The sequence below is a fragment of the Calonectris borealis genome, chromosome 16 (assembly GCF_964195595.1).
Source record: "Calonectris borealis chromosome 16, bCalBor7.hap1.2, whole genome shotgun sequence".
NCBI classification, from domain to species: Eukaryota; Metazoa; Chordata; class Aves; order Procellariiformes; family Procellariidae; genus Calonectris; species Calonectris borealis.
Genome location: NC_134327.1, coordinates 7,979,739 through 8,268,096, shown reverse-complemented (window position 1 = coordinate 8,268,096; position 288,358 = coordinate 7,979,739). Strand labels below are relative to the sequence as shown.

The following is a 288,358-nucleotide window of genomic DNA, read 5'->3' as shown; positions in this document are numbered from 1 at the left end:
CCAACCTCAAATTCATTGACAAGAAGGTACTATTGTATGGGTTTGGGCCAGGACACAGAATAAAAATAACGATTTCCTGATACTGATGGGAAGAGGGCAGAAGTCTAAGACCTTTCTTTGACCTTCAGCAAACTCAACACAAAAAAGCAGATCTTGCTGTTCTATCCAAAAGGGAAAGCAAGGGCCCAGAGATATCTAATAAAATAATTTATGTCCCTGTTGAGACTCACCTAAAAGAAAACCTTTGCCTCTCAAGTGCTGAAGTCATGTTAAGGAGTCATTCTTTTTTTTAGTCATATTCACCCTCTATATTCAAAGATTAAGTAAATATGTAACTTTACTTCATATCACCACACCCCTGCCACCAATTTGACTGAGGTCTTTTCCTATAGGTGACTGAAGCAAAGCATATGTGCTGACAGTCTGTAAAAAAAATTACTTTGAAGAGACTTTTTATCACCTCTACTTGGCAAAGAAACCCTATTCTAACCTTGTTCATAATATCTTTAAGATCACCCAAAGTTCTGGCATTAATAATGGAGACAGGATTTCAGTTGGAATTGAGTGAAAGAGCAGCAGTTATGGGGCAGTTCAGCGCTGGGATTCTTTATACCCAAATCTTTAGAAAAATACTGAAAAAACATTAGATAAATAGATGACAAGAAAGTAGTCAAAAACCTCTGGAAGTAAGACAAAAGGGAGGTAGATGTAGATCAGGCATCTGTTGTTCAGCTGATGTGTTTTGGGTACAATCACCTATTTAATTAACTGACCGTTTCTGCGTCCAGGTAGTGCAGGGGATTCCTTGGTGAGCTGTCACTTGAGGCGCAGGTGGCTGAGCTGTGGTGCAGCTTAGGGAGACCAGAGGATATGTAGGCATGGCTTGGGGGGGCATGATGGAGCCATCCTACCTCCAACCCAGCGCTGCTAAGCAGGAGAAAAGCCTCCGGGCAGGAGAGCATCTATTCAGGGAGATAGAAACAGGTCATGAGAGGGAGGAACCGTCCACCAGCCAGGGGATCTCCTCACCATGAGGAATGTCTCCCACTGGTACAGGCAGATGGGCTGTAGTGCTGGGACAATTTGGTTATTGGAAATTGAGACCACATCAACACTAGTCTGAGAAGTGGGAGACTGTTAAGTGAAGTCTATTAAGCAGGACGCTAAAGACAGGACCTTCATTGCAGCATGTTCTGCCATGCCTTCAGCACCACATCTGAGGCTAGATGAATGGCCAGTGATTGTTCAATACGTGCTTGAATTCTCTCTAACTGGTGAAAGGGTGGGGTTTTATTTATTTTTAATTTATTAGAAAATGGAGAACATCTTAGACTGCAGGGAGATTATACAGGAAGGATGGGTCCTATCCAAAGCAGGCTGCTTTTGTGCGCTTAATGCTCCTAAGAATTTAAGGGGGTTTTTAAAGCAAAGTCTGTAGAAAGCAGAGAGGTGTGGAATAGTGCGGAGTGTAAGAATGCAACATGCAGACTCCTCTAGGAGTAAAATAATACAACTTCTATATCCTTTGGCGAGGGAGAAGAGAATAATACAGAAGTCATCAAACTTCTGATAGAAGATAGCAAAGAAAGGACAGAAAAATAGAGTTTTGATTATGCTGTGACCATTAAAATATGCAAGTGATGAATATTAAGTCAGTTGTTAAGAAAGGCTCAGGGGGGGAATAGCTGGAAAAATAAAACAGTAGATAGGACTTTAATAAGCAAGTGAACAGAAGCTATAGTGAAAATAAAACCAGAAGGTTCATGGATAAATATGATACAGTGAGAAACAGTCAAAGCAGGTTTTGTACAAAAGAAAGTTATGCCTCAGAAATGGGAATTCTCTGAGGAGAACATGTATATCAGGGTGATCCAGCTGATGTTGCTCCTTTTTGTCAGGCTTTCAACAAAGTCCGACACTAAAGGCACTCAAAGAAACTAAGCTCTCAAAAATTAAGAGGGAAAGCACTCTGGCTAAAGGACAGGAAGCAAATGATAAGAATTACCATTTTTACAGTGGAAGGATGCTGCTGATGGGTTTCCTGTGGATTTTAGGTAGAACCTGTGCCATTCAACACATTCATAAATGGTCTGGAAAAGAGGATTAATTAATAGTGCGATGACAAAACTTACTGAAATGGAATATTCGAGGTAGTAAAAGCTAAAATTGACTGCAGAATAAACATGATAAAAAGTGACTGGGTGGCAGCATGGAACCAAAGGCTGCCATTGATAAATGCAAAGTAATACACAAGGGAAAAAATAACCTTAACTATTCATACACCTTGATGGGCTCTAGATTAGCTATTTCCACTGAGGAAGGTGCTCTGAAAGTCATTGTGAATATTTCTCTGAAAGTATCAGCTAATTCTAGCAGCAGTCAAAAAAGCAAATTGACTCTCAAGAATTATTAGGAAAGGAAGTGAGAACAAACCAGAAAACATTATGCTACTGTAAAAAGCTGTGCTCATCTCTCTGATTTGGTATGCAGTTGGAGTCCTCATCTCAGAAAGGATGTAAGTAGGACTAGTGTGGAGACAGGCATGAATATTATCATATAGCTTCCATCTGAGAAAACTACAAGTCTTCAGCCTGGAAAAGAGATCACTGAGAAGATAAAATAGAGCTCGTTAAAATTGGTGGTGGTGTGGAGCAGGTGAACTAGGAATGATTTTTCATTGTTTCTCAGTAAATGAAAAACAGAGAAAGAAATAGGCAATACATTTAAAACACCAAAAAAAAATCTCTTGTGCCTCTTACACCTATGATGTGGAAGTCACCCACAAAAGATGTGGAGCTTGAAGTTACAAGCGGGTTCAGGAAGAAATCAGGCAAGTTTCTGGAGGGTCAGTCAACATGCTGGTGCACGTGAGACCACCATCTACCAGCTCCCTAAGCTGGTGGCTGTTAAAAGGTGGGGGCATCTTAGGGGTGGGAGCACTCTGTGGCTGTCCCACTTAATTCTGGTCCCCATTTTGTAAATATATAAGCTATTGCTGTCAGAGGCAGGATACTGAGCTGATCAGTATGGAGATCCTTCTGTTGAAACAGCTGAGCAAGAAAGACAGTATTTTTGGATTGTGATGGAGTTTATCTGCTTTACACCAACCAGAAATCTTACCTGCCGTTCCTGCGTGGAGGACCAGAGTGCTGAAGGGCAATAAACTTATGACGTGTTTGTCCTACAGTGAGATGCTTACAATGCCTGAAGTTGGAATAAAAGTCTCCAGTGGCTTGTAAGAAAAACATTATTTTTTGCAAGTTCATCCCTCCAGACTGTATTCTCTCAACATCTGTGAGGATTAAAGAAATCCAAACCTATCTGGACCCAGTTAAGTTTTAGCATCACCATAAAGCAGCTCCCCTTTGATTTGCAAGGCTACTGAAGGCTCTTGTGCCTTTATTCCCCACTGGCAGTGGCTGTCCTGGGTGCCCAAGCCTGTCTTTCCTGGCACCCTGGTCACCCTCCTCTGGCAGCGTGCCTCCTTTTCTTCCTGCAGCTCAGTAATGTCAGAAGTAGTCTACAGCTAACTAACACGCTCCTCTAGCCATTTTCTTCTCACTTTGTCTTGACTCCTTGATGGTTTTTGTCACTCAAGACTCATGTGCCTCTTCTAAGCAAAAACACCATCAGTGAGATCTTCACTCCTGCACCATCTGAGCACTACGAAGAGACTTCAAAAGGTGTAGGTGTCCCAGGCAAGGGCAGATCTCCTCTGGGGAAGGAATGGAGGAGACAGCTCTTCAACATTCACACAGGCCCTGGCATAGCCTTCTGGGACAGTTTGGGTGGGGGATTACACCCTACCACATGGTGCTGCAGACCAGGGAGGTTGCTGTACCTCATCTGTGATTGACTGGTGCTTCGGACAGGACTGAGAAGCCACCCTGAGCTCGTACAGGGTAAAGAGGTTGAAAGCTACTGCAGCACCCTCCTTACTGACTCTGCACAGGCACTAAGTCCCATGTTCCTTTTTGGGGTGTTTTGGCTTTTTTCCTCCCAAGTTCTGCAAAGAAATTTCCCTCTGTCTTATAGGACTTGCCACGCACTTGTCCCAGTTCTGGCAATCACGTATAAAGATAGATGAATACATCATAAAATGTATATGTCTTGAAGAGAGTTTTATGCCTTTTAAAGAGGTCTGCTTGCCTTCCCCACAGTAAAGCACTTTGCAATCTGTGGATGAAAAAACCCAGCGCTGTATAGAACAATGAAAGTACTAACACCTCTGGGATAAATCCTACAGTATTAGGCAGGCCTGAGATAATTATCATTTTCCAGCAGGGGAAGGAGGCAGCAAGCTGCGTAGAGTTCCGAGTTTTATCTGTTCTCTTTCTGCCATCAGAGGATGAACTTTCAGGCTCAGTTTGTACGAAAAAATGTAATGAAACTCTACAGCAAGTAACTTAAAAGCTGAATAACTCATTAGGACTTCTGTCCTCCAATTATGTCCCAATTTGCTTACCCCATCAGGTGCTGGTTAAATCCTACTTTATTTTGTATTTCCATCTATTATGCCAGTAATCACTTTGATGCCTTTGAGGTTTATCTTGGCCAGTCTCATGGTACTGTGCGTGGCTTAGAGTGCAGACCGGAGCATGGAGCTACCTTTGGACGTAGTGTCCTGGCCACGGCTGTGTTGGGTTCAAAGATTACCACTGCCAACAGCTTGTCCTCTCCCTTCCCCCCAAGGTTTGCTGCCCTCTTCAGCTCTGCAGTTACAATTTGCAAGTGTACATGGAGTAGTCACAGAATCACAGAAAGGCTGAGGTTGGAAGGCACGTCTAGCGCGGGGTCAGCTAGAGAGGGTTGCCCAGGGCCATGTTCAGGTTTTGAATACCTGCAAGGATGGAGACACCACAGCCTCTCTGGGAAACATGTTCCCGTCTTTGTAAGGGGGATCAAACATAAGAAAAAAAAACCCAAAACTTTTTCTTAAGTTTGAATGGATTTTCCTATATTTCAATGTGTGTTGAAGTCTGGCTTAGTGTCTGGCTTAGTGTTTTTTACTTCTTCCCACCAGATATTTACATACAGTAAAAACACACCACCACCCCTGAGCCTTCTCTTCCCCAGGCTGAGCAAACCCATCTCTCTCAGCCTCTCCTCATATGTGATGCTCCAAGCCCTTAATCATCTTACTGGCCCTTTGCTGGACTTGCTCCAGTACCTACTTGTCCAGAACTGGACAGGCAGCACTCCAGACATGTCTCCCCAGGGCTGAGTAGAGGTGATTAATCACCTCCCTTTTCCGCTGGTGATGGTGTTCCAGCAACCCAGGCTGTTGGCCTCCTTTACCTCAGGGGCACATGGCTGGCTCACTTTCAGCTTGGTGTCTACCAGTACCCAGGTCCTTTTCTGCAGAGCTGCTAAACCTACGTGTTATTCTATTTTGCCAGAGGGATACAGGTAAATGGAAATGTTCTTATAAGTAGGTTTTTTTTTTTAACACAGGTCCTTTGAGCAGAGCTGGGTGAAAGCGTGTACCCCTGTGTGGTTATGCACATGGCTTCGAGAGGGCAGTAACCTCAGGGGCAGGGGTGGAGGAAAGTAAGATGACTTTGGTGAAAGGACTGTTTAATCCTGTTCAACAGCAGCCAGAACAAGACAGCTAAATGCAGCCTCTGTTTCCCTGGATGGTAAAACATATAAGCAGGTCCCTTTTGAGCAAAGTCCGTGCAGGGTTTTTGGGGCTGGAGGGGGATAATGTTGTCTATGGTGGCCAGAGGCAAAGGGCATTTTCCCCTTGCACTGACCCAGGACTGGCAGGGCTGGAGGACTGGGTGCAAAGAGAGACAAGCTGGCTCCATGTTTTGGCTGTCAGCAGCATGGTGGCACGTGCAGTACATGTCCCAAACATGTACATGATGTCCCAAACACTGCTTCCCTCTTCCAGCTGTCTCCCTATGAGTTTGCCAGGCTTCTCCACAGGCTTGGGAGTCCTTGCAGCATTGTACTGAATGGATGGGCTTATGTCGCTTACGAAAATGTGATGTGTAACTTAGCCTGGTGTTAGCAAGCCATGAAAATGGTGCTGAGCAAGTGAATATGTCTGTAAGGCATAGCTCAACAGAGGTACTGGCTCAGCTCCTGGGAGCGGGATTTCTGTGTTAGTCCAGTACAGCCCTTTTAGCAGGGCTAATTAGCCTGTGCATCGCTTGTCATCGCTATCCTGGTGCCAAATCTGGAACTAGTCTGGATACGAATGAAGTACACTGTATTTATTGTATCTTGTAAACATGCCTGTAGGTTGCCGTTTCACTTAGGCTCAGCTCCATGAAGGGATTTGGATACCTAATTCTGTGCAGCCAGCAGGAGTTAGGCATCCAGTTCTGTCTGAGGATTCAGTCCTGAGGGTCTTAGGGCAGTGTTACTCAAGAGATATTCAATATGATTCAGTGCGTGTAAATTAGCATTGTTCTCTTTATCTGAAAAAGGGTTGCTTTGATTTATACCAGCTCAGGAGCTGGCATGCTGATTTTGTAGGAAAATGCTTGCATTTCCTCCTGAAGCCTATGGCTGTGTCTCAGAGTGATCTGTATTCCACTGTGGCGTAGGGTTTTTTCAAAATTTGGGAGCCATTTACAACTTCACTGCCATGCTGTGACATAATGCATTGCTTTGTAAACAGGGTCTTAAACAACCAGGGTCTTAAATCCATAAACTGACCGGGGCTTGGCAACACTTTGAAAATCTCTTTGCCAAATAGCATACATTATAGTACCCTCTGAACAGGCTTCACAAAGATCTGTCTGAAATGTTTACGTTTCTTTTGACACTATACCAAGACGTTATGAGACTGCCTAAGGCTTATTTCCCCTAAAAAAAAAAAAAAAAAGAAAAACATTATCTGTTCTATGTGTAAAATGATGCATCTGAAATACATGACATGCTAACTTCCTCTGATGTTTTATTTCTTCCAGGATAGCATCCTTTTTTTAAAAAATAAATGATTGCTATCAATTTTGCATTTGGAACTTGCTTGCTAAGACATCCCCCAAATGTAATATACTCCCTGTGACACCTCGGCGTTTGTGCATCTTCTCTTCCCTCTCGGCTCCCTGTTCTCTGGAGGGAACTAAGCGGGGATGACTGCTGTAGGTACTGATCTGTCTTACTTATTCTCACACACATGTTTCAATTCATCTACTTTCAACTGATCTTTTCTTTCCCCCTCCTCATGAAGACATAGCTATATTTTTCTACAGCTTTACTTTTTACTGAGGCAGCCATACGATCGTTCTAATTTATCATTTCACAACACTTTGTTGCTTTTAAACAGTAAGCTGTCCGTGAGCACTCATGTTTGGCAAGTCAAGTGACTAGCTCATGGAGAGCTCTAACTGCTGTCCAGGCTCTCGGTAATGAGCCTTCTCGAGGCTTGGAATAGTGTGGCTATACGTGCTGCTGCTCTCCATATTTCAGGTGCTTGTAAAGAAAATGCAAAATTTTTACCATATTGTCCTAATTTAAATCAAATTGCTCCCTTTCCCACCAGTGTTGTAAGTTTTCGGGGCGGGGGGGGGGGGGAAATCCCTTTTCTAGCCACCTCTCTCCCCTCTGTCTGCTCTCAGTGAATGAGACCATGTTGGCTGGTCAAAGCCTGAGCTATTACTGAAGAGCTAACCGTAACGGTGTGACACATTGCAGCCTTTTCCAGGGAGACCAGCGGATTTGTAAGCAGTGAGGAAAGTGAGAGATACCACATATTGGGGATCTTGGTGAGAGTGGGGCAAAATTTATTCAAAATCCAGAATAGAATCCACCGCTTGGACAACTATGCATCTTTACTCTCCAACCTTATTTCCACTGTTGTCTACTGACTGCCTGTATGTACCCTCTATCTCCTTACCACCCCTTAAAAGCAGAAAAAAGAAAAGTGAGAAGTAAGGCAGCAGAGTTCCTGGACACAAGTTTGATTTGACTTTTGGCTGTGACTTTTAGTCCTGTAAAGTCTGCTCGTTTCAAAGATGCAACACTGAAAACTAACCCTACAAGTGCACGTGGACACACCAGCCCTGACGTGCACGCAGCAGTTTTGTTTTCCTACTGCAATCACTTGAAAAGCAGCAGTTTCTAAGTGTTCATACCCAGGAGTGGTGGTCTTGTGACCACATGCCAAAATGAAGCATATTGTAAAATCTGAAAGAAAACAGGAGATTTAGGGAGCCGAAAGCATGTTACTTAGCTTGAAATTTGTCAAAGGTACCATTTCTCCTTTTTTTTTCTAAATGAGTCATAGAGCCTTCAGCAAGTGCTTGAAAAGGACCTCGATTTGGCAGATAGCTCCTACCCTCTCCTTAACGGGGAGAATAAAGCACCTTTCTTCTAAGTAGGGCATTCAGTGAAATGTGTTGGAAGTATCTGGTGCAGTGTGTCCAAAAAATAATAGAAAAGAGCATTTTCTGGATGCACCTGCATGTCATTCAGAATGGAAGCAGTTAATAACCCAATTACTTTACGGCATCCTCTTCAGCTTCAATTTCCATTCTCTTTTATAACAATCTAAAAGGCTGTTGCCAAACTGCCTAGACATCCTTAGTGCTACCTGGTGAATCATAAATCTGCAGACAATGCTCTCCAAAAGCGAGCAGACTCAAACGATGTAAAATGAATTCTGGCCTTTTGCACCAACATCTCTCAAAGTTTATGTTCTTCCTTAACTGATTTCATGGAGTTGGGGAAGGAGTCGTTATCTTGGAATTTTTGTTATTAGGCTTTGTATTGCTCTTTGTGCACCGAACTTTTCATGTAAGAGAAAAATGATCTTCTGTGGTGGTGTAGGTGGTACAGCTGCTGCACCTAGCAGCTGATGGAAACGAGTAGGGTAATACCCAGCAAATACAAAGCGTGTCTGGAGGAGGGACAATTTTAGGGCCGCCTTGTGGACACAAAGTCAAATCCATCATACGTTATTTGTCATATGCTAAGTCAAGATCTCAACCTAGTTGCTGATGAATTAAGATGACTGTATCATCCAAGGCAACACTGTTGTTAACTGAATGACTGTAAGAACCCAGCCATGCTTGGGGCCACCTAATCGTGGAGGTATATTGGCAGAGCATGATTTGGGGCCAGCACAGCAGTGCCCATCCTGTCATTTTGTCATCCTTCCTATCAGATCTATCACCCAACACTTTTCTGCACACTATCAGAAAGCAAGACTTGTCTCAAAGGGAAAAAATTATGTTCAGTAATATATTCCTTTGATTCTTTTCATGCATGGACTCATGGAGCTTGGATGATCTGGCAACAGTCAGTGCCGGATGACTGGGAGCTGAAGACTTTTCAGAACTGTTGGTTAATTTTGGCATGCACTACATGAAAGAGCAGCAGTGTGGGAAGGGTTTTCTTCCCTCCTGCCATTCTTGCTTCTGATTAATTTCTGGGCTTCGATCCATGTGTGCCCAGGATGTGATAAATGACCATTGCAAGCCTTTGATATATGAGCAGATGGTTCTTAGGAGGATATACTGAATGGTGATCAAGAAAGGATCAGGCTTTATGCAAACCGTTTTTCACTTCCATGTCCTAAGGTGGGCTCTACTGAATTCATCCTCCATAAGGACCACTGATGCCAAGATATAGCTAACCTGGAACATTTCAATCCCTGCTTCAAGCTGTGCAGTGTTTGCATGCGTATAATAGCAGCTGTAGCCTGTGATCCTGGAAGTCCTGCTTGCTCCTGAGACTTCCAGCTCAAAAGAGAGCTGAGATGCAAACAACCTCTGTTGGTGCCACTGGGTCAGGGAGCGGGCCCAATGTAGCCCAGAAGACTTGGCCACAGTTAGTTCTTGAAACTGCCAGTAAACAAAAGTGTGTCATGTGGGCAGATATTTGCCTCTTTCCCTTGTTCTGGTTCTCAAAGTATCCAAACCTTAATACAATGCTAAAAAGTAGAAAAATTTAAAGACTCAAAGTACAATAACAGCATTATTTTTGGAAAAAAATGTATGTAGACTTTGTAGAAAATCTACACTTTAATTTCCCTGATCAACGTGAACAAGCAAGTCACCTTCTATCTGACTGATTATGTCTTATTGAGAAATGAATTGTAAGTCTTCCTTGTTCAAGCATGATTAAGGCTTACATGTCTCTTGTTGGCTAGATTTCCTATTGAGCATAGTAGCAGCCAAAGAAAATGATGGTACAATTTTATGTGATTAGGACAAATCCTTAAAAATCTGGGCAATTTTCAGTAACTATGTCAAGATAGTAACTAAAACAGAAATTTTAACACTTGTCAAAGCTTAATTGTTGGACTAAACAAATGTTTCTAATTGGTTGAGTCAAATTGTGTTTATTCATATTCCTGTGTTTTCTTCAGTTTTGCTTTTTTTCTTGCAGACATCTGTTATTCTTCTGTTGTTGCTTACGTAGCCTTTTTATGCACATTTGCAAGAGTGAAAACAGAGTTCATTACTCTTCAAGCTTCATTCAGATAGTCTTTTGTCCAATTCCTTTTTTCTTGTCATTTTCTTTTTTACTAATTTTCAAATAAATTCACAATAACAATTGAAATAATTAGGATAAACCAATAGGATTTACAATAAAGCTTTGTGTTGGAGATCTTGTCAAACATTGTGCGAGTATTGTATCGATCCCAGAGATGAGAAGGAGAAAAACAAAACCAAGTCTGCAAATGGGGTCTTAAACTATTCCCTTCTGCAGCAACTGGAAATTTTAACATTTAGCTCAAGGGAAAAATCAAAGCAGACACTAAAAGAAAGGAAAACATAAATAATTTGCAAGTCTGATAATAACCTCTGAAGGCATAAACAGTGCTGGGGAATAGACAGCTACTGCAAATGCAAACGTGGTATTTTGTAGCTAGCTAAACCAAGGATTCGGGCGCTATCCTTGTCAGTCTTCTCAGGTTTGGGATGAGCTCACAAGGGCATGCTATGAAAGCCTTGGGCTATTGAGTTGTCTCCCTCTATAAAAAGTCTTAATCCTGTTTACTTCTTCATGGATTTCTGCACCCCATTTTTGCTGTATTCGACTTGGAATCAGCCTAGGTTTGCAAACATGGGGGTTCATCTGCCATGCTCCTCTGCCAGCCTAGTTGAAGATAATTAGTTCCTTTGTTTTGAGTGGTTTTATAGTGTTGGCCAAGAGTTTCTCTTTCTTCAACCTTAATACCTTGCAGTTGAACTTCAGCATATCTTTCTGTATGACACCCAATCTAGGAGCATCGAACTGCCACAGTGAAAGGACAGGACCCCAAGACATGCACACACACTTCAGAGGTGAGAGCTGGTGCTTTGGGTTTGTTTGCCGTTAGCACTGGATGAGTATCGGCCGACATCTGCTTCCGTAAAAGCCTTTTTGGTCGATTTGATTTGCAATCAATACTCTAACAAAATCAGCTTCCTCACACGTAGTTCGTTTGTCACAAAGAGAGATTACATTCATCGCAGGGAGTTTCTTCCAGTCCAGCTCCTGAGTTTTCCTCCAGGACATGACCGCTACTGCATTATTTCTGTATTTTTGATGGGCAGGTTCATCACTGATTATACCTAGTAATAAATTCTTCTCAAATCTCAGGATTAAAATTTGCTTTCTGAATGAAATTGCTATTACATGTAGATATTACATAGCTAGCTTTATTTTATCATCTTCTGCTTTATATGCCTGTCCAATGGATTGGTGCCTTGTTATCACAGCTTTTTTCTTTTTTTTTTTTTTTAATAATTATCAGTTATCTGGTTTCTTTTAGAAGTTTAGTTTTGTCTTCGTTCATATTTTCTATGCTATGTTACCCTCCTCAATTCTCTAAACAAATTTTAATATTAGAAGTTGTTAGCTGCAGTTTATACATTTCCCTTTCATCCAAAAAGTCAGAGGCTAGATCTGTAAGTTAAAGATGGATCAAGATGTCCAGAAACATTTAGTATCATTTTAATTTTAGGGCAAAATTTTAATACTTCTCTCCCATTTTTCACCACCCTCCTTCCCTTTTATTTTTTTTTGGACAACTCTGTGGGAGATCCAGAACACCAAAATTTCAGAGAAGAATCAGGAAATATTTGCTATGAAATGGTTTTCTTATTTTGAAATCCATTCAATTGTCAGGATAAAAATGTGATGCAGCTGCATGAGTGGTAGTGCTGGAAAAAGATATTGCTATGTCCTTTTCCAATCCAGTATTCCCCCTTGAAGTGAAAACCCTTGCAGAAGTTAAGGCCAGGCTCCACCTAGAGAATGACCTACCAAAGTAGTCTGACTTGGGCTGTCAAATAACTCTGATTTATTTTATTTTTTAGTGTGGATACTGGTTTCAGTAATGTATTTCCTCAGTATTCCTTCATGTGTTTCATAATTTTATCCAGATTATTTTTTTAAGTATCTCAGTGAGACATACAAGCCAGAGTTGCTCTGTTGTTGATCAACTAGCAGGTGGCCAAGGGAGATATGCACAACCCACGGGTAAAATGCTACTTACTGCATTTTTTTTCCCCTGTTAAGTGTGTGATTCGTAGAGGAATAGCAAAGGTAGAACTGCTGGGAAAAAAAAAACAAAACGCAAATAAATACTTGCACAAGTGAACGCAGAATAGATGTGTGTCATGCTTTGAGGAGGGCTGAAGTCCCAAGGACTGTGTGAGGACGAGCCCAGCAGAGAGCTGTGGGTGAGCTGTCGATGGTGATTTCCCCTCGCCAGGGTGCCAGTGTTCCCAGGGGCGAGATGTCTGCACCGTCCATGGGAGATCGCAGCGCCGTTCCTCTTGGGAATTGCAGTCGGTGCAGGCTATGGCACCGCGAAAGGAGGCTTCCCTCGAGAGGGGCTCTCAGGGCTGCAGTCTCTGATACGGCATTTGCATGGGAGGCGCAGAGGAGTCCGAGAAATCAGTTCTAAGTAGTAAGACTTATCCTTCATTTTTGTGGCATTACAGTGGCTGTAAAAGTCTAAGAAATACAATGTTAGAATAATTCATGTTGGAAAGGATCTCTAGAGGTCACCAGACCAATCCAGGGCTCACAGGAGGTCCAGTTACAGAAGGGTGCTTGTCCAGCTCAGTTTGGAATATGTCCAAGGACGGCGATCCCACACCCTCTCTGTGTCCTGTTCCAATGGTCGAGTACCTTCAGGGTGAAATATTTTTCCTAAGATCAAATCAGAATTTCCTGTATGGTAAGTTATGTCCATTGCTGCGCGTCCTTTTGCCAAGATTTAGTCTGGGCTTGTAATTTCTCATGGCAAAGTTCAATAAATAAACATTAATATGTTACTGCTACTACTTCAGACCAAATAATAAGTGGAAGGGCTCTTCTTGAGATGGAGTTATTTAGAATGAGCTTTTTAAAGGTATTTTCATGCATAAAAATGCAAATTGAAATCTAGAAGCACAGTGGTCTCCAAAGTAGGTGTTTTGAAAACCCCACTAGATACCTGCGTCCTCTGCAGATGCTTGTGAACCTGCACCTTGGTGCACTTGATAAATTTATAAATGAAACAGTGACGCAGACAGCGACCTGAGCGTCACGGCAGTGCTGTTTGCGTCAGGTTGTTTTAAAGAATATGCAGAATACCCCAAGAAGGAAGTTAAAGCTAGAATTCGATTATGTGTGGGCAATCTTCATGAGAAAGGAGGTGCAAAGGAGTTGCTTTCAAATCGAGGCAGGCACAGGTACCCCGAGGGAAGTCCTTGCTGGGAATGAGGAGCAATAAATACAAGACAAGCAGTTTCAAATTGGCTTTTCATTGTAGTTGGCTCATTTTAAAAAGCTGAGCTGGGTTTTCCTGGGTGTTTAATGTTTGCAATATCTATTGATTTTGGCTGGTGTTGGTCCACGCTCGAACTGTTTCCGAAGTGTTGGAGCAGCTGCTGTGCTGAGACTGCTGCACATAATTGCTGAGCACAATGATCTCATGGCTTGTTTGGGTTCCCCGTGCTGCTCTTATCCAACTTGCTATTTCTTGCCCTATCCTTACATTGTAATGCCTTTAGGACAGGACTCTCTCGTGTTGTGTGCAGCGACTGAAGTGATAAAGATCCTGACTGCGCCTAGTGCTTCTAGGAATTACCGCAAAAAAGCCCCATCCCATTATTATATATTAATATGGTATGCATCAATGTGAGACATTTCATTGGCTTTAATAGGCTTTGGATCAGTTTCCTTAGTACCTCTGGCCTTTTTCGGTTCCATTATTCATGAAGGAACATGTTTAATTCAGAGTTAGGGACTGCAAGTATATCAGTGTACCTTGTGACGCTCGCTGCTTTTATCCGCAGTCACAGAAGTTATCCCTAGGCTTAGAGCTGCCCCATGTACGTGGACAGGTACATGGCAGACCCCCTTCTGAGGCTGCTCGGCTTGTATGAAATAAAGGTTGAGTTCCTCCACCAAGTGTGGATGATTTTTTTTGCCCCATGATGGGGTGTGTTCCCGGAGCTCGGCCGGGGCAGCGCACACCTCGGGTCTAAAAGGCACCCTTTGGCCATGGACTGCCACGTCAGCAATGGAGTTGAACAGGTCAAAAAAAGGGTCATGCTCTGCTCCATCCTATTTTCACTCAGGGACAGTCTTTTTGTCAACCTTCCGTTATCTTCCCCCCAGCTTTTACCTAAAGATAAAAAGAAACAGCTTATAATTCATTACAGTTCATTAAAATGAAAATAAAATTTATTTTGCATCAAAATGAAAAAATATGACTTGTTCATTATTAGCATATAAATGGTATTTTTTATGTCACTCTGCCACAAAATCACTTACATTTTCAATGATCACAGCACACAAAATTAATTTTTGATAGCCTTTTGTGATTTGGTTGAAAATTCTCATTTCTTTTTGTGCATTAACAGCAAACTGTATCCACTGCTATTCATACCAAATTTTAGATAATGAAGCAATTAAAAATACATGGATTGAAGATCTTATCTCATTTTTCCTCTGGCCTATTTCTGCTTCATTATTCATGAAGGGATATGTTTAATTCAGAGTTAGTAATTGCAGATATATCTAGTATAAATTGTGCCTTATATTCTTTTACCCAATTTCAATTTACTTTAGCAAATAGATCTATAGGGAAAAAAAGAGCAGGAAAGACAAAAGGGCAAAAACTACATCTTGGTGTCACCAAACAAAATTGTACAGGTCTATTGCTTGTAAAGTATGTCTGCAACTCGGGAAAAAGTTGATGCAAGAAGTACTGTACTTGGCATATTAATAACCTTGCATTTGTATCAAATGGATGAATTAAATTATTCTGATTCGAAGCAGTCTGAGAGACTCAGTGCGACTGTCGTTCTGCTGCTTTTATCCACAAAGTCAAAAAGTCCCAAATCAGTGAAAAGCAGAAATAGTAGAGACATAAAACTAGATAGATAGCAGAGTTGAAATAAAATTAAGGTGTTTTAGGCAAAGTAGAGGAACCTTCACTTGGCCAGAAAGTGAGAATGAGTCTGGATCCTGTGTTTCCATGTGTCTGGAGTGAGATGCGTTTGTAACAGCTTGATAAAATGTTCAGATCTTGAACACATAAAAATTATTAGAGCTTCCACTGGGTTTGGGATCCAAGGAAACAAAAGCAGGTACGTGCGGGAGAGTGGGCTGGGAGGGGTTGCCGAAGTGCAGCGAGGGCTGCTCCTTGGCCAGATGGCTCCTGCCTTCCCCTCCCATAAATCTCAGCCCAGGGGTTGGATTAGGGTTGGGATGAAGGTGTCAAGGAAAAGACAGCGGACATGCACAGCAGGAGAGGGCTCGGACCAGGCAGCCAAGATACCTCCAGGGCTGCTGGTGCAATTGTTCCCCCAACCCTAGCTTATGTGGGGCCAGGTCGAGCTCCTGAGGCAGGGCACAGCTGAGGGCTCTCTGCGAGGTTTGGATGGTGCCTTTGGGAACTGCTCTTTGTGGGGAGGTGCTAACAAGGTTAATTATATCCAGGAAATGTAAGGGTTGGCTGTTGGCTACTGCAGTCCCAGAATCTTCTTGTTGGGTTGTAAGCTATCCTTAGGAGTTGTCACAAACCCCCTCCCTTGTCCTGAACCTTCTGCAGAAGATAGGAAGGGACATAACACAGGTGAGCTTCCGATTGTTCCAACTGTCAGAGTGCTCTAGAGAAAGCTTTTGTTGTAATCACTAGGGACACAGCCCCAAACCTCCCTTTATACCGGAGGAACTTTTTGTATTTACGTCTCAGACTTGAAATAGAGTTTGTAGAATTAACAATCTGGATTTATTAAACATTGTGATCAGCACTTTCTAGGGTAATTATTAATGCAAATATTTCTGCCCAGTTATTTGATTAACTGAATAACTTGCAAAGTGATGCATAGCCTTTCCTGTGTAGTCCTTGATTCATAATTTCAATAAGTTAATTAATTACAATCTTATTTTCTCTGTTAATGAATTCTGGTTTGCTCTGATGGCTTTGGAAGTCTTAGAACATGTTGTGAATGATTCTCTAGAAGTGAATCAGCTAAAGTTTCAGAGAGTTTTTATGTTTTATAGGAAATAGCATTTAACAACTATTGCCTTTCGGTGTACAGAAGTCACAGCAGACTTCACAACAGCCACCAGCACTAACAGAAGTTCTGCCTACCTTCCGCTCCCTGTGCTCCACGAGGAAGATCTGTCCCTTCATAGACAAGTGTCCGTAATTTCCCTAGATGACACTGACAGGCATTGCTGTCAAAGAAATCACACTGCATTCAGTTACTCTGATCAACAAAAGCAACGTTCCCTGACCTGCTGTGGGTGCACAGCCATTGGAAGCGTGTGCCACAATAGACGTGCCAGGCCACGGCAGGATATCTAATCTGCCTTTGTCTGCAACGTCACCTGTTGGTGACCCTGAATGTGTGCTCCGTGCTTTGTGTCCTAAATTTGCTGATAAGTGCATTGACGGCTTTCAGAGCCCACATCAGTTGAAACCTGCTGTTGGTTCATCACACACTGATAAAATTATATATAATGCAAAATTATTCCAAGTTCATGACATCTGTTTTCCTGGAATCCTGTTTTTAATAAGTTCACTAGGAGCAGATTTCCTGGAAGTCGAACTGGTGTGCGGAGGAACAGCTTCCAGCAGGGTTCTGCTGTTGAATCGCTGTGGCTGTGCTAAAGCTGACCCACTTACTCCTCGTGGTAACCAGGTACTTTGGGGTGCTACCAAGCCAGCAGTGTAGGTTGTGTCTGCTCCTCACCAAATGGCCCATTTTTTCCCCCTACTTTGGCATCGTGTTTCCCCTGCTCCTGCAGTTTCTCCCTGCTTTTTTTCCCCTACCATCCCCTGCTTGAATTTGATCCTTTATCTTTGCTGTATCTTTCCAGATTTAGGCTGATTTTGGAGAAAGGAGGAGGGAGGCCATGTGTTTGGGGATTTTTCCATTATCTCAGACCATATGTCCTCAATCTCCTCCTCCTTTTCCTATCCCCATATCGGTCATGTGAATGTTTCTGATCTCTGCCTTACCTCCCGTCACCACAGTTTCCTCCCGTTCCATTGATCCACTTGCCTCCATCCTTTCGGTGGAGGGTGGCATGGGAAAAAAAGCCACTGAGCTCAGAACAGTCATCTCCTCACCTTCCACTGATGTTGCAAAATAGGTGGCAAAAGCAGTCGCAGCAGGCGTCCTTGAGAGAGCCCTGGAGGCTGGAGAATAGAGAGGGTCAGAAAGTGAGATAATAATCCATCTCTGATTCAAAAGTGGGTAGTTCAGACACCCATCACACACACTAACTGATCATAAACACGAGCCTGGCACAGGCCTAGATCTTGCCTCCTCAGTGTCCTAGTCTTCTATGAACGGTCATCTAAACAGTCACACAAAGTAAGGCTTCATCAGCTTCACTTCATTAGAAACTAATTAGAACCATCACCCCGAGCCAAGATATCTTTGAAGTACAAATATTTCCTCAGCTTTTCTTAATCAAGGCTTTTTTTTTATGCCCCTCTTTATATGCTGATTCCAGCCGGCACATGGACTAGAAATCCTGGAAGGCTGGAAGGAAAAACTCCTCTTGCATTATTTCCAATTGGATAAAAAACAAAAATCCATTGGAAATCTCATGATTTCCAGCACAATGTACAGGCCAAGAAAACCTGGAGAAGCTGCAAATAAGCATCCATATGTCTGGATAAGTCCCTGAACTGAAAAAAAATCTTTGGAGGTTTGTTTATTCTTAATACAGAGAATAAAACCTTATTATTTATCGATAATAATAAATTCCTTAAAGCGCCTGGTGCCTACAAGGCGAAGAATTAGCTGTGTTGCTTGTGTTGATAAGCTTATAGGCCTGTGGACTTGTCTGGGCTGGACAACAGTCAGGTAATTCAATTCAGGGATTTAGTGCAAAATGTATTGTTGGGGAGATTAACAACAAGGATTCATGGAAGAGGTGGTTTTTAAAGTAGAGATGTGAACCTGAGGCAGGGCTGTGTTGTGAGAGGTACGTGTGGCTTTCAGAGCGCATAGCAGAGAGAAAGGTTGAGGCAGAGAGAAGAAATTAATGGAAAAAGAGAGATGTAGGAGATGTATAGTCCAGATTTTATTATTTATGGGGCCAGAGCCGCATCCTGGTTGAGCAGAAGACCATGAGGCTGAGGTCACCACTGGTGTTGCCCGGTCCCTGCTGTTGCCCAGGCCATCTACACACTGGTCCATCGATTCACGTCTGTGTGCGGCTCAGGCTGGAGCTGCCTGGTTTGTGTTCTGCACACACATCTTTACTGTCCCAAATCAGACTTTTTAGTAAGCACTATTTGAGCAGGTTTTCAGAAAACAAGGCTGAAATTCTGAACACAAATCCCATTAGTGGTTTAAAGGGTCAAAACTTCCCACTGCTTTGGACATTCAGCATATAATATCTATTTTAACAAGATTTATGCCTGCATAAACTACCACTCAGTCTTTTGCCGTATAAATTTTTGCTTATATATTTGAAAATATTCTAATAGGAAGGCAAATTGTGAATGGCAACTTATTCTAGAAGGTAACCTGTGCAAAAGACAGAGATATGGGATGTAAGTAAGGTCATTCCCACCTGTCCCACACTGGCCAGGCAATGTCCTCCACGTGCAGCCAAGCACTGCCAGTGCCAGAAATGGAGTGCAGGGACGGCAGGTCCCCCACCGCTGCTCCCCTTTCCCTCGTGCGGTGCAGGGACGCCCGGTCCTGTACCACTGCTCCCCTTTCCCTCCTGCACCGGTGGTCAGGGCGAATGGGCGGCCACGTGTCTCCTGCTCTCCACACTACCCTGAGATGTGGTCGAAGGTGGAGAAGAACATTACCTGAGACAGACATCCAGGATGGGGCCCTTATTTATACATTTTTAAAATGCTTGCCATAAATTCACTGCCAAATAGCTCAGATCCCTGAAGAGCAAGCTATGTGACGTGGCCTTGCTATTTCAGATGTTTTTGTTGTTTGCTCTCTGCATCTTTATTAACGGCACTCTGTCAAGGCCGCTGCATTCAACATTGATCTACCTTGACAGCGGGAGCAGGGCATATTGAAGGGCAGCGTCAGCCCCTTGCCGAAGGCATCCCTCTCTTGCAGATATTTAACTATTTCCTAAGCTCCCAAGAAAGACACGTGGAAAGAGCCCGCTGGCGCTGAGATGGCACAGCATTACACTGCTAACTCAAGCGGGCGGGGAGGAACGCTGCACTCCGAATTTCGTACCTGGAAAGCTGCCAAACTAGGAGGCATCTCAAAAGTCTTTGTTGCTCTCTTGTCCGGGTACCGTCTGCTTGTTCACCTTTACTGGGTGGGAGTTACTTACCATTTCATAGCAATTCTCAAGGCTGAAGCCTACTGACCTGCAGGAAAATTACCCAAAGGGCATTTCACAGCGCTTGAAGCTTCAGCTATGCCTAGTCATGAGCTCCCTGGCTCTAGTTTTGAAGGTGCTTCCTGCAGTGATTCTTTCATGCAGTTACCACTTCATGATATAGTCTCAATTTCTAAACTTTCTGGGATTCCCTTGAAATAGCCTCAAGGGAAGTGGCAAGTTCTGAGATTCCTGATGATTTCTTGGAAGCAATTCAGACACCAAATGTTGGTCTCAGTATTGGGAAATGAGCAGTCAGAGGGGTCTGCCTGGCTTTAAGCTTGGTGGTGACTGATGGAGGAGGGGTCTGAATCGTTTGATAGCCCTCTGTGGATGTTTGAAAGGGAAAATACTGATTCCTATGTTTCTGTGAAGGGTATGATGTGAGATACAGATGGGCAGGGCATTTGTTTCTTTGGCTTCTTGTTTTTAATGCAGTGAAAGGCACTGAGAAACTTCACTGGCAGACCAAAAAAATCCACAGCAACCTAAGAGAGCCATGTAGCCTTGCAGCCGCCTTTCTGAATGCTTTACTTTAAACTACCTGGTGCAAAACCTCACCCCACCTTCCTAAGTGGGGCAACGTATTCACACCCCAGTTTCACTTGGGTGCTCCCAAGTTTTCTAGCTCTTTAAGTAAAAGAGCCATGAGGTACTAACCCCCCAGTAAGTCTTTGCTCCTCCCGAGCAGAGGCATTGCTCCCTGGGCTTTCTCTGTGGCTTTCCCACTGGGTTTCTCCCGAGGTCTGCCCTTGCCCAGGGTGTCTCGCTGCTGTGAAAATCGCTAACAAGCTGCTATGTACAGTGAAGGACACGTTGTCCCCACACCACCGGTGACAGGAGCAGCCAGCCTGCTGGCAGGCATCCCCTGTGCCATCCCCCCAGTCCAGCTCTGCAGTCAAGGGGCTGTATCCCTGCCACATTGTCCGTTCCCTCCCCGCTCCCTGGCTCCCCAGACCCCGCGGAGGCTCTGCCTCGCTGCCTGTAGCTTTTGGCTGGGTGAGCGAGGCCGGGTCTGTCTGCCTGGCAGCGGTGCTGGCTCCGGGGAGGAGCAGCAGCGGGGCTGCAGGGCTGCTGCGATTCGGCTGCCAGCTGGCACAGCGCAGGCAGGCGCCGAGTGGGGGTGAAATGTGCTCTGATGAAATGTCCCGGATAAAACATTCCCACAGCCCCACTATACCTTTGCGTTTCCCTGGCTTAGTAAAGCACCTAGACTTCAAGCTATCTGCTCACTGCGTGCTTCAATTTGGCTTGAATGTCTGATAACTTTTGTTTGCGAGTTTTAATTTTGGCAGAGGTTTACTTGTTTGTGTGTGTTTGGTCTTTTTTTTTATTCTGTTTAATTCTCTGGCTAAGGATAAGTTTGAGGCTTAAATTACGTAGTCACGCTAACAGCAGTCTGTACAGCAACTACCGCAGTTTGTGGGCTTTGTGAGGTTTGTTACAAACCACCTCACCTCCTGGCGTTCAATGTCACTGTGCCTACCAGTGAGCAGAAGGACGGCCTGGCACCCTGCGTGCGGCGTGCTGCAGTGGGGGTGCGTGTGAGTGCCGCAGGGGCGGTGGGACTTGGCCCCTTTCAGTTCCGTCACAAACGTCATGTATTTCTCCCCCCGCTTCACCAAGGGCTTTTAATAGAAGAGCTAAGACAGGCATTTGCAACCTTTTTTCCCAGGGCTGAACTCTTTCATATTTCAACATGAAACTTTTAATCCAACAGTAACGCCTGGGTGTTGCCTGGTCCTCCAGGGATGATGGTGTGTGTTTCTCCAAAAATGATCTGCCTGTTGCAAGCAATTGTTCTCTAAAGTCTGACCAAGCTCTCGTTGGCTTGTTCTCCACAAAAAAACCCTGACAACACTTAGGCTGCTTCTGTGATGAAAATGCTTGCTGTCATATTAATTAACGCATCGCCTTGTCAGTTCTTTGCAGTCTTCCATCTGCCTGCCTCTCCTCTTGTCTTTTCTCCCCTCTTCTCTTTGGGTGGTGACCCCTCTGGATGGACTGCCTCCATGGACCTGCGTGTGCACAGCACCAGCCACCACAGGTGCCCCTACAGAAACAGAACTCATGAAAACATGAGAGCACCCAAACCACATCTGGCCTGGTGGCCACACCTCCTCACACCTCCACACCTCCACACACCTCCACACCTCCTCACTTTCAGTAGGTGCTGGGGCAGTGCAGACACTGAATAGCACACGCAGCTCCCTGTACCCCCCTCCACGTGTCCCTCATCCCAGTTAGCAAGTTAGCAGTTACCTGCCTGCTCGCAGTCTGATGCGGTGCCCATGCAAAGCCCAGAAGTCCCTGAACGTGTTGTATGCACGAATAATTTTAGACCTAATAGACTCTCCTGTCTCGTTTGAACCTTTTTTGTCCCTCCAAGAACAACTCAGGAAAGATCCCATGGAAGTTCTCACTACCGCGGGTATTCTTAGGTCTCCGTCAGGAAAGGCATGGGAATCTCTCCAGGCTATTACATCAGCCTCGTAAATGACTCACGCTGGATGTCTGCACCTCCTGTTACTGGTGAGGAGGCAGCTGGGCTGGCAAGCTTTGGTTAGCCTCATCTTTCCAGGGGATGAAACGAAGGCTGAGCCAGCTTGTGGTGTAACCCCAGTGGGTTCAGTAGGGCGTATCGGTGTCCCAGGGGATGTCTGTATGATGTATCTTGTCTACATGGTGTTGAATAAAAATAAGAAGTGGTCAGCTATTTTTCTTCATCTTCTATGACACACCACCCCCCACCTTCTATTTTTTTGTTCATCTGCTGAAATTTTAGTGTTTGTGCAGTGAGACCACAGCAAAGTCTTTTTCAGCCTGCCCCATCGCTCATTCCAGAAAGTTGTGCCAACTTAATTCACTCATTACCTTATAATATCAGAAAATGAGGCCTAGGGTTTCTTTTCTTCTCTGTAATCCTATGGTCTCTTCTTTTTCCAGTATTTGTTGGTTTGTCTCTCCTGAAATTTTATTTTTCTGAGCTGTGCTCCTTCTGGGTGCATTTCTCTCATGTTTTAGTTATACCTTTGTGGTATTTGTTTTCAGTTTTTGAGCATATGGGGTCCTGATTGGCAGGATATGAAATAACTCAGTAATACATAGTGAGTGATGTCAGTTGTTCTTAAAGGTGGCTACCTTCAAAAGAAGGAAGATAACCTTTATGAGAAATACAAGTGTCTTCATGTCCAGTCCAAATGGACAGAAAATACTGTGGATTAAGAGGAGCTGGTCCCTAGATTCATTACTGACATCAGTTCATGGGAGAAAAAAAAAGTCAGGGAAGGGAAAATGGGCTGTAGGCTGCCGTCCGGCTGCCTTCTGGCTGCACGCCTACAGGCGGGGAGCTGGAGTCCCCAGACCGATCTATCAAGGGTTATTCTCATCGCGTGGGTGAGTCTCAGGCTGGACACTATTGCACAACGCAGCTCAGCTGTGTGTCTGATGTTTGTCATACTAATAGCGCTGCAAAGCCCTTAACAGTGGGGAAAAAAACCACATAAAAATGGGAAAAACGGAATAGTTAAGATCATGGCAAACACTCTGGGTTTTGATTGAGTTTTGAAAATAACTGGAGAGTGATGATATGAAAAGGTGAGGAAGGGCTGTTTTGAAATGATCTGTGCCACATGGGGAAAAAGCAAATTTAACCAGACTGAAAAGTGTAAAGAGGGAGGAGGGAGTGGTCGGCTCGGACAGTCTATGGAAAGGGCTCAGGAGGGCCAGGAGGGGAAGTGTCTCTGTGAGAAAATGGAACAAAAGGTGGTTTTGAAATGAGGGAAGCTACAGGACTCATTCAAAGGAAAGGAGAGAAAGTGTCATGCATATTATTTTTAATTTTTTTTCCAAATGATTTTACCTGATTCGCTTTTCAAACAAGAGGATGAAACTCTAAAGTAGGCAGAAACTGTCACTGGATTTTCATTGCTTTCTGCTTCCAGCCTCCCTGGAAACCCCTCAAGATCAGGCTCTCACAGTAATTCAGCACATCTGCTTCTGGCCCTAAAACCCACCCGTGACCCTGGGGGAGGTTTGGCCCTGGTCCGGGCGGCTGCTGGGACAGCGTGCAAACATGAAACTAAATGCCCTGGAGCACGCGGAGAGGTTGGGCTCTGGCTTGCATAGTAAGAGGCTGAAGAAAGGTTTATGCCAATTCTGATTACGTTCAGATGGATTAATCTATCAGTTTGCGGCCTTCCTCTGACAGTGTTTCTGAAGGGTGCAGGCACCCTTTAACAGGCAATGGGCAGCTTTCAGTCCTGAAAATCCCAGTGGAAGCAGTGATTTAGGATCATGGAAATTGGTAGCTCACCCTAGAAATTCTTGTGCAGTGCTCTTAAAAAGGCATGAATGTTAGGGTTACATGTGTGTTTATAGAGTATTCAGGCAAACTCTAAGCACTGAACTTTTGGGCTTGTAATCTCTCTTGCAGAATTTTCATGGGAAATGCAATGTGTCAATCATTTTCAACACTAAGACCAGATGCTTTCTTGCAGATGTTTTAAGTGTTTGTTCAGCTCTGGAGAATACTCTGTACAATTTTTTACCTTTTCTAGTTTTGTAATCGTGCAGTTTTTCCTTCATTGGGTAAGAGTAACAGAAATATCTTAGTGGGGTGAGAAGACTCCAGCTCAGGCAGGCTCTGAGCAAGTCACAGAATCACAGAATGGTTTGGGTTGAGGGGATCTTTAAAGGTCATCTAGTCCAGCCCCCCTGTGATGAGCAGGGACATCTTCAACTAGATCAGGCTGCTCAAATCCCTGTCCAGCCTGACCTTGAATATTTCCAAGGACGGGGCATCTACAACCTCCCTGGGCAACCAGAGAGTCCAGAGGTTGCAGTCCTTGAAAGAGCTGCTGTGGGTTTGCACACCTTGAAGTTAGTGGGAATCGAAGGTGTCCATTGGGTAACAGGACTTACCAGTACCGTATAGCATTAAACAAATAATATACTTTGAGACAGTCCCTACATCAGAGAGATTAAAAGTAACAGAGAGGGTGAAAAAGTGAGATAGATAGCTTGATTTTATGCACGAAAATGGAAACAGAGGTTAAAGGACAAGCTAGAGAGCATACAGCGAGCCTGAACAGAGCACAGAACTGAACTGTGTTTTCTGGTGTTTTCTGATTCCCAGGATGGTGCTTTTATTCTGCAACAAGGACATTTTGCTTCTACAAGTTCAGGGGAAATGGTCATATTCTTAAAAAAAGTGTCTCATATTTTCAGTCAGCTCTACATTCAAATGCTTCCTTGAACCTGTGGTGTTGGTAACAGTTGTCTTCTGAGCGAATTAAAATAGCGATTCCTATTTCATGGCACATATTAACAACTGCTGTGCATGTTCCAGTCACAGGCAACGATTAGCCACAGGAGATACCAACTATTACTTGAATGTTGAGCCATGCTACCTTAAAACTAAAAACCACTAAAAAATGACTCATATACTGACCAGGAAACCTTCTTGAGAACATCGTGACATTCTCCAGGGGAGTACATGCCCAAAGCATGCACTACATGAGCTGCTTTACTGCGGGTATTTTTTCCCTCAGTGAGTGTTAAGTGCTGAAAGTGGCAATGGGAAGAAATTGTGGTTTGTAACTTATCTTCCCACGGCGATCTGAAGACTCAAAAATATATATGACGTAATTAAAAATTACTTTGAAAACAGTCATTTCCTTCCCTGGTTCCTGGATTATTTGGCACCGTTGTCCGGACCATGCACCATCTGAGCATGCTATGCTTGCGCGAGGTGACTCGCCAGGGCACCGTACCCTCTCAGAGATGAAATAAGTATAGGGAAAGCATTTTGTTTTGCCTCTAGATCTTTGCTCTCTAATGCACCTCGTGACTCTGCTCTTCCCATTCAATTCCAGCAGCCACATTTGTCTTGCCAGGCTCTGGGTGCTGGGGAAGCACCACCCAGGCTGTAGCTGGTTATATGAGCATCTCTGGCCAGCTGTACTGGGTGTCTGGGAGCCACGGGCCTCTTTCTGCAGACCATTCCCCCGAATAATGTGGTGTCAGAAAAAGGGAAGAAGCATGAGTTTGTATCGCTTTATTGGACCTTTTGGTCTGGTGTGTCAGTGGCCGTTTGCATTTGATGTTCCAGATTAAGCAAATCCCCAGCTGGTGCAACCCGATAGTCTCCCCCTGCTCTGATTTCGCGTGCATGCAACACACAAGTTGATCCTAGCGTGAGATGGATTTGTTTGAAGAGCCACATTACCCTCCTTAGACTGTAGCAAATGCCTGTGCGATGCTGTTTCCAGCATGCAGGGAGATCATCTCGTTAAGCTCTTTAGCTGCTCAAACTTCCACCTTCTGGCTTGTACAGCATGAGCTTTGGCTTCCCGTCCGCGGTACCTGCTGAGGCGGCAGCTGCGCCTCAGACATGAAGCCGATTTCTATCAGCAAAGGTGGTGACTCCTGTCCTGGGGCCCACGTCCCTCCGTAACCTCCCGTGAAGCCGCTGGTGGTTCCCTGCAGCGGTTACAAAAGCTGGGTGGGAGGAGAAAGTCCCTTGTGCTGCCATTATTTTAGACCACCGATGCAAGGCTTCGGCCTTCTTGTGCTGCACTCTAAACAGATGTTAGAAAAATTAATCGAGGCATTAGCTCCTGCAGATGACTTCATCAAGCAGAGTGGCATTTTTGCAGCTAGAATAACCTCCCTTTAGCACTTCCAGTTGTTTCACTTTTGCAATTAGTAACACGTTTATAGCACTACGAGAGACTGATAAGAGCATTCAGGCTGGTTCGTGGTCACTGAGCAGCAGGTTTCTAACTTTCACTTGAACAGGTTTGTGATCATTTGGGCTAAAGAAAAATGACATTGACCTTTAAGAAATGGCCAGGGAAGTGCTAGAGTGTATGGGATTTAGGAACCAAAATGTCTTCTAAGTTCTTTGGGGTTTGGCAGCCTAACTCTCACATCCCTTCAAAAATCCCAGTGTTAGATTTCACTGAGAGCAAATTGATTTTTCCTAGATTCATAAAATAATGGAGGCTGAAAGGGACCTCTGGAGGTCGCCGTCTTCAACCCCCTGCTCGAGGCAGGTCATTTTAAGTGTCAGACTCTGCTCTTGGCACGGTGCTGCAATGGGGGAGAGCTCAGGACCCCTGAAAACACTACGGGGAGTGCAGTGAAGCACTAAAACGGTCATAAATAATTAACTGATACTAACTTCTGAATGGTCCTCCCCGGTCCGAGTTACTGAGCCCTCCTCCAGGGTCTTCTGCTATATAAAGGGGGTTTTGATATTTTCTCACCATAACGGTGTTGGAGTTTGCACTGGTGAAGCGTTCAGCTAACTGCTGCAGGTTGCCCTTTGAAGCTGCAATCGTACAGCACTTTGGAAAGCTGATTGGGGACAGAGTATTTTCCCCTTGAGCCCCAGGATCATTTAGAAAGATGGTGTAAACACACTGTACAACTGCTACTTCAGCCACTGATTCCAAATGAAACATTGAGGTTTTTATGGCGTAATCTCTTTTACTGTATTCCATTGTTATTCCCTGCTTCATTATCAGCTTGAGTTTCTTTCCCATTTTTAATTCTTTCCCAACCTTCTTCTGCAAAAGAAAAAAATTTCTCTTTAGAGCAGCTCTTTTCCCAGTTGCCATGATTAACTATGATTTTTCTGTCCTTTCCTTTCTGGCCCCACACCCCCTCTCCCTCCCCTAAGGCTGCCATGCCAAGTGCCTTGTGACGCCCTGGCTGTGTCTGGGCTGGAGGTCTCCGTGGCAGTGCCGAGACGAGTGCTCCTGGTGTCCCCGTCCTGCACCGGGTGAAGTATTCAGATGTGTCTGAAAGAGCGTCTGCTATTTCAACACATAAAGGTACTCGTTCAGGATGTAGGCTGCAGTCCGGTGTGTTTACAGAGAAGCCTGGCTTTGAATCCCAGGGTAATACATCTGCACATGGCCCGTGGCTGATGGAGGAGCTCTGCGGACACAGGCGCTCCCCGTGGAGGCCCGTTTAGGTGACACTTATTCATTGCTCCCTGGATGTAGGGGGTGGAAGTAGGTGCTCTTTGACATCCTAAGCATTAACAAGAAGACAACTAAGGAATACTCTTTTTTTTTTTTTTCTTTTTAAATGTAAAAGTGTATGTTACTTACTAACGTAAATGAAGAACAAAATGGAGCAAAGTCTGTGATGAAATATTTAAGTTCTTCACATCTTAGTTTTTTCATCTCTGTACCTCCGAGGGACAACACACTATCTGAGTCTGGCTTTGTAGTGCCAGATAGCAGCAGTATTTTGTCTCTGCTTGTAGTACCTCCTCAGCCTCCAGCTATGTGCCGCTGCCAGCTGAGGCTCCCGCGCAGGGGGAGCGAGTGCCCGGTGTTGAATCCCAGCACGCTCATAGCGCAACCACTTGTTACCAGAAGCCTGAATTAATCGGCTTGGAAAATTTATTAGATTAGTGAGGAATGATGGTGACCCAGAGAATGAACTCTGGCAGAGAGGCTGAAACAGAAGTTGGGCTTCTGCTTGTCTCTAGGAGAATTTGAACACCTTTTACACAGAAAAAAAACTGCAACAAATGGCATCACGGAAATGTGGGGACTGCTTGGGGGCTATGAAACATTGAGTATTAAGGTTAGATTTCTAGAGGCATCTGTTTCTTCTCCATCCTCAGTCCCTCTGGAAGTCAGTGGAGAGCATTTTACTGTTCCTCTTTCAGTAGGTGAAAGAGAGGGTGAACGGGCACATGTCCCTCTGGAAAGACGAGCTTTTAGGGGACTACAATGGATGCAGAGGACCCTATAGCCTCTACTACCTATAGCTCTGCTGCCCTGACCCTATCCCTTGGCAAAGCTGCCCAAAGACTGCAGAAGCCATGTTTAATGAACATATATGGGCTCTCTTTTGCATAGAAGTATGGCAAGATTGGAGAAAGGAAATCACACCTTCCAGACCCTTTTTCTGGAAAGTTGCAGACACAATTCAGAATATGTCTGAAGAGTCCTGAATTTGAGATTTTTCTTCTGGTGTCTAAGAGACCTTTTCATTGATGAAGGTGTCTTGTCTCTACATGTGTGCATAACTGCAAGCAATGCAGAAAGGTTTTGCATTCAGAGCCAGCAGAGATGACATGCCACACAGTACAAATGAGATGCCAACACGGTTCTCTGATGTGCTTACAAAAATTCATAGCAAAAACCTTTCCCTTCCTGCCTTCTCTCACATCAGTGGCTGCAGTGCAGGCTGACCCCCACCTATCGTTTCTGAAGTGGGGAGTGCCCCTTCCAGCCCACTGGGCACTGCCCACTGGAAGATCTCCCTGCAGCTGCTCTTCAGTTCGTCTTTTGCGTCTGGTCCTGAGGATGCCAGAACAGTCCCCAGGCGTCTCTCAGGCACAGAGTTTTCTGCACTTTGTCTGGAGAAACGAACTGCACAACCTGAAAGGAGAAAATCCGCTTGTTGGGATTCATGTAATTTCAGGAAACACGAGAATCTGAGAATTACAGACAGGAACAAAGAACAGAGACGTTAAGTTCCCAGTCCTGGTCTTTTTCTGTGCTACTACACCAGGAGGAAAACCCACTGTGACAAATGGACAGCCGAAATAAGAAATGTCAGTAGAACAGGCTGCTCTATTACATAAACATGTCTGGGCAGGTAAAACAAAGACATGTGGCTCCCTTAATCTTACCTTAAAAATGGTCCAACTTTCACCTTCAAGGTACAGTATTTCATGGCTTGTAATTTGTAGTGGATCTATGATTTCTCAAATCAGCTAGCTTTTTTCCTTCTATATAAACATGAATTTAAAAGCAGAGAGTAATATTATCTAGGGCTAGTTCATTCCTGGAGATTTTTTATCAGGAGCTGCAGTCTTCATTATCTGGATTTTCTATTAGTTGCTGGAAGATGTGCATTTCTCATAGAAACTATCACATGAAAATGTGAATAACACATAATAGAAAACTGGGGAGGAAAAAAAGATTTCTGACCTTCCCTTCAAATAGAGTTTCATAGCTGAAAAAAAGCAAGCCCCTGTAACAGCTTCAGGTCTGCTCAACTGCTTCTGTAATATTGTCATAGATTTTGAGCTTGGTTTTTCTCTTGCTCCAACGCTTTCTGTCACCACAAGCAGGTCCTGGAGTGACTTTTTGGGGATGCCCAGAATGGCTGTGTTACTTAGTGGTCCGAGCTTCGAGGTGCTCATCCCCGGTTCCACTGTGGCGCAGCGGCAGCCTCACCTGCCCAGAGTCTGACAACACGTTATGAACCAAGCACTACGGAGGCATCAGGAAATATGAGCAGCGATGCACCCGTACTGCAGCTCACCCGATCACTGACAGCAAACACAGGATCGAAAGCAATGCCGTGGCTCTGGTGGGCTGCCAGGGACACTTGGTGTCCAAGTCATCTGGCAGCCACAGCCAGTTGTGCAAATGCATTTTGAATGTGGGTAAGAGTTGCACCACCCCTTGGCTCCAGCAGCAGCAGTGAGATTTGAGAGAATCTGCGGTGGGTTGACCCTGGCTGGATGCCAGGTGCCCACCAAGCCGCTCTACCACTCCCCTCCTCAGCAGGACAGGGCGGGGAGAAAATAAGATGGAAAAAACCCTACGGGTCAAGATAGAGGCAGTTTAATAAAGCACCTCCTCATCCTGCTGTGTTATGCAAACCCATAGGAAAATTATTATCTCATTCACATAATAATATATTGAATAATATGTCTTACACTCAGCTAATTATACCCAGCTCAGGTGTGTCTAAATTAGCTACTGCCATACACAGCAACCAGGTCTGAAGAGAAACAAATATCTGACTTAAATCCAATTTAGTCCTGACTCTGCCTCTGCAGTGTGGCACGGCTGCAGCCTACAGCTTCGGCACGGCGCCTGGACGGGAGCGATGTTTCCACTATCCCCATAGGGAGCTGTGGGACTTAATGGATGTTTACAACATATTTGGGAGCCACGAAGGCTGGGTACTGAGATGAACATGGTGAGCTATGCAGAGCTGATAGACAGTTAAAGAAAATGGAAGAAAATATATCGAAACCTCTGTGAGAAAACTCCAACCTGACCCAAAAAGCCAGTATCTTCCAAACTTCACATGCTCTCAGGCAGCTCCGCTGCAAACATTGACTGCAAATGCTGCTGTGCTTTGTATTAATCCTCAAGGCAAAAGTAAGGTCACTGCTGAAAAAAAGTAGCATTTTCATTTTAAAACAAGCCTAAGGCTTATTGAATTTTGCTCTAATTAGGAGGTCTTTTTTTGTCTCTGTTCTCCTTTCCACCGCATGCTGCGAGGCTGGTTTGTTTTTCTTGGCCTTGAAGTGGGGGAAAAGCTTTTGTGGGAGATTTTTAAATTTCACGGGTCTTTTACTTGTGGCTTATATTCGATAGTTGTGCATAGTTCGCAGAGGGCAGACTGTGAAATGTCGCTGTGTGGTTTAGGAGCCCCTGAGAAGATGCGTCCCGCTTCCCTTTGTGCTCCGCTCCAGACCGCGGCCCCTCGTACCGCCGGTGTTAGCGATTATCACGAGAATATTGGTCTCTGGTTCCCTCTGATCACGCTGTCACGGTTCAAAGGTGGTTGCTGAAGCTTTGCAATTCAGGACATCCTTTGGGTGAATTTTGGCCTTCGAGGCTCAAGGTTTATAAACAATATGTTGTTAAACAGGGATCAAAGGCCAAAGGAAAGCGACTTTACCGATTCTGCAGGTTGTGGAATAACTAGCTGCCGCAGGGTCAGCACTCCTCTCTTGTACTAAGAGAGTTACCGCTCTGGCTCGCGCTGGTGGATGTAAAACTGGGTTTCAGCGCTGTGTCAGAAGCACAGTTTTGAAGACTTGTGCTTTCACCAGCCCAGGTCTCAGGCTGGAGTGAACGGAATGGTTACGGGACACAGTGCCGCGTTTATGGGCGTTTTGGGGCATTTCTTCTCAGGATTGGAGCTCGTGCGTGGCCGGGTGCCCTCAGACAGGCAGGGCAGGAGCAGGGCTCGCTGCAGCCAGGGTGGAGGGCTCACGGGCGATGAGTACATGTGTTTATTTTCTGGTAGTGTGTGTGATGACTTGTTGCATATGTGGAGATTGATTGTACACTCTATGAATCACACTGGTTGATAAGCTGTGTGAATATAACATCCAGCCAAGCCTCTAGGAAGGTGTCTCGCGTTTCTGTCTAGGCTACTCACTTCTCTCTCAACCAAGAATGAACTTTAAAAATCAGGAAGAGGCTCCTTTTGGCTATAATTTTCTCTGGGTTTTTAATTTCTTCTACCCCCTGCCCCATTAACACTAGATAACTGTGTTAGGAAGATAAAAATCAGCTTACAACTTTATGGACGATTGATTGGAAGAAAAAAACCAGAGTGCTGAGCATAACTTGCTCAAGCCTGCATAAGACCTCTTAAAAATTATTTACTAGATACTCAATAAAGTGTGCCAGAATAGCCCGTTAAAACTGCGGAGGCAAGAGCATCAGGGGAGATTTCCCTGCTCCGCTCTGTGCCAGCCCAGCTGCGGCTGTTGGTAGCATTAGGAGTAAACACAGCTCCAATCAACATGCAGTTGCTTTCTGTCTGCAGCAAATTTAAGTATGATATTTATAGGCGTCAGTCATCTCTGATGTCCTTTGATCCATTTTTTCCAAGTGAAGAAGCTGTGCTTTGAAAGAAAACACCATCTTCGCCTTTTCAGTGGCAGAATTAGAGAGAAACGCCAAGATGCCAACTTCCAAAATACTTCTGATGCCTTTAATGTTTATTTTAACTTCTAAAAAGTATCTGAGGGCCTGATCCAGAGGCAGACATGGGCAAGGAAAGCAGCAGCAGGTCTTGTTCCACCTCTATTTAAGGACAACACGTTTCTGTAGCGCCACACTCCGAGGTTATCACAAATATTCCTATCTAGAACATTAAGTCCTTGTCAGAGCCCATCTAACGTAAATACATTTGTACCAAGCTCCTCACCCTCTCGCATGCATATTCATGACGTGCCAGCTCCTGACAAAGATAACGCTCTGTGCAACGAGCACTGTTATTAGCTCTGACTGACAAACGGATTTCTAATCCAGTGTATGTATGTCACACATGGATCACAAGAGCTTTGAAGTCAAATGTGTTCTTGGGAGCTGAGCTACTTTTGTTATAGTGTAGAATTAAAGCGGAAAGGTATGAAGTCCCCTGCTGTTGGATGGCACTTAGCTGTTGATAAATAGGAGGCGAGGGCGCCTGCTATCACTGGAAACGCTGCTGGCGTCTGGAATAGAAAGCTGCGCTATGAGCGGCCGCGGCTCAGCCGGGGAGGCTGGTGCCTGCCCTTGGCTCTCCCAGGCAAAGTGCCGCGGGCAGCGAGCTGAAGCAGCACAGTGCCAGGTCCAAGAGCCACCCTCAGAAAAGAAAATAGCACAGCCCGCTCTGGAATACCTTGTCTAAAGCCCGTAAGACCGTAATTCTGAGTAAGGCTGTAACTGAATTTCTTGAACAAATGATGCTCACCCTGCCAAGGTGCACAGTAATGAAGATTCTCCATCCCGATCCAAACAGTGCATTCGCATCTTTTCTGTACACCTGTAAGCCCACACCACATGCAACTCCTTTGCCTGTTTTTAAAAGGAAGCAGACATTCATGAAGGATTTATGCTGGGAGCAAACCAGGACATGCTCACGGTGTGTCTCGGAGGCAGCTGGACCATTCAACTGGCATTGCATGAACATAAAATTTCTCAGCTCATGAAACCTTTTCCCCGTTGCAGATGAGCTATTTACACATCTGGAGTGTCACTTTGCGATCAATACTGAGACCGAACAAGGCATAATACAACAGATGTTGCTTTGTGTACACAATAAACAATCAATAGATACTTGGTTGCTTTTATTCCTATCCCTATGTAATTCCTTAATCCTGCTTGAGTAGTCAACGAGCATCACAGGTAACACGGAGACTGAAGTACACACGTCATCCCTTCCTATCTATAGTGTGGCATGAGAAACCTTTATGAAATCATTGTCCTATTGGTAAATCAAGCCATGGTACGTAGTCACTGCCTGCGATATTTTACCAGTTAGGAGCAATGACTTTGCTGGTAATCATGTGCAGGATCAGAGCATGCTTGTGCTCTTTTGAGTTGAAGCACAAGTGAGGATGAAAGCCATGTGTATATATCAACAGCACCCACAAACCTGGCAATAATAACCTGGTGCAGTTTTTTTCAAGGTTGTGATATCCTCTGCAGCCCAGCTTCTTCATCCAAACGAAACTCTACTGCATGAAATCCAAGCTCATGTTAGCCAGCCCTGAACTCACGTAATTGTTATGCCTCATTAATTTGGTGTGTTTATTTAAGTTGGCTCGTGAGTTCCTAAAATAGGTAATCTAGCATTTTAAAAAAAATTCTGATTGCTTCGTGGTGCTTTGAATGGCTCTAAGTGAAAACTGCTCTGTTGCTCTTTTGTCTTTCCCATTTGAATGCAATGGATACCTCACAAATGAACAGAGCTGCAAAGGTGTTTAATTTATGAACCGAGACGTACTTCTAAATAACATCTAATTAAGTTCATTCATGACCTGGCACGTGATGCCTAGCTTAGTCTGGGCATTGCAAACCATTAGTAAACTTTTAAATTGTAATAATTGCCATTGGCAACAATTATTTTCAGGAAGGTGGCTAATTTCAATTAGCAGAGGGAATCTGAAACGTGAGGAACACCCGTCCTGTCTTTTTAAAATACCAACAAAAGCAGCTGCGTGCCAGTGTGACAAATACTTGGCTTCATTTTGTAGGAGCGATGGTGAGGTTTGAAGAAGCTGAGGACATAGCCCCAGGCACTGGAAACCACCTCCTTCACCAGCAACCCCAAAGGCAGATCTAGAGGGAGCAATGAAACATGCTGCTAGCCCAGAGGCTGCAGGACAGACTGCTTTTGGAAGACGTGGATGTAAGACGCCGATAGGGTGGTGTATGCACAAAATCATCCTCGTTATTGTTGTGGCGGAGACGCAATAGCTGCTCCTGTTGGCTCTGCAGGCTCCCAGTTTCGCAGCGTGGTTCATTAGCTGGGACGAGAGCCAGCCCCCTGCCACGCTGCTGGCGATGCTCTGCCAAACTCAGAGGGAGCTGCAGTTGTTTACGCTGGCACGAACCGCCTCCATGTTTAATTTCTGAAAGACGGAAAAAACTGGACCCCCATCCAAAAATTCAGAATTGAGTATAGGATTGTTGTCAAATGCTGTAATTAGACACAGAGCTGCAGACGAGGAATAAAGTATACCATTATTTACTTGTTAAATTAACTTTTCCACCCAAGCCCTGTGATGCTCACTGGGAAGACGTCACTTGTAATTTTTTTCCCTATGCACTCAGCGTGATTCCGTCTTACAGGCACTTTAGCACTGAATTAATTACTACGTTAATGGATGTCTAGAGTCCATTAGTAAATTAAGACCTGATGCTAATTCTCTTGGGGGGAAGGAGAGGAGAGTCTATTTAGTACCAAATCATTCAGTTCGTTGCCAATGGACTCTGAATGTTCAAAGGCAGGAAGAGAAGTACATCAAAGACGCTTTAATTTGAAAAGCATAAGGGAAGCTGATCTCAAGGCCTGTCCGTGTTACAGACCGTACAGCAGCAGATAAATTAGCTTTGAATTTATTATCAACCACATCACTAGGGAGTGGGTAGGGTGAACCTGTACCACCAGGTGTTTTCTTCAAATAGCACCTGACCATGCGGGTGTTCAGCTTATTTTACCTGGTGCTTGGAAGGGTACAGGTAGCCTGAAATTTCGTGGGGATATAAACTTAAATGAGTGAGGTTGCTCCTGCCCACTCTCCAAATCTGACAGGCTTGGTCATCCTTGAACTCTAAAATAAATTTTGGAGAACCCAGCGACACAAGGGGAAGGAAAACAAAGGCACAAGTAAACACCATGTTTTTATAATTTGCACAAGTCTGCTTTGGACCCTGCCCAGAGGTCCTTGTCTGTTGCCTGAAGCCTGAATTGGTCTATATGTGTCAGAAGTGCCACTGGTGGGGGTACCGCCATCGTTTCGGTGCAGTTTGAGATCACCCCACTGCAGCTGGCTGCAGCGAATGAGGGTCATGGTGTGCCCAGGTTTGCTGCTGCTGCTGCCCACTGTGCCGCAGTCCCCGCGCCCTGCCCGCCTTCACCTGCCGTCACGGTCCCACGACCCGCATCGTCGCCTTGCCCTGCGTTGGTAACGTGTAATGTGTAGTCTTAACTGGTGTTGCATTGCTTCATATTATGGAGATATAAATAACAGCTGTGTGTTCAAACCTGATAACGCTTGACTCCTGCCTGAGCATTACTGCATTTTCTGCACTATAAATACAAGCCACACTTATGCATTTTGCCTTTAATAGTATACAAAAATAAAATTTGCTCCGTAAGGGATGCAATCACAGACCAAAAACCGTTCATGTGGGTTTTTCCTCTCTGCCGGCAAAAATATAACAGTTAATTAGGCTGGAAAACCCAAAGGAAAGTGAATTCAGATGGCCAATCGTGGAGTGGCATGGAAAATATCTCCATGACAACAGAAATTTACAGCACTTCAATTTTAATATATCAAAGGATAAGGGTAATTTCACAGCCACTATGCAGAAGATATACCCCTTTCTCTTTCTCTTGATAGTCCCTAGATTAAATGGAAGCCACGTTAATGTGGTCCCAGATGGGAAAGCAAGAACAGGATTATGAAACCTGAAAGTTCTGAATGCAAATACACCCGCAAGGTGAAAACTTGCTCTGCTGCATAGGGCAAACATTTGGGCCTTTTTTGTTGAGATACTGCAGTATATCGTAGTGATTTCTTCATGCATTTTAATGTTATGTACCTATTTACTAACATAGGGCTCAGCATGGTACATGGAGCATAAGGGGGTACCAGTTCCCATCCTGAGCAGCAGCGTCCACCTCTTGGAGAGATTATCACTAATTGTCATCTTTTGATGTTACTCTTTTATAGCCCATAATGAATTCCAGGGTGAAAAAGAAAAAAGCAGGGAAAAGATGAGTTTAGAGATCATGGATATATATCCAAAAGTCTGACCTACATTCTCTGCTCATAATGAGCAGGAGTATTATGCTTCCACTTTAAATACTGCATTCAATGTATTTTGTAAATGTACCCACAAGCGTGAATGTCTCTTGTAGAAAACGTCTTATAGTATTTAGTAGGGGATGAATCAGTTAGGCATCCATAGATATTTCATTAGTGATTTCACTAAAATGAATCTATTTCTATTTTAAGTTAAAAATCAAACCTAAGTATGACAGTATTGTCTGTTGGCAATATTTACTTTTTAAAAAAATCCTAACAGGTAACACATCACTTTTGATTAAATTCAATAGGATGCTCCTGTACATAAAACAGCATCTCATTACTCTGCCTACAAAGAACTCATCTCCTCTCATTTTCTCATTTTCACACATTTGAGCACGTTTTGCGTGGCTCCTTCCAACCAGCCATGCCTTGAACCTGTCCTCTTGGGCAGCGCTGGCTGTGAGTGTGCAGGGAGAAATATGCTGTCTATAAATATATGGAAATGGCAGGGTGAGGAACCGCCGCAGCCTTTTTGTTTGTTTTCTGTAATACAATATGGGAAGTACTAATAGGATTAGCCTTTTGTGATGAGTGATAACAATATATTAAAAACAAATGTTAATAGGCAGCATGAAATCGCTAACAAAGTAGAAAATTGCTAATAAAATTCAATGGATGTTATTTTAACTTTGCTGATGCATCTAGCTTTGAGAGCCCTTTTCCACAAACCAAGCAGTGGGATGGTGAAAGAGCAGGATTTTCGGCACAGAGCCCAAGGCTGCCACTCTTTTGAATTCTTACACTGTTTTTCCTGCCGGAAAGTGACCTCCGGCACCTGGAAAGTGAAAATTGCCATGCTTTCAAATACTCCAAACAGGGCTGAATGCCGTCTGAATGTATTACCTGTGTGGAAACTGATGTGTGCAGGTACCCACCCAACCCTCCCCGAGACATGGTGCTCTCCGGTGATACAGTGCAAACGAGAATGGGTGGAAAATTTGGCTTTTGGGCACATTTTATTCCCTTCTGCGTTTCGCTCTGGCCAGCCCTAAAATTATCCAGGCTCCCAATGAATCTGCAGAGCTGGGAGGGGAAACCAGAAATATGGGTGAGCTGGGGGTGCGGGGACCGGAGTCAGAGCAAGACGGGACCTGGGGAGAGCAGAGAGAGCTGATACCTGCCCTGCCACGCCCCGGGTTCTAGCTCTGTAGGGCATCTTGGCTGACTTTGTCCTCTGGCCATGACATAACCCTTTCAACGTTAAGAAAAGCCTTGGGAATTCCTTTACGAAAAAAATAAATAAATTCGAAACAAGCCCAGACCCAAATGCTTTGTGTGGGAAGGAAGATGAGAGCACGGGCAGAAAGACCAGACAGTACAAGGAGGGAAAATTGGTAAAAGCAGACAAAGGAATTTAAAATGCACAACAAATGAATTAATTGGATAAATAGTAGGGCAAAAAAGGTAAACCAGAACAGAGACCTGTGTCCTGTAATAACTCTTTCAAAACTACTCAGATTAAAGGAGAAAGTAGAGATCAAATGAGCTAATTTAAGCAGATGCCAGGCTCAAAGGATAATGTGAACCTTAATTACTTACTCTTCCTTCTCTTCTTAACTAAGTGAATTTCCTAGCCAGTATTTTTGAGTTTTGCCAGACAGGAACCCGACTGCACATTTCAACCGAGGGACTTGGCGAGGTCCTCCTCCTCGCCACGTTCTTCTTTCTGTTTTTCCTTAGAGTTAATTATTTTCCAGCCTGGCCTTCTAGCTGCTCCCATGCTGAAAATCACTTTTAAAGATATTTATGAACAACACGGGGAATGGCTGGGATGCTGTAAGGCTCTGCATCGCTGTCAGTCAAGGTGATCCCCTTTTCCGTTCAACCAGCTCAGTGCTCCTTGGCCTGACTCATTACATCCCCTTGGCTGTGGACAAAGGTCCTGCCACTGGTTCTGTCGTACCCAATTTCAGCAAGCTTTTAGGAGCACTTAGCAACATCTTCCCACTCATGTTTGAGCTTTGATGTACTTCCTTGATGTGGGTCGCTTTTGAACTTTGAGTGGTTTCGGAGGGGTTCGGTTCCCCGGGTGCAGTGCCCAAAGGCTCTGGATTTTCTGCCTTCCAGCATATGTTTTAAGGAAGCCAAGGAAAATCTCATAAACCTGTCAGAAAAGCTCAGATGGCTTGAAAAGCTTTCTCCCAAATGTAAGAAAGGTGGAAGTTTCATTTTTGTTAAGCTTCCATAAGAGATAAAAAAGAAATGTCAGTTTTACGTTTGGTGGCTAAATTCCTGCAACTGCAGATGCGGTTTGTAATTTCTGGGGCGATGGGGAGGGGGGGGACAAGACACTGGAGGGCCTGAGATGTTGCAAAACGTGGTAGCTGATCCATGCTTTCAGGTGTCTCCATAGGTGTCTGCTGGGCTGGTGGAGCAATGCTTGCTCTGGAGAAGGCGGCTGCGGGGCTGCTTGAAGGAGCTCCTCCAGGTCTGCTCTGCGGGGGGGACACCAGCAGAAGGGCAGAGGAGTCTGAAAAACCAGGAGAAGGTTTTGCCAAACTGCTTAAGCACTCTGATGTGCTGCTGTAATTCACGTCTTTTACGGTGCTGCTCATGGGAAAAAGTATTCCCTAGTGCGAGGCATAAGGAGCTGTGCCTCAGATGAGGCTTTAATTAGATTTTCATTGCCATCCAGGTGGTTTTGCCTATCAGACCAGGCACTCTGGGGTGCCTTTTGTCAACTGCCCCTCCAATCTAGACTGAAAGGCCCTAAAGTGTGCCGGAGAGCCGTAACCATTGAGGGATGGTTTTAAGGGACAGGTTTTTCGGCGGCACGGATCTCGGGCACGCCTCTCATGCTCTTTGCGCCTTTGAGTAGCACCATCAAAAAAAAAAGCAGATAAAAGTTTGGCAGCCATTTTGAAGCTTTTCATATCCTATATCATTAAAACTGCATGACTGAAGAGAAGTTGCAGTGGCATCCTGCTCTGATGGCACTTTGTCCACCAGCGAGCTGGGGTTTGGTGAGTGCGACCAGTGTGGAGGGCTGGCACTGACCACCCCCTGCCAGCAACCGCCTTTCCCCACGGATGCGTGGATCCCTTGCAAGGACTTGTCTTATGCAGAGTGAAGGACTGCAGCTCTTGGAGGGCTTCCTTCTGGGCAAAGACCCAACCTCTTAAATTACCTCCCTTTTCCTCTTCTCAGCGTAGGGGAATGAAAAGAAACCACCATGGTGTTGAGTTGCCCCTTCCCCACCATGGTGGGAATCAAGAAGTGTATCTGGTCCTACTTTCAAGCCTCCTGGAAGATAAGCAGAGGAAAAAATACAAGGATGCTACCCCAGGAATAACCAGCTGCCTCTGCCAGAGAGCAACAGCAGTTTTTGCTGCGTTAATGCATCCTATTATCAGAGAGTGATAAACTTCTTTCCTGCACTGTGAGTTTGATATTTGCAGCTGTGGGGCCGCCCACCAGGAGCATGTGCTGTGGTGGTTCAGGTCTTCTGAGGAATGTCCATTGCCCACATCACACTCTAGTTTGAGTTTATTTCTATTTCCTAAGAATTTTCAAGATGTTAAAGAGTCACTGTGTCTCCATGGGAAATGTATGTCAAGTGTGGTACAACAGAAAATTACCTTTTTTAATAGTTTTGTATTATAAATGAGTAATCAGTCCAGTGGTAAGATATAATGACTTTGGACCACAGAAAAGATTCAAGGAAAGGCAATGTTTTCCTTTTCTCTTACAAGTGACTCTCAGCTAAGAGAAATAACACTCCTCTAATAGCAACTATAGCAACAGTAGGATTTGGCTGGCTAGAGGTCAGAGAGAGTAAGCTGTTTTTCACTGCTGATTTTAACATGCCATCCTCACAATTGGCTATTATTTGTGGTGTGAGGAGCCCTTTCCTGTGATTATATTTCATCTGCTGCTACAGCAGCGCTGAATAATTAAAACTGTCAGCAAAAAAATGAAGTATCTATATACCTTTGAGAACAACTTCAAAATAATTTGATGTCCCAGTTACCTCAAGAAAATTATTAACAAAAGAAGCTATCCACAGGGCAGAGAAAAACATGCTTGAGGGCACCTGTGCGTCTTTTCCGCAGCATATTGCACAGAAAATCGCTACCAGTGACAGCCATATGACATTCCCTGGTAACTGCAGGTGCACGATTTCTATAGGAGTGTTGGGGGCAAAAATCAAACACCCACCATCCGGGTAGGGGAGTGCAAAGCTGGGGCTGAAGGTCAGGCAAAGGGGCATTCCTGTACTCAGCCATATTTGCTCATTACCCCGTGTCTGCTTTTAGAAGGGAAAAGGTACATGACAGGTTTTCATCTTGATGTCCCAAGTCATGTCCTGACCTGCTGTGCTGCCTTCTGGGTTTTGTCAAAGATACCAGTCCAGAGTCACCTGTGTCCCACCAGGATGCAGGTGGCCAGAGGAAAGGCTGAATTTTGTCCCTCCTCTGTTCTTGCTCACTGAGCATAGCTTCGCGTCTGCACTCCAACGTGTTTTTCTGTTATGCTGTAATACAGCTATCATTGGGGGGTGGTACTGAGAATGTACAACTTGCTTTGCAGCCACAATAAAGATTAAAGTATAAAGTACATTGGCGTGGGCTGCTCCAGACATGAAATTCAGGAGGAATAAACCAAAAGCAGCAGCACTTTCCCTGGGGATGGATGGTCTCTCTGTGTATCTGTACGGCAGGGGTATTTATATGTCATGGGCTGCGTGTTTGCTCTGAATGGGCTTCCCGTCGGTGTTGGGCTGCGTTGCGACTCAGAGGGATTGATCCCACTGCCGTTCATGGCTTTCATTTGCAGGGAGGGATGCACGTGCAGCTATCAAGGACCTAAGTAACAGAGCCATGCTAGAAAAACACTTCTCCTCTGAAATTTCTTGCTGACATTAACACAACTCAGTTACTTCAGGAACGTGAAATCTCAGGACACAGGTCAGTACAACAGGCACCAGTTGCTCATACTGCAGGACTTCAGCAGAACTGTGTGAAAAATGCGCAGCTAAGTTGCTAAATACAGGCAAGACATCAGAAACCTAGATAATATCTATTTGCAATAATTGGGCACGTAGCTCAGCAGGAAAGCTGCCATTTGCATACGCAAGTGCCCGGTGGATGTCAGTCATCTGTGTGTACCTGCAAAGCCCAGTGCTTCATGCACAGGTTTGCTAAAACCCAGCACTCCCACGGCCGTTGGTGCAGCCCTGTACTCAAGAAGGGCAAGACGATTTCTTCTCTAAAGCCAATGGAAAGAGTCAACTTATCTCCCTGGAGTCAGAACTGCTTTAGGTTGCCCTTCTGCTGGAAACTTGGTTTTATCTGTGTTGAGTTTGGGAAGTTATTGCATGCCCAGAGGTTGGGGTGGCTTTATTTACAAGCCTGTTTATGTTTGTGCACCACATGAAGCAGTTTAATATTTGTTTTTTGTGAAGCTTGAGTGTCTGCTTTTAATAAGATCGCCTGCAAGCATTCAGATTTGCTCTTGCATAGGGTAATAAACCTCTCACGTGCCTTTTAGGGGTCCCATTCCTTCAAGGCAGACATACAGCAAGCTGCTTTGCTCCCTGTTTCAGCCTAGGGCTTTATTCCACTCTCTATATATACATGTATATATATTCCGCACTATACACATAGTGTAGAATAAAGAATATATGTATACGTGTATGTATTTGGGGTCTGGAGACAAAGAAATACATCTGTATATAAATATATGGAGTGAACCTCCTGGCAGGGGGATTCAGCTGTGGAAGAGAGGCTGTTGCTCTTGGGGTCGGCGTGTCCTGCGCAGGCGGCAGCAGAGCAGCGCGCGGGGGCTTGCCCGAGGCTCCGTGCTCCCGTCGGCACAGAGTGCTGGGATGGAGCCCGGGGGCTTTGCTGCCTTTGCTGGGAGAAGCTCACGGGGCTGCAGAAGCTGCGACTCGAATCCCAGGTCCTGTTCCCAGCTCTGCCTTGTATTTGTATATGTTTGGCTTGTGACTTGGGCCCTTTTCTTCTTCCCTGCCGTCCTTTAAGGGTTATTGTGCTTATTTAGCTTATCAAGCCCTTACAGCAAAGTCCATTTTCTTCTGTACAGATGTAAAGTACATTATACATTAACGTTTGATGCCTACATTGCAGCCGCTGTGAATTCAGTATCGGTTGACTTTGTATCGACCGGGATCATTAATAGTTCCCTCCCACGCTGGTACTCGGAGAGCATTTGGGTCAGCACTGGCATCTGGCTTGGACGCTCCTCAGCGCGGCTGCAGCGCACATGGCAATAGCAATCGCTGCCTGCGCAAGGGAGATGGAAATGCTGCTCCTCCCTTCCTTTCTTTGGGGACTTTTCCCCATTTTAGAACTCAATACAACCTGCTAATCTATACACTGCTAAGAATTGCTAACTAAACCTTCAAGTCTCCAAAAAGAACATAATTCACTTCTTTTTCTCTGCTTTGATCCCTTGTTCAGTGCAACTTGTCTTACCCCCTCTTGGCATTTAGCTGGTTGTGGGGTTTCTATACGATTACGGTTATTAAGTTGTGTTCATATTGCATCGCTGCTTTGTGCTGCATCCCTGCAAGTGACTCCACTTGCCACTAGGACAGCAGATGCACAGAACATTAAGTAAAGAACATTCATCCTCCTGTGGTGGGAGTTCCTCAAAATGGCAGAATATCAAGGCAATAAATCAAGTGCATAAATATTCGTATCAAAGTCTAAACCTGCAGGGCACACAGAAAGGCCACCTATTGTTAAATCTCCCATTATTTATTGCTTTATCAGACAGAGGCATTATTGCACTGTAAAGGATATATACTTTCCCCATCCTGAGGAGGAAAGAACCATACAGCACCAGCAAATCAGGATATAAATTGCTGAGATATACACGGCTTGATCCTAAGCCCACTGGAGTTGAGGAAGACTCTCAAGGCTGAGGACTTGTGCTCCTGGTCACATATTTTCCCCCTCTCTCTTTCTTTCCAATTACCTAGAAGAAAATAAAAGCCTTAAAGCATTACAGCTGGTGGTGTTTAAGGAAGTGGGAGGTCAGCTTTTTGGTTGTAACTAGGGATCATTTGGGAAAAGCAATGGACCGTGCGTTGTTGATCAAATGTCCAGGCTGCGTCTTCGCTTTGGGAACCTCCCGAGCAAACAGCTTTGGTATCGAGTGAGCGAACCTGCCTGCAGCTGCAGTGCTCGGAAATAAATGGGGGCCAATTCGGCTCTGTTGTCTCTGATGTGAACGATCTAGGGGGGGAAAAAAAGTTAGCAAAAGATTATAGTTGGCCATTTCTGCTCCAGAAATACAGAGAAAGAGAGTATCTCAGACCCCTCTGAGGCTTTCCCCCCTCCAAACCCATGTGGTGTGGCCAAAAAGCAAAGGCAGGATCCTGCCTTCTGTGACCCGCGGTGAAACACACCGTGAGAAATTCAGTGGTACGTTATCTGCATTGAGGGGTATATTTCCATCTATATTTACATGTAGATCTAGATCAGACTGATCTTTCAGTTTAATGGTTAAATGGAGAAGCATAAGATATTTCTGCGAGTTAACCTGGGGCTGAAAGAAGAAATGGAAAAATAAACAGCCAACAGTTCCCATCTGGGATCAACAGGATTATTTTATTGTCAGATTGAAATTAAAATGGTGTTGGGGTTGGGCTTGGGTTTTTTTTTTGGTCTCTTATCCTTCCTTAAAACAGACATTAAACTAGATTCCAAAGGAATTTACCTTAAAACGAAGCAGTAAGGTTAAAAGCCGAGATATGGCCCATTTTACCTGAAGAAAGAAAATGTTCCCGTAGTGTTCTCAAGGCTAAAAAGCAGAGGCGTGCTGGAGCTGAACAACACTAATCACAAGTACTGCGTAAACCCATGAACATTACCCCAGATTCCTGGGCAGCGGGGCGGCGAGCCCTCCGTCCATCCCTCAGCCGCGCACGCGGCTCAAGCTCGGCGTTTGGCCAAGGCAAGTCTCGGAGCAACTGTGACTGGCCCTGGAGAGGAGTCGGTCCTTGCCACGGGGAAAGCAGATGCATTTGCTTCATGACAATAGTTTACAGGAAGAAAGTCTTATTTTCCCCCAAAAGTACAGCTTGGAAAAGCCGCAGCTCTTTGTGGCTCCCCACGATGTACGTGGAAGGCGGGTCTGGTCGCTGAAGAGCGTGCAGTTAAGTAGTATTTGAGAAAACCAAGCCACAGAAGTTGTTGGGTTTTTTGGACTGTTTTCAAATAATGAGCCTTTAAATGTTAGTTAACTCCTTACAAATTGGTGCTGAGCCAAGTCCTGTTCCTCTGGACGGGAAAGCCTCGTGATTCACTGAGGAATGTAAATTGTCAGTATTTCTTTATATATTTCTTCCATCCCTTTTATTCAAAATTGAAATAATTAGTATAAATTGGACTCATTTTTTGCTCTGCCCTCCAAACAAAAATATTTTTGTAGTAAGAAAAATATAGAAAGAAAAATATATACCGTTAGATATATGGGTTCAGAGCTGTTCTGCTACAAACATATCTGCCTACAAAGAATGTACTGAGGGTAAGTGAGACCGGCAGAGTCAGATGTGGAAGCAGAAATTCTCTGGTGAGATTTGATCTAGGGGACTAAAACATCCACTAAAAAAATCCTTTTTTCCTGCCCTGTGCAGCCCCCAAAAGCCCTTCTGGGAGCTTTAGGGACACTGCTGGTCTTAGGGGCTGTTTCTCAGCCCCTGAGGCCGTCCAGGCACTATATAGTGGAAAAGACAGATTTATGCTATCTAAAGGAGCCCTGGGTGCGCAGGGAGCAGGGCGGAGCCCTTGGACAGGACAGGGCTCCAAGGGGAGCATCTATTCTCCATCTCCTGTATTCCCCCACCCCAGCAGGCACCCAACCCTGAGGCTACCGGGGGAAAAAATGTAGAAAATGTCGTTCTTCTTTGGGGAACTTTATTTTGACTGTGCCCATAAATGGAAAAACTTTGAATCAAAGCTATTTCCACAGGGAACCAAAGAGTTCAGGGTGTTTGTTAATTTTTTTGTCACTAATAAAACCAAATTGCCTTTTAAAAATAGTCCTTGTGCCTTATGCAAACAGGCAGGGAATGATGCAGCAGGCGGGGAATGAGACTGGAAAATGAGTGATCTCAAAATTATTTCTCCATCTGCCACGAGGTCTGGGGAAGCTCCCAGGTCTCTGCTTTGCCGCGCGAAGCCCTGAAGATGAAGCCCCCTCCTGCTACTGCCCGTGGTGTCCCACCCCCGCGGCCATCGCAGCCCTCGGCGTCCCCAGCCTCGCCCGTCGAGCGCTCGCGGGCGTGAGCTGCCGACAGCGTGTGATCAGGAATGGGCTACCCCTTCCCCCTCCCGGGGCACTGCAGTACTAACACCTCTCTCGGCACAAGCATCTCTCTCTTACCCATCTTGCTCCCCATAGGGACCTACCGCAGAGGAACGGGTTTTCCCCCCTTGGCATTTAGTGACTGCAACCGACGGTCAGGCTGGGAACCACCGGTGCTTTCGTGCAAACATTTTTAAGGCCAAAACCTCAAATAGGGCCTGGGGTAGATGATGGCAATCTCCTGCGGAGCTGGTCAATTGAATATAAGAATTCCTTGGAAAACCAGTCATTTATTTCTCATTAGATGTGATTTTTATGCCAGACTCTCCTATCAGACCCAACACAACGCACGTATCTCGGGGAGGGTGGCGGGGGAGACTCCTCCTGGTGCAAAGAGCCGAAGGAAGGAGCTGCAGGAGGGCGGCTGCTCTTCCCCTTGCTGCCTGCACCCTGCGAACAATCGCCATTGTGTCTCCAGTGGGAGAAAAACCCCAAATCGCTCCATGTGCTGGGGCAACCTAATTGGATATTCAACATTTGTGTAACGAGCTGCAACCAGGAGAAGTAGAAGGGCTGTCATAACACTGAGCAAATGAGAATGATGGTCTCCCAGCACGTTGCAAGCTGCAGGTCAACCAGCGACCGGCACCCAGGAGGGCTGGCGGGGGCATGTTGGGTTTACATCTGTGAGTCCTCGTATTAAAGGTCTTGATAAAGCTCCTGGTGTGTTAGCAGAGGAATGAGTGCAAGAACAGGGGAAAGGACAGGACAAACCTGGAGAACCAGCATTGCCTAAACCCACACATCATCTTTCAGCTTCTTCATAAGTAACGTTAGTTTGCTAATGTTTCATTTATGCCCAGCTAAATGAATGCAGGCACCTCCGGGGACAGCGGTGAAGATGCAATACTGGAGTACATGGAGTACATGAGGGAACGACTACACGGGCTTGCATTTGCAAAATGTTTTTAAACCGCACGTTTGTCGGCATATAAATGCAACATTGAAAATCATTAGGAATAAAACAGCAGCGGGAAGCTGTGGACACGACCTACAATTGGCCTGGGACGGCAGAACCCTTCATCTTTATCCACTGATCTGTATCTTAAAATTTAGATCAAAATTAAACAGAGCTGACTCTGAAAAAGGCACACACCTCTGGAAGTGATTCACCACGCGTTTCAGTGCCCAGCGCTGAACGCCTGTTTCTTAAACCCTTGGCCCCAGGTGGGAAGACTTCTCACCACAGGAGATAACGCCGCTGACTGACATCAGTAAAGCTCTGCACGTGCGCAAACGTCTGCGAGTTCGGTGCTTATAATCCAGCCAAGTTTGTAATTCCCCAGGGTGGGCCATTAATATTAGATGAAAGCTCAGATAATGAAAATAGCTTCTATATTAAAGGGCATTTTGTTACCTCCCAAGAAACATATTAGACTTCATTTTTTGTGGCCATTGGTCTTCCTTCAGGTAGGTGCTTTATAAAAGGCAAGGTATGAATCCAAGGGCCTGACTTTACTCAGCAGAGTCTCCCTCAATTACAGAGTAGAGGTTTTTGCTCTCTGATTAGGGGAGAAAGGTCAGGGAATGACCGTACCACTTCCCGCCTCATTCACCCCAAGTCTTTACGATGCGCTAGAGAGGGGAGGTGGAGGGGTGTGTGAGAGGGCGAGATGGGGACGGTGGGGTGCGTGAGAGAGGGAGATGGTAGCCTTCACGGTGCCGTTTGGCCGCTCCGTGGGTCAGACAGTGGATGTTTGAGCCCTTCTGCAAGAGGAAAGCTCGGAGGCTGCCCCGGAACGGAGAGCCCATGTGAAACAACTCTCCCACCAGACAGTTCAGACACCTGCTGGTTTTTCTCGTGTGACACCAAAGGACTGTCCCTGTTTCAGCGACACCAGTGCCCGGGTTGCACCGTACCCTCTCACCAGCTTCAGGACCGCGCTTCCTGGGCCGGCAGCAGCCCTGAGCCCGCGCGCCCTCGCCTGCAGCTGCGTGCCACCTTCCACCTCAGTGCCGAGCCACTAATGGGGGCGTCGGCATTCCTCTTTCTAGGTAGATGTTGCCTAATTTATTATTCAAATCGGAGGAGGGCAAGATAAGACAAAAAGCACTTTCCAAAAGGTCTGCGCCACCTTATACTGGGCATTAAACCCACCTTACTTCGGAACTGGATACCTGGGCACGTTGAAATACAGACCAAATGCCTACACAGTCACCGATTCCTAATTTTGTCCAGAGTGCAGTAGTTAAACACAGCAGAACGCGTACTTCAGCGCAGTGAACTGGCGCAAGGCTGTCACGTCTAGCAATGGAGCTCTACTTTTTTTCTCCAAAAGCAGGTCTCGGTGCACCTCCTTCCCTTTTCGTACGTGTACGTGTGTGCGTGTCCCCAGCACCCTCCAGCTCTGTCCCTCGCTGCTGGTGCACCTCCCTGCCGGGTTTTATTGATTAGTCACTCCTGGCCTTACAAATAACGCAGTCTGAATAATAACATGCAGCGAGTGCAGATGCAGTAACTGTCGATGCATCAAACCTGAGGGAGAAGAAAAGAGCCTTCCCCAGAAACTTTCCTGCGTGGACAGGTGTGCTGCTGTGTGGGTAGACATATTTCACCACCCTTGCCATGCAGTGATGGATGGGTGACGAAACACCTCCAAGAAGATGGGATAGGAAGTAGAGCACAAAGGAACTTTCCATGAGATTTCCTTTAATATGAAGCAAAACCAAAACAATGCTGTAATTTTTGAGCTATGGGCTCGGGGGCGAGGTAAGTCCGTATAAAGGTGAGCTGGGAGTGTCTGATTTGGTTAAGCACATCGAAGCGTGAGTGAGGCCTGTGGCAGGCGTAACTCGCCACGAGGAAGCCACGTGAAGGGCTCACGGGGGTTTGCACGGGAGCTGCGGGGGTGGGACAGCCCCGAGCCTCGGCCACGCCGGCTGCAGCAGCCCGAGGCTCGGCGGGGCTGCGCTCCCTCCCAGGTGCCCAACGCAGCAGGATGCTTTAAGGCACAAGGTCCCAGCAGACCAAGGAGGATTTTTACGGGGCTCAGCCCTGCCGGTCGGTGCGCCAGCCCCGCGCTCTGGCTTTGGGAGCGCAGCTTGGGGACCCCAGCTAGCAAAGGGATGTGTGCACCCTTCAGAAATACTTGTCAGCATTGCTCTCCTGGTGCTGCAGCTGATTTCCCAGTTACGTTGGGAGATGACAGCGCTGTCACTCAGCTGTGCTTTTTTACAGTAGTTAAGAAGTCATACAGTAAGCAAAACTCCCAAGCTCCTGATGAAACCTGTCTCAGGAGGGAGTCTTCTCATCAGAGTATTGACTGGTGTTTGCTGAAAGGCATGTGTTAAAACCCAGGACTCCAGGACTTCCAGCCCCAACTTTGCTGAAATCCAGAAAAAAATGGGATTCCTTGGTATTGCTGAAATATTCTGCGGGGCTGGGATAAGTGAAAGGGTTTGTCCCAACACGATCAGAAATGTCACACAGAGAATTTCATGCCACTCAAAGTCGTTCAGCTAACCGCACCTGCACGAGAGGGGTCTAAGCCCTCACCCACCACAGGCTGAGCCCAGCCACCCTACATCACCTTCTCCCACTGAGCCCCAGAGAAAAATGTAGGAATTAGAGAAAAAGAAAACAAAAATCCCCCAGATTTACAGACTGTGCTCTGCTTTCAGCATGCACTTGAGCTGGGTTTTATTTGCCTTTAAGCAATTGTGTCTCATATTTCCCCCAGCCCTCCTTATTTTTAAACACTCTAGAAAAGCCCCCCCAAGGCTTGGTCTGGAGCCCTCCATCGGCCCTGTGCTGGCACGAGCCCCTGGCATGGACGGGATCTCCTCCACGGCACGGCGGTTCTTCCAGGATGTCAGAAAAAATTTCTTTAAACATAGCCGCACCGTAACTCATCTGAATTCGTCCTGCTGCTAACTGTGGGAGGAGAGCCGTTTGCAAAGCAGGGAATGAATCACTTGCAAATGAATATTAAGCTCGTTTGGAAAAGGAACCAAAAGAAGAACTGAGTCAATGCAGACTCTCCTCCCTTTGGGAGACAGAGCTGCTTTTGGGTGGCAGCAGAAATCCCCTTATCCCCCAGCGCATGCTGCAGGCGTGTTTAGCGCATGCGGCATCTGCACGTCTACGTGCAGCCCTGGTGCTCGGTAACCGCACGTGGATTTTGATGTGTTGCAATGGCCATCGCTTTATGGACTCTCTTAGGAACAAATTGCAGGGGTGAGCTGAGATCAAGTGCTCCAAGTCTTCCACTCCACCTCCCAGGGGCCGTGCTCCCCACCTCCTCTCGCAGGAGGAATAAATCTCGCCCGTCTTTCTCTTGGCTGCGACAGCACCGGGCTGATCCAAACCAGTCGTTCATCCCCAGCCAGACCCAGGCGGGATGCCGTGTGCTCCAGGGTGTGCGGGACGGCCGCGCTGCCGTCACCCTGCCGGCTTTCTGCAGAGCACAGGGGCTGCCCGGTGGGGTTTTTGCAATAATTGGTGGTTTTCCGTGGGAGCTACTAGGTAACGCTCAGGTGTCTGCGGAGCCGCGCTAGAAAAAGCGGATGAACTTGTCAGAAGACACAAACTGTACTGCAATGTAACATGGGCATGGAAAAGGGCCGGGCTCAGCTTTTCTTTTCACAACAATTTAGGGGGTTATTTCAAGACATTTTAAGTAGATAGTATTTTTTGTTGTTGATTCAGCTCAATCCATCAAAAATCCTAAAAGAATTAGAGTGAGAAAAGGAAGTCGAGGGTGGTCAGCAATCGAGCCAAAACGTTAGGCAAATACAGAAAGAAAACCAGCCTGCTTGTGCGAGAGCAACAGTATTTGGGGTTAATGACACTTTTTATCCAGATTGGAGCGGAGAAAAGGAAATTCTTAAGACTTAAAAATATTGCTGTTACGTGAACGTGAACTGTAGTTCTTAGCCAGCTCTTGTTTTGAAGTTATTTATTTACCATGACTAATTCAGACTTTCAAGTGCGGTCATTGCCTCACACGTGGCATTGCCTGGGCTCTCTGGGCACCAGGACTCGAGGCGCTTGGAGCTCAGCAAGGAAACGCCAGTGGTTCCCACGGCAGGGCCAGCCAAAATGAAAATCATTAACACTGAGTTTCTAAAATGCCTTTCATCCCCGTGTGCACAGGGATGCTCACGTACCAAAATTGAAGCGTGGATGCAGAATCAAATCGCTGCCTCACTATTTCTCATCTTGCCCTATATTTTTATAATTAATCAGCCCGGAGACACTAAGCAGCCAAGTGCAGTGAGAGCGCAGGGCTGATGGGCTGCAAAGCTCCCGGCAGTGGGACTGGCTCCCAGCTCAGCTCTGCAGCCACCCCTGTTTTAAGGGTAAATACGTTGTTAAGTGTGTTCAACCGACCACCGCTTCTCATTTTCCGTGCCCAGGGAGCAGGACGAGGCAGGCAGCACTTCAGACACAGGTGGTTTAAGGGTCCCCCCCCAAAAATCTCCTCTGTGGGTTGAAGAGAGCGTGTCCCGCTGCCCCTTTCCCGGCACAGGCAGCCTCTCGATCTGCTGTTAATAAGGAGGAGAAAGGGGGGTCTGGGGGGATTCTGGGTTCAATTATGGCAGTGCCACTTTCAAATTCCTTCAGTTCTGTGTGACGCACATGGGGCACAAGCCGAGCTGCACCAGGCAGAGAGCTGGGCTAAAAATAAACCCGGCGCGTCGCTGCTGTGCTAGCCTCCCGTTGATATTTCTTGGTTTCTTTTGTAACATCTTCAAGGCCAGTCAAATGGGGGGTGGGGGGGGGAGCGGGGAGAGAATTTTTGCTTTTGAGGCTGGATCAAGAGCCAGCTGGTACAAATCAGTGTCACTTCACTGAATGGACACACAGCATTACACTCACTTTGGTACTGATTCGCAGACATACTAAGGCATACTAAACAAAAAGTATACAGTTTGTGCTAATTCTTAATGCATTCTTATATTGATACCCGTTTAATTTATGTTAATTAATTAAATGAATGAACAAATTAATTCAGCACTTACCTACCCATGTAAAAGAAAGGGCCTGTGGTGCAACTCAGACTCAGCAAGTAGCGGAACGCTGGCACCCCGAAAGGGAGACTGGGGGAGCGGGAGGTGGTGGTCTGGCGGACCTCAGGTTAGGGACTTGTCGGCTCTCTGGAGAGAAGACTAAATCAGAGAGAAAAGCTTCCAAACAGGGAATTTTGGAAAGAAAGTGCATGCTTTCAAATACATTCAGACACTGCATTAGTTGTCTGGAAGGTGCAAGGTCTCTGCAGACTGCTGCCGTACTGCAGGTCCCAGATGTACACTTTCCCCGGCCCGTTACCTCGGTTCAGTATATGAATCACTTAAACACTGTGGTGGCTGGCTGCGCTGGGTAACACAGTCTGGAAGCCTGGAAAGGTCTCGCAAAGCCCCTCACCCCTCCTGCGCTCTGCACGCCCGGGGTTGGTTGGTGCATGTGCAAACCGAGCGCCCGCTACCAGCACCACGGAGCCAGCGCTGCGCCGCTGCCGCCGCTCCCCAGGGACGGGGCCCTCCTCCTTTCTTGCTTATGTTACTCTTCGCAAAGCTGCCTTAAGGAAGAGCGTTTCAGAGCAAGATTTTAAAAAAGGTGGCGGGTGGGAGGTGTGGAGGTTGCGTGGGGCGGCAGCGAACTCCTTCACGTCTGCACGATGGCAGCGCCAGCTGCGTGCCCGGCTCGCCTCCCTGCACGGGCAGGGCACGGCTGCATTCCCCTCCGTGTCCCTCCCCGGGGACACCCGCCTGCCCCCGAGCCCCTTGGCCTGGCAGGTCCCGCTGTGGCCGGGCTGCTGGAAATTAGCTCACATCACTTTTTTCCTGGAGTCGAAAAGTCATTTCTTCCTCTGAAGGCCAGGGCCAGAGTCATCGTCTGCTAACGAATGCAAACCATCAGTGAGCAGTAATGGAAAATCGGGGTGTCGTGGCAGGCAGTGGCTTGCTTTCAATGCACAAAAAAAGCCCTTTTATATTTAAATTTAGCAAGGAATTAAAAGCACATATAGGCGGACTCTATTAGAAAGTGAAATATTTGATCTTGGCTATTAATCTGTTATAAGAATACCTTCATTTCCTTGCCATATGTATCTAGTGATAGACTTTCATAAATGAGATTGCATTAAAATGTACTTTATGTTTCTAGTCAAATCTCTTTTATTATTATGCAAAGCCTAGTTAGAAAAGAAAAACAATTACAGAAGCAGACTAAGAGAAGAACATTGTTTTAACTCATTTATACAAGTGAAATACTGCTCCTACGTGAAGGCTATACGTTGTGCAATACTGAAATGCCTTGGGAAGAGATTGCTCTATCGCAGCCGTGCTACCAGCTCTAGGATAACTTATAGGCAATACAAATAGAGCCTAAAAGTGGCTCATGTAGCACTGGGCTGCAATGTCTCAAGTCTTGACAACATCCAGACACACAGGGCCTGAATACAACCTATCATCTCTACCACTTTTGTTAATTATTATTGGCCTTTTCAGAGCTGTCTGGGAGGCTCTAAACTGTCTCTTAGAGTGGCTGGGAGAGGCGTAAACCCAAGAGACTGCCTGGACCCCAGCAGACTGACCCAGTGTCCAGGCTATGAAGTTAAAAAAAAAACAAACCACAAAAAAAAAACCCCAACAACCTCTCCCTGCAAAAAAAACCCCACCCAAACCAAAAACAAAAAGAAAAACCTGTTTGTAACAAGTTTCTTCAGCAGCCATCAGACTTGCAAGTTCAGCGTACGGGCTGCCCTCCTGCAGCCCCATCACCCTCCGACTGCAACTGCACAGCGACGCAGCGGCACATTGCTCTTCTTCTCCCAGTTGCTGTGGCTGTAAAAGATAGAAAGGGTGGACTGGTAGACTTGGGACAGCCCCTAAAGAGCCCAGAGCCCTGAGAAGGGCTGCCGTGGCTCTGCAGGTGGTTTTGAGGCAATGAGGTCAATCAGAAGCACTTGGAAAGGTGCTTCCACCTTTATAGAGCATCGCCCGGTGCTGGCGAGTGGTGCGAGGGTGTCAGCCCCATCCTCGTCCCCGAGAGGGCTGGGGTCGGGCCAGGGCACCGGGGGTGGGACATGGGCATCCAGCCTGTATGGTCTTGGGTGGAAGAGAGTATACGGCTCTCTTCTAGTCTAAGCTGGCCTGGCTTCAAGCAGGGCGTTGCCTTGGATGACCCCTCCAGAGCCCTGCTGACCAGAATTATTCTGCAGTTCTGATTTTACATATATACATGCACACACAGACATACATATTTTTATATATATTTTCATATATACATATTAGTTTTGGCCTGTGCCTTCCTTTGTTTGACTTCAAAATGTGTATTTTTATAAATGGTCTATAATTAATGTAAGCTGCTGCTACTGGAACTCTGCACCGCTAGCGGACACGGGGTTTCCATTTGGCTAGCGAGGCTGGGTGCAGCTGCGCTCTGCCAGCGGCCGCCAGGCCCAAGACGATGGACATCTGCAGGGGCTGCATCGGGCTGCGGGTGCAGCAAGCGGTGACTGGGCGGCTGATGGCTTTGGAGAGCTCACGGCGTGCTTTGGTGGAGGCGTTAACTCAGAGGGGAAGGGACCACTGGCAGCCTGAAACCAGCACAGAAGAACATGACGGATGTTTCATGGCGAGAAGGAAAAAGTGGTTACATCTCATAACTGACATTGGCAGATTAGGCACAAATGTCTGTTTTACGCCTTAAATATCTGGGCACCCAAACCCATGTCATATTCCTGCCGCATTTCAAACGTCTTTTCATTTCCATTCAAGCAGACTGACAGAAGACCCAGCGGGGGCCACAGCATCTGATCTTTCATGCTGCTGCAGCAGACAGCTTTGCTTCTAGATTCACAAACCCTGTAGATCCAAACGCTTCCCCAGGATGGGGTAGGTACTGGTGCACAGCAAAAACGGGTACATTTACATCATGCTCTATCTGAAGCTGAAGGGAAAAGGCCAGTCTGGGCTTTTCTAGAAGAGCGTCGCAACTAGAGGCTGGATCAGGCTTAAATCTGCAAAAACGCAGCATGTTTTTGGATTGTGTTAATACTATGAATAAAACAACCTGAAACTCCTTGCCCATGAAATTAGGATCCTGGCATGAAACCACTTTGATTCTGAGCTGCCCAGAACAAACCAGTGTTTGGCAATTGATGCCAGGCGACTCGGTGTCTGACCCTGGTCCCCTGATTTCCCCCAACTCCAGGCTCAGTCCTTCCTCAGCTGGGTGGGATTAGCAGTCGGTGGCTCAGCTGTGCCCTATTTCATAGCCCTGCAAGCCAGGGCTTCCAGCCAAGGGCAGCCAGGTGAAGGAATAAACCGTGCCGGAGTGCTGATTTGGCACCAGAATAGCAAAGATCATCTTTCATAAAAGAATGAAAAATTGCCATCTGTGTCTGGTTTTAACTATAGTAGAACCTCATGAATTGCCTGCTTTTTAATCATTAGTAGACAGCGAAGATTTACAGCTGTTTGCATTTGTGAAGCCTCAGATTACTAAGAGTGTCTGATTTTTAGAAAATAGGCTACAGATTCTTCAGTAACAGATGAAGAAATGTCAAATATCCAGGCACTGAAACGAAATCCCTATTGTCAAGGCAATTAAATACCTCGTTCCTGTTGCACTTGGTTTACTGTGCCTTCCTACTGGCAAACTGCTCTGCAGTAAGTTTTGTGTCCTTACCGTGAATTAACCATGTTCTACACTCTATAAATATTAATTACAATCAAGACAGATTAGGCATGGCAGATGCAAAAAGTATGATGACGCTATCTCAAGCAGACGAAGATAGAGACTTTCAAGCCAGCATGACGCTGTAGACAGCTCAGGCCTTTCCGTGATGCATCGGGATTTTTGTGCCTGGCCTTAAAGAGCGTGCAGATTCTAGCTGAAGTCCACAAAGAAAACAAGACACTTGAGCACCTGGTAGCTTGATGCTTTTTTTTTTTTTTTTTCTTTTCTTTAAAGTAGCAGCCAATGACACATTTGGAGATAATTAAAACAAAGGTTAGGCTTTCTTTAATATGCCATGAGTATTAGCAGCTGGATGAGGAATAAGCCAGCAAAAAAGCAGCATACTACTTTCACCATCTATAAATAAAACCAGGCTTCAAAACTGAGAGCGCAGTCTTTTTTTTTTTTTTTTTTCTTTTTCCCCTCCACAAAAAATCTTCTCTTTGTGCCAGGGCTAAAATATTAGCACTGTGTTCCCTCCTCTGTTTAAATAGACCTCATTGCATCGAAGTGCCAAAAAAGTGGAATTCCTGAACAGCAGGTGAAAAGAAAACACAAGATCAAAAGCAGTTCTGGCTGCCAAGAGAACCTGCAGCACTGCTTGGGGGTGCATGAAAAAGTCACGCAGACTCCTGGTGGTGTCAAAGACTTTTGGAAGGTCATCAAGGAGTTTTTTCAAGCATCCCACATCAAAAAGCAGCACTAGGAGACAAACCTGCGCTACATCATGAGGATGGTGCTAAAGATATCAATCACCCACTTGTAGGAGAATTTAACTGTTTTTCCCCATCGCATTCATGGAAGCAGCTTTAAGCAACCAGGCTCAGAGTGGAGCCTTAAGGAAATAAATTTAAGTGCTCATACTGGGTGAACGTTAGGCAATGGCTAGTTTGGGTCTGCAATCTGCTAGGAGAACTATGGAAGAAACGTGCCTTTCAGTAAAGGCAAAGGACCCGTATTTTGCTGTCCTTGTAACCAGCCAGCCCGAATATTAATTCCTATTTCTGCACCCGGCTGCCTATTCGTATGCCCATGACTAAGTCCCTTCTCTTTGGGATGATGTACACTCTGGGGATGTGTGGAAGAAATTGCTCCAACGCTCCTCATAGTTGGAGTTGGCCTTCGGAAAAGAGACCTAAGTTAAGCTCCTTGTTAATCCCTTCTGCCCCCTCTGTTCACCATCCCTTGGCAGCTTTGGAAAAGGCAGGGAGAATCTGGCCCAAAAGGAGTCAAGGAGAACTTGGCCCAAAAGCCTTGGGCGTGTCTCTGGATCCCACAGTGCAGGCAGCGCTGGGAGCCCTGCGGAGTCCGACCCATCTCCCAGCACTGCCGCTGGCAGCAGCCCCCCCCGTCAGGCTGCGATCAGCACTGCGCGCCTGCCAGCCGTCGTCCTGACCGGCAAAACTGATTTCCGAAAGGCGCCCGTGAACGTTTCCCCCATAATTGCTACGGCTGGAAGCAGAGCCTGAGAAATGACCGACCGGGCAGCGCATTGGCATCAGCACTGGGATCACAGATCGGTAGCGCTTGGTCCCATTTTTTCTCCTAAATATCACAGCAGCAAAGCTCTTTTAAATGAAGACTTACATTAGTGGGGCTGAAAATAATACGTGGTGCACATCTATTCCTAAAGACAGCTTTTTTTTTTTTATTTTAAAATTCTGCATCTGAAAACACAGTATGACAGAAAGCATTTATATACAACTGCAGTGTTTTTGGTATAATACAGTATTTAATACATCCATTTCTTTTTCTGCAAAAAAATTTGCTTTGTCAGACGAAAAAAACAAACTCCCATTGACAAAGAATACAGCTAAGGCACATTGTTTTCTGCTAAATGAAAGACAAAAGGGTGCAAAAACGGGTAGTGCAATTGCTGAAAATCACATTCTACTACAAGAGAAGCATTCTGACTTTGAACTTTGATTACCGGTCAATTTAAGACATTTCAATATCTCATAAAATACTCCTTTAAATAAATAGCAAAATATCTACATCTTTCAGTGTGTTCCATTTGAATTTCCAATCTTTTTTTAAACTTTGCTGTATATACATGGTTTTCTTTTTTCTTTTTCAATAGCTTACAAAATATTTCTGTACAGTTTTATGCATATAATGTTCTATAACAAAATAGTTATTTCTTAAAACTATATTACCACCAGTCTTTGAAAATGACACAATAGGAATAACTTATTATGGATTATGTTAGGCAATACAAAAATCCAATCAACCCAAAACAAAACCAAAATGACAAAGTCAGAAAAATCATTTCGTTAACTCGAATTAATTCTTTTTGTTTCACAAATCTTGTTTTCTATGTAAACCCTTTTCAGTTGCCTTTGGGTTGTATCCACATCTGAATACACAAACAGGGTAGGATCTGGGATTCCTAAAAGCACTGCAGCCTGCCGGGAATATTGGTGCTACTGAAACACAACAGTTCTCCAAGGAGAAAACTATTAAAGAAAACGGACACAAGCCTTAGCAGAAGTCCTTGGTTTCTGCTGACTTTGACAACCTTTGGATGAAGGTCCAAAAGCCAGATTTTTGGAAATGCATTTATGACTTTGATGATACAGCCAGACTCCTCTGTCTCCTAAGTGTACTGTTAGATTCCCAACCATCACTCAAAATCTGGCCCCAAGTGGTGAAGTTCTTCAGATTTTAAGACCATACCATTAAGAGGATATATCTTCTCCCAGCTACCAGTACAAATCTGAAAGGAATGCTACTATGTCATTTCAAAAAGAGTGAAATTACTCCAGATTTTGTCTTGTGCATCTGAGAGCAGTCTGTCCTGGTACAGTCTGAAGACAAATTAAAAGTTATTAAGTTTGTACTTCGTAGGTAATTAAATTAACCTTCCTTACCTACAGTGAGTTGCAAAAGACAGAGCTCATAATTTCCTAAGGTTTGTATGAACGTTTGAGCCTTCCTTTTGCCCAAAGGGAAGGTCATTTTCTTCCCTTAAAGACTGCACTTGTAAGCAATTTCTATTGTATTTGTGAAGTGTAAGCTGACAGCAACACAACTGAGCTGTAATAGAAATCTCAAGGTGCCTTTTATTCCTTCCACAACAAACAGAAAAAGCGGGCAAGACACAGACAACACCTAACTTCCTAACACAGTTTAAGGCCACATTTAGAAAGGATGAAAGTAAGGCTTTCTTTAAGGGGCAACACACTGGATGCCACAACGGGAACAGACACTGAGCGATCCAAGGCTGATAGGATTCACCCAAGGAAAATCTGAAACAACATTCTAATTTTGGCCAGCAGGTCTGTGCCTTCTTTTGGATGTAAGCAGGAAAATAAAATGAAATGCCATCGACATCCTCCTCCAGAATATTCCCAGCAAACTGAAGGTGCTCCCCTAGCAAGAGATTGCTATCTTCTCAGTCGAGGGTGTTAATTACAACAGAACCAAAGACGAGTCAAGTCATTACAATATACAAATGCAGCGCAATGAACCGCGCCTAGAATTGTCACTCTGTTATCAGAGGCACCTGTACAGTATCTTGCTGTTTATTTGGCAAGGTTACAAGTAATACTTCTAGGTTTTAACAAAGCAGAAAGAGAATTTGCATAGATTGTACATTCAGCTCAAGGAGATTTCTGGTACCTTTTTTTGTTGTTATCAGGTAAACGTGTTTGCAGACACAGTGAGGTAGCAGCTGTGATAGCACCCATGAGCAAAAGAAGGTAACCAAGGCAGAAGCAAAGAGCAGAGAGCGATCTACAGACTACTGTTAGTATAAAGGAGAAAATCCACAGGGTACCTGCAGTATCACATCATGAGGGTTAACTGCTGCCAACACCACACTTAACGGGAGACAGCCTAATGCTACTGTGGTCCTGGGTAACACGGGCTGTAAGATCTTGTTGCCTCAGTTTTAAATGCTCTCACCCTGATTTGCCTTTCCCTTACTGTGTGATGGTGGTGAAGGTTTTCAAAGGCCAGTCTCTTCTTTCTACGCCCTCGAAGGGAGTTACAAATGAGAACATTTGCTCGCTCTTGAAGAGCCTTCAGGACAAAAGGTATGTATGTCCCTTCAAACTCTTCCTCACTGCCCTTAACCTTAATTCACATTTGTTTGGCTCCTCTGTGCCTGGCTGCAGCAGCGACTGCCCTCAGCAGGGCCCCTGCAGGCAGGTATTCCTGCTCCCAGTACCTCCTGCTGCGCCCCTAGAAGGGCAGCGTCCTGTCCCCTCCAATGCCACAGCGCTCCTACCCCTCTGTGGGCATCAGCCCTGGGGCTGTCTTGGCAGAAGCCTGAGGGTTTGGTCTGGAAAGACTTTTTTACATGATCTTCTCCATTGTCATTTCATATGGGTTTAATGTAATGTCCTACGAATCCTTAAGACTATCTTGGAGGCCTTGAATGGTTGAAACAAAAGCATGTATGATCATTATCTTTTCACAACCAGATTGAAGCAAAGGCCAGTGGGAAATGCTGCTAGCCACTTTCTATGAGGTCGGTCTTTGTTGCTGAAATAACCAAACCTACTATCACATATATTAAATAGCCATGCCTGAAAATCAGGAAAAGATAACTTCTATCACTTTTACCAACTCCTTCACATGTGTTTGTTAGTACTGAGCTGACGGAAGGCTGCTCTGAAAAGCAAACTTTTCTGATCTGCAGCTAGGGTTTTGGAGAAGCCTAAGGGATTTGGCTCACGCAAGTACAAAACTTCCTGCTCAGTGCAAAGCGGTGGAGTTGGCCAAGGTTTCATGTGGCCAACTCCTGAAGCTTTGGGATCTGGGAAGACAACAAGGAGGGTGTGATAGCCGGCGGCAAGCTGGCAGTTCTCTAACAGCTGTGATGAAAGAGAACTAGAGAAATCAAGAGAAAGTTAGTCCTTATTGCCTGGCCACAATAAAAATCTGGATCTTGGTTTCTTTTTATCTGGGAAATCGAAGCTGAGATCTCACGGTATCAGCGTTTCTCAGCCTTGCTGTGCAGAAGGTGCCCAGTTTGTTCAAAGTTCTGTTGCAGCACAATTGTGTCAAACTTTTGCAAAGTTTCAGCATCTTCTTTACCCTTCATCTCTCCCTTTGGTCAGGTTTAGAATATCCCAATTCTGATTCACTGACTTCACTACTCTGTTCACTATAATCGTAGCTAAGAGTGATGGAGACTTCATTAGTACTGCAATTAGTGCTGTAGGAGATAACAGAAGGTGAATATACATTAGTTGGTCCTTTTGAAGGTGCTGCAGGATCATTGTTAATATGCTGTTAAACAACTGTACATGCATTGTGCACTGAAGCCAATACCTAGGAAAGTCAATTTGTAACACACGAATGCACATTCCCGTATCTCTAGGCTTAACAGCAGAGATACAGATGGACTTCCCTGTATAACACTTGCTATCATGAAGGAATTGTTAAAATTCTCTGCTTGCCGAGAGCACAAAAAATGAAGACATAATTTCAACTCTAAAAAAACCTTGAATATCAGAAAATGAAAATACAAATATTACTACTCAATGTCCAAATGCCATCAAAGAAAGAATTGGACAAATCTGAAAATAAACTGTCATTTGAGCTACTTCTATTAGCCTCAAGGTTTAACATTACCATATAAACAGGTTTGCATAATGCTAAGACTGACTTTGGACATAATTCATTAAATCACGTATTTAGATGTTCTGCATTTTGCCACATTCCCTTTCTGTGTAGTACTGATTGATCACAGAAGTGTTACATGGCTATCGTGCAGAATGGGGAAGGAATTTAAACGAGCAAAGCATTACACACAGAGGACAAATGTGTGCATATGGAAATGCACCCTTCTCCCACAGGCAGGGATTTTGAGCAAAACTGGTTTTCAGTTGGAGTCCTATTGGATTGGAAAGTAACACTTGCACATTCAAGCGAAGATGCATAACTTGCTTGTTTTGTATGAACTGTGAGTCCCTGCTCTGAATTCTCCTTTTCACCAAATGTAAGATCTGTGAAGTTATTCTCTTCTAACAATATACAATATTCATCACAGGCTCCAAGTGCCTGCCATTTCAGAACCAGAAAAGCCACCAAGCAGGACGTCCGTCTTAGCAGCGCTACCACAGCATCAGCTTGGAGCAAGCTCTGATCCCTGACGCAAAGAAAGAGTCTTGCTTTCCATGGTTTTTTCTTCACAACTACAGCACTTTGTAACTCAGACACATTGTCCCATATGTAACTTCATAGCTATAGTAGAGGTTGTCGTTTAGGTCCAAAACTTGACACTGCCCCCAGATGTTCCAAACACGGCAGCTCATCCTTTGATGACTTCAAACACAGAGAGTATTTACTCATAGCATACTGTCACACCTTTTATTTATGCTGGATTGACTCTGAAGTCCTTACTCAGCATCAGCACGCTGTGGAAGTTTTGCCTGAGAAAGGACTGCAGGACCAGCCTCTCCAGGCTCTAAAACATCGTATGTTTTAACAGCAGCACTGGGATTGCCAGCTTGCTACGAAACTCCTTTGTGCAGATGCTTTTTGTCTTTCAGAAAATAAACTAATATAAATTTTGTTTTGAGATATTTTAAACCTAGCATATAATGTAAATAGATATATCAGCAGCCATTTGTTTTCTTTCCCTTTTTTGTACTAAAACAAAATAGTTTGCACCTTACATTTTAAATGATAAAAATGGCAGATTTTCTTCTCACCACAAAAGACGGGATTGTTGCCACCTTCTGCTTGGTCTAGTTAATAATGAAAACTTACCAACAAAGCACTTTAAAACATTCCTGCTTAAGAATGAAAAAAGTATCAAATTTAAAAACCAAGTTATCTGCATGCGTGTGTGTGTGTGGGCGCACCCTTATACATATGCTTATGCGCAAGGCAGACTGAAGATTTTGCGACTACCCCAGTAGTGTTAATTGAGAACAATCTCTGACTAGGATTGTTAATGAATTTTATTGTGTGCCTTAAATATGATGTTCTCCATTTAATCTTCATTGAACCGTGCAGTTGCCATTGCATCAGTGTGACTAAAGTCCTGGATTTCACAGTGAGGATTGGAGGTCCCCAGAAAATTTGAACTTCACGAAGGAATGTTAGCTTAAAAACAAGCACTGTTAAAAAACCCCTACTGAATAAGTAATAACACTGTGTTTCTAGTACATAAACCTGTTGGCAACCCTGGTTTTAAACACGCTTGCCTCTAGAGCCGGCTGAAAAGCTGGAACATTATCTTGACTGAAGTATTTCAAGCAGCTCTCATTGCTACAAGCTTTCCTAAAACTACGGCTCTTGTGACTGTCAAAATCAAGACAAAAAAAGAAAGGGAGGTGTGAGGGGAGGAAGGCCTTTTCTTAATAAAGGCAGCTTCAGTTAGTAAGATAACATAATCTTCAAGCTGCAACAGCAGCACCTACTAATTAGTCATTGACTAAAACATAAATAATAAATACCTAAATTGTTCCTTCTATGCATCCATTTTTGTGCCAGATAAACATTTCAATGCTCTGCCCTAATGCCAGCACAGCTGACACCGCAATTTCAAGTCCAAAGCAAACTGCAAGTAGCTTTAAACCAATACTACGGAGAGAGATACTACAAGCCACTGGGATCTGTGTGTTACGGTCATCTTGCAACTGTTGTTTAAAAGGGAATTCAACCTTTCTGTGAGATGCGATTATGGAATGATTTAAGGGTCTATTTACCTCCTGATGTGGACGCTTAACTCTCAGCAGCAGAAAGTTAGCCATACACACAGAAGGGTAAACAGATACCTTACTTACATCAACGGGGTTTTTTTCCCTAATTAACCCAATAGCTTTTAATAATCTTTTTTGGGTTATGTTGTTAACAAGAGATTACCACAGCAACAACAACAAAGTGCATGTTTTATGCTAATGTAAAATGCATTAGTTGGAGATGAATTTGCATATAAAACCTATATTTTAAGAAGTTCTTGGAATGTAAATGGATTTTTTTCCTACTGTAGAAAATGCAGCTTAAAATGATGCAAAACATGCCTATTTAAAACAGGATGCAGCCTGCTAGAAATTCTGAAGACAGACAAGGGTAGAGTTTGTTGACAGAATAAAGTAAAAGCACTGAGAAACATGGCATTGCTCTCCTTCACGTTCAGCTCGTGGCTTCGGTCAGGAACCCATGTCCTGCACAGCCTTCCAGATGCCCTGCACGAGCCTAGAAGGACCCTTCTTCACGAAGAGCTGGCAGATCTGAGATCAAGGGAGGGAATTAGTGTTTGTTAAGACTTCCTAGCCACTACTCAAATTAGGGAAGAGACGTGTTGTTGCAGATTTAGGTTCCAATTCTACCATTTTACTAGCTCTGCGCAACTCCACTGCCTGAGAAAAAGTCAGCTCAGCTCACGAGCAAAATCAGCGACGGGTGTGAGCAGACACATCACAACCCACCCCCAACCTACACATACACACTTGCTGTACTGGAGGTCTGCGAAAATGCTTACCTGCTGGCGGGCTTAGAAAAAAACCTGCATATTTGAAAGGGCTGAAATCCAACATGCTTCTTTGTTATTTAAACTAATACCCTTAGTACCCAGACCCTGAACCTGACTGCATGAGACATAAAAGACTAATATAGCAAAACACTGGTTCCATTTAGAGTTTATAATGAAATTAGTCTAAAAAATCTCTGAAAATAATCTGAAAGTTTCTGCTTTTGCTCGTTCTCTCTAATTAGGATAACAACAGACATTAGACAAGTCCAGAATTACTTTGTGTTATTAAAAAAAAAAAAAGAGTGAAGGTGTACCATAATTATTTCACGTTCTGTGAGGTAAGGCAGCCATACAGGCTCTAGCCTGCAGTAACCAACCTCCCCAGGACGCCTAAGTAGAAGGGAATTTTGCTGTGATTTATTCATGGTAGCAAAATAATGAAAGCCTATGAAACAGCAGAGGTACAGACAAATTTATTTTTAAAAAACACTTTTAGCAGCTGCTCCTTCACTGCCCTCTCCATGGCTTGCTGCTACTGTTTCGAAACCCGCAGAGGCGGTGGGTGCAGTGGCGTGCGGTACGGCCGGGGCCCCATGGGTCAGCAGAGGCTGCGGGATGACCGAAGCTGCTCCTGACAGAGCTGATGGAGAGGGCAGTGCCAAAGGCCTTGTCAGAATTTTTTTTTTTTTTAAATTAATTATATTGCAATAAGTAACAAAAAAGTATCATGTTCCCCTAAGTTTCTGAAATCTGGTGCGAGATTCACATACGAGCAAGGTTAAATTCCCTTTTAAAAACCTATGCCGGAGGAAAGTGTACCAGATGCTACCTCAAGCGACCATCGGGTTTGACGGGGCCCAGCTCAGATTTGGGGTCCGGGCTCAAGGAGCTCCAGGCTGTCTGAGCGCAGCCCTGCATGACCGGGCAGGCAGTGGGGCCGGTGCTGCAGATGTCCACGGCTGACCAGACGCTGCTGACCAGAGAGTCCACCCAGGCTTCCAGCCGGGTGCCCACGAGCCCTGCGTTCCTCTTGGCCTGGTCCACGCGGGCAGCACTGATGGGGATATTCAGGACGGGATTCAAGCCCTGGAAGCTCTGCTCCATGTACGCGTTCTTTGGAGGCCCACTGTGATACTTCATGGCTTCCTCTGGAAATGCAGAAATAAACCCAAAAGTTAGTGCATTAAAAAAACCCCCAAACCTTCAGGATCTAAGTGTACAGCAAACAAAAAGACAAAAGTTAGTGGTGCGCTATAGTCCATTTCCCCGGCATTGAGGACACGCTGCATCCCAAGGACGACTGGCTGTGCTCAGCTCTTCAGCTCCTCACGCTCACCGCTACGAGCTCCACTCACCGTGATGCTAACCCTGCAAAGCGCTGCGTTAGCAGGGTGAAGCACTGAGGCTGAAAGCAGCATCGTCCTTGTTATCATCACATATAACCGGCATCCCCAGAGCTGTAGGACACCCAGGCACGACACAGAGCACAGCACAAAGGCAGGCCCAGCCTCAAGGGCATCCCAGCTACAAGCTCCTGCCTGTTCCTGGAGCCTGATCTTTCTCGGGAGAAACCCATTTTGCATTCAGAGGAAGCTGATTTTGCTTCTTTCACCACAGAAGAAGCCTGGGAGATAAGCCCTGTGCAGCTGAAGTTACCCCTGTGGACACCCAGGGAAGGCTGTGCTTTGAAATTAGGAAACAGTTCAAGGACACTTGGTGTGAGAAGGCTGCCGACCCTCGTCAGACCTTCAAATGCTATCATTGATTTGTCTAGGAGGAAGAGCCAAGATGTCAGCCTGCTTTTTCTTCTAAACGGATGGATCTTGCCCTGCTGTGGAAATGTCACAACATTTGTTAGCTCAATCTGCCTCCAAAAACCGGGTGGTGCCATTCCTGGCACTGGAAGGACACCACCACGGCCTTGGACAGACCGGACCCATAATGAAATATGTGTAGCCCCAGCATCATTCCTGGAAGTGCTCCAATCTCACTGGGAAGTATTCTCTAATGACAATTACATTTCAAGCTCTCGTGCTGAATAATAGATCACAACCATTTCCTAATAACACTTTTCTTTGCATTGTGGTTGCTTTCCTTACAGTAACTCTTCTACCTCAGCAAAATGCAGTGCATTGCCCCAAATCTGTAATATTGCAGTAAAAATAATTGTCAGGCTGTGATAATGCCTTCAAAGACCTTGAATTGGACACTGCGGGTCAGACACCCTCATCTAAGGCTGTCTGACTTCTTGGGGTCTGAGAGTGGACCAAGGTGCTGCTCATAAAATCAGAACGAGACCCTCCAAAATGTTCCCTGCCTGCCTCTTGGGAGTAAATTTTCAACCATTTCCTTCTGCTCTCAGCTGACTTCCCTAGCATCCTCACTCCGGCAGCACAGAGGGTATGTTTAGCTCTGCCAACATACACACTGTCTAGAACACAAAATGGGCCCATTCAGGGCGCTCCAGGGTAGGAAAGCCACCAGGCTCAGATAGTGTTTAGAGGCCAGGAATTACATATTCACGGCTACAATTCCTTCCACATGTCCTTGCTGCCTGCACTGCGGCCTGACACTGAGTCCTTTCTTCCATGCGGAGGACGGTATCTCAGGCGCTGGCAATAAATCAGTACATTTATTTAGAGGGAAAAGGGACACGTAATTGGAGCTTCGCTGTTACATTTGCAAAGTCTTTAATGTCAAATACTGTGCAAGTCCATTACTTCAAATCCCCAATTAAATTAGTTCGGTACATCCCCATCACCATTATACACCACTTAATTGTTCCTGCATTCATCTAAACCCAACTTTTTATTTTAAATGGTAGATATCCACAATAACCTCTAGTCAAAATGAGTTTATTCCATGCACATGTGTCAGAAGTGTGTTCTGCCAGAGCACTGCAGTTTAAGAAACAGAACAAGTACACATGATTAAATTTCCTCCTTTGGAAGCAATTAAATATGGAAGAGTGTTTGTCAACATATTAATTAAATAGGAACATTCTAAGTAAAAATCCCAAAACAAATAAGAGTTGGCATTACTAGCAGCATCGTCTGATTGAAACAGGCAATTCAGAGAGCTTGTTGAACCAAAGCCTGTTGTGCATGTGTTTAGCTCATGGAACAAGAGAGACCTTTTTTCAGACAAATAACAGGATGAAACAGAACTTGCTCTTTTCTCTGGCTCAGCCTCGCACTTGTTCCAGGCTTCAGGACTTGTTGGATTATCAGGACTGGAAGGAATGAAACCTACAGAAACTGTAGGAGCCAGTGCTGGTGATGCAGCAGGAGATCATCTTTTTCTCTGAGTCTGTGACCCTTGTTGTTTAAGATCAATGGGCTGCTTTTGCTAAAATAAGGGTGATAACCTCAGCATCTTCAACAAATTTAAATTTCTCCACTCTGCTATTGCTGTAATTGTGTCGGATACGCTGTGCTTCTCACACCAACACACCGCTGTTTCAGTCTGCACCACTAAGTGACTGCTGCGCTCTGCTCCAGAACTAGCTGCGTTGCAAGGGCTTGCTGGCAGGTACAACAGTAATAGTGTTTAATGGGACTGGAGAGAAACTTTTTTGAAAAGCCACAAACAAACATCAGCAGATAGGAAAAGAAAAAACTGCTGAGGACCGTACTAAAGGGAACAAAACACTATGTTTTTCAGTGTGTTAAGGGCTGCCCACAGTGAAAATGTGCTTCTCCAATGTGAGACGCATGATGAAATCCTGACACAGTAGTGGTAGGGGACTGCTTGGCCCCACAGCAGAACGAACACCCCAAGTTAGGTGTCTGTGTGTCCTACAAAGAAAGAGCTGGGTAACAGCAATCTGAGTGCAGAGCTACATATACTAATCAATGGGAAATACTGAGGATTCAACCCAGAACCCTCTCCTGGAACCTCCAAGTCTTCGTTAAAAACTTCACAGGAGAAAGTAAGGAGGATGCTGCTCATCCAAGCTACAGTAGACGTGGGATATTCCTCTTTGCATTAGAGGAAAAACAAAAAAGAGATAATCATGACTCTGTAACTCACTGGGACAGGAGAGGGACAGCGTGGATCCCAAGCCTTGAAATACTGTATAAAAGGAAGCTGGAGCTACTGGGCATGCTTTTAAAGCATTGACACTTCAGCCCTTGCTCGTGAAAAAATAACAAAGAGGTTTGCCCCTGTGAGATGTGTGTTTAGACATTTAAATCTGTACAGTTAGAGAAACCAATTCAAAATCAGTTGCAGACATTAAGTCAGATTTTTTTGCCAGCAAACGCATCCAAATAGCCCTTTGACTTCGGGAGGACATGTATCAATGCAAAATATATTCTGTTGACTCTAAACTATAGCTTTAAAAAAATGAGTTATTTTTGTTCCCCATTCTTGTTTGCTCTTCACTTTGGAAGGGCACTTCATTTCTCAACTGACTTTTCTTAGTATAACTTCTTTGGACTAAATACACAGCCTGTAGTCAGCCGCATAGGCTTGGATTTCAGCATTTTTGTGTGGGTTTTTTCTTCATTTTGCAGAAAAAGCAAATGAGTTTAGACAGAGAGTGGGCTAAGGAATGAAAAATGTGGTTACCTTGGTACACATTAAGGCGCTAGACCTGGGGTTTTTTTAAAGCAACACAGAATGTACAGCTTTATTTCTTTACTTGAATTGTGTTGAAACCCTCTGGCAAAGAGGTAATTTTTTATTGACATTTTGTTTGTTTTCTCTTGCAGCAAACAAGACAGTGCTGCATTTGCTCACTGTGAAGCTAATCGACTCCTTGTCAACTGGATCTGAACTAAATTTCGAAGCAAATCCCTGTCTTCAGGGTTTTTCTCAGAATGACGATTCCAGGGCATGTCTACTCTTCTGCAGCCATGCACTTGCCTGCTGCTATTACTGTGTTTATCAAGAACATGCCACGTTACCTCTGGTTAATTTAAAGAAATCACAGCGGTTCTGACAAAAGTTGCCACCCACTTTATAATCCGTATAGATGCAATTAGAATTGATTGAGCCACTGCAAACAACCAACGGCAAAACAAAGGTTTCCCAGTATATACTTAATTAAGATGATCTATAAATATGGATTAGGTTAAAAGGCCTTTGAGATGCATGTGTGCATTGCAGTATGTCTGCTAATGCCATCAAGCCTTTGAAAGAGGCAGCTGCAGTTAGAGGGCACCAGGCGCTGGCGTTTAAGGCTCCCTGTCCCGTTGCGGAGCAGCAGAGATCAGAAGCCCCAGGTCCGGGGCATGCGATCAAGCTAGGAACCAAACATGAAAGGTCTCTCTTGAGGTGAAGAAGAAGGATGCTCTTCTTCACTGTCCTCCTTGTTTGAAGGAAGAAGGGTTTTATTTATTCATTTTCAATCCAGTGTTTGGTATCAGGTTGAGGTTTGGGGCTTTTTCTGCTCTAGAAGCGAATCTGCCCACTGGCTCACAGTAACCTATTTAGCTTTAATGAAACAGGTACTATACATTAAATGCATGACAACTCATTATCATCACTCCAGCTGGGAGATCACTGTGGAAACTTTGCCATGAATATAAACTCAAATTCTAAAATGAAATTGCTTTGGCTTTTTCTCTGCCCCTCTCAGCGCCCCGGGAGACGTGTGATCACACTTGGCATGACTGCTTCACACAGACTTTGTAGAGCATGGAAGAGTGGCAAAGTGGGATGATGGGGATGCAGAGCCAACCTCTACTGAATTCGCTGTTTTCTTAGGAATTGAAATCTACTTGGTAGCTTGGCTCATAGTCTGTGAACTGCTGGCTAAATGCGCTGAATTATACCTGTCGTTTGGCTCTGCCTCTCCAGTTCCTATGCAGGGGACCTGGACATCTCGCCTTGAGTTGAACTGCACTTAAATTCAGGCTGCCTAAAGCAGACAGCAAGAAAACCCCATTCCTGACTATTATCACTGCCAGTGATCTTCTACTGATCTTCTCCCTATTTTGTCTCCTCCACATGTTACATTCCCTCTCTGTCTCGGCACAATGTAATCCTGGGGCATCCTGCTGGTCCTTGGCAGCCCTCCCGTGTCCTTACAGTAAGCACAGAGAACTTGGCTTTAACACACTCAGCCATATGGTGAGAAACTCAAAATCACCATTTAGAAGAAGAATAAAACAGAATCTGGCTGTGCAGAATGTAGGGGAAAGGAGACACTGGTGGAGCGAACCTGATTTCTCCAAATGATTTATCTCACAAATTCACTTAATCTTCCTTTTCTTTTCTTTTTTTTTTTCTTTCTCCAACCAGGCAAACACTTGAAGGCACTCTCGAGCCAAAGGATCTGCTGAAGGCAGAGCTGATCAGTGACACAGCTCACACTAGAGAAAATAGACACAGATTTGGATGACTGGAGGAGGAAGAGGAGCAAGAAAGAATAAATAACATCAGATTCTAGACTTTCCACTGAAATAGCTTTGGGAGCCTCATTTACTCAAACCCAAACACCTCAAACCTCCCAGCATACTCAGTAATTCCATGTAAGAACTGATCTTATAGATCCAGGTTTTGAAAAGGACAATGAATCTGTGTTTTTAAAACAATTTACATTCTGTCAGTTATGCACATCTGGACACAATATCAAAGAAAACACCTGCTCTTGATTTCCCTTTATGGTTTTACTTGCATGCACAGACTCTAGGCCAAAATTAATAAATAAATGGGAATAGAAAATGAATAAACTAGCTGCATATGCTGTTTTTATAAACTGCTAAACAATACATCTTTGCTGGGAGCTGTCCCATGATTAGTTTTTTTATTTTGAACTGTAATCATGAATTTTGAGAGTCATGATACAGGAACAAACACGTTTCACTTTGATTATTCAAAAGAGGACCAAGTGGCTTCATGATGCTGGGAAACGGAAAGCAACTTTGCCTTGCTGTGCTCTGTGCTGAAGTGATGTGTAGGTAAGTAATGATTTAGGAAATACAGTGACTGTTGTTGTGTTCATGCTCTGAAGATACAAGATTTCAGTGGCTGCTGCGCTGCTGCCAGATTTGTGCAAATGCTTTTTAGAATGACAGAGACAAATTACACACAAGACCACGGACAGATTTTTTATGTATGTAACTATGTGGACTCCAGTTTCTACATCTGGAGTATATGAGACAGAGGGGGCCAAATCATTATCAAGCAAATGACATGCAAAGTGGTATGAAACGTATCAGTCGTTCAAAAAGCTTCTGAAGTAGCAAATTACTTTCCAGGGTAATCTTTCTGACAAGAGTTACAGCTTCCCCCCCCCCCCTTTTTTTTTGGGGGGGGGGGGGGGGGAGGTGAGGGAGGATGGTTGGAAGAACAAAATTTTAAAGAAATCCCTAATAAAACACATTCCCCTCTTCTGCTGACAACTCCTGGCTGAGTCTGATGTGTGTTTTATTTTCAGTGTTAAGACAAGACAATAATACTATCCCTTCATTTTAGAAGATTTTTGGCAGCTTTCGCATTGTTTACAACAGTAACAGAAATTGTTCTTTTAGAAGTTCTAATTCTTCTGTCACACTCTCACAATGCCTTTATTTGGCAGAGAAAAATATATTTAAATAATAAAGTGGTGACAAACTGACAAAAGCTGGTAATCAAAGCTAAATGACAATTGCCTGCACAGAGCACAATAGCATCACTGAGACAGAAAGCCTTAAAAAACCCAAACAACAGGAATTTGCACTGTAAATATAATTCTAACTACAGTGGAGTGTCACTATCTGCCCCTGTAATTAATTTTCTTCTTTACCTTCATGCCTCAGACATCTGGAGATTATACATCGCATCATCAGTAGCAAATCACTCCTGAGGCTTTTTTCCTAGATAATATTGTTCCCAAGCTTTATATTTCATTCCTATAGTAGATTTTAGCTATCACAGGAATGAACAGGGTTCTTTAATAAAAAATATGAGCCAGATCTTCTCCCAGTGTATCAATGGGCAATATGGAGTAACTCCATAATTTCAGTGGAATTAATTCCAGATTCAGAGTTTGGACCAAAGGGAGTTTTGCCTTTACACCATGAAGTATGGGCTCATGGTTGAAGTCTGAGACACGCTTATCTGTCCACAGGGCTCTCACATTATAGGGAAAAGCAGCAAGGTTGCTAGCTACATGCCACATTTTCCATCCAACTAATTTATGCCTTAACTGTTAAATTAGCAAAGAACATGGAATTCATTAATTTCCAGGAGACGAGTCAGTAACAGCTGCATTTAGAAGTAGGTTGCCTCAAAATTTAAAAACGTATTCCTTCTACACACAGCGTTTCTCCACAATTTATCATTGCTTATTAGCTAATAACAGCAGCAGGTTGTCGGTGGTTTAGTTTCTGCTTAAGAAACGATGCCACCAAATGCTAGAAGAAGAAATCAGTAAGTTAGCTCATCTGCTGAGAAATGTGTAGAATCAAGCTCCTGTTGAGCAAGATAAGGGCTGCATTAGCTCTCAGCAGTTGTCTGGTGGTGTTTGCATTACAGAAGCAGCACGTTATGCTGGAAGGTAAATGCCTGACTCAGTTTATTTGCTGCCTTGTCAGGAAGAAGAACTTCTGAAAACTTAATAGGATCATTCATGTATCTAGCAACTTTAAGATGTCTAAAGTCATAAATATTAATACTGGGCAGATGGAAGCACTTGAGCACGTTAAGAAGAATGGTAAAGATATTCATAGCAACAAACTTGTTTTGCTCTTACTGAATAAGAAAACAGGTGTGGCTACAAAATGTTCTCTCTTCTCCCACCCCAGTGTCCTCGGCACTGGCTGAAGACCCAAGTGCTCAAACAATGCCTGTACCAGTGCAAACTGCTGCTGGAAGCCTGAGAATGACTTCTGTATTTGGATGGCTCAGGGCCGCTGTGGCAGGGAAGCAAATGGTTTCCTTCTAAAAGATGTCAGCGTGGGTCTAACAGTGTACTTACCGGGATCGCCGGACCTGTAGATATTTCTGTAACACAGCTGCTTGGCATGTACTGAGCAGGTTTTGGCAGGTATAAGGCAACAGTGAATGCCTCGACCTGATACGTCAGGTGAGCTCCGGCCCAGGGTAATTTTGTCTAATTCAACATTTTGTGTATTAATGCTTTTATTGTTAAACACGCAGACTTTGCCAAGATAACAGTTTAAACATCTGTAACTCTTTATGTGCAAATGTGAATGAAAAGCAGCAGAGAAAGGTCCATTTTTCTTTCTATTTCTAAATGATGGCTTTTATGATAGCTGTTAGTTTATTGAGACTCTGAAGTTCTCTGGATTCTGAACTGTGCATATTTTAAAGATATAAATAGCCTCTTGTTCAAAGTGGCTGTGTTTTACGGACTGGATACAGACACTTGTGCTTGTCTTCGTGCAACAATTTCTTCTGATTTAGTATCTATAAAATTCCTTTCTTTTCTCCTTTTCCAATACAGTGCTACTTCATTTTTAACAGCAGTATTTACAGTGAATACAGACACAATAACCATATTATTCCTGTACCAAATAATAAAACTTACCTTGTTTGATAGGCTGCCGATTAGAGAAGGTGAGAGGACTAACAAGGAATTTGGTTTCAGCTACCTGTACCCAGTGGTGCAGAATTTTTATCGTCCAGACACCGGGTCGCAGAGGCAAATTCAAAGGTGGTTTGTAGTGAGTAAATTCGGCACTGGATTCAATAAGAATATCGTACGTTGCTGCAATTACATTAACAGGATCCACCCAAATGACAGTAACAGTGACGTTGGGGCCTTTTCCCCATTTCTGCATGCCAACTGGCTCATCTGTCGGCCCAAGGAGTCCTCCAAAATTCCGGAAAAGCCTTTCCTTGGCGTCCCATTCGGTGCCAATCTGAAATTGAAGACCACATTGCTGCTACCATCATTTTTGTAAGTATCTAAGACCCTTACGTCAAATAAGGGCTCTCAAGACACACAAATCATATTTCATGACACGAATTATGCATACATATAAAGGCTGACGGCAACATGATCTAAGATCACAATGTCTACACAAATTGTGAGACAACCCTGAACACTAGGCTTGGTTTTTTGGTCCAATTGTCCACTTTTGATTGATATAAGGGTTTTCTTTACATTAAGAGTGACATAACAGGCTATAGCAGCTCTCCTTTTCCTCCAGCAGGAAGGAAAGTCAATAAAGGACCAAGCCTGAACACAGGCTATGCATAGAAAAAACATATGACCCATCATCTCGTGGGTCATGAAAATGCATGATACATTTGAGAGACGGACCCTGCAGTAGAGACCTACCCAGTTATTGCTAAGGGCAAGGAAGAGGCTTTCGCTGACTTTAAGACAAGTCACGTCAGGTCCTTTACTACAATCTATCCATGAAATGCTGTTTCCTTGCACTCCCTTCCTGCCTGATGTGGGAAGCTATTTCTAGTAAACTCTTTTCTAACTGTCATAACAGTGAGATTGTTTTTTATTTATTCACTAACTAACAGTAAAGCAGCTGATTCACAATCTAGTGTAAATATTTAATGGACCTTTCTTTTTCCTAGCAGCTTTCATATTTCACTACTCTTTATATGAATTTTAATGGTTCACCCATAACCCACGAGATGATACAAACTTACAAGCTGTTGCCATTAACACTTGTACACTACTGAAAATAAGCATCTCTAAAAGATAGCATGAGAATGTAGTAACTGGTGCTCTTAGGCCAACTGAAAGACATTTTACTATCCCAGCACTAAATCTAGTATGCGTTTATGAGGCTGACCATTAATGAACCACTTCCATCAATTCTTAAGAAGGCAACCTAGTGAACCGCAGTATCGAAGGCTGCGTATTTGCTTTTGGAGGAAATGCCCACCTCACTTGTCCCATGAGGTCCTGTTCCCATGATCTCAAATGAAAAGTCATCAATATCAAACACAAAAAGATTTGAGGGACCCCATTTGAAGTGAAGAACAGGAGAACCCCTTGGCTCCTTTTGGCAAACAGACATCTGACATCATTCCTTGGAGAGACACACAGATGTTCTGGCCAGCCTGGTACTGAAACCCCTCATAGGCTTCAGGTCTTTTTTGGCCTTAATCTCCAAACAAACAGTGTAGATGACCTAAGAGTTGATTTGTTCCCTATACTACAGAAACCATGGGATTCTCTGAAGCAGTCTCTGGAGGCCCATGCACACACAGACAGGATCCCCTCTTTCAGCATATGCGGATATTGAAGATTTCCCCAACACAGAACTGTTCTTGCACCTAATCTTCACCTCACACAGGCATGGTCAGGACCTGCCTTCCTGAAAGCATAACAAATAATTGTAGCTCATTTGCTTCAGAGATTTTTCTTCTAGATTTCATCTCATTTGATGAGAATAAGTGGTTCCAATACAATGCTAAAATCCCCCCAAATCCATAAAATGTAACAACTACCTGATGCCTACTACCACTGATACCTGTACTGGAAACTGTCCAGTCCCCAATCCCTTCTAAATAAATCACTGTGGTTGGCAGACAAATTACAGGAGGACTGAAAGCAACAAGCTACAAGGCCAGTAGAATAAAAACCTACCATCCTAAATCCATCTGTCATCATATGAATTCCTCTCACCGGACTATGACACTGCAGAATATGAGACAAAATGAGCCTTCCACTACTCTGCAATCAACACAGCAGAATCGCTGGTATTTCAGAGGTATTTCACCTAGCACACCAGCTAATCAAACCAGACAGCATAGCCCAGATATCAGACCCAAGCACGGACTGCCTCAAGGAGCTGTCAGTGCGTACTCTCCTGACAAGACCAACTAAATATGTATGGAAATAAGCTGAGAAAGAAAATTTCCTGACCAGATCTTATTATCTACTCCGCCAGCCTTCACTGAGTGTGGCCATGTCACACCTACCAGAGCTCAAGAGACCTGGAAATAATAAAGCCACAGCATGTGAAACAAAGCTACACCCTCCTGGGCAAAGAAAACCCCATAAGGAAGCTCTTTCCACCACATTCAGTATTTCTTACTGAAGAACTCCTCAAAGAAAGCTTATGTCATCCTCAAAAAATAAACATTCATCCCCAACATACAACTATTTCCCCCTCTTTAGTCTCTCATCCCTAGGAAAAGAAATCAGAAAGTTACAATCCCCATGCTCCAAGCTCCAGGTGACATTGCTCCACGACCAGGTTGCACAAAAGATGTTGAGATATCTTCATATGCGCAAAGGTTTATCAGAGTGGAATAGAAGAGTGAAGATTGCTTTGGGGGAAAAATTATAACAAAATCGTTGGCCGGTTGTTAAGCTTTGTGCAGGCACGTTGTTGAGTTCTCTAATGTAAACCAAAATTTACAGCCAAAGGGCAGGAGAAGGGGGGGGGGAGGGACAATGCTCATGCTGGTGGCAATTGCTTCCCGTGAGAGCCTGTCACAACACCACTGTCGGGGTGCGCAGGTCCATGAAAACAACGGCACAAAAACAACAAGGAGAAAATACTGCTGCAGAGCAGGCCCTCAGCCACACAAAGGCAAGGCACCTGCGCACCCTGCAACACCCAGAAAGCCCCAGCGCCGGGGCTCAGACCAAGACAAGGTGCTGACACCGCTTGGGGCTGGTGCACCACAGGCACCTTAGGGAAGAGAAGGGCAGGGCAGGGAGCTGCACACATCTGTTTACAGGATCTGCCCTTTATGTCCAGTTTCCAGCTGGGGCCATACTTTCTCATGCTGCACAGCTTACTGGTTTTAGAAGCACAGTATTTTAAAGGGAATTTTACTTTAGTGCTAGGGAAAGCACTAGGTAGAGGTTTATACCTCTTCCCTTGAACTCTGCACAGCTGAGTTCCCAGTACTGAGACGTCTGATTTACAGGCCAAGAGATACTACAGTCCTATAGTATTTTTCATAGCCCCTCAAAACATTTTAAGTAGGCTTCCACTTTTAAATGGAATACACAAAGTATGGGATGGAATCAAGCAGTAATGAATATCTGATAAATTATGAAGGGATGTGGCACAGAAACTGACATTTTCCACATCATTATTTTAATCACCATGATTTTGAGCTTCAAGAGCAGGCACTGTGCACAGAGTACGTTTGGAAAGCTGGAACTCTCTCATTGGCTTAAAACTCCTGTTTCTATCTCTGTTCAGTCCCAAGATAAAATTTTCCCAAGATAAATTATGCCTTGATTATGGGTTTGTGTCTCATTGCTCACCACAAACAGGACCATTAGGTTCACACAATGCACACTAATTGCCTGCCACCTAGTTTATTTTATTCCCTGTGATGAATCACAAGTCTTAACAAGACCAGAAACGAACTTAGTGTTCAACTGATATACGCTGAGCTGAGACTTTCAGTACTGTACGGCAAATCAATCTTCTGCCCTCCATGTAAAAGTTGCCATGAACCCAGGCTGGTAGGATACATGCTGTGTGCGCTGTGCACAAGCCAATTTTAGGAGGTGTGGGAGTTTCATGCTTGGGAATCGTCTCCCTCGGATTTCCTGTAAGTATATTTTATTTTACTCAGCCCAAGACTGAGTGCAGGAGCCTTATGCCACTGAAACACTATCATTAACCCCACCGGCTGTTAGCCAGCCCAGCCGGCTGATTTTTTTCCACTTGTCTTTACATGGTGTATGGTGGAATCGGCTACTCGGGAAGCAAAGTCTGAGAAGCAAAGCAAAGGAGCAGAGGGCAGGAAGGGCTGACTGGAGAGATCCTATCGTCCCTGATGCAATTTCAGTTGTGCGTCAGGGTCACAAATACATCCGGGAGCACATTCAATGCGGCATATTTGTGCTCTCCTGTCGGTCCCGTTGGTTTGAGCTGGGAGAGGGAAGAAAGCTCTTAGCTAAAAAGGCCCCATTCAGTTTTAAATTTCTGCCAGATCATGGGGTGAAAGTTGTTGAACAAACAGCAATTATATGTCCCAATAAGCACAAATCTTAAGTTTCTTTTCTGGTGCTTAACCTGCGAATATTGATGCCCTCATCTTAGCTGAAGTGCTAAGTTTGTTTTACACTTGCTGGACTTGACAAAGAAGTGCCATTTTAATAAGCAGTAGCAGATGAGAGGCTTTCCAGCCACACTGAAGCTGAAGAGGTTAATGCTGGATTTATACCAGGGTAACTGAGAGAATAATTTGGCTCAGAGGCAGAGATGCCTGCAGGCCAAGGGAAGGCAGAAAGTAAAATAAACAATTAAGAAATGATTAAATGATTTACTTTGTACCTCCTGGTCTTTTAAGACATGAATCATCTATGAAAGGAGAGGACAATTAAAGAGTTCAGGCAAGAAAAAATAATGAAAACAAGTAAGCAGCCACCAAAACTCTTTTTGCGCGTTTCAAATAGAAGAAAATGTTTCCTTAGCCTGAAAAAAGCTCATCAGTGATTAAACCCTTCCCATGCTTTGCACTCACACGGCTTCACTGCAGCAGCAGTTCCTACAGGGCTGCTTACAGACCAGCCGTGGTCTATGAGGCTGTGAAGAGCGGCTCATTAGTCCCGTGGGATCCGGGGATCCTCCCGGCAGGGTGACACACTCCACAGAGCTGTGGGCACAGTGCAGCGAAGAGGCCACCGACATGCCACCGCTTGCCCTGTCAGGGGAGGCTGACACTGGGCACTGCTGCTCCAGGACATCTGTTGATTAGGCCAGGGTTGCTGCTCTGGTTTTGGGGAAATAAAGGTTTGGTTCCAATGCACTGGGGCCAGAGGGGACCTGGCAAGTGGCAAGCAAGTAAATTCTGGTCCAGGTTTGTTTCCTCCCTACAACTGAGATGAAGTCAGATGTATTCTTTCTAAAGATTTTTGAGTTCCAGAACACTAAGATCAACATACGTCCTTTTTTTTCATCATACAATTAGAAAAAACTCTTCCTGCTGCCAGCCCAGTTGCTTTCAACAGAAGGACCCAGAGCAGGCATCAGGCTGAAAGTGAGATTAAAGGTACCAAATAAACAGCAGAAATACTCCTACAAATCACAAGAATTAAAGCTTGTATGACCATTTATCACTGCGTGAAATGGCAAGCCTACCATCAGACACATTGATAAATGAAACACACTTTCCATCCATCTCTTTAATGGCACATTAGTGTCACGGATTTGCCATGCACACCAAAACACTGAATCCTACCTAGGCATTTCTTAATTGCCCAAGAAGATGGTAATTTATGGACTTGGCCATAATGACTGGAACACATTTGTTCAATCAATGTTATACCTTAATTGAAATGTGTGGCTTAACAAGAAAAATCATGAAATTAACTGCTCAGACAGTTATATCTTTAAAACAGAACACAGATGTCGGCTTCTATTAGCGGTCAACTTTCCTGATGTATTTTAGGGTACATTTTTTATGCTCTATGCCAGATCCTGAGACAAATTCCTAGAAGAAATAACAGGATTTGTGGGAAATCTCAGCCACCGCTGTGATAATTCTCTTTCATGTTACAACATCAATATTTTGCTCACATGTGGCATCAGTGCCTGAGTATCACTAATTTTATGAGGGTTTTTTCACACTCTTGAGAGGAACACTTACCAAATCCCCGTTCACATCTGGAGCTGCAGAAACATAGCATTTTTCCCAGGTATCTCTCACAGCATTCACAACAATCACAAAACTTTTTAAGTTACTGAGCCCCTTTTTACAACAATAAATGCTTTCAGTTTGTTCTTAAAACAAGAGGGAGTGAGGACACTCAGAGTAACGTAAGGAGTAAGGGTTGACCACAGATTTGAACTGGCAACAGTATCTCCTTCAATGAAGAGGATGTGGATTATGCTGGAGAGCCACTCTCACATAAAAATTACATGGAAATACAGTTTCCAAAGGCTGCTGAATTAGTATGCAATCTCTCCAGAGACTCGTGACGAACTGCACGGGTGACTATGAATACTTACCTCTGAGAACTGTAACCTTCCAAAATCGCTTGGTGGACTTGCGATCTTAAAGACTTTCTTTGGCATCACCCACGTTTCCAAAGTTTCTAGTTTACTGACGGCCAGATTGGTGGCGTGGTGTCTGATTAGGAAGCCTTGGAAACGGTCAGCAAGGAAGTAAAGGTGGACGGAAACTGGATGGCCCATGGGGTAGTATCTGTAAAACAGCACATGCACACGCTCATCAGTTACACAAGAGAGACATGAAATCTCCATTTACTTGGAGCTAATGGCTTAAGAAGCATTCATTTCAACTAGAAAATTCTCCACTGTACATTAAGAGATTTCAAATGTGTTCATGACTCATTATCAAATATTCTTAGGCTGTTCTGATTACCCTGAAACATAAAAAATGTTGCTAAGAATATATGCTCATTTAGAACATATTCACAGCTCTAAGCTCGTTAGGAGATATCTCTGCATGCCAGAAAACTCCCCTCCCTTGCTACCTCTGCTGGGTAAAAAGTGCCACCCAGAGATACACATTGTTAGGCTGCAGCACCGTTTGCTGGCATAAAAGACGTTCAAGAAATGTGCCTATTGCTCCAAATCAGGTGGCCTTCTTTTTTTTGCCTTCAGCAGGGTTAGTCCCTACAGATGCCTGGTAACGGCCGTGCCTCCCTCGCTTGCTGTGGGACAGCAGCAGGCTGGGGACAGCAGAGGGTGCTGCGAGGCCGGGCACGGGCGAGCTGATGCCCCGCTCCACTCCCCGCATGTGAATCTGATCCCCAACCGATTCTCCAAGGGCAGTGCTCTGCAGGGTGGCACTGCAGCAAAGGACACCGGGATCCGGTCCCCATTTTAGGTCTCCTTTATTTTAGGAAATAAACTTCACATTCCTTAAAGACTTGAGGTTGCTTTTGCCGTGGATTTTTTGCTCATAATTAAAAATAAAGTTAAAAAAAGTAAAACAAACAGGAAAAATCTCTCATCGAGAGATTTGGAAGCCTTCAGTTACAGTTTGGATTTAAAGACATTGCAGTCATGGTTTCAAATAATTAAAATTTATGGTCAATTGTCTGCTATAGTCTCAGAAACATCTGTAATGATGTTTGTGTACATATGGATGCATAAATAGTTAAAAACATGTTATTCATAGCTCTGAAATCAAATATTTTGCTACTTTACAGCGCTGACATTAACTGTGAAACAAGTGTGTTTGCGACACATTTAAAACCAACCAGTATCACACCTTCCCAGTCAAGGCAGCTAAGTCTGACTCCTCATGCTAGTTACCACATCTCAAGACATAAGCACTAAGAGGAGCTAACCAAGAAGGACTTTCCATTACATGAAACCAGCAACACCCAGAAGGAAGTCTCCGGAGCTTGAGAAATAAACATAACAAGATGGGGTACAAACAGGGCCAGCACTGATGGACTGAGCAAAAACACAGCAAAGCTACGCAGCCAATACCAGCAACAATCTGACTTCTGTTCTGAGTACTAAGACCTCCTGTTTTATATGTGTGGAGCAGCAAATATTTACAATATCCTTGAAATAGTCTGAGTAAATTGTCTCTTGGCAGCAGTGAGTAAAAATGCCTAGAGATGGAGAGAAATAAATTAAATCTCAATCACACATTAATGTTGCTTCCACTGAAGATGCTGATATGCAATCTAATTTGGTACCAGAGCAGTCTGCAGGGGGCACGGCTTTCTGAGGCTGTGAGCTAGCCCTTGTTAGAAAAGTGTGCAAGGCAGCTTCTCTCATAAAAGCCTCCTGGGCCGCTGCGGGTGGCAGCATGGGATTGACTCCAAACGTGATCTGAAGTGGTAGAGGCTTTCCTCGCAGTGCCTGCAGCAGTGTAAAATGAGCTGGGGTGGTGCCTGCAATATCAGCTAACTTCGTGCTGCTGTTAGCCCTAACAGCAAAAGGAATACCGCTGAGGTGCTCAGCCCAAATATATCCCTGCCATTACCGCGTTACGAGACATGCAAAATCACGAGAGGGAAAGAGGAAGTGTATATATGCACACACCTAGAAAGACAACATAGTATCAAGAGAGAAGAGATGTGAATCATTAACCTGAGGATTATCCACCTTCCTGTGATTTAAATTGGATGCTGAGGGGGCTCAGGTAGGTATGAAAATGAAGCCTCCGTTCTATATCACCGTTTGCAATTCCTCCCTGCACTGTTTTGCGAGGCTCCAGCCTACTGTAAAGGAGCTATGCTTTATCCCGCAGACAGCTGCAATCAGCGGTGGATGACATGGCTTCCCTATCTATAATCTGAGCAAGCTTGAAAAGCACCTTGAGTTCCTGTGCAATGAAAAGCTCCCCAGAAATGAAATTGATTATTGATATAAATCATCATCAGAACACTGGCAGAAGGAATAACCACAAAAGTAATTGTCAAATTATTTCAGTACACAGCTCCCATGCTCTCTGCTGGCTTCACTCTGCAGGACAAATGACCCAGGACTTCTCTAGGTTTGCCTTTATTTCATATAAGGAAGGCATGTTACTAGTGATTATTTCTATCTAATTGTTTTTGATCTTTTATTGCTTTGCACCAGTAACTTTTACTGGCAAAACTGTAATAGGAATCTGGATCACTTATTGCCCCATCTTTCTAAATGGGACATTGCTCAGCACTTCCATGACTAAGTAGGAAGGTCAAGGCACATTCAGTTCCCTCGAGAACACGAGGGGCAAAGTCCATCTGTCAAAGCACAAGGAGCGTCTTCAGTATTTGCTGACTTAGGCTGTATGTGTTTTCTATTAGCATAAAAAAGGCAGGGTCCAAAAAAATACATTCTGAAGACGGAATTAAGAGACTGTAAAATAAGACTTTAAAAGATGAACCCTCTCTGCTTTGAACGTAAACAGTTTCAGATGTGTTTGCAGGCAGCAAACATCTACTGCGAAGAGAGTCTTTTCTGTGCAAGTCTCACTCCAGGAATTCTTCCTTCAAATCCCTTTTAGACTGAATTCTTCTTTGCTAGGCTTATAGGTGAAAAAGGAATCTAGAATGTAGGGGGGGATCCCTTTAAAGAATAAGGACCTTTATTTGCTCTCTCTATATATATTCATACATACATACATTTTATTTATTTTATGCTAATGGTTCCCACCAGCTGCAACACTTTTGGCACAGACAGCTGTACCAAGCAGGCAAACTGAGCTCGAGCAAGTAGTTCTCTGTACTCCATGTATGCACCCAGGGGAACAAACAAGCAAGGACCATTAACCTGCCTGTGTTCTGATTAATTCTGAAATCCTGTCGTCTGCTTTTGGTAAGCGTAATAGAGGTGAACATGACCTCTGCTGCAATCACACGGAGGGTTTAGGAGCTGTGGGTATAATACACTTGCTGAAATTAATCAAGAAAACACAGCAGTGGGGGTAGCACTGCCCAACTGGATCCTGTCAGTCTTCATCAGGCTGGAGAGGAGCTCCTTAAAAGTGCAGCAAACAGGTCACATAAAGTCAACCCTGAATAACCAATGCTTTATTATGGGTATAAATACTCCTGGAAATAAGCGCTGTACACTTGCAGCTGCCTGGCCCTGTTTGTGACAGTATGCCCCAGCCAGCACAGCCAAGTAGATGCACCTCCACCGGCGCTCGGCAGTCCAGTCTGTGTCCGCTGGAACAGCCAGGAAAAGAAAGACAGACTCAGACTAACCGGCAGCTGTTGTCTCCAGCAGCATGGAACGAAGTCTCGGCTCTGCGCAGGCCCAAGCGGGAGAACGCATGGTACATGGTGAGGGCGACATCGCTGAGGGTGTGCACGCCGTCAGGCTCATCATACACGTTCTCCCAGTATGACCGGAGGCCGGGTGTGCCAGACGGGTAGTTGCCGTACAAGTAGTAGTCCAACTGGCCAATTATCTCTTGATTCACTACAGCTTCAAATTTGCGGGCAAAGAAAGTTGGCCTGGCAGTCTGCTGTGGTGATACAAAAGGAAAAGACACTGGAGTGAGTTCCCATTTTCAGCCACGACACTTTGTCCTAAGCAATGGGTTGGAGTTGAGGACATGAACTGGTTCTCCCCATGGGCAAAGGTGACTTAAAAGGTCACCTTTGTGACCATTTGTCATTAAGAGTGTTGTTAAGATTCAGATAAAAACTACGTAATTACTCAACGAAAATGTAGGTGTGCCAATCCCTTCGTACCAACAGCCACCCCCTGCTGCCTTGCTCTGGAAGGCTCTCCAAGTGCCGGCGGGGTGGGGAACGCGCTCTAAACCACCGCGTTAGCCTGGAGACGGCGCAGCACTGGCACGCGTTACTAGCGGTCAGGCAGGGAGCAAAGCATCCTGTGGCACAGGGGCTCAGAAGAGGCAGAGCAGCATTTTGCGTGTATGGATTTGCTGCTACGAGGTGGTAAGAGGACTCTGGGAGAGGTGGCATCTGTGGCTGAGGTTTCTCAGCTTCTGACCAGTCCCATACAGATTTTTTGCTCTGCACTTGACACAATCTTGGGTGTATTACCGGTTTATATGCTATTCAACTACCATTAGCTTTTAAAAAGCCTTTGTTTTGCCTTGTTCATATTTGAGCATGGGTTCTGAGGCGCTGAGGAGTTCAAAAGTGCCCCAGATGGTAAAAAAATTCTTTTGAGGACGCTCAGTTTTACTCTGAGATGGTGCATACTGTGGGCTCTCTGATCTCCTCCTCTGCAGCTTGCTTTGTGCCTCCGTGGGAACCGTGAGCAAGCCTTCTGGTGCCGTGTGTTTGTCTGAGGGGGTCTCTCATCAGGCAAGTCTCAGAAGTTGCCTTTACATCTATTTTAATTTTGAGCTTTCCCTTGCAGCTCAGTTTACCTGTTTGTTTTCTGAAATGTCATTGTGGGTTGTTTTCCCAGCCTGGAGCAGGTCAGCCTCTGCAGACTGGCAGGAGTTTTTTAAGACTTGCCATTCATTCTGTGCTGGAGACTTTCCTGGGATTGGTGTTTGGGGCAGCAGAGCCTCTCTTAGATAATGTCTCATTTGCTCTTTTTGTGAGTGCCCGTGTCACTGACTTCAACCATGCCTGGTAGGCAGCACATTACAATAAAGAAAAGATCTCTGTTTCGGAGCAGTCATCATTTTTGTGCTGTAGGGTAACGCATTCCCCATCCCACACAAAGCCTGAACAAACATGCTTTATGCAGGGAACCCCGAGGAGCTGCAGGGATGGAATTGCAAATCTGGTGACCTTGAAACAAGCGGTTGTTCATTCTTAATAGAAGATACACAGGCCAGATACAGTCTTGAGAGCGAGTGCACCCTTGAGCACAAGGATTTGCTCTCATGTCTGCCTTGAGGAAACTGTATCACAAAGGAACCGATTAAACTTTTTAAGGGCAGTCCTGCCAAGCCTGGGTGATCGAAACCTCATGACTCTGGCCCCCAAAACTATGACATAAACTTAAATATAATCATGTTGATGAATATAATCACGAAAACTGATTTGCCTTGTGCTATGTAAGCCTCTAGCAGGCACTCTAGTCAACTTTTAAGCTTTTTTCAAAGATGAAAAACACTGCTAAACAATGAAAGCCAGGAGCTTCATGAAATCATGAAAGCACCTGAGCTGGAACGTTGGAAAAAAACCCTTTGCAATAAATTCACAAGAGTTACCAAGAAATATTGGTACAGTGAGAGATGTGTCAAGCTTCCCTCCTTTCTAGCACAGCAGATCTACCAATGCCAAGCAGTCCGAAGACCTGCTTTGTGACCTTACCACGCAGCAGTAAGTCTCAAGGGCCAAAACACAGGAGAACCAATCTTTTATTCTCCTGAAATTAAGAGCAGAGCTTCCTCTTTCTCCACCTTGCTTGATGGGGTAAAAGCTTCCCTTCCCACTCCCTGCTGCAGCCATGCAGCCAGACAGCTCTCCACATCCCAGCAGAGGGGGAAGAGCTTCTTTGCGGGTATCAGAGAAGAGACCCCTTCAGTTACCTGGAATCGGTGGAAGTCTGCTGGTTTGAAGTCATTAGGCGAACAGCCACACCAGTCAACAATGTGCTTGTACTGACACTTGCAACCGAGTTTACGGTTCCAGTTCGTGATGCGCAAGTTGTTGTCCACCATGGAGTCACAGTATGGGCTATTTTCCAGAACAGTGTGAAAGAAGGACTGCAAGCAACATAGAGCAGACAAGTACATTCAGCTCCTCAGACTTCCATTTTCTCCTTCATTTCAGCCCATGGGCCTGCACCTAATGCAGGTGACTTATTTTCTTTCGAAATGTCACAATTAACAAGATCTACTGTTCTGCCATATATGAAAAGCATTCTACATGTAAGCATTCCATAGAGCACGAAAAAATCACAACACGCTACAGACCCAGCCAAACTGTAATAACATACAGTTGAGGCCTTGCTACAATAGCCTGGCACAGAATAATTGCACTTCTGCAATGATCAGCTTTGGGCATTGGGAGTCCAAAGGACACCAGTGCCAACAATTATTTTATTTTTATTTCAGCTGTATGAGCAATTCTAAGAAATTCCCATTATTTCTCTTCAGTAAGTTACTCTCTAGTCTAACAGATTTAGGCTACTTTCCTGAGCAATGTGTTAAATATCTCAAGTCGTTTCCCTAAGACAATTCTCAAACCTTTACCATTACCCCAGTTACTACGAAAAAAATACAGTTTCAGACAGTGTCTCTATCCCCAGCACTTCGAAATGCACTGCTAGTTGAATGGCCTTGTTCTGATATATACAGTTCACCCCAGGCACCAGAAGGACATTTTGCCTCCTGCAATTACATCTGAAATCGTAAGTCTTTATTTGCTGACTCAAGGCAGCAAGGAATTCCTATTGGGCTATCCTAATTATATCATCATAGTATCAGCTGTTACATAAATCATGTGTAATGGGGACTGATATAGCAGGTTAACAGGTCAGTGAATGCAGGGTGATTTTAAGAAACCAGCTATGTATCTTGCAAAGAAAACCTTGTAGAAAGAAGCTATGGAATATGATCAAATTTGGCCCTGTAAGAGATGATTTTTGGAGCAGTGACTTCTCTTTAAAATCAGCAATAGTAAGACCTATAAATAACCAGCATAACATTAGCATGGCTGGCCCCCAAATAATCCCCCTACCCTTTTTAATGTTAAATGACAGCCCAGTGAATATGGATTTTATGCTTGAACTGTTTGGTTAAACCCGTAAAGGCATCCATTCTCATTCAAGCGAGAGGAAAAAAAAAAATCCTACCCAATTACCCATTGCCCTGTGTCCTTTTATAATGATACAGAAATTTCTCCTAGATAATGGATGAAAAGGTTATCAGAGTTGAGAGAAAAGGTGATTTTTAACAGAAATGGGATTAAAGCAAGATTATTCAACACGTGCATGGAATAATAAACTCCTACCAAAAGATGACAATTGCTGCACTCCACCACAAGCTAATAAGCCTACGTTTGCAAGATCGGCCTCATCAATCCCTCAAAATGTTCAGGGGCCACTAGCGAGGAAGGAAGTTACCATTTTAAAGACAGTCATCAGATCTTCCTTGGGATGGCTGCATGCTACATACCCTGGGAGCAGAGCCTGACAAGCCAGGGGAGCAAGGTACCTGCTGGGGCAGGTGCAGCACAGCCTGACAACCCGCCAGCCTCTGTGCTCTATCGGTAGATAAGGCACAACTCCCTGACACGCTGCCGCGTGTCAGACGAAAACCCATCCTGGTGTGCACTCCCCTCTGCATCGCTTGTAGCCAGAGTGATTCCTGAGTGATCTAAATGATTTGTGACTATGCCTTCTAGCTGAGTTTTGAACGGAACAATAAACCTTTGTTTGTTGTGTTTTTATTTTTAAAGAAGTGGGCTGGATAATAGCGAGGAAAGCTACTTATGAAGACAATTCGCCATCTCTAATAGTCTTCAAAGGCTTTGTGGAGGAACAATTTGCAAGCAAAGGGCAGCTGGATTTTTGGTTGTTCAGTAATAGATTAATAGGCTTAAAAGTATAAAACAAAGTCATTCCTTGCAAAAAACAAAGCAACTAAACAACTGCAAAAGTTGTTCTGACACGAAAGGACTTACTCGTCATGGAAGTAAAATTCTATTACCCACTGTGGGATGATCCAAAGCCCACCGAAATCAAGCTAAAGCCCCTCTGACTTTGGTGATCTTTGGGACAAGCACAAACATTGCAGTTTTGAACACAGAGAGGGATTGCTTTGAATTCACATACCTCAGCAGGAAGCAACGTGTAAGAGTAAAACCTCTTCATCTTTGTTACCAGATCATCATTAGAAAAAGTGACATACTCCACAAACTTCCTGTTCAGGAGAAACCAGTCTGACCCTCCATCGACTGCAATTCCTTCTGGGATCCTCCGGTCCCCCAGGCGCCACATGTGGGTATCACATTCCAGGAAAAGCCGATCCAGTCCTTGTTTTCTGATAAATCTGAGGGAATACAAAAGCAGTCATTAAAATTTAATTTGTATTTTGTTATCATCACTAGCTCTATAAATAAAGAAGCTACTTTCTCAAACAAAAAAGGATAAAAAGGTCACTTGTTTATATTTTTGTTCTACTCATAAATAATGTAGACAGGTTTAATAAATGATTAATCAGTTATATGTTCAGTTATAGCGGCAAAGATCAACAGATTGCTTTTAAACATCATTTACACCTTCTGCTGTCCTAAGATAGAACTGTGCAAGTTACAGAGCTGTATGGCATGAAAATCCGTAATGTTCGTTAACTCTTAACAAACCACTGCAGAACAACCATAACATGAACAGGAACTAAACACAATCTGTGTGATAGGCATCTGTCTCTAAATAAATGCACAGTTTTTGAAAAACAGCAAACCGTACATAAAGGTAAAATGACCAATTTTCTCCTATGTTATTATTCCATGAATTTTTCTATTGGGGGTATAGTTAATTAGGAAGAAATACAATTGCATTGCGCTTTGCTGTAGAATGAGTATGTTTGCTCCATTTTCAAGTCTATGGGGAACAATGTTTTGTTATTGCTGAACCATGAATAAGAGGAGCAACTGCAGAACTGTACAGTTATGGAAATGAATTATTTGAGACCAATATAAGAAGAAAAAAGAGCTGGAAAATCAATTTATGTTTGAAAACACTCTGGACTGGATGCCTACACATGTTTTGAGACTGTATGATCCAGGTTTCTATTTGTTATTCCATTTTCAGAATTATTTCCCAGAAACGGAAGCAGGGCAGCCATGAATTAGCACACACCTTCGAAAGGGGGGCTGAGCGCTGTTAATAATGGTGAGTTGTTGTGTTGAATACATCCCACATGCTCTGAGCAGTAATAAATGCTAGCTAACCAGACCGTTGTAGTAACTAGTATCCACAAGACCACAGATCTCACTGGATGTAAGAACTGCAGGCTAACAGCAGCTGTGGCACATACAGTGAGGAGGACACCATAAGACCTGTGTTTCCTTCCTGAACAACATAGAGCTACACCAGGGTTCTCAGAAATGTTTTAGGATTAGGAAGTCAAGAGGACATTTTAGTGGTCCTCAAACACATGCAACTGAAGGAAGGGGAAAAGAAATAAAAGATAAGGAACAACACCAAAGCTTTCTGGACTCCTACATCCGGAAACATGAGAGTTAACCCTGTAGGCTAACTCCCTGGTTAAACTTTTGTTCTATACCAATCAAAGAACTGAGATGCAATTATGAAATGGTGCATATTAATTTTCAAAAGGACCGTAAATGACTTCAGGGTCTATGTCCTACTGATAGCTACGTCTCTTCTCACAGTATGAGAAGAAGAGCTCCTCTGTTAACACAACAGTGCAGAAAATGTGTAGATGAGAGTGGAGAAATTTTTCTTTCCATGAACAAGTTTCTAATTTCATGTTCCATTATGAAGGATAATAGAAATGCCTTGCAATTTTAATGCAGTGCTCTGGAATGTAATCTTCAAATTCAATATTTATGCAGTTATCTCCAGATCAAATATTAATGTGCCTGAAAGTTTGGTCATTTATTTATTTCCCTCAAAACTAGATGCTCATTTGAATTAATTATTTTAAGAAAATAATAGAATTTTATCGACCATATTTAAATAGGAACGTAAAGTTCTTTTCCATGAAATAATTTCTTTCCACTGCTATCTCTACCAATTTATCACCCTTTATTTGCATTTTCAAATAGTAGTTTCTTTGACTGCACGAGAAACCCCCAAACAAAAAAACACCTGACCATTTCAAAAACCCCTCTACTTACAAACTCTCTCAGCCTATATTACATGATAGGGCTTACAGTTAATACCAGAAAGCACAGTTATACAACTTCAGCCTTATTGTCTGAAACGGGCAATAGAAGAGTATGGCCACACTCAAGATCAGCAGGTCCCAGCAAATCTAGGCTCACAGCTTCACGTTTTCCAGAATAGTTGACAGGCTCCTTTTTTGTATACGTACACAGTTCTATGACCTTTTTGAGCTAATGGCTTGGACAAGCAAATCTCGGCATATGGAGTGAAATAAGACAATTCTTGGGAGCATGAGTGTTTTCACAACAAATCTGTCCTAAAATCCTATACAACAAGGTTATTAGAAAAAAACTAAATGTACTTTCCAACCATTCATCCTCCAGCAAGGCAGCCCAACCTAAGAGCAGCAACGCCTTTGGAGACCTGCAAAGAGATGACCTTTTTGCTAATGCTTCTTGAAACCTTCCTAGAAACATCAAATCAGGTTTAAATACCAGTAACAACCGAATAGGGAGCAGGCATTTCTCAGAAGGCTCACCCTTACTGGGCCTGCTTCAGACACAGTCATTACACCCAAACAGAACAACGCACTGGGCAATTGCTTGCTATCCATTTATGTTCCGTGGGAGCCAAGGGGACCCAGTATATGTTAGATCTGCTAGAAGCTAAATGATCCTGCCTGAGGAGGCAGCGGGTCGCCCTCGCAAGCCCAGGCTGTACCGCTGGCACACAGAGAGCTCAACTGCAACCGAAGTGGATAAGGTGGATGAGGCCTTTTTTTCCCTCCAGGCTCTCTTCTAGGATGACTGATGCTCATAGCTACTCCAGCAATAGCGATTTTGGCACTCAGGGAGGCAAGAACTTACTCTAAGCGTATTGGATATTGCCTGAGGGAAAGGAAAAGGTGCTATTTGTATGCCACGTAGGCCTTTTCAAGAAATCAAAAACCCTCAAACAACAAACAGTTCATAAAGATTCTTGAGTAGCCATCCAACAATGCTTGCAGCAGCCTTCTCTGAAAAGAAAGATAAGAAGATGAAGGGCAAAAGCATGACCCTACTGATTTGTTTTTAGTCTAATGCTGTACTTCATTAGTTTCTGGCTATACTCAATGTAATACCAAAACACTGCATTTTATGAAGGTATGCCAAGCTTCAGAGAGAGCAATGAAATGCAAAAAATGGTGATTTTTCCCTCAAGTCTTTCTCTCTAAGGGTTTTACAGGCCACCTGGCAGATAACTCCCAAATTAAAGTAGAAAAAATGGATTAGTAATAGCATTTCATTAATCTTAGTCAATGTGGAAAAATTCAGGTGCTTCCTGGCACCCTGAACTTCAGGTAAGCCCGGTACACCTCTGACAACTGCAAATGTACTCGCCAGGACAATGACATACAATTGTACCAAGTTAGCCGAGTACAATGGAGAGTGCCACCAGATGAAGGCACCTGACCTTTCTCCTGATCTAAGACAAACAACAGGAGGAAAATAACGATGATAAGAAAAGAGAGTCAACCAGGAGAAAATAAAATTAAAATAAGACTAGGGTTAAGAAAAAGCATGCCATTTTACTTTATTTCATAGAACACTCCAGCTAAGACATTTTAGGCTTACCCTTAATCAATTTTAACTCTTCCTAAAGAGCCTCCAATTTTGAGGAGCCTGGATTACACTTGCAAGTAAGCAGCAAGATAGCATAATATGAATGTGTCTAGCCAGCTGAGCTCAGCAATTAGGCAACTACACATGTTAAAGGTGCCGTTTGTGCCCTGACTACGCGTGGATGCAGCCTTGGGGTTTACACGGTTCCGGATGGTTATTTTTATACTTTGTTATAAAAACCTACTGCCTGCAGCACGTGGTCTGTCACACTGTATATAGATAGCTAACTGTCCAGACAGCTCATGACAGCAATCCAGCTTAGGGAACTCCTCTTACTCTGTAGTGTATTTAAATATTTATAAATGCATTTCAGATAAGACTCTAGGATTGTATAACACATAAAGCATTTGTAAGATGTTTAACACACGCTCCTACAACATGAATATAAACACATAGCTCAGCTCCTCTTATGTTATGTTTTAACTTATTTTCAGGAAAAATATCACAATCAAATATCACCCTTTTGGATAGTTTTCTCCAACTGACACTACATACCACAGCAACTCTGAGAGACCCTGGCTCCTGAATGCTCACACCTATGCAGTCTATAAGACAGAGTTTGCTGTTTTCTGTTTTCCGAAGGCTATGAATGACTAAAACCTTCTCAAGCATCAGAAGCTATCAGATTGCTAAACGTTACTTATCAGCAACCTTTTCACTAAACGGTTTTTGTCTGGAAAGAATATACTTTTTAAGGTGAAAAGGTTTCTTCCTAAATGTTTCCTGGCCTCTTGCCTAGAAAATCTTCTATTGACATTTCACTGTTAACCAGGTGCACCTACCAGGACCTCATCATCATTACTCACTATACAAGAATAAGAACTATGAATAAAAGTTAACAATACATCAGCAAAACAATTCATCACAAGTCAAAAGTCAATGTCAAAGCAAGGATCTACAGAGCTTGGAGCTCCACTAGCACCACGTCCATGTTCTCCTTCATATATGTGGACAAACTCTGCACGTTGCTTTGACTCTATCTGCTCCTCTTTTAACTCCCTCCAGACAAAAATTTGAAGAAGTCAGGCGATTTTGGTGGGAAAAGTCAAGTAAATATTTTATGGATGAGAAACATGAAAAGCTCTTGCCAGCAGTCTTTGCACAGCCACCTTGGAAACACTTACCGGAAACAGCCGGGAAGCATAAAACAGTAACTTGCAATTTAGGTGACCAAGTAGAAAGCACAGAGCGGTAATTTGACAATCTTGAGTGTAACAGTTGCAACAAGTAATTTGTGAGCAATCTCTAGGCTACAATATATCTCCATAAACCAGTCACAGAAATCCTGGCCTGCATTGAGTATGCGATGGATTTCCAGTTGACTGTGACACAACCCTGACTTCACCCCGTTTCCATGAGTAACTCTACTCTATGAAGGGTTACACAGTATTTAAAAAATCTGAAATAATTAACAAGTGGCTAGTTAAGCACAATGTCTATACTGTACCAGCTAAACATCTCTTTTTGTAAAGATATGATCTTGCAGTATGTTTCCCAAGACCTCTTTTTGTTGTGCCGAAAGCCTCCAGGGCTGACCCCCCACTCCCGAAATGGAGTTGAAGCTTGGAGAGGGGAACAATGTCAAAACAAAACAGCACCTACTTAGTCTGTCAAGATGAGGAAGATTTCCTCCCGGTATGACAGGCAGCATGCAGAAAGCGCAGAATGCACAATTTCTGCTGTTCCAAAAAAACCTCTCAGTATAGATAAAAACAATGGAAGAAAAGGGAGGGAGAAATGAAAATTGTAACCTGCTTTCCAATGTGTTTAAACTGCAGCATCCTGAATGCAGATGTTATGAGGTCAAAAGCAGAATTCTTCTTATCTTTCTTTAATTCCCTTACTCTGAAGAAAATATTATAAACATAATACTATCCTAACAATCCCCTAAGCTTTAATGCCAATGCACAAACAAACATCAACAATATCATAAAGAATTTCTCTCTTGACTGGATTTGCTATAGTGAGATGGGGCTTATTTGACATGCAAAAGCCAAACCCGTAAGTAAGCACACAAATTGAAATGCTTTTAGCAGCTTTGCCCACTGTGCTAAATGCTCGGAAGTTAACAAGGAACATAGGAAAATCTTACTTTTAAAATATGATCAGTGTTTGTCATTCCTATCTCTATATGCCCTACAACAGAAGAGGGCACCAGACCCTGTGGAGCTGCAGAGCATGGCGGGCGTGCGAACGGAGGGGCGGCCAACCCCGCACCGTGGGATCACCAGCTGCCCCTCGGCAAGGACAGCACGGGCTCCGACCTCGGCAGGACGGGGATTGAATTCAGAGCAGAACACAGCGGTGACGCGGCCACAAAAAATAAGCCAGCACTGAGAGATGCAGTTAGTGCCATTTGTTCCTGCGATTTCCGTGGGTCTCTAGGAGCTGGGCTGCAAGTCGCCATGGGACCAAGCAGCTCCACCGGAAGGATTTTCCGACAGTCCACGTTACCACAGTTGTTTCCAATGTTTATGTTTAAACAGTTTTATGCCCAGTGTGCAAGTAAATCTGGGGCAGACAACTGGTCTGCTGCCACAAATGTTGGACAATATAAGGTTTAGATCATTTATAGTGTAGCAAAAATGGTACAGTATTTTGACTGGCTCTTTCAAGTTACAAGTCTACCTTGACGTATTATGTTAAATGTGGCCCTTCTCAATCAATGGCATCTTTATGGAAATGAAACGTCCATGGCATTTAGGGTACTCCACATGAGATGGTGTTGAAAGTCGATGAATACACACATTTTATCTGGTCATTATTCCATCTCTATATGGACATAATTAGATTTTTCAAGCTTTACAATAGGTGCCTCATACTCTACATAATTTGTTTCTGCTTCTTTCATATGTAATTTTCACAGTATATCCATTTAACGCTTTAGTCATATCACATTTTGCATTATGTTTAAAAGAAATTCCTCACGATTCTTTCTTCTTGTCCACCTTTTCCTAAGCTTTAACTTCTACTGGTTTCGAAAAATCTTACTTTCCATCTTCGGGAAATCTCTCATTCAGAGGAAGTCTTAAGAAGTCTTAGCGCTTCTCAATATTTTAATGTTGCAGGTCAGGGAGCAAACTCTTCAAGTGTACCAAAAATAAAAAAACCTCTAAAATTGTTAGTTGTAGGAAACTTGCAGAGTCTATTTTTTGCAGTAATGACTCCACTAGGAATTGCCCTGTTTTGACAACAGTTTCACACAGTCCCTCATGAGTACAGGGCTCAAGAGGGACTTCCAAAGACTTTCCTGTGGGTTTCTTTCCACCACTCTCCACTTACGATATTTTTTAAGAAACACTGAACAGTTTTTACAAGGACAAAAATGTAATGGCTGCCTCTCATGATCAGGGAGGCCACAACTCAAGTGATTTTGTTTCTTTTTATATAAAATAAACAAAACGGGGAAAAAACTGCAAATGATAGTGTGCAGAGATGTAGCATGAATTCACCACAGACAGACTCAATGATATGAAACCTGACATTTTGCCAGCTGTTTGTCTCCAATAAATGTCTTCTCTAGAAGATTTCTTGTCCCCTCACCTCCTCTTCTTCCCAACACCCACACGACCGAGCAGTCTCTGACCTGGGAATGCTGCTGGGCCTGAGTGTCTGAGCTTGAACCCTTCTCATCTATGTGATGCTGCTGCTGGCGCAGCTATGGCACACGCTACCGCTTGCGCCACGGCCGGCAGCAGATCACAGCTGCTGCAGCGCCCGCAGGCAACACAGGGACGTGCTGTGCAGAGCACGGGTGTCCACCGCAATAGCACCTCGCTGTGCTTAACATCTCGGGATCTGCATACTAGTCGATTGAAGAAAGAAAAGGAAATGGGGATTCAACTTTCCAAGTGATTGAGGGCAACTGTGAGTCACCTCTGTACAGATTTTCAAGCTACCAAATCAGGCTATTGACCTGTGGGTAAAACAGAGCCAACAATACCTGTCCAACTTAAAAGGATGTTCCCTGCCATAATTATTTTATAAAATGTTGCAGGATCTCGGATGAAAGGACACAAATGTTACTATTTATACCACCAAAAATGAAGTGCGCAGCTCAATGTTCTTAGATAGCAATCAGATTTCTGATTATTTTACTGGTACCTCCCTCCTAATTCCTGTCCCACCCTATAAATTATGGCTACTTCAAACCTCCTCACTTATTGCACCATCCTGAACTGGTGGATGATCTTGCATGTATACTCTACCAAGACCAAAAAACATCCTGTTTTGTCCCATGTCAAGACATATGGCTGTTTTTACTGCATCTTCCTATCATCTTCAACCTACTTTTGTTTTCTTTTGCACTGACAACTTAGCATTGTTTTCCAAAACTGAGCAGAAATAAAAGCCCTACAAGGAGGCAAATAGTCAAGCCAAAGCAGTAAAGGCTTTATGGTTCCCCTAACGCTTAGCATAAAGCAATAAGAAACATCTGAAAGTTAGCTGTAATGTCTAAAATTTGTAAGTGCAGTCTCTTTGCATAGAAGATGCATGTTGTTATTTCAGTCGCTACAATTCACATGCAACTGTTGGGCTGAACTACTTACAAGCAAAAAATAGATCTTCCTAGTCTGTGTGCTTCAGAATACTGAAGCATTTGAAAAAAATTAACAAAAAAAGTATGGCTGAGGGAAATTTGAGCCAAATGAACCACCAAATATTTCACATGAGCAGCAAGGTAAGTGCTAAGTGGTTAAACTCTTCCGGCAGCAGGGATAATATATCAATTCTTTTTCCTAGTATTTGGGTACTTACTGGCTGATTCATCAATGCAATACACAATAGCATTTCCTGTGTGACCCATTTTCACCATCACCAACCCACGGTACAGAACGCCAATGAACAGCATGTGCCACAGTGCAAAAAAGGCATGTCTGAAAGGGTGATGAAAGAGATACGCACCAGCAGAACTGGGTTGAAAGAGGTGGAGATTTTGGAAACATGCTCCAGCCCTTCGGGAGTTAAGGTCTCTATAGCCCCTGAGAACTGGTATGGGCTTGCGATGCTCCTTACTAAAAGCTATGCAGTTCAGCAACACCTCTAAAAGTATGTGGAACCCAGCATCCAGAAAGGGGACAACACAACTGTGAAGAATAGCATTAATGAGGAGAAAAAAAAAGCACAAGAAAAGAACTCAGATACATAACAAGCTTCTAATGGCCTTTTCTTCAGTTGTTTGTATTCTGCCTATGAGCTCCAGATTCCTCCAAGATGTAAGAGCATCCAACCTTCACAGCATGTTTACACTGTTGCCCAAATGATTACTGTGGCAAGGTTTCTAGGAAAAAAAAAACCCCTTTCTCCTGCCGATCGTTGAAGATGTCACATTTGACTGCCTTCATATTTTAAAATACATCAGCCAGGTGCTGCTCCTGCCAAAAACCCAAATCTTCTGGGTGTTCCAAATTGTAATAGCTTATACAACTACTGGGTTATTCTTTTGCTTTTAATAGTCTAAGACACTGAAAAGAGGAGAAAATGTAAGTGTTGCCCACTGAGTACTATGTAACGACTCCAGCCACTGTATGCAATTTCATTTCATACGTCCAGCTCTCTAAGGAAATAATGCTTCTCCAGCTGAGTTAAGGAGCCATTTTCACGTCCATTCCCTTTTCTGAAGCCACTAAAGGAAAATCAGAGCGACGCACTTTTTAATGACTTTGGCATAACTAAAAGAAAACTTCACTCTATAAAAGGAAGCCTGGTTTCTCTCCTTATTTGGCAGTAAAACATGTACTGATTGTGAACATGGCTTGAATACAAAGTACATTGTAATTGAGCTGTATAAGCTTTTCAGTTTTAACATAGCAGTTCTAATATTTCTCTCCCCGTTGTATGATCCAGAGACTAGGATGACTTAAAATTCAGAGTTTCCAGTTGTTTACAAAGCAGACTCGACAGTTGAAAAGCTTATTGTTCAGGAGCCGTTATTCATCCACAAATTAAAATAAGAAGTAGCAGCAAGGGTTATACATTGCTTTCAGTCATATTTAAATGCTGAGCTCCTGTATTATTAGTTCACTTGTTTTGAGAAAAACACCTTGGAACAGCAAAATTATTATTGTACATGGGACGGCAGTCAGTCTAGTCCAGTGTCCTCTCCCTTATCACTGCTTCAACTAGCCATTTTAAATAAAAAAATCCTGTTCCAGTCTGTTTTGAGATAGGACGTCCCAAGGGAGTTTTCTCCAATTACAGAATAACTTGGAGACTGGCCTGTGTCCTAAATCCTTTCCAAAAGCTGTCTTTTTTTTTTTTTTTTTTTAAATTTTTGTTGCCAAACCTGTTGCTTCTCTGCCAGACCTTACTAAGCTCTTGGCCATACCATTCTCCCCATGGGATACTTCTTTTCCACAGGGCTGTGACAAAATTAAAAAGTAACTGGAAAAATTAATAGAAAAAAATAATCATCCCTTACTCTTAAATGAGCAAGTCACCAAGTTTCGCTGTGGAAATTCCCCAAGCAAAGGTCACAGGAGGCTGGGAGAATGTTGTAAGGAAGCACCACTACCCGCCTCTTCTTCTGCTCCTCTGGGGACATGGGGTGACAGCCTAGATGGACCTTCGGTCTCATCTCACTTGCTCGTGCTTATACAAGGTATTTCAGTCCAGAGGATTTCATCATTCTAACTACAGGGATAAACCTCACCAGCATGACCACAGCTTACACACCTTGGACATAAAAAGAAAGTCAGTTGGAAATTGTGTGTCAAATGGGCAGGGCAGACGGTACATTTACCGGTTTAGACAAGACTGAGTTACTGAAACACTAAAACCGAAAGATCAGGCTTCACCCTCTCAACAGGCGGATGTAGAGATGGAAATTCACCCGCAATACAAGCAGAGGACTAACTACTTTTTGATCAGCTTTTGACACCAATGGAATGAATTTTTACCAAACGCCAATATTGCTCAGAGGCTTCCGCAGCTGCTGGCCTGAGTCCTGTCCCTACAGTTATCTGGGCTATGCAGGAGGAGGGGAGCCACTGTGTCTCCCTGATAGAAATTTTGGGGAGCTGCCAAGGGGCGACGTGAAAGGATCCATTCATCCAGTGGTCAGCAGTGGGAGCGTTTATGGGACTCAGGGACTACGCAGCCATGGCGGACAGAGGCAGCAAATCTGCACTCCTGTCCCACATTACGTTCCCTGATGCACAGAGAATTTATGGTAGAAATCCAGGAGAAAAAATAAAACATGGCAACATGTTGTAATAGGCTAAAAGGTATTTAATTGTTTATACAGTCAAAGGGAACCATTGAACTAATAAATGGGTTGTTATTCCTGTGAGGGGAGGACTAGTGGCACATTCGCTCATTTTATTATTAAATTAATACCAGATTAGTGTGTTTAATTGTTCTAAATTGTTCTAACCCAGCTGAGGTTGGCATGTTCAAACCAGCTTGATGCAGACCTGTCATAATTCATTAGTTATTTTCCTTAGCCAGCTCAGGGAATTTGAGAAGAATCAGGTGCACCAGAGGAGCAAAAAGGCGTAAGGGATCGACTGCTTTTCCCTGGCCATTTCTCTTCCCTTTACTACTTTAACTCTGCTGTCGATCACTATTGCCAGCTAGAGCTGAGCCTGCCAATCACTCTGACACCCTGCATTTCCCAAAACAGAGACTCTCCTGTGAAAACTGTTGACTCGGATTAAAATATTATTCCTCACAGTATTATTTTTTACTACCTGCTATAGAATTTCTGCACGCACAAGATGAATGCTCGTGAGCACTTCATTTAAACAGGAACATGACAGAATTGCTAAATCTAGTGACAAGAGCAAGAGCAGCCAAGAAGTGAGAGAGACCAGTGCATTATTCTACCCACCCGCTGCGCTGAACATGCAACTCTCTGTCACGTTCTCTATGTACACTATCTGAACCCAGCCTTAGAGTACACTTGACATTTTACAGAATAAAGAGATGACCTGGTGACCCAGGAAGAATAAAACAGTATTTTTAGGTGCAAAGCCACTGGGACTCAGCATATGGAGTTGCTGGAACTGCTGAGAGACTGCTGTTACAGTACAAAACTAGCAATAAAGAGGAAAAGAAAAACTATCAATAATGAGGAAAAGAGAACCACTACAAGCAGATGGGAAAGATCTTCCATCTGCAGAGGTTGTTTAAAACTTTAGAAACACGGTGTTTGGTCACTGCTGCTCCCTCAAACCACAAAGCTGTAAGTATTACTGATGTGTTGTGGGAAACACAGCACATCATCTTCTCCCCGAGACCTGCGCAGGGTGGATGAAGAGGGACACTGATCCAAGGACTTCAAAACTGTAGCAGATCACGATAACCCTCCAGCCACCATCCTCACCCTCGCTAGCATTGTGCAGGCTGGTACAGGCTCCCACGCCTTGCAGAGATGCTCTGCTTGCACAAGGCTTTGCTGCAGACCCCGGCTAGCGCAGGTCTTGGTCACCGACCGGGGCTGGGACCGACCAGGGCAGGGAAATGCTGTTTGTGGGGCAATTACTGCTTGCTCCCGAAACATCGATCTGTGCCAGGCCCCAAGGAGGGAGCAAGTGTCAGTCTGCTTAATGTCTTCCTCCCCACCAAAGCATCTTTGCAAACTGATTCTGGGGACGAGCCATTTTGGACCAATAAATAACTGTCCTCAGGAGAGGGTTTCCTCCTCATTTCCTTCTCTTTCCTGGACTAGGGATTTCTTCACTCAGGTAACGCTGGAAAACTGTCACTATGCAAAAACTCTCAGTGCCATGGTTAAAACAAGCTGAGGAAAGGGCCAGTTTACCTTGCGTTGTCTCTCCCGTGTGATTTCAAGAAGTTCATATCACGGTATCTGGACAGGAATGCTACTAGCTGGTCATTTGTCCTGCAAGAGAAAGAACAAAAGATGCACAAATTACACTGTGAAAACTACTACATTTAGAGTAATTTATATACTTATTGTTCTCGTTTGGGGACCATCCGCAGACTCTTTGAAGGAGGCAGTTGCTGAAAAAACTTCCATCCTGTTGCTAAACTTCACTGCCTCCCTCTGCTCAGGAAAGTGTACTTGGAAAGAAGCACAGCTTTATTACATCTTAACGAATTTCATATCAACTCTGGGCAGATGTTTTAAGCTTTGTAACAGAGTATGTATTAAGCAATACTGCTCAGCACTTTTTAAGCATGAAAATCCAGCTGTGAGATGACTGCATTGATAGTCCCATTTTACATGCTTTGCTAGATCTTTCCTAAGGAATTTGGTTAAGTATCTATTGGCATTTTATTTGTTTTCATCCTTGTAATAGAGAAGAGGCCAAGGTCGGAATGCATAAAGCAAGAGAATTTGGATGTCAAAATCCCAATATAATTAATAGGAACAAAGAAATTTAGAAGGTTAATTCCAATTAGTATGACTGGCAATCTGACACCAGTATTTTCAAAATTTCAGCTGACATGTCCAAGAATGTATTTACACTTGACAGCTTTTATGGTCTGTTATTTCTTTAACAATGGAGCAAAAATGTTCTCTATTTATCTAGGTCAGCATATTTAGGAAAACTGAATAAATCATATTAAAATGATCTTCATCTCCTGAGTTGCATTCAAAACCACAACATTATAGACCCAACATCATTTAAGCAATGGTCTGTAATGGAGCTGATAGTAGAAAAACTAAAGATAAAACCGCTGTCAGTAATACCGTATCTTGAAAATATTTCATTATTATAAGCCACAAAAAACAAAGTTAAACCAGAGTCCTGTACAAAATGCGTTTAAGTTCTGGGGTCAGGCTGCAACAACTTGGAAATGTTATCAGCCTAGTAAACTATCTTCGTATCTCATAAAACCAAATTCTTCTGTCATCACAGGTAGCATTTCACATTGAACTGAAGAATAAAGAACAAGTTAACCATTGATTTTATCTGGACCAAATGAAATATCTGCCTATCAACCAGCCTGAACGACCAGGCTGTAGGAGCCTGAGACCCTCCTTCTATGCTCACTCATGTGAGTTGTAATACCTCCCAGGATCAGACTCTGCATCTCAATTTGGCAACCTCAGAAACCTGCTTTCTGTATAGTAAGCTGTGCAGATTTTCACATTTGCTGCTCCAGTGATTCTCCATCTTACTGGGATGAATAGGCATTTAGTGAGTTTACTTAGCAATGCTTCCACATGAAATGGTTTCAATGGCTGACATCTTCGGGTGAGTTTCTAGGCAAAAGCTGGCATGCAAAGATGATCTTTAGAAATATAACCAAGTTTGGAAGTGCTTGAGCTTTAATTTCCTTACAGGATAAAAATCAAATCAACCAAAGTAACAATCCACACCACTCAATAAAACATCATCATTTCTAGATCGCTCATCAACCTTTATTTCACTATTCAGCAGTGCTCTACCAAGTGTATTTGGACTTGGGGCTGCCATACAAACTTTTCAATGTTTCTCACTTTTTCAATAATGCTTATAAATGCCCACAGGATTTTTTTCTCTCAAAATAATTAATAATTGACATTTTCCCACTTCTTGAAAACACTGGTGGCATCTTGGTCCTACTTTTAATTTTTTTTTTTTTTGAAAGAGAACTTACACAGATTTTTACTCTTTGTCAATTAAGTATGCTTCTTTTCATGTGTTGACAACATGGAAATAAAACATCACATTTCCATTTGGTAAAACTTTCTAGTTATTTGACATTTAGATTTATGCGGTCAACCAATTCTGTGCTCAGCATGGGAGCACACTGAATTTACATTAAGCTTTCATTCAAACTGCTTCTTCTGGCCCCGATATCATGAGGATGCTGCGTACCACCTCCAAATTATTCCATCACATGACATTAAGAAGAAAATCAAAGGTATTGAACATGCCATAGATGCTAATGCAGCTGCTAACACCCTCCTCACCTCTCAGAAAACTTTGCCTTCAGGGGTATATTTCCTAAATGCCTCTGGCACAGATTGCTACCACACTTCATGTACGGCGGCAGCGGAGTCTACACCATCGCAGTGCCTCTGGCACCAGCTATTTACAATGCCTCTGGCACTCCTTCTGAGAAATACTAAAGACATGGGCCTATTTTTTCTCTAAGTAAGGCAATGAAAAGCTGAGATTTTCAGCTGAAGACATCACTGGGAGCAACATCAACTCCACACTGCCAAATTAAATTCTGCTATAGCTCCACAAATTTCAGGGATAATTCACTGAGCATAAATCTGGCACAGTATCTTTTACTAACCATCATGGTATAACAGAAAGTAACAAATGCAACATACTTCCAGTACTTCCTTCCTAAGAAGGAAATAAAAAAGTCATGGGGATAGGGAGAGTAGTTCATGATACTCATTCAAACACACTAATATACATATTACATTCCTATCAGTTTAGCTAGTGTGTAAACCAGCACAAACACAGATCGAGGAAAAAGTCTTTCCACAGTCGGTGTGTGAGGCTGGAGCTGACGGATGCATCCACACAGCTCCCACTTTTATTTCCTTTTATTATTAAACTCACTCGGAGGCTGAGGCACCAGGGAGAAGGATTAGTCAGCTGGTTACCTGTGCCGTTAGCCGGGAGGGAGAACGATGCGAGAGTAGCGAGGCTGAGAGAAAATGTGCAGGCTTTCAGGTGTGCAGCATGCAGAGAGAAATGGGAAACTAATCCTCCAGTGAACTCGAAGTGTGGAGAAAGATCGGGCGTGTGGGAGGGCTTCCATGAGAAGATGACAAGTGAAGAAGATTTATGGGGAAATAAAGCGGTTTTGACTTCATTGATGTAGATTTGGTGTTAGGCAAGGGCAGGTCTGCCAGCTGGGACAAAGGGGTCCATCTCCACCAGAACTTTACTGAGCTCACCTCAATAAGGTACTGCTGCTCCCTTCCTGCAGCAAGGGCGGACAGAGGTAGCAGGGGCAGAGCACTGTGCCCACCTGCGGAGACTTCACACAGCAAAACTCAGCCAAGCCTCCCGCGGGGTCGGGCTCAGAGGATGGGAGCGCTCGGGCGGGCAGGCAGGGAGGTTCCAGAGGCTGCAAAAGCAGCTCCAGGGCTGCTGGTGACTCAACCCTCGGCACTGCTCAACCTGGGGACATGGCTGAGTCCCTGGGCCATGGGTTAGGGTCAAGATTAGAGTTAGAGGTCTAAGGAAGAGAAAGGTGAGTCCTATAGCAAGAAGGGAACTCAGAAGATATGGCCAAAGTAAAACAAGGTCTGCTACTAGTGTTTTCTCATGAGCAGTCCCTGGCCTGGGACTGCGGTGTCCCAGGACGTGAGCAGGCTAACCAGGCACTCAGTAAGCACATATACATGCTGAGCATTGCAATAATTTCAGAATATGGTGTATACACTGGGGACTGAAATGGAAAACTGGGAAGAGAAACACTGACTTTGTGTTTGCATTGTCTGAACACGCTGGCAGGTCTGCCCAGGAAGCGGTACGAGTGCGTCCCTGCGCACAACCACAGCCGAACACTGCAGAGAACAAAAGGCAATACTGCGCTTGCTGGTTTTAAGCAAACCCTCCAAGTCCTGGTGACTAATCCAAGCAAAGAGCAGAGATCCCCTTAGTTTACAGCTGTGAAAATAGATTAAGAAAGTCTTTGGAGAATCTGAGAAAAGGAAAACAAGCGATTGTTACTTTTGGAAGATAGTGAAGGATAATATAAATGTCCTTGATTCAGCAAGGTACTTTAACGCATGGGCAACTTGAAGGGTGTAGGGAATAGCAGTCACTTCAATGGGACTATTCATATGTCAAAACTTACTCAATGGCATAACAATTTGGCTAAGCTAGATCAAAAGTTCAGAAACTTTTGGCAGCACACAGGTGTGGAAACAAGATAGTTTGATTCTGTGCAGGAATCAGATGAAGGAAAGAGCAATTGCTCTGTTGGATTCTGGGGTTGGACTCGGCCATTTTGGTACTGCAGGGGCTGCCCCCTGCGTGGCGAGAGCCCGGTGCACCTCTCCAGAGGGGTATTTGAGACAAGCTGGTGTTGGTCTGCCTGTCTCAGCATAGACCCTGGGGCTCCCCCCGCACAGCCTGGACTGGGAACCAGGGGGTTGCGCAGGCACAGAGGAGGCTGCGGCTCTGCAGACAGACGAGACCCTGCTGATTAAAACAGGGAGCAGTGACAGTAAGAAAAACTTCCTGGAGACCACAGATGGCTGCAACCCAAAAAGCCACCGACCTAACTGAAACCTAGCCCAAACTCCAGAGCCCACCCACAATGATACTGCAGCAGAGGCAGCGCTGCCAAAAATCTCTTTTGGTTTCTTTCCTGCTTCAGCAGGAGAGGTCACAGGTAGGAAGGTTCAGCTTGCCATCTGCTTGAAGTGAACTCACCAGTGAGGTCTTCAAAAAATGTCCTCATTTCAGGTAAATCCCCAGACTAGGTTTATAAACTATTTCCTCTATCAAGGACCAGACGGGGCAATCTTGTTTCAAACTTCATGAAAAGCGCTAGGGGCTGCAGCGCATCTGCATACAAAGTACAGATCATCTCTCTGTCTCCTAGTCAGTTAATTTCTGATCTATCAGAAAGGTAAGGCTAAATAAATGTTTTTAGATGTTATGCATGTATACAGTGTTTCTGCTTGGAAAGCAGCTCTCATACTGGAGAATTCTTTTGTTACTGGCTCAAGATTTGAGACAAAATCTAATGAAATGCATGGACATCTCTCCTATGGTCTCACCGGGCTTTAGACTTCTATAGGCAACTTCATTCTCTTCAGCTGTGCTTCATTAGCAGTGCCTGGGAAGGCATGGCTTTTACTGCACTGGCTCTGGCCAGGTCGTTCTCAGCACTTCATTCACCAGAAATACCCCACATTGTCCCAACTTAAAAGTCTGTCACGAACTTATCCTGAATTACACGCACAAGCATGGGCTAGGGACAGCTGCTAAGCTGAATCCAGACTAAATTCCATTTTTAATCATTATTTTCTGGCATTATTTTCTTTTCTTCTCTTTTCCTGTATGCCAGCTCTTACATGCAAGCATCAGGACTGAGAAGTGGATTCTGCTACCCCTTCCAGGCAGCTGTAACTCACTTCAATCACAAATGTGATTACTTGTAAATTACAATGTTGGAATATGAAAAGCTAGAGCAAGACAATTAAAATGTGGCTTTAAAATTGTTTAAAACAGACCCACTCAGTCCTGTTCCACACTTCTCCAGAAGCGAAGGACAAAGCCTGCTGGAAGTATCTTGGCCTCTTAGCAGTTTCCCTCCCCAGGCACTAATCTGATTTGAATGTGATTTTTGCCTTTAGTGCTTTTGTCACTATTGTAATCTTAATGTGTGGAAGAGTTTTTTTTCTCACGCATTTTCTAATCTGACAGGTAAAAAAAAAATATTAACACCTTTTTTACTGCTACATACATGGGACAAAAAGAACTTTTCGTTACCATGCCTACTGACAAACTCCCAGCAAAAGACATGTAAGTGTGCCTAGGTTGTGACAATTCACAGTACTGGTCACAGTAAGTAATGCTATGTTAACCACATGACATTACTGAGACGACAGGCAACAGCAGGATCGGAGCTTCTGCAAGCTGCCCAACTTTTCCCCAGCAAACCATTCCACCGCAGTTAGGTAAGTGCATACGAGTTGTCAGCTGCAGCGACCAGCGATCACCAAACCTGGCAGTCCTTGCAATTGAGCACACACCAGCACCTACAGCGTTGCTGACATCGCTTCTGCAGCCGCAACTCTGAGATTTTTTTTCATGTATTTATCATATTTTGCAAAGACAAAGGCTGTACTCCCTAGGAGAACAACACTGAAGTGCTGAACTGAAACAGCTGCACTGCAGTGACCATGACGGTGCTGTGCCATGACACCAGCACTGGGGGTCTGAGGGCAGCTCCTGAATTCAGGCAGCAGGTCTCACCAGACACCGACATGCACACCGCCATGCTGGGCCGTGCGCTTGCTTTCGGTGCAATTCAAACAGCCTAGGTTAGTACAGAACAACATACCCATTTCTGAGGAGACAGCTCTGAAAATGGGTGAAATCATTAATCATGATTAATTTAGCATTATATAAAGGCAAGCCTGCTAGCCACTGCACAAGATCCTATAGCTGCAACAAAGAGGGACGTGAGCGCAGGGAGGGGGTTAGCCCTTGCCGTGGTGAACAGTGGTGTCAGCGGTAGTTCTGCCAGGGTGCGGGGTGCTGGAGAGGCAGGCAAGTATCACGAAAGCAGCTGCACAGACAAAAAAACCAGAGTAACAAACATAAAGGGGAAAGCACTTGGGAGAGTAGAGCAAGGAGGCTAATGTGGTTTGAAGCAGCAATGCAGGGCTTCTGAAGCAAGGATGAAGGCGGCAAATACATAGTCAGAAGATGTAACTCAAAACTGTTACAAGTTCTCTCGGCGCCCAAGGCTTTGGTATTTCCACCTGTACCCGCCTGACTACTCTCCACAGTTTCCTTTCCCAGGATGACTGTGACCGTGCGAAGGCACAGCCCTACAGAGCCTAGATGTACAGCAACCCCGGCAGTTCTTTGCCAAGAAACTATTTCTAGAAGGTTCCTAGAGAAGAAAAATACTTCAGAGAAGAAAACTGGAATTACGAGGCAAACTCCTCTACTCAGAGTTAAGCATGATACTACTACATGGTTAAACATGCAGATGTGCACACAAGAGCCTGGAAGTGGAAGAGCTGAGTGCCTTCGATTTTGCTGCCTTCTTTTCAATAAATTCTAATAATTATGATTAAGCTCATTGATTTCAATAAATGATTAATTTAATCTTACTTAACACATTATTGTAAAGTGTTAGGACACGCCACCGCTGCCAAGACCTCCATGGGAGAAGGAGAGTTCCTTCTATGACTATTTCTGCCTGGCTGCCCTCTCCCTCTTAGGCCAGGAGTGCCATGTTCAGACCGGCCCACCAGCTCCTGCAGCTGCCAGCAGCCCCGCATCGCTGCGAGGCGCAGAGGAGGTGGGGAGGAAGGAGAGCAATCCAGGAGACGGGGAAGAATTATTGCAAATTCCCACCTACACCTGTACAGCACCCATGCACCCTGAAAGCTTTGCTCCCGCATCTGCTGAGGACACGGCAGCACTTGGCAGTGAAGCTGGGTGGGATCTTCCTACTCCAGTAAGAGACCCTGATCCGTACTGGCCCTTCCATGTTGCCAGCTAGCACACGCGTGGGTGTGTTTGCACGGCGTGCGTGGGTAACCTAACAAAAGGATACAATAGCGGAATGATTCAGCAGAAAAAAGCAAAAACCTACAAGACCTCTTCCTGAAGGAAATGCTTATAGCAAGATGATCAACCACGCAAATGCAGCACAACAATACAGGAAAAAGCCTCTCATTGCAGGGTTCAGCTTGCGGACCCTGGATATGCAGCCTGACCCTCTCACTGATGCTCCCAACTCCTCCTCTCTTCCCGAAGGCAATTTGGTGCGAGGGGAGGCTCAGAGAAGCCTGATCCTGGCTGTAGCAAGAAAAAAAAAGACTCTGCCATCTAAAAATGCAAAGAAAGCGGAAGGCTATATTTAGCCCTCACTATCTATCACAGAACAAATATTAGCACTGCATTTCTCAGAGAAGCCGATTCCCATAACAGCAGTCATTCATAAAACATACCATAAAAATGAGAACGACAGATACCATTTCAGAGGCCAACTGCATGTGGAAGGCTCTAGGTGACTGTTAACACCTCCACTTTTACAACAGTGTTGTCTTAAATGGTTTGTTTTGTCTTTCAAGTCAGGTTTAACAGAGGAACAAGATAATGGAAGAAAACTATTGCCTTAGCAGCTCAGCTCGCTGGAGTACTTGAGAGATTAGAGTTCTGCTCCAGCAACAGCGCTGCCATCTGGGCTGGGAAGTCACACCCGTGTATTTCAAAGCATTAGCTTTCTGCATTTTGATGCTCCAGGCACTGATCAGTCATCATACGGGATGCAGCTACTCTCAGTGCAGCTCTGCCAGTGTTGTATGACTCTCAAGACATTTTATTAGCAATACAATCATCTTTGCTGTACTTTCAATTACTGCTTCCCATTCAACCATTGTCTGTTTCCTACGGAAAAGAAAAGAACTAACATAGTCACAAAAGAGTGAAAGTCTTCTTTAAATGTCACACTGCTGAATAAACCTCTTCCTAGTGAGAGTACATAAGTGCTTGGGTACAAATGAAATCTACTGAAAGAAAAAGAATATACTCCATCGTCTGCTTCCTGAGCCACTCCACAACCTATTTTCTATAAATTCAAGGCTTCAGATGGCATTCATAAAATAAATAAATAAGCCCACTGCTGACAAGCAGCAGCACATGCTTAAATGAAAATCCTAAAGAGACCACATAAGAGAATTCCACCAAGGATTAATGAACAAATGTGATTAAAACTATCTACAGCTCTGGACTGCAGCCAAAATGCTGCCAGCAGTATTTGATATGTAAATGCTTAAAACATTTGCTATGTTCACAGCCGTTGATGCAAAGCCTCTATAGAGAGTTTCTTCATCTAATTAGAGATATTGGTTTAGCAAACTTTGGAGTTTATAAAAACCCTCAACATCTCATTATTCTTTTAAAATAGAATATTCATTTGTTTGGAATGTTTTCCAGCTATATCCCATGAAACCCTAAAATGCCTTTGGCTAATGAAAAATTCCAGCCCTGTATCAGCTAACAAACCCTACAGCTTTTATGATAATAATATATACTCACCACATGTACTCATTAAAACTTTTTAACTTGTTGCTTTTGACTTCCTTTAGCTATTTGCTAGGCATAAAGTAATCTACTCGATTTCCAATTATTTTATAGTGCAATTTCAACACAAGCATTTAAATTATCCAGGATCTGATCAAACACACTATACTATAGCACAATCACTGTGTGTCTGATCCAGTAAAGCACTTAACACATGTCCTTAACTGTAGCAGACTTGTAGATCTTCTGAAACGATGCGACTTTCACACTATACTCTCATAAATTACTTTATGGTTAAGGGTCTACACGTCCATGTGTTAGGAAGCCGCATGTGCAATGATAACACACAAGATTAAGAGCTGAGAGCTGTCTTTTAACTAATCTTAGATCTCTTAGGTGCACAAGTACACTTATTAAGGAGACTTTTCCAGGGAGGTCAATCCAGTCGTAGCTCAGTTTGTCCATCTCTACCACAGATCTATCACACAACTCACTAACAGTTTGAGATTTAACTCGTTGATGTTTACAAAACATTTAAAAGAAATCCCCTCAGTCCCAGGAGTACCTCTGAACGAATCTTAGGAACTCCTTTGTCTGTGACAATGACATTTTCTGAGTATCTCTACCGCTGCGATAAAAAGTAAAGAAATAAGAAAAACACTATCCTGTAATACTGTGTCATATGCAGGTCTTTTTTTCCCAATTTTAAAGCAATACCGTGTCATATGCAGCTCTTTTCTTCCCCAATTTTACAGCAACCTATGTATTTTACAGTAAAATTATGAAATGCATTATTTAAAGTAGTTTTCCTTTCATAAATCTAATTTTATGCAATCGCTAAGCCTAGATTATATGTATGCTTATCAACAATGAATACACTGGAAAAACACTTGAATAACAAAAGCTTCTGAAGCTCCTTCCAAATGTGCAACTGCACAGAACCTGGTACACATGAAAATAATCAAAGAAAATCAGCTACGTGCAGGATGAATTATTCCCTAAATAACATGGTGTTGATGCACTCAACTCAGAGGCATTTTGCTAGATAGGAAGGAAACGTTTCACCCTGATTTGTTAAAAAATTTTCTATTTATTTCTCTATTTAAGTTTATGAATGATCAGCACATCACCACTAGTATCTTTTTTTTTTTTCCATCTTGCTAGCCCAGAGCTTGAGTGCCTGACAGATAGCCTTTGCTAAAAAGGCCTATAATTGCATATTTCCAACAAATATTTTTAAGTAAAGGGAGAGACGTGTGTCTAACTTAGATAAGGGCTAGAAAACTTGTTAAAGGTATATATTGTAGTAAAGCAAAATTCCTTTCCCACTACATTCACAAGAGATGTCAGATTAGTTGAACTGCATGTATAGAAGAAAGCTCATTTTTATCAGTGCAGCAAAAACCGTTTATCAAGCCTTGCTGGCATTCCCATTATTCATATTTGGAAATTAAAATAATGCAGATTGGTGAGGAGAAAATGCAGCAATGTGGGGTTTAGACACTTCAAATTATAGTCTGATAAGCTAAGCAAAAATGCTTAGCATTTTTGGATAAGTAACCCAAAGTTGTGATGCTTACTCAGCATTATCTCAGCTCCAAACATGAGTTGGCTCTCCGAAACTAAGGCGCCGATCTTGAGTAAGCGGATTTCCTTTTGGCATTGGCGCTTTTCATGTTCACAAGCAGAAGTTTCTGCTCATGGGCATTAAAAAAAAAAAAGAAAAAGTTGTGAAAGCTATTTAAGAGAGAGCGCTGCCACGTTTGCCTGCTCCCCACTTCAGTCTCTGTCAGCTTGGAGTACAAGCAATTTGTCAAGCCGTATTTTAGCCTGTTTATCTTGGCTTTGGCACATTTATAGTTTGTTTCCAGCCTTTTTTTGGCTTTTGATCCCACCAACACAAATCTGCAAATTGAAAAAAAAAATAGTCTAACATACAACCATCTGTTTGAATTTTTGTTCTCTGGTAGAGTTAATGGTTAAATATTATCAGCCCTGCCGCGGTTAACAGGCATGTAAGGGATAAGCCATATATGTGTTTTGGGTCTCTTTGCCTTTGCAGACAGGATGCAACATCCTCCAGCAGTAGAGTGGAAGGTGTCTGACTCTGGTCCAAGGGGGGGCCCATGGAGGGGCACAGCTGCCACTCCGGAGCCAGGCCAGGACCCTCGGCAGTAACGCTACGGCTCAGCTCAACCCTGCTCTCCCCTGCGCAGCACATTCAATTACTCCTTCTTGTCCATGTTTACTCTCCACGCCACATGGCAGACTTTCAGAAGACAAGCCAACAACAGTTGTCACTCTGGTTCAAAAGGAATTCTTCTCAAATTAATGATACAAAGGGAGGAGCATCAGTGCAAGCAGGGGCAGGTGAGCTTGCACATATTGTGAAGAACTTCATGGGAAACTCGTCACACGCAGCCAGACGGGTTCAGAAGAAGCACAACGAGGCCAATGTTCCTAGTCACTTTAGCTGACCTTCCACTAACAGCTACCATTAGCGCTTTAGTCAGCAACTTTCCAAGGTAGCTGTGGTTAGGATAAATGGAAAGAAACGTGATTTTCATGATAAAATTCCGCCAGTTAGGTGGATGACATCAGTGAGTCCAAGTCTGAATAAGACTGTATGAAGTGATTGAATGCAGAGTGCAAAGCTAATGAACACAAGCTATCTACTGAAAATTCAGTGCGGAAAGGCTATTTTAATATTATACTGCCAAAGGTCTATCATATTTTACATTTCTATCTATAAGGAAGTTGAGTGTTGACGTAAATGATCATTTTGATAGATAGTGAGCAGGAAGCAGCAGCGTTCTTGAATAGGTTAGCTACACAACTTTAAGCCACATCGCTATTTACATTGAGATGCATGTTTAAAGAGGATTCATGCCCAGTACGTCGAAATTTAATGATGTTATTTACTTAATTTTAACTCCGCAAGGAAAAAAAACAATGTCTTGGGTGTTATCTTCTCTTTTTTCAGAGTATTCCTATTTAACAACTTTTATGACAATAAGGGTTTTCTCCCACTGGAAAAAAATAACTTGTGGAATGACAGAAACATTGGTAAATGCACTTTCTGCCCATTCTTTTACAAGGTGTATGTTGGAAGAAAGCAGTACCCAAATTAACCGTTATTTTTTTCCTTAAGATACTAATATTCTTAGTGCCCTCAATAGCGAGACAAGTTCCCTCTTGCAATTCCTTTATTCAACGAAAAAATACTTTTTTCTATCCTCTTTTCAGCTCATAAAGCCCTATGCAAAAGACTGAATTTCATTCTGTTTTCATATGTGCAATGCTCCATAATCAGTGCAGTGCACTCAGTTTACGCTAGCGTAAGCCAGACCATAAACCTGTCTCTGTCTTCTTGGAAAGGGCTATGGGAAATCCTAACAAAAGTTTTGTGGTGTTTCCCAGTTTAGAGGCTAGACTGATTAGGCTGTGAAGGTTATGTTGTCAGCGTGTTAACAGACTAAAATTAACACCGTCTTCCTATGATTCTGACCACTGTTCTGTTTTTCCTTGCTTACGTGTTTCATAGTAGGGAATTCTCCATAGGAAAAGTTCCTGAGCAACCATTTTTTTCCGTAAGGCCTATTCATTAATGTGTCAGAGTGGCAGAAAATGTAATTGCTGCCAGTTACTACATGACTTCTAACAGCTGCTGAAATGTATTTGCCAAGATAACTTACTTTTCACAAAGTTGCCTTTACCTGTTATTACAATAACAAGCCATTCCATTACTAATCAAGTGCATCAATGCAGAGATCAGTATAGAAAACTACCACATTTAAGAAGCTAACAGACGAACTCTGGATGGACCAAAACACAGGCCATCCTCCTATCGATGCTAAGGTATCATTTGTAAGGATGTAGCGCTACAAAGAGTTAAGACAGACATGATTATCCTATCTCACAAAAAGAACTGAGCCCACTTAATATATTTGCTGAAAAGTATCTAAAAAAAAAAACAGTAGTGAAATACTTGCCTAACCAGCTGCTAATACCCAAGGATATTTAATTATTAAAACCAAACATGATAGATTTTTAGGTTTATCAAAGCACTGGGATTTTATTTAGTACAGAACGATGCTCCCTGCTTTGCGTTTTTTCAGCGTTTGCCTGCCGTTGCATATTCATGTAGAACCTCATCTGCCTACACGATACGTCCCATTTTGATGAAAACAATAATCACTGATTAAATAAGCAAGTGGAGCGAGCTGCAGAAATAATCAACAAGTCCATTAACTCAAATTAGTGAGACTTTGGTTAAAAGAAAAAAAATCTAGATATTGGGCTGAATGGGATCTTTTTGTTTGTTTATACCGTGTATATTATACATGGCATATTTCATATTCAGCAATTTTTTTCACCATCTCCAAAATTAAATTACTAAGAGTTTTGTGTAAAAGAGAAGAAATTAAAATTAAATATGAGAGATTTAAAGCAACTGTTCACTTCACCTGATTTATACATTCCCACATCCATCTGAAATTTTATTTGTACAAGTCAGTAAGAAAAAATATTTGCTCATTAGGTTGAGTAATTAAAATAAAAAATACTCACTTTCTTCCAAGAAAGTGGGAAGAAAGATACCTTGAGAATGCTTTATGTGAAGTAAACTCAGTCACAAGCAGTATTAACACCGCTGCCTTCTCCACTGTGCTCATCATTGCAGACCTTTGCCTGCAGATCATAGAGTCTGTCAGTCTGGGGATGCGATCCTGCTGTCCTGCCGGAGTGGAGACCCTCTGCCACCTGTGAAGAACCGCAGCCGTGCGCACGGCACTCCCCTCCTGAGACATCCCGCCTTGGGGCTAGGATCCTCATCGTCACGTGCAGAAGGATAACGTGAGGGGGACACATGTACAGGTATCAGGCTAGGCCAGGCTGGGATGGATCCACCCAGCAGATCCACCTCGGATTTAAAGTCCATCGTTGTGGGCTGTGTGTTCCTCAATCAGCTGCGACAGTCTTGCAACTTAACGCTCATAGAAATCTTCGCTTTTCTGGATACAGTTGTTAAGGTACCACTTTTCCAGTTTAAATGTTAAATTTTGGTCCTTTCTCAGTTTCTGAAACGTAACTTGCTCTCGGCTCAGACTGTGTGCTCTTCCCACGGGCTGTGGTTCACCCCGTCACCCCACCCTCACCCATTTGTCATATGAAAGCCATGAAATCATATCTTCCCCACATCACTTTCAAAATCAGCACATGCCTGGCAAAACACCAAAGAGCAGTTCACTGCAGGACTCGAGTGAAAACGTTCCTCCCCCCACACTCAGCTCGCCACTGAAGCCACCCCGCCACAGCCCCTCTTTGCAGGGCCACCTCCCGGCTCCGCGCCCGGGAGAGCATGGCAGGCGTGCTCCCAAATGCAAAGGTCCAGCGTCTTCTGCAAAGCTCACCAGGCACATTCCCTGCTGCCACACAACACAGTGGCTACCTAACGCTTCATGTCAATAAAGAAATGGAAAGCGCTCATGCTAAGCTTGCAAGCAGCAGGAAACCTGAGACCACCGTTCCACTGCTGAAAAAGGGAGCAGAAAAGCCCTTTCAGAGAGGCCACAACGTATAGCTTAGTCACTCAATACCGGTATTGGGTCTTGCCATCTCCTTGTTTAACTTGCGGCATAAACCTAGACAAAAAGTCTCACATTGCTCTGAGAGCAGATGGTCCTTCTGATGCAGCAGGAAAGATGTATATGGGTAAAGAAACTTTTTTTTTTCCCCATCCCACACTTTCCAAGGAAAAGGCAAGAGGGAATATACACTCATCCAATGGTGAGCTTCCAACCTCCTAACTAGAGTTATCCCAAGAAATGAGTGGTGGGACCACACTAGCAGGGGGGCCATGCGGTGCTCTCTGTGCCAGGGATGCAGCCGAGAGCCCTTCCTCCTCCCGGCGAGCCCCCGCTGCCGAGGCCCTTTCACAAACCTCATTTAAAAGTAAAGTGAATTAGAGTAAACCAGGCCCTTCCCGAAGCTCCTCATGGGCCTGCCACTCCCTTTGATCCCTGAGCTGCCGAATCAACCTGTCGGAGCGCATCAATTCAAAGGACCAGAAGGCAAAACGGGGAAATCAGGGTCAGGCTAATGGGATTTAACATTAATTCTGCACCAAGCCTGAAAGATGGAAGAGCAGAGCCTGGGGGGTGAAAGGGATAATGAACTGAGAGTTGATGGAAGGAAACTTAATTGGTTTTAACAACAGAAGGTCACATTTTGTTACCTTTATTTGGGTTGAGCAATAATCTTATTTTGACAATTTGTGCCAGCTGATGACCTGCCCTACTCTTCATTGGGACTGTTTTGGAGTAAGTCAGTGAAGAATGCAGCGCTGGGATGAGGGGCACAAACATGTGGCGGAGAGGAGGTCTGAGCGAGAAAACTAGAAGGGAACGTCTAGATCCATTAACTGATACAACTGGGGCTGACGAGAAGACAACTGGGAGGGTGGGAGGCTGGTGTTCCCCACTCACTGCTGTGCTCAACAGAACTGCAACCAATACAGTCCTATTTAATCATGAGATCAGAAGAGAACCAGTGGTTCACTTCAACTCAAGAAAAGACTATAAAAAACGCATCTGAATTTAAGTTAGGCAGTCTGTCACCAGCTGATCTCCTGACCCTGCCAAGCCCTACTGCCTAGCAGACAGGAGGTGACCTGGAGCGACGTCCCGGCTGCCTCTCCCCTCCTGGGTTGCAATGATTCACAAACCTGGAGGCCCTCCAGGCACTTTGCAATGATACCCAGCACTGGTTTCTCTTGACGCACCACATGTACCAGTTTCACATACAGAAGAAAGGTCAGGGTGTTTCAGCCTTTAGCTATAGTTTTGCAGCTACCACCAGCAACATGACTTGAGCCCTGCAGGAACAGTTTCAGTGCCTACACGATACCACCCACACGAAGGTTTAGCAACGACATCGACCCTCATAGAGCATGCATAGCCATGGTTCCTGCAAGCCCTTGCCACAGAAACCATCTGGAAGCTACCTTGCACCTGACTGGCATGGCGCATCCCGTCTTCAGAATACAATGATCTGAGTCAATGCTAAAAAATCCTCCAAGGCTGCCCCAATTATTTAAAGCCATAATGTGACATGAATAACCAATTTGGATTTATAGACCGTTTAGTCTTCAACTGCCCCAAGAACGCATTGTTGCAAGATTACTTGCTAGAAATTACTTTGGGGCAGCAAACTTTAAACAGAGATCGACTCTGTATTTGGAAAAGACTTGGCCTCAAACCAGTTCCTAATGTGGCAAAGAGTGCAATTATCCTGATGAAAGGTTAGGGATGCTTGTGCCTACAGCTGGTTCATCAAGTAATGCTGAATGATGGATATAATTAAACAGCGTGCGGCAGAGTGGAATGTGTGCTACGATGAACCATTTAGGGCCTCATCCCCTCTGATCAGCCTGGAACTACAGAAGCGCAGTCACAAACATAGTCAACAGTATTCAGCACCACTATATAGAGAGATAGTCAGAAGTATCATATAAATGCATTGTGACTAATAGTGCTGTGCAGGACGAGCAGAAATGAAGTATTCAACTGTAATAAGGTGCAACTTAGTAAAAGCCAACTAGCCACTAATTCTACCTGGGATTGCACAGCAAAATGTAGGTCTTGAATTTCTGCACCACCAGGTCAAAGCTTCCACAATAGCTCAAGATCTAAAGTTTTGACTGGTCAGGACTATAAAAAATATACTCCTGGAACTAGTCAGGACTATTAAAAAAAAAAAAAAAAAAAAAAAGCAGCTTGGGAGAAAGAGCCACATTCTGCAGCACATCCCAAAGTACGAAGCATGCACAGAGGTGCTCTACTCTCTTCTGATCCACCCAAACTTTGCAGCACTGCACATGCACACAGGTATTGCTCGTGATCTACAGAGACACGAGAGCTGAACCGGGCCTCCTCTGAAGCATTTATAGACTGATGAAGTGGGATTTGTTCCTTGCAGAAGAGAACAAAGGCGAAGGAGCCTCTTAAGCAATTCCCATGTAAGGGAGCGCACTGGAAGACCTCAGCCTCGTGCTTCCCACCTCTGTCCTGCAACCACCCTCTTCCACCCCACAGCTCCCAGAGCCTGCAGATTGGAGCATCAGCACGTGGCGTGGTCCTAGGGACTTCACTGAGTGACAGCAGCAGGCAGACAGAGCAACGCTGGATGCCTCTGTACACGTTAATACAGTATTTCCCATCAGCACTCCCCAGAAATCCCAGGGAGCGATGCAGCTGGTGACCAGCTGGCTCTTACCTTGCACCATGATTCTGGGGAAAAAGGAGTTTCCACTGGATCAGAGTAAAGGGAAGAGGCAGTTGGGACTGTACACTTGTGCCACCCTTGCTCTGTAACCACAGTGGGCTACCACTGCATTTTATTTATACAGAAGCGCGTTTTAAAAAATATCTGTTGTTCCAAAGCAGCGTTAATTCTGTTGCAAAGTATTTCATTCAAATCAGCCCTTCTGCTCATTCATATGCAGTAATCCTGAATAAAAAAATGTCGAAGTGCAAAATTTAATATCAAGACAAGACCAGAATTTACGTACAAATTGGTTGAAAAACCATTAACGTCAAATACCACTCAACCTTTACATTTTTAGCCCTATTTTGGAGGAAAAGAGTTCGTCTATTCCTCTCCTTTCTATTTCAATATCACCACTAAAAGACTGAATCAGAACAACATTTTTGCTCACCCTTTAATGGCCTTTTCGTTCGCAACTATTTAAGAGTGTCTTGGGAAAGGTATAATGGCACATGTTGTTGTTTCATCTTCACTTTGAACTGCCACCAGATATTATTTCGCAGCTGTTTTATTGTAAGTGGCATCCTGAAATCTAAACAAAAAAGTGTCTTAATGGCAATTTCAACAGATTTTTAATTTCCTGAGAGAATTCAGCGAGGCCACGAAGGGAGAGCATGTTTAAAATGCAATGCTATAATAGGAATGTTTCCCTCTTTCAAGCAGTTTTAGCTTTTGGAATTTGATAATGATTTTACTGAACTTTCTTTAAAAAAACCCAAAAAACAACCCAAAACCCAGCTGAAGAGAGATTAAAGAGTTTCTGTTCATAAAACCCAGGTAAACACCACAAGGACCTGTTTCTCTGCAGCTTCTGTTACCCATCTCACAATTAAATCCACAGAGTAAAAGCCACTTGAAGCAAAGCTGCAGGAGAGCGCACAGCAAAGGCACACCTGGGATTTCCCTAATGACCAACATCCCACTACACTCTGAAACCCCACTGGAGCTTCTTGCCCAGGAATGCAATGAGCAGCTGAGTACCATGGGAAGGGCTTGCCAGCATGGGACACTTAGTGGGAAATTTTGCTAACCATGGATTTAAAGTACAAGAGCCATTCTGCACGAAGGACCCTTTTTTGACTTCGTTACCCCAGACTATCTGTCCACAAAGACAAGTTGTAAGTGAAAAACAGGTTTCATAAAGAGCCCTGGAGCTGTGAAGGAGAAATAGCTGAGCTGGCAAGATCCCTCATACTGCCCAATGCCTTCCTCAGCCCCAAAACATCAGTTACCCTTACAAAAATACTATTCTAGATATTATTCTAGCATCCTGAAGACAAAAGATGTAACTCTGTTGCCTAGGAACCAATGGTGCACATTATCACATTATAACATTTATACTGTTATTGTTTATAGATCAGGCTGAATGGTATCCAGTGAAGACTCGCATTTAACTCTCTTTTAGGAGAGAGACTTTTTTTCTCAGTCATAAATAAGTGAAAAATAAATTGCATCCAGAAAGCAAATGGCAAACAGATGAAACCCCTTTGGCTCTTTGCTGGAGAACCTCCCTGTGAGCAGCCCCAGAGCCAAGACAGAAGAGAAGAGGATACTAGCCAGGCAGCCCAGCAAGTGCTCAGATGCTGCAATGTCCATCAAACTGTAAAGCTTGGCATCTGGGGCTTTCATCTGCCAGGCGGTCCTCCGAGTGGTCTCAGACACCGGCTCAGATGCTTCAGTTCACATAGGAAGAGATGAAGGGCTGAATGTTTAGCACTGTAATCAACAAGATAACATGCTGCCAAGTACAAGGGTACTTTGAGTAATACCGCTATTCTAAAAATGTGCTTTATTGATGCATCTTTAATCTGCATGCACTGTAGAGATGCCTGGATAGCCAAACCAGTCTCCAATTTGGGGTGCGTTTATTTTTTTTGCCAGATTGAGGCTGCTATGGAGAACATTTCAGAAGTACTAAATATCCATAAAAGTTTCTATGAGCTGCAGATGTCACAATTCTCTAAAGGCAAAAATCTGCTTTATAGCCTTAAACCCAGGAGGGGAGGTGGAGAAAGAGTAACCTCAGCTGCTGTGGCTGCACAGAGAAAGGGTGGGTCTGCCATCACTAACATTTGCCAGGTTGAAGAAAATATTATGTTAACACCAGATGTCAATAAATTTTTTAAGCCACAATGATTTCAACATTTCACCCCACCCATTTGTGACCATGTGCAAAACCACTGCTTTGCCAACCACCGATAATTTAACAGTAAAACGGAGAAGTGGCATAGCAAACCAAAAAGAGAACCTTCAAAATACATATAAATCTCAAGCAAATGTGTTGCCCAAGTGAGGAAAGAGGAGGAGAAAAGGTTATTTGAGGGATTTAAGAAAGAAGCACATCTGAAATTCTCAGAGAATGCAGATTCAAGAAAAACACTGATAAAGTTCCTTTTTGGACAGGAAAAAAGATTCCCTGTGAAGTATTAAGAGTGGATTAAGACGTCTGGCTTGCCAGATAAAGATATTCTGAGCAAACAAAACCACATACAATGTCAGTGACAATACTGAGATAAAAACCTCAGGTGCTGGCATCTTAACAGATGTTGTACTGCAAAAGCTACCTGTGCTGTACTCCCATCTAGATGTATAGATACGATTTACCAGTGCTTCATTTCAGGATAACATTCGAAAGGGCACTTTAAAGAATGCTATATTATTTGCCTAGTGCCCGGTACGTTACTTTATGGCAAGGCCTGCATTTCAGAGCAGCATTGCAACAGGTGGCTTCACATGGGGTGTAAGGTCAAATTAAGCCCTGGAAAGTCAATATCTTTTATACAGGCTTTCATGTCCAGCACCCGCTCACATAATGCCAGGAAGGAAATATCTGTAAGAGACAGCTCTGAAGTCTGAATCTTAGTGAGACATAGAATTGTTAAATTAAGTCAAGTCAAATTAATGAGAAGTCAGACAGAGAGAGCGCGTGAGTGGAACTGCCTTTTGAGCCAATGGTTTTGGCGATCCTATTTGCCATTACACAGCTTCCATCAGCCCTGCTGGCTTTGGGATTTCTAAGTTCATAATCATCAAGAGGGCACAACTGGGTCTCAGACATTTCTCACAAAGCTAGAGTGCTATATGTGAAATTTAGCAGTTCTATGAAGAGATTTTCCTGCATTTCCAATATTGCATTTCAAGCCTGCACATTGCAAAAGCTGAGAAGTTTTGCAAAAGCAGATGGACAACTCGAGTCTGGTTTACTCATTCCACGCAAACTGTATTCTCCCACTTTTTTCTCCCAGTCACCTGCTTCAAAGGTTCTGTCATTTGGTCCACTGCCCAGGTGAAATCTGGGCAGGTCATAATAAATTTTACAGAGCAAAAATCGTCCCTGATGTAGCTTATATAGCGTGGTAGTCACCCATGTTTTGCAGGGGATGAATCTGGGCCAGTGGCTGAACAAGGAAATTGCTGTTCTCCCAGGTAGTTCTGACACCTGAAAAATAACTTGAAAAAGTGCTGAAGCATTTTTCCCAAAGGTTGAACTTCTTTCTAAAACCTGTTGGTTATAATTATTTCCACCTGCCACCAAAATGAAAACCTGAAGACCTATTCCTTCCACTCCCATCTTTTCACTCTTGGCAAACATTTTGCTGCCCAGGGACCTCGTTCAGAAGTCATCAGTTTGGTTTCATATTAACCAATACTTCATCTGGCTGCTCACAGAGGAGAATAATTTTAAGTAATTAATTTTCCTCATAGCCATTTTGTCTTCAGTTTCCTTTCTTGATATCCAAAGGCAGCAGCCCCAGTATAGCCCCAGTGCAGGACCTGGCCATGTAAGTTATTAGAGGTGAAAACTGTGAAGACGACAGATGAGCGGAAGGACAGCTTTATCACTATTAGGCTGTCTACCACATTCGGATTTGGCCAGAGTTCAAATAAAACTGTTGATTTTGGGTGGTTATCTTTGCTAGCAACTCTCCTAAAGAGTCAGGAGTGCAGGTCTGCTGGAGGAAATGCAGACTGCCTGTCTGCTGCTGGCTGATTGGGCTGGAAACATCGACCTGAGAAAAAGGTTTACCTACTTCAAAGGACATCCCTCAGGTTTCTAAAGGAGCATTTAAATCTTTAGATTAATATTGCTATTTAGCATTAACAATGTTACCTTGACCATCAGAGGACAACACAATGAAACAAGAGCAGGTCAGTCAACAGTTCTTTGCTAGCTCATTTTTCTTAATTTCTGAGTGTCATTCTGACTGACAAAGATGATCTCCATAAATTACACCAAATTGGCACCTATTTGAAGGACCAGTCCCAGTCAGATCATCCCATTTACTCTCTGGAGTCTGTAGCCACCCTTCCTCAGGTGCTATTTGTATTATGATACACATTTCACTCAAGTTCCAGACCAAAACCTCTATTGAATGTGCCTCATTTGACCGAGTCTTCACAACACAGGCTTTTATGGAAAATACAGCTATGCAACCTTTATCCTAAAATAGTGTCAAACAGTAAAACACAAGTAGTTTCACTGGGTTTCTTTTAAGTTCTTTTGTTATACCTGATTGCTCATAATTGAAAATGTAGTCATATCTGCATTCCTGGTTCCACCAATAAGCCACTCTATTTTCTCACTATTCTGAAGCACTCCCCAAGCTTCTGCTAGTAATTTTGCTTGACCTTTATTAAAGACCAAGCATTAGCTGGCAATTAGATTTGCTGATCCCTTCGGTGATTGAGGCTCAGTGATGTACTGTAAATTATAAATAGTTCAAATGTTTCATTATGTTTATTCTTTATACAAGCTTTGTGGCCAGGTAAGCACTGACATGACATTCACTGTTAAATGATCTCATTAAACTTCTTAATTTAAGTGGTGCAACACTTCATCTGCCACATTATCCAAGGACTCCTGCAATGCACATTAAACATTCAGGATCAATAGATGCTCTACCATAGTTCACCTTGTTGGGAGTGAAATTTCAGTCCCTGAACATAAGGTTGACTACCTGATGCTGTTTGTCAGAGACAATAAATCATGCAAATAGATACCCATGTAAAGTAAGAGGTTAAAGACATCAATAGCTTTCCCACAGGGTTTCGAAAGAGGCTCTCAGAAGACTTTCAATCATGAAAAAATGTCACTAAAATTTAAAAAGTTACGGAAAAGGAAGGAAAGTGCTGGTTTCTTTCATTTCTTTATGAATGCAATGACTGTGAAAGATGATTTCTTGAGAACCCTGAGGCATGTGCCCTTTTTTTATTCACAACCCCAGAGCAAAAGGAGGGGCAGTCACACAACCTCCCACCTCAGAGTCACTTGTAGAGGTTTGTCTTTAGCCATTTCATCCTTCGTTTTCCTGTTGAGAATGTTTAACGGAGCTGAATGGAGTCAAGGTTGGACAATGCACCACATCATTTCACATAGGCCAATAAATAGCATATTGCCTCATGTCTAAAGGGAAACACAGTATTTTTGTCGGAGGCGCCCTTATGTCCAGACTCTGTTTGCCAGCGATTTCTACTGCAGTAGCAACTAGAAGCACATGGATTAGGACCTCCTTTGTGCTAGATGCTGGGCCTACAGACTCCACTTCACAAACTAAACATTAAGGCATGAGGAAGAATAATAGGGGTATCTGAATTTTCCTGGTTTACATATGTTTTATTTTACACATTTTTAATTGTTTCCCTCCCAAAATGAATGGTTCTAATATTTTTTTTCTCCTGCCTTTATATAGTGTGATCCTTGACATCTGCTTCTGGACGTCTCTTATGAAGCAATTGTAATGTAGCCTGTGAACATACCAGACTGCTCCCCGGACAGATTTAGGCTTCATCATATAGTATTAACCCCACATACTGAATGTGTTTTTCTGACTTGTAAGGCTGGATTAGCTTTTATTATCTGAAGAGAAGTAGTAAAGGTTTCAGTGTTACAGATGGAATGGCAGATGGAAAGCAAAAGCTTAATGTGAAGCAGCTCTAGATAAAAACTATTAATCCACAAAATTCATATGTTCTTATACAGGGAAACCTAGCAAAAACCACTGCAATATCACTAACCAGTGAGAGAAGTGTAAACTGTCCCTAACCCACTATATGACAAATAATGGCATGGGGTCTGAAAGAAGGAAAAAACCCCTTCAAACACCCTATTTACTATTTCCTGGAAAAACAATCAGCTTTCTATGGGGTATGCAGAGACGTAATGCCTTCCTAAAGATTATAAAGAATATTAATTTATAGCATCTCCACTATGAAAATGAAATGGACTCATATATATATTTGATGAGATAACATTTTCCAGGGTTTATAGCTGTAATATTCCATATTCAAAAAAATTTAACAGTACCTATAAGTCACTGTCATTAAAGTTGTAGCACTGAAAAAGGCTTTTTACTTTTTGTTGAAGTGCATGGTGTGGAGACGAAGCACATTTCCATCACTTCTGGTAACAGAATACTTTGACAGAAAGGGAAGTGAGCACTTCAGAAGCCTGGCCGGCTGCTGAGAGCCCACCATGCAGCTCTGAGAGCAGCTGCAATGGAGAAGCACAACCTTCAGGAATTTCCCCCAGGAAGAAACAAAGGCCTGGAATTTTTCCAGCTGAATGGGACTTGTTTAGAGTTTGAATGACTGCAAGATACCATGGCATTATTACAAAGAATCCATTAACACTACACTGACTACAGTCTACTCAACAAATCCTGTGATTGTTTATGGCCACGTCTATAAGTGACTGATCCCATTTGGCCTCGTGGTTTAACTTGTTCCACAGGGAACTAAGAGCAGTTAGACCACCACAGGTCATGGCCTCAGCATTACACGATGTTTAGAATGGACTCAACACCACAGAAGGATAACTGGATACATCTGCTGGAACTAGTCTATAATTATACTAGACCTTCAGCAATTATTCTCCTACAATTTATCGTACTTGATTCAAAGTGCCATCACCTACCTCTTCCTTTATAGTCTTGCATCAGTCTACTTTTTATCATCAGTGCAGCATTCCTCACCGGGAAAGTGAACGATAGGGAATAACAAGCTAGCTTTTCCCAAAACTCAAGAGATATACAGAGAACTACATACTCCCCCTTACAAACAAGGATAATATGTCAAAATTGTTAGGTCTCTTCCTGTTGGTCACCAAAAGTGTTTAAATTGGATGCAACGTGCAATATCATGATTTCTGAATTCAAATCTCCATGTTCCAATATCAATGCAATGTCTGTGACTCTTGTGCTCTTCCTTAATTTTTCTCCCAACATGTGTTGCATTTCACTGACAGTGCTTAGAAATGGGCACTAGCAATAAAGCCTTTTGTCAGTTCTCACAAAATCCTTCTTAATCCTTCCATACGCTAATAGTTTTTTTCATTTTTCACTTCAGTGGGGATTTCTGTCTGAGTAACAGCTTCAGGAAGGGACCCATGCTTTGAGAGAGATCTTGCAGAAACCTAGTCAGCAAAAGGCAGTGAAAGCATCTAATGTATTTCTTTTCTATGAGTATTAAAAGCATGTTATGTCATCACTCATCAGAAAATCACCCAAGAAAGTTACTTCCCCTTTCATCAATTCATTTCAACATACAGGGAAACAGAAGTCACAAGGAGAATTTCCTCTTTCCCTCTTCCTGATAATTGTTATAGCCTAAACCCAACAGTTTAAGGACACTTGTTTTTTGGGGGGGTTGGGTCTTTTTTGGGTTTTTTAGGTGGGTTGTTTTTTATTTGTTTGTTTTGTTTGGTTGGTTAGGATTTTTTTTTTTTTTTTACGGACCATCTACTTTTGCACAATGTAGTAAACCTTACAAAATGCAGCTGTGGGCCCTGGGTTATGTAAATCCAGAAAGAATATAATTTCACTTAAAATCACGAGCCTTATCATGTGGTGGTGTGTGAGGTTCTTTGCCTGATGCCATCTGAATAAAAATATTCAGGCAACGGTTGGTGCTGAAGATATAATTGACTCCTAGCAACTTATTTGTCACTTCTACTATCATTATCCTCCGCAGAAAAAGTACTAAAAAAAGGAAGAGAAGAACATTACCTTCACTAAATCTATATTCATACCTTCAACACTTTCTGAGACATCAAATCAAACTGTTGATCAGAGCACTGGGGGGGAGTAATCTCTCCCTGCCTGGGGTTCATTTCCTGAGCTCCAGTATTTCCTGCTACTTTACTCATCCTCTCTTGCAGGTGCCCCTTGCTGGAAATAATGACTAGACAGAGCAGCCCCTGCTTCCTCAGTAAAAGTGAAGAACCAGTGCTGCTAGCCTGCTCACAGCCGCAGTCCCTCCTAGGTAAGCAGCGGACACACAGAGTACAGTAAGGTGATTGCCTCCTTGGCTAAAGCGTGGCTGTCAGACACCAGCCTATCCAAGAGGAGTCTTCTGCTGCAAGACAGAAGAAACTGTCTCTCTGACCTCTGCTTCTTGCAGCACAGCACGGACATGTCATCCCTTATATCCTTCAATACGTATTTCCTTTAGGAACAAAACATGTACATTCTTAAAGTACTCGTTGTACCTGATTGGGTAGTCAGCAGCACTGAGGTTAATGAAGAAATCCCATGGCCAGTCATTCATCTCCATTAAGTCCCTCATGGTCTGCAGGTAGGTGGACAGAAGACTTGCTCCTCCCCAGATGGTTGCCATTCTCCAAGAAGTGACTCTGACATTTGGATACTGGTTGGCGAACTGGAGGACTTGCCGGTGCAAGTAATTGGACCGCTTTACAGGAGAAAAAAGCAATACATTCAAGTTACTCAGTACAAAATCGTCCCTCCCTATATTCACTAACCACCAATTCTACTTCTTGACTCACTGAGCGTTGCCATTGCTTTGTCCTCACTTACTATGGCACACAACCTTCTTTTGCTAAATGCCGATTTGGAAATGTACAGAGACCCCTGTTTAATTCTTTTTACTACAACTACAGTAATCACTAATCAGTGTAACTAGCTCTTATTTATCATTTGTCATCAGTAGATCCCAAAGGGCTTTCATAAAGGAGGTGACTGTTACTACCTCTCTTTCACAGTGTGAAGTAAAGTAACTTGCCCACGGCACCTCGGGTCAGCTCTCCATCCAGTGGGCCACCATTGCCAGTCTGCATCAACTTACCAATTACCGTTAACTAAATGTACAACAGACAGACATGGATAGATACTCATAGATATATAGGGAGAAATAAAGGCTGTTAGATAGAGAAGATAACAAGAAAGAAAAAAAAAAAGAGGCTCCAAACGTATAACAGATGGAGAGACAAAAAGTGACATGCACTCTGTGCAGAAGAGGTAAAGAGAAGATGAAGAAGATGACAAAGATGGGTAGACTGACAGATGGCGAGACAGGCAATTTATAACCAGTGATATATTACCTTGTCAACATGAATGTAATAAAAATGGTCTTTATGGTAAATAGCCTTAAACATGCGTTGGAGCTGCCGAGAAGCTCTGCCATGAACAACCAAGACAAATGCGATCCTGACTGGGTTGGCTGGCATGTATTCTACGGAGTCCTCATCCCACTGTACATTGTTGTTGGCTTTTCCTGTTCGAAAACAAAACACAGGACATCTCTGAGTGTATCCACAGAGCAGGGGTGCAGAGAGCAGTACACATTTCACCTCGGCTCTTTCTTCAAAAGCAGTTTCTGAGGAGAAGCGAGAACTCAAGAGGGGTGCCAGCCTGCGTGCCGTCAAGATCGTACCCCTCTCCTCCATCACCGTACGGGGTCATCACTCCATGGGCAGCAGCCGTGTCAGCCTTTCCCATGCAGCCCTGCCTGCATGCCTCAACCTGGACAAGGCTGCATGAACACGGATTAGTACCCAAACGTTTATGAATCGGACCAAGCTCTACCTGGGTATGCACATTTGCATTTTCAAAGGAATCACCTCAAAGTTTCTAAGCACTGTTCAAAATATTGGAAAAATGCCAAGGCCAACTTCCCCCTGCTCGCCCAGAAATGAAACCCCCCATTTATCAAAAGATGCTCATTCCCGTGATCAGGACAGCTCTGCTGAGAAGCTGGTGAAACTCCGCTACTTAACAGCTGCTGAGATTATCTCCACTGATAGCATTTATTTGTAACAGCAGATGTATCCTGGAACATTTAAATGGCAACCTGCATATCTTCACTTCTTCATGTACGAGAGAGGCTCTCACAATCCTATTTAAAATTTATGTTAATTTTTATTTTAACAGAGGAACTTCTGGTCTCCATTTCTAAAGCAAACACCACAGTGTAAGGTTAAGACAGGATGTACTGATTAACTGAAGAGCTAGAGGGACATTTTTACTCAGGAATTTAAAGTGCTTTGGTTTTGGTTTGTGTAACAGCTCTTCAAGTCAAAAACCTGAACACAATGTAAGAAAAATACAATTTTATCCAAAAACTGATAATCATTCTTCAGTTAAACAACCTCTTGAGTGCTCCAACCTTGTAATCATCAAAAATTATTTAGGAAGAACTTGAAATTTTGAATATAAGCAGAACCTACCTTCCCCAAAAAAGCCTGGTGAGCCAATTAAGTGCCCAAGTGAGTTAGAGAGAAATTGATGCCATTTAGCAGATTCCAGGTGTCCAGGACAGATATTCATACTATTAAAGGTTAGAATTTCCTAACTGACTCAGATTTGAAGGGGACTCAGGAAAAGACTCTCAGCAAACTTTGGAGCATACGAGGTGGATTTTCTAACAGCTGACGAAACCCTCAGGTTTGAAAGAAGCATGAAACAGTGAGGAGTGCCTAGCTCAACCATGCTCTTTTCAACTTATCACGGACCTTCTGTTTCTTCTGAAAACACTGAAGAGTGTATCTGGACAGGTCATACTCAGTTTCTGCACTAGTGCCTTTTGGGATGCCCCCATTCTCCTCTCACCTCCATGTACCCACCATCTCAAGACTCCTTTCGCAGACAGTGGGAACACAATAGTTTGCACTAGGTTGCAGGATGAACTTGAGACTGCACCTGGGCACAGTTATCAGATAGCCTGAGTACAGCCACGAAGCCTACTGCGCCTTCCACAACGTCTCCTACAGTTATTAAAAAAACATGCTCATGTCTGCTTAATTTGATACAAGGAACAAGAAAGAAGACATCTGCCAAGTGTGGAGAGTAAGTGAGAGGGAAAGACACTTCTTCCCAGGTTTTGGAAACCGGAAACATATGTTGATGAAAGTAAACAATACCAAAAGTTTTCTTTTTTAAAATGTATTAATTACAAAACAAAAGTTGGACATAGAAAAAAAGGCCTTTGCCTAATTCTTCTTGTTGCATCTTCTCCTTATTAAAGGGAGTAGCATGAACTCAGAAAAAACAGACTGATTGAAAGTTTGCAGAGCACTGTTTCAGGTTACCTAAACAATCTGATTGCCTTAATTGTACTGAAATGCCCTTGAGTAATTGGAACACTCCTTTTAGACAACCACGAGAGAGATCCTGCTGCAAGGGGAGCAGCACATCCCAGAAAGGGATGGTTTCAACATCTCCCATAACCCTCCCTTCAAGTTTCTCCTCCTCAGCAGTGCCTCCCTAGCACTCTTGCTTTAAGTCAGAATCTGTTCTTTCCATCCTGGAGGTCCAGGGAAGTTGTATGTGTAAGAGGGGTACCCAGTCTCTGGAGTAAGGCTCTTTGCTGGACTATATAAGGGGCTAAAAGGCAGCTATGTCCAGGAATATACACGGATACTGAACGCTAAAGGGCCTACAAAGTCCCAGAGGCTCACTGCCCCATGTAAAAGACCCTTACCTCTCTGCAGCCCCTTGAGGAACATCTATCTGCAGTAGTATTCCTCATAAATTAATGCAATTTTATTGCCCCCAGTTGTATTCAGACTACCCATCAGGAAATTTCTAGCCCCATAAGTCACTCTTAACTTTACATGGGATACCAACAACTTAAATGGTATTTCTTTAAATAAACCTCCACCACTAATTCAATACGACTCAGATGAACAGCATTAAAAGATTAGAAAAAAGCTTAAATTTCATTTCTTCTATCATTTTCAGTTTGTGTATTATGGCGATTTGCCTATGCTCAGTTGTGCTATTTCTCCTGCACAGTTGATGAGCTTCCCAAGGCATGTGCTCAGGGCCCTGACCAGCAACGGGGACAGAAAGGGACTGTGAAAGAAAGAAAACGTGCTTGCATATAGAATTGTCAGGGAATGAAGGGCAATTGCAATTGCTAGAACAACCCATTTTTCTTTTAAACTGCTTTTATTTCAAGCTGATGATGTCCCATCAGTGGACTCAAATATTTTTAGTGGTTTTCATTACATTTTTGGATACCTCGCTTCTGAAATTAGTGTCTTTCTGTAATGATATGTAGAAGGTGAGGGGAATTTAAAATAGCCATATTGTGGGTCTTTTCTTTTAAACTAACTTGCTTTCAATACCCACACTATCATTTATCTAGCAATTACTGAGAACAAAATCCTCCCGAATTTTCACCTGAAATGCCACCTCACTTCATGGGGTTTCTCTAATAAATTCCTGTAGTGACTTATTTTCCTCTCTGCTATTTTCCTACTCTAACCTCTTTTTCCAGGTGCCCCTTCCTTCCTTCTCTTTTAGGTTTAAGATCTTATAGTCCCGTTTTCCACCTGCATACTATTATGGCTTCTTTAATCTAATCCTATTCTTGGCTGCCTGGAATTTCACGAAGGTAAGAATGTTGTATTTTTTCCATCTGTCAGAATATCTGCTACTTCTGCTCTATACTGTTACTTCCCTGGTTTTAGCCCGTGGCTGATTAGCACCCTCTATTTTACAGACTACTCCACTGATAAAGAACCAGCCTGGTTTACAAATAAGATGAAATTGGCAGGAAACATCCAATTGAGTATCTGCTTACTAAAAAATACAGTAGGACTTCAGAGCTGTATGAATCACGTCAAGATCTGAATAGCTCTATAGCCACTGCATTTCTGTAAAACTTGTGCATACCGAAGTCTTGCACATCATGTTAATGCCTGCATATTAATGACCTGCCTTTCACGTAGGAGCGCATCCCCTTCTGGGTGTTAGGACAGAAGATGCATCAGATGATTTCACTTAACATCGTACCATTCAGCAGAGATAAAAATCTAAAAGGATTTTAAGGTAGTACTCGCATTTGATAGCTACTTCAGTTCCACCACTACACTGCCATTTGCCACATGCACTAAAGCTCACTCAGGGTGCTAATTCAAGTGGCCTCCACCCTCAGTCACTTCAGTCCAACAAAAAGCAGTTGCCAAGGCTACCTTTCTCTCCCTGGTCCCAAACAGCCCTTGACAATATTTTCACTTCTGTTCACTTTTCTCCTTCTTGCCCACCAGGTTCAGTGGAATCACGGGCAGCTTCCTTCCTCTGTGGCACTCCCTACACTCAGCCTTCACTAACATTTGTCACCTCTCCATGCGCCATCATCTGCCTTTCCGAGAAAAATGAATCAAGCCAACACAGGAGAACTCCCATCTTCTCTTCCTGCACCGGTCGCTTGAGGCAGCCTCAGTGGGACTGGAGCTGCACCCCACCTCACCGAGAAAGCTTCTCTGAGCGTGGGCATTGCCTGTCGAGTGAACTTTCCTATTCTTTCAGGGAATTCCCTTTTTCTAGGATAACTTACGCAGATCGGTGTTTTATAAAATGTAATAAAAAGCCCACAATGTTAATACAAGGTAAAACAAAAACCATGAAGAATATTATGTTACAGTTACATCTTGGGAGCACAGCTCTAGCCTCGGAAATAGCTTTGCGCATGAGCGGGGAGAGTGAATGGAGTGTCCTCTTTATGGCCATCTGGCACAGGTGCAACAGTAGCTCTGGTCTGGAAGCAGCAGGATGTGTCTTAAACACCCTCAAAGTTTGCTATTTCATTACGCAATGGAAACGGTGGATAGAAGAGTGACTTCTAACGCTGCCTTGCTCCAGAGAAACTACCACATGGAACCTCAACAGAAGTGGCCGTACTCACTCAGCTCATAACAAACATTTTCTAGCCCTTGTATCAAAGCGTATTTATTTTGCTATCATACACTGAAACCAAAACATGGCATTTTGCTCTGTGACCAAATGCCTTTCACAAACTTACTGAGAAAAGCCAAAGTTGCCCTTCTGGCTTCCTGCTCAAAGTGTGACAGGACTGACATCAACATGTGTTAGCAGGAAAACCCGTACCTATTTTTGCAGGTAACAGAAGAATCTCAGCTCTAGTGCAATTTCAACTTGCACTTTCTAGAGCCCAGAGAAATCAATATTCATAATTAAGAGTTTAATCTTCAACTACTGCAGTATTACTAAATGCCAGAATAATAAACATAGCGCAATCATTTTCATATTTGTTGTGGTGCCACATTATGCTCAATCATCCACCAATATAACTCAGAGCCAACCTGCTGATCTTTTACCTCTATTGCTAATTAATGAGATCATCAGACTTCTCCAGCAGCATGAAGCAATCTTTTAATGAATTTTGGGAGCCATATTATTTTTTGTAAATCAATCCATCAACTTCTCAGCTTGATATTGTCCTGGCCGTTCAACAGAATACCTCTGTGCAGAGATACCTGGATGCTGCTGACTTCATCTGAACACAGCTGCGTGTGTGTACTCTGCCTTGATAGCATGAATCAACGGATAGAGGACATCAGAAGAGTTATTGCTGTGTAGTTCAGCACGCTATTTACTGCTATTACATCCATAAATGCAATCAGAAGCCCTATCATTACAGTGGGAGTACTAGCCATAATCACTCCGAAGAGGCAGAGCTCTGCAGTCCCTACTTAAACTCACAGGAGCAGCCCCATTCCCTTCAGCAGGACCATTTCTGCAACAGCCAGCTGAGTGGTAGTTGCCGAACTCAGATTTCCACTATAAACTCCTTCTTTTCAATTGGTCACAACTCATAACAACACAGCAGGTTGAAAATTTCCGGGGTTGGCTTTTGTCTGAAAATATTTCCCATTTTGGTTAGAGCAAAAGCAGTTTTGCCTTGTTCAAATGGTAACAAGACAAAAAAACCCCACCACATTCTTTCATTTAGAAAACCAAATTTTTGTAGCAGACTTAGTAATAGTAGTTGGAGTTGTACAAAAACAACAAAAACTTCACTGAGCAATTTACCAGTAAGCCATCAGGACCTGATGAGAAGTCTTTGTCTGAGGGCTTGATAATAGCAACATTTATCTGGACTTACCCAGAACTCTTGCTGGAGTTAAGCCCAATGATCCATTACAGCAAGTGCCTCATTTGCCATCAGGCTCGAGAGGGGATGTTCTGCTTCCTACAGTACCCTCCAGCGAAGACACCTTGCACAGGCATGTGTTAATCATACTTAGATGAAAAAACAATTTTTCCTATGCCAGAACCTAGAAAACTATCTTTAGCAACATTAATCCCAACTTTGGGATGCCAATTTTCACCTCCAATCCAGGAAATGATTCATTTGTTTCAATGGTGGCCCTTGTGGACATCTTTAATGAAAGAAAAGATTTTAGGTGAGCACTGATATTTTTTTTTTTTAAATTATTATTCCTATTTATACATGAAATGCCGACTGGTCTATTCACAGTGTAGAAGACCCCTTGGCAAATGAGAGTATTCACCAAAAAGCGGGCTGAGCAGCATGTGCAATTTTGGTGAATATGTACACTGACAACCGAGTGGCCACACAGAGCTCTGCGTATCACAGACATGTCCTGCTTGCTGCAAGGCCATCGCCTGCCTCCCTGTGCCTCTGCGAAGCGGCATGAGCTGATCGTGTTCAGAATCTCAGGGAATCAGCACCTCTGCGTGTGAACCGAGCACATCCACCGCCCAGGTCAAAGAGGGGCTGGGTTTCACCTCTAGCAAAACAAACCAAGTTCCTGATGAAGATAATTAACATGACCGGTCATACATGTGGCTTCTTTTAGTGGGTTTTAACTTGCTCGGCAAAGTAGGAGAGGTGAAATCAGCTAAGAAGATGTTCCGTGCAACTGTCCCCAGGGCACAGGGATTTGAGAGGGACGCTTATGGTTTACAGAATGAAATGTTGCTAGTTATGTTCCGTAGATTTCCTTAAAATTGCTGTTACCCACACTTTTTATCTGTGAGTTAGCATTGAGCATTTTGGATAAAATTTCAGAAATCATGCTGCTATTGAAAAGTGGATATTCAATTTTTTTGCAGTAATGTTTTATCTCAATAACCCCGCTCTAGTATTTTTCATTCTCAGATTCTATCATGAATTACAGAAGCAATTTATGATCCTCTGTAAGTTCATATGATCAAGTAACCCATAAGCAAAAATCAATGCAAGGTAGGCTGGAAGCAGTGAGACATAATTTACAAGCACTCAATGACTAGTCCATTTAACATTAAAGAGACAGATTTCAGTGATGTTCTTTCCATGCTGGGCAGAAGTCCTGGCTTGGAACAAAGGGGCTGCTGATGTGGGCATTTTGAGTCTGCTTTAATCATTTCAGAGGGTGACAGTATAAACTTAGGGCAGTCAGAGGAGAAGAGCCACTGCCTTACAGCTGGACAATTCCCTTCAGGAGATCACTGGAAGTTTCTCTACAGTAAGTTTGTGAACTGATAAGCAGCTCTGCATCCCTGCAGAATTTCATACAAAAAGGGAAACTCACTGTCATTGAAGATTTAGGTTGAGTTCTGCTCCAACCCCTGTGCTGGAGAGATTGCTACCTTGTCTACAAACAGAAAAATAAAGTGCATGAAAGAAGGAAGGTAGGAAGATAGAGGACACATGTAGAACTGTTTCATATTCACAGCTGGATCATAAGAAGATGAATTGTTTCTATCTTTCCCCAATAGAAAAAAAAAAAAAAAAGAAAGATAATTTTCTGTTTTGGAATTTGAAAGAAAACATTTCCATCCCAGCTTTGTCATCCTTCTGTTACAGCTATTTAACATTTTTGCTGCATGCACCACTTCCAAGACTCGCTCAAGAACCCATCGGGGCAGGTATCATCTGTTAAGCAAATCCAGAAAGACACACTGCACCGGAAAACTTTGTGGACGTTTTTCACAGGATTTGAAGGATCCATTGTAAATGAATGTAAATAAGAACCTTGAGAAAAAAGACACGAATCTTTTGTATCACAAAATCCATGAAAGCAGTTGGGATAACGCAGGGCTGTTCAAAAAATCAATCTCAGTACAGAACTCCAGGTTATGTGTATGCGTGCATGTGCGTGTGCTGCAACAGCACATTTATATCCACTAAATTTCAAACAAAACCAGGGAGCATTTGGTTTGAAGCAGCATGCCATATTTCACACAAAAACTTCGTTCTGTCTTGCAGTCAGTCTCGAGCGGTTACTGAAACCATTTTTATGATTTGCGAATGACCGACTAATTATCAGATATCGCTATACTGGGCTTACCAACACACACTAAACTTAATTTACTACGATACTTATCTAGGCAGGCCAATAATCTCAGTAACAAGCTTGCTTTTCTGACTATTCTAATTATGAAAATGGTAGCATTCCTGGGAGACAAATCTCAATTATTTGTAGTTTTGCTGGAGTGTGTTAGCCAAGCATTTTCTCCCTTTTCCCACTGACTCTCATGAATAAATAAATAACACTCAAAAGCAACAGTAAATTAATTAATGTTGAATTAGAATGAATTTCCTAGTAATAATATTTATCACATCAATTAACAGCCAATTAGCGCATCATGATCAGTGTTATTAGGATGAATAGAAATGCCTTCTAAGTGAGCATTAGGTTATTTTTACTGTATTCAGTGACATTACTGGACTTCAGAGAGGTAATATAAAGCAGATCCAACAACAGACAAATATTCCTTACAAAGACTATTCACTCCTCTTGTACCTTATACCTTAGTTCAACTTAACATGTGGGAGGTAACACTCTCGGAAACCACAAAAAAGAGGAAGACCACTATTTACAGGTACCTCTACTTTTACAGCCCTAAGAAAATGCTCTAATAGAAGAGAGATTTTTCCAGCTGGGCTCTTAGGACTAACGAGCAGCCCATTCAGGGCGGGACCCCCAGCTCAGAGTCAAAACTCGCGGAGACCTAATCACAGAAAGCAGGAATAATTTCTGAATGTGCCAGTTCTGTGACAACACATTCAAGACAAAAGAAAAAAAGCAGTCCTGTCTTTTATAGTTAACGCATAAGGTGTGAAGGTTTTCGTAATGTGTGGAGCCACCCTCCTCTCCCACTGAGCTCACTGCAGGGCGAGACACTTCATTCAGGTCTTTTGGCCCAAGAGCTGACTCCCACCAGCAGAGCGACTACTGTCAGGGAAACCTTGTGCTCTATAGGAGGGGGGAGGTTACGGAAAGAAAAAAAGTAGTGAAAGGGTTGAGATGAGGCATGTGTTTAGATATCTTACCCATCACTGATTGTTGCTAAGGATGCTCCTTTCAACAGTCCAAAACTGATGAGAACAGAAATTTGTCAGACGAGATAAGTCATCCCACCACTCCCAAGAAAACTGATGACACAAACTGAAGCATTTATAAAACCTCATCCGCTATTTGCATTTTCTGGACACAGCTACAGCCACGCCAAAAGCAGTCTGGCTTCTACAAAAACACCACTGCAGCATTAGGAGGTACCCAGTTCCTCTGGGCAGCTTATTTAGCTGGTGCATGCTATGGGCCACCAGCACATCCTTACTGGAGAGCCCCTGCCAGGTCTGCTGGCAATCGAGCTGCCAGCAGTCCCCTGTCCCCCTGATCAGTGACAGTGGTGAGATTCACACCGCCCAAGTGCAGCAACATAATTGAGGTGCCTAATTTAACACATCAGCCTCTCCACTGAGTGGAGACGGGACTCTCCAGAGGCTGTTCAAGCAATGGCAATGGAGGCAGAATTGGCCAGAGTGGCAGCAAGGCTCCTTTACAAGGCTCCTTTCTGCGGACTCAGGTTTCTCTCAGGCAGTAGTGGTGGACCATAGGTACATCCGTCTCCTCCTGGTACAGTACAGCTGTTGCCTGGGGACATGGGTGACGGCAGCCCAGAGGAAGCCCAGAGGTGCTCCCAGGTCCTGCAGTTTGCCCCAAGGGCACCTAAATTAGACAATCGACTACTGATTTAGGTGGCCTGAATTGCACACCAGAGGATGCCAGCCCTCTTGCTGCAGATGAATTACATCCCAATTTGGACACCAATGACAGGCTCACCGCCATTCATGCCAAAACCAACAATGGGCTTCAGAGTCAGCTCTTCTCTACACTGAAGCACTTTGCTCCCTTCTCTGCTGGAAAAGCCTTTAGATTTCTTGTGCAGGACAAGAAGAAAACATAGGAAATGTCCTTATTTTAGTTCAGACTTTCGTTTCTGCGTCAAATCATCAGCAAGTTTAATCCTTTAAGGAACAGAAACTTGAAAGCCAACCAGTTACTACAGAGCAACCGAGACACACATTAAACAAGAAAGTAACAATACCAACACAACAAATCCCAAGCATAATAGCAATAGAACTCTATCAAGGTTCAGGCCTCAAATTAGCATTTGAAACAGACTTTGCTGATTCCAGTGCCTGTTTCTGTGTTTTGCAGTGTGTTTGGAGACTGGCACATCTGTAACCTTTATTCCATCTCTTCCTGTCATGCTCACAGCACGAATAATCAATAAGGAGTGAAAACATAAGCAATTACATAGTTAAAATAAGTCTCCACTTCACATAACCTCCCAGGAGATATTTATGTACTGCTGAGACTAAGAAATGAATAGGTAGATAAAAGCATGTTTGTTACCTGCCTGATCAATGTCTTCCCATTCCGTTTTACTGTACTGTCATCTTTCAAGTCCTATGTAAAGTATATTTCTTAAGAAACGAACAGTTAATCATTATAATCAGTTGGTGTAAGGCCAGGACCAAGTTAATTTATACCATACGAGGATCTGGTCTGTTAACTCAAAATTAATCCTTCCTTTGAGATTCCCATTACATCTGTCTCCTATTTTTTGAATGCAGAATTGGAAGGACAGAGTCTGCCTTTATTCTGTGCCCAAGATAATTATGAACATAATGTTGGAAACAGACCAAAAAAGTCAAGACTTTCACAGCTATTTTACATAGCTGGTCTGAAAAGGTCCAGTTAGGTACCGAGAATAAAGTAGCATACTACTACCAGCAAAAGCGAAAACAAACCCGCATACCTGTGCCTTGTGTCCATGTGTTGTAAAATGTAAAAGCTTAGCCTTACGTTTTAGCTGACACCAGTTGCGCTGCAAGTGAAATTAATAGGAATTTCACAATAGAGTCAAAAGAGAGAGAAAAGATAAATAGCACATGTCTGGGCAGATTCACTGCAAAGCTGTCAGGCTTTGCTTCCACCGCATCCCTTTGAGTTAAGCTTTATGGATTTCAAAAGCTGCAGGGCTGGGACATAGCTGAGTGCTTTTGAGAATCTCACACTGTGGCAATAAAAGATGCATGAGACATCAGATTCATGTATATGTACCATAAATACATATATGCCTTGTGTGTGTATATCTATTGTATACACGAGTAGGTTCGTTAAGAAATAATTGGAATTTAAATATTTAAACTAAAGTGCCACACCTAAAAAACTGGCTTCCCACAGAAACAAACGCAGTTTCTGCATTTGTATGTTTTTCAGCACGTGTGCCAACACATAACTATTGTCAAATATCCTTTATGTCAAAGGATACTGGTAAGCAATGGTTTTCCCAAATGACCCGAAGTAAATCTCCTCCCAAGAAAGAGAGCTGCAGAAGCATGGCCATTCCGCTTCTGCAGGCTTTCCCCTGTAGCACCTGTGATTTGTTGTTATCTCTGGTCAGCAAAACCATCACGATATGGGGACATTCGCTCCAGTGTTAGAAGATTCACTTCCAGCTCTGCAGATCACAAGGCTCAGCTCAGCTGGTATTCCCAGCAAGACCAGGACATTTCCAGCCTCCCTGCTTAAAATTCCCCAGCTTGTCACCCACTGCTTAAAGGTTCCTTTTGATGAGCAGAAGTGGGAACCATTAGACAGGAACAGTCTGTCTAATAATACTAAATACTCTTAAAATTTTTAATTTAAATACTAAATACTTTTCAAAGATCCATGCCTTCCCTTAATATTGGCATTAATCTATATGATCGTTTTACTTTTCTCTGTTATGTGCATTAAATGAGCTAATTCTGTGTAATTTAAATTTCTAAAGAAGTACCTAACCTTGTCTTGTCTACCCCACACTCCCTATATAAAGTAATTCCCATTTGTCCATCTGAATAGTAACACATGAATTATTTTATCATTGATCAGTTCTTGTACTTCAGGAAAGCTTGCTACCATGTGTACTACTTAAAGGATGAACGTGAATAATTTTACCCAACATAGAAGAAAAAGAGGACCAATCTTCTCTTAGTATATCACTTGTCAGACAGAGGAATGCAATAGAATTATATTGTGGCATTTCCAACAGCAAATAGATTCTACTGTAAGCAATTAACACTGGTTCTTTGGCAGACTTTGAAAGATTACTCGTATGGTATGCTAAGTTACAATAACGTTTGAATAATAAATAACACCGCATTACTTTAGCTAGATTTTAACATATATGGACAGGTGAAAACACAGGAGAAATAGATGGATGTTAATTCTTGCGCAGGCCACGCTCATACTGCAAAATTGTTCATTAACATTGGAAAATGTTCAGCAGGTAAATATGCGCATTTTTAGAAAAAACAAGCACTAGCGACAGTAAGTACTCTGGATCTCATTAAAATGGAGAATTCTGTGTATTACAACCTACGTGTCTCTTTCTGGAGCCGGGAAAGGTAGGGCTGGGCTCTCCTTCCTGGCTGGAATGCTTTCCAGAAGCTGCTTCTGATCAAGAGGGATTAGTAAAGATGGTTTAAGAAGAAAAATCATCGGGCATTAATCCTCTAAACATTTAATAGCCAACATATCTTTAATACAATCCCTCTAATCCAATTAGGGTACCTTGAAAATCGTATCTTGAATTCCATGCTTCATTGTGATCGGTTCTACGCGAGTGGAACATCCATTTACAAGACAGCTGCTAAATGCCTTCTCTGCTTTCCAGCCTGCTCTCCACCCTCCGCTGCAAACCCTGCCCTCGAGCAGGCTGACTCCAGTCCTGCAACTGCAGTAGCAGCCCACACGTGTGCCCTAACGCATTAGTCAGGGTGAGCGCTCCCAGCAATTTCAAAAGCAAGCCCGCTACACAAAAGAGAGGTTTTAGATATTAAAATCTCTTTCATTCATAAACATATATAATGAAATACACACGAGAAGCTGAAGACATAATTTTAACTCCCCATTTCACACCTGAATATCGGTTACCACTAATAAGAGTAAGTGGACTACGGCCTTAGCAGGTGGGTATGGATGCTGGCCTTTTAACATTCATCCCTTTGAACCAATAGGGAAAACAATTCCTAATACAATGTTTTCGCAAGCAAGGAACAAATTACTACTCGTTAACTGAGCTTGATTTTTTAAATGTTCTCATGAAAATTATTTGGATTGGTTTTCACAAGGACGTATATTCACACTTACATTTATGGGCAAAGAACAAAAAGAAACAGCGTAGTCTTGTTGCTAAAATAAAGAATTTTCATTCTATTACTCCATCACGGTATAGAGAGATCCCATTAACATACCACTAGAGGAAAACAAAGGAAAATCAAATTGCTGGCAACGGAAAATGTTCAACAAAAGCAAAATAAAGTGATTTTTCTGTATTTCACTAGACATTTCAGTTTTGTTGTTAAAAAAACCCAATGAGCAGAAAATGTCATTTTATTGACTAAATAAGTTACTGGCTGCTGTTAAAAGCATCTGGGGAGAATTTGTATGTGAAATACATTCTTGCAATAATACCATAATTTATAAACTAGAGTTACAAATTTCTCTCAGATTTTAACAAGGCTATGATGCCCTTGGATGTCAAGGAGCTGCTTAAAAAGTAACTTGTAGAAGAGTCCGCTCTATACCGCAAAAGATGAGTATCTGTGCAATGTCTAAAATAAAAAATTTAATGCTGACCTTTTACAGACAAAAATAATAACGGATATTATTTCTAAAATTATTTTAGCTCTGCTCCTCAGAGTCTGTCTTCCCATTCTGCAGCTCTCCACTTCATGTTAGCAGTCAGAGGCACTAAATTTGGCACCAGGCACTTGCCATTTACTGTGGTTGGGACTCATTCTGCCCTTCCAACGCTGCCACCCGTGTGCTGGCAAGGTTTTAGCAGGACCTTGGCTTCAGGGAGGCTCTGCTTGTGCGCAGCTTATCCCACACCACTGAATTTGGGGAGTCTGGCAGAAGTGAGCATGATGTATTAGCATGGATCTCTAGGAATAACTAACAGTGCAGTGTACTATGAGACAGGGCATATGTCCAAGTAGTTATGCATTTTAATTAGGTAAAGCAAGTGCTAAAAAATGCTTTGAAGCTCTAGATGTAATTCAGTAGCATTAGCTTCCAATAGAATTGGTTTTTTTTGCTGCCGCTTGCTCACTCATACACAAGCTATTTGCCCACCCCTATCATAAGGGGAGGCTAAAGGGGGGGAAGGAGGAAAGAAGGAGGAAAGAAGGAGGAAAGAAGGCGGAAAGAACGCGGAAAGAACGCGGAAAGAAGGCGGAAAGAAGGCGGAAAGAAGGCGGAAAGAAGGCGGAAAGAAGGCGGAAAGAAGGCGGAAAGAAGGCGGAAAGAAGGCGGAAAGAAGGCGGAAAGAAGGAAAAAAAAAAGCTTGTGTTCAGATGTAATTCAGTTCTTCGTCCTCTAAAAAGATGGAACCCCAAACTAAACAAATTCATTCACAACTTGGCTTTTATGGTACAGTAGGACATAAAAATCATCAACTGGCAGCAAAACTGCTAAGCAAAACTAATTTAGGAGATGAAAAAGTGTGAAACACAAGAAACACCTCACAGATTGTAAAATGACATGTTTATTTAAAAAAGAGACCAGGGAAAATGAGAAATATTGGCAGAGCATAGCAGTAACAACCGAAAGACTCCCTGGCTGTCAGCTGGTTAAAGCCTGCCATTAACTGCAGACTCCTGGACTGAAGAGCAAGTGCTCTCCAGCCCTCAGACTCCGAGCACCTGAGTGACAGCAACATAGGGTAGGTTAAGCCAGTCCTTCTCAAAATTAATACTTTGAGCAACCTCAGGAAGAGGAGAATGAGGAGGTGGAGGGGGGAAGAAAGACAGGGAAAAAGCCCCAACAGGTTTGTTGCAAAAATAGTTATATACTTCACTGACTGCAAGGGTAGGATCAGTAAGGATCCTAATGCTAGCACCTCAAGTACAGAAAGGTACAAAATCACAGCACCAGAGAATCAGGAATCATTGAGGTCTCCAGTTATAGCAAGGTCTCCAATGACTATTGCAGCTGCTGCTGCAAACACTTCTGTGTGGCTGTGGACTATCAGGAACTCATCCTTCTGATAGCTTAAAAGCTAAAACCCCCCAAAGATTATATTTAATTGTAGCTAAGGATAGATATTACTTTTTAAGGCAAGGAGTTAGTTATTGAGTAGTAGCAACATAACTCTTTTCAGTTCATCTGCTGAATTCATTTCAGTCCATCTCCTGCTATGCAGCAGGAGTCGCCCATCTGAAATCAATGGAGAATCGACAGTGTAAAATTAGTATCAAAAGAGAATTAGCATGTCTGAACCAAATTCTGCTCAGTTTGCTCATGTTCCAGCTCTGAACAATTCTTGATCTATATAAATGCAGATTAACTTTGAGCTTCCTTAACAATCCCCCATTCTAGCTAAAAGAATCAAATACAACTGATCTGTAATTTCCTGCAAATATAATTTCTTTTCCAATATCTTTATTTTGACATTAAAAGAATGATGAAAAATCTCTTCATATGAGTTCCCAAGACAGTATTGCTAGAAGGCGAACTGTTTATTCATACACACACCACTCACTCTCTCCCCTTCTTCTGTGAGACCGACAGGGCAGAACCCATCACCTGGCCCCCGCTAAAATGAGCCATTTTTGAGGATCCTTCTCCTTGTGCTTCAGTGACACCTCCCTCAGGAAAACTGCTCCCTACCAATCTGAGCACCTGCGTCCTGCCACACTCAGGGAAGTGCTGGAAGACTGTAGATCTGATTAATACCATCAAAAACACGCACCAAAGTCACCTGTTGAGGATGCTTAGAAGAGTTTTCAGTGGTATATCACTTATTTTTTCCCCAGGCAAAGTCATGATTCCTTAGCAGATTCTTCCCATGCCTCCTTTTACAATTCAGCTGGTTTTGCTGTAACCTTGCTTTAAAACATGTAGTTGAATTGTCTTCATATCTAATTAATTTGAGTCTTCTCAGAAAAAAGTCGTGTTTTCACATTCTAGAATCATGGAATATCTTGAGTTGGAAGGGACCCATAAGGATCATTGAGTCCAACCCCCTGCTCCTCGCAGGACTACCTAAAACTGAATTGTATGATGAGGAGCATCGTCCAGACGCCAGCATGCATTTACTTCAAAACATCCAGTGCCTGCTTGTCTATAAAACAAACTGCAGTGTGCAGATTGCGCTGCCTACTCAGGGACTGTGCAAAATAACTGTTTATTGAAAACACTGTATCTAGTTCTTAAGGTTAAGAAGAAAGCATTTTATTTCCTATCAAAGCCAGGTTGCTATTTAACTATTCTAGTTTATTCACATTAAACAATCCCTTCCCTTTTCATGTTTTCATTCAATTTAATGGTACTGCTTATCATCGACTGAAAGAAGTTTTTAACATTATCATCAAAGTTCAATGTTAAAAGAAGAAACCCCGAGAAAACATACCTCTAAGGCAGTACTTCAAGAAATTTTCTCAGAAGGAAATCTTTTAGAATACTTCAAAATATTATTTTAGAATAGGTAAAGTAAAGAGAAGAAGCAGTCTGCTTACCACCCTGATCTTACTGTCACAGTAAGTACCATCTTTTCCTTAATGTAAAAACACCTTTAATTTCTGGAATAACTCCTTATATAAACTAATTCAATGTCTTATGACACCAAATGCTTACCATTCAACAGGACAACTTTCATAGAGTTGAAGACAACATCTGAAATAGAATGCCCGTTTGCTGGCAACCCTTTTATTAGAACAAAATCACTTCCAAATCCAAAAGTCAACTAGTACTGAAAGGGTTCATATTATGTTAAATGAAGTAGTATTTAAAAATAACAGTTACACCTGACACTATAATTACATTGTCCTAGTGTATAATCCCAAAAGAACACAGAGACCTTTTGCCAAAGGTGATTTGAATGTTAATATGAAACCCAACGTGTGCTCGTTTTAATTACATATATGCCTGCTGAGAACATATGATAGAGTCCAAAAAGCTAATTCATTGTCAGCATGACAGCAGGAACTAATATTAAATCTTGCACACCAACTAAGTTTTCCAGATTACCAATTACCACACAAAAATAGGATGCATTGCAAATGTGGTAATCAGCATGAAAGTAAAATGCAAACAAAATATTGCTAAATAGAGCTCAACTGAGCCAGCAGTGGGTATGGGAAATCTCCAAATAGTTCATCCTTTCTCTTCAAAAGCAGCAGCATTCAGCTGGTCTAACCCTGACCCCACTACACCAGGTTTGTACTGACTTTCACCGTGTTGATCCTCACTGGCACTGTAATAAAGTGGCGACACTGTTGTCTATAAACCTCATTCGTTAAGGTACACACTTCAATTGCTAATTCTCTTCAGCAATATATAACAGCAGTTCAAAGCAGATTTTTTTTTTCTTCCCTTTTATACTTAGCCTTAAATTTTCCGCATTTCAAAGATATTACTGAGTGGTTTTGTGTTTTCTTCTCACGAGTCCCTGACAGTTTTCTGGCACTGAAATCACGTTAAGAGTCAGTTTATACCTCTTAACCCACACCAGCATGCTAACGTGCATTTTGAGTTACTTTTAATTATAGACATATTGAGGCATCAGTCAGTATTTTCTAAAGAAAGTGCCTGGAGTATGATGAGGAGAACCCAAAGTCAACGCACATCAATGAGCTAACCCTGGGGAAACGACATAAACACAAATCTGAATGCAGCAGAGACCCAACCAATACTTATAACTGCATCTTTACCTGTCTTTTTGTTGCTTTACTGATGCATTATTAATTAATAACTACTGAGCCTTCCCAACAGAGCATTTAAAATAACAGTTGAATTTCTTTATGGATGATTATGAATCATAAAAGTATGTCTGCATGTTCAAAGCAATAAACAAGCCCAGGTAGGGAGCCTGAACTGCTGGGGAAACTGCTCTTTGAAGCTTGAAGTTTTAGGGATGCTAAATGCCTACTGTGTAGTATTACGCAATTTCCAGTCTAGCTTAATCCAATTAACCTGAAGAAATGTAGGATTTTCTGCATTTTGCCTCAGCATAGGCAAATGCTGTTCGAAAGGAAGATGATGGCATTTTAGAAAAGCTGCAGGGTCAGTTAGGTTCACTGCTTTATCCAAATGAAGCTATACCAATTTAGGCCAGCTAACAATTGTCATTTTCAGTTTTTAACTAAGATAATGAAAAGAAAATTGTCAAATCACAATTATTTCTACTCAAGATTTATGCAAATGATGAAATATGTTTCATCGACTTTGAAATGTATTATTCAGGGATGATGCAAGGTTTTCACGTTCTGCTTGAATTCTGGACAAACTCTAAAAGTTTTGAAGGTTTATTTAGGGCAACTTTGTGCTATTGCAGCTGGATAGTTTTAAACACAGATTGAAATAAATTTGTAATGCTTGAAGATGAAAACTCATTTGGAGATTCTATTTATCCTTAGGATAATTTTTTCCATCTCCACCTCAAAAAATAAAAAGCCTCCTACTATTCAAAGAAAATACCAGCATTAGTGTTCAACAATATCGCCGCCTTTAAGGCGGAAAGGAACTTGCATTTCCCATTCACTCTTCACTAGGTTTAGTTACCATCTGAATGAGGATTTTTTTTTTTTTTTGCCTATTGACTATGCTTAATATTTCTTTCTAGTGTTTAAACTGGTACATAGACAGCAAAAGGGCAGCTTCAGCTATGCTTACTGATCCTATTATTGGCCTTCTAGACAAATAATCCAGGCCCTTGCCATATAACACGGTGTGATGAGGAAAAAAAAAATCTATACTGTTTTCTGGACAATGCAATACAAAATTATTAATCTGTATTTAGGCAAACTCTAGGCAAGAGAACATATGTGAGAGGACATGCAGGGCAGAGCACACGTGCACCAAGGCTTCATAGTATGTGGGCTGTTTCGATGGCCATTTGCACGGGATCAGTCTTATCCACTAGCTCTGAGGCACAAATCCAAATGCCATCCTGTGGTTTTGTTTCCAGCTCTTCCAAGGCCACATGTTTCTATTCCACTGATCCACCACGTAGCTTCCATACTCTGAGCATGTATCAGTCAAAGGTAGGCTTAGTCATCTGGAGTAGTTGCTCGATATGCCTTGGCAGACAAAGTAATGGTGGCCCTTCACTTCTCTTTGCCTCCAGGAATAAGCCACCCCACAGACCTCTGGAAGGATTTGTGTGCACCCTCCAAGGACAGCCAGCATGTGAATGTCACCTCACCTTATTCTGCTTAGCCCTGGTGGAAATTTTACTCATCTTTCAAAGTAAACAGAATTTGCTCTCAATTCCCCACACAAACTACTATTATACTTTTTCTTTCTAATATTTCTTTCTGTCTCCTAATCTTAATTCTTCTGGTTTATGGCTCAGTCCTTCTACAGGGATTCATAGCAAATAGAAAGAATAATCTCTTTCCTACTTTCAGATATTAAGATGGATCATTATTCCTCCTGATATGTTAGAAGATATTTATCAGTTTGAGTTATGAGGTCTTTCTGACTGTGAAGATTTAAACATCGATTTAATGCCAACTTAAAGACTTCTAAAAGTGTAAGAGATTGCATTAGATAAATAAATTAACAATAAAAGGTATATCAAGGCAGACATTATTGCAACCTCCTACCAATCAATCACCATTTTCCATGTTTATCCAATTTTCATCTCAAGGCTCTGTACATCAAATTGCCTAGACATATACTACACAACTGAAATAACTTCATCATTGAATAAAATTGCATAGCCATTAAAATTCTCTAATATCAAGATAGCTGACATTATGTTAAATATTGGCTTCAATTCCGTAGGGTAATAAATTCTGACCTAAATCCAATCTTTCATGGATAGCTGATTCATAATGAAAAATTACTGTTTTGTCACTTTACCTTAGGAAATTTACTGTGGAAACTAATACAGCACCGGGCAGTCTTTGAAATATATGATAATTGAAAACACAGCTCCCTTCCTAGCCACCCTGAAACAAAGGGAACGGATTTGTTTTGGTGCAAAAATACCAGACATGCCAATAGCTACCAGATCAAGAGAGAAAGTTACTATCGTGCTTTTCCCAGGTCTCTAATGCAGAAGCAATCACTTGATATGCTGCACAACTGACGCCTCTTAACGCAGCCATCAACCAGTAGCCATCACACACAAATCCTTGTACCAGGTTGAAGCTGCTGAGCCAAACAGATAAAAATGGAGGGGAAACATCGCAGAAAACTTTTCCTCCAATTTTACATTTGTGCATTGCCATCGTGCAAAGCTGGAGAACCGCCACCAGTGATGTGTTAATAAATTCACTGAAGTTACAGTAAGTCAGACTGGACCTACAGTTGGACTGTTCTCTTGCCTGCCCTCATCCCCCCCAGCAAAACACTAGGGTTTTTCAGGGATAGAACTATAGATTTTAGCGCTTAAATTAAGTGAATCCAGAGAAACTTGGTTACCTTTTCCTCCTTAAAGATACTTTAGTTAGTTCAGCAAACTCCTTTAGGGGACTCAGAAAAAGTTGTTATTATTTTGTAACAAAATTATTTCCAAGTCTCTTGATGAATGGGATTTTAAATCCACTCAAATACCAAACTAACAACAATACCACCACACAACATTTTTCCTCTGCATATATTTGCAATGGAGTTAAGTACCTGTTATCCCTGATCTGTACATGGCATGATTTGTCCCAACAGGCCTATGACACATCAAGGAATGAAACCCAAGTTTCCGCAGTGCTAGTCTAGGGCTTACTTTCTAGTTAGTGCTTATATGGTTGGTTTATGATACGGTGTAATGGAGCATATTCTTGCTGTCACTCTTTAATTGGGAGCTCTCTAATGACTTCTCTGAGTAATCGCATCCCCAGGTGATAATATAATAGACTTTGAAAAATATTCTTTCATCATAGGGAAAACAAGTGAATCTTTTTTTTTCCTTCTTCTTCTAAATGAGACTGCTGCTTGGATGGATTCCAGTATAACTCTCTGAGCCATTTCAAGCTTGCACTGGGCCTCTCTAATATCACTTTTATTTCTTTCCTAAATTTTTGCAGTCTGCAGCAATAGAAAGCAAACATCATGAAAAAACACAAAGTTGATCCTGTCTGCACGTTTGGCAAATTATGCCTACAAATGGCCATAAATGATCGAGAGAAATGAAAACGTGTGGATTTGTGTGTTAACTGCAGCCTTTTCATTGTAAACGATGGAGCTGAATCTAATGGGATTTCTCATTAAGAAGATCCAGAAGTAGATCATTTTGAATAACTTCCTTTTTGCTGACTAGTTGAGGAATGCCAGAGATGTCTGAAGCCTCCTCGTAGTATTCCTTGGGAGCCTGACAGAAGTGATTTTCCTATTTGCTTTTCAAGGATCCACTGGTAGAACATTTTCGTAATCAGAATTGCTGTAAAACTGTTCTTACTCCCAAAACACTGGATGGATATGCTTTGCTTTGGACCATACACTTCCACTGACTGGTAAAACTAGAATCCCCAGCCCTGAATACTTCTTTTCTCTTCTCGATCTTTGCTTGCTCCTGTAGGAACAAAACAGTCTTATTTTTCCTCGGTGATCTTAAAATTATGAAGATGAAGTGCATAGAGACATTTTAACGTGCACTGATAAAGGTTACTAAATAAAGTTACTGAAATAAGACATCATTTAAGTGAGGTCATCAAAGATGGTGTAATATCAGTAAAACCTCTAGCCCACTTTGTTTTCAATACTTCATGGGAAGCTTGGGTTTGTCTTCACCTCCTGGCACAAAATGGTAGAATTATTTACAAAAATACATCAAGTCCACATAGCCTCCCTCTGCTGTGACTTGGCAAAGCCAGTGTGTGTTAGGTAGAAGTCTTATTCACAATTAAACTCAGTAGCTCTATTCACAATTAATCTCAGCCACACCTCGCATTAGCCATTTGCTTACTCTGGCAAGGTGGGCAACGGAGCCAGGCTGGGTTCTCCTGTCCAGCTTTGCCTTCTGTAAGGGAGTATATTCCTTACAATGCTTTTGAATAAGCAACCAAAGAACGTGACTATCTCAGACGGAGAGAATGACTTTGGGATAGATCCTCAAACCTGTTCAGAGACTTACAGGTATATTAGTGAAATTCTTTCAGACACCTGCACCTAGGTCCCATGCAAAAGAGAAAGTACAAATGGGTAAAACATATACTGCAGTAAATTCCTCTTCTAAAATTCCCTTTTCCTCCCTACTATTCAGTAAATTGCCCAGAATGAATCACAGCCCACAAATAGATGGAGAACATGAAAATGTATGGTTCTGTTTAGTCATGCTACTGTCAAGCTCAACAATATTATGCAGCACAGTAACACACCGCATACACAGAAGCTTTCAAGTATAAAAGTGGCACGGTGTAAAGTACTCCACTGCACAGTAATATTCATTGGCTGGATGGAAAACTTCATTTCCAATTAAAAACTCAGGTGAGTAAGCAGCAAGACTGCTTAAGCTGCTATTTACAGCTGGTCACAAACAAAGGTGCATTCTCACCAGCGATGTGTTTCTCTTACCACTTTTAATGAGTTATACAAATGAATCAAGATTTCAACAAAACACCACTAGTTTGGGCAAGAAAGTCTCCACAAAAGAGAAGCAATCACCTTGCAACAAAGAGAATGACACAAGCAATTATATTTTAGTTACATGGAGGGCTGCCTTGAACTTCAGTTGAGTAGTGAGGTTTTCAATGAGATTTGTAGAAAAGGATCCCTTCGACAGACAGCTTTTTTGGTGGTGCTCCCTGGCAAGATCTACAACTCTTGCAGCCTATCATGCCTCCAGGACAACTGGTCATTAAAGTAAGCAAATGCAAGCCGGAGAAATTAGCAAGAAAGTGCGAGGTGAGCTCTGTATATGAGCTTCATCAAGCTGATCCACACAAAGATGATGTGGTATCTTTACGGTATCATAAAGATTTCATGTTCAAACTCAAAAGCTGGCTGCCAAACCATCAGCATGACAGAGGTCAGAAGGGTGTCCTCCTACAAGAATCTTTATTTGCCATCGTAGTGATTCCTCAGGGATTATTCCTGAGGCAAGGTAAGAAGAGCGGTGTCTAAATAAAAGCTTTTGATTCATGAGGACACAGGCTTTTTTCCCCTAGACTCCTGGCATAACTCAAAGGCAGCATCCATACTGCTGTTAATAAAAATGTGTGAAGTTGAGGTTTTCACTGAATTTCACTGCCTGTGGAGAACAACATGGTCCCTCCAAAGCACAGCCAGTGTATATATGCAGTAATGATGAATAGGAAACTTGAACCCAAGTCTGAACCAAGCCTTTATATGCCTACCAACAAGCTTAATACGTATCACCCACTGGCAACCTAAATGCACCCACTCTCCTCCGTCTAGACAAAGCATGTCGTTAGGAGGTAGAAGGGCCTTTCTTCCAAACTTTTTACACCCAGAAAAATTGTAGCAGCGTAACAGAAGGTGGTGCGGCAGGGGAATGCAGCCACTGGAGTACAGCCAATGCTCTCCTAGCAGCGCTGCCCATAGAAGACTGTTTTATCACAAGAACAGCAATATGGAGAAAGTCTGTTTCAAAAGGCAACAAGTGATTCACTCCTGCAGAATAAATCCTACGAATGTCACAATTTGAAAGCACATACAATTACTATGCAAATTATTTTCAATAAACCACAGAGTTTGAGTTAATAGATAATGATTTTCCTGCAGTATAATTCTGTTTTTTTGGCTTATATCTCCCACCATTCTTACAGTGACATCCACTGGAAGAAGACAGACAGATAAGCACCGAACATAAGAGATGGTAGTGATGATTCAGCTTCAGCAAGCTCTAGGAGAAAGGACTGAAAAATTCTTTGGCCTCCCTGGAGGCTGATGAGAAAACTAGAGCAGGAAAATGATGGACTTTTGCCATGGACCTTTCCATAGGGCCAGGACTTTAAACCCGATATCTTATTTTATAGTAAAACTGTAAATAGAATACTTCAGAGTTTATTGTGCATTAAACTAAGCCCAATGGTGACAGCAAGAGATACTGGGAGTTGGGAGTACTCTGTTCTTCCTTACAAAGGTGCCAATCAGGAATAACTTCTTTGACACAACTAGATGATAAATCAGTGACATACCATGGATATTAAAATAGTAAGAGCGGGGAATCAGGGCTATTCACTTCTAACACACTCTCAAACTATCAAAGACGAGCATTTATTTGGAAGACTAAATATACATTGAGCAATTTCAAAATCTTTTCCAAGGTTGCTCAGCTACAGATTCTTGTCATTCACTTTTTCTATAGAAGTCATGATTACCCAGGGAAAAAAAAGACTGATGTTTTAAAACTACCTTCTGCATAAGAAATATTTGCAACAGAAACAACTAAATCACGGTCTGGAGTCTTAAAATGGCATTAATGTCCTGTAAGATTGGCTTCATGCCTAGACTGTTGGCATTTTAATTCAGAGTAGATCCCTTAAACAACTCTTCCTCATTTCCAAGGAAAGACATTACAAAACAGGCACTGGTCTCATAAAGCCCAGCGACTCCTGAAATACATTAAATAAAAGTACCCTTTCAAAAACCTGCCTGAAAAGGGGTGCATTTCCCTTAACTATATACTTAGTCCTGTAACACACTCTGCAAATAGTTAAGGCATCTGTTTCAAGAAGCCACAAAAGAGGAAAAGTCTTTGCCCTAGCTCAGGAGGAGGAAAATAAATGTCAAGACTCTTCCTCCCAATTATTTTAAAAGCAATACAGTCAGAGCCACTGACTTCAAACCAAACTGTGACAGCCTCAAGCCACAGCTAGTGTGGGATTTCTGGGACATGACACTTCCCCATTCTCAAAATAATAGTTCATCAGCTGAGGATTCCTGTGAAAACACAGTATTACTTCGCTAAGTAATGGTACTTAGAGAAATGCAACAGTTAGAAAGGCAGAGCTGAATTCCTAACAAGTCAGCCCCAGCAATCTCCTTGTGTCCTTGGTGACATTTTAGACCTAAACCAAAAAGCAAATCTGAAAGTTGCTGTTGCCTGCTTACAATTAGTACATAACAATGACACTCTAACACAGTTTTGTTACAGTTACAAAGTCAAATTAGGAAAGAATATAACATTGAGGCTGCTTGTGCAACCTTAACTCAAGCTCAGTTCAGTACTACCGAACATTTACATTGCACAGCTGCTTGCTTAGCATTGAATAAAAATAAGAGAATTAGATGCCATGTTTCCTCTTAAAGGTCTGTCCACTAAAATCACTGTAATGAGTCCACTCCAGAGGTCCAACACCTATTTTGTATGAAAAAAAAACATGACTGCCAGTATGGCTCAAGTTTTCCTACCACAGGGGGAGGCTGGGTTTGGTGGTTTTGTTTTGGGTTTTTGGTTTTGTTTTGGGATTTTTCCTTGTTTCCCCTCCAAACCTACCAGCTCATACCATTGTACCAACAATTTTCTCTAGCCATAGTTGTATTTGACTCTCCCCTCCGACACTCTGTCCACACGTTTCAGGAACACTGCGAAGCATTAGCGATCACTTCACTACTTTTCTTTCATCTCTGTACATACACAGTAATCTTTATCAAAATATTCACTGAGCTTCTGCTACCCTCATGCTCCCTTCCCAGGAGATTTGCAGCGAGGACATACTTAGCCATTATCCTCTCCCACGCTTGCCCACACTCCCCCTTTAATGCTCCATAAAACGATATCATTTTCCAAAACAGAGGCTTGGTGAGAACTAGGGCTGCTGACCATAAATTTTCCAGCCCTTCTGCCCTCCCTTCCTTGTGTCATGCATTGCTCTCGGCATTTCCTTAAGATGCTATTTGTCAAGATGTTTTTCTGCAAGTCTGCTGCCCTGGCTTGCCAGGGACCAACTCTGCAGCCGCCAGATCCACAGGTGACCAGACAGGCCTAACGTGGAAAAACGTGACCAGATGGTAGCATCACGTGGCAAAAATAGAGGAACATCAGTCTAATTTCATTCTCCCGCTTCTAAACTTGCAGATGATCTAGACAGGAATTGTCTGTATTTAAATGAAAGGATTAATTGGCACAGACACCCAACACAGTTTTCCCCTCACTGAATTTCTTCTAAAACCAAAGCTGAAACTACGCAAGACAGCACTGACAGAGCCAGCCTGTGCTCATAATGACCTTGTTTTTGGGAGAAGGATCCCTCAGCTCTGCAATGCCGCAAGCTCACCCATCCCTGAGAAACACCAGTCTCCTGTCCTCTACGCTGCAACTGTCCCCAGAGATGCAGGGAGGTGGCGAAACAATCTCACCCTGTTTTGGGATGCCACAGCACAATTCCAGCAATTCCAGCTCCTTTACAAGGTGTATGGAGATCTTCCTTCTGCAAATAAACTTGTCCAGTTTCTGACCCGCTGGCCAGATCCAGTTTCTGAGGATAATTCATTCATTTGGCCCTCTGCCCAGGGAACAACTCGGCTGAGAGCAGGGGGAAGTGTTTTGGCAGCTCTTACATCAAGGCTGCCTCATCACTCCCTTCAAATGACCAGAGTGCACTGGTCACCCAACAGCAACGCAGGCAGCCCTACGGTGGGACACCTGCCTGCACATCCAGCCTGGTGACAGGGGCTTATGTGCACCTTGGGTCCTACCACTTACATGTATTTTCATCACATAAATGATATACTCCAGTCCTCATCCATACAATGAGGCAGGGTCCATCTTCAGCCAAAACAATGAAGTATCTTTTAATTACTTACATCCTAATTTTAACTATCCAAACTTGCACATGTGGCCATAATAAAAGTTAAACTGAGAATCACTGGCCACATACATTCTTCCTGAGATCTTCCACAGCTTCACTGATTTTATTACAGTTGGTTCTGCTTTACACATGGTAAGGGGAGAGGAGAGACACACCACTTATTTCATAAACTCATTTCGTCTAAAATGCAAGTATTGAATCTTGAAACAGCTCTTTATAATGAAAGAAGTGCTGGAAACATGGTTTCCAGAACAGAATACAATCTCTGTACACGGTGTAATTACATCTTAGCGTTCTGCAGAATACCAGCGTATGGCTTAAATGCTATTAATTGTAAGCAGTTTTGTTCCACAGGATGTTGTTCGCTGATAACTACTCAATTAGGGTTATTTTGCAATTAGTCTACTCACAGTGAATTTATTGCAACCAGAGTCATCTGTGGTGCAGCAAATTAAAATGCTGTCTGGGCTGCACGTGCAGTGGCTCTTACATGCTCCTTAAACAGTGTATAGCTCACCACAGTAATTTTGTCACACTAACAGATTAAACGTACAGAAAAGCAGTAGTCAATGTCATTGGGAATCCTGAAACCAGGAGAAAAAGACAAATTTGGGGTTCAATAATCTTTTGATCAAACCCAGTGAGTCCAAAAATGCATTGCCAAAAATGTGAAAGCTAAACAAAGCCATACGTTTATAAGTCACTGTGCACATACACATACATATTGAGTGGATGAAATTCTGTATTTGTTTAGTTACAGCTCCCATTCTTTTAAACTTATATAGAGGATGCTCTCATTTCCATGCCTTGAAGAACTGCTCTGCTCCACCCTATAAGTATTTGGCATCTTAGTGGCTTATCCTCTCCCTTCCTGCAAATCATACCTCTTTTGGTTGAGTGCTTTGAAGTAGTCAGATAAAAACATTAGAGACATGCAGATTGCTATTACCTGCAATATTATTCAGTAAACAGAGCTCCCGAACCCTTTTCTCTCAGTTTGAAAAGCAAAAGAAGGCTGTGTTTTCTAAAATGAAGTGGAAAATTTTCTTCTCAGCAGCCGGTAAGAAACTGAAAACTCTTGCTTCAATGTGCCAGAGCAGCATTATCAATAAGCAACCAGGGAGAAAGCAGTCTAATCTGTAAAGAACTCTTTCAGTGCTGACAAATGATATGGAATGAGGGTAGCTTGATTATTTTTCTACTTTATTTATGAGTTGGGTTTACCCCACAGGGGTGAAGGTAGCAGAAAACCTGTTTGATTTATAAACTAAGAAAAGACAACAGAAGAGCCAAGGGGAAATAAATCAGGCTCACTTGAGGCTCTCTGCTTTCCTAGGGACTTTTCTTTTGCCAGAACTACATCTTAGAAAACACCCCTCAAAAAAACCTGTTAAATACTTTTGGTCTATCTAGGACCATAGATCTGGGTCAAGCATAAACCCAGTTAGGTAATTAATGATAAGGATTAGACCAGATCTCCCCTAGGGATATGGCAGCCTAGAGAAGCTGGCCCAGAGGAGGACTGATGCAGACACCACTTGGCACCGTGCCTGCGATGACTCACAGACCTGGTGCCAATGACCAAGGAGGAACCGTGCTGCGTAGCCAGCAAATTTGCAAGGCAAGGGATTCAGAGCTACAAACTACCACAGTCCACGTGGGACTGAAAAACAGAGAATTCGGGGACTGAATCCAGCCAGTGGGTCAGAAGCTGTGCTTTTTTCATCGCAGAAGGAAACCTGCAAGTAGAAGTCACAACTTTAATATGCATGTTGAGATGTGGAGTTGTGTAACTGTAATTGCATTGCTGCCCAATAACCTGGGCAGCAATCTCAGCAGTCAGGGGCACAGTGGCCATTCTAAACTGTACCCCTGCCCACGGTAATAAGGGATTCTGCTGGGGGAAATGTGGCACAGATCAGGTCACTTGTGCTTTGTCAAAGAGGAGTTTATCTAGGTACAGAGTGAAACTTACTTTAGAGCCAAGAATTCACATTGAAACTTCTGCTTCTTCCCAGTACCTCTGCACAAGAGGAGGGCCATGTATGATGACGGACAAGGAAGGGAGGCAGCTGGTCCAGGTCCACCAACAGCTATGGTGAGCAGAAGTGAGTCTGACACACCAGGGGAATCAGTGTCTTTAGTCTGGCCTGTATAGGACGAGGCTGGAGATGGCCCCAGCAAAGAAACAGTCTGCCATGTTGTCCACAGGTTGCTGATCTCCGTATCATGTCTCCTGAGAAGAAATGAACTCCCCAAAAGGATGTCTCCCTGTACCCTCTCCCCAACCTGCACAGGACTGGATTTGCCCTTTCCTCATCTAACCTTGTGTTGAATCTACTTTTCACCTCTTACCTTCACTAACTGCATTTCCCTTCAAAATACACTTCTACAAACTCCAAACAGTCCCTTCTGAGTGAAGGGTGATTTGCAAGCTGCCCGTTACCCTGATCTCAGCCATGACTTTGGTTAAGGCTGCACCTAAAGCCTTTGACACCAATCCGCTGTTCCGTAGTGTTTGTGCCCTGTTTTCAGGACCGCCTTGTTGGGAAATGCCAGCTGACGTGCTCTGCAAGTCAGGTAACTGGTAAAGTTGCCATGTTCCATTTTGCTGCTTCAGCAGTGTTGTCTCTCTGCAATGTCCTTAGAGGGACTGCAGCCCGTGTCCTCTTGTTCTCATGGAAATAACGCCGGCACATCAAATGGGTAGTAAACATGATGCTCTTGGTTTTAACAATCCTTTCTTTTATACACTAAAGATAGTTATATTTGACTTCCTTTGCCTGTTGCCTTTGGAAACAATAAAATACTTAAAAGAAAAAAGAAACAGCTTGTACGATCCTGTTCCCGTTGATAACCGCTCAAGTGAAAGTATCACTTAACATTTATGACAATCCAGCTGGATGGAGTCATGTCCATGATTGATAGCTACACTTAGCAACTTCGTGGTTTTGATCAGCTGAAACAGGATCCAAGGGGATTAAATGCTGGATGACATCTCAATGGAAACCATAGCACTGGGAACACATTTATATGTTGGGATAATGGATCAATGTGCTGCTCCAATGCATAAATATTTATACTTCACAGCTCTGTTGAAAATAGACAGGAAACCTTGTTTCAAACCAAACGGAAGGGAATAGCACTCACATGCTGAATATATGGACTCAGTTCCTGGATGTCTGACTTTTGCTGACAAACAGCATATAGCTTTTTTGATGCATGAAGTGGCAAGACCTCTACCCAGACCTCCCCCTACCAGTGATCCTAACAATGGGATGTCTTATATCCCCAAAAGCTGATGGCCAGTGCTTCACAAACATCTCCTAACCAAGTTCAACTCCTTTAAAGGACCTCTGGAGTTGATGAAGACACCTTAGATGAGGATGAAGCCAGTCTATGGGTGAACAACAGCAGTATTTATGTTCTGCAGTGGGGAGGAGAGATCTGAGACACAACATACTTAAACTCAGGCAAAGTATCTTTAACAGGGCTGTAAAATTTAAGGGACCTACGAAGTTATATACATATAAGGCCTTCCAGTAGGCACTGGGCACTTTCAGTTTTGGGGTTCCTACCTGTCTTTATAGTCCTGTATTCAGACATTTGAGAAGTGACTTCAAAGTCTGGATCTTCTCTGAGAGTCTGATCTCCCAATCTGCTCGTGCATTGGCGCCTCCTGCATAAGCAACGCGTGTCCCATTCAATATGCTGCTGCTTTATCACTTCCCCACGGCAAAGCTCCCAAATCTGCTCTAGAGCAACCCCGTATGTGACACAGGATGTCCAGATTTTCTGCCAAGGAAATTTGGCTCTTGAAGCGGTTAACTTCAGCTGTCAGCATGGGCAGGAGAAAATAACCTTGAGGCAAAGAAAAGTCAACATCTTCCACAAGGATCCATCTGGCTAAGTTAAGACATCCCTCAATTATTCTTTTTAAACAAGCATCACGCCTAAAATAAAAATCTAAATTAAACTCTAGCACTGCAAACCTAAAAATTGTAGCCACAGCCTTCTTACACTTAATTTTTTAATGTGGTATATATCCATACCTCATGAGTTGTTACTAAATTCACATGTATTTTACAATAAAACTGTATTTGGACAACTTCTCCATTTCTCTAGTCACATTTGCAGCTCCCAGTTTTCCTGGACGTTTTACTATGTCTTATTACAAAGGAAGCATTTATACCAATGTGCAATGTACATACATGCTGAAAGGCTTCAAGTGTAAAAGGTGACACTGTTCTGGGTTCTAAGACCATGCTATTATCCTGACTGCAGGGCATATGAGATAAATTCTGTATTTAAAAAACAAGCAATAAATATTTCTTGAGAAGCCTGTTTTTAAGAATGGCGGTTGTTTAAAACTTCTGGAAAGTCACCCTGCATCCCTGGGAGACAGATTACCAGGCAGGGGATGGAATCATAGGTGTGTGCAAAATTGCATACAGCTGCAGTGTGCGCCCACACTAATGACAATACATCTTCCAGCTCTCTCCAGGATATCACTTGCGTATTTGTATATGTGATGCATTTATCCTACACAAGGTATATAGCATTGATGACACTACTAAGATACGTCCTTGATCCCAAAAAGTGTAGGACAGTGTCTGCAAGGCGCTGACCTCCATCAGCTTTCTCACAGACCAGAGCTGACTCTCCTGTCATGAGACAAGAAAAGGGAAGGATATCAAGGACATGCTTATCACAATGGATTCCACCAGTGACACCCCAATAGGACCTCAAGGGCACCCGGGGGTACTCACTGATGCTCAGCCTGTCACTGATGTCTGGTTTTGCTCAATTCTTACCTCTCTACTGTTCTTTTATCTTCCCTTCAACTTGTGCTCCCTTTGCTGTCCCTCTCCCTGCTTCTCACTGAACACCAAGTCTTCCGCCTGCTCCATTAATTTTTTATCTCCAATGTTTGCCCACCCAGCTTAACGATTTTGAGTATTACCATGATAAGAAAGGGAGAAAACACACCGAGAGAGACATGGTAAAAAACAAAACAAAACAAAACAAACAGTCACAGATGCACTGGGGTGGGAAATGGGGTGCTCACACCATTCGTCCTGGTAATATGTCTCATCTAAATTAAAAGCCTAAGCTTCCTATTACAGAGAGATGCTCTTGTTTGGAAACATCCTCTGTGACACCTCTTTTTTTCCACTGTCTGTACAGCCTCCTAATTTAGGCAATAGCAACATGGATCCTCCTCCTTCCCACACTGAAACCACCCAATAGTAACCACTGCTTTGCGATGGTGCAATGAACAGGTAAGCCGTGGGGGTTAGAGCATGTAACTAAATATTTCTAATGAAAGAAACTAAACATCCCCTAATCCCCATGGCTCACCATGTTTACTGTAACATCTCAAAGCAAGACCTATTCTCTTGTTTGTAAAAGTCCCTCTGCACTTTCAGCTCAGACAAAGACATCGGCATATCCTTACATGCATGGGCTGAAGTGCCAATTACAGGATGGGGACTTTGGATTGCTGTATAAACAAGTGCTGCTGCAGATAATGCTGTTCCTTGATCAATACCTACTTTGATCAACTGATCAATGCTTTTTTTAAAAAAAAAAAAAAAAGCACTTTACTGTATGGGAAGCTTACAGCTAAATGAATGGTGGCATATGAAGCACTCGTCTTGAAAAGTAGGAAAAGGTCAGCTCACATGCAAACCAACAGCAAGCTGAGAGATACCTCATGTCTCTGCACAGAGAAAGCAAAAGCAACAAATCAAAGCTTGGCTTAGGCTAGCAGAGGTAACTGACTCTCTACAAAGTGATTCTGAAAATTACTTTTGCTGATTGAAGAACATTAAAAATAGAAGTGAGCCACAAAATTGGATTTTTTTCCCATGCTTTTGGATTTTTTTTTTATTATACTTCTGATGATCATCTGGGTTATCAAAATCCTTAGCAGTCCAGGCTATTAACTAGGACTCCACCGTGCCAGAAAAATGGCCATGTGGCCATAATAGCAATGCCACTCATTTATCGGTTAGCATAAGGCACCAAAATTCACCATGGCTGTTCCCTGATCTGCAAAAAGGACACAACTCCTGTACAGAATAACAAGTCTTTCACTACACTTCTCTGTGTCTGTAGATTAAGAACTAAAAGAAAAGGAGTAGCAGCTGAATATCTAGATTACACAGTGTAATAAAAATCTGGTGGAAGTAAAGTGAAAAGAAATTCTATGGGAAACTGCCAAGGATCTTGTGACATTCATAAAACTCCCTGTTTAAAACATCCTCAAACCCTCCTTCGTTTTCACAGACTAAGTACATTATACATTCCTGCAATAAAGCCATTTTTTGTCATCAGAAGGCCATTTCAATTATAGAGAATCTTTCCCCGAGATACCGTGTTATTTCTCCTTTACCATCTACCAACTTACCCTCCAGCGTACAGAAACGCGTCACCTTCTCCGGCATCAGCTTTCCTTGCTTGTGCTGACAATACACCTCTGCGATCTCCTGCCGACACTGCTTAGATTTAGACCGGGACATGGCTGAGATTGCCTCTTTGCCTGTTACCTCACACTTTGGTGGTTGGTCGTATCTCAGTTCAGGGGAGCTGTTTCCACTTTTTTTAAAATGATGCTGTCTGGGAGATCTGTGAATCTCCTTCAAATCGTTGCTGTTGCTGCTGCTGCTGTTTTTTCTGGGGTGATTACTGAATTGCACCACCTCATTGGAGTTCTTCCCCAGCAGCAAGTTCTCCTTCATCTTCTCCTCTTCCAGTTTCTTTCTCAAGTGCTCCTTTTGCTTGCTAAGGGTTTTTTTCACCAGCTCAGACTGGTGTTTTTGCCTCTGAGTCCTGGGAGCAAAGTTACTGTTATCAATATTTTCAAAGTCCTTGGGGACTGAATTTTCATTATTGCTGTCTGTTCGCATTTTCTCTTTCGGTCGGTGGGAAAAATAGCCATCCTATAAATGGGGAGAAAAATTATACTCATCTTACTAAAAATAGTCACATCCCATGCATTACAAGCATTTCTTACATGAAAACATAAATCAATTACAATCCAACATACTGCAAAAAATCCCCGTGTTAGGGTTCATAACAGAAGACGGAGCTGAGAGAGGCCTCTGAGCTGACCAAGTCAGTGCAGACGACCACCGCCTGTACCCCCTTCATCACTGATCCAGAGTCCAACCCCATCTCAGATGGAGCAAGGAGGTTTTACACAGGTTTGCGAGCAATTAAACAGAGACTTCACCCTGACACCATCAAAAATCAATGGCAAAACCGACACAGGTTTCAATGGAGTGAGAGCAGGTCCTTTCCTTCACTCCTTGTGTTAATGATCGCAGTTTGGTACCCCAGAACTGCCCCATTCCTCTGCAGAAAGCACCATGCCACTTTATAGCCTGAGCTTTCTTTCAGTGAAGTAACTTTGCTACATACCTAACCCCTCCTAACTTTGTTTTTTTGAGTTTCTACATAATAAAACTTTGGAGAAGTGTTTCCCACAGGGAGCACTGCAGCCTTGCCGCAGGTGGGAAGCTGTGGCAGCAACAAGCCCTGTGCGAGAGGGTGAGGAGCTGCAGGCCCTCAGGCTCCCCGGGAGGGTCGGAGCCAGGCTCAGATGTCAGCTCTTACCCACCATGTTCCTCTTCTCCATGCTGGGCATGCTTTGATAAATACACAGACCATAACATTGCAACATTTAAAATGTATCATATAAAGGAAAAGGAATAGACCATGTAAAATATTTGTCTGATGCAGAATAACGCTTCGCTTCACGATTTCACCCCCACCTCCACCTATTACCACAGGAACTCGTCCTAGCCCATCAACAGCAGAGCAAGTTTACACCACCGAAGAAAAAGGAAGGATCCTACAGACAACAGATAACACGGCATTCTGCTCTAGAAAAGATGTGACAGACTAGAACAAAACTGAGAGGCACTTAGACGTGTATCTTACCATCAAATGGGAACCTGTCTCATAGCCAGGGGTGGGTGAGATTGAGCTACCTTTGCTTCAGCTGCAGAAACTAGTTCTCAGGCTAGTGGGGGACACAATTTTTAGACCCGTGGAACAGGAAATATCTCCATTTATTAAAGTGATCGGTAGCAGATGAAATCAATGGGGAATTGTTATCAAAACATCTGAAGACAGGAGTATAAATATTGATAGACTTTTTGAGTCTGCCCTGTTTTCTTTCCACTTGTGAAAGACCTAACCAAAAATCAGAGGCTGGTAAATGACAGCATCTGCTAACGATGATTGATGGGAGCCACTCTCAGCACCTATGAACCACATTTTGCATTCAAAACATTTTACCAGCTTTAGCTAATTGTTTCTCACACCTCTTCTGCGAGGAACTATTTAAGTCAGGTTTTGCAGAGGAAGGAGAGGAAGATAATGACTTATCCAAGGCCATGCAGGGAGTCAGTATCACTTTGACCTCTGCAGCTCAGCAGTGAGAAATGTTTGAATATTATTCATTAGAAGATGTGGTTCTCCGAGTGACTGAAGTGATTCTCTTTCCATCTCCAGCTCGCAAGTAGCTTTAGCTATCAGACACAGAGGAATGCAGAGAAGTTTTTTTTAAAAAAAAACCAAACCACAAGAAACAAAAAAACAAACCACAAACCAAACCCCAAACATTTTTCCATCAAAATATTTCTGGTTTGGAGAGAACGTATCTTTTAAAAAAAAATTATCTTTCTAATTTTAAGGGCACACATGAAATAAAATTATTTTTTCTGTCTACTTTTTTAAGGAGAAAAAATAATAGGATTTTTTGTAGAATCATTTAGGTTGAAAAAGACCCTTAAGATCATTAACTCCAACAGTCAACCTAACACTACCAAGTCCACCACTAAACCATGTCCCTAAGTACCACATCTACATCTTTTAAATACCTCCAGGGATGGTGACTCAACCACTTCCCTGGGCAGCCTGTTCCTGTGCTCGATAACCCTTTCAGTGAAGAAAGTTTTCCTAATATCCAGTCTAAACCTCCCCTGGCACAACTTGGGGCTGGTTCCTCTTGTCCTATCACTTGTTACCTGGGAGAAGAGACCAACACCCACCTCACCACAACCTCCTTTCAGGTAGTTGTAGAGAGCGATAAGGTCTCCCCTGAGCCTCTTTTCTCCAGGCTAAACAACCCCAGTTCCCTCAGCCGCTCCTCATCAGACTTGTGCTCCAGACCCTTCACCAGCTTCATTGCTCTTCTTTGGACACCAAAGAGAAAACAAAACAAACAAAAAATAGTTTCAAGAAAGTCCTCATTCCCATGAATGACCAAACTAAAAAAAAAACCAATTACGTTCAGAGCCCAGCTCCCTTCACTTAGCCTATATCTCCAATGTATCTTCAAAGAAAAAGACTGCTCCAAACCCAGCAGCAAACCGCAAAGAGAGCAAGACAAATGTAAAGCTTATTAACATCATACCAAAACATCTCCACTGAGGTGCCACTGCTCTGAGACTTCAGATGTTTGATAGTTGTTTTGTTCCCTTTCTTGTTCAGCCAACTCCAAAACCTCAGCTTAGTTACGCCACTTGTGTATTTTGACTGGCTTTATTTTAATGCACTTGAATCTTGGATTTGTATATGTGAAATAGCTCGGAAACAACTTTTTTCCTCATTAAATAATTAAATGCAAGATGAGCTGCACTCTTGTGCATATATATATGTATATATATATGCATCTATATATATGTATATATGGCTGTGTATATATATACACAGAGCTATATGCCTAATTTAAATTACACTGACCACAAAGAATCATAACAAACACACTGCAATTACCCTTTAACACGTATACTGTTCCCTTTTTTACAGCAGGACTACATACCAGCCTCCAATGTAGGCAGGAACACACAGAGCTATCTGGAGTTCCAGATATCTGATGTATAAATGAGAATAAATGAGATACAAAAGAGTTGAGGTAAATGTGTGGATGGTGCAATCCGTAACCACAGCGGGTCACTTTTCCTTGTCTCTTTCATCTGTTTTGGTCCCCAGTTACAAAAAACTTAATTACAAGAGGCATCCAAGATGCTATTAATTCTATTAATATATATTTTATATTCCAAACACAGCCTGAGCTATTCTTTATAAGTAGTCCGTAAACTTCAACAGGTTAAGTATGGGAAATATGAAGGAAACTATTAAAGAGCAAATGTGAACTTTATTTGTTGGGTTTCAACAGCAGCAGTGTGCAGAGAGCTACAGGGACACCACTCCACAGCAATGCAAAGCATCCCTATGATTAGTTTTCATCATTAATACAGTTTAAAGCACTTTTTATCGGTAACTGGAACATTCCACCATGCTGCAACTTAGGGCCAAAACACCTAGCTGCAATGATGGGGGGGGAGAGAGGAGAATCTGTCTTCTTCATTAAAATCTTTCCAAAGTGTCTAAAGGCGATGCCGTGATAGGATATTTCTGTGTATCTTGGCAACATTCCCTCTCATAGTCTGACTCTTGCTCAACAATTTTGTCTTTAAGCTAGAAAAAAAGAAAATTAAATCCTAATCTGTACAGCAAATGGCGTGTTGATAAAGGGGAAAGGAAGGGAGAGGAGATGTTCACTGTTGTTGGTTTTTTGTGGTAATTCTTATTACCCACAAATGAGACATTGGTCTGAACCGGAGCGGCAGGCACACACCCTCCCATGTCCTGAGGAGTGCAGCCCTGTCCCACGCTCTGCCCTCCTGCAGCTTGACAAAGCGTCAAAGGATGAGGTGCAGGCCCATTCCCATTTCAAACGGCATCTGACAGGACACTTATGTGATGCTTCAGCTGGGATCTTTGCTCTCCATATTACCACCCTGCGCCCAGGAGCGGCCGGTCAAGCTGCGCGGCTGCCCCGGCACAGGCGGAGGCTGCAGCTCCGGGTCTCTAAGCAGGGTGTTCCCACCCGGGTGATGCACTACGCTGGAACAGAGCGGTAGAAGAATGTGATGAAACCTCAGGAGAAGAAAGCAAAGTAAACAGCAGATTTACTGGTGTACAGTTCACCTCTTTAAACTGTTTGCCTTCTTCAAGTGCTTTGCCCCCCTCTGGGAAATGCTTTTCCAAGTCTACATGCGGGAATTCGAAAAGACAAATGAATTTTAAATTCTTCAAAGGCAGACACAAAACTGAGCTCTGCTGTAACTCTTCCCTGCCCGCAGGGACAGTGAACACCACAAAACCTCCCTGCCATGGAGGACACCCAGTGTCTGCAGAGACATCTCTTTGGGAGGAGCAAGGACTAAAAATAAAGCACAGTCTGTAGAACAACTACAGAGCTATAGATAGATGTTGAAAAATAAGGACACGTAACAGATACCACAGTTGGACAGCCAAATCCAGCCTCACGCAATCCCACACCTGTTGATGCAAGTGTTAAATGCCACAAAACCAGAAATCTCCATCCACCTTTAATCTGTATTTCTCTCTCACAATAACTTTCACCAAAGCCAAGCATGATTTTTACAGCATAATGATTTCAAGATAGGACCCCTACGTGACAGCAGAACGTACACATGTTTGCAGTGCAGAGGAAAGGAAACTCAGCACTCTGAGCTTAAAACAGGAGCAGCTGCTGACAATAAATTGTGTTTATTTGTGAAGTTCAGGGGTACAAAACAAATGCAGCACATCTGGTTTTCAGCTGGCTACAGGAGGATGGGTTTTACTTACTCTGCGATATTTAATTTTTACAGTGCTGTATTAACTGCAGACCTTATTTGCCATGCATGCCTGAGACATTCAAGTCAGGACAAAGTCACCCCGCAGAAAGATCATCTTGAAACCAGGCATTCCTGGTTCTGACAGTACCATGGGGTGTACGTCAGTGGGTTCGCTGTTTGAATCATCATCTTTTTCAACTTTTGTCTAGCTATTCTTATCTCTCTTCGTGCTTGCAAATCACATTAAATACACTGAAAAAATGGAAGGTTATACCAGGACCAAATTAGAAGCAGGAGCCTATTAATACAACAGTCAAAGACGAAAGCAGTATTTTCAAACCAACACCTAACACTGGTATTTTTTGTTGTTGTATAGACTTGATCTCATCCACAGAATGCACAAAAAAGTTATTATGGAAAGCACCATTTTGGTCTTTGCAATAAGACTAATCCTGTCTAGAACAGTCATAGATCGGAAGAGGCTCTATCCAAAGCTAACTCACTTGAGAAGCTACCTTGTTAAAATTACTCAGTATTACAGGTGGCAAACACAACACATGCCACCCAAGAGCATGGATTTCAACTGCGCTTCCACTACAGTCATGGGAAAACGCTCCCTTTCTGTGTGATTCTACGTATGCTCCTCCAGCGGCCCCGCAGTGACACGGCCTCCCTTTGGGGACTAATAGCAAAAATTGTGCACCCTTCCCGCGGGAGATCGTGTTTGTAGCTCAGTAATGACCCACTCCTGCTCCCGACGCCAATGAAAGCCATTCCACTCTCGCAGAGAAACGCAGGATCAGGTCAAAGTATTTTTTCCCACATTTTAAAAGCCAACTCAGTTTACAGCCTTTATAAAGAAACCTTTGGAGGGTCTTCATCACTTTGTAGCACCATATTTCAAAGATCAAGTGTGACACTGCGGATGTCTATCACAGAACACAGGCCTAAGAGAAGGATTTCCACAAACAGAATTTTTCTGTCCTAACTTTATCTGGTTCTCAGAAGATACATGGAGAGGTTAACTGCTGAGTACTCAATGGTAAGAGCCCTGGCAGGGAGAGTTTTAATGACTGTGGGGCCTCTTCTGCGTGTGCGCACGCTGCAATTCAGCAATAACAAGCAAATACTCCCAAACTGGGAAAGAACAGTCTGTACCCAGAAGTGTGCATGAGATCATTGCCAATTACATACTGATTGCCATTGATGCTAAAAATAATAATATAACATTAATGCAAAAATAACATTTTAAGCTCAGAGCCATTGCATGTAACGAGAGAGTTTGAATTCTGCTCCAAATTCTGCTCCTTGTTGAATGCACAGGTTTTAATTCTCCAAACTCCACCTTTAGTGTGTTTTATTAAAACCTGTCACACAAAATGTATGCTCTTTGGTATACTAGCCACTATATCTACAGCGATTGAGGGTCTGGGGGGCTCAGGTCCTATGAGCTTGATTGAATTTGAAGTCCCATCTAACTCAGGAGAGAAAGCCCATGTTTCTGCGGAGACAGAGGCAGAGCCTTTGCGATCTGCTGAGAAGACCATGGAATAAATTGATGCTGTCGCCTACTACAGACCCAACTCACGTACCTAGCACAAATACAGAGAATTTGGAAGAACTTTACAGCCGTCTGTAATGACAAATGGATTTTAATGACAGCCTGTTAACACTCTCAAAGGCTTTTTTTTTTTTTCAAAGTACAACACACACCCGCTCAGCCAGACCCCAGGTAGTTTACATTCCTGCGGACTGCCTCTCTCCACACATTTTTCACTTGCATCTGTCATATATATTTGCCTCTAAGTTAAGTACGTTCAAGCATAAATGTGCATTTGGGTTTGCCCAATTTAGAAAATCTAGGTCACAAATTCTCACATAATCCTTCAGGTATGGTTCTGTATCCTGCGTGCTAAAGGCAGGAAGTGAAAGACTATGGCTGCAATATCGACCAAGGGAAAACTCCAATAAACCAGCACATTCCCTGTGGGGCATCCCATCGTAAGAGTAGAATATGCTACAAAGCCATTAGGAACCAACTCGCATAGTTTCAAGACCGAACCTGGAAGGAGTGCCACTGCCAACAGCCAGGATTAGGCAGTATGACTGTCAATTTTTGCAATAAGCAAAAGGCCGACACCAGACCGATTTCAAATCTGCTGTCAGAGAGATAACCTAATGTGCATATAAATCAGCAGAGACACAAACATCAGCGGCCTGATGCGCACCAGCTCTGCAGGCAGCAAGGACACTCAGGCTTTGCGTGGCTGAAGGATCCAACTCAAGACACCAAACCCAAGGGGAAGAGCCCATACTGTGCAGGTAGGCGCTGCTCCAGCATCACCTGCTACACACCTGCGGAAATAGCGTGCCGCTAGATGGCTCCTTTTGCAGAGGCTTTTTAAGGAAAGTTAAAGAAAACCCTAATCAGTTCACAAAGGCACACAATAAGACCTTGCATTTATCTGCGAAAGGTGTTCACTGCATCATGCAGAGCATTTCCTCCAAACAATAAGAAAATGCTCCCTTCTCAGGAAAAGTTATTCATTGTATGATTTCTGTATCAAGGAAATCCTATAAATACTACATGGATGGACCATTTGCAGTCAAGCCCTGCATGGCAAATGTTCACAGTTTCAGTTTATCTGACACAACTGATTTTCTCCCCAACATGGAGGGATTTGCTGTCTTTTTGTACTGAGAACATATTCCCCTGGCAAAGCTTGGTATCTTAAAGACACAGCAAAACAAACCAGAAGTATGCACATGCATACACTGAGCAACAACAAAACATGCAGACCTTCCTCTAAATACAAAGTACTGGACGTGCTGGCCTTGAGAGACAGGTATAAATCAAACCCCTGTACTATAAAAAACTAGATTTTTTTTTTCCTCCTGTCACATGATAAAATACATAACAATCATTGATCACATATGAAAATATGCAATCACTGGGCAGTCATGCAGGATCACGCATGTCTGAGACAAAACGAGCGTGCAGAGCCGGTGCAGACACTTGCCACTTTGCTGGGGTGAGCTGTGCCGCTGCAGGCTCCAAACCAGCTCACAGCTTGAGGTGGTGAACAGCATCAAAATCTGCATCATATGTCAAAGTCTCGAAGAGACCTGGTCAGTTTTTACAGGACCATCTATTTTACGTGCCCTGTGACCAAGAAGAATTTAAACAGCAGTATGAGAAGATAATTAAAACAAGTTTCTGTTCAATATTAATTACAGCTCTGTGACATATTATTTCGTAATGCTTGTTAATTATTCAATAATGATACCTTCCAATTGCCAGAGGATGGCATCTCTACAAGCAAGGGCTGCTCCTGCATTAAATCTTTTGTTTTCTGCTCTAACCTTTGTGTATTTGAAATTCCCTAGTTGAAATAAAAACCCTTCCCCCCAGCAGAACTACAAACATTACACTACAGTCTTCAGAACAAGAGCAGAAATTATAAATACTCCTCATGCTCCAGCAGGCTCAAAAATCCAATTCATTCCCTTTTTTTGAAACAGCTGGGCACCCGTCTCCCTTGGCACATGGCCAAAGAAACTTCTTCAGACCACCGGTTCCACGGGCAGCTGCAGGCTGCTAAACTAAGGAGCACGGCAACTTTAGCCCCACAGCTGATTACCGAGGCCGTCATGGGAAGCAACTTAACTCCATTCTCCTTTTCTGCAAGAGTCCAAGAAAAAACATCTTTCTCCATCACTGTGAAGTAAAACTACAGGCCATTTGCCTGGAATTGTCAAAATGCTCACTCTTCTGCTAGGTGGATACAGAAGGATGGTCACCATCAGAATGATAATAAATAATAATTAAAAAAAAAAAAAGTCACAGCAAAGAATTGCTGAGCCAGGCAGGAGGATGGGTTAGATCCTCTCTCCCTTCCCACTGTCACACCAAGCAAGCCCATTCTCCGGGATGATCGAGCGTGTGGGGCTGACACACTGCTGGCTCTGCAGGAGCTTCGGGCACCTCACCTGTGTGCTGCAGCACACTGTGGTCCAGAGGCTGAGCTTCATGGCAGGTATCATCTCCTGTGCCCAACGACACGGATCTCGACATCCTTCAGACACTCGTTTCAATGGCTCAGAAGGCCACTGGGTCAAGGAAGGTGTTTTCCCGGTTAGGGTAGGACTCCGTGGATACAAAATCAACTCCGGATACAGCGCTCACCCCATTGTCACCTGTCCTACCACATCCACATCTTTCAAACTACAAAACAACCACTGCTCTGCTTGAAGTCATCGTGCAGCTGCAGGGGTGCAGACATCCTGCTGTGCCGTCAAAACGAACAAGAAATTGTGAACTTTAATCAAAGACATGGTTGATATACCACAAGACCCTTGGAAAACTAGTACTTTTGGCAGGTTTGGACAAAAGCACGGCCAAAGAGAGCAGCTGGAGAAAAGACAGCAGATGTTAATGTAGTTAAATTTTTCCATATGTTTTTCCGTTTCGCTGTAATAAGTACATTGTACTTTAATTGTCAGTGGCTGAAGACTTGTGAGAAACATTTTGTGAGAAATATATGAAGTTACTTTATGCCTGACATTGAAGAGGGAGATACAAAAGGTGAAAACAAATTTATTGACTTTGAACTTGCAAGCTGGTAAAGACGAAAGATGTAATTGTTTCAAATACAGTCCTTTCTGTTATGTAAAAATGTTATGAGAAAAAGCGATCATTTGAGTTAAAAGGGGGATTCTGATACTTGAAAAACATGAGTCCTTCAGGATTCAGTGCTAACAAATACTTACAGGCGCTGCTGGCCCAAAACTGTTGTTACACACGCATTTCAAGGCTACAGAGTAACAAGATGGACCACCACAAAGTGCACAGGTACAGGGGACCCTGCACTGGAACATCTGCATTGGTAAGTGATTGTTCGGAGGATTATTTTTCCCTTCCTTTCCAAAAATGTTACCACTGATTTTTATTTTTCTTTAACATCAACTTCAGCTGTGTGTTCCAAAACACTAGAAACAACATCATAAAAATATCATTAGTAGAAGTTGCTTTTTTCCCTTTTTGCATACATAACATTTGTACATTAAGGAAAGATGTTCTGGTTTGAAATAGAATGAAAACAGCTTCAAAACTTTGGCTGCTTTCCGCAAAACAGTTTTTCTGTTTCTTGCTAACATGTGACTTACTTTCAGAGTGATTTAGATTAGGGAGTAAAACAATATTGCACCCCTCAAGAGTCCAAAAGGATCTTCACATTTGCTCCAACTTAGCACAGTAACTGTATGAACAGCCATATTGTATTAACAGTAATTTCAAATGTTCATCTGGTTAGTAAAAAGTTCGTAATACTGCTAGAGGGAGCTGTGAAAGCACATATTCATAGTATTAAAAAAACTGACAACTTTGTTTTCTGCTAATTAAAACTTCTCAGGAAAATTTGTACTTACACAGGAAGACTGGAAGACACCACAGACCAGTCAAATTTATTCAATCTGTAACAGAACTTGATTTATAACCAGTAACTTCCCCCACTTTACGCATATTGTTCCCTTCCAAATGATGCTTGATCTCATTAACAGACTCCAGACTAATGCACACAGCCCTTCTCTTGGCAAAGGTCCCTCCCAGTCAAATTCACCAACAGTAACATCAACACTAACTGAGTCTGGGCAGGCTTTTTTGCCTGCATATACATACATATGCACGCACACATATTTTTACACACACACACACACACATATATTTTAATGGTTTCCGCCTTGCTTTGCAGTGCAGTTAGCTCTGCCTTGGTGCAGGCAAGGGAACCCACCCTTGCATGACATGACACATTGCTCCATTCCCAGGTGAACAAACCCTCAAAAGACCGTTCACTTTGAGCAACTGTCCTGGAACATTTACCAGCGTTATTAAGCCTCCTGGATTCATTTCAGCTTAACCACATCTTTAAACAGAATTCACCACCAAACTAGGAAAGAGATGAAGGAGGACTGGCCTGACAGCGCAAAACGCGGCTTCTGAGGAAGCTCAGGAAAACCCTGGAGGTTTATTTTCCTAAAGCTTCTTCCCAAGAGAAGGTGGATCTTATAATCCTTCCAACAAAGAGTTCAGACATGAAGGAGCTTACAGAGAAGTCAGCACTTTCTCAAGGGAAAGGTAATTTAAGTGACTTTTTATATTAATGTCTATTACTTTGTGGTCCTTGAACAGGACCCTCAACAGCATTTGAAAAGACACGCAGCTTTGTACAGCAGCAGCAGACACTAATGCCCCACAACTTTTAAACAGGCGTAGGGCTACTTGTGCTATTCTCACTCCTTCCTGAGAGGCTTCACCCAGGGATGGCACGGCACGGCACAGCACAGCGCCCATGTCTGCACGAGGCTGGGCCTCGGGCTTGCACAACGACATCGTCTGGGGCGTGAGACAGGAGTTCAGCAGGTAAGGTCAAGAGTAGTATATCTACATAGTTGTTCCTCCTGATGATTATTCTAATACCCAAATGAAAATGTGATGTTCTGTGTTTTTAATTGTCACCAAATTGTACTGCTTCATTATTTGACAAAGGTGCCCCAGAGACATCGTATATAAATAAACAACACAAAATAAGTATAGGAGTAAATCTCAATCATTTGAATGTTCAGAATACGGACACGATAACCACACTGAATACCCATTATGAGCCAACCTATTCATCAATTTTTTTTCCTACTTCCCCCTTCTCAATGACCCACCCCATAAAAAATAACACGGCTAATCTGAACTGAATTCCTCTGCTTTCATTTCTATTTCTTTCATCCAAAATTCCGCCAATATACACTTTATATCTTTCAAAGCAGTAGTAAACACTTGAAATTGCTTCCTGGTGACTTGTTATTAACTAGATTCCAACTAAATTCATCTGGAGGCCTATTCCAACTCCAATCTAAACAATCTCGAGCAGCCCAGGGTGAATTGCTCAGACACACAATAGGATCTCTGGCAGCTATAGAAATTAAACATAATTAAAATATGGATGGTAGAAAACCAAAGACGCCCTCACATACAAATGAAAACATCCTTGTAAAATACAGTCAGTTTAGCACAAATGTATTCAGCCTTAATTAGGTAGAAAATCTATTTAGATGAATACAATGCAAAGAATAATAATGAACTTCAGGATTACATTTTGTTACTTGGAGGGAAAAAACAACACAAATAAATGGGAAGTAATTGGAGCTTATTTAATAGTCGCAGACTATCAGCTTGAACAACTATAATCATTAAAGACCCTGCAGTGATCTTCTACTGATAAATGTTGTTAAATCAGAATTACAATACGACAAGCATGAAGAGCAAAGCCTATTAATATGAGCAGCACTGAAAGAAATATTCATTCGCATCCTTTTTCACCTGCCCAGCACCACAAGAAGTCTTTGAACCAAGCACGCAGGAATGAAAGGCCTCCATGTTTCCTCTCATTTCGGGTGAGACTGAAATATGAACACTTCCATGTGCGTGCTTACTGCAGGGTGACTGCAGATGAGCAACGGTTATCCAGTGCTGGATACGTGACAACACGAAGTTTGGTATCATGGGGCCCAAATATATTGCCCTGTACCTACTAATCAAAACAAGCCAAACAGACCCTTTCATGCAAGTGTAGAGCACTGCTCCTGGACCCTAGGGACTGGGAGGAATGGGTGGACATTTGCAACGCTTGCTCGTAGTACAACGCTTGCCAGCCCAGTGAAGCTGGCACCACTTTTGCTGATGAAAGACAAACTCTACTTCTACCATTTCATTTCTATCCATAGAGACCAGGTTACTTCTAACCAAGTCTTCTCTCCCCTGCCCACTCCCCTGAACAGAGAGAGATGGCAGGGTGGAAAGACTGTCTCTTTTACTCTTCTTTTTCCAAGGACTGCCTCAAGGTCACTGTCCTCACGAGGTGTTCCAGAGCCGCTCCACAGCTTTCTGTGCAACTCTGCCTTGGCCGTCCCTGCTGTGCTGTGACCAGGTGCAGGCAGGCGCATTTCTCACAGCAGCCCTGCACTGAGCAACAGGGAAATTCTCTCTCCTGTTGAAACCACATGTGGTTTGCATTCAACAGCCAAATCTTCTGCCCATATACACTGGCATGATTCCTATAGGTTCATGAATGTATGCCAGCCAGCACTACAAAATGATTTTAAAAATTACCTTTTCTCTATAAATTGAAAGCTTAGGCACGGATGTTAGTCCTGGAAGGTGTCCTGTCCTCTTGGTCACGGGACAGACTTCCAGACCCATGACAAAGCAACTCGGGAAAAGAGGTTTTTAGATACTGGTTTGTATCTTCACAGAAGGTTCTTCTGCAAGATCAGTAAGTTACATTAATAAAATAAAAATTGAAAATGCCAGAGGATATTATTATGGTCTCTGTCACCTGCCTCCTTAGCTCCCCTGTCAGCAGGTCAGCCTTCCTGAAAACTCAGCCCAGGTCCTGGCCTCAGCAAGGATTGCTTATGTGGTACGGCATTCTCTGTTCTTGCAAATACGTTCATTAAGAGCTATACAAATGAGCGGTTTTAACAGCATGATGAAACATAACACAGATTTGGGGTTAAAAGATATAGCAGAATACAGATTTCTGTCACCAAAAAAAGATACACCTTAAGTTCAAAAACTTGTCATTTTATTGGCTCCAGTAAAGGTCGTGAAGAATATATGCATTAGTAGAAGCCATCAAAAAGTTTTCCAGGAAACTGCCCTGCACCCTTACTTGAATGGATATTCATTTTGCAGACCAAAACCTTTTTCTGTACCACACTAAACATGCTGAATATATTTGAGCCAAACATCAGATTGTATAGTGCCCTACTTTCTTTAGCCATGTAACAGCTTTTCACTCATGCCGTAAGCACAGTGCTGTCAAAACAGTGATTTGTAATTACACTGCATTTAATAATGGTCATCTTTACCTAACTCCCCACTTACAATTATGTCAGAAACAAGGAATCACTCCACACACAATTATCATATCCCAGCATATACACATCCTCAGCTGACAGAACTAGATCAATAGCACAGTATAATGTTAACTTAGCTAGTCACTATTCATAGACTATGCCATGCAGAAAACTCAAATCACAATATACTCCATTGTTTTAACTAACATCATTATGTTAGCACATCACAAAAATACTTCTTTCTAAGGGCAACCGCTGGCCTCGCAACTATGCCAAAGGTTTACTTACGATCAGCAATTTTTCATGTGATCTAAATAAACTTTACCGCAGGGACCTTAAGGAAATATACCAGCTTCTTCCGAAAGCATGGGGAAATTGAAGTCCTATTATGCTTTTATATTCTTAGTGGACACATAATTCAATAACTTCTTGCATGCAACAAATTTGCAATGTCTTACTTTGCAACATGGCTATTCATGCTTTACTGACAGTGAGCCCAACGTCTTTGCAGGGACAGGCTCAGGTATACAACGCTGTACGACGGCAGAACATACCAGCATAAGTAATACTCTCCTTCAGGCCCTGGCTGTGAACGCTCTCCAGTCCCTCTTTTGGAGCCTTCCCTAACTCTTGGGCAAGTTTTAGAGTTTATACTCAGTCCTCCATCCTGTGATCCTGGTCTGTCTTAGAAGGTCAAAATTGTCTTCCACATAAGCCCAACAGAGTCCATGGCATTACTGTCAAGACGTATTCTTGACTGAGGGTTAAACGATTTTTTTTTTTCCCATTTCTAGTATTATAACACTCACACAGTTGTATTAACATGTACTTACATATATCTGCCATTTTAATTCCCCACCTCTGGCATTCCTAAATATTCAGTGAACTGTAGTTACGGTTTGGATGTCTACCATGAAACCCTGCCCCATACAGGCTGTGAACTTGCATCCCTCAGCCAGAATATCCCCTCTTATTCTCTCTCCTGATCTACCTGCTACTGAGGAAACCATAAATAAGTGCTAATAAAATATTTGATCAAAATAGCAGCTTTGGGCTGTATTACAAAGTAACTTGCTTGCTCGTTCGTCAGCAGAGGAGTACGTGCGTGTGTTAGCGGCTCCACACAATGTGTTCTCTCAGACCTCCTCCATGAGCAATATGTGAAAGACCACACGATTAACATCAGCAGCACGAACCTGAGCAACCTCTAACTTGCATACCTAAAGGTTCGATGGACCAGCCTCTTCTACAGTAACCAGAATTTCCTTTGTAAAAAAAAAAAAAAATATTACTGCCACGCAGAGAAATAGTAATGAATAGTAGGTCTTGTCTTTCAAGAAATTCTTGTTTGTGTCTTCCTCGCATCTCCTTATTCTAAAGCAGCAAAATAATGTAAATTGAGACCGAAAACTTTAAATTTGGGTCTACAAAGAGATATTGTGTGAATTTTATCAAATTTACCTGAGATTTTGATAAGTCATCTTCTACAGCATCAGCACTGGTCCAAAACAAGCTGTGTGGGAATATAATGCTACCAATACACAACAGTGTTACTACCTTTGGCTTTCTAACCAGTCACTCTTTGATTATCAGCATTTTTTTTCTTGATTTGGCAGCACTCATCATCTCCCAACAAGCACTGTGATATGGTGAAAGGCAAAGACACCCTCCAGTCAGTACTCTGTTCACAGAGACAAGCTGTTAGTGACTCCGCATATTCAGCGGTGCTTTCTCTCATGGGGCCAATGGGAAATTCATTCACAGCTTCCCCTCTGTTTTTATATCTCAAGCCCGAGCCTGGTGTGCAGGACAGGATTTGGTCTTTTATACATAGCAGAGTTCTCTTTTACAAGCATATTTAATAATCTATAGCAACCTTGGTGTACATACTACTGTAATACACATTTTAGAAAGAAACTTTGTTTTGAGAATTTTCTGATTGCTGGAACACAGTTTCATTTGCAGAGACAGTATGATGACAGAGCATACATCATGCTATGTATATCTTCCAAAACGTGTATTTCTCTTTAGTATTTTTACTATGCCAACCAATCCAAATATCAAAGTGACACCTGGCAAGTACAATGCTATATATTTACCAACATAATAATAATGCTTCATCAGAGTAATATTTTCAAGGGTTTGAAATGAAGAAAATCTCTCTCTAAAATCTCCTCTAGGATACATAAACTGCTACGATGAGAGCACTGCCAGAAATCAGCCTAAAGGTACTATCGTATTACAGATTTGAAGCTAACAGTTTCTAATCCATAGTTTGTAAGGATGGATATATCAACAGCTCTCCATGAAGCGATACCAACGAAAGACATACACACACTGTGTACCTTTTATGATGGGTGCAGATAAAGTACTGTCAGTTTGCAGGCTTTGGCCGTTTGGTTGGTGTTTTCCGTATATCCAAGAAAAAAAGACCATTATCCTACTTTGTCTGATTACCTACTGCCTCTCAGTGACATAATGCTGCTATGAGAGAAGCAAATTCAGCAATTTTCCAGACTTCAGGTCCTTGCGCACATCTGCCAGGAAGCAGATCACTTCCCATGGAAGCAGCCTGTAAAACCCAGACACCTCAACATTTCCAGGAAAAGCCCCTTGTGGTGACAGATTGCACATAATTCCCTCTTCGAACTTCAGGGAGTTTAAGGAGAAAAAGCATGGGAAAGATGCCGAAACACAGGGTTTTACCAGCTCCCCGCTTCCCTCCCCACCGCCCCTATGCCAGGCAAGCCCCGCTGCACAAGAAGGATGGCACAGAAATGTTTACTCAAGACTGTGCTGGCTGGAATACCAATGCAGCCCAACAATGAGCTTAACAACAAACAGGAAGGAAGAAAAAAAACCTCTGCCATGAAAGAAACAAATAGCCGGAGATGAGCTTTCCCAGCAGGTACCACATTGCAATTCAGAGCGTGGCAGTATCAGAGATCAGCGCTTGCGATACAGGAGGCTCCTCTAGCAAAACAAGCTCTAGGTTCCTACCACTTACAAAGGCAGGACCACTGATTATTGTCAGCGGATCTGAAATTGATGCCCTTTATTACTCTTCATTAGCACTAAATTATGTTAGCCAAGCAGATTTGAAGAAATCTGATGCAAGCAGAAGCCTGCTGTAAATACTGATGTGAAAAGATGCATTTTACATGATGAAAGCAGAGAATGAGCTGTCGTCTTTACTTAGTTTAATTCATTGTGTTGTCCTTTATAATAGTAAAAGCCTTTATCAAGAAGAAACAACGTTAGGCTCTGCCTATGGCCCAGATTCTCAGTTTATGCCCAAATAAATTTTACATTCCTCTGAAAGTAAAGACTTTGAATGACTGTTAAATTGTACATGGGCTATTATTGGCTCCTCGAGTTGCTCAAGGAAATTCAAGAAGAGCAGACATAGGAATTTATTAGGCAACATTTTCTCTTTGTGTTGAAATCTCTAAGATAATGAATGTGTTGGAAAAAGCAACAAGATTATTATCATTCTTAACTCTTTGACCCAAGGCATGAGCTGGGCTGCTTCCAGTAAACAAGTGGTTTGTGACAATTTTATAGAAGTGATTAAAATAAGTAAAGAGTCACTTGAATTATTTTTGTGAATAAATGTGTGCTAGTTAGCCGAAAGCCCCCGTTGACACAGAATATTGCAGCAAGACAGAAGTAGTTGTTGAAAACCCCCCCATTCATCTTATCTGCCATCAATTGTCCATGCAGAGAGGGAACGACAATTACAACGTTACACAACAGCTATAAATACAAATTCCTCTGTCTGTACAGTCAACAAGACTGTTCCATGTGTAAGTGTATCACTTCAGTGCTGGTTTTACAGATCAAGGTGAAATTCTGGCAGTCCCCACCCAGAAGTCAATAGAAAGGAGAAAGTCAGCCTTTCACTGCTGGCAAGCCACATTGTCCCCTTGCAGATCCAGCATGTTAGAGCATGGTCCTGCTCAGAAAATACATTATAGTCTTCATCGGTGGGTCAGTGACTGAACTTAGATCATGAGCTACAATCCACAGCCATCAAAGCTCCAATGGCCAGCATCAAGACTGGCTGTATGTGCACAGTGTCCAAGCAGCAGATACAGCCCGATACACAACGTCGGCTGCCCGTCTCTCACCTGGATGAACCACACTTCTACAGGTGATCCAGCAATATCATTCAGCCCTTGGTCCCTTCAAAGATGCCAACCATGGACTGTTTTTTAAATCATAAACAGCAAATGCTGTGGTAAAATAGTTTGGGGGTTTTTTTCTTTTTTAATTTAAAGCTAGAATATTCCTTATCACCAACAAGAATGCATAGGCAGAAAGCAAAGAAGTGAATTAAGTACATGTTTTTAACTGTACCGAGCAATTGGATTACTTGCAATGCTAATTATTCTATGCAATACCCATATTTCAATGCAATGTCCTATAAGAACCAACACTTTTTTACAACATTTTTCCAGATATTTTAAAAGATGTTTGGTGAACTGGCTGGCACAGAAATTTCTGAAGCTCTAAACACATCTACCAAATGGAAATTGCCTTCAAGTATGTCCAAAATAACAGACTTCTTAGCAAGGAACCGCTAACAAAACAGGATGACATTGCATGAGAAACTTGACAAAGAGCGAGCTTTCTCCTTCCCTTGTTCCTTACACCACTGCTTCTATTATACAAAAATACTTTTACCACAAACTGTGCACCAGTTTCTCTACAGTTACATTCGTGCAAGCCATGTGGAGAACAGTGCACATAGTGGGGACTGGGCAAAATGGTGGAATTCAAAGAAACCAATAAAACAGTAGGAGATGTATCCATGCTGTGATTCATCTCCTCACTACCTCTCCATTTAGTATTTCAACGAAGTTTCATAGGATTCAGTTCACTGAAGAGGGAGGCCCCTAAGCTGGAGCACTTCCCAAGAACATGGGATCCGCCACAAGAGCAGAGATCTCATGGGCGCATCACCGCAGGAACAAGGCTGTATTAACGGGGCAGTAGCTGAAACAAAGTAGTCGTAACAAAAGCAGAGAAGTATATTTACTTCCACTGCTCTTCTAGGCATTCGGGGAGGCAAAGCAGGGGAGAATGGTGAAACGAAGAATATCCAACATCAGACAAAAACCATGCATGAAGTATGATAAAAATTGAGTCTAAGCAAGAAAATGGCGTACCCATCACATATAGGAGTAAAAACGCAGATATACAGCTCAACAAGCAGGAAAAGGGCAGAGCCAAGCGTGCGAACTGCGAGGCAACTATCTGACATGAAAAAATTAATTGACAAGTATTTGCAGGATATTGTTTAACACCAGTCCTCTTGACTGTCAGTCTGACATTCATTAAGTGCAAAAAAGTCTTTAAAAAGCAGCATTTAATTACTCACGGAATGTTTTAATTGCTATTACAAAGAAGCAGTTTTTAATTACAGATCATATTAATACAAATATGATCTAATAATGAGCATTAGGATTTACTGTAGCGATCTTGTTCACCAACACAGTGTCTTTGTATTTAAAGTAAAATGTCATTAAAAAGCCATGGGAACCTCATCATTAATGTGTGGGTAGTGTAATCTTAATTTCCTCCTGCAGATATTGAGCTGAGACCAATCATGCAAGATTTTCCAGTACGTAAAACAACTGTCACTTTTCATTATAAAGAATATGAAGCAACTGAAATAACAAGGCTGAAACAACAATTTTCCAGATTTAGAAAATCCCGCCCGTGCCGCACTTTGTCCTAGGAGCACTTTTTTCAAGGGCTAAATTTTCCCAGGAATTCTGAAAACAAGGTGTAATGTTCAATTCTGGGTCAGCAAGTAAGCCAACAATAGACTATTCAACCTACTTCTCATGCAGATGATGGTACAATCTCAAGTGTCTGGTAGATTTTTTTTATTTATTTAAGAAAAACTGACTGAAGATCAGCGCAATTGCCAGAGGCTAAAGATTTTAGTTCTTGATAATACAAAAAAGGTCAAGCAGATTTAATGGCAAAATGCATAAAAGCAAGAATAATGCATGACTCAGAAAAGGAAGTTAGAGGGCAAAGAAAATCTTCAATAATAACTTATGTCAAGCAAGTGCAGACTCTGACATCAGCACATATGGATGTGAAGGTAGACAGTCAGCTTTCAGAAATGTTCAATGAAGGGCCCAGACCTCCGAGATCCTGAGCATTTTACAAAATCAGGCAAGAAAGAAGGAAAATATAAAGCGAACAGCTTTCTAAAATATAATACGTCTAAGTGTATATGTAACAAAAGTTATATACATTCATCAGAATGTACATGATATAAACAATGAGAAAGAATGAGGAGTTCCATCAATATTAAGATTATTCTCCAGAAAACATGGACAGTTTAAAGAAATGAACTCTGGATTAAGTCTATTTAACACTTATTTAGCCCTCAATCTCCTTCAGACTATAACTTCTGACCCAATCTTGAACCTTGCTGTTGGGCATCCTTCCTGTCAGATGCCATCTACAGCTGATACAATGCCCTTTGTGTTTGTCTTTTAATCTTGTCACATCTCTCGGCTTCTGCTTTGGTGTTCAATAATTCACCTTTTGTCTGATTGCTGCCCTTGCTCGGGTTCCAACCTTTGCAGATCTGCAGACCTGTCAGACAAGGAACAAAAGACTCTTTTCTAAATAGATAAGGGAACATAAAAATAGCCATGGGTCAGGTTCCGCTCGCAGTTATGACAGCAGCCGGATTCTGTGAACTGCTGTCAAGATGAGTCAGGCTTCCTCATCTGCTGGCTCGCTGGTGAAAGCAGATGAAATCTCCAAAAACTTTTCAGCCTTAAAGCTGTAACACAGCTTCGGGTGAGGACCAGAACACCAAAGCAAAGGACAACTGCACTAGTTCCCCATCCCATCCGCCCTTACACTATATCCACCTACGTGAAGCTGCCTCTTGCACTGCTAGACCGGCAGAGTTGCACCAACATGAAGGCCTCGGTGCTGGCATGGCTCAGGAGCTCGTCAGGGCTTAACACCCCTGCCCTGCAAGACTGACTGAACAAAGCCACCCAGAGGCACACTGGGATCAAAAAAACCATCAGTATTTTTCAGTTCTTTGTCAGCAATGAAAGTCAAACAAAACTTCTAGGTTTCTCCCTAATAACCCTTGAGCTCAAAATCTTACCTCTTCTTTCTCAGAGTGACACAACAAATTGGCATCAACACTTTGCTTTCTTCTTCTCTTACTATTCTTTCCAAGGTTCTAGATAAAATAACATTTTCACAATGAGTTTAGTAGTTTAGTTCTAAAGACTTATTAGTCAAACAGCAAGTGATTTGAGTATAAATGAAAACACGGATTTGACATTTCTAGCAGTTAACTCCCCAGGACGTTGTTGTATTTCCATTGTTGTCAAAGTGCTGGAGCAAGCTTCAAGATTGCACCATGCAAAGCTGAAACAAGGATGGGAGTCCTGGCTTTGCTGAGGGCTCCTAGGGCTTTCCAAATACACGGGCCACATGCTGCAGTGCACTTCAGAAACACCCACTGGAAAAATACGGCCTCCATCCACCCAGATACGGGCCACATGAAATGAATTTGCAGGCTGTGTTGGTCCGCAGGATACAGACTTCCCTCACCTAACACGAAGAACAGATTTAAGTGGTATTGCAGCCGCCGACCATTGTGGCCATCACATTGGTATGAAGATAGCGCCGGCTATATCAAATGGAAGTCACTGGAAAGGCTAACAGTGTCCTAAACCAAAGTCAGTAAGTAAGTCTTGTATGTCATGGTGCTGCAAAGCCAGCTAACTACAGCAACAAGGGATCTGCCAGATCTAGCAGGCATTTATTACCCCCACAGCAGAAGGATATGGCAGTTCACAATGTTCAAAGAAATAAGTGTTTTTTCTTATTACGGGGAAAATGCTTTGAGGTTACACTCCTTGCATGGTAACACTATCTCAGTGTTTATGTAGATCATCTTTAATAAAGTTGTATTAATCAATCTCCCTCCTACATATATGATGGTGGTCTTGGAAAGACAAGAAAGAGGCATTCAAAAATGTATGCAGACTGCATACATTATTTAACAAAAATATTTTCACATGTGTAAAATGAAGAGTTAACTAAGCAATACAAAGTCAGGATAAAGCTACTTCAATCCAGAAGCTTTCTGTCCCTCTAAAATCTGGTTTATGTTATCACAGAAAACAAATAAAAATGGATTCCTTGTTCCTTTCCCAGACATTTCAATCAAATTTTTTACTCCCTGCAAGTCTCTGCCTGTTCTGCTGGTAATGACCTTCAGCCAGAAGAGTGGACATGGAAGAGCACACAGTGTTTTCACAACTTTCTGCCTTCCTTTAATTCGCCATCTCCAACACCACAGTCCCAGCCCCTCCTGAATTATACCTCCCTCAAACGGGCTCATATTGACACCGGAGATCTTCCTCCTACTTTTCAAGCACCATTACAGTCCTTAGGAAGATGCATTCAAAATGGAGATATTTGTAAAACTGTGAAACTGAAATACGCATCATATGCTGAAGACCAAAGTAAAAACAGCAGATGCCATTATTATGCATACTTATTATATATTTACATTTTATATATAATTTACGTATTACACATTTCCTGATTTTTCTTCAAATATCAACAGACTTATGTATCACATAGCTTTTTAAACAAAGCTTGGGAAAAGCCTGTTTGTCTTCACTGCAACCTCATAAATTCGCTTATGAAGAATCCGGTTTACAAGAAAATAAGCAAAGGAGTAGGTGGAAGGAAAAAACCTTTTTTGACAGGCATCCTCTTTGCTAATCCAGTTAAAGGAAGCTGGATATTCAAACAAGTAGTTAAAATGTAAAAAAATTATTCTCTGCTTTGCAATGGCAACAGATAAAGCTGCTGATGTGGCACTTTCCCAGTATTTGAACACGATGTCCAAGAATTACAAGGTGTGTGATTGGCAGCTTTTCATGCCCCAATGAAATTTTAGGTGCTAAGGCACAGAGAGGCAATTCCTGCTGCTTATTCAGAAAAGGTTAGGGAACAAAGGGAAAAATCATCACGTTTGCTTCATCTCATACATTCACGCAATTCATGGTGACTCACGGCTGCTGACGAAGCTTGGGCTCCCAAGGAAGCCTAGGGCTTTTTGGTGTCATTTTTTTAATTTTGAAGTGCGGATAGCTGTAATTATCATGCAGCTGACACTCATCCCACTAAAACTAGTATGTGCATAAAATAGCAAATAAAACAAATACATTAGAGCTAGATGAGAGCTGGTTATGGGACCAGCTCTGTGCAGCCTGCACAGACCAGCGGCAGCTCTGGGAGGCTACCAGTTCACACTGGTTTTCCAGCGGCTCACTTCCAGCCAGAAGGCGTTTCCTTCAGGCAGCAGCAAACAGTGCTGGACACAGACACAAGTCAATCCAGAATGAGGCCTGAGGCATATGAATTTCGTGGCACAGCCCTATAAGTAGAACAACCATGAAGTAGTATGTACCTAACTAAATAGGGCTGACCTACTGTATTGTGAGAATTCAAGAATCAATGATAAGAGACAGGTGAGAGAGTTGTCCAGACCTGTAAGAGAAATAGAAGGCATTTTCCACAGGAAAACTACAGCTCATCTAAAGGAAAATAGGAGGCAGCAAATTCAATTTGCAGATTCAGCAAATTCAAAGGAAGAAAACAAGGATGATTTATCTCTGAATTCTTGCTGCAGTCTGTGGCCAGCTTTCACTAAAATGCAGTAAGTGTTTAATGCTTATACAGCATCTTTCATCCCAAACACTCCACAACACACATCTCCACTGAAATATTGGACATTTCAATATTAGCACAAGCAATAAATAATCTCCACCAAAAAATAAAACAAAGTATCTTCCTGAACTGGTTTGGAAAGCTGTGGGCAAAAGACTTCCCAATTAAGACATCCTATGTAAATATCAAAACAGGACTCCTATAACCAACATTCCCCTTCTAGAAAATCTAAACAAAATTGCATTTGGGCTTATAGTTCATTTTACATAAGCGAGGCTTCACAACCAACTTGCAAAGTCCATATAAAGAAAAATGAGAATGTGCACCAATATTAAATTTAGGTAAGTCATGAAGTCATTCTGACAGAGTTCTGGCAACTGACAGTTTGTGTTTCACTGATTTTATAGGTCAAATAATAGACATTGTGCTGCCAGACATTTGAGTACACGATCATTAACCAATATTTTAGCAAATCCAAAAGAGCTTAGAAGCTACCCATATGATCCACCGCTGATTTTAGCCACCAGTAAAGCAAATATATGTTGCTATAATAAGACATACAACTGCCGTACTCAGATGACACCATTAATTTAGAAACTACTGAGCAGAAGCTAGCAGTCCCCGTTATCCTGATTGTTCATCTGCAGCAAGGAATGATTTGTCAAGTGAACCACACTGGTTACTCAATGACATACAAATCAGGACCAAGCAGCTTTTCAATAGCTCATGGCCATCACTGAATCATTGCGGTCCGTACTGTTGCTCAATGCGATGGGAAAACCACACATGCACATAAAGAAGTGACAGAAGGTAGAAACATAAGAAGAAAGAAAAGGAAAGCAGGTAGGTCACATGTTTTTCTGTATGTCAGGGCCTCAAGAAGACAATTTCAGGTGAGTTTGAAGTGACTATAGCTAACTGACATCAAATAAATGATAACCGTCACACTATATTGGAGATCATTTAATTACCTAGCTGCCAACATTGCTTGGTCCCAAAGAGCGCTGGAGATCAGAAAGCTGCAACTGTCACAGCACATGCAGAAAAGTTATGCAGACAACAGATGTGAAACAAACACTCACTGTTTGGCTTAGCACCTGTCGAGAGGGTGTCTGTCGGTATCATGTAACATACACGTGTTATCGCAACCAGGCAGTCCAGCCGCTGACGTAGCCTGCATGCTCTCTGCGTACCTGAGCTAAACCTGGTAATTGCTGCCTATCGTCATTCTCAACTGCTATTTCCTTCACTGTCAGTCCTTCCTTACCTCCAGCAACCTGCACACCAAGTTTCCTCACTGCCTTTTGTGATTGATCTAGCCAGCAAGTACTGGCAGCCTCGGCAGCCACCTGCCTGAACCTGCTGGCCACCTCCTCGGCCATGGCAGGAGCCCACCCACGTGCCTCCCAGTGAAACTGCCCGCACATTTCGGTAGTTTTACCTTTCCAGAGTACAACAGAAAACATGCAATGCCATATTTCTCACATGTAAAGCACAGGGAACTCATGTTATTTTTCCCACATGGTTAAAATGGGTTAAATAGAAAATAGGATCAAAATGAGGTGTTGTCCAGGAATTATTTACACACCTCATCAAGATGATTATCTTCACCTGATAATCTCCTAGTAGCTATTACAACAACCATATGGACAGGAACACATTAACTTCTCCATTCCTATCTCCAACCATAACCCTTGTCCAGTTGTCTTACAAGCTCTTTGGGGCAGGAACCACCTCCCACAAGGTGCATGTCCCTCCCATGCAGGACAGCTCTGAGCAGAGGCCTTTGAGGACATGCCAGATCATTGCTGACAAGTGGACACCGACTCTAGAAACTTTCTTTTTTGAAGTAGTATCCCTTTGTAGTTGATTTTAAGCTTCCCACAGAAATTTCCATAGGCTTTCAGAACCTCATATTGAATGACCTGGCCTTACAAGCCAACGAAACTCCTGGCATGGACTAGCATAGGAAAATACAGCACTTTGTCATCCTGGAGAACCTAACTGCATGGCAATACACAGTGAGATTGAGTCAGTTGGGAAATTCTTTTTCTTTGTTTAGGTTCTCTTTTGGAAATGATGGGAATGTGAATCATTTTAAATGTGTAGTCTGCTATGCAAGAATAACAACACAAATTGAGAAATAACTGAGACAAGCTGTAAAATGGTATGTACGCATGGCTCTGAATTCCCGTTGCCATTTGAAGGAGCATAAGGGCTCACTTAGAGCTAATGAATGACAGTGTTTTGTTTTGCAGGTCCTGGGTTTTTAACAAATCAGCTATTACAAGAATGCTTTTTAACTCTACACAGGGACTTCTTCCATGTGAAGAAGTTTCCTAACATAGAAAAAGAATTAATCAAATCAGGAACCCAAGTAGGTCCCAATACATACTGAAGTTTTAAATAGTTAGTCTAGGAGATATGTACCTCCTAAACCTTCTCTACCTTATTTACTCACATAAATATATACACAAAGGATGATGGTGAAGGCTATGAACTTACCTGCAAAACCAGGGAGGAGATAGATGTATCACAGCACTACAAATTATCCCTTAAGTAGAAGGGATGTGGGAAAACCTGGAGGAGAAAGGATTGCTCATGTGCTATTTCTCCTGGTTAGCATGTTTGACTAATCAAAATTATACTTATGTGCTACTGTTACTTTTAACAGCCTCTACAGAGCCAAAAAGGCAGCTGTTTCTGTGGTGCCAGGAGGAGCCCAGGAGCTGGACATGACCCGGTGGCTCAGCACCAGCACATTTCCATGTTCTAGCTCCTGAGCAAACCTATAGCTTATACTCTAATATGATTTCTCGGCATCTAATTTAATGGCTTTTTCAAACAATAAGATATATGAGAAATAGATTTACTATTTTAAAAAACCCCCACTATGATTAGCAGGAAGACATCAATAAAATTCTAACAAAAAAAATAAAATAATCTTTTCTTCCAGCCTTACTGTATGTGAAATAGAGATGACCAGGAAAACGAAGATCAAATTTTTTTTCTAAAGATCTGGGATTTTCTGTATTTGCCTTTCACCCTTACTAGAAGGCCAGAAAAGACACTATGAAGTAATACATCCAAAGGATAATATGTGAGTAATGACAGGTTTATACCCCTAGTTAAAGATCTTAACTTTTATATTGAGGCCATGCAGACTATAGAATATGAACTCATTGCTGTATCCTCCAGCTAACCAGTCTGCCAATTTTACCTCACCCCTTCTTTCTCATTTGTTTCAAAATACTCTTTGTAGTTGATATTTTGAGGAGAGACAGACCTGAAACTGTCTGTCACCTGAGACAGAGCCAGAACTGTAACCACCATGATGTGATAGCAAAGGAGGCAAGAGGGCAATCAGGATTTTATGACTTTAAGATCTGGTACGTCATTAAGTGACTGAAGTACAAACATGGAACAGATCAATGCAAATATTTTCAGAGTTAAAAGAAACATCTCCTAGTACTAGCAGCAACCCAGAGACTGAAAACATTTCCTTTGGTACAGTATACTTTTTGACTGAACTGAAAAATAATGTTCACTGCTTTTTTTTTTTTTTTTTGAGTACAGAAAAGGAATTCTTCCACAGATCTACCTTGGAGATTTTGTTCAGAGTCCTGCATTTGCTGAAAGAATAACGTGACTGTCACACAGCTGCTGAAAGAGTGCCCTGTCTGCAGCTGCAGCCCCGCGGCAGTAGCTGTGTGGTGCAATCGTTATCCTCCCCGCGTAGCCTTGCAAAGTGATCCCTGAGCAAGCCCTGGATGTCTCGGGACGGTCTCTAGACAAAAAGGGCCTGTGCGGGAGCACAGAGGTGCTTTCAGCACCCGGCCATGGCTCGCGGAGGGCAGAGCCTGGCTGCGGCCGCAGGAAGCACCCGGCTCAGCCGCCCGCCCAGCACCTCCGCACAGATGGCGCGTTGTTGAGAGCGAACGAGTCCAAAATGCTAGGCCAGCTCCAAGGAGCCAGTGCAAGTCTCAGAACCACCGGTTTTGTTATCATCCACTGTAACTGCGGGAAAACAATCTTGCCATGAACCCTTTCAGGGTAATTCTCAATGTAATTCTCTAAAAAGCAGCTTGTTAGCTGCTTCCCATAGAAGCCTTCGACATCCCTTGATTGCTCCTGCAGCAATTTGGAAATTCACACAACACTCAGCAGTTATGTTTAAAAAATAAAAAAAAGTACAGAAAAAAAAAACCAAAATAAAAAAGCCAAACAAAGCCTCCCCTGTCAGGGCAGATCTTCAGCTGGTAAATCAGAGCAGCCCTACCGCTCAGTAAAGAATTGAGTTTAAAACAGAAAAATGCTCAGATGGAGTCAACTGATTTCCATTTATTTCATTCAATTGTTTTATAGGCAGTGATGGTGACAGAAAGAGAAGAAAGTCAAAATTTTCCTGGTCCTCCTGAGTGACCTGACAGGCTTTCGGACCACTTCACGTGGCAATGGCACCACCTGGGAGCCTCAGGGACCTTGGTCACTTTAGATTACATGCTTGCTCCCAAAGGCGGTGGCTTTTCTGAATCACACACCAAACATTTTGGGGTACTTTATGAAAAAAACCACTATAGAGCACTTTCCCAGCAAGAACCCCACAGACATTCCTACAATTTAAGGCCAAATTATATTTATTTGGGAAGACTCTTGTGCATTTCAGAGCTGCAGGAGCTCTCTATACTGGAAGGGTGGGGTGCACCCTGGCTGGGAAAGGACCTGGCTCTGGGGCTGATGAAATCATCTCTTCCACACCCTTGGCTCATAGCTGCCCACAACTGAACAACAACCAAAGCGATGCCTGTTTAAACGGAAAACAGAGTATTACCTTTTTAATCAGCTCCACAGAAAGTCCCACAGCAAGATGTGCATGTGTGAGATTCAAAATAAATGTACTCTGATTCTAATGCAGTTTTATCTCTAAAGAGAAATTCTGCTGGTTGATATAGTCGGTACAGCCTGAACTTAATAGTCTAATGGAAGCAGCTCTCTGGAGTCCCTAAGGATTACTGGAGACAAATTATAATAAGCACATCAGCAGCATAATTGCACTGCAACCTAAGAAGCAAAGAACAGAAAGTTTCATGCTCTTTGTTGCTAACCAAAAATCTTAAAATAACGGTTGCAAAAAGTTTAGGTGGCCATTTACTGCATATTGCTTGTTTCTAGATGCAAAATTAGGCAATGAGAATTTCCTTGTGTGGCTGCCAAGGCTCCTAGAGCCGCTGCGAGGTCAGTACCTCCTCCCCTCAGCCCAAGAACAGATCAGCCACTGCTGAAAGCAGCAGGAGGACCTCTGCAGCATTTATGCCATCAATGCTTGCATCGTAATTAGTTATTTAAATTCATGTTCAGAAACATTTTCTTTAGTAACGGCCATAAGACAAGATTATGCAAGCGCAATGACATTGCAGGTGATTTTACAGCAAACATAAAGCAGGTTTCATAATCCTGCTGTTTAGATGCACTGCTGGTAAGCCTGAGAGAGACTAACTTTATATATACGTATTAAAAATCCATAAGTAGTAACAGTCCACCCCTCCAAGGTATTTCCAAAGTGTCTCTTGGGGAGGGGGGAAGGGGGGGGGTGTCAGACAAACGCCAGAGAGCACTTAATGGCAGAAGGGACGTGTGGCAGCATTTGCCTCCTGCTGCCCCAAATCTGTGCAATTCCCTCAAACCCAGTTGAGCATAGACCATTCCTGCCAGCAACAAACCTGTCTGCTGGCCTCTTCCATTTCTTTTGGGCAACTTTGGCTTCAGTTTCTAGCAGTGCTCTGCAGAATATGAATGTACAGAATCAATGGACATTTATAACAATGAAAGCTTTTACGGTTGCCATATAATGTATCTATGTCTGATACGTTAAGTATTTATAAAAGCTAACGATCCCCTAACAGTACTCTGCTGCTCTCTATTCATTCCGATCAGAAATTTCAGGGGTTTATTTATGAAAGAAGTTCTGTAAAGCGTGCCAACCTGAAAGCCATGATAGTTAAAAATTTTTCCTCTTTAGAAGGAATAATAGTAGTTTCCATCAAGAGAAAGCGTTTTGGCTTACCTCTGAGGTGAAAGGACTAATGTTAAAAATGTGATGCTGCTGTGTTTTCTGTACCTTCAAATTCTCTGCCCATTTTCAGCTCATCCCAGTGGTGTGGTGTGAGCGGTATTGAGCCCCAACTTTTTTTGTTGTTTTCAAGACATTTCCTGAAATATGAAGTTAAGGAAATGCAACCATTTTAACTTACAGCAAAATCAGCGATTTTCGGCAGCGGAGAAAGGCAACGTAATAATTAACACAGCTCCCTTCAGCTTTTGTGCAGAGAACTTCATATATTCAGCATACTAAGTCTGTATTTTCTCTTATGGGAATTCAAAACAGTATGAACATGCTGTGTCAGAAGCAGCAAAATAAAACAAGTTGGTTCCATTTACTGTGATTACAGAGCTGGTAGGAAGACATCCTGACTCCACAATGCCCGTCAGTCGCTGGTTCCTACATACTGGCAGGAATCACATCCAGAAACCCAGCTGCTGCAGCAGGTCACACATTTACTGCCATCTCAGAATTCCTCTATTCCGAAATCCTCTGGTTTTAACTGTGGACGCACTAAAACTAGCCCAGCTTATTTACACTGATCTAAAGAAATCTTCACGGGGTTACACCTCAGCATAAATATAAATGGTCAGTTAATTAATACCTAGTTTAGCCTCCTCCTGTGACTGATGGAAAGCAATAACTGCTTCTTGCAGAGAAACCAGACTTAATTCTCCAACCTTTTCCATCTTATATTGATTCAAGTCTTCTGATTTCAGTACTTTAACCAGCCTATATTGTTTAGTATCTCCTTACAGTTTAAGTCAGCGTCCCTTCGCTGCCTATATTGTACAAGACATAGCAGCGTTCTGGCTTATTACCAGGTTTCTTAAGCTCTACATGAAACACAACAACAGCAGAAGTCTGTTGGTAGCTCGATTGTGTTAGCAGTGAAGTTGATAAATGGTCTGTTTGGTGGAAAAATGGTCCTCTGTACAACAGCAATGGTCGCACATGTTGGAGCTTATCATCTGCCAGTACCATAAAAGTCAAGCATAGGTTTTTCCTAAATAGGCTGAGGTTTTGCACCACCGTGAAAAGAAAATACAAGAAACCTTGAATGATAAATGGTATGGTAAGATTGTGTCACCACCATGCAGTATTTAGCTTTCACTCCTTCCCAGGTACAGACCTACTGCAACTGATCAATTTTAATATTGTTATTGCAAAGCAAATAATGAAATTGGCAGTAAATTCGATCTATCAAGTGCTGCTTTTGATAGAGCAAATGTGGTTACACGTGTTTTTAAGGTCACTGGGATTACGTATGATTATTTCCTCTTTCTATTTTTAATCAGGTCTATAAACTGGAATATTATAGATAAACTGATGAGGAAAAAAAGGCATCTTTCTTCTCTCCTTCCATATGTATATTATAGGCAGAAAGAATAAGTCAGTAGTATAAAGCCAAACCTATTTAATCAGTGCTTTGGTATGGGCAGTTTCAGATTTCAGTAATATCCAGCTCCACAACAGTAAGTACTTGCACAGTGACTTCCACAATCACAAAAGATTGGGTTTAGTGCGCAGGTAGCTTCTGTCTTTCACGCAATGTATCTTCAAATGAAATAATCTAATATATACATTTAGATTTTAGTTGAGTTTATTTCTCATTGGACAAGTACATAAGCCTGATTTTTTAGTGGTTTAACTGAACTGGATTTCTGCTGTAGACCTGCATCAACTCCTCTGCAGTGCTATTCAAACAAGGCATCAGACACTGGCTCGGAGATATTAATCTAACCCTTCTAAAAATTAGGGAGAACTCTTCAGATAACTAAAAGCATTGAACAAAAAAAATTGCACAATTCCTTTCAACTTCATTGACAAGAAAATGATCATTTTTTACATTTGTGAACTAGAGTAATCTTGATATGCATAGAGTAATCTGATACAGATGTAAGCTCACTTCTATTCTTTCATTAGCTCACCCATAATTACAATTGCTTTTCTGGAAGTTTGGCTGGACTGGTTTTTTTTGTTTGGTTTTTTTTTGGTGTTTTTTTTGTTTTTTGTTTTTTTTTTTTGGTTGTCCATAGCACTGGGTTTAGACTCAGGAAATCGGGTTTTTAGGTGCAACAAAACCTGATTTCTCTGATCTCCTAATGAGGGTAAGACCACCTTATTTCATATGTCTTAAGCAAGAATAAACTCTTCAAGCCCCTGAGATTTCCTGGGTGGATCCCACCCTGACACACAAAACCTGAACTTATGCTGCCAATTCTGCTGGTGACACTTGGGCATAGTGGCTCTGACAGATGTCATCAAACGACGTAAGCAGTTTTATCAATTACTTTACAAAAACATAACACCAGCCAAAATATTCACATTTCCACAGTCTGTGACTACAGCCATTACTACAGCAATTGCGTTTCTCTGGAAGCGCTCATTTTACACTCACAAACGCTCACTTTAAACCGCATGACCTACCTTAAGTCTGCATTTTCCAAGAGTATTATTCCTACTTTTCCCACACGCAATGATATTTAAAGCCAAATTTACACAGGTATTTAGGGACTTAAAGATAATAACTGGTACCTTAGCAGGTATCTCAACACCATCAAAGCAAGCATGGGAGTTGTACTTCTATTTCATGAAATAGTTTTCCTGTATCTTTACATATCTAAATATCATAATCAGTTCTGAATAACACATATGCTTGTGCGGAAATGTTCCTTGCAAAGCAGCATTCCCTACTACAAACGTGCCACTGCAGAGCATCTTTGAGCCTTAGAATAAAACTCAGATAAACGCACAATAAAAACTCGTCTCTCTGGGGAATATTCTGCAGTTGCTCATATTTGACAATGTGCCCGCTTTGCATGGTGGTAAGAATGACCCTCTCCTAAGAACTGGACTGGCACTAACCTTACGGACAGCAGAGATTATTTTGAAGCTTCTATTAGGGCTTCACTCAGGATGGAGTCTGCAAGATCCCCAACGGCTTCTCTGCAACTGAGGTCGTTATTCTGGTGTTCTCCCCAAAAACTGGGCAATAAAGCTGTCCCAGAAGTAGGGTTATAAGCCAACTTTACAAAGCAATCTGCACTTCATGGTAGCTGCTCTTTATCATTTTCCAATCAACACTAGTTGGTTTCTAATTGATTTTATATTATGTCCCTTACCAGAAGTAAGAATATTGTGTTTACTAGGGCAGCACAAAGAGGGCAGGCCTAGTCTTACTGCTATATTTAATGCTGCTGCTAATCATGGAGATTAGACTGAAACAATTACAACAGCTAATTAAAGAACAATGCGGTTTTTGGCATCTTTTCTCAGAGAGCACTATTGGGAATTCCTAACTCAGGCAAAGCAGGGATAATTAAAAATCGAGCTCCGGTTTCCCCTGCACTGGCAGCTGGATCACGCTGATTAAACTGCAAATAAAACACATGAAACCAACGCTTTGTAGTGTATCCAATTTCACTTAAAAGGGCCTTTAAAACTGAATCATAAACAGAGAAACAGTGCACAGCAAATTATTTAGCTGAAGCTGGATATACAGTCATCACTGCAGTTGCTTCACAGCCTACTATCTTTTGCAAAGAGCGTGGGGCAATAGTTACTGTAGGGCCTGATGAGCCACTCAAATCAACGATGCCACCAAAGACATCGTTGTTCAAGATGTCACGTAAACACTAGAAGCAACGGAGCTCAGATTTAAACACTGGCACAAAAATTTGGAAGTCCCTTGTGGAAAACACAGAATTGCACCCAAAGACACCTCAGGTCATTACTAAAAAGTAAGACGTTCAAGCAAAACTCTGGAGGGCTGAAGAGTTGGCACAAAAAGCAGCTATTTTATGACAGCTAGAAGTTCAAGACAAATTTCCAGCTGCCCAGTTAGGGCAACAATGTAAGTAGAATCAAGCCTTGCCCGAGATTAGCTAGTACTCCGTCCACTGTAAGACACCAGTTACAGAGGAGCAATCAGTGCACCCCTTTCTCGTGCTCAGACTACGGTACGAGTGCAGTTACCCAGACAGACTTACACAGCTTTACTTTATAATGATAATAATAAAAATAATAATGTTTATTCTTGGCTAGCATTTGCCTATATACTTCTGAGTCACATAAGAACAGTAAGAAAACAAACAAACGCAAAGAATAAGACATGAAGGGTGATGCAGAAATACCAAATTACTTGCCTTAAGCTTGTTTTGGTGTTTAGAAATCTGTCTGAAGATTGTTACTGTGCTCTCTGGACAAATACTTAATGCTTACTTAAATAACAAGGGGATCCTGTTAAAATTTTGAAACTAACGCCAAGAAATTTTGTATTTATGTAGCTTTGTGGAGAAACATGAGTATTAATTTATTTTCGCTGATCCCACTAACTGGACATACCTCATATGAAGTTGATATTGGTACAACACAGCTATGTCAAGACTTTAAACCAGAAAGAGCACCACATTCCTTCTGAAGCAAAACTATTTTTAGCATTATATATTAAGTAAATATATTTAATAAACAACAACAAATAATAATAAAGAGCAGGGAGACTGCACTCAGCACCAGCAATACTTACATAAAGGGAAGTGCTTAAGGAACAGAGTGCTGTTACCAGATGATCCAGAGGAAGGCATATAACAAAGGGGAAGTTTTCCAAGACAAGGCCTTTCCAAGTTTTTGGCGAACATTTGAAAGTTTGGGCTACAGGGCAGAAAATCTGCTAGGAAAAAATCATTAGAGAGACCAAAGAAAGGGGAAATGCACATGCCTTCTACCTACATACGGTCTTACAAATTACACAGCGGTCCTGCTTTAGACGCATGTCATGGGAACAGTTGGGAAGGCTGGCTCAAAGTTAATTAGAAGAAAAGTAAAATTATAATAAAGGTCCTTGTGGAAAAAGCCCAGTTAGCACAGTCGTACCTGGGAGGAAATGCTCAGGTGCTTAAGAAACAACCAGCCTGGGCATGTAAGTGTTAGAAACATCGTGTTGGCTTTCTTTATGAAAGTATCACCACAGTGACAGGCAGGGAGCATCTCCTGAGAACCCTCCTTTACCCTCTGCCACCAGGGCACAAGGCCAGGACAATGCAGCTATATTGTCTCTATTATCCAAGTGTCAATCATTTTTACAGAGGTAGACGGGTATGCACGTGAACAATCACAGCCCTACCTCAGCTTAGTATATGAACTTGGTGCAGTTTTCAAAGCTAGCAGAGGATTTTCAGACTCTGAACTCTAGAGACTTCAGAGACTCGATCGAGGGTTCACCATCTATTTCGCCCAGAGTCATCCTGAACTGTCACCTTTTATTCTCTTCATTGCCATTCTTTGCATTTAGCTCCATTTCCTTAACCACATTTACCTAAGACAAACGTCAAAAATTATTTTAGCACCCTGCACTGCCGAGAAACCAACAGCAGCAATCAGTAAAAGAAGCAGATATTGCCCTTACAAAGGGCTGCAAGGAGAAGTGCTGTCAAATAACAGTAACAGCAGAAGAGAACCAAAAAGCCTAATAAATAAACTTAGTGACCTGGCTAGTGACTCACGGTGTGATCTTGAAGAAGATACTGCAAGTGCTTTGTGACTCTGTTTCTCCTCCACCTGATCAGATGGTGATTGATAATGACTGTGATGATTCCTTTTTGTCCACTTTCTTGCACACGTGTTATTACACGGACATGAGATATTCTTTATTTTAAGCTATTTGTTGTTTCCTATTACTTTTGTTAGTCTCTGGTAACACATAACAAGTTTAAACTAAAGAAGCAGCTTTCATATTCTGCTCTGAAATTACAAGTTTGTTCTCAATCGCTGAGATGATATCTCATGCTTAAATGAAATTTTGGCAAAGAAAAGCAAAGGACTTCACAGCTATCCTTCTACATGTAGTACCATCAGTCTTTATATACCTGTGTAGAATTAAGCTATGCAAATTTTCCTAAAAATGATGATGCTAGTGTAATTGTTCTTTCCAGGCTATGTTCCAAAACCAATTTTAAACTTGGAAAAACTATGAAAGTGGGATAGCTGGAAAAAATACTTCAGTTTTTACTTAATAATAAATGCTTGAAAGGATCACAACATTTTATAAGGTCATATATAACACCAGTTAGGGCACTACAGCAATGTATTATTCAGCTCCAGCAAAGAATATAAATCCTTGTAATGTACATGGTTAGAATGTGGTTTAATTCTTATTATCCTTTGGCTTTGACTCAAAGTTCCTGCTGAGCGTTATAATGTTCAGATGATGCATATTCCCTGAGACTCTTTAATTAAACCTGTAATGTAAGACTTTGCCTCTGGCTATTGGTCACACTACCCGGCACTTGCATTTACAGAGATACCACCTACCACTTCTGTTCTATTGCCCAGCCTCTGAGCCAGAGCTCTGACCCTCAGTGAAATATGTGCTATTGATATTTCTCAAACTGACTGGTCTTTGGGCAGGCATTCAATCTTTGCTATTGCATGTTGAAGTTTATGGCAAAAACATGACAACTAGGAGACAGAAAAAATTCCTGCTCTAACCTTTCCTTTTTTCCCCAAGAATTTCTGGGGTGTATATGGATGCTTAAGACCAGCAGTTTGCAGCACACATGCTTCTTCTCTCCATCAGTAAGATGCATTTCCACTATGCTCCAAAGGCTGGTAAAGAAAAGACCTCTCTGAAATTTCTATTACCTGGTGACTGCCATTATTCACACAGCCTCCTGCTCCGCAGTAGGTCAGCCGGGAGAACGCCTGAACCTCTAGGACTTCTCTGGTACGTGTGTGTATAACACAACACTGTCTTTAAGGAGTATCTTTTGCTCACCTTTTACAAAAATACCAAAAGATTTGGTTTTGTTTTGAAGTGAAGTGAAAAACCACTTCAAATCTCTAAAACTTGTAACTGCTAAGATAAGTTTTTCCTACTCAGCTCTACAGGTCTCTCATTCAAAGGCAACGAGAGCTGAATGCCTTTAAGCACCCTGGCAAACACCCTTCAGCATTTTCAGGAATTTCACTGTACATCTTTGCACGGCATTTGCACTCCTGTGATTGTGCCCGGCCTAATGGATCCTTCTTCCCTACTGCATGCTGAAGCAGGCATTTTAAATGCAGTTGTTCGCATGTGTTGACTTAAAATGCATGCATCTTTGAAATTCACTCCCTTTCAGCATTACTGCCAATAAATAATTAAAAAGCCTATTAAGACAGCAAAGCCAATTCACTGAAATTATAAGCAAATGTTTTTGCATCAAGGGCCAGAATCAGGGAAACACTTAAACAACATCTTCAATTAAAACGTGAGTGTTCACATTGATGCAACTGCCTAACTTGCAAGTCGTCTTCTGTTTCACTGAGTAAGGGCTATTACCCAGCTCTGTAAATTATTTTCCCTTGCGGAAACATACAGTTATTCAAGATTTCAAAATAACTTGTGAAAACAACAATTTCATAACTAGAAAGACAAGCTACAAGTCTAATTTCAGCCTAAGTCCTATAATTTTGAATCTGAATAGAAAACCGCTGCATTTTCCAAGCAAATAGCACTGACAGAATTTAGCCCCCACCGTATTGTTTCAGACGTCAAAATACTTAGTTATTCAGATACATATAAAGACAGACAGTAATGGAAATAAGGACATCAAGAAAATGTTCTACTCCAGCCAGCATGTTTACCTATAGGGAACAAAATAAACTGCCACAGAGGGAAGACAGACATTAAGCAAAAGAAATCTCAGTTTGAAAAACATTCAGATAATGAAAAACATCAAACTAAAAGTTAAAATCTAATTAAGAACGTGAAACCTAGGAGAAAAAGCGTATGTTGTCAGAGCCACAACAGTTATGTCAGGAGGTGACAAGGGAGGGCAGGAAGGACTGAAGAGGGACACGGACACTTAAAGAAATAATAAACATTCTTTTGGGAAAAGAGCGCCTCTGCCAGACAGCAAACCTCCCTCCCAGCCAAGTGGCAAGCCCTGTTGACTCTCTACAGCTTGAATTTCCCGGGATGACCTTCCACAGCTTGCTAACACTGTATTTTCATGACTAGCTAAGATCTTGGGGGGGAGGAGGTTTGACAATCCCAATAAAAAAAATGAAAACTGCCAGCCAGGACACCCCAGGTCCTTGTCCGACTCTTTGCAAAGCCCACTCTCCCACTGGGGAGCCTCAGACTCACGCTCCCTCACATGGAACAACTTCAGCGCAGCAAATGGATGACATTTTCCGAATGATGCCAATATTTGGTGTTGGAGTTTGTGATTGCACCCAGCAACACAGCTGGGAATGAGGGAGCAGACAGGCTCAGCTGGATGTTTCAGGAGCATCTTCAAGGAAATCATGCTTTTGAAAATACACAACCTAATCCTGGAGTTGAACAGATTAGCTCAAGATGTAGGGCTGTCTACCATGGAAAGTCATTCAAGCTAAAACAGAGCAAGAATTCACCTTGGACCAACAATTCTTGATTAACTTCCTCTGCTGGCAGGCTTAGTGTAAACTAGGCGCTATGCCAAAACCTCCCAAGTCACTCTGGAGTAAATGTAATTTGAAATAACGCTCTCATATTTTAACAGCATGGCCTTTAGAGTGAATTTTCAGGCAATGGTCAAAAGTGGCAGAGACCCATGGATCAATCATGATACTGGCACTCTGTGTAAAAATAAAACAAAACAGGTCTTTACTAACTTCTTTCACTGCACGGTAAAGGAACAGCTTCCAAACCGGCGTGTGTATCGTGACACACGATGTATAGGGAAAAACTGTTGCTTCTAAGCTGGAACCAACATTTACCAAAAATATCAATGGTAGTAGAAGACAAAACAGTGAGAAACTTGTATGAAAAAGATTTTTATATATAGTACATATCTAGACACAATCTATAAATGTCTATAACGTGAACAAGGTCTGCACACCCCCAGACTCACAGGCACTACACAGGCCCCACTAACTCCACAGAAGTTACTTGGCGTTCTGCTGTCACTTGAAGTGACCTACAGGCAATGGACACGACCTGGTGTCACAAAAAACAGCTACACACCTGAAACCTCTGCTTTCCATGGAAACAGAGCCCAGCCCCTTAGTCAAATACGTAGGCTACTCAAACACATCTCCCATAGAAGAGCTCCTCGTGGTCACTAGTGCAGAGTATGACCCTGAACAAGAGTTTCATTTGAGATTTAGTTTCTCTGAAGCTTTCGTAACGTTCCAAGCCCGTCGGTTTGCCTCAGATGAGCTGGAGCCGCGCCGGGATTCACAGCCCTCCCGCAGGAAGCCCGGAGGAGCTCTGCCCAGCAAACATCCACCCGCCGAAAACCCCAGACCTCCCCAGCTGCAACCACGGTAGCTTCTCCTGTGCGGCACAACCTGCAATCTACCTTTTAAATAAACCCCACGAAGCTGAACTAAATAATTTAGTTATGAATGACCAAGTTATACGCGTGCTAAATCTTCCACACGAATGACCAAATCACTGACAGTAACAGCACCTGCACATCGCCAGCACTTTCTGGCCCAGGCTACCAAACTGCCATATGACCAGGAGAGTAAAACACCACCAGCCACACCTTATGCTTGGCAGAAAGGGACTCCTGCACAGGGTGACAGAAGAAATCTGGAGCAGAGACTTGGGTGTGTTTTAACTTAGGCTCCACATCGAAATTTAAAAATAAGATAAAAAACATCAACAGCTTTATGTCTCTGTGTCAGTTTTGAAAGGCTGAGTTATGAAGAATGAAAAGCTATTTGAGTGGAGAAAAAACAATGAATGAGAAAAGTATGTCAGTCATCAGTTTGATGTCTAAAATAAAAAGGCAATGACCTCCATTTACGCTACGTTTCTGTGTTTTCACAGGCAAAGGAATAGGCAGCAGGCCTTGAGAAAGGTTACCATGAGCCTGATCTGGTACTTTATCAGCCTTTTACTGATAAAGCTGCATTGATTTGTTATTTAAATTGTCTTTGGCTTTTTTGCCCCCCCCCTTTTTTTTTTTAAACTATTTGTCAAAACTAACTAACTTTTTGGCCTTTGTAAGACATTTTGTCCAGCTACCAAGCACCGTGATAAAAGTGCCAACAGAAGTTCAAAGCTGAGCTGCCAGAAAGGTGCTCTGGAAGCAGCGATCAAACATTGCATACTTCCTGCCTACCAAGAAACCAAACGCTGTTGAAGGCCACAACCAAATTAGCATCTAGATAATTTGCAAATAATGAACTTAGTGTCATTTTATAGGCAGTAAGTGCTTGCTCTTCTAATATCACGACTTTATTATCAGCGTTTATTAAAAATATTTTGTTTGCTGTATGTAAACTCAAACATTAGAAGACAGTCTTATTATAAGCAATTACAAACATTAGGTAACATTTACTACACAGGATAAAGTACAATTAAATGCCAAAAAGACATAGGAACAAAGAAATAATAATAAAAATTCTTTCTGGTTCCTGTGAAGTCATGGAATAATATGTATAGTAAATTATATTACACATAAACAGCAAGAAGAAAATTATCTCAGGGCTACAATTGTTTTAAAGCTGATTCTTCAAGCAGAGCCAGGAGCTCATCAAACCTGCTTGTAGCACGACCCTTCTTGGAAGTTTCTCTTCAAGCTTGGCTTTGCTGTAATGCATACAAATTATTAACCCATTATGAATGTCAGCACCTGGCACTTTCTACCTAACAGAAGCCAGCACCACAGACTCCCCAGCCGCTCTTTTCATCTTGATTTGAATCTTAAAATTGCAGATTTTTTCACCAGTTTAGCAGCACATATAAAATAGAGAAACAGTCCTGCAACAAGGAGCAGGGAACTGACCCTTCCTGCAAGGGACAGCACAGCTTGCACTCTCCAAAGTCTCCCCGCCCCGCCTGGGCGGCGCAGGGCAGCATGGCCAGGCCACCACGGGATGCCGGCACAGAGGGGTTGTGCCCTCCCTGCCTAAGGAGAGGGTCCCTCTGGGGCTCCCACATCTCGGGCAAGCACTCCCCGTGGGGGAAAATCCCACACCTTTCACAGAAAGAAGCAAGCCTTGGCAGGGTGTTGTCTTTGGTTTTGTTTTTCTCTGAGAATGGACATAAGCAACGTTTTGGGGTGACTGGCTGTGAATGCCAAACAGCCAGAGAGAGCACATTACGGCTCTGACCGAGGGCTGTGGTGGTGTGAGATTCAGAAATCTCACATCCTCGGTATTTTCACTGCATGACAGATTTTGCTAATCCTGTTCTGAGGCTGTCAGCTCTCTACAGGCACACAATACACGGAGCTTAGGCACTAATACAGGGTCAGGCTTTAGTTTTGAAAGGCAAGCCTCAAATTCAGATGCTCTGCCGATTACTGGATGCAGCCTCCAAATGCTCATACTCTTCAGATACGGTTATCTGACGCGTAGTTTGCTGTGGCTAGATGCAGTCGAAACATACCTGATAGAGGAGTGCAGGGCTGCCTATGTGACTGGATGCAACGCTTCACGGGCCAGGCAACATCCCTGTCATCATGACTGGGATGCCACAAAAAAGTGCTGAAGGGGAGGGAGAGCAGCTGGTGCGCATGGGACGTGCCGTTTCCATGGCCAAAACACCCCTTTTGGTCTGGGCCAGCGCAAGATTTTCAGTCATGGAAATGACACTGAACCACACAGTTCCCACCAGTATTAACAAGGGTCCAGACCAGCAAGTCACAATTTTGGTTTCTTTTTCCTGAAGAGCAAATATAGGGAACATTTCAAGTAATCAAATATTATTAGGCTTACTTCCTAATTTCCCATGGAAAAGTGTTTTCAGACAAATTCCACCACTTTTGCGGATGTCCAGCTAGCATCCTTGGGAGTGACAACCAACCGATTGTCACTCACTAGCCCACTGCCTCAGCGTCGTCATCAACTGCAAAAATAAACATTGCTGTAAGTCAAGACAATAAAACATTTGCATCTTTTCCTTTTAAATTTTGCTTTGGCTTCAGCACTGCAATCTATTCAGTTGCAGTCATTTTCCCAATCAGGACACAAAACACAGGGGTATGTAATAGAGATGTTAGCTCCCTATCTCCATTGGATTTACCAGCTACTAATATGCTTTTATTGCCAGCCTACAGATTAGTTAATTCCTCTTCTAGCAATAGCAGTGAACTCTGACAATGAGGCAAAACTACAGGGATTGCAAAGCTACGTCAACATGTCTGTAAAATAAGGCACTTATAGGAGGAGAAAGGTTAATGTGAAAAAGTGCACATGCGATCTGTGCAGCAGCCCAGGCATGTGAGCAAAAGAACCTTCCGCATAATTCGTCCTACTTCTGTAAATCAAGAACAACAGTTTTAGAAGTGTAAGTCCTTGTACGGTGGTCTCCAGTTCTTGAAGGACTAGGTAATTACAAAAACGGAAAAAATTCTTAGTGTGTTACACGAAAGTGGATGTAGCCACTTCGAAGTTGCCCTGGTTACAAAATTATTGTAACTAGATCTGGAAAATGCTGCATGCAAAACACAGCTGTGCACGTCTATATTTATCCAATTATTATCTGATTGTTTTTAAGAAATTATTTGTGCATTTTTATTTTCTGTGCTATGCTTCACCGCCCAAAAAACGGAACTATCACGTTAAACCACTTTGCTACAGAAGAGCTATTTATGCCACTGAGGTCTAATCCCAGCGTAACCAGAGGAAGAGAAAATTGGGGATTCGGGGAGGGCGGATGGGGGAGGGGGAGAGGGGGGAAGCAGCATCACAAAAGCCTTTTCAGTTGCATTTACCTGTAACTGTTACAGAAAATGAAATAGAACAGAAACAGACCCCACATTTCAGTATCATTTCAAACCAATCCCAAAGCGAAATGCATCCCAGATGTCTCTCAAGAAATGCTGCACAGAGAACGCTGCCCAAGTGGTAACATCAGACACCGGTCACCTGCATGTAGCTTACCGTTCTACCCGCTGCACAACCTTCCACAACTACGCACCAGTCGCGTTGGCAAGTCGACCTGTATTTTACTCACTGCTCACATTAATACAATAAGTCACCTCCTCAGCCAGGATAAACCGACACTGCTCCACTTCAGTCAGGAAAGGCGCAGTCAATTACTTACCAGAGGATCCAGTCCACTGTATGTAAAAGGGCTCCAGAGATAAAAATATATTTTAGACGTCTGCAACGGAAATTTGGTTTTAGGTAAGAAATGAAGGCGTGATACACAGTGGGACTTCAAGAAAAAGTCTCCCTGAAGTCAGCTGCACTTAAGTGGCTGCTTGTAATTAAGCGTGCTCTCAAATGTTAGCCTAGGAGGTGTTGAATGGGGAGCTACCTAACATTTACCTGGAAAATAACATGTGAATTCCTCCTATCTTGCTGTTCTGACACCAAGGGATACACAAGAGAAAGGAAAACGCTTTAAAACTCTTAACAGCCTCTCACTGCAATATTGCAACTGCCACAAATATATATTGTATTTGCAATCTGTGAGATATGAGGTACTTACTTATTTATAGATACATTTATCAGAACAATTTCTAGATGTGTTTCACTTAAAGAATGGCAACAGATACCCAAAGATTCAATTAGTCTCAGAATATTTCGGTTTGTTGGCACAATTCTCTATTTACTATCAGAACAGTTCTGCATTAGAGCTTTATTTAAGCAATCAGTCAGACCTCATGCTATCAAATATTAATCTTTTATCCTTTAGCCCAGTTACCATTATTCTAGAATAATGAAGAATTTTCCTATTCTGTGATGTCATTTGAAGTGCAGAGCATGACAGCATACAATAGCTTTACTGTACAGCAGAGACAGAGTCATAATGAACCGTTTGGTTCTGATGGTAATTGATTATAATTAACTTAATTTATGTATCTTCCCTTCTGCCAATTTGCCCTATACAACAAAAACGAGCAAGCACAGAACTAAATTTTACAATTCTCTTTCCATCAGAGGCTAAACACTTCACAAACATTAGCTATTGCTGGTAAGCATTTCGAATGCTGTGCAAATTAAAAGGGTACTGGCAAATCAGCTTCTGCTGGGAAATAGCACAATTCTCATATCTTTTTAAGATCTTGGCTTGAGAACATAAGGCTTTGGTAGGTGTACTGTTAAAATATTCATAATTAAAGGTAACTGCATAAAACCATCTCATGTTCCTCAAGCTGCATCACGCATGAATGGACTTACGGACAATTAGAAACTTCCCCATTGCTAAAAAGGAGAAGAGTATTTTCTCAAATGAGTATTAAAAGGGACAGACAACCCACTGGACAGGTCACTAACACTTTTGGGAACCAAAAAAAAAAAACCAAACCAAACCAAACCAAACCAAAAAACAAACCACCCACAACTGACATCCAGAGAATATGAGCTATAGTTCAGGCTCAATTAAATGAGAGCAAGGATGCTTAGCAAGCTCTGGACGCAGAGTTCAGAGAAGAGTCAAAAATACCATCCCATCCATCACAGAAGTTCCCTTCCGCATGTGCTGGGTCTGGGAAGTTTGCCCAAGCTGTACCTCTTGAAGACGAGATTTCATTCTCAGTGCTGTCCATGGGACAGCTTTTACAAGCACCAAGTAGACTGAAAACATGCTGAAAATATCAAACATCCTCCAAAGAACAAGAGAAAGGAATTACATTATTACACAGCACCCAAGCCACTGTGAGCTAACAGCTAGGTGCTTTTTTTTTTCCTACATAAGTTAGAAACCTTTATATAAGGCTTTTTTCTTTTTTTTTTAAAAGGAGTTTCATATAAAATTCAAGTTTCACAACATTGGTAGGAAGGAATCTACGTGACACGTGGTGTGTACCCTCTTCATGCAACAGACTGTTGCAAAGGACTCCACTGGCCTTCAATGCCAAACTTCTCACAGTTTGTTCATGGAAATAATGCAGAAAACAAGGTCTAGAGATGCGAGGTCAAAGCCATATGCTCTTTCTTTCTTTCTCTCTGTATGTACACGGCCAAATCACACAACGACTGCGCGTGTAACAGAAGTTAAAACTTCCCAAAATGTTGTATGAGACTGTACCTAGGTATCTTCAATGCAAATAATATCCAGTTAATGTTGCAGAGTATTTCCCACCTATATCCAAAAAGGACCCACTCAGCAGACACATTTAAAAGATGCATTCTCCTAAAAAGACCTAAATTCTCTTTCTTGTGTGATTTAACAATGGAGACATTTCTAGCCGCTGTGTTTCTGGGCTTATCTTTGCCAAAATCAGTATATCTGATTATTAGACAATAACAGCTCAGCAATTTGATTGCATTGGATGTTTCTATGGGGACTGCATTACAAAGATTTCAGAGGTAAGCCCATGAATTCCACTTGTATTTTCACATTTCTCAGCAGGAAGGAAAACATGCTGTTTCCTCTTCACTTCGACAACAGAATGCAAAATCCTCAATTAAAGTGAGTACATTCACCACAAGAAATTGCAAAATTTTCCCCAGTGGCCATATATCCCATCAGCATTTCAGCTCTTTATTCACTTCAGCACCTTATGAAATGGCACACGCCCCCCTTCGCCCCCCCAGGAAGAAAACTATTTATCTGCATTTTGAAAAACAAGTACCCTGGAAGTTTACTTTACCTTCACAACATGATTTTATGAAAGACTCCATATTTATGGTGTTACCAATCACAATCATCAAAAACTGCAAGACACACTTTTTCTACAGGCTCCAAGATTCCTGGATTGGTTTTTTTCATGTATATTGACTAAAACTGGAAAAACCCTCAAGTTTCTAACTTGTGAGGTAACCATAAGACTCAAAGTAATCCCAAACACACCCAAAACCAGAGACACAAAAGATTCAGAGTATTATTTTTAGTCATATTCTTTTAAAAATCTGTTTCCCAATTATTTAATTATTCTTTTCCATATGATACTCTAACAAATAACACAGGGAGTGTTTCTATTCTTGTTTTTAGTAGTGGATATAGTACCTTTAAGTTTGCAACTCTTATCTAGTCTTACTGGGAAATGCTGATTACATGGCACTCGGGTGAAATCAGCTGTGCAGCCCCCTGAAGCAGATGCTGACCGAGTCCACGCACAAAGGGCAAAACGCTCACTTATCTGCAACCATCTCCATTTTAAGATGCACGATTAGGCAACTTGGGCGGCTGCTGCTGCCGCCGCCATACTTGTGCTCTGGATCCAAGCAGGGCTGACAGCACCCCATCGTTCCCAGTCAAGAACCGGGTAAAAGCTGCGCGAGCTTTCCAGGCAGCAGCGTGCCTTTGGACGGCCTCTCTCCTGCCTGCAGGCTATGAGGGCAGGCCACAGACCTGAGTCCCTCTTGGCACCCACAGCAGAAGGTTACGGTTTTAAATTTCTGGGATGAACAGAAGAAATAATTAAAGATCAAACAACTGAGCACACGATTATTTAGAGAGTCCTATAGGCAATGAAGTTATTTGACTCATACCGAATGACAAAGGCACGCCTTTGTGGCGCACCATGAACCTTCAATTCCGAGTCTTTTATTGAATTAAGCCAGAAATCAATTTCAGAGAAAGGAATTACAGGATAATAAATACCTTTTAATATGACAATTTTTGTTCCTTACACGATGGTCTCCAGGGTAGGACATTTTAATTCTAAAAATAGCTAGCTCTTAAAAAAAAAAAATTAAATTAAATGGTAAAGAGGACAATAACAAGCAGTATTCTCCCCTGGTCTCTTTAAAGGCACTACTGTTAAAATACAAATTTTGTCTGGGAGCGATCAGCACCTGAGCGGTTCTCGGAGACAAGAGGCTGACACAGGTAATAGGTACTGAGTTGCTACGCTGCAGGCAGGGTACATCCTAATTACAGAAGGGTCTGGTTTTGCTGTATTATGACAAGCACATTGCTGCCTGCACTCAAGCATCAATATTTACTTCACCAAGGTGGAAGAGCACTTGCGTTCCATAGGGAGGGGCCTTCAAAGCATCTTTCACGCTGGCTCTTTGCCAACATAATCCTCTCTGGAATGGAGTCCCCCCTTGGCTAAGGTAACTTTCCAGCTGAAATCCTCCTGGCGTGGCGTATGCATTACACACAGGTCTCATGTTTGGATTCTGAGTGCACATGTTATTTCAGCAATCTCCAAGTTTTGCACTTCAGTAGCACCTGGGAACTGCACCCATCACTTCAAGGGAGGCTGCAAGCCACCAGCTACTCTCACACAACAAGCTACCCCAGTGAGAGCATCTTCTGGAAACTGCACAGCAAAAATCAGTTCATATTTTGACTTTTAACAACACAGGAAAAATTGGTTATTCTATAGTCTGGGAAGAATTGTAATTTTTTTTTTTTTTTAATTATTGCCACAATGTTAGAAGAGATGCTGCTGACCTCCAAGTGGTGGAAAACCAACCGCTTACCACACAGACCCCAGGGTGCACATCTGCCTGCCTCAGGCTTAGCCCGGCACCCCTCAGACGGTGGCTCTCGGGGCAAGCACTGCAGCGCATTCATGCTGGGGATAGCACTGGCAAAAGGGAACCACATGGCAAGGTTTACCTCTCACAGGTGAGGGAAGAGGTAAGGACTGCAATTGCTACACCGATTACTCAGTTCCCTCACCTGCTACACAGAGCCCCGTTCCCTCTGCCAGCTGCGGTACTCCGTGGTCCTGTATCAGTAAGCCTTGCAGGGCTTCCTAGCATCCATTGACACAACTTTTAACAGTCACAAAGCTATGGCTTTGGAAGGCGACCGGTAACAATCTCTGTAACCCAAAGATGATAACAAACTCCACTGCTCCGAGGGAATGAAAAACTGGGCCAAAAATTTATCTCTGGGCTGACCGCTGCTGAAGCCATTACATTTGGCTCCTGGTATTTTTGTGAAGTGAAGGATGGGAAGTGTGAAATGCTAACAGCCACAATCTCATTGATGGAGATAACTTCTGAAACTGTGAGAAAAGTAGCCACAGTGTCACAGCTGTTTCAGATGTAATGTACAACCATCTCAGCTGCTGAAAACGGCTTTCATTCTCTCTTAGTTTTCTTCATTCTCTCCAAATTACACTCAGCTTCTCTTTGCGTGACGGTGCAGACAAACATGCCTCAACCCTCCAAAAGAATCCTGACAACATGACCCTATCAAACACCTCAAGGATGCTCAGGGGTATCTGTTTTTGGCATTAGTGCACAGAGAGATTTAGAGATAGGAAATGGGAGGTTTGTTTTCAAAATGTTTTTTCCAATACAGTAAAGACAAAGTTTCTGGGTTTCACCCTAGATGAGTATCATTTTGCAACACAGTGCAAATAAATTTGCCACATCCTACTCCCTCAAACACAGTCTATTAAATAGTTGTTAATCTGCTGCACCAAATTTATACATTACATGATTCACGCTTGTTACACGCCATTTAACATGAGAAAAGCTAAAGAATAGTTGTTTATGAGCTATATAATCCCACTTACAAAAAAAGAACAGGGAGAACACGTGATGCCTGACTGCATCATCTTTTGACACACTGTCCCAGCACAGGTAAGTATAAACGAATCAGACCGATGCCCAATATACTGCTATTTGATTAACACAAGTAGTGTGATTTGGCAGGTCCAATTTGAACAAAGTATTTTGATATGCCTCTAAAAGAGAGAAGAATGTGAGGGAATTGTGCAAAAACTATTTTATTTGCAGAAACTGTCTTTTCCTTGGAAAAATATCCGCTGAAAACACTTGCTTAGCTCTGAAGTAAATGCTTTCCATCTGTTCACTTACACACAAACCAAAATATATCTTTATAGGGGAAGTCAGAGGGATCTGCTGAAGCTGAGCTGGTTGGAAGAGTACACATTCTCTCTTTAGAAGATCACTTGCAGTCATACCTGTAAAATTTTCAACAGTTGTACAGCTGATTTGAAGACTAGGGAAAGAAGAGGAAATTATATGAAAAATTCATGATAAGGCCTCCAGAATACGGTCCCCCTTCAACACACAGCATGGGCTTGAAATGTCAACATTCAAAATACCAACCAAACCAGAGCTGAGGCAGGAAACCAGAGGGCAGTGGAGAGAAACTCTCGTATGAGCCAATTCATCCCAAGATTGTGCAGGAAACCACCAAAGCAGAGAAGCTGCTCACCAGTCTACTCAACATCTCTCAAATGAATGCAGCGCTACTCTCAGCTCCCATCTGTCCCCAAAGAAAAAGGAAGAGAACAAAGCATGTGGAGAAACTTCTGCAAATTTGGGGATTCTTTACTAACCATATTAGTTATCATCCTGTTCACGTCAGCAAAACATGAAAGCTGCTGATGTCATTTTTCTCACAGTGCTTTTTCACAGCAAAAAAAAAACAGAGACGCTTACAGCTAAGACTGTGGCCCAGTCTCAAATTGCTGGATATAAAACAACTTCCACTGCTAATCCGAATGCTTCTGACCACTTCGCCTAAAGAGAAATATATCCCTAGAAACCAAAGTCATGCCCTGACCTTCAGCTGCAACACCCAGAGTTACTTGCACCTCTCAGGGAGAGGCAGTCCCTTCCCTCCCCACCCCAGGATACCTGCCTGGTCTCAGCTCCTACATTTTGAGCAGGCCCCAGCAGTCTAGAACACTTTGGGACGTAAGGGCGTTGCCCATAAGAAGTTGGTTTTGACTCTCCTCATCTATTTCGAGGTCAGAAGTAAGCAGCTTTCTACAGAAAATGGATTCAGAAGTGGATGTGGCTTTCAGTAACACTGAAAGAAATATCAACACATACAAGCATACGCTTAATTTCTACCTTAATTATTCATTAAACAAAGCATTTATGCCCTCCCTGACCCCAAAAATATTAAGGCCCCTTGAAAGCGCAACAACTTTTGGAGTCACCTGGCACTCCTGTTGACAGTCTTAGCAAGGAGGTAACGGGTCAGAAGAGCAAATGACAGGGAAGATGCAGGCTGGCAGGGCAGGACAAGGGAGTGGTACGCTGGGGCTGAAGGCATCACCTCAGCCAGTAATCTGCTACAGCTGGCAGCTGTACCAGCTGGAGCTGATGATCTCCCTTTCGCTTCCTCCTCCAAGTGTGAAATTCTCTTGCTCATACTCACATGTGCATTCTCCCCTAGGTACCTTCACTGACACAAACTGATGTTCTTAACACTATTTTAAGTCAGTAATAAAATAAGTCTTCACTATTACTGTGTATTTCTAGTTCTACATCATGCACGGATTAGTACTTTATTATGTACTCTGTGTTTTGATACCACTTTATAATGCCACTGTGTATAACAATCTTTGTGCGATCCTTCCTTGCCAGTTTTGACTCAGAAAGGCTTGGCTCCAAAGTGAGGTCCATAAAAAAGATCTAGTAGGCTTGTTGAAACAAATAACAAAACAGTCAAAAGCTTTCCCCAGAGAAAGGCCAGCAGAAGACAAAGGTAGAAATATTTATGCAGTCACTAAGGAACATTGGAAATGTGTGTTCTGAATAAACACTCATCTTCGGTATGCAAGTACCATTGCCTTTGCTGTCTCCCAAAGATCAGTGAGAATGGAAATCAATGATGCTGCCTTGTTAGAAAACACAAATCAAAGCATCAGTGACTTTGTAAAATCCCTTCTGTCACTTTGCCCTTCTGGTGCCAGGCATCTCCACGGATTCATTACCATTCATTGTAATGTCTAAAGAGGAAACCGGCAGTGCAACCGTATTTTAGAGCAACACACTAGCAGCGGGGATCAAAACAAAAGCTAGGAAGCTGAGTATACAAAGAGAAATGAGAATCCCATGAATGGATGCTTGCACTGCCTTGAGGACTGCGTCCCCTCTTCTAACAAATACAAGTCACTTCTGCTGTTGTCCAGCTGAACACAAGGTCCCTTCCTCACCATCTGCACCTACTGTTTCCCATAGAGAGTCTGGTTCTCTCTTGCTCAGTCAGTCATGCTGGGAGCTACTGCTACTGCTGTTACAGTTGCACCTTCTCCAGGGCCACCAACACGGTTAAATATCATAAATATGGTGGGCAGCCCTCTCTTTCAGAGAATCTCTTGTAAGAAAGAAGTGAGGTGGGGGTGGTGGTACTAACCTGAGTCTCCAAGCTGGTGTAGGGACTAGGAGGTTCAATCTACAAAAAGAGCAGACAGAAAGAGCCATTACTCTGGAATAGTGGAAAAGAAGGTGTTTTGAGCCGTTATTGGTCCAAAGTAGCAGTGTTAGGAATAAACAACCTGCTTGAACAAGGATGACAGGATTTTTTTTTTTTCTTAAGAGATCCTCCTTTTCCAGACATCCTACCATCGCATAGGAATTACAGGATCTCTACAATATTTGGATGAGCGAAGGAAGTTGCAGTAACCGGAGCATATCACAGACAGATTAGCTACAGAACAACTGAAGGCCACACACGGGCCCTTGCATCTTTGATTTAATCCTCTGCTACATTTCTTTCTTAGATTACAATTGACTGGTGCTCCTGTAACTTCAAGGCATTAGAACCTTTTCAGAAAGTTGATCGGACTTGGATAATGATAGGGTTGGCCACATCCTTGGCAAAATTTTTCCTCCCAACAGCTGCAGCTACGCCGTGGTTGTTTTGTTTTCCATTAAAATTTCATCCTGATGAATGTCTCTCTCCAGCTCTGCACATTATATGTGCAAGTGTACTGTGCATTTTCTGCAGTCTGGCATCTTCTTTGGTGTCAAAATTTGAACTCTTAACTTGGCTTGGCCAGAGGATTCAAACTTCATTAAAGAGCTTCTAAACATAAAAGCACAAAAATTGTCTATTTAGCGAGTTAATTAAGAGGTTAGAAAGATATAATAACCCTACAGGAGATTCCATCATTAGTCTGAGATTAGCGCTCAAGCAAAATCTTTAAAGGAACATCTTTTAAAGTATAAGGGACATTTGAAACTCCAGCCCTGCTGGTCCAGGTATTCCTCTGCAAGGTCTCACTTTCTACAACACCCTGTGTAATTGGAAAGCCTAACAGAGTGGAACCAGGTCAATGATGCTTTCTCTTTAATCCATCACATCTGTTGAAATTAGACAGCTTTAGTTTAGTAGAGTAAATTCTTGTCTGTCAGATTATTGGGCTCCTGAGACTAATTTTGAGTTTTGATATCCCCAGATACTCAGGTCATTGTGATTCTCACTTTGACTAAACCACAGAACACAATGAAAAAAAAACTGGCTTTCCTCCAAGAAACTATATATTCGTTTTATTTTTAATAATGCCTATAAAGCAGCTTTTGGTTTAATATTCACTGTAAATATACTAATGAAGAAGCTATCAACCCAGGAAAAAAGTCAAGGAGGAAATTGGCCTTGAAACCGTCGATACATCTTTCCTCCACTCAGTAAGTCATGGGCCAGGCAGCATGCTGTCCCCAGGTGAAAAAGTCCGTGATCACCTCTGTCACACTGCTAACTTAAATGTAATCTTTCATCAATGTGTTCTAACACCAGAGTACCATTATTATACACACGTAGTAGATATTATCTGACAACTGGCCAAATAATATCAAGACTGGAAGGAGACTGAGAAACCTCAGTGAAATCCAAATATCATGTCATCAGCTAAGCTGGGGAGGGGGGGGAAATCACCTGAAGGTGAGAGGCAAGAGGAATCTTGTCCTTGGATGCCTTTACATTTCTAAAGACAAGTGATGTCAGCACTCACAGCTTTTCTCTTATAGACTTAATGGGGATAAACTCATCCATTTTGCAGCTGGACTCTAAGCGATGCTAGTTTGGTCACAGCATTGTCTTACATTGTCCCTCTCACATTTATATCATAGCAGGAAGATCACAATACTGGCAGGTGTGTGTGGCAGATAGAATACAAAACGTATTTAAATAGAAAGAGCAATATACTACTGTAACAAAGAACAGCCCAGCTGCACAGACTCCCCTTTGGGAGATCATCTGGATTTTATCAATTGCTGCCAATTTGATTGCAGACAAAAGCTTTTTCAGCATGTACTGTTCACTTCCAAATGACATTATTTCTATAAGAGGAAGCAGCTACTGTATGGATAAAACATCCTGGAAAGATCAGGGGATTCCCGTAATAGATAAGGCTTCAGACTACTTAAAAGCCAGACAAATTAAGTCCAACGCTTGCTGAACAGAACAGACTTCTTATGGTGATTATTTTCAAAAGATTTCTTGACTAAAGAAAACTGTAAATATAAATCAGGTTTTGAATAGCATTATTTCACCATGTGGAACATGGTGCATCAGCATGGGTCTATTAAACTGTGATGCTACAGTTTTTCCTGTTTTTTTTCCTCCTCCTCATTTTGGCTATGGTTACTTGTATTAACTTGTACTGTAGCCATTGTGCAGGGAACCTGTACTGTAGCATTGCAGGGGGACCCGCTTCCCCCCGTCATTAGGAACACACATTGTTCACACAGGTGACATGGTGTTCGCTTCTGAATTATCTGGGAAAAAAATGAAGCTTGGCTTTTATGGGCAAAGGTAGGAACAAAACAGGTACATTTCTCCTTCCCCATCTCACACTTTTTGCACGAGCACAATTGCTAAAGATGGTGCAGGTTTGGGTTTTTTTTCCCTTTCTCCCAACACTGGTTCACGTGGTGCAACATTGCTGCCTCTCAGCATCCACTGACTGTGAAACAAAGATGAAGAGACTTTGCCGGTTTGTTTCTGGATGCCACCTCTGCCTCACACAAAGGCTACTTCTTTCACTCGGTACCCGACTGCCCACTGTACTTTTCTGCTTCACTCATACAGTTACAGGTAGGTGCAGTTACCGCACTCATCACAGCTCTCAGAGCTGACCTTAAAGTCCCCAAAACACAACCATGGAGAATGCATCCCAATTCTCCTCTTTAAGCAAGGCAATACGGAAGCTGAGGAGGGTGGAGCAGGAGGAGAGAGGACATAAACATAGTCAAATTCAGTTTTCAATTGCAAAAAAATAGTTTTAAAATTCGAGCTCAGTGTCAGCAACTTAAAAGAAAGGCTTTCACTCTTACTGCAGGAAGAAGCATGTTCTTAAAATTATCTACCTATCACTAGTGCCAAATAAATATTTCACATTTGGGTAAATCCCACTGCTGTTCTCCAGCTCCTGTGCATGGCCTGATGCACAGTTATATATATGGTAATGCGCACAGGAATAGCCCATGTGTGAGGGATGAGGGTACGCACTTTTTTTGTTAAGTTACAACCTCTCTGCTTTGTCCAACCTGCCTGCTTTCATTGATTATTAGCTGCTAATGAAAGGTCTGAGTCAGAGAGCAAAGTTACCACTCATCCATGTCTATGCACGGAAACACTTAGGAACGAACAGCAGAACAACCGGCACCGTTCTGAGCAAAGTTATGCTTGGTCTGTATATGTTGCACTTAAACTCTACGAGACTTCAGCAGCCTGCCACAGTACCAGAAGAGTTGTTATAATTAAACCCTGGGGACGCTGGCAATCATCCCATCTGAAATTTCAGACTGCCATTTTTCAAGTGCTATGAATCATTAATCTCCAGTGCTTGTGATCAAATGAAATCTGGAATTGGAGTGTAAACAGTAAGACATTGCTGTGTAAATGGCATGACACATTTATCACGTTTAAAGACTGATCTGCGTAAGACTATTTACTATTGAAAGGTGACACCGAGTACAGCAACTCTGGTCTGGGGTTTGGTTACCATATTTTTCATAAAGGGTTAATGTCTTGCCCACATACAGGAAAGAGACAGCTGTTTTCACAGACGTTGCAACATTCCCAAAACAAAACTAAAGGATGGGAAGACTCAGAGGAACTGAGTCGTATTCGTACAGACGAATAAACCGACTATTCCAAAGTCACATAGGAAATATGAGAGAAATCCCTAAGTCACTGTCTAGGACCTTGACCACAAGACATGTCTCTCTCCCATGCCACACAAAATGTTTTTCTAGCACCACTTCAAGAGACATCAGGATTGAATACGGTAACTCAAACGATGCCTCAAACTAATCACACGTATTTTTGGTGACGGTCCAAGATTGACTGCAGGAAAGCCCAGTGCTAAGACTCAGCAAACTGCTGTTGGCTGCACTGGACCCAATCCTGCAGACATGCCTTCCGCTCACTGCCCCTTCCATCACTTCTGGACTGCGCGTTTTCCGTTCCCGCACAGCTCTGTTCAGCTTTGACAAGCGCAGCAGGCACTGAAAAGTTTTTTTTTTTTTATTTAATGGGCTGATTTTCACTCAGTTTCTAGTCACTTCTCTCCATCCCTGGAGGCAGCACCGATCTGCGTGTGGCTTGGCATGGGGCAGTGGCTCCCCAGCAGCAGTGCCAGTTGCAAGTGCCCTTGCCCCAGAACCGCAGCACTCGCACCGCAGCAGTTTTTGCACCCACGTTTTGTGCGGCCAGGCCCTGACCCACACAGGGGAAATGAACCAGCTTGAAAGGTTCTTTTTAAATTTTATTTATTTGTTCTGTATCATCTTACAGCTCAACCAGTTCCTTCACCCAGCTTATGACACCAGGCAAGGAGAGCTGTGCTGGCATGGCAGAGTGGTGGCCAGCAAGCCAGGAGGGGGAGGATATGAAGGAAGAACCAGTAGTTGGGGACAGGCAAGTAGAGTAACAAATGCCAGCATCACCACCAAATACTTCTTCCCATGAAACACAGTTTCAGATGAAGACACAAAACATTCACCTAAAAGTGACATTTCACACGTCCTCTCCAACAGCTCTGCTGCCTGCAAGGCAGGACCACATAACAGCAGCTCCGTGTGGGCAGTGCTGCTTTTACAAATTGCAGTTGAGGGCTACAGCTATCCCAGGGCACTGCGGCTTCGTCTCTTCTGCTGACTCATTTTATGACCCAGGGGTTTGTTAGCCTGCCAGCCTGTGGTTTTTATCCTACACTCAAATTTGGCTCAAAACCTTTGTATATTCACAGAAACAAAAAACAAAACAAAACAAAAAACCAGGATCGGAAGGGACCTCCTGGACTGCCATTTGCCCACCTCTCCACTAGCAAGGGGGAACACAAGTCAGGTAACCCCCCTGCATTGCAAGGACAGTGCGGCACAAGCACCCCGGTGCAGCACCCTGGGCACCAACGCACAGAGTTTCGCTGCAGATGGAGGGGGTATGGCATGTCCCTGCAATGAAACCCAGCATCTTATTACAGGAAGTATTCAGTAACCTTAATTGTAACCCTTAGATATAAGTCACATTAATAGCTGCCTCTACACCACCAGCTAGCTCACACGCGCTGACTTATTTGGGGAAGAGAGACTTCCCGGCAGCATCAGTACCGCTAGCCTGGACAGGAGCTGGCGGGCAGGGGTACAAGCAATCCTAAAGTCACCCAGCTCATGTCCTTGTACTGCAAGGCAGAGGAGACACAGCAGCAACATCTACATCGTGCTTAGGCACTTTCTAAGGGGCAGGGCTTGCACAACAGGATGTCATTTAGATATCAAGAAAATAAAACCCAAAAATGTTCTTGCAGATCTGCTTTTTATTATGCTGCCCACCATCACAAGCTGCACCAGTGTCTGTGAGCACTGACTCGAGGGGAAGGATAAGAAGGGTGAGCATTACCAGGGTGGTCTGCACAGCACTAGCCTGATTTTTTTTTTCTTTTTGGGCTTAGCATCACTTCACAGGCTCCATAAGTGTTTGCATAAAGAGGAAAAGATGGCAAGGACTCGCTAGTACTTATGTACCCAGAACCTCAGTGTAACTGCTCTGCAAAGGATCCTTTCAAGCAAATACACAAATTCCATACAAATCTCAGCTTGTCATCACAGGCCACATAAATCATAATATTATTATTTCTGCTGGACATCTTAACATGCATCCAGGAGGCTCTAGTACACAGGTGTAAAAGCTATTATTTGACTTCTTTTTTCCTCATCCTAAAGGCAGCTAGGAGAAAGGAAAAAGACTACAGAGAATGTTTCCTACTACGCATTAAGAACAATTATTCAATGAAAGACTGATCTTGAAATGCCAAGACTGGAAATTAGCACATTTGCACCATTTTTCCCCCCCACTAACACTGTTTGAATGAATAGTGATTCTCAGGAAGAACTTACTGTGTTATCAATACACCAATCTTTCCACCACTTACTACAGCTGCAATGGTCTGGAAACAAACGTTTAGTGAAGACAGGATTTCAGCCAGTGCAGCAGGTTCTAGGCAAGCCGTGGCAGAAGCCAAGCCCAAAGAGTGTACAACTTCCCGTTATACGAACCAACGGTGCAGAAAAGGGGCAGCCAACCCGCCTGCTCTGCAAGCCACATACCCGCATTTTCATGTGACGAAAAGCCACAGACACTTATGTCCTTTGAAGACACAAAAGGGAGCAGAGGGGAGATGGAAGCCGTTGTCATTGCTTGCACACTCCAAGGAGCAGAAACACTGAAGGATGTAGTGAGCATGAAGCAACCCCCCTGGGACAACCAGCAGGGCCAGGCTGAGCCCCACTGGCTGGCTTCCCTTCCTCCAGCAGCAGGGACTCATGTCACCAGTAACCGCACAGCCCCATTGCTGGTCATGCAGTGTCGGGGCAGGACGACAGCTGCTTCTCAACTGTCTGACCACCACCACCAGCCTCATCTGGTACAGACCCAAGCTCAGATCCCAGCCCTGCTCTCAGTCCCGTGTGTGGCACTGACAGACACTGAAGCCCCAGGAGAGGGGAGAACTCCCGCAGCAAAGCCAGCACGATACCCTCCAGGGGCTCCTCTCCCAACTAGTGCCAGTGACAAGATGTGGCCATAATGGAGGTGGAGCAACCCCAGCCAAACATGCCAAGTGGTCCTGCAGCTCCTGTGAGCTCTTGGGAAGCCGGAATGTACAGAAGCTGCTCCAAACCACTGAGTTGCAATTAGTGCACTCGCTGCTAATAGCCTCACTGGTACACAGCTTAACGAACCTGTTCTTCAGTAGCAACATCAGCCCACGTGGCCTCTGCCAGACCTTAATTTTGACAAATGAAGTGTTTGTGTGGCCAAATTGGAGAACTGATCCTAACTAAAAACAAACCATTGGGGGAAAATATATTTAAGGAAGATCATTTCCTCATCTAGTCTGCTGACAAACTGCAAAGAGTGGGAGTGCAGCTTAAGCCAGAACATCCACTAAAATTTAAGACACAGAATTTAATGATCGGCTGCATAAAAGTACTATCTTGGTCAACACCCTTAAGTACACAATTCAGGCACTTTATTTGGATTCTTACTCTGCACACTTTGGGCTATTCTCACTGTCCTAAGTTGTAGCATACCTAGGAGAGGGTCCTAGGTAGAAAAATATTAGAAAGAAACAAGAACGAGAATATAAATACATTGAAACCACGTGCAATCCTTTAGAAGGAGAGGATATTGACCAAATAAGGCTGGAGTGCTGGTGGGAAGAAACAAACCGTACAAAGACACCTACTAAAAGGGGAAAGCAGCACACGCAACAAAAACATGAAGATGAACTCTGCAGAGATACCATTTGCAATACAAAAATTCAAAATAGCAAAATCTGAGATTAAGACCCCGAATGCTTACAGCTTTTCTCCCCACTCCATTTCCAAGTGCATTGGGGGTTCTGGATTACAGGGGGATTAAGATAACCCAAATTACAGAGAATAAAAATAGCACACCGGTGAATAACTTTATCAACACATACTTGAGTGTGGCAAAGGCTTACCACCCTCTGCCACACCAGGACAGCTCTTCCACATGAAAGAAAGGAGGTCAGAAAGCATTTGGATATTAAGCCTGTGATAACAGTATTAGAAATGTGAAGAGGCCCGAGCTGCCAGGTCATTTCTACTCACCACAGGGCAGCTGTACGAAAGGGCAGTACTTTCATGTTTTCTTAACTTGAAACAAGTCAACAGGACTCGAGACATAAGAGAGACATCAGTTCACAGCTATTTAGTCCTTGACTAGCTTGATATAGTTTGCTGAAGATTACCCCCTCTGTGCTGAGGTACATATCAACTGGTAGAACATAACGTTCTGGTCAAAAAACTGACATGCCCAATGCCTCTGCACACCGACACTGGGTATCTCACTGCCAGAAAGAACTGAAGTCTCTTTAATAGCCAATGGCTTTGGTAAAAACTGCCCTAATCCTTGGCTAGTAAAGTAAATCAATGTAGCTCCTTCAAAGACAAAAAGCTGAGGGTCTGCCCTCAGGACTTGAGCATGGCATATGTGTCTTCTGCCAAGTGAACAATCGCATGCTTATGCAGCAGTTGAAGGGCAGCTCAGTTAAATCTAAGACCTGCTGGTTCCCTGCTTTTCCGCAAAGATAAAACTGTTTTCTTGTCTGCAGGAGCTTTACAGAAGACTACAGTCATTTACAGAACCTGAACTACCACAAGACCTACAATTCCTTAGCCTGCAATAATAGTCAGTGACCAGAAATAGCCCAGAACTCTCAAATGCCTCCATAAAAACCATTACCCAAAATAAATCCATACCATCTTACCGAACACTTAAGCCACAGACTGAATCTGCCGTCTATTAAATCCTGAAATTCCAGTTACACATGAAGCTGGTACTATCCCTATCTTTGGTGTCTTTAACCACCTGAAAAATATCTGCTGCTACCAGCTCAGCACAAACCCCTGACCCCAGCCAGGGCCAGCTGCAGCAGTATGCAGATAGCAGTAGGAAGCTTTCCCAGATGTCTATAAAGTATGTTTGGCCACAGAGATGCTGCTGCCCAAGTACTGGTTTGACATTTTGAATATGTTAGCTACCCAGGCCAGACATGCTACCTCACAGGTATGAGCTGAAAGACAGTTAATGTTTTAACTTATTAACACTGGGAAGGCTTATCTTTCAGCCTTGACACTTTAATATAGTATAGCTGCTCCGACACCACCTTTTTGAACCTGTGCTTAAGAATGATACATCTGACCGACTCAGAGCAAGGGTCAACTGTCCTGCTTTCTTTAATAATTTATTAAGAGCTGGCAGGAGCAGTGGCTTTGCTGTGTTGTTCAGTTGTCCTAACAAACTGGACAGTTTGTTTCAGGCAGCAAGCAAACTTCAGCATAAAATGCAAATGTGTAAAAAGATGAGGAATACTAATCTAACAGATCAATATAACCAGGTTGTTTAGAGATGGCAAAGTGTACCAGATAATACTGAAAAAGATGTTTCCCCCCTCATGCACCAGCTTGTCTCTGAAAGCCCCACAGCTCCTCGCTGCTGTGAAACGCAGTTTCATGCCCACTTCTCCAGCAGATGCTTCCATGGAAGCCTCCAAGAGGGCACTCCAGGAGGTGCAGCCGGGGTATGATTTTGAGTATAATTATATTCAGGCACATGGATGTGGGTTATTTGTAGTTCTAGTGACGGAAAGGCAAAGGAAAAAAAGAAAAAAGATGCGTGTCCTTATGCAACATTTTCACAACTTCGATAGAGCTACAGGAGTCTATATAGAGTAACTAAGTGTTATAAAAAGCTACATAAAAAAAGCACATGGAGGGAGACACTAATTCAGTTCAGTGTATAAGCATGGCATCTAAAGGAAAAAAGAACTATCCTGGCTGACAACCGTTCCAGCCATCGTCTCTTAGAACAATCCCAAATCGCTGTGCTTGAATATTATCTGAAACAGGACACAGTGCAGAAAATCAGCAGGAAGGCCGTGACCGAATTCAAAGAGCAGGCTCATTTAAAGTTTCCAGACAAATAAGTTACCAGAAGAAAATTAAAGCCTGCACTAAGGAACATGTTCAAAACTTAAATGAACAGCCAAAGAGGACAGACTTCAGGCAAGACAAGCTTCAAAGATGAGTCAGGCACTGCTACAGTGTGAACAGAAGTCAGCCAGTCGGCAGAAGAGTTGCTTGTTTCGCTTGCAGCTATCACAGGTAATCGAGCTGGAAATCCGTATCAAAGCACTTAGAAAAAGAAAGAGATGTGGTGGTAGGCCAGCTTAAGTGGTGTCTGCATAACCCCAGTAACAACAACAACAAAAGAAAGAAAGCACATTTTCACCAGATTTTGCACTGCCCAGAGAAAAAGACACCCACGCAACCCCTGGTCTCAAAGCAGAGTAAAGCATGGCTAGTTGGTGACAGCCAGGCTGTAGAGTCGTTTAACACTGCGAGCGCTAGGTTTAGCTCTTCACCATCTTGCACCCTTCTGCAATCACTCGGGGCCCCTCCGGAGAGGGGCGCAGCCTGGCACAGAGCCTGGGTCATGCCCTAAGTGTTTCCATCCTGCTATTCTCATGCACAGGATCTTTCAAAAGAATAAACTGAGGACAGCAAGTGGCTGGGAACACAGCCCTAGGTCTTTTAGGAGGGAAAGGGAAAAGAGAAGAAAAGACAAGATGAGGGGAAGTCAGCTTCGTTAAGAAAATCCAGCTAAAAATCTTGAGGGTAAAAGAATGAGAAGCAGCCTGTATAGCTTTATACAGAATAAAGCCCACCAGACAAATTTAATTGTTTTATTTGTTCTTCGATAGAGTTACAGACAGAGTGGACTAAAGGAACACAGTGAGGTCATATTTTTTGGATTTTAGGACAGCATCTGATACTGCGTCTCACAAAATCCTAATTGAAAAATTAATTCAAAAAGACTTGGGAAGGTCCAGTGCACAGCACTGGAATTGAGAACTGGCTTCAGGACTATAAACAAATGATAATGATAAATGGCACTGAATTGAGCTGAGGGGAGGTTGTATTGAACAAATTCATTAATGACCTGGAACAAGGATTAAAGAGCATGCTAACAAAATCTGAAGATTGCATTAAAGCCAAATTGTATCTGATGGACACAAGCCTGCCGTAAGGTGAAGAGGACACGTCCAGCATCAGGATACTACCCCCAGATCCTTGGCAGGCAGATAAGACACGCTCCGGCCACGGCCGCTCGTCATCCATCCCCCTCCCGCCTCTCGCACAGACCCATGCACTGTACAACATCTCCTCCCCCACCTCTGGCCACCCTCTAAATAAATGTAACTTTCTCTGTTTCCTGAAAGTCAGATGAGATGCGTCTCGGAAATTCAGTCCTGGGCATATGTCAGGTATGCAGGAGTCCACTGACAGGAGCAAGGGTGAGACCTTCTGTTCAGGCACAGCCAGAAAACAAACAATCCCACCACTACAAATAATACAATGCCCTAAATCCCACCAAGATTTGTCTTCCCCATTTCCCTGGTATAGCTTAAAAAAACTGTGGTTTTATGGAATTACGTCCCTGATAAATCAATTTAGGACCAGACACTTCCTCTGCATAAACTTACTACATTCCAATCTTTAAGAGGCGGGGGGGGGGGCGACGGACCCCAACAAAAAAAACCACACACAAAAAAACAAACCCCCAAAAACAAAAAACACCACACAAAAAAAAACCCCACCAACAAAAAACAAAACTGAGTCTTCCTGGGAAATTTTTGAACACAAAATTTGGAAAAGCTGATCTTTAAAGGATGAAATACATAAATAATTTTTATAAGTACAGCTGCTGATTTTCAGACTTTGGAAGTAGAATCATAGAATCACAGAATCATTAAGGTTGGAAAAGACCTCTAAGATCATCGAGTCCAACCGTCAACCCAACACCACCATGCCCACTACACCATGTCCCTAAGCACCTCATCTACACGTCTTTGAAGCACTTCCAGGGATGGTGACTCAACCACTTCCCTGGGCAGCCTGTTCCAAGGCCTAACCACTCTTTCAGTAAAGAAATTTTTCCTGATGTCCAATCTAAACCTCCCTTGCCGCAACTTGAGGCCATTTCCTCTTGTCCTATCGCTTGTTACTTGGGAGAAGAGACCAACACCCACCTCGCTACAACCTCCTTTCAGGTAGTTGTAGAGCGCGATGGGGTCTCCCCTCAGCCTCCTCTTCTCCAGACTAAACAACCCCAGTTCCCTCAGCCGCTCCTCATAAGGCTTGTGCTCCAGGCCCTTCACCAGTTTCATTGCCCTTCTCTGGACACAATGTCCTTCTTGTAGTGAGGGGCCCAAAACTGAACACAGGATTCGAGGTCTGGCCTCACCAGTGCCGAGTACAGGGGCACGATCACCTCCCTAGTCCTGCTGGCCACACTATTTCTGATACAGGCCAGGATGCCATTGGCTTTCTTGGCCACCTGGGCACACTGCTGGCTCACGTTCAGCCGGCTGTCAACCAGCACCCCCCCAGGTCCTTTTCCTCTGGGCAGCTTTCCAGCCACTCTTCCCCAAGCCTGTAGCGTTGCCTGGGGTTGTTGTGGCCGAAGTGCAGGACCCGGCACTTGGCCTTGTTGAACCTCATACAGTTGGCCTCAGCCCATCGATCCAGCCTGTACAGGTCCCTCTGCAGAGCCTTCCTACCCTCGAGCAGATCAACACTCCCGCCCAACTTGGTGTCGTCTGCAAACTTACTGAGGGAGCACTCGATCCCCTCGTCCAGATCATTGATAAAGATATTGAACAGGACCGGCCCCAAAACTGAGCCCTGGAGAACACACTCATGACCGGCCGCCAACTGGATTTAACTCCATTCACCACAACTCTGGGCTCAGCCATCCAGCCAGTTTTTTACCCAGTGAAGAGTGTACCTGTCTAAGCCGTGAGTCTAAGTACTGAGGGTTTAGCACCAGGCTTTGAGTTTAATCAATATGCTACAGGAAAAGATAAAGAATATGCAGGTAAAAAAGCAATTTTGGCTCCCTTATGCAGTTTTCATGCCAGAACTAAAACATATTTTTCCAAAATAACAGAACCTATCCATCATTTTTATTATCAGTCTGGATGCAGATCCAAGTTTCATCACTTGGTAAGTTGGAAAAACTCTCATTAGCATCTGTGTGTGCAGGGAGCTCATGAGAACACCTCATTAACTCATTAAAGAGGATTCTCACAGAGATTAGTTTAGTCAATCCTTCATTTAGCTACCAATCCATTCATGTGATGCCATTAAGGCCCTCATAAACAGCCAAGTACTTAGTAAGACGCTGTAGGAGTTTGGTTTTGTATCACTATACTAGTATACACCACACTGGTATCACTATACTGGTACACACTGCTACTGTATTTATGCTGCATCAGTGTGAAAATTACTGCAGCGCAAAACGATCATTTATTTTCAACACACATGAAACATGCCCATGTGACCAACTAACCAGCTGAAGCCAACATGGTTGTACTAAAATGGGACACATGGTTTATTAATGCTCAATTCCAATTATTTTAAAGCATTCTGGACAAGCCTTGCTCCACATCACGCATTTAAATATTATGGCAAGAAACAGGCACAGGCAAAAGAAAGGGTTGCAGTAATACCCAGTGCAAAGCAACTTCACTGCTGCTCACTGTCTGAACAGGGAAGTAGTCAGCAAGGAACCTTTCATCCCCATCGTTTTCCAGGTTTTCCTTCTTTTCCTTTTTTTACCCCCCTTTCTTCCGCACATCACTGCTGTCAGACCATCTGCAATCTATTTTCCCTAAGCCGCCTCTTCATAAACAGCACAGCTGCCTCTGCCAGGAGAATCTTCCTCTCTCTTCTGGAACAGGTTTCCAGCACTGCTTTGGCTCACTACAGTCGTGACGATGGGAAAAAGGTGGAGTCTGCCACTTCAGCGTAACAAGACAGGTATTCTGTGTTGGAAAACAGCAGTTGCCATCTAGACACAAGATGGCCCTACAGCAGCTCCATTTTGCACTGGCCTTCAGATGCCACAGTGATGACTACTCACGTAAGAACACGAATACAGAGTGTCGGAATTCCTGCCAAAGCATCTCCATTCACCACACTGCAGTCAGTACTCCTTCCACACGTGTAGGTGTCAGGAGATTCAGCCCATCTAAATTCCTAACTTTAATACAGACGCATGATTTTATTTTCAAGCTGAATAATGCGAAGAACATTAATTCAGTCCCACTTGCTAAATGAATCAGATTTTTAAGACCCCGATCAGCTTATATGCCCATAGTGCCCTTTTATGCACAGACACATGCAGGGTCCAGACCTTCAAAAACAACTTAATGCTCTTGTCAAAAAGGCTCCAGAACTCTTTATTGCAATTAACTTAGTACCATCCCACTAAGCCTGCAAACTGTTCAGCTCAGACGTAGCAACCGCCCCGCTACTAACTGCACAGAGAATATGCCCATCCAGTCCACTCTGGAAAACAGAAAATAATCTCTGCTACTAGAGGATAAACATGGCAGCTTGCTGGACGTGCAGGAGAGGGGAACCCGCTGCCCTCAGCTGAGCTGCCTGGTCCTGAGCAGTCGCCTGGAACTGAAGCTGTGCAGTAAGTGGCTTTCCATATTTCAGGAAGTCAGACAAAAGATGCTATTAATGGCACTTGGGTCTGGAGGGGGGAAATCCTTGAATGTAAAGTTTCAAGTGACTGCACATTGATGAAGTGGAGTAAATAGCAAGAAAGAGTTGCCCACAGTAAAGCACTTTGTGAAAGGGAACTCCACAGCTTGATAATATCACAAGCACCCTAGGAGTCTGGAGAATGAGACGGGAGAAACTGTGGGGAGACTGAAGTTAAAAACTGCACACTGCATGGTTCATTTTCCTGGTAATTCCTTTTATTCATTGCTATAATCAACTTGACATGCAAAGCTGTTCCAAATTTACTGACAGCTTTTCAGCTGACATCTAGTTCTCAAGGTATTTTTTTTTAAACTTAAATAGCTAATTATTCATCGCCTTAAACCAGGATATATAACAATGTCAGGAAATCATCTGTTCAAGTTATATCAAAAAGCCTTTTGGGATTAGTTCATCTCTTTTGTATGCTGCAGAAAACACTCACTTGTAAACAATTAAATCATCATTTGAAATCTGTCTACACTTTTAGCATCTCTGAATGCAGCCTGAAAAACCATATAAACAAGTACGTTATCATTGTATCCAGCATCCACTGAAAGATTTTCCTCCATAATATCTTGTTTGGGGGAGGCTGAAGGCTGAATTTAAGCACTAATACAGGCTCCCTGTAAATCCCATAATAGCACATCTAAATAAATATAATAGCTGCTTAAGTAGATCTGAGCTACAATATTCTCAGGTTATGCTGAGCGCAGAAGACATGCCATGAGGATATCAACATATTTTGACACAGAGGCATATTATCTCCATGTAACAGAGTCATATCTGATACAAAAACAGGCATTTAATTCAGCCATAAGGGGTCAGCCTTTGGCCTGTAACTACAGTAATCAAACCTCAAAGTACCCTGCTTTAAGGTGCAAAGCTCTTGCATAACATACATGTTACAAGAGACAGACGGACATCGCTGGAGCAGAAGCATTTAAAACTGGCTTTAGATTTCTATTTGAAATTGAACCTATTTCTCTTTGGTCTCCTACTGACTTGACAGCATTTTTAAAGGCTGTACCTTTGCAGAACAATAGAAACACAATGTAAGCAGAACATCCCATAGGAAAGAGCTCCTTTATAAGTCTGTCCTGAGCTGAGCACTCTAGGAATAAGTTACCGAGCCTGGACAGTGCTCATTTGCACACACAATTATAACTGTGCAGTATGCAGGCTAACAGTTTCCATAAGCACCTCTGAAAGTGAACAGTAGTATTCCACTACCCACAGCATTTCTCAATTTTGAAAATTTGCTTGTGCAAATACATACCTTTACGAATACACTGGTCACCCAAGGTTTTTATTGTAGAGTTACATCTACATTCAAGAATTTGACACACTATTCTGCTTCTCTGAATGAAAAATCTGTACAGTATTGAGATGAAAGGCCAACTTGCTGTTACCACTTCACCACTAATTGTATGATTTTATGGCTTTAATAGCTTGATAAACATTTTAGCTAATTCATCTTAATCACTGCAGCCATATCCTTTTTATGATATAACTGCTGACCCAGTAAAGAAAAAAACAAAATAGAACAAATTCCATCTTCTTCGTTATGGAATGAAAGGCAAGTAGGTCCTTATGAAACTACAACTTCCTTTCAATTTGTGGAAGAAAACACATGGCACTCATAACAGCATGCAGACGGAGGGGATGCAGACAGCACGTCATTGTTTCAGAGAGGAACTCCTTCATAGCCAAGAAATCCGCTGAGATAGTATCACTGAACGTTAGGGCACAGAGCCCTCACTTCTCTGGCACTCGGTATGCCTTTTGGCCGCAAAAATGGGCCCTGTACACTTTCTGCCAGCAAGTCACTGCTGATATCTGGGACAGTGAATTATTACAGTGGAAATGAAAAATATGACAGTACAGTAAGAACGACTTACACAAATTTCAAGAGTGTTTCCTGACATCCCGAGTCCCCATCTCAGCCACACTGAAAAACTCAGACTAGAACTAAAGGCAGGATGAATGAAGCCAGTTCATCCTAAACTCCCAGACAGAATTTCATAGACCGATATTCCACAAACGCCAGACCAAGCATTATTTTTAATGGGAGAAGAGGCTAATACACAAGCATGCCCTTCTTTCTGACACATAACAGGTGAAAAGAAATAACTGACTGTGCTACCTGGACTGCCATCCCTCTGGACAAAACACAAAGAAAAAAGCTAATGCTTGTATTTTATTTCCTGGAAGCAGGAAGCAAGGCTATCAAAGAAGATTTCTACTGACACTCATCTGTATTTGAGCACCTTTCACAGAACAAGCAAGCAAGTGCAAATTTCCCAGTGGGCTTCATGCTGTGTGTCTAGCATTTCTCCACAGTTTCAGTGTCATTGGCGTTATTCCTATAGTTTGATTTTTGTTTTTGAATGGCTAGGAGCTGCCAGAAAGTAAGGTTTAAAAGGACTAGGTGAGTTATGATTATGATGAGTCCTGTCTCAGGGGCTATTCTATACCTACATGGACAAAAATTTATTCTCAGCTATCACCTTATCTACCTGATCTAGTTGAAGATGTACCTGCCCACGGCAGGGGGGTTGGACTAGATAACCTTGAAAGGTCCCTTCCAATCCAAACTATTCTATGATTCTATGATCATGCAAAATTTTCATTGTCCAAGCACTGCACATAACTATTGTGGGACGCTCACAGAGAAAAATGTGGGGTTTTTTTTACCATCCTGGGAACCATGAATTGCCTTTAAAACACAACTGAAGCTAACTGGGAGTAGTCTGAACACAAGCCTGACATCTTCCTGGCAGCCTGGATTGAGGGAAAGTTATCACTTTTTTTTCTTTTTTCTTTTTTTTTCCCTAAATAAAACTGAGGAGTATGTACTTCAGTTTCTGAGATGATACATTAAAGTAAACCAACATGGAAACTGTAAACTAATGGGATGTTGCAGGCAGGTTCTCACCCAGGCATAAGGAAAAGTTTCCTACTTGCTGGAACAAACCCAGCACTTCTGGAGATGAGTGCAGACTGATTACACAGGCTTAGCAAAAAAAGAAAATCAAAATTGCTACACATACAACATCTCTTTTCTTGAAGATATCATCACTGATCTAAAGCATAAATAAACATTGTTGCTCTGTCAGAGGCAGATAATTTACTGAGCATTACATTGCTAATGACAGTATTATCCAAGAAGCAAGTGTTTCAGAAAAAAAAAATAAAAATCAAAGGAAGATGTTTCTCATTCTAACTACTCTGCAACTGACAGGTGACTGCCAGGCTGCAGATACGAAATTCAGTTTTATCTAAGAGAAAACACACCTCAATTCATTCTGTTGGTAGCTTCCGTGAGCAACAATTCCTTTTAGTAAAGGCAATGTATATCAAACCCCTCTCAAACTATAAATGACAAGATTCCTATATTTGAAAAATATGCAGTTTTTCAACATTATCTCGCACCTAGAGTAATTATATTTTTACAGAGATAACAAGAAAGTTTTTTCTACTGAACAACTTAAAATACAAGATTTCCACAGCAAAATCTGCCAATCAAATCAAGGGTGTTCAGTTCTTTCTAAGGCAATGGCTTTTTTTGTTTTGAAGAGACGACTAATACACTTTTTTTTTTTTTTAAAAAAAACATTTAATGTATTCTTACTATTTTGATTGAAAAGAAGCTGAAAATTTCAGGGGAAATAAACAGTAAGTCTACTTTAATATGAGGTAACACTGCTCATGCCAGATCAGCCAAGAATTTGACTGGCTGAGTTGGGTATGTTTTTAATTCAGACAAAATAGAGCAAGTCACCAGATCAGACTTTCGGGGGGGGTTGTAAAGAAAGGTTCATCAGAATAGCAGCCATTGACTTTTTTAAACACGTCTTTGAAAGCAACAAAATGCATACTCTGAATTCATTCATTCCTTAATGACCACAAGAAAACCTGTCCCAGGCACCTGAAATGAAGCCAGGGCTTTCTCAGTAAGCAAGAAATACCATTGTACTAAGCTAAGCAGAAATGTAATTAATGCATAGCCCTTTAGAGCTGTTTTAATGGACCGAAGGTTAAGAAACTCCATGACCTTCCTTAACATGTGGTAAGCAGGATCTCTAAATAGTAACGCATGGGCCTTATCCTCAAGTTCAGCTAAAAAAGACAACTCATTTCTGAAAAAGGAAGCAAGGAAATGAGCATCTGAGTTTTTGATTGCTAGCTGAGGAAAAGTAATACATAAAACCCTAAAAAGGAGGAGTTACAATGTTAAAGTGAGATGACTCCGAGTACTGTAATTAAGAGCTAAAACCTGCAGACAGACCTCAGGAGGACAGAAGCAGAGGCCAGGGTGGTCTGGCTCATATTAATCCTGGCCACATTTTTCTGGAAGTAATGAAACATCCAGAGTTGGATTTAACGATGGGAGATGGAAAGGGTGTGTGCGTATACCTGAAAAATCACTGGGTTACTCCCACTCCATAAACAAATAGATGTTGCAGCGGTTTACAAGGGGGATAAGTCCTTTTCTTATGCTTTATTCACCCATAGCAGGCAGATTGTTTGCAAAAGGCGGCGATTTCAAAGCAAGTACATATAAACCATTGTACCTTGGAAATGGGGGCAAAAAAGTGCGAATTCATGTCATGAGACTCAAAAAAACAAACAAAAAAAAAGAAACGGAAAAAAGAAATGGAAAACACTGCCACATGATCCTGGAAAATTCTCTGCCAGGATATGGAAGTATAGCCCTTTATGTTTGCAGGCTGGGATACACATATGCTACATCTACTAATGCAAAACATGATCTATAGAAGAGTCAAACTGAGTCATTCAACACAACAAAAAACTTTTGAGTGGAGTGCTGTACACTAGAATCTGAAAACTACGTGCTAGAATTTGTAAGACTGATTTATCGTAAAATATTTTGGTCAAAGGTAGTATAAGCAGATGTAATTCTACTCAGGCAACAAAGTTGCTTCATCTCATATCTGGATTTAATGTGTGGTTCTCTCAGGTGCTGCTAGAAAATGTAAAGTACCTCTATTCTCCATTTTCTATACTTTTTCTAAAACAGACACTGCAGTTGTAAGATCTGCTAAGTTAATGATCTCCATTAATCCTGGATACAGTTCTAGCAACTAACATCTGCCAGTAATTTGATTACGGGTTCCTATCTGAGCTGATAATATAAGTTATCATAGAACTCGCAAAGTTTTACTTGCCAATTACAGCACAGATCTGCACATAGCTGGGCATGATGAGAAGAAAAAAATACCATAAAGTAAAGTTTGAAACATGTAATTGTTAAGTACTTCACTGAAATGTGCTTCAGCAAGAGTGGGGAGAGAAGGGTACTGCAGAAGAAAGGAAGCATTATTCTTCCTGAACACCTGAATGCATACATTCAAACGCTGATGTGCTGCAGCACTACCCCCAGTAAGCCCAAAATGCCTCTTTACCATTAGGAAGTTCCAATCCTTTGCTCCATCTATATCCACAGGTATGGAAGTCTCCATTTCAGAGTATTACTCTGTAGTAACTGAGCATTCAAGGTGTCCACACCCTGGAAATACACTGTGATGCTTTTCTAACCAATGCTCTCACAAACCTCTGACGGACTGGATTATTTTCCTTCCTATTCTGCATCACAACAGCTTTGGAAACCTTTCTCTGAATTCACTAGAACAGGTCCTTTGTGCCTTCAAAAACTCTGTTAAGGCAGTAAAAAAGACTTGAGCTTGACTTCTGATGAAAAAATAAAAATGCAATTTTAACAGAAAGCTCTACGTGCAATAACATGAGTTGATCACCTACTCAGGAGCCAAAAAAGGGTATTTTGTAAAATGCTTAACACTTTATAAATACCTTTAACTACTCAGCAACTTTGCTTTTAGCATTAACTTCCCCAAAATCCACTTTCTTACTGCACGGGATGTAGGAGCAATTAGGATGCTCTTTCTTTTCACATATACATCCTGGGATGAAAACAATGCCATATAAATCAGACTTTTACTGAACAGGGAGATTATTATATCACTTTACAGCAATCTATTACAAACTAATTCCTTCCAATTTCCAAAGCCAAGTATGCCAGCTGATGGTGTCTAAGAAAAAAATAAAGTATCAGGCAATGAATAAACTCTAATGGCAATTCTGCTCACTGCTGCACAGGTCTTGAAGGCAAAGCAAACGCCTTCCTCCTGCACAATCAGTCCTTGTTAATGGCAAGGCAGAGATCTCTCAGAATGCAAACACTCGCTGTGCCGGCATCCTATAACATTTGGCACCGGAGCTCTAACTTTGTTATTTCCCCAAGGAGCAACAATTTTCTTTGTGCAACAGCAAGGCAGTGTGTGTCTTTCCAAACCCGCCTTACAGCCAAGTTTTACACTTTGGTGAAAGAAGCCCATTGAGCGTGCCTGCCAACGCGCAGACCGCGCTCAGGCAGTGTCCCAGGGAGGCAGGGGCAGAGAGAGAGGGCTCCTTGTCAAACTGCACTCACCTGCAAGAGCCCAGAGTGACATGTTAACACTTGGGATTATTAAAAAGTGTGTTGGCCAAATCAAATGAATAATGATTATGAGGTTTTAACAAAGCAGTTACGAAAGTTACGGGGCCTCGCTCTTCTTTTTCTTGGACAAAAAATTACTTCACTGAACCCCCCGCAGTAGCGCCTGTTTGGAAAAAAAAGCTGGGACTGACTCTTGAAATTAGCAGTTATACAGAGATCCAGTCTTCAGCTGCTCAAAATGCAGCTGAGACAGAGCTACACCTGAGACACCAGCTGCAGATCTGCCACCTTGTCTCACTATGTTACACACTACTTTGTCTATAGTTCTTGCAAAACTTTTCTCTTTTGGCTATGCTTCCTGAAACAACAAAGGTATTTGCTTTTCAATTTTTAGGAGGCCACAAACAGTTTTAGTGTAACCATAAGATGCTGCATGGTGTTTTCCAAGTACTCTCCAAAGGACACACAGACACAAACAGCCAAGCCCATTTAAGTTCACAATATGAAATAGACGCATATTCAACATCTACCAAACCTAAAATTTTGCACGACAGTATATTTAAATATTTCTGAGCTACAATTTCATCCACATAATGGACTGATAGTAGCAAATACATTTGACAAACTTGTTTTGTTGGTTTGGCTTTTTTATTCTGCTAATTATTTACAAAACTGACCTTCTCAATTGCCAGCAAATAGCATGGTTGTATCTCAAAGTATCTTGCCTGGATACCGAGCTAAGTTCTAAGTTTATAAATGTAAACATTTAAATGCAAGTTTCAAGACCTCCTGTAATAAATATTCTGTTTGCAGAAACAAAGTTCAATGGCAGTACTATTTAATTTCTAGATGAAGCAACCATAAATCTCTGTTCACGCTGCAAACTGAACAAAAGTTCATCATCTGGATAACACTAAGCTCACTAGATGACACCACTTCTGAGATTGGTGGGGAAAAAAGATCTTTCCAGGGGAAAAAAAAGTGGGCAACACACTTTTTTGCTGCTTCCCCCCCCACAGCACAGGAACCTCCCTCAATCTCACTGTGGGTCTCTCTTGCAGCCACGTATTCCAACATTTGATTTTGATTTTATATTCTTACATGCAGCCACAAAATAAAAATGTACTTCCAGCATATGATTGCAGATGAGCCCAGAAACAGGACTGTCTTGCAAAAAACCAAACCAAACAAACAACAACCACACAGCAGATCAAAGCTTGGGACAAGCTTTGCAACAAGAACAAGTTCCAAAGAGCAGTGGAAGGCAACTAGAGCCATATTCACGAAGCAGCCACAGCAGCTCCTGAGCAGTGCAGGGAGATGGACGCAACTAGAAGCTATCTGCACTGACGCAGGAGGCATGCGGTGCAGTGAGGCAAAGGAGAGGCACTCTGCACTGCCCCGCTGCTCAGCTCCCAAAGGGACCGAGGGCAAACCCAGTCTAGTCAGCAGACCAAGAGTTACCCCATCCTGCTTAGTCTAGTGCTTAAAACATTTAATCAGACGCAAAAGAGAAAATAGTGATATTAGGCATGCAACATAATTTACAAGTCTTTTTAACTGTCGGGTGTGAATATCAGAAAGAGCGGAAGTCTGAGGCATGCCACCGCAGAGTATTCTGAAAGTAAAAACTGGTAAAAAGGATCTCCAGCTAAAAAGAAGCTGAGCCCTCCTACACTTTAATATGCAACGCAAAAGCTCTTTAGTCTGCTTCAAAAGCCTGTACAAAAATAACAGGGCTAAGTTGATTACTCATAGGCTATCAATTAACATGTTCTTACTCATATCCTCCCAACAACAGCCAACAGCGGGAAGCCAGCGGTACCACTTGTCACAGATGAACCGGCATACCTCAGCCATCTTAACCATGAAGCCAGCCCAAGGTCCTACAGATGCTCCTTAAAAACTTTTATACGTTGCCGTTAAAAATTGTGGCCAAGAACAATTTGGATTGTGTAGCTCACAAAATTATACCAATTGCCTGCCCACGTATCAGTAAATAACAAGGATAAGCCATTTTATTAATAACTTAAGCCAACCTACACAGAGTGCTTGGCAGGAAAGGACTTGTTTGGGATTTCTGCAGGGTGTACATAAATATTTCTGCCTGACGTACCCTTTTATGTCAGGGATGTAAAATAGCACTGTCCACAGAGCTTAATTTATGCCCACTACGCAAACCACGGCCAGTTGTGATTTGACTAAAATGAAAAATCCTTACTGCAATAACCGTATCACTTCAGGCATTAAAGTTGTACTTCCACTTTCAGACTTAGTCTGCTTATTTAAAAAAAGAGGGGGGAGGGTTAACAATAGTATTTAGGTGATTGAGTTAAAACATGAGGAACTGAGTTGTCCCTACAAAACAGGTTTGTTCCTCTTTGCAGCCGTATCCAGCAGACTTTCCTGTGGGAGAGCTCAAGCAACGGGCTAGGGCTGCCTCACCCGCCCCACTGGTCGCAGCCAGGCTGGGACACAAGGCATGGCAACCCAGAAAATGAAAGATGACTCGGTTTTGATTAAGACGAATGATGCATGCACACACACAAAATCAGTTGCTGACAGTGTTCCCTCTAACACTTGGCCACACCCTTGCATCACAATTTTAACAACCAGTCAGCAGCTCCAACACATTTTTCATTCCCTTGGTGAATAATTGGGAATTTTTCAAAACTGTTGAGTCTTCCCGCAATGGCTAAAGGCAATATTATCTGTGAATGGTGTGGAGAGACATACGTCATTTTTGATGAAAAGAAAGCATGGATATCCAGACAAATGAGAGCAGATTCAGGTAGTCAAGAGGTCTTGATTTCTTATTCTAGATCTGCCACCAATCCTTTGTGAGGCCTCAGGCATACCTTTCTGCAGAATTTCCTCATCAGATGTGGTAACATGCTCATTCACAGTTACAAGGCATTATACTTGTACTGAGGTCAAAGAAGAGCAGGAGTCTTAATTTTGCCACAGTGTTTACTGCAAGCTTTGAATGCAATGAAGCAAAGAAAAGCCTTACTGCTCTCACAATCTCTGAAGTATTTACTGCTACTACTGCTGGTATGACACAGTCTCGGGAAAGGAAAGGAAGGAAAAATAAAAGAAAAAAAAAAAAATCAATCACATCATGATCTGTCATTCTACCAGATTTCCAGCATTATCATGAAGTGGATTACTCTAACCTAATCCAATCTAAAACAATTGGATGGCAAAAAATTGAGATATTTCAAATTCATACCACAGCCCAACCTCAGCAAAATATCACGGGACAAAGAAGAGGTACCTCCTTCACCTGAGGGCTCTCTTCCTTTCAAAGTTGAAAGGCTTACCACAAAAACAGGTGTGACAGCATTTCAAAAAAGGTTGCAACCCCGTTTTGTTCTCAAGTTGCAATCTGTAGTCTGCAACAGAGCAACTGAAATGATGAAAATTACTTTTGTGATAATCTCTGCATTTATCTTCTTTTTCAAAATCACATAATATGGCTTTACTCCAAAGGGATGACACCTGAAATGAATGTAAACATAACTCCACATTGGCCTATTACGTCATAACTGTAGGGGGATAAAAGTTAGTAATAAAAAATTAACTTAATTCCTACCTATAGTTGGGTGGAAATTTCACTGTATTAATCAAAATTGGTTTTCAGCCATGCTCTCTACCTTAGTAAGCTGCATCCTATTAGAAGAGTATTGTGGAAATGAACCAAGTTATACCACCACGATCTGTCAAATGTCTACCAGTCCCAGCTTTCTGTAATTGATATTCACTCCAGAGGTAACTATGTGTGTCTCAAACATCTGTTTGAAAAACCACAAACAGGCTTGCAGCTTCTGATGGCATTTCTCAATGCATGCCCATTAAGCACTTCACAACAGCCGCAGGGTGGCTGGCCGATGTTCACACCCCATCCTTGCCGAGGAAGCACACAACACAGGGCGCTACAATACTTACACCCATCCCAAACCTAAAGCAAGTGAATCAGGTGTTGACCCCAGGTCCCATGCACAACAGCATTTTCAGAGTAAACATGCAATACAACAGGTTTTGGGGTTTTTTTTTGGTTTTTTTTGTTTTTTTTTGTTTTTTTTGTTTTAGTTTAAATGCCATTTTTGTAGAATGGAGCAATAAAACTTCTTGCAGATAATGCTGGTAGGCTATTAAGGGGGAAAATGCAAAAAAACCAGGGAATCCCAACATGGGGTAAGTGAGAAGCAACCGGTGATCCCAATGTTAGCACTGAAGGACACACAGCTGAGATTTTCGAAAGGAGCCAACTTCAATCAAAACTAATGGTATCCATATGCCTAAGTGTCATAGACTCTTCAAAATTACAGGTGTTAACAAATATCCAACTGGGACCTAACTAAAAAGCGCCAAATGCCCTCTGGATGGTGCCAGAGATCTTCAGCCTTTACTGAAGTTACTGAAAACTGTGGGTAGTTGGCACTCGTAAGAACTGGGTTCCACATACGTACCCCAAAAATCCCAAAGCTCAGCTTGGGAGCAGTCTTGGATTTAAATCTCATTACTTGACTGCCTAGCATCACATTTCAACAGAAAATCATCTGGAGGCAACAGACGAGAGAGAGAAAGGAAAAAAAAAATACTATTTGGTTTTCATATGTAATGTTGGTTCATCCCTGTCAATAAAAACAGCAGAGATGCTCCTAATTGTGCCTCTGTAACATTGACCTTTAAAAGAAAGTAGTCACTGAAAATGAAACAGTCATTTCACTTCAGAAGACTCAAAACTGGGGAAAAAAAAAACAACAAAAAAAATCTGTTCTGTCAACAGAGGACATGTCATCGCAACAAGTGGATATATAATGCCACAGGCCTTATCATCAGCAAATGCAAATTATTTTCAGCGCTACACAAACTATGCAGATCATCTGAGCAATTATTTATGCAAAACTGCAAGGCTACTGAACGAACACCAAGGCTGATCTGCTGAGCTGGCTTCAGCCACTACAGGAATTTAAAACAGACATCAACCATCAGCAAAACCCAACACACACAGCAACCCTGCTCATGTTTACAGGAGTAGGAGATAGATTTATATAGCACTCTGGCTGTATACAACACTGGCCTCATTGCAACACACATCTGTACAACAATAAAAAGCGTTCTTAAAACGATGTAGCCTAGTACAATGACATGTGTTAAATATAGCCACGAGTGAGCTGGGAGCAGAAATCCATGAATAACCGTATTGATTGCAGTAAAGAAAACCTGAACATATTTGGAGTGGTGACATTTCCTGTTGAAATTCTTTCCATTTGGTAAAAACACAGACATTGTCTTACGCCTTTCCACACAGTGAAATAATAAAACAAAACTCCAGACACTACTGTTAGAGCTGAAGTATGTATTTGCTCAACTATTGTTTGCAGACATGGACAGAAAATGGATCTTCCAGCACAAACCAACTCTGATGCTTTGAAGTTAACTTTAATTCTTAATATGAAACAGAAGTTGAAAAATTTAAATTTAATTCTATGAAAATTCTAGATAAAATTTCTTAAAGATTTTCTATGCTTTTCACTTCAAGAATATCCAAAATTCTACTCTGTCGATCTAATGCACACATTATTCACGGATAGTTATTACTAGGTACCATATATTCAGACTATATTGTAACTACTGGGATAGAATGAAAGACGACAGCAATGCTAGGAAGGTGGCAATGCAGTAGTGCCTCTTCTGGTCTCCAGTTATTTAAAATCTTACATTGAGTTTTCACACAAGCCAGGTGTGCTATTCTCAGCAAAACAGCAATGTCAACTGCTCTGTTAAAAAAAAAAAAAAAAATTTGTCAGATCTTCTACACTGACTATCTAGACATAGATTATGGCCAATTTTATTGCTTCTGAAAATACAGGCAGTTAATTTATGCAAGAATTACTGGTTTCAAGAATTCACCCTGTTTGCCAACAACCATTAGGAAACTTCCCCATAGAAAACTTTGCCCCTCCAGGAGGCAGAAGCAAGGCTTTTGAGAGATACCTTTCCAGGGGTCCATGACAGTAACTTGCTTGACACATTATCCCTTCACACTCCTAACTTTGTGCGCTGCTGCTGGTCCAAGTCTCCCCCAGCAACAGAACAAGAAATGTGCCAGCACTCCGCAGCTCCGCAGCCGTGCCATTTTGTGGCCACTGTGCAGCACTAAGAGAAAACAGGAACTGGCTCAGCCATGGCCGTGCCTTGGTTGCAGGTTGCTATGATCACCCAGCAAAAGCCGGGCTGAGGCTCCTTGCAGAAACCCTAAACAGGAAGCGCTACAGCAGCGAGAGTACAGCACACACGCTGCTAGGATTTACAGGCGGGAAAAAGGAAGGAAAAAAAAAAAGGCGGTTAAAGGATGAGGAACAGTGATAACATCCAGGCAGCAATTAGGAAAACAGAGGAAGGGGTAGAGAGATATGAGAAAACCACATAAGGTAGGAAGTTTTAAAGTGGGAAGCTGAGAAAGATTTTTACAGGAAGCACAGATGTGAGCTCATCTTCTTGAGCATCTACCTGTTTTGCAGGGGCTGGCAGAGTGTAGCGAAGTACCGAACACTAACGTCATCTCCATGACAAGCACTTCAGCAAAAATAAAATCTTCCTCTTCCCAAAAGCTTAAGCTCTGCCCTGAAACATAATCCTCTGCTGTTTGCTTTTCTGCTCGTCTCCTTCCATCAATCATTTCAAGCACTAGGAAACACGTAGTCCTAGCTGTTTCCAACGTAGTTTTCATTAAAGAAACCCCTGCTACCTTATCCAAAGGGTTAGGATTTCAAAATCTGCAGTTGTATGATGCCTCTAAAATTCGTTTTTAAAAAAGAGACCTACAAACATGTAACGAACATCCAATAACCTATATTGCTGCTTTGTTTGTCATAAACTTCTTCAGGGAATCAGCTGCATAACATTTACAATCCCTCTGCACAAGACTTTCAGCCATGCATGAATTAGATTTGCAGTGAAAAACTGCATGAGAAAACCATCCTTTTCTCAACAGGCAGGTGAAACGGCAATGTTCCGGTGCAGAACGGCTCCCCTACACCCAATAAAACTCCTGCTTTGTCATTTACTCACATTTAAGTGTTCATCTTTTTGTTACCTAACTAGCAGCATGGAAGGCTCCTCTTACACCAACCTGTAGAGTGTGAAATAGAGATTTTAAGCAGGTAAGCAATGTTGGAAATATTTCTAACCAACACAGTAAGGAGCAAGAGTAGTACATCCTAATTTGGGGCTCTGGACCATCACCTTACATACAAGCCTGCCTCAACTGACAAATCAATACCAGCACAATGATAGCCCATAACAACTAATTACTCTAACACGAAACAGCTTGCAGTGTTCAGAGTATGCGTGCATGACAGCACAAATAAAACCTGCAGGTGTGCAGGACACACAACCTGTTTACCTCAGAGAGACCAGCAAAACTTCTAAGATGTTCCATAAATACAAAGATACGTACTTATCAAAGCCCGGTTAACTTATTTTTTCCATCAGCTACACCTAGAATATTTTGGCAAAAAAATGCAAATTTATTTCTTTTTTAAAGCTTGTTCTCTCCGCTCCCACACAAGCACAGCAGACACTGTTTAACGCCCCTTTTTCCCTGCAGCACGTGCTCTGAGAAGGCCACCCTGCAGCCGTCCCTGCATAGCTGCTACTGATTGATGTCACGTTAAGCTGCCTCCTGACCCCGATCGAGCGTGGTATTAGGCACTCACTGCTGTAACTCACAAGTAACAGCGTTTGCAGCCCCGCGCCATCCAACAGCGGCTGGCAGTTGGGCTCATTCAGAGCCCATTAGCATGGTCTGTCCAAGGCAGGTCCACGCGGGTGGAATACTGATGGGCTCTCCACTGCTATTCCGCACCGCTGGGCTTTGTAATGATACAATTTTGACAGTGCTGGGTTTTTTTTGAAACACTGCAAATGAGCCAATATTTATTATTGTGATTTTACAAGATGACTGAAGCATCACATTCCAAGCAGCGCCTGCAAAAAACTGGCCGAATGCAGATCAGGCCACCGCATCAGGAGTCCCCAGAGGAGGAAGAGCTGCGCACCTCTGTCCACAGAAACCCATCTGACATAATCTTGAAATAAAGCCTACCAGAAGTTTCTCCCTGACAGAGTCCACACCAGGCCTCTTGCTCTCCAGAGAAACAGAACAGGCATTTTTGTTTGGAAACACTCTGTTCCTTTGCTTCCTGAAGACTTCGAAATCACGTGCATGCTTAGTTATTCCATGCAGGCATGTGAACCTTTGCACTTGGGTGTTGAAGTAAAGATTTATCCTTGAAGTAAAAATCAATCACATTAACAGAACGACTTTCCAAACTCCTGCAGGTTCACTGCAAAGAGAGCACTGATTCTTCTTTTAACTTTGAATGAGTTAGATAAAGCATCTACTCGGGGCTTTGTTTGTAGGAATTAAACATTTATGTGAGATCCCTGAGAATTTTATGTAACGGCATTTAACAGAAAAATAACGTTCCCAACCAATTTTTCTTTGGATTAGTATTCAAAACCACAGCACTTCTCAGGGGTTGGTATTGTAGCAACTGTTTCAGAGCTCCCAAACTTGTTCTCTTTCAAACTAGGAAAATTTGGCAAATTGATCAAAACTTACGAGATATTTAAAAAAAAAGGATAAATGGCAATAGGAAGAGTTTGACAAGCTGATGAATAATCAGAAAGCTAAAGGAAGAACATCTTAGCAGAAAATGCTACAAAGAAGTAATTTATTTTCTCACAGAGTAATAGGCCTCTAAGAGATACAATTCAATTATTAAAAGGTTTACTATCCCTGCAGTTCAAGGATTGGTTTAACGATCATAGTTAGGCCACAAAATGCTGCACAGTTTCTAACATGACTCTGCATTTCTGATAGCAGCAAACAGCAACATGTACCAGTCGATGTCTGTAAATCAATCTGCTGGGAGACAGGAAGTGCTAGATGAATCAAAATTCCTAGTAAACAGTATATTGTAGAGTATTTCTATAAAGATGGATACAAATAGGACGACATAGAGCTCTGAAAAGAATCTGATAGAAGAATGCAGAGGTAAAACACACAAAGCACAACTTCAGGAGACAACAATAAAGTTCTAAGAGTCTTGCAGTCAAGTTACAAAAAAAAACCCAAAAAGTTTGAATAAAAAGAAAGCACTTCACCTCTGATGATAGCTTCATAAAAGCCCTAAGACCAATTACATATGTTAAAATAGCAAAATAGTGGTTTGGAAGAGACATTTTGCTGGACAATTTAGATGCAGGGAGGAAGAGGAAAACAAATGAAAATTTGAAATTTGCAGAAAGCTACAGCTAAGCATTTCTTTTGTAACACACTTCAGTTTCCTAAAGTTGAACAGATATTTATGCACAAACCTGCCTTCAAATCAGAAACACATACACTCTCCTCTCTTCATTTGTTTACTTTGCCTTTTTTAGAATGCGGACCGATCCTTACGTGTAACACAAAAGCCCCTGAATGCCCCTGCTGTGAGCGGGGCCTCTCTGAGCTGAACATATAGTAAAATAACATTCCTGCTTCAAAGAAAACTTACAAGATCCATAGAGACAAAAGACTAAATGCAGAAAGAAACAGAGGCACAGAGGCCAGCGAAAGCCACAAAAAAAGGTCAGCAAGAGTAAAACTTGTGAGTCTTGTCCCGCTGTATCCAGTATTACCCCTGCAGAGTCAAGAGGTCTCCCAGCATCATCTGATCCTTTCTCCCACTCCCAGTAATAAAGTGTAACATCCTCTGAACTCAGGAGGAGACATGGGACAATGAGAGAAGCTACTCTTGCACTGTGCAGAACAAAAGTCATCATTGTATAGTCTTCCTCACAAAGCTTAAGTGTAAAGTTCACTTCCCTGCAGGAATCAATCACATTCTATATTTAATTTAGCCAAAGTAAAGTTACTGCAGAGATATTGGACAACTTCAGTAGGGGGCCTGAACTGCAACTTGTAACATCAATGTGAAGTCATTGCTAGAACTCAGAAATTCAAGGTTTAGTAAATTATCAATGCTTTAGTAATCAAAAAAATAATTCAGGCTATGAATTAATTTGAAATTATAAAACTATACAGTCTTCACATAGTATTAATCTATTCATCTTTGGCTGCTTTATCATGAATAGTGATTGATTCAGTATATATTCTTACCCTAAGACACAACATTTGAAATATGGTTTAAAACTCTATAGAAGACACTACCAACTGTAAGCTGGCAGCAAGAAGTATTAAAATAGTGAATAAATAATGTATACAGTGGTAGTTTCTGAAAAACTGCTAACAAGGTCAGCACCTCACTTGCTATGTCATCTTGTATTTCTCCAAGTTTACTACAGGACTTAATTTGGGACATACAATAACATGTTTGTCTAACTGCAAGCACATTTTCCTTTCTAAGAGAAGGCTCTGAGGCCCTTATATGTTACATTTTGCTATCATATCTGCCCTTTCAATTTTTTCAAGTTAGAAAGATGCCGACAGGCAACTTGCAATAGCATAAAAAATAAACAAATAAGAGTTACTTTGTGCATCAGTTCCTGTGTGGTTTTAACTGGCATCACATCCCTACATCCGAGGTGGTACTTCTCATTAGTCACTACCTCAGCTGAGGTTATCAAGTTCTGCCATATACCACATATCCTCAACTGTAACACGTTCAAAGCACTTCTTACAAAGAGGATACTCAATCTCTTCTTCATGATGACAGGCCCTGTCTGGTCCTGAGAAGCAACTCATACGTACAGGGAAAACACTTCTTGAGATCTCTTAAAAGTGGAGGAAAAAAGCAAGCCAAGAGAGGAATATTAGTTTTTTCTTTGACAAAGAGTTTTTTAATATAACTTTTAAAAAAAAGTTACATCTTGGTGATGCACAGAATTGCTGGTCTGTATTAGAAGAATCACTCTTCAGGAATAAAGGAACAACTCCACTTAAGACACCTTCGAAGCAGAGGTTAGAAGTAGCCTCAACAAGAAGGAATGAGACTGTTTTTCTGTTCGGCCTTCTGGGGTTTTGCTGTGCAAGAACACAAAGCATAAACTGCAAGTCAAACCTGTTTTCCTCGCATCCTGAGCTTCTACAGTCCTAGATTTTAGCCTGAATTTTAAGCAGAGACCTAGCAATGCTTCGCACCCAACAACTGGATCAGGAGGGCGGCGTGCTGGCAACCCACTGGTTCTAGGTGTGGGCTGGGCAGGGGACAGGGACTCAAGGTCCAAGACCTAGAGAGACAGGGAAAGGAGCAAGAGCCTCCCCTTGAGTCCCTACAGACTCAATATCCACAGGTTTTTCAGCAGCATATACAAAGAAAACTACCAGACTCGCTACAACAGACAGACCGCATCCTTTCCGCCCTGGATTTCCCCCCAGCCTCCCTGCTTGCCCCCAGTAACCCTCCCTCTCCCATACTTCTGCTGCCCACTTCATCTCCCAGCAGCAGGAAGCCACTGCTTCGGGCTAAGGAAGTTGCTGGATGTGCAGCTGCCCAGGTGAGGAGCAAGCCACGCGGCAGCAGTGGGGTATCTATTTTTAATCGTAAGACGTTTAAAGGTACACTGTTTCTCTGGAGTGGGCTCATGCACATGAGCATAGAGCTATTGTTACAAGGACGAAGGTGCACAGTCCCTCTCAGTAGCGCTACCAAACTTATTCCACGTTTTTGGACCTGAGAGAAAACCCTCAACATATGTTTTGCACCAATAAAAATGGATAATTTATTTTTAATATTTATTTATAATCTTTCAGGCAATGCCTAATCATAGCAGGATGCTGCTCCTCACTTCCTGACAACTTACTTTCTCTGGCAGTGTCTTGTCAATGGCTCCAGAATGGAATTGCTCATTACTACATTGCAGACTCATAATTCTTCACCTCTTTATCATCCATTTTGCTGATAACTTCTAGCAGATTAGCAAGACTTCATTTTCCTTTGCAGAAACTGAACTGTTTATGCTCCAAACTCCTGATGACACATACATAAACACTGGGGGGAAAAAATACAGAAATTGGCAAGAGATAGGTAGGATCCCATTGACAACCTCAATGACCAAGGAGACTGCAAATTAGTAACAAGATATCACACTTCTATGCTGTTAAAAAGGTCACCAGATTATCAACATTTGTTTTAGATAGACAGGCTACTTTCCTTTCCAAATCTTTCTTTTATTGTGCTTTCTGTTCCATCTACACAGAATTTGTGCCAAGTATGTACTTTGTCAGTTGCAAACATGAAACAAAACTTAGTTGGCAGTTTTTGTTACCATCACCAAGAAGAAAAGTTACAAAAAGAATGGAAAAAAAAAAAAAAGAAGTAGCAGGCAGATACCACTTCTCATCTGAAAGAGTAGGAAAATTTAAGTATGTTCCTTTAAAAAAAACCTGAAGGCTTTCCACAGCTTTAACCTGAAATCAAATGTGACAAGAGCTTTTGAATGTGCTGCAAAAGGCTAATAGCAACAATTTTGGTAAGAATCAAAAAGCTAGTTGGTCACAGCAGCACAACTCTGCACACAACCTATACTCTCCAAATACCTCAGCTGTGTATGAACACAAATTTCACCTCGTTATCTGCTGAAGTTTTTTCCCCTCAAGATTCGCTCTCTATAGACGTAGTGTCCTTGTCTTCCTCTATGCAATAAAACACAATATTCAGTAGGAGTCTAAACCTGCTTCATGCAGCATGGAAGTCCTGCATCAATCTTTTTATACAGTCACTGGGATGGGCTGACACCCTACTGCCTTTCAGGGAGAGCATTAACCCTTTGATCTCTGACTTTCACACTGCAAGAAATCTCCTCCCCCAGGCTTTTGAACAGGCCACGGGCAACATGCACATATAAACACATATGTATGTATATGCATATATGTACATATGCATAAGTAAGGCTGGCTGGTTTGTCGATAAATGGGGCATAGGAAAAAACATTTATTCTAGATGTATTTGCTTATGCCATATTTGAGACGTGTATTTCATAAGCAGGGAGAAAAATCCATAAATCTTTGCATTGGCAAAAGAACCCTAAACATTAGCTCAGGATGTCCATGCATCTGCCACCGTCTAAATATCATGTCATGGCACACCACTTTAGATAAGGGCAGAATTTGTAATGCTTCTTTGGCAATGTGAATCAAAACTGAACTTGATTTTGAGTAAGAAATGTTGAAGGAAACATCAACCTGAGCTGAGAAAACAAATTTCACATTGGTGAAATGCTCCAGGTGACTGCAGTCAGTCACTACCGATCACCATTAAATATTTCAGGTCTTACAGCTGTGCCAGGAGTCTATAACTCAAAGGACAAAAGCTGGAGCAAACAAGCCTTAAGGCTTTGAAATCTTAACTCCCCAAAGTAATTGGGAATTTTTCCACCAGCTTCAGAGGAGTTGAGAATTCATACTGGACACTACGTGTTAAAGGATAGTGGAAATTCTCATTTTAATTTAACTCTAAGTGATCTTGAAAATGTAGAAATTAGAAATATCAAGTAGCACAGTGTTTTGAGCCTAGCTAATAGAAACATTAGCACCAGGTAAATCTCCTGCACAGTGATGTGGATGAATCACACACAGCTGTATCCAAGGACAGTATTTCACCTAAAGCCTGGACTCCACTACCTCTGTCTCCCATTTGACCACTGCACAGACACATCCTACATGGCAGAGGCCACAGAACAACACTCTGAGATACCTGTACTAACTTCTAGTTACCCGAGAGCCTCTAGTCTTCATTTAAGAGACTTTAACATCAAAAAATTCACCATCTTCCTAAGAAATTGCTTCTGCATTTAATTGCTTTTACTGTTAATAACATATATGCTATTTCAAATACCATTTGGAACTTTCCCATTACACCATACTATATAATGCCACCCTTGTAAGGAACGAACTGCAGTGCTCTTTGAGAAGATGCACACCCACCCAAAGCTGAAATTTATTTTACAACACTATTTACAAAATATAAGAAACATGCTATACCCTGTTTCCATTGGCTCTTTTAAGACCCATATGAGTAACTACCAGCCTTTTCCTATTGCTAGTATTGAAAAGTAACACAGAAAAATGCTTCTCATAAAGCAGCTGGTATCATAAAGAACATACACATGTGAAAGAAGCAATTTCCAGGGAAATGGGGGGGGGGGGAAAAGCGTGTGTTTTATCCTGATTCTTCAGAGAGTTTACTTTGGACTTTTCACAGCCTCAAAAGCATGCTCATCCCTTCTCAGCTGGCCTTTGAATTGAGTAAAAAATATGAACTCAGCAGCTATTTCCTAAAACACATTACTTAGGACCCCAAGACTTCAGTGATAGCCACTTCAATATATTTTCCTCCAGATACCATTATTATCAAACCTAATTTTTCTAACTGACCAAAAAAGATGTGCCCCCCATTATTCACATTTCCACTTCTGCTTACAGTGACTTCAGAGCAGACTTTCCAATGTACTTTCTACTTTAGGATAAAAATTCACCTTGGAGTGGAAAGCCATGACAAATTCCTTTGCACTATTTGCTCTGCTTTTACCCCATAACTTGGTTTGATGAGGACCTTTGAATAAGTTTTGCACAGGATTTGAACTGACTTTCTGCACAGAAATAAAGTCAGCCAGGGCGCAAAAATGCCACCAATGCAAAATAGGATGCAAATGAGGAGTCAGACATTAGAAATCAGCCAAAGTAAGCAAAGGCTGCATTACAGATGCAGCTAGCAAAATAACCCCATGTTAACATGAAGTGTCTCCCGGTATACTAGTTTGGGTTGGTTCCTATCACCTCTGACCCCTCCAGCTGTCATCCAAAGAGGAAACTACAGTGACACATTAGATGGAGATACAAAAATTACTTTTTTTTTTTTTTTTATACTTAGATTTAAAGCAAAAAACACACAGTTTCTCTCATGGATAACATAACTTATTGTAAATACTAGTTTAAAATTCCTCTTGAAGGACATGCTTAAAAATAGCAACTTGTTTGAAGATAAATGCTTCTTTTGATTGTTCTTTACTTTATTTATATAAAGAATAAATGATCAAAAATATTGATATTTTGGAACAAGTCATATATTCAGGACTTGGGTCAATAGCCCAGAGTAACTAATCCTCACCCACTTCCTATGTGGTGGCTTTCAACCATAAGCACCTACCAGCTGAACTTTGCCAGTTTTGGGAGTGGATCAAGCAAACCCACAGAACAGCACCCTACAGGTGGAATCAAAGTGCCCATGTGGGACTTAGTATCACGTAAACTACCAAGGTTTAAACTCACACCTTCACTTATTTTGCCATCACTTTTCCATGTTGATAAGTCCTTATTTATATTATTCAATATCTAAAAGGACTGCACATTCATATCAAACATGAAACATTTGCCAAGGTCTCTGGCTGCAAAAATAAAAGCTATTAGCCATAAACGTGCTTCCAGAGGCAATATGCTAAGTACCAGCTACAAAGACACTCTATGGAGTATGCAAGAAGTGCACAATGTGAATTTCTACAACCATTTGCTTTTGCTATTGATCAAAGTTGGTCTATCTCTGCAAAAAGGGAACAAAACTGTGTTACCCAAATGCTTAGAAACAAGAAATGTTCTTTGTTCAGAAAAGGGAGAGAGGAACAGAAGCAGAGATGCACATCAGTGAGAATAAAAAATGAAAGGGAGAGCAGGAAAATCTGATCTTTAGAAAGAAAAAAGATGCAAGCAGAGAAGGACCACACACATGGACATGAAACCAAGTTTCCACGGTGCACTGAGGAAGAATCCAAACAGAAAGTTCACCTCTGCGCCAGTGATGAGTTGTCCTGCAGGTGAATCAGACGTGTTGTGTGGTATGAGAGGTGGCTGAGGTTCAAGCCTCCAGCATTTCTGATACAACTCAGGCAAAGTGCTGGACAGGCTCGTACAATCGGTCACATATGTGGGCCTGGGGAGCAGCCATGCCACAGTGCAGCAATTGAACACGCAGCTGAATGTTTCCATGTGTCACTGCCTTGGGCTAACAAAACCAGCAGCAACAGCAAGCTCAGCCTGATGTGGGAATAAAGTTCTCAATGAAAAGGGAGTTGGGGATAAGAGCAACAACAGAGTTACCAAGAGTCAGGAGTTAATAGAGTAGTAACAGAAATCAGCAGCTCTGAGATAGTATCATCCACACCAGTTCATTCTAACAATTCATGAGCTAGGTGACTGAAGTTATCTTCCTTCCAATAGCAACTGATACCTCTAAAGTCCTTGAAATACATAGTCTGAAATTATTACTAAAATATAAGTCCTCATACACACATGCCAAGAAAGTAGTCTTTCTTTTTTAGAATTATTTTTTTAAACACAATAGCAGATCCTGTAGTGACAAGCAGGGTGTAAGTGGTCAGATTTCTCCAGCTTGCCTTAAAGCCTTAACATACATCTGCCCTACTATACAAACCATGACCTGAGCTTTAGGTGAGCTATGAAAGCTGTCTAAGATCAGGGCATCTTGGAAGCCCCAGGGCACGTCCACCGCTGTGGCTCAGGTTCACTGAAGAATTGTTTCTGGCTTCCTCTTCCCATCTATATCGTCAAACTCTGTTCTATAAACCTAAACATCTTAATCTCACAAAAAATTGCCTAAACAAGGAAAATAATTGGAAAGAGAGTAGGCAGGGAGGCAGCCTGATCAGTGTAGCAGCAAAAGGTTGCTTTGTTACTAAATACAGACTGCAACCAATTCATGGTTATTCCTCTTCCGTTGTGTGAAGAAATTTTCTTACAAAATTGTTAAAATTGGCATAACTGAAGTTTAGCCGGAATTAAAACACCTGTAAAGGGTTTCTGTACAGCGCTGATTTTGATTCTGTTTTCACTCCAGTATGAGCCAAATAGTTGCTCCCCAGAACTGCAGGCAAATGCCTGTTCATGTGGTTCAGCCCATTCCTCCAGGAACAGAGTAGAACCTCAGCAGCATATCACAGTGCCCTCGCAGAATTTTCATGTGGTAAGAAAAGAGCTTTTTGGCTAATTTAAACACATCTGGGTGTGTTAACACACATCTGTGTGTTAATTCATTAAGTGGTTAATAAACTGCTAACACAAAAAGCATTACTCAGCAAGTCTGTTCAACTTTGCAGGAAGTTTTCTTGAGTAAGACTGAATTGTTTGGTCAACAGATCTCTGCACACAGAAGCTTAAGTTGCAGCTGAGTAATGCCTTTAGTGGTGTAGTCTTATGAACTGTATCATCAGCGAAGAAACATCTGTGTTCATTTTGTTTATTCAGCTAGCTTTAGAGCATTAGGGATAATAGAAAAGCTTCTTCTCAAGGACTTAGTGCTCACAACTCAGCAGCTGGAATGGCCAAAGGTTTTTGGGTTTAGTCACGGTAATCCCCAACAGATATGGCGGAAAAAAAAAAAATCTTATTCTTTTCTTCAAATACACCTTCCCTTCCGTATTGCCTACCAAGTCACTTGTCAGGTTATGAATGCCCTTTAAACTCTCAAACTCCTTTGGTTGACTGGTCTATCCAGCGTAGTCGCCTTCCCCCACAAAAAAAAAAAAAAAAAAAAATCATCAGACAAGGATGTTTGGCAAACATCGCCCCTTAGTGCAGCTTCAATATGCCTGTTTGCAGTCTGCCAAGAAGCGGTACCCACAAACCAGGTCCACCAGTGACTTAGTCCTTCTGTTTGACTAATAGGAAGCAGAGACAGCCAGCCCCATATTTTCCTCCTCCACGAGAAGGCCACACAAGCAGCAGCCTGTAAAGCTGGGAGTTGAATCTACATCCAGGTGCTGCCACACAGCCTTAGACACAGCACCTTTCTTCTAGACCCTGAGGTTTTGTTTTATTTTTCATCGAAATTAGACTCATAGAATCACAGAATCATTTAGGTTGGAGAAGATCCTTAAGATCATAGAGTCCAAATATTAAAAACACTGCTAAACAACTGTTAAAGCTGACACACTGTACAAGCTGATCAGAATACAACACAGTCCTTCAACATAAATGTTTGCAGTTTAACGCTGGGTCATCCACATATGAGTAATTTGGATATCTCCTTAAGTAGGGATCAATACATTTAAGTTAAATTCTAACACAGGTTATCCACTTGAATACAAGCAGGCATTTTAAACCCATTCAGAAACCCCACCCATTCCTTTCAAAGCTGGCCCAAGGAAGTCCACCAGTAAACACTTATTGAAGCGTATGACCTCTTAAAAGCTGACTGAGAGTATGAGAGGTAAAGCATAATGCAACAGAGATGGATTTAACACACCTGCCATCAACATAGTATTTCCATGCATCAAGCATAATGCAAAACTCAGAGTGCAGTCCTCCTGCATGAGCATCTTTAGTAATTCAGCATGGGATGAAATCATTAACATTGCACAACTTAGAAAGACTCAACAAGGCCAGCAAAATACTAAGGGCCTTTAAAAAAAAAAAATTCCGGAATTATAAGTTTCAGCACTCCTGAAAACAGTAAAAATGGACAGTGATTGTTAAATAATTCCACCACTGCCAACAGAAACATACAGAACTCAAGTGGTACCTGTCCAGCCCCATCAATCTCTCCTGTCACGGGTAATCTCCATTCAGAACATAGAACAGGAATGACAAGCTAAAGAATGTTGTATATTATTTTGATTAAGTTACGGCTTAACAGAAATAATCATATCAGGTTTACATCAGTTTTAGGTTTTACAGAACCAATATTTTTAAAACCCACTTCAAGGAGTGTTACTATCAAATATTTCCTTTTTTTTTTTTTTTTTTTTTTTAATATCATGGAACACTTTAGGACAACAGAACAACCTTTACTTTAAGGCCCTTTTCAGTTTAACAACTTAAATGAATATACAAAAACTACATAAAAAACCCTAACACAATCACATTCATGAGACTATTCTTGCCTCATTTTACATCCAGGTCTCCACTCCAGCTCCTAGTGAAGACATTCAGTGGCTCTGAAGAACTACAGTTATTCTCAGTGTACTGTATTACTCAAGCTCTTGCACACCTATGTCTTCATCCTATAGCAAACATGTGAGTACACTGAAAAAGGCAAAATTTAGTTGGCAAAGGTGTCTCAAAATTAGTCCTGTACAATAATCTCTCACACATTGTGCTTACACAGGATAATGATCAAAGTCTGAACTAAAAACTAAATGTGAAGATTTTCAAAAGTGACTGGCTACTAAAAGAGCACAAACTTGATAAAATGTTGACTTGCCAAGTCCTAGGCTCATTTAAACTGGATACTGCAAAGCAAAATATTTCAAAGCAACAGTCAGTCTGGAAAATCCTGGCCAAATCACCCAAATGGGCAACTCTTGCTTATATTAATCGGCACTGAGACTCTCAAATATTTGACCACTATGAAATACAGGTATGCATGCATGCCTCTCTTGACATAAGAATTGCAAAATTGAGCTCTGAATACATTTTACCCTAGTAAACAGGGAGGGGGGGAATCCAAAACCAACCAAACCACCAACTCTCTACTAAAGGGATGATTCAAACTCCTATAGCATCTCTATGTTGCTCAGAAACTACCATTCTAACCATAGCTTCAGATTTAAATATTTGAGGATACATTTTGCTGTGTACAGGCAGCGTAAAACAGGCAAATACTGCAGAAGTGTTTATTTTAAGCAAACACGAAACAGTCTTTCAAACTGAACAACTACAAGTTAGGAAGAAAACAGCTTACTAATGACAGCAAGCAAGGAAAACAAAACCACACTAATTATTCAAAGGAGAAACAGCGTTCCATAGTGGAGTTACTGTTTACCAAGTGTCTAATAGAGACCTGAAGTACTTTCCTCTCCAATTACATTAATCCACCTCCTAAGCAACTGTGTTACCAACACCATCCCAGCTGAGCTACTGAAGTCAATGCCGTAACTCCCAACAACTTCAAACCAGAGCTTGAACCAGCCTCTGCAACCACTGAGAAAACCTCCAGAAACAAGAGTGTATTGTTCAAGGAGGAGGAAGTTAATACACAAGACTATGTTAAAACTAACAACAAAATACAAACATTTACTAACAAGCAAAACAAATAGCACCTTGCTCATTGACTACCAAAGGCTTCAAAGCACTGAAGAGGTCTGTTTAGGTGGCAGACTTCAGATCAAAGCCTGGCTAGGTCTGGTAACTAAACTGGAAACATAACCCAGAAGTTGAATCCAGGACAGTATGAAATTGAAGGGCTTCCTTTCACTTATCCCTTCCAAGTGACACACACTCCACAAACAGAAAGCATCTAGAGCATAGTACGTGACTGTTGAACACTCATCACAAAATTACAGTGACACTTCAAAAGCAACAAAATGCTCCATCAGTTGTTGAGATGTCCACATTGTCCAAACATGGAGTCCCTGAAGAACCATTTGACCTGCAAGACCCTTATTTTCTTCCACAATTACATTCATTCATGGGTTCTTGATATGAAAATTACTGCAAATTTACATCAGTGCAACTAGAAAGTGAAAATCCCCTGGAGGACTTAAACTACAGAATGAAATATCCTATTGATAACATTCTGACAGCCCAAGATCATTGGTCAGTCTGACAGACTGGTGATGGTACTAAAATCGACAAAAACCAAACCACCTTAAATAACTGTGTCAAACTTGTCTGAACTCTAGTAAAGCACTTTTTACTTATATATTTGGCTATATAAAGGCAAACAAACCTTATGACCTAACTTTCACATAAAATACCTTTGGGTCAAACTCTACTGTGTGGAATATGTGCATAAACCCATGGATCCCATAGCAACTGCAGAACCAAGTCCCGGGCTACGCGAACCTACGCAAAACTCCAAATAAACCTTGTTCTTTCTCTGCGTCAACTACCTCTCAAAATGAGCACTCATTACAAGACTCACTTCTGGAAAATTCCTGTGCTCTGCAAGCATGATAAACGCATTTAGATTTATCCAATTTTTAAACCGTGCTCCCAGAGGTCTCACAGAGCTTTACAGCTGACCTCTAACTTTCTGTTCTAACCCAGTCAGAAACTTGTCCTGCAATTTAAAACCTGAACTCTCCTTCTGCTCACTTCATGAGGCATTTCGCTGAAGCCCTAAGCAAGGGGAGCAAGCATTCCAAAACTCACACTGCAGATGCCCATTGCAGCTTCACACAAGGGGGGGCAGGCAATGGCCAGCGCTGTTTACTTTTCTTAGATATCCAGGGGTGAGAAAAATCAATTTCAAAAGAAACCAAACAGAAAAATACCATTATTTTATAACTGGGGCTTGGAAGTGAGGAGGAGAAATCACTGTTTACACTGTCTGGAAAATAAGCAGGTTTGAGACCATCTTTTTCTAATAAACAGTCATTAATCACTTGCAGTCACTTAGCACAGGAGGTCATGCAGTGGCAGCCTAGCTAGTGTAAATGTTTAATACTGAATTAGATTAGAAAAGCTCAGGAAAGTGTCATCGTAGCTGGAGTGCTACCTGCTAATGGAAACTTTCCTTTGGTTTCAATATTATCAGGGCCTGACCTGGGCTTTTGGGAACAAGATGACACAATCTTGCTATGAAGTCACGGACATAGCAAATGTCACAGTGCTAACTACAGAAAGCTAGACAGCCATGAGCTTATTACACCATTTTATCACTGTACTGCTGTAAAATACTATCACCTATTTTGATCATATCTCTGTTATTAGAAACACGAACACAGGGATGATGACCAGCCTGTAAGGCAGACTGTGTGGGAATCTCCAGCTCCCTCCTATGGGGAGCTGCACAGCACACGGGCACTGCCATGTACTGGCACATGACATGCCAGAAATACAGACACGAACGTCCTCATCTGTGTGCACAGAGCTAAAAGAGCAGGATTCAGATGGCTTTACAGGAATATTTCATAATCCTCCCCCCGCCACCCCTATCAGTTAGCAGCTCAGTCAGAGCCAACTACAGTTACAGTTATTGCCATAATTATTATTTTGATAAGAACCAATGACTTATCAAAATATTGCACTGAAGACTTGCACATCTTTTCTTGTAAGACTGCCAAAAAGCTAGTTCATTGCTGAGGTTCCATGTACGCTGCTAGCAGACAGCACCTCCAAGTTTCTATTTATGCAACTAAGTGACTAAACTCAGTTCAAGTGAATGCCAAAATGTAAGCAATTTGAGGCACAGTAGCTGTGCAAAGTATTATTATTCTCCTGGTGTATACACACTAACAGCTTTGTTTACTACATTTACTCCTCTTCTGCTTGTTTGCTTGGGTTTTACATACTGTAGGCCAAGTTGCTAAACTTAGATGCCTTAAGGTAGCCGCCTGAATCCATATTTCCATATTTAAACATCTGTGTCAGGCATCCATAGAAAGTTTTAAGTGCATAAGCAAGCCTGTAGGCATCTAAGTCAATATAATTACGTGCCTAGATTTATCTCCAGCTACCCAAATGTGGATCTCTGCAGGCAACAAGTTGCTATTTTTCTTAAGAGTATTTTTTTCTACCAGGTAATATTAGCTTGATAACAGATTATTTTTTCTTCACATGCTTGTTCAAGATGACCCCAATCCAGATCTATGGTAACACTCCATTTCCATACAGAAGTCCAATTTAAATTTTCATAATTAGCAGATGGCCATTTAGCTAGTTACAGCTCCAGGTACACTGCCAGATTGAGGAAAAAGTTCCTCAGTTAAAAAGATAACTAATGACCCTGGCAGCTGTGGGGCTCTTCATCAAGGGTGGCCAGTCATCATCCCACTAAGTTTACAGATAGAACACGTGACAAAAGGACTCTACTTGCCTCTATGACATGCAGTTGTACGTTTCTGAAGAACCAAAAATTTGCCATGGAAAAGTCATTTTTCAGGTTTGTCTGTTCATCTCCCAAGTAAGGGTCAACAGGCTGGATATAATTTCAGGGAACTCGCTTCACTTTAGTCAATATGGCCACAACCTCCATCGCTTTTTCTTTCAAAGAAGATGTTTTAACTGAACCATGTGTTCTCCTGAATCAAGAGTGCAATTATAAAGAACAAAGCTAACTATGAACAGGCTGAGTTTTAAGAACAAAACGAAAGACCTCTCAGAAATTTGGAGAGCATGAAATCCAAAACTCACCATGAAGAAAAGTCAGCGAATAGCATCAGCTCTAAGAAAAATACTCAGACTCCACCAACATAACTGAACCAAAAAGTACATCTGAAGGGCAAGCAGAGGCTGTAGTATGAAGTAAAAATGAGTGTCCATGACTTGTGCAATCAAATCCAAGTTAAACTAAAGTTTGCAGTGTCGTTCAGCTTTGAAGAATTGTTTTAAATAAGCATCCCGCTTACTCTCTAATAATATAACAGAACAGCAATAGAGCAGTAGCTTGAAAACAAAATATATGTGGGAAGCATTCAAGATCTGACCTCAGAGTCAACCACACACTAGTGTGAAATCTTTTTTAGCTAACTTTTTTTACTAAACTGATATTCATTTATTGTGAAGTTTAATTTCATTACCACAAAAAAAAGAAACCAATTATAGACATGCTATTAATAGTTCATCCCTTGGAGGAATCCTCTAATCATCTCTAAAAATAAGAAGTCACGTGATTTAAGTGTCCTGCACTGACCCTTTTGGTACTTCACATAAAAGGATGAACTCAGCAAGGTTACACCATATACAAGTTTAGGCAACGTTACATGTTGCTCAATTTTTATATCTACACGATTAGAAAGCCTGGTCTCTTCACTTCTAGCTCATACTCAAACTCAGTAAAGCATTCAGTCCTGTATCTGATGTAAAGCTTGGGAGTAACTCCATAGGAGGCACAGGTCCACAAGGCACGGAGACCATTTTCTGCTTCCAAGTGAAGCCTGGATACCTCCTTTTCCTGCCTGAAAACAGCTGGGCAGCCAATTTATAACACTAGCCTCCTGCTGATTTCTTTCTTGATCCACCCACGCTAATCAATCCTTTGACTCATCCTACCCTTAGGCTGTATAGTGCCAATCACAGAGAAATTCTGATCGCTGAGTGGAAATCACTGAAGAAGAGTTTGTGGAAGTCCTGTGCTGAACAGGTCCCTGATGGTAATACTGCAAAAGTTACACTCGTGACTCATTAAGTATTAGCAGCTATACTTGCTAGTCAGCCTGTAAGCTCTTCAAGGCAGGGACCTTTCCTCACATGTGTCTGCAAAGCTTCTAATGCCCAGATGGTGCCATACAAATGAATAATAATTATATTTCTATGTAGACCATTATTGTGCATAATGTAAATTACTTTCTCTTGGATCAGAGGAAATGATTTTCTCATTTTGAAATGAAAGGAGAGAGTAAAAATAATGATTACTTGTTTTACACTATTATTATAACAATAATTACATTTGTGGGTCCAGAATCCTCAGCTGGTTTTCACTGACTTTAATGGAGCTATGCCAATGCATGGCAGCTGACAAGCTGGTCCCAGTATTTGCTGAAGATCTCAAACTATTTCACAAGGACCGATTACTTCAAACCCACACCACTTCCATGAAAGATGGGAAGTTAAAATTAAGCACACTTTGCAGACTGGGGAAGAGAAACGCCACATCTAGCATGTGGAGAAATGGATTCCTACAACGGCACGGCAGGTATCTAAGCATCACTGCCACGGCCTCCCTCCCTTGCCAGTGCAGAGGAGCAGGCTTTTGCAGAGATTCAGACCTCAAGTGAGCTGAATTGCCTTCTGGAGGCACTCATCTCTCTCCATTCATTAGAAGGCCTTAGACTGCCTGAATTTAGCACCCTAGTGTTTGTGAGATTCAGCCTGGGCTTAAGTGCTCAAAAGCGGACAGCCATGATCACCAGCACCAAACATGAAAGGGACAAATAAAGTTGGAACCTGCCAGGGTTCAGCTCCTCTGCGGGAAAAAAAAAAAAACAACCCACAAACCACAATTATCAGACCAAAGAGAACTAAGTCTGGACAGTCAATAACTGAAAACCCCAAAACTACACGTCGCTTTTAGCTATGGGGCTCTAAACACTTTGCTACAGATGTCAAGAGGTTACTGGTGGGAGAAGGCAACCAGGATTCTGACTTTCCTTGCTTCCACAGAGCACTCTCCTGTTCAACACGTACACTGCAGCACAGCATCAAAGACCTACCATTACTTAAAAAAATGAAGAGGGACTAAGGTTCCCAAGTCTAAAAATCAGACTCAAACATTTGAAAGTGTTACTCCTCATAAACTGCATTAATACAAGAGCAGTTACACATGTCAGTACTCATGCACCCTGTGAGTATCCGTGCAGGGATGCTCCTGCATCTGCCCAAATCAGACACCCCATCAGCCTAAATTAGAAGAAAAAATACAGGACATTGTATCCCATTTAAAGAGTCAGTGGAAAAGCTCCAGTGAAGTGCCAGACCTAATTTTAACACTGTAAAGAAAAATCAGGAAGTATTTGATTAAAATTAATCCTTGAGGTTATATAATTTGACTGTTCCTACAAATTAAGTTCACTTCATGCTTTCATTGTACTCCTGTCCACTCAACAAGCACCAATAAGATGCTGCATCATATATCATGGGATGGACTTCCAATACTGAAGGGAAAACATATTTTGAAAAATATTTCTCAATACGGCTGAGACATGTGGCAGGTAATGAGGGCCTTTTACACCAAAAAGTATTCATTTTGCAATAGCCGACAAGAAGTAAGTGGGATTTGTATGCCTCCTGTACAACAGCTGGTCTTCTCTTGCTAAAAAATGAAAACACTTCTATTTCAAAGGGAACATCTGCAAAATCCCATCATACATTAAAGAATAAAAAACCAACATAACAAAAATACACCAGTGGCCTGAAAAAGACTTCCGATGGCATAACCAATTAATGCAGATCCATTTCAGATAATACCTTCCCACATCCCCACAGAAAAGATGCTTAATGAGGTAACTGCTGCAGGAGTCCATCAATCTAATCTGGTTCTAATACTCTTCTTAAATAATGCATACATTAGTTCTCTGTTACTGAAAGATTTGTTTGTTTTATTAACATGTGCCTTGTTAAGTGCTAAGACTTTGTAAAAATCATTATGCAGCTTCTAGCTGCAGATGTATTGTCTCCCCCCTTTCCCATTACAAAATGATTAGTTGTCTCCATTCTCCTTTTCAATTGTTATTAAAGCTGTACTGCAGTGTGATTAAGCTCCTGATAACAAGCAAAACTGTACTTAACGGTCAAGTCAGTACTATGGACCCATTCTCTAAGATACATATCATTTTTGGCCACTTAATGGCTCGATGCCATTAATTTTATTCACGACCTAAGGTACCTTAACTAGCTTTTTCACTGAGACCAGCAGGTGTATTAAAATGAGTGAGGACCCAGTTTCCAGAGCTTGATTCACACTGGACTGAAGTTTACGTAAACGATTAGCTCACATTAAGCTCCCTTGCACCTTTCAGGTTTGGAAATTTTTCTGAAAACCTTTTTTCCCCTCATTTCTTGTGTTCAGAGATGAAATTACTGTGGCCACATGTCTACATCAACAAGCTACTTAGAGGGGAAGATGTTTAAATAGGTACCATCTGGTTGTGTCATAATATATGGAACCTATACATTCACCAATTTAAGCAAAAAGGATAAATTAGGGGTGAAATAATTCTTTTTTTCTTGAAATCTCTTTTATTTTCTAGAGCTTAACAAGTTATTTTATGCTTAAGTGCAACTTTGTAGAGTGAACTCGCAGCGACTACAGTGAATCTTCCAGCGGTAGCCCAGTTCCTTGCCCAAGGCAGGAGCTCTCTCCTTCGATGCCCACCTTGCTGCCACCCCAGTGCAAAGCCATGCTTTAAGGCAGGTGCTATACTGAAATCTGTGCGCAGTGCAGAAACTCACTTAGTTAAGCACCTCCCACATGGATAACGCACTGATGCTTGGCAGAGGGTAGGTCCGGGCTGGGTGTTTGTTTCTGGCAAAACAGCGCTGAGAATCCATCTGCAGAATCTAAACATTACAGGGGCAAATACACTTCAAAAGAGGACTCTCATTTCCAAACCTGGAAAAACACCAAGCTTCTGTTTGACACACAAGGTGAATTCTGCATCGTTCTTACTTTGGGGAAGCATTTGGAAAAGGCGGGGGGAAATATTTGATGGATGGACTTTAGAGAAAGTGGAGTAAAGTTTCCTGGGTTTTCTTTGCTGTATGATTCCTCTAGTTTTCTCCAGCATTACGGAGTTGCTGCTACTTTGCATTCAGTTACAACAACCGATCACAGTTTTTATAACTGTTACTGTTGAGTAGAGCAGCAGCTGGATGTCTTTCCTAGTTTCAGTAACCAACAGGTATTACAGAGTTTATGCACACATTATAGTAACTTTTGGCTTCTTGCATCTTTAACCTGGTGGAGCTCAGCATGCATCACCTAAGTGAGCCAGGGGAAACAAGCAAGAAGAAATATAACCCGCTTGAGCACATTCAGCAGACCAACCCATGGAGGAGCAGTGGACCCAGCCTCACTCTCCACATTCCCAGGAGAAGAAATACCACATTTTGCACTGCAGAAATGAAAATAAGGAGGAGAGGCACTAGTGACCCTCAGGACTCTCCTCCCTAGCTTAACTTCCGCTTGGAGTTAAAACAAATAATCCTCACTGTCCCCAAACACACACCACCTTCTCTTTTCATTTTACCTTTCTGAACATTTTGAGCTATTGATAGTTATATTTCGTTCCTTTGACAGCTTCATGCTGAAAGAAACATGCCATTTCTTTAAAATAGATACACAAAATTTCAGACTATATAAATGCTTTGATCCCAGACCAGCAGGCAAGAGCTATATTTCACTCAACTGACACAGTAACAATGCGCTGGCATTTTTGCTTTATGGTAAAAGAGGCAGTAATGAAAACCCAATGGTGCCACAGGGCACGAAGAAGCATTACATACCCAGAGCCATTGCCTTCAACGCCTAATTCCAAGGCAGAGGTCACAGCTGGGTAACACAAGCACATCATTGCGACGCACAACTGCCTCTCAGTGCAACGCCGGGTGTGAGCTAAGACCACGGCAGATGCTCTGCTGTCACGTCCCTCTCATCACCAGCAGCCCTGAAGCAGGGATTTGCATTCCTCCTTCTTCCCTTTGGGCTCCCAACACAGAACATCCACCAACAAGCCCCTTCCACCATCGCTAGCAGGCTGCATTAAAAAAGCCTGAGGCTAAGCAGCATGGTTATGGTATTTTCGCAAAAAGCTACTGCATGCTTTTCAAAGATAAAGACCCTTACATAAAAATGAACCCATTCTCAGAAGGTAGCTTAATTCTTGCTTGCTTTCAATGCTTGAGTTTTGCTGAATTGAAAGCTTGTGCAAAGGGTGCTGAACAGCTGCAAAAATTGTACATGGTTGCAAACACACACTGAAGTCACCGCTATCGATACAATTCATACTTCTTTAAAGATATCTATAACCAGGTTTAATTAAATGTGGAACAACTGCAGGAAACTGCTTATGAGTAATGAAAGCTCCAGATGTAGCTGGCCAGGGGATCTAGCATAGTAAATGTTTTCAGTTGCAAAATAGCTCAATTCAAAATTGTTTCTTCTTGCCAAGTTGGCAATTATGCACAGGTACAGTGGCAAGATTTTTTACTACGGTACAATGTTATTTCATTTTCGAAATGAAATTGCTCATTACACATATCTGACAGCATTTAATAAAAGTCTAAATACCTCTTGAACACTTAGTTCAAAGGACCGTGTTTTTTTTCCCCACAGATACAAATCACCAAATCCTCACACTACTTATGTCCGGCTCAGTAAAATAAAATATGTACCACCATTTTAGTCTTGTACATAGGTCAGAGACAAAGGAAAAAAAAGATAAATAAAACCACTGTAACTTCATATGGCAACTTTTAGACATAGGTTTGAGAAGCACTATCTTCTGCAAAGTGTCCAAAATCTGGTTTGTGTAACTTTATTTAGTATAAAGGCGCTTGTAAAGGCAGTTATCAGGGCATCCGTCTGTTAAAGGCCCTCTTCAAAGTGAAAAAAAGCGATCAGGTATTACATCACAGACAAACATCTAACAGCCTGTCGAGAAAATAATCCCCAAAGATGTATTAAACACACCACTCCATTAACAGACCAAAGACACATTAAAATTAATATTCTTTTTTGGTTAAAATGCAAGACAGAATCTTTGAAAAATCCTTGCAGGGTCTCTCAGACACGCTTAACCCAAAGTAATTTGCATATAACAGGACTACTGTATTCACACCAGCCAGCTTCTTCAACTGTTGCAAAACAATCTGACATACACAAACTATGGGAAACTTGCACTGAGAAAGATAATAACTTCGCTCGGGCATTACACAAACTGTATTGTAATGTGGAAACAAAGCAACATTAAAAAAAAAAAAATCTTCTTTCACACCGATTCTATATCGTGTAATTCCATTAAACAGAGATTTTCCTCATGAATTGAGTCTGAAATCAAAACTGGGCCTGCCTCAGAGACAAGCAACATAGGTAGGGTTAGATAAATCCACATTTGCATGTCAGGAGTCCCTGGGAACTTCACCTACCAATTTAAGCAAGCTGTCAGGTTGTTAAGGCAGAAATCTGCACAAATCCAATTTCCCTATCACTTTTCCACCAAGCACACATTTTAATCAATAGACAGATGCTTAAGTGTGGGGTTTTGTATTCTGACAAAGTAATTTTAAGGATGGTGGCCACTTCCCAGTGTGTAGGTTAAGCAAAGCCACAAGTACCATAAAGTCATCTTGAAGAAGTATTGCCAAATCACCTCTTGACAAAAACACATTGTCAAACACACTGTCACTTGTCTTGAGCGTTGTGGGTTTTTTTAATACCAATGTCAGACATTGTGGGACAGCCCAGTGTGAGCCATACTAGTCATTTAGATAACAAGGGGAAAATAGGTACACTCAGCATGTGTTTTAAAACGTGTTTTCTATTCGGAACCCCAGTGCTCCATCTTTAGGTCTTTCATCAAATCTGTATACACAAAGGCATGATTCATAACTGCCAGCATCAAAATAATCATATTCTATGTCCGTGTGTCACCAGCACAGAAACAATTAGCTCTCGGCCCCGAACTCGGTGTTTGTTCCAATGCACCGGGTGCAAACTGGCCGCTGTGCCAGGACGTTTGTAGGACAACTACTAATGGTACTCATTCTGACGCTGCCCCGGAGCCCACGGAAGAGGATTATTTCCTAGAAAGCCTGGTGAGCTGAGGAAGGGGGCTGGAGCCCCGGACACAGCCTGCCCCTCCCGGCCCCCCGCCTGCCTGGGTACCTGCACCCGCCAACCTTCGATAACCCACACTGGAGAGACCAAGAAGGAAAAAAGCTGAAGAATGAAAGATAAAAGAATAAAAGACTAGACAGATAGGAAAAGAGTTAGAGGGCAGAGTGCTGGAGGAAAAATAGTGGAGCCTGAATAGTTACATTTATGAACACAGCAAGTACCAAGATAAGATTACGTGTAGAGACAAAAATGGAACTCAGTAAGCAAGAATTTTAATTTTCACATCTAGAAAGCAGAGCAGGATCTGCACACACTGGATGGGTACGACCACCTTTCAGAAACGTTGTCCCAAATGATAGAGCACTCGTGTGCTCAAGGCACGGTTTTCTGCAGCCTGTGGCTGAAATACCCACAGTCATTTATGAGGATAAGTCATCTCTGAGCCTCAAGCTCTTGCTTTCTCTCTCAAGACATAAACAGAAATACAGAAACAAACAAAAATATGCATGCATACTTTAAGAGGCAAAACTTATTTAACGTAAGCCTACTGCTAAAAGAATTAAATGAAAACCAAAGGAAGCTTCTCTTGAGGTGAAGAATACTACATACCAGCAGTACACACCAACGTGTATTTCTGAGGTTTGCGTTAACTGACCAAGAACACTGTTAATTTGCTTTTTCGTGTGCCTATCAGAAAATTCAGAAATGCAACTGACAATAGGGCCAGCTTTACAACCTCTTACGGTTCCAGGCCTGAGTCATTTAAATGAAAACTGGGGAGTTTGCAAAAGAAAATGATAAGAAATAGGGCGAGAGGGCACAGTTTCAGTACCCTTGAGTTTTTAGCGGTTAATAAAATGATTGCATTAGATTTCATTGCCTGTCACCTACTGGGCCTGATAGAGCTGTGCAATAAAGAACAGCGCCTGTGCGATTTTCAGGTGAAAAAATAAAGTAGCACTAAAATAAGCCCTTAGGAACACATCGGGCAGGCGCCTCTCCAGCGAAGTTCGGGGATGCTGCGGAGCCAGGCAGCGCTGAAGGGGCACTGAGGAGAGGATCCTCTGATGCGTTTTCTGGCGCTGCAGCCGCGGCCCCCGGACGCTCCCGCCGCACGGCCCCTCCGCCGCTGGCCGTGTCGGGGGCGCCGGCAGCCAGGGCGCCGGCCGCGGGTGGGAGCCCACGTGGCGGGACCGGACCCGCACCGCGGCACCTGCGCGGCGGCGAGAGGCGCCGACGCGGGGTGGCGAGGACGCGAGCCCCGGGCGACCGCGCCTCGCGCGCCCCAACTTCCCCGCGCCTCCCGGGCAGCCCCCTCCGCAGAAGTGCAGAGAAACGCCGTGAGACAGGGGCGCCGCCGCTCCCCTTCCGCCGCCCCCCGCCCGCGCCTACCATCGCCTTGCCGTGCGGGGCGGCGGGTCCGCGGCGCTGCGGGTGCGCCCGCTGGTCTCCGCCGTGGTCTCGCTTCTCGCGGCCGGCGGCGCCGCCGCGCTGCTCCTCGCCGGCGTCGAGGGAGGTGAAATTCCAGACGAGGAGGGTCTGCAGGAGCAGCACGGTGAGCGCCGCCACCAGCGCCGAGCGGGAGCGCCGCGCCAGCCGCCGGGCGCACGGAGCGGCCACCATCTTCGCTGCTGCCGCGCTCCCGAGAGCCGCCGCATCCGCCGCGGCACGGAGTTTTCAGCCGGGCAGAGCCAGACGTCAGCAGGAGGAGGGCGGAGGTGGGGAAGGAGGGAGGGCGGGCGGGCGGAGGAGGTGTGCGCGGCGCGTGGGGATGGGGGAAGCCGGCGGGGAGCCCTGGCGGCGCGGTAGCCCGCGGCCGGGCCAGCCCGGGGCGAGGGGTGGGGTTGGCGGAGGAAGAGGAAGGAAGAGGAGGGTGGGCTGGAGACGGAGGAGGAGCGGCAGCGGGGGCTGCTGCTGCTGCTGCCGCCGGCAGGCGGGCCGGCGGGCGAGCCCCGGCCCTGCGTGAGGGGAAGGGGCCGGGGCGGGGCGGCTCCGCGCCTCACGGCGGGCGGGAAGGCGGGAGAGGGGAGGGGGCGGCCGGCGCCGCGGCGGCCGGGGCGGGCGGCGACTGCCATCTTCTGAGGGAAAGCTGCCGCGCGCCGGCGGGCGGCAACCGGGCGTGAGGCGACGGGCGCCAGGCGGGAGACGGCACCTGGCGGGCGGGAAAGCCGGTCGCCTCACGCCCGTCGCCTCACGCCCGTTGCCGCCTTCCCCCGCTCCCGGCCAGCAGACGATCCCCCGGTGAAGGATGTTATTCGGCCCTTTTTCTATTTTTTTTTTTTAACCGACTTGGAGCCCATTCGCGCCGAACTGACCTGCCGCCGTTTCAGATGGGTTTCGTCTGGTCGCATTAAAAATGGCCACAGCAAAAAGGCGGCGCAGCTTGCGCTCCTTAATGAAAGAAAATTTTGTCGATAAATCGTCAAACTTCCACAGCTTATCAAGAACTCCGCATATACTCATTAATTTCCCTGCCACGTAGCTATTGACCAGTCTTTACTTTTGAAAGGCTGTTACTCCAGCTCTGCTCAAAGCAGGCCCAAGTGCGACGTTCGGTCTGTGGGGCCTACAGTCTGTGTGGGCCCTGCCAATGGCCAGGTGGTTTGACTGCTTGCAGCACAGGCACACCTTTAAAGACACTGTTGTTTCCCCCCGTCTGACGAACAGCCATCCCCATGCTGGGACAGTGCTGGCATGAATGCGTGCAAACTGTTTCACAGGCAAAAATGGTCCAAATCCCCAAGATTGAGATTTTTCTTTTTTTTGAAGCAAAAGGGTCACTGGCAGCATTTGGCCTTAGTGGAGTGAGAACGAGAGCGAGGTGCAACACCTCCACAGCCCTGCGAGGTCTGCAAGTACCAGGCAGAGGCACGAGGTGACTGTACATAAATGCCCAGTGTCTCAAAAAGTGTACGTAATAGATGGCTTCAGCTGCCTTTTTCTCCCATACTAGTATTGGCTTTCTAATCTGAAAGATCTCATTATCTGATGATAGTAGTGAAGTAGGGAGGTTTTTTTAATCTGTCTGCACAGTGCCTCTTTTTGTAAGCCTAATTCCACTTCACAAACTAAATGCAAAGGTGAAAAATAATATCTTCTGATAAGGACAGTTGCTTTTTTTAATTGACAGACAAGTAGGATTTGCACAGACCAGCAGGATATTGTTTGCATTGCAAGTGCTTTAGTTTCTGATCTGAAGAACAATGAAAAAAGTAGTAAGATTCAGAGGCATCCTTTATTAAGGGAATATTCCTCGTGATCCAGTGAGGCTACAAATAAAATTTCACAGGATGTATCTTTTGTTGCAGTTTTACAGAAGCAGATGAAGTATGTGGCAGGTTAGTGGTAAGAAGCGTTGTGTGAGTACTTAGCTTTACAGAGGTGTGCATGTTTGGACAAATAGGCTTTCTAATATTACAATTAATTTTTAATAAAAATCTCATGATCTGGTGGAATAATCAGGTTTAGGAATCTGTTGTTCCTAACACATGAATTTTGAGTCTCCAGTGGGAAATTGTATCCTCAAAAAAACCAAGCAAGGTGTTGTTCCATACACGGCGGTTCTTGGGCTCTTTGGTCCTGTACTGTCCTCTGATGCTGTTGGATACTCCCTTCATCACAACTCTATCCTGGTATAAAACTATCGACTCAATGCAGTTACTCCTCATGTATAGAGTAGTGCGATCTGAATCAGGCCCAAATACACACATGCAGTTTCAGAGGGTGCAGTCTGAGTATCACTGACTTCAAGGCGTCTCTAAACAAGAGAGGTCAAAATACATCATTAGTAACTTCCAGGAAGGTCAGCACAGAAAGACTTCTTTCAGTGTGAAGGCTGAGCATCTTCTGGCTGACCTTCAGTTCATGCAATGGGACAGCGTCCATTTTTGCCATCTGTGGTGATGGCGGACTGCTCTTTATGGGCAGAGAGCCCGTGATAACAAATTTTGACAGTGCCAGGCTTCCGCACCAGTTGCGCATGCATCGGATTTGCTGGTCACACAGTACAGTGAAGTGAGCTGTTTGAACAAAAAAATGAAAAAGATTCAAACTGTTCTTGAATATTCTGACAGAGTCTGCACAGCTCGGGAAGTTGATGGATAATTTTTATTCTTCCAAGCCATCAAATAATTGGGCATTGTAAATACACGCAAGCAAATCTGCTGACAAAATACTAGATAAAAGTATCTTCCGCTTGGGATTAAGTGCCTTCCTCTTCAAAAGGAGGTTGTGGTCTTAGCATGTGGTTGCCCCATGCAGCCTTCCCTTGGGCTTTTAGAGGGCAGGAGGTGCTTAAGGAGCCAGAAAAAACAGACTTGGAACAGGCCAAATCACCAAGAGCTCTGAAGAGCCACAGACCTCAGGGCCTGATTCTGATCCTGCGTACCTCGTTGTGAAATGGGAGACACATTCAAACTGGTGCCCTAAAATGGCTAAAAGCTCTAAAAGCAACATTCAAGCCAGGCAATGTTTTAGCACAGGGCAACACTGCTCTCTATAAAAGGAGCACAGCACTAATTATAACCAAATTGTGATCCATGTTCCTTAAAATTTTATGACCTATTGGAAAATTTCCTCCAGATTTTCAGGGGCAGCTTTCATACCGGAAAATGTCTGTGGATTTTCCTGATCTCTGTATATAATTACTGTGAGTGATAAGACAGTGAGGAACAGCAGTGCATGCTCAGTCTCACATGTGTCCTACTGAAAGCAGGTCTGGAGAGAAGATTTGTACCCAATAATTTATAGGCCATAAAGATCTAAGTCTTCAGTGTAAAGTCAGCCCTGTGTATAGGTGGGAGCCTCAGCATGAGACACTTCTACACTGAGTGAAAAAGCAGAGCGGGGAGAGAAGCAGGCTTCCTCTCTGACAACATTGTGCTTTCCCTATATTTATAGAGATTACGTAAAATCTGGAAAGAAGAGGGCAGTAGGTATGGCATTCATTTTTAAAACCATGCTATGACCAATGATTGCTTACTGCTCAAAACATCCTTCTTCTGTTGCTAAAGAAAACAGCCAAATAGAAGTGAGAAGGAGGATAATTTAACTAATTATTTTTCCCTGTGTTGATTCACACTGGAAAGTAAAAAGGGCAAGGCTGAGCTTCTTGAGAATTTGAAGATGAAATCACAAAAACTGAAAAACTGAACTGTACAAATCCTAAGAACAAACTAAAATCAGAAATTACATAAGAGTTAAAACGATAAAACGGACTTTTCTTATTATCACATTCATGAATAATGGCAGCTTGAGTGAGCTATGTTGCATCAGAAAATATTTAATCTGGCTACATGGAGGACATTTGAGAGATTTACCATTCTGAAAATTCCTGACGTTGCCCGCATTACGTGAGACTGTTAGTATCTAGCACAAAATATATAAGAGAAAAAAACAGATTTGATTCTTAGTAGACAAGTATTATGATGGTTGCACTTAACTGTCAAAGAGATGGTGTTTTAAGCAAGGTGGCTTGGCTAATTTCCTCTAAAATCCTAACAAATAATTGGCTTAAATATTTTTTACCTCTGCATAGGTATGTAAATTCAGCCTGGGTGTGTTTCAGAGGAGGTGGCTATCAATCTTGGCTATTTAGAATGGTGTAAAAAAAGAACCATATTCCGTTCCAGTAAAATTTTTACTCTGACCTACTTTGCTAGATTTACCTATGCTGTTATAAAAATACATTTTCTCCTCCTTACAGTGTAGACACAGTCTAAAATTGAATCAAGTAACCAGACTTTGTACAAAGAAATAAGTGAAGTTTAGAGCAATGTTAATAAGCAATATCCTTTCCTCTACTTTGAAGAGCTTACGGTCCATCTGGTGAACAAACACTACAGGCTTATCTAAACTCCAACTCACAGGCTGACTCATAGGCGGTTTAGAAGCACATTCTGTAATCAGTGAAAGACTAAGTTATTTCAGAGAGAAGATTTGCATTTTTCTTAAAAACAGTCATGTCCCTATCACATCAAAATTTAGATTTCAGGTATATGTTATCAGGGTGAAGGGCAAAAAGGTGTATCTGGGAATGAACTGATTTGTCTAAGGATAGGTATCTCTAATATACTCAATCTTAAAAAAAAATCTGTGAAGCATCCAGAACAATTAGCAAATTTGTGTATATTTCTATGATTTAAAAACATCATAAAACCTAAGGAATGCACCTTAGGAATAGAAAAGATTGAAAATAGGCCATGAGCATGAGCAGTGTTTGATGAGTAATCTGCAGTAACAGTAGAGGTATCTTCCTGAGGTTTGGGCTTCTCCCCTGAAGAGGCAAATTCTTTTTTTTCTTTTCCTTCTATTGCTAGCAGGAACAGCATACCACCCCTAATCATTTTAGTGAAGTGTTGTGCATATGGAGGACATATACCTTTTCCCCAGGAAGCTGGCAGTCTTACTGGTCTACCCGTCAAATCTGAAAGAGCAAAATAGGGTAGGGAATTATTCTTTGAGAGACGGATAAAAATTTCACCATCTCAGACTACAGTTCAGTGTCTGCTCTGCAACAGGTTACCAACTCATTGCTTTTTGTTTTTAAACACTGGCGTCTTGCTATACTTTAAAGGTAGGGGAAATGCATCTTGATTTTTTTGGAACCACAGCACTGTCATTAACTCACTCTATGTTCTCCAATTCAGTCATTTTATGGTTTACATGTACATTCTTCACCACTCAGGTATACTGTACCACAAATATTCAGTATTCCATCTCTTCTTTTCATAAACAAACAAAACCCCAAGATTCCTTGCTATGTACTCATTTTACATCTAGCTACTCTCCAAGTGAGTTATAAAAGCCAGGTTCTCTCTTAGCATGCATTGGCAGAACTAAAGTCAATGCAGATGTGACCATTGTGTGCAAGAAATGCCTTTAGTTCTGGTGGTTTTGTAAAACTTGAGATTCCAGCAAGCCATTCTTAATCCACTCTTGTTCTATTTTGCCACTTAATAGTTTGCAAATGCAAACTCTATGTCAATAAGAGTGTCAATGTCAAACAAGTGTCAATGTATATGCAAAAGCCAAATTTTAAACACCAATGTTTCATTCTGGTAAGAATATCTATAAAATTAGCAACATAAATAATCCTTATTTTTCACTTCTGGGTCAGTATAGTCAAAGACAATAAAACCAGGTACTTTTATATGTTCAATTTATATAAAATATATAATACATATGTGGAATATATATTACTTCTTCCTTCTGAGAGATAAATTTAGTTCAGGACCTTGGCATATGCTCCACTTCAGGAAGTGAAGGAAAATGGAAGAATTACTCCCTTCATCATCACATTAAAGCGTCCCTTTTTCTTTATAATCTCTTAGCATATATAACCTTTTACTACCAGTGGGGGGAAATGTCATGTATGTATACTTTATATACAGCCCTCAGCGTTGCGACAGCTTTTTCTTTCAGCCAGTGGTCGAGGATAATCACGGAAGGATTACCCATCTGTTCTTGCCATGTGGCATTCTGTCTTTGGTAAGGAGATATTGCAGTTCACAGCTTCCTGCAGTTCTTCTTTCTGATGTTCTCTCATTAACTAAAAATTGTATTATTATCCTTCTGAGTTACTAAGTTGGAAAGTCTGAAAGACTTATGAAGGTGACCTACTTTGGATTATCTGAGTTAGAACCAGCCACTGACTGTTTCATATAGCACTTTGTTTAGATGCAGAAGGAACTGGTTTCTTTGGCTTGGGCTTTCATTCTGGTTTTGCTTTTCCTTTTTTTTTTGTCTTTGCACTTGATGGAAAAAGATAGGTGGTACCCAAAAAAGGAAAATCAAAGGGGAAGAGAAGAAAAAAAGAGCCTTTTTCACAAAGAGTGACACTGGAGATTGTGTGTGCATGATTAGTCAGGTTTTCAAAACACCAACAGGGAGTTTTTTAGACTACATTTATTACAAAGACATACCAATGCAAAGTGTGTATAGAGATTTCTTCCACTTGTCACCTGCAACATTTTCCATGTGTCTGAACTTTTATTTGAGACATCACTATTGTTTGCTGGAAAGAAGCTTTTTAAAGAAGATTCCTATACTCTCTCATTTTGCCTAACACTGAAAAACACAATATTTTAAAGACAAATAAGTTTCATTCTTAAGCTTCTGATACGATGCAAGTTCATCTGCATGAAAGCTTGCTATAAAAAATACCTAATAAAATAGCATGGCTGTTCTTCATAAACAGGACCATTTTGTGGTAATTGATTTGATACAACTTCTTATGTCAGGGAACATTGTTTATGATATTATGTCAAACTTGGTATTGGCAGCTTCAACAGATCATTTGCCTGCCACTGATGCGCTTGTGTCCCTTGACCACACTGGGTAGTCCCACAGAAAACAGTGTGCTAGGTGGAGCTGGTACTATATGCCCATGCATGACAGTGAAATTTTGCTGAACTGCATAAATTCTCGAAACCCTTGGACCAAGTTGCCCAGGGAGGGGGGAAGTGCGAACGTGCTGTTTCCCCCAGGAGAGAGGAACAGAACAGGCAGACAGCACTTCCTGCTGTGCTTCCTAGCAGCCGAGTTAGCAAGGAGGTGTTTCAGCTTACCTCTGAAATTGGCCTGTCAACACCACAGGCTTATCAAGGATATTATAAACCAAAGACAATTATACAAATTTAAGCAAACAAACTTGATAATTATCATTAATCTTGCTATATTTAGATAGGCATTAACAAAAGCGGGTGCAAAAACCTGCTTGGCTATAATTTGGATGCTACAAGAAAAGGAAGTATTCAGACAAGATATTTGATGTGCCTTAAAAGAAATACAGTTTTTGGAGGAGTAAGGTATTAGTCCATGTATGGCAAAGATGACTGCGTCATACATTATATGATTTCTCATTTTAATAGCTTTTGAATTCGTAGAACTGGTAACACATTGTAATTGAATCAGGGAAGATTTTGGTAAAGGTGATACCTCCTTTACAATCTTTGAGAACTACTCTCATTTTAACGGTTTAAGCACCGACTTTTATCTATGCCCCAGATCTTCCATCACAATGAAAAAACCTCCATAAATAGGACCAAAAGATGCAAGATTCATTGAGAATCTAGCAAACATACTCCTCTATGGAACAAGTTCCCATCTTTGCAAGACAAGAAGGCAGGTTTTTGAAGCCCTATGGAGACTAAGGAGCCAGAGGAAAATCCTTGTGAGCTAGCTAACTAACAGCAGTTTTGCAGTAGCAGACAGCAGAAATACCTTGAAATTATCTTCTACATCTGTATGGTTTTGGCCTCATAATGATTTCTGCTTTGATGAACTTAAGGACTGGGAGGAAAAAGAGCTGTTAAACCAATCTGTCCACATCAGCAGCATCACACAAAACATACCAGCTGCCTGCGATTTCCGTGCTGCTGACCATGCCTAAGCAGTGGCTACTATGTAGTGACCACTTGCACACACATGTAATCAGTGGTTTGTTCGCTTGTTTGCATGCCTGCAGCTGCACAAATTATGTACGTATGGAGATGGCCAAGTTACGCCACAGTACAGCACATACTGTTGTAACCATCTTTAAGGAAAAGGTGTGGTTTGGTGCCCATCATCACGGCTCCATCAGTTTTGAAAACTGGTATTTATCGCATCACGAAAGAGCCCTGTAGATGTGCTGACTCTTCAGCAAGGGCCAGTGGAGGTAGTGGCTTGCTTGCTCTCTGTGGTCTCACTAAGGGAAATTACACACGGGGTACTAAGTCCTGCTGCTTCTACTTCCTTCAGGTCTGCCTGGTCAGATGGAGATACTTATATGACTGCAGTTCTACCTTTTGGATAGTACAGGTTCTTGCCATGACAACTCCGTGCTGAAATTACTGGTTTATTCCACCCATTTTATTATTAAGTTGTGGGTACTGCAGATGCCTGACAACTTGTTTGCCTGGAGAACATTCTGCTCCAAAAGGCCAAGAGGTGTTTGCCACAAAGGGTAACTGTTCTGGCAATGACATGATGTGCAGGAGACATCCACTTTTCATGTAAGAACTCAAATAACGCACTCCCCCATAACCCACCATAGGTGCGTAATGCATGTGCTACATTGCAGAATTACTCAAATATCTAAATATTCATATGCGCAAAATTCAGGCATGTACATGTATGGGCATTTTTGAATAGACAAATAGATGCCATGGGTAAAACACCTTAGCTCACAGAATACAGATTAGGGGTTGGAACTTAAATTACAATAGTTTGCCCCAGGAGTGACATTAGTAAGTGTTACGTCTCTTGTAAAGGCAGAGAAGATTTAGAAAAGAAACTAAATACTGTTCAGTGAAAAGGAAAATAAGTAAGTAGACCCTACAGTGATTACACTGTGCTCGTAAAACAATTCAAATATACTCCTGTTGTTTCTAAGTCTTTGACACTAAATTACAGTATAAAATAAATTCTTCAGGAAGTTCATATAGCAAGTTATTTCTATATAATGTGCAAGCCACCTTTAAGATCAAACAAAATGTTAAGTAATGGTGAATTTTAATTCTGATTAATTCTGAACCATGTAGTAAATTGTGACAACACATAAATGATCCAATTCAATAGAATCAACATTCTCAGCGAAGTGACTATTACAATATATGGCTCTTTTTTGCCCTCGAATTGCTTCTAATATGTAGTTGCAATTTCATGTAATAGTGGGACACACCTTTCCTGATGATTAGTGAGAGCAAAGTTTTGCATTACGTTTTTCTTTTCCTGAAGAACTGTTACAATAAAATATTTCAGATCTCGTATGACCTATATAAGCACCTGGAAATTCCTGTAAATTCAAAGAATTAAGTCTCAACCCAGAAAAGCACTTAATGACATGTGTGATCCCATTGAATTTGGTGGCACATGCAAGGGCTTCAAATAAAGCATGTACTTACGAGCTTTGCTGAATTGAGGCCTTACGGAATGATGCCATGCAAACCAGTTTAAAAATATTCAGAAACTAAACTTGGCTTGAAATTGAATGTAACCACTGATCAACAGTGATTTCCTAGGCTCTTTCTTTTGATGTATTTGTAAAATAATTGTACAGGTTTTTTAAGTTGTTCTCCTACCTGCATATTCAGAAACATTTTTCAGGTTCAGTAGTAGGTGTGAGGTGTTTCTTCCTGAAAATTCATATGCAACACGTTATTGTCTCTGGATGAGCTTTGCCTGGGGCTGAACTAGGAAACAAACTGCCCAGCTGAACAAAAGCTTATCCAATTTATCTGAGGAGAGATTCATTTCTCTCCATTGTAGACCTACGAAAGAAAACCTCAGAAGAGCAGAATAGGGAGGGAGAGTCAGCATCCCTGTTTCTCCTTGCTTAGCATGGCCTGCTAGGCTTTTGCTTAGGAAATGAGCTCTTATAATTAGCTCCTTTGGCTAATAGTAAACGTCTTCACATTTCATAAGAGAGGTGTGTTTGTATCCAAGTCCCGTGGTGACATTTAGACTGAGAGCTAGTCTAGTCCGTAGTCAGATCATGCAGAGAGTACTCTGGAAATGTTCTGATTTGCTATGCAGGCAGGTCCACAGCATAGTCATGATCCCAAATCTGTTCTCCAGCACTGTTGCTGCTCCAGGAAGCAGGACTCTTAACACAGATTTTATGCATGCATGTGCAAGCCCGTTTGTTTTAATATATAGCCCTCCATTTAATTTGTAAAACTAGTGCTAAAACATTGTTGGAAATACACTCATAAAAAGAGTAGATTGCAGCTGGCTGGTGGCATAGGTTGATTGCATTTCATAGCCTTAATCTCTTCACCTCACTTTGCACACAACTGCCATCATCACAATTATCTCTTTGCAATCTCAGAAGGAATGCTAAAGATGAAGCTGGAGTCTGACCCCGTCTCCCTTTGGAAGAAGCCTCTTCAAGTCAGTCCTTTTAAGTCACTAGGTTAAGGGCAGAGGAAAAAACAGACTTTTTCACCATTTTTAGTACATAACTTCTCTGTGACTAAACAAAGAGATTTGTTTGACATACTGTCAATCTGACATGCGTTTTAAGCATTAAAACATAAGTGAAAAGCCAGGGTACGATATGTTTGTTAATGATCAGTTACTATTTATAAAATATATTTAAGCGAATAAGGTAATTTGCTTGTTAGTCAGCAGAGAGGCTCTAGGTTTCTTCTCAATCAGTTATATACAGGTAGATCTCTCACTTCTATTGGTTCTTCAACTCCAGTCCTCCAGATTCACCCAACTGATGTGACTGTAGCTGACCCTATACAACACTGCAACTTCTCAAATGGCCCCATTCTTGCCTGGAAACTGAACCCACAAATTTGGTAGCTCATTTTGCTAGATGAACTACGCTGAAACAGATTCTCAGACCTGGATTTACCTGAGCACAGATGGAAAATGCAAATAGGATCTGTAACATTTATTTTTAAGTCCCATGTTGTGAACGAGGAGGCATATTATGTATGTCATGCATTAGTCTCTCCTTTGTGCTGCACATAATTGGCAGAACTTTTCAGTGAAAAACTATCTGGTCAAATTCTCTTACAGCCTCATGCTCTGCAGAAATCTGTCTTAGGTTAATCTATATTAGGAGTAATATTCAAGCTGACTCTGCACTCATATGAAAAATGTGTTTAAAAAGCTCTGGCAGATACAATCCTTTTTGTCTGACTTTGTTCCCTGCTGTTGTTGGTCTCCCATGGGATTTCTTGTAGAGCGGTTAAGTGATCTGTACTGAGGTTTCAAAAGCAAAGATAATAGGAGCTCTATTCATGGGTTAAACACTTAGCTACTTTAATACAAGATGTGTAGGAGCAGCCCCTAATGACATTCAAATCTTGTTATTGCTGTGCTTCAGTGTAGGATGTAGTTGGTTTTGTGGCTGCAAGAAGCAATTGTCAGAGATGACTGTAAATCCTGAACAGCAAATAAATCCCACGGATGTAGAAATTATGCCTGATTCTGCTCTTATAGCAGCAGAATGTATGTTGGGACTTCACTGTGCTTGCTCCTGACTTACACGAATGCGAGTGAGATATTGCAATCAATGGCTTGTACCATACCTACCATCGTGTCTGACTGTAGGGGCATCAGCTCTTAACTTCATATTGGCGTAAAATTTCTAACCCTTCCTTCGCAAAAGACTGCTGCCTATTCGTAGTGTCTTGACGTGTGAGCATTCCCCTAAAACCAGTACTGTGGCAAGCTCTGAGCCTTCAGTATTTCTGGGTCTCATGTCCAACTTATTTTTTATATGTCCTCCATGGCTTGCTAGCACCTCCCTTGCCTTCCCCCACTCTAAACTAGCAAATTTGCTAATACTGTGTAGAAAAGCCAAGCTTTCTTCCAAAGAAGCGCATATTCTAGCTGAGTGCACATTAAATAATTTCATTGCTCTCTGTGCCTCTGAAACCTTATGAACCATCTTTGCCACAAGGAAAAGTTGTAATAGACATAGATCCAGAGGCATATCACACAGGCTTGGTTTTACTCATTAATCCATCAAAGACGTTAAGTGCAAATATTAGAACCCTAAGCAAAACATAAAGAAGGAGCTGCTTGAAAGCCAGGCTTATATTCATAACACAAAAGCTAGCTAGATTAACGGATTAAGAGGTCTATTGATATTAGTTCAATTTGTTTCACACACACAGTAAGAGATTAGAAAAAAAATTAAGATTAGATGGAGAATCACTGGTTGATTAAATAGTATTGTAAAGTTTATTGCTAATTAAGGCCAAAGTATTTAAAGGTGCACAAGTGAATCTGGTGTCCAAATGCCACTGAATTTCAGTGGATGTTGAATGCATGTAACCAATTTAAGTCTCTTTGAAGACAATGATGTAAACTTTGCTGCATAAGCAATGCTAACATGGTATATGAAATGGAAACATAGGCACTTGTTAGCCAGATAGAGTAATTTTGGCATTTTAAATGGCAAAATAACCTGCTGAATGACCATAGGCATTTTCTCAGTTTCACATGGTACAGCACCAAGTGTTCTATGTGTCAGAATAACCTTCAGAAAGGTTATGCCACCCAATCGACTGTAATCACTGCACTGCTTAAGCAGCCTCAAGTGCTACATGATTTGATGATGACGAAATGAATCGTTCTACCATATGAGCTCTGAAATACAGAGGAAGCGTTCCAAAGATATAAGCACAAGATACAGTGGATACTTGCACATCAAATATAGGTGAAATGAAATGAAATACAGTATTTGTAATACTGCATTTCCATCAAATTTGTCATTTTTCTTTCACATTTCCTTTATCATCACTAGCTTGGATTATAATTTATTTATTTGGCATGTGTATCATTATAAACAAAATATTTCACTAAAAATTAAATGATGAAACTAGACATCAAGATTTTAAATTTGGTATGAATCACAGTCACTATCGTAAACTCAGGAACAGGTCCTTAATCCATTTTTGCTGTGCATACTGTAGTCAAAAGAACAGTTTTAAGTGCTTCTTCCCATCTCTCTCCCACTTCCAATTTTCAAATTCAATGTGTTTGTTCAAATAGCAAAGTCATCTCCTTACAAACAATAGATGGGGATTCATTTGGAAACGGTTACAGTGCCTTTAAATAATCTGGTATATTCAGTTTTGTTTTTATTACTGCATGACTGAGATGAAATCACCAAGTTTATCGTAGGCTAAGAGCACACATAGGATAAGTTAATGTAATTCTGCTGATGCACAGTAAGTTGCAAGATGCAAGGAAAAGTTATGCTGGACTGAACTCAGGTGTAAATTCCCTTTACTATTTATAAGACTGTAATTTCTGCAGCGATAACAAGGTCTTCTGTTTAAGGTACGTAGGGAAAGGTTAACACTGAACTGAGAAAGTTAGCATGGATAGAGAGCGTATGACTGATAAAGCATTCATACGCAGACAAGTCCCCTCTGAAGATACAGCCAGCGGGGACCAGGCTGGAGACACATCATCTCCCCATCCAGCTGCCTTAGTGGGAGAGATCATCAATGCCAGCCACTTGTCACCACCCCCTGGTGGAGATAACTCTACTGAATACATTTACAGGAACACTCCTACAGTTCTTCAAGCAAATTTGTCTGAGATAGCTCAGACTATCCATTTAAAAACTGTTTAAACTTGCCCAGTGGGCTCTGTCAGAAGCCTATTAAACACCACTCTCACAAACTGCTCTCCTTCAGAGCGGTTGTAAAGAGCGTTTGAGGATGGTGACCTCGTCCTCTGACACAGCTGGATTGGGAAGGAAGTGGAAAGGAGTGAAAAGAGCAACTCCTCCCTGGGTTTCTAAATAATTGTGCAAAAGGGCTAAAAAAAGCACTTAGTCTTACTATAGAGAAATGAAAACCAGTACCCTGAACAAGGAGGAACCCTTCTAGCTCTGCTGCTGTTTGTCTTAAATTGCCGTTTAGTTCCTCTTTTGGATTAATCTGTGAAATACCATCATTGACCAAGCACAATAACTGAGACCCGACAACAAAAGCACAAGTATCATGGGAACTATCAAAAACCCTTGGAGGAAAAAGCCCTGTACTCTTTATAGAGTCTCAGGAAATATACCCATCTACTGTCATGTTAGTCTTTTAGAGGAGCCTCTGAGGTTGGCTTTCTTTACCAGTAAGACAAGATACTGTTTACACCACTGTAACTGCATGTCAGAGTTCCAGCTTACTGTCAGATAACTTCAGCAGTGGTGCAAATTTAAACTGACATGCAGTATCGCAAAAGGGCCATAAATAATTAGAAAGGAGAATCACATAATATATTTGCACTTAGTACATATAAACACATATTGAAAACATTTCAAGTTGACAAAATAGCTTTGAACATCTCAAAATGGCTTTTCTTCTTTTTTTATAGATGAACAGTTCAGCTGATTGAATTTTGAGATATTGCTGAAGAGATAAGAAAGGTGAGAAGTCAAAAAAAGAAAGGTGGTAGGACTAAGGCAACACAGGCAATAAAGACACCCACAGATTATGAAACAATATATGCTTAGGTGAGCTGCTCCAGCTACTGAAGAGATCTGTAGACAGTGATGAAGCCAAGCCCTTAGGCAGGTGTAGACCCTACCGATGACTCTGACCTACCTCCTGTGGTCAAGAGACATACCCATAGCTTCATCAGAAAAAGGGGGGGGAGGGGAGAAAACTTTCATTTGCTAAATAATACTAGATACTGGCAAGAAAAGTAATAATTATGGTAAATCTCAAGACAAGTCTCTTGTTCACGGTGTCCAGTTCCTCCACTCTCTGAACAGAGTATTGCCTAGGCCAGCATACCAAAGAGCTGTCTCTGAAGTCCAATTAATCTCCATTTCTCTCACTTCCCCACTGTCACCAGATCTGGGCAAAAGATTGGGTTTTAATCCTTTTGCTGCCACCGGCAAAGAAGTCATAACAACTCAGTCCCTACATCCGCGAAGTAATGTTCTAACAGCATATAAACCGAAGCAAATTACTTCCCAACTGAAGCAATGAGGCACCCAACAGAGTAGAACAATAAGAACTTTATCCTTGGCCTGTTCCTGAGCTGATGTACATTTACACCACCTCTTGCTAAAAGCCAATGGGCAAACTCTTTATCTAAGTCCTTAACACAGTATGAAGTAACACTGGAGATGGTAAATTCTATGACACAGCCTATCTGACTGCATGTCCTGCAATGCAAAAAGAAAAGAGAAATGAAAATATGTACTATACATCTTGGACAATGTATTAATAAATCTGATAATGGCCTTCAAATACACCTAAGGCTGTTGCAAAGAGAAAGGCAATAAATTATTCTCTGAGTCCAAATGAAGATAGGACAAGAAAACTGCAACAAAAAAGGGTTTAGAAAGACATTAAGAAAACTTTCTAAGCACTGGTAAGATCATCTGGGGAGGTTGTGAAGTCTCCACAAAAACAGGTTAGACAAATAAGCTGTCAGGAATGGCTTAAGCATTTCTAATTTTCCCTGAGGGCAAAATGAACTTTCAGGATCCCTTCCCACCCAATATTCTACGATTCTACAGAATATGCTGGCAGGTGAACAAAAGGGTCAGGAGCCCTGCCAATTCCACATGGAAACACAGATGAACCCAGTATTTCCTGTCTGCAAATTGTAGGATGCTAGAAAAATACTTTCACAGCTCTATGTATTAATAAACGGTATGATTTTACTGAAGGCATCTAAAGAAACAGTTGCAATAAGAAGGTCCAAATCATGTCTTAAGAAACATTTGCAAAGAGCATTATTTATTTATCAGAAAAAGGAGACATGTTTCTGAAAGGCTGGCAGCACCCAATGAGCAAGTGCTGCACTTTACTAGTCCATCGGGCAATAGCAGTATGAGATACTGCAGCACTAATGAGCTTCAGCCTAGGCCTTTGTAGGCAACTCCTTTGAGTAGTTCATTTGGGAGACTAATTTAGCCTTTAATTGACCAAGATCATTCCTTTGGCTGACAATTGTTATTTTGCATGTAGATACCTGGCTGTTTCATGCACGTTGCACGCACTGCGACTACTTCTGGACCGAGATCGCTAATTCCGTTCAGAATTCATGGTGATCACAACCATTAAAATGAGCAGCTAAATACAGCTTTTGGCAGCCAAATTTCAGTTTCATTGCTGTCAGAACTTCAGTTTTCATGGTTGGGCTATAATTTTCAGGCTGGTAAAACCTCAATTGTCATGTTTGGAGTTTCTTTAACGTTTATTCTAAATGCACGAGTTTGATTTGTGTAGAATGGAATGACTTTCAGTGGCTCAGGGATTTGGCAAAAAGCTTCACATATTTCACCAAAATTCTGTTTGGCCTAGAGGGGTGTTACAATTCTAGATAAAGAATGTGCTTTTTTATACAGAAGTAATTTGTAATAGCAAATGTTCCAAAATAATTCTGTGTAAAAGATGAACTAAGACAAAAGCAAAATGATCTTTGCCTCCCCACCATGAGAATTAATTCAGATTCAGAAAACATATGGAATTGGAAGAGTCTGATTTACACATTTTGCAAACTATATTGTGGGTGAAAGCAGGGGAAGGAAGCAATTCTGTTACCATTAATCTTGAGCAGGAGGCCTAGAGGTGAACCACTAGTTCAAGTTTCCTTTCAGTAATCCTTTGAGCTGTCTAGGATCCTTACATAGTGTTAGGGAGCAGAAACATTTGTGTAAATCATATCTAGTAACAAACCAAATTACAGTGAAAGCTCTTTGATGAACAACAGAAGGGAGGAGACTGCTGAAATCTGCTTCCTTTGGACAATTTGGATTATTTGGAGGCATCTGAACATTTGAAAAAGTCTGGGAAGAATCTGAAAATGCCATCTTTTCTAAAACAAAAGATAAAATTGTACCCTTTTTGCGTTATATAATTTTGACCTATATTTACACATGGTTGCACCCGTGGACTAAGCAAATACATTATGTGTGAGGTCCTATTTTTACATTCAAATTTGTGGTTTTGGTAAATGCAAATGATGGAAGAAGTTGACACGAATACATTGGCACCAGTTTGCAAGTTACCTCATTGCAAAGAAAGAGAGATTTGGGACTATTCATCACCTTAATACAGGGAGGGCTTCTACTGTTAAGTCAGTCGGTCACATGTAATGTTTTCAACTTAAGGCTAAGAAACTAAAAGCTCTGAAGAAGCCAAGGAAGAAATATAATATTTGAGCATGTTTACTGTAAAATGAAGGGCTATTTTATCTCAATCAAATAAAACAACAAGTGGACGGCAAATCTGATATTGAAATAAATCCAATTTACTCTCATGTAATTGCTTATTTGTTTTCTAACTTCATGTCATATTTGAGAATCGAATTGATATTCTGTCACTTCTGTTTCACTAAACTTAACTCAAACAAGTTGCCCTTTAGGTGCATCTTGGATGGAACAGTACTTGATCTTCATCCCAAGGAAATCAGTTTATTAAATTTGTTTGAAAAATTATTATCCAAACCATGACGCCTTTTCAGACAGTGTTTGAACTGCATACTAAAAAGACCAAATTTCCCCTGAGAGCCAGCACAAGCACAGAGAAGATGAAGTAGTGTAGTATATCCTCCCTCTGCAAGAAAATGTATCATCAGTAAACGTACAATATAAGCTCAGACGAATACAGTGGACATAGAAACTGCAGAAGTCCTGTGGGCATGGGCCATCTTCCTCCCTCCTCCCGGCCAAAATAAAGACAGTTTTATATGACCCTGATGTGCCTCAAGCATTTAAAGAACAGTCAGTTATATAGACTCTATACTGTCTCAGCCATTGTCAGAATACTATGTCCAGCACCAGTATCCACAGTGGGTGAAGTTAATAAATTGAAAGGTGTTAAAAAAAAACAAAACCAAGAGAATAATAAAAGGGGGGGAAGGGGGTAGGAGGAACACCCTTTCTGGTGAAAGTTGCCAGAGGTTGAAAATGTTTATTCAAATAAAGAGAATTAAGATCATTGTTCCCAATTCAGACAAAAAATTGAGACTAGGTTGTTTAGCATGGCAGACAAGGTCAGCAAGACAGGCTGGCTGACACTGCAGCAGGGCATCTTGAGGAAAGGTCGGCAGCAGCGATCGAAATAGCCTATAGAACTTCTCACTGAGGCCTCTTAGGGAATAATCTTCATCATCTGTAGTTTTAAGGTCAAATCAAGGCAGGTTTAGGAAAAAAAAATCCCCCTTAAAGGTCCAAGACATAATTAATTCATGTCTGTGCAAGCTGAGAGAAGATTACAAAAATGGTCCCTGTGTTTTTTTTTTTTCTTTTTTTTTTTTTTAATTTATGAACATAGGAAAAAGGTTGTTCTAGACAGATTACCATTTTTGGTGATACGTTCTACTTTAATTATAAAGAATTTCAGGTTAGTTCATATGCTTAAAGTTACAACTATTAAAATTAGTATTACAGAAACAAATATTAATAAAATGATGATGAGGTAGGACAAGTTAAGAGTGTGGCACTAAGTACTGATAGGTAATTTGTCCTCAGTTTGTAGGAACTGAGAACATTAACTGAGAACTTCCAGAGCAAACCAATTCCACCCTTTCAGGAATTCTATTAATGTAGATTTATACTCTGTATACAATAACCATAACTACCTCTAAAACATTTAGATTTGATGTAATATATCCTGTTTCTCCTACTATTGTACTCCTGACCTTTAGATAATAAATAACATTAGTTCTCTAGGCATGTTGAGACTTGTGGGTAACATCCAGATGACCCTTCCTTCCATCCTTTTATCTTCCTTGAATAAGAAGTTTGATGTCATATTCTTCGCTGACAGGATCATTTCATTCAGATTTCATTGTGATTCTGCATTTTCTGGTTTACATCCTGTATTCTTCTGGCACATATTTGCCCTAAATAAATTTAGCCTATTACATGCAGAGGGAGAACAGGATACTTTGCCAGGCAAAACATTTGCAGACCAAAAGACTGACAGAAAGCACTAGAAGAAGCTTTAGTTCAGAACTTAAGTGAGTGGAGTAATACAAGTCAGCTAAAACTTCTCTTTTTTGCTGTGCTAGGTATGATGTCAGGTCAGGAGACAGCACTCGTTTATACTACTATCATGATTCTCGCTGCTGATGTCAGCATGACTGTAGAAGAGCGTAATACAAGAAGATGTGGCTGCAGACACAATAGATCCACCTGATCCAGCGATTGTTCAGCTTCCTACGTATTTTCATGACAAACCTCCTTTTTGAGCTGCTAATAAGTCACTGTCGTATTTCAGGCTGAAACTCCTCAGGCTTGTAAGCTCTAAATGAACATAAAGCTGAAGTTCATACCAGAGATACATCCAGGCTTCCAGCTGAAGACTAACGTTGATCAGTCAAGGGTACAAAACACGGAGAGCAGAATGCTGTTACTATAGTGAGCGCCGCAAAAATCAATGCGTTTGAAATGGGAATCAATCTATTGAGGCTGGTAGATTGCCGTGAGACCTTGTATTCTGGTTACAGTCCTATCTGCAGGAACTGGGGGCAATTGAGCTAACTGGTGGGGAGCGGGAGAGCACTTGGCAACATGTTACAATAATGTTGTCCAGAGGAAATGAAGCATGGACGCGGAAGTCCGCATGGTGAATAAGCTAAGCTCTTAGCCTTGAAATTGTTTCTTTAGATCACTATGGGAATTTTTAACGTAAACTTTAGCAATATTCTCATTTGAAAAGGATGTATTAAGCAGAAAGTAATCTTTAACTTTTACTTCCTCTGGTGGAACTTAATTTAAGTGAATCCAAGGATACTGTGAAGAAGGTTAAAAGCAGCCATCATACTTGATGTATCTTGATGATGTGTCTGTCTACACAGCACACAGGGTATGGGATGAAGATACTAGTTTTGGTCCCAGAAACAACCCTGTCACATCAATGCAGTGACTTGTTCATGGCAGTCTCAAAGGAAAGCAAATGTCAGTGGCTATCTAGCTCACTTAGATTTCCAGAAAAAACCCAGTCTCCAGGGTTTTTCTTCATCTGTCTCAGTTCTCTTCCAGTGTTCTCCACAGTCATTTGCAATGCAAGACCTTCCCTCCCAACCCTATTAGCTTTAGCTCTGACTAGTCAACCCTCCACGGCCAGATCAATGGTAGCCTCTTTCGTAGAACAATTGCAGCAAGGCTTATGTTGTTAAAGCCTTCTGCTTGGGTCTCTGGAATATGCCTCTGTAGATCATTTGTGCCATAAAGATTAACTAGAAGAATATCTGTCTAAAGTAGATACTAATGGGGCATAAAGGTGCCAAAAATGTCAGAGTGCTCACAGACCTAGTTACAGCTCAAAATAGTCATCACAACAGTCATGTCACCTGTAATTCCTGTGGGCTAATTAGAGAACTGGCAGCCATGCTGCTGCCATCACAGCCTTCCACTTCGCAGTCCCCATACTGACCCAACCCAGAGACTCAATCTGACAGCCCAGGGACAAATATGGGATCGACTACCCATAACTTTTTTTTAAACAAGGACAGGGTGGATCTTACTCGATTGCATTTTTAGTATTTCCTCTGTATTCTTGCATCACCAAAATTGCTGATTTGTACACCAAGTAATTATTTAACTAAAAAAAGAAGGTGGTACAAATCAGATGCATCTGAACTATGATATACTAAAAAAAAAAAAAAAAAGAAGAAATGCAATCCATAATTTAGGGTGAAATTCTGCTGAGACACGAGTCATTCCACTGAAACCAGTAAGGTAGCACAGCGTTACTCAGTATAAGGAATAACACCTTATTTGGCAAGATCCTCCTAAAAATCAAAAGTATTAGAGCCTGTGAAAGTAAGGTCTCTAAAGCTGGGTGAACCATTTTCAACAAATCCCCACTTCCAAAACATAATCACTTCCTCTGATCAGAAGTTTTCTACAAGCAAACCACATTTTCTTCTGGATTTACTCTTCACAATTACTTAACAAATGGATTATTGCAACTTGTTTCACTGCCAGAATTTGTGCTTTGCAATTGATTACCCGAGTCACGATTATCCTAGGGGAGAACATCCCATGAGGCTCACGGAGAAGTTTCAAGACCTATGTACAAGCACCTCCAGGGTGTAAGCAAACGCCCATTTACATTTGTACATGCAGTTATAGCCCTTTTAATTAGGACAATGGATTTATCTATATAAAAAAGTTAGGGCAGCATTATTTCCAAAAGAAATCAGTGACTTGAAGAACTCTCTTTCCCCACTTCATTCCATTGTGGACCTATAAGTGTTGATGATTATTTTAATAATAACAAAAATTAAGAAAGAACAAATCCCAAAGATGACTTAAGTGATTTGTAATGCGTAATGAAGTGTAAATCTGTGCAACTGAAACAAGAGTTTGGACCAGCTTTTCAGGCTGGAATAACTGATACTGCTATGTCACAGTCAAAGCATTTGTGTTGGTCTAAAAGTCCTACCCAGGACCTGGCCATTAAAGGTCACTGGACTTAAACCAGCTTTTGCCTCCAGCCCAACCAATCTAGTTTCTGCCACCAGGATTTTGCAGAAGGTCACAGGTGGGGCAGAGAGGACACAGGTATCATGGAGAGATACGCAAGAGGGATAAACAGAGTGGGACTGAGATTAGAAGATTCAGAAGCTGGGTGAGTTTGGTTAAATGACCACATTTTTTTGTGTGTTTAACCAGAATTATTCTGTTTAGAACTCAACTGAAAAATCTTATGTTAGCATAACTCGAGAACAGAACAACAACAACATTTTCAGTCCCAGTACGTACTTATGTTTGCTTACAAAGACTTTTTTTTTTTTTAGGTCTGTAGAATAAATACCTGTCCTGACTTACATCTAATGCAGTGTATTACATTTTTAATTTTTCCTCTGTGCTCACTACAGTTCTTTCATCCCCACTATCATTATGTTAATGATACAGTGAAATAACATTGATTTTAAAGCTCTCATTTTCTGCCTGGTTCAAAAAAATAGATGAAAAGCCTACAACCTGATTTCTCCCCCCAAAACAGAATATCATGTCCAATGTATGGACTAGGAACACAGGTGAAGTCACAAAGCCGAGCATCAGGAACTCACCTGAAATGGGTGTGGAGGGACGACAACGCACAAACCAACAAGAATGACAGTAACAACAACAACAAAAACCATCTAAAGGAAGAAATGCAATAAAAATTGGGTAAAATTATCTCTTGAGTAATGCTGGATGAAATCCAGACTAAACTCACTGAACAGTGGAGCTGTTCCAATTTATGCCATAGTAACATCAAAATACTTCCTTCTCCTCTATAAACATCCTTTAATTCTTTCTGGAAAATGGAAGAGTACCACATGTGACAAGTGTTCTTAAGCAGCATGCTGAGCACCAAATGTGAACTACAATTCACAATTCATGCTCAATTAATCATAATTTATAAGGAATGGCTCTCTTAATGCTTCTGTTAACTACCGAACCTATTTTGAGAGATGCAGCCAGAATTTTAGTTGTTGTGACTTGCTGTTGTGAGTGACAGACTATGTATACCTTGGCAGCTGTCAAAGACAACAGCCTTCCCTCAATGAAGAGAAAAAGCAATTCTTAGAATTGCAAAAAGGCCAAGAAAAGCTCTGAATGAGAAGCAGAAATGAAAGTATGTGAGGATAGAGAACGTCATCTTTTCTCACGGAAATCCCACTGAAAACCACTGGAAGGAACCTTATGTAATCCAGAGCCAAGCTAAGACTTGAATAACCTTAATTTAGCAAATGAGCAATTTCCAAGTGATACAACTGAAAGAGGAGAGGTCTGGTATCTCCAGATATTGTTCTGGAGTTATTTTTACATGACAGCCGATAGCAAATCCTCTTGATTTAGGGAAAGAAGCTTTACCTTCATGCGTTGATATTTTTGATAATCAGGAGGAGTTAAAGACAGACTGGCTCGTTGCTCTACTCAATTCAGATTCTGACAAAGCGAAAACTGAAGTTAGAATCATTAAGGCCACGCGCACAGTTGACGGACCTGGAATCATCCTCTCTGCCCCAGGACGTGTTTATGGATATTAGAAAGCTGGACTTTCATGGTTCCCAATTTCTCAGCTGTATAAGCTGGCAAGAAGAGCAGTAACTTAATGAAACCTTGAAATCCTCTGGCCTAATTTGCGCCAGGCATCTATCACAGATGCGTGGAGATATTTTAGAACTGCCTAGTGCATATTCAAATAAATGTTTATGCTAGAAAACATATATAAAAGTACCATAACGAGAGAGAATAATTACATGCAGAACTCTCTGATGTGTTTCTACCAATAAAATTTGGCTTATTCATCCCTGCCAATTAAAACTTAGGGGCAATATGGAATATATTTTTCAAACTTCTTGCAATATCATTCCAAAAGTCTCCTCTAGCCCTCTGTTTCAGGGCTTTCCAGCCAGGAGTTGTTCAGCTAATTGTATTCCAGCCTGCCATCGCTAGAGTTTGGGGTGTTTTCTTTACTTTTTCCTCCCTCTCCACCTTCTCATTTTTAACAGCTATTTTCCATCTCAAACCAGTAAAACCTGCCATGGAAAGCTGAGCTCAGCATTAGTAGCGGACGACTCTCGGAAAATCTCTTGGAAAACTATTAAAACAGGTAACGAGGCACTTTCCTCTCTTGAATACCGGTTCCTGGCTGTTATGAACATCATGAGAGTATGAGCCGACGGAGCCCTACAGCGCAGCCAGCAAGCGCTGGATGGAGAAATGGTTATGAATAGGTAGCGCGACCGCCTACTATTTAACCAGCTACCAGCCAGTCTGGGGGGAAAACAGGATGGTCTTGAAACGCGAGGGAAGTGCCCAAGTTCAGGAAAACCCGCGAGTGCTCCGGGCTGGAGGGGTGGCCCCCGCCCTGCGTGTGCCCACGGCTCCCGGGCGCGGGTGGGAGCGCCGGAGCCTCCGCCCCCGCGCGCCGCCAGGTGGCGCCGCAGCACCGGCTTCGGGGGCGGGACGGGGGTCCGCCGGCCCCGGGCAGGGGGAGCCGCTCGGGGCTGGTAGGGGGCTGCTGCGGGCCGGCAGCTCGGCAGCCTGTCAGGGAACGCACCCTCTGCCCGCTTCAGCCAGAGGCAGGCGCCGCTCGCCGATTTAGCCGGTTTGCTCCCGAACCTGAAAGGGCAAAGGAAGGGAAAAGAAGAACCGAGGGGAAAAACCAACCCAGACACCGGGATATTTAAACCTTCAGAAAGCGCCTGTTGTTGTACTCTGCAGCCTAGCCAGCCGGCTTGACTGTCCTAAGTCACTGAGCTTAGGATTTTATAAACTAATTTGGGGAGGTGTGGGGAGAGAACAGACCAAAGCTCATAAACAAATCCTTTTTCCCTTTTTCGTAATTTAAACCCACATTTCAGAACAGTAATTTAAATTTAGGGAAACATTGTGCTCTATAAGACTTCATATGTTTGTGCACTCAGATCTCAGGCTGTCACAGTAATAAAATAAAAAAAAATCTCAAAGCACATTATAAAAAGAACATTTATGTTACTGTTTCTGTTTTACCAGCAGAAAAGCTTGGATACA

General features: G+C 42.4%; 1 protein-coding gene across 2 annotated transcripts; it reads right to left on the bottom strand.

Moving 5' to 3' along the window:
* Positions 1-65,000: 65,000 nt before the first annotated feature.
* On the bottom strand, positions 65,001-264,049 carry XYLT1 (xylosyltransferase 1). 2 transcript variants are annotated; one of them, XM_075165095.1, is made up of 12 exons: positions 263,797-264,049; positions 211,445-211,483; positions 160,481-161,012; positions 127,358-127,530; positions 126,506-126,708; positions 100,812-100,892; positions 88,368-88,584; positions 86,119-86,295; positions 83,858-84,120; positions 80,187-80,382; positions 73,817-74,150; positions 65,001-65,483 (listed from the first exon to the last, which is right to left on the bottom strand). In XM_075165095.1, the coding sequence occupies exons 1-12, from the start codon at positions 264,025-264,027 to the stop codon at positions 65,161-65,163; spliced, it is 2,769 nt and encodes a 922-aa protein (XP_075021196.1). In that variant the 5' UTR covers positions 264,028-264,049; the 3' UTR covers positions 65,001-65,160. The 2 variants fall into 2 exon arrangements, with proteins under 2 accessions (XP_075021196.1, XP_075021197.1); XM_075165096.1 differs by lacking the exon at positions 211,445-211,483.
* Between the last annotated feature and the right edge of the window lie 24,309 nt (positions 264,050-288,358).

Bases quoted from the DNA above. Each gene is read 5' to 3' on its own strand.
- XYLT1 (XM_075165095.1), bottom strand. From the start codon at position 264,027: ATGGTGGCCGCTCCGTGCGCCCGGCGGCTGGCGCGGCGCTCCCGCTCG. The intron at 127,531-160,480 runs GTAAGTTGGTAG...GTTTTCGAACAG, and splicing joins GCGTTTCTGTACGCTGGAGG to GAAAAGCCAACAACAATGTA. The intron at 86,296-88,367 runs GTATGTGAATTC...TGTTGCTTGCAG, and splicing joins ACACGTTGCTTCCTGCTGAG to TCCTTCTTTCACACTGTTCT.